Source organism: Micromys minutus, assembly GCF_963924665.1.
Source record: "Micromys minutus genome assembly, chromosome: 13".
NCBI lineage: Eukaryota > Metazoa > Chordata > Mammalia > Rodentia > Muridae > Micromys > Micromys minutus.
This window is the reverse complement of record NC_137982.1, coordinates 45547553-45809767: the sequence shown is the minus strand read 5'-3', so window position 1 is coordinate 45809767 and position 262215 is coordinate 45547553. Positions and strand designations below refer to the sequence as shown.

At 42.6% G+C, this 262215-nt stretch overlaps 3 protein-coding genes and 1 pseudogene across 13 annotated transcripts in view; all 4 read left to right on the top strand.

Annotated features, from left to right (window-relative positions):
- Positions 1-12343, top strand: part of ATF2 (activating transcription factor 2) — a 71647-nt gene extending 59304 nt beyond the window's left edge. For 7 of the 8 annotated variants that reach the window (XM_080927448.1, XM_080927445.1, XM_080927443.1 and 4 more), the window contains 4 exons: positions 1769-1918; positions 2521-2727; positions 7558-7663; positions 11795-12343. In XM_080927448.1, coding sequence (XP_080783574.1) covers positions 1769-1918; positions 2521-2727; positions 7558-7663; positions 11795-12021 — 690 coding nt within the window. In that variant the 3' untranslated portion in view covers positions 12022-12343. The remainder of the gene's footprint in view (positions 1-1768; positions 1919-2520; positions 2728-7557; positions 7664-11794) is intronic. The other variant, XM_080927446.1, reaches the window with a different exon arrangement.
- A 41365-nt stretch (positions 12344-53708) lies between these two features.
- Positions 53709-190083, top strand: CHN1 (chimerin 1). Of its 3 annotated transcripts, XM_080928018.1 has the most exons (13): positions 53709-53788; positions 93876-93914; positions 98025-98080; positions 105694-105725; positions 107642-107755; positions 135304-135589; positions 150858-150935; positions 168552-168636; positions 177955-178128; positions 178811-178888; positions 184691-184828; positions 187872-187977; positions 189355-190083. In XM_080928018.1, exons 1-13 carry the CDS (start codon positions 53770-53772, stop codon positions 189524-189526), a joined length of 1377 nt encoding a protein of 458 aa, XP_080784144.1. In that variant the 5' UTR covers positions 53709-53769; the 3' UTR covers positions 189527-190083. The 3 variants fall into 3 exon arrangements, with proteins under 3 accessions (XP_080784144.1, XP_080784146.1, XP_080784145.1); XM_080928020.1 differs by lacking the exons at positions 53709-53788; positions 93876-93914; positions 98025-98080; positions 105694-105725; positions 135304-135589 and having other exon boundaries at positions 107730-107755; XM_080928019.1 differs by lacking the exons at positions 53709-53788; positions 93876-93914; positions 98025-98080; positions 105694-105725; positions 107642-107755 and having other exon boundaries at positions 135352-135391.
- On the top strand, positions 101598-104241 carry LOC308428764 (lupus La protein homolog; annotated as a pseudogene). The gene is made up of 2 exons: positions 101598-102644; positions 104119-104241. The product of its transcript is annotated as a lupus La protein homolog (transcript).
- Positions 190084-221586: 31503 nt separating the features above from the next.
- On the top strand, positions 221587-236320 carry CHRNA1 (cholinergic receptor nicotinic alpha 1 subunit). Its single transcript, XM_080927547.1, has 9 exons — positions 221587-221717; positions 226714-226859; positions 226994-227038; positions 228214-228323; positions 229933-230128; positions 230621-230858; positions 232889-233112; positions 234634-234873; positions 235384-236320. Exons 1-9 carry the CDS (start codon positions 221675-221677, stop codon positions 235513-235515), a joined length of 1374 nt encoding a protein of 457 aa, XP_080783673.1. The 5' UTR covers positions 221587-221674; the 3' UTR covers positions 235516-236320.
- Positions 236321-262215: the final 25895 nt, after the last annotated feature.

The window sequence follows — 262215 nt, the reverse complement described above, 5'->3', positions numbered from 1 at the left end:
TATACTTGGGTCCTCAGAGAGAGTAGTTGTCAACGATCTGTTTAACATTTAACATTCCATACAATTATATTTACATTTAGCACATTTGTAAAGCACTAGATCAGCTACATGACTTTTACATATAAGCAGATCCACATGTGTATAAGTAACTCTTTTTCTCCAGATACATACATTAAATTTCTTAAGAAAAATGTAGAAGCTGAGGTGGGGCTCAGTGGTAGAATGGGCATGTGTAGCATACATAAAGACTCATTTTCTGGTGGATTTATGGATGGATGGATGTTAAAAATAAATCTGATTCAGATATTTGGGGCTTATCTAGATCTTAGTCACTCAGAATAATGTCAGCAAAAATGGCTTCAAATCTCTGAGGTCACTGCAGTCCCATTGTTAATTATGTTTCTATTAATTAGTGCTTTAACTAGTTGCTTTTTTTTTAAAAAAGGATACAGAGAAATATACAGGACAACCCTGCTTTAGAGAGCTTATTATAAAATGATGGCATGCATCTAATTATAGAATAATGTGCGTTCAAGTTTCATTCATTGGTGGTGGTGTGTGTGTGTTTGTGTTGGGGGTTTCACTATGAAACTCTGGCTGACCTGGAATTCCCTGTAAAGAATAGAATAGGCTGGCCTTGCACTAAAAAATTTAACTGTCTCTGCCTCTCTCTAGTGATAGGGTTAAAGGCATGCCAAACCCAGTTCAAGTTGTATCTTTATAAAGAATGTATGAATAATATCTAAAGCATCACTCTAACACTGGACTTGTCATACTATCAAAGTTCATGAGGTCTAATTCAGTTACTGGCAAAATAAAGTAGAACAGATAGATCATCCATACTTAGGGAGATGGCGTAGTGGTTAAGAGCACTTGCATCTCTTGTAGAGGACCTGGATTGGTTTCCATCAACCACATGGTGGCTCACAGCCAGCCACCTGTAACTCCATTCCTGGGGATCCAGTGCCCTCTTCTTTCCTTCATGAGTACTAGGCACACAGCATCATGTACATAGCTACTATACAGACACATAAAGTAAGTCAGTCCTAAAGGGTAGAGGGAGTGGTCTTCCTGCTAGAAAAGGGGAAGACCATAGATTTAAATTTTAAGTTCTTCAGTAAGACATATCCTAATAGTGGCCTAAAAAAATGCAACATCAGATTGCTATGATGGCTGATCTGGTAAAAGTGCTTTCAACTCTGGAATCCATAATGAAAGGTGGGAACCTGCTCCTAAAAGTTGTTTTCTGAGTGTGTGATTTGTACATGCACACACAAATAAAATATGTTTCAAAGTGGAACATGAGGTTATCCAAGTAAACATTAAAAACATGAAAGCAGAGATTAAGTAAGACCCAAGTCTGGATCTTAGAATCTTAGCAAAGCCTGATAAGAGGTGTGGGTTTAGGGTAGGAGAGAGTAGGTCAAAACATTCCTAATAGTTAACATTACATTTTTTAGTTCAACAAGTCTGGCTATGTTCAGATACCATATTTTCATTTTTTATGTCTTCTTAGAAATAAGTACAACAAAATCTAAAGTCCTACAGGTGTACCAGGTAGCACATCAGAGAAGCTTTCCAAAATCCCAGGTTGTCACATTAATGTTTATTGTAATCAAGTGAAGTAAAGTAAATGAAAGCAATGTAAAAGCCAGTATATTTATGTGTTCCTTAACAAACACTGTCTTTGGGTTAAACAAAGCATATATTGAGAGTTAGATTTGCATATAACCTAGGAACCGTTTTTAAAATGCTGTTTGCATTTCAGAGATTAAAAGCTGCTTTGACCCAGCAACACCCTCCAGTTACAAATGGTGACACTGTAAAAGGCCATGGCAGTGGCCTGGTTAGGACTCAGTCAGAAGAGTCCCGTCCACAGTCCTTGCAGCAGCCAGCCACCTCCACCACAGAAACTCCGGTATGTGTGCTGCTTTCATCATTCACCACTCTGGTCATCCTTCAAAGGAAATAGAGTACAGCTTATGGGACTTTATAGAATTGTAGTCTATAAGCATATGAATAGAGGATAAATATAGCCATCCTAATGATATTTGTTTTGTGTTGATGAATAATTTTTCAAGTTTATCCTTTGGACCATATGGTAGTAATCAGAAGTTCTCATTCCTTAGCATCATTTCCAAGAGGATTGTTTAGTTTTGTTTTGTTTTGACTTCCACACTGCTGTATTCTGTGGCACTGTTTGGGATTTGTAAGACTAGGAGGGTACCAGCATTGTCCAATGATGGCTGAAAAACACATGGATCTTTGAGTACAGTAGAATTTCTTTAGCAAGACACTAAAAAAATACACATTTTAAGGAAGACGTTCACTATATATTGTATTGAGCATTTCACTATCGCACAGTTATCTAAGAGGGATTCAGCCATAGGGTGAATTTTGTTCCAGAGTACTGATGTCACTAGGGCATACAGCATGAAGTTAGCAACCCTCCCTCTTATACTTGCCCCTATTAATTTCCTCACTACACACTCACGGGACAAACTCTCTATGCTGTCACAGGCTTCTCCAGCTCACACAACTCCACAGGCCCAAAATACAAGTGGCCGTCGAAGAAGAGCAGCTAATGAAGATCCTGATGAGAAAAGAAGAAAGTTTCTAGAACGAAATAGAGCAGCAGCTTCAAGATGTCGACAAAAACGGAAAGTATGGGTTCAGTCCTTAGAGAAGAAAGCAGAAGACTTGAGTTCACTAAATGGCCAGCTGCAGGTATGGGGAGTAAATGCACTTTACTTTCATTTATTGGTTAGAAACATCATTTTGTTTTGCTTAGTTGTTGTTTGGTTTGGTTTGGTTTGGTTGTCTGTGACTTTTCAAGTCGGGGTTTTCCTGTTTAGCCCTTAGCCCTGGCTGTCCTGTAACTCTGTAGACCAGGCCGACCTCCTGCCTAGTCAGCGAATGCTGGGATTAAAGGTATGTGCCGCTACTGTCTGGCTAGGAGCATAGTTTACCATTTCTGTCTAGATGATCCTGCAAATACTTTAGGACATGATACCTACAGCACATATGTGGACTTTGTAGTAAGCCATGGTTTCTTAAGCCTTGTGATTTCTGACCTGAAGTAATATCAAGCTTTCTGCGCTGGCACAATGAAAAAAAAAATATGTGTAACTGTTTATTTGTGTGGTACACAAATACTGTAATTATCTTGTCTGAACTTTATAAAGTTCAAATACTTTTTTTATAAATGGCTACTTTTTGTTTCTGTTTTGTTTGTTATTTTAGGTTTATATTAACCACAAAGTTGTTCCAGTGGCAGTTTTTACATTCTTTCTTTGAATTACAATTCTATTGTTCTCTCTTTCTTTCCCTCCCGCCCCCCCCCCCTTTACCTTATTTTATCTTAAGTGACTGTAGCACTTGTGAAAGGTGCCAGATTGACAAGCTTTGGAAACTGAAGGGCTCTAATTATCCGTAGAGCAGGCACTATTTGGCCAGTGGCATGACAAGTTATCTCATACTGCCCTGCCCGTGTGCCTCACAAAGATTTTAAGGCTCTTCATTCAAGTCTTTGGTAAGATTTCCAATAAAAGCATCAGGTAGCACCAAATGTGTTTCTTTCCTTCCTTCTCTCCTTCTTTCTTTCCTCCTTTCTTTATCTCTTTCATTATTTGTTTCCTGTTTTCATCATTTTGCTTTTGACATTGTGAATATTCTCCAGTGGTATCTTTTGAACTAACAATTAACTAGAAATTAATGTTAAGAATTATAGTTTATTAATATTAAGTCAAGTTTTTGTTTAACAGCAGGAATAGAAGTTAGGGCTTCAGTACTCTACCACTAGTGCCTTCTTGATTGTTTTGGAATTTTAGCATAGGGAGCTTAATTGCCCAAACTTACTTTAAACTTAAGATCCTCCAGTCTCAGCTTTCCAGGTACCTAGTATTGTGAACATATGAGTAGATCAATCTTTTGAATTATCCATTCCCAGTTTTAAGTGAATCTTCCTATATAAATACAACTTACAGTAAGAGGGACAACTTCTTTCTTAAATCTGTCTTAAAGGTCCCACAAATAAAATTGTTTAAATACTTAGAAATACTTACCCAAACTAAATTTTATAACAAATTTTCATATGCGAGACAGAGACAGACATCCTTAAAAGCCATTGTTGCCTTTTGCATGTTGATTTGGTTATTTTAGGACAAACTGTTTGTCTCTTACAAAACATATTTTTAGCCATCTAACTTGTAATTTGGAAAAAAGATTAATCATAACTTACTAAACATAAGCTCCAAATAGATACTAGAATTCAGTAAGAAATATTACCATCCTGACAAATGGAATTTACTAAAAAATGTAGTTTCTTAGAATAAGATTCATTTCTCTTTTAAGTAAAATGAAACAGCTTATACATATACTGATTTATGTGTAGGCCATGAAAACTACTTTGCCAAACCTGAAAGAATATCAATTACTATTACTTACATTATCAGATACTCATGCTAACAAGGTGATTTAAATGTATCTTTTTATTCTTAATTAATAAAACTTTAAAAAAATTTTGAAATCATAATTTATTTATGCTTCTCTCTTTCTTTTCCTCCCTCCAAAACCAGAATATATGCCTTCTCCTCTCCTTCAAATTTATGACCTCTTTCTTTGTTTCTACAAATTACTACTTCATGTGTATATATATATACATGTGTATATATATACGTATGTACATAGATGTTCCTAAATGTAACCTTTTGAGTCTGTATAACACTAACTGACTCTTTGACACCCGACAACCACCTGGTATATTCTTCCCTGGGGAACCCTGTCTCTCGCATTCCCAGCTCACCTCAGTTGCCTGTAGTTCTCCGTCGAGGTTGGGATTGGGGTCTTTCCTCTGCCCAATTTGGCATGTTCATTGGTGTCACTCTTATCCAGCTCACATTTGGTCAAAGTCATGTTGGTGAGACTATGGATGAGAGAAAGGATTAGTAAGGTACAGGTGATCTGTTTGATAGGGAAATAGAAAAGGGAGGGGGTCCTTAAGGAGAGGCTGAGAGGTTGGTAGAGAAGAAGGGGTGGAGAGAAGGGAGGTAAAGGAAAATCGCAGTATACAGGTAGTCTGGTGGGGAAGTGGAAAAGGGATGTCTTTAGGAAAGGGAGGCAGGTCAATACAAAAGGAAAGAGGTGGGTAAAAATAACATGGATGTCTGAAAAAGCCACAAAGAGTCATACTATTTTCTTACACACATTATTACACACATATATATACACACACACATATACATACATACACTTTTTAAAAAGATTTATTATATATAAATACACTGTAGCTGTCCTCAGACACACCAGAAGAGGACATCAGATCTCATTACAGATGGTTGTAAGCCACCATGTGGTTGCTGGGATTTGAACTCAGGACCTCTAGAAGAGCAGTTAGTGCTCTTAACCACTGAGCCATCTCTCCAGCCCTATACATACACTTTTAATGAACGTTTCTCATCTGGGCAGACAAAACTTCTTCCAATAGCTAAAGACCACCTAACAAAACCTCCGAAACCAGACATGAGATACTCTGTTTTTAGTTGTTGTCCAAGAGACTCACAAAACATACAGTCTATTACTGTTGCCCTTGATGAACCCCCAGAGGTAGAAGGTAAGTTTGTATTGCCAAGACCCCATGAACTTTAGAAGTGGGGCTTAGGGGCTAGAGAGATAGCTGAGTGGTTAAGAACACGGTCTGCTCTTCAGATGTTCTGAGTTCACTTCCCAGCAACACAACCATCTGTAATGGGTGCTAATGCTCTCTTCTGATGTGTCTAAAGACATACAGAGTGTGTGTGTGTGTGTGTGTGTGTGTGTGTGTGTGTGTTTCCTTAAGATCCCTCAGCTTTGACTCAACTAAATGCGTCTTCCCTGAAGATGAGCTTTCGTATCAGTAGTTGCCATGCCTCCAAAGGAAGGAGGCAGCCAACAGTCTTACCCAGCTGTGACACCTGTGGACCTTAGCATGACACAGTAGCCCTGGTGGTGCCAGTAGTGACATGCATACTTTGGTAGTAACCAGCAGCACTCAACAAGAGGGAGACCAAGAGGTACTGGAAACCTAGGTCAGTGTTAGTGTAGTCATGGTTGTTGATGAGGAATATGCAAACACACACACATATAGTGTGTATTGGTGTTTTGCCTGCATATATTGTCTATGTGAGAATTAGATCACCCTGGACTTGGAGTTACAGAGAGATGTGAGCTGCTGTGTGGGTGCTGAGAATTGAACCCTTGTCCTCTGAAAGAGCAGCAAAGTACTCTTAACTACTAAGCCATCTCTCCAGCCCTAACATCTATTCTGAAGTACAGTGGTCTAAAGATACTTTAACCTTTTACTGTTTAGGGATATGCTAGTATAAATTGTGTTCTGTGCTTTAATATGGTGTTGCTAGTGTTGTTGGGCTGTAGAAAAACTATTTGCATACACTTGATTTTTAGATTGCTTGACATTTTTTTCTCATGGTTTTGTTTTTAGGAAGGCCTAAAGACTAATCTGCTAAAAGTATTTCACATTCAGCTTTCTGGTTTCAGAGGTTGGATTTGATGCACACTGAATTATAATTTCAGCACTTGGGCCTAGGGCAGGAGGATTGCTACAATTTAGAGGCAACCCTGAGATGCACTGATACCCTGTCTCAAAAAGTGAGATGTTGGTGGATTATGTGCCTGCAATTTTATGCATGCCAGTTTATTAAATATTTTCATTAATACTTTGGGATTTATAGGTGAAACCTAAATAGTTATAGTTAATATAAATCTAAATGAGAAGAGATATCATAGTGAATTTTATTAAGTCTATAGTATTTCTTAACTCATGAGTGTTGGTAATCACTAATTTCTACTTTTAAATATGAGGCTAAACCAAAGTAATTAGGTGTATTTATTCAATTTGAAACTTTGGTGTGGAACTTAGTAAATTAATGCATCCTAAACAAAAACTAAAATAGTCATCCTATTGTAAGGAATAAAACAGAACAGCGCTGATAGAATATTTAAATTTAGATGCATGTATCACAGGGAACAAATCTATTTAACAATACATGCACTTTTATTGGTTCTGGTGCCTAGCATAGTGCTTAGCAATAAGTATAAAAATCAATAATTCTTGAATGAGTATAATTTCTTTTTTCCAAAGTAAAAACTTGCATAATTACATTTCCAGGATGAATTTTTCATTTTTAAAGGTGAATGGAATCAATGAAAATTCATTCTGATTGTTTATGTTTTTAAGTTTTCAAATAATCGAGAGAGCATATAACACATGTACAGTAAAGCCCTTCAGTGAGCAGCCTATAATGCATATGATTCCCATGGCAAATAGTGAACTAGGCTACCCAGTTATGGTGCTCCTATGATCTTAGTTTATTAAACTAAAAAGCTTACCTAAATGCTAACACATAAGCCAGTGTATACTGATTAAATTTAAAAAGCGTATGTCTCTTATTGTTCTGCCAAAGAGATCCAGTTTTCATACCTTAAGCCCTGCTTTCTTTACATAGTAAAGTCTTGCTTCTATCTGATGCTGGTGAGGCAAATGAGTTGTTTCTTCTCCAGAGCGAAGTCACCCTGCTGAGAAATGAAGTGGCACAGCTGAAACAGCTTCTCCTGGCTCACAAAGACTGCCCCGTAACCGCCATGCAGAAGCGGTCTGCCTGTCACAGTGAGTAACGCTCCGTGACCACAGCTGTGGGCTACCTTAGCGACAGACTGCAAGTGAGCAGAGTAAGAAGTGCGGTTCTAGCACTTAAGATGCAGTATCAGAATCTCTGCAAGATTATTATAGTCTGGCTTTTTCCCTAGGCATTAGTATGGATCAAAAGTTAAAGCTAAACATTGTTAATACATTGTTTGCTGTCAGGGATACAGATCTTCACAGGATGACACTTTGTGTTGGATTTACGGACACAGTCTTTCCTTTCTTGCCCCCATTTAGTACTGATGAGAATTTTTTAAATCAACTATCTTCATCCAGCTACATACTATGTGTTTATAGTATCATATCCTATTCTTTTTTAGATAATGTCAGCATTGGACAGTATTTATGTGGTTGTGAGTATTATGTGGTACTGTCCCAGTCATAAAAATGCTAAAACAGAATTGTATTGAAATGATTTGCTTATAAATCCCCTTCTAAATGTTTTTCTCTCCTAAAATGAGATTCTCCTGTTTGCAGCTTTGTAGAGGTTAATTGTGCTTTTTCATTTCTCTGATGTCCTTCTTGACAAGATGCACAGTTTTGAAACCAGCTGTTACTCCTGTGTAAATAGCCAATTTTGTCCGTCACACACAAATTCATAACAAATAACAAAGCTGGGGATGCATTAGGCAACATTCATAATACATAACCCACAGCCTTTCTTTCATTTTTTATGATTTAGTGATATTTCAGGATATTTGTAAATGTGAAGATGGTTTCAACCATATGTATCCACTTCATTTTAATTTTCCAATGTCAGTACTTCCAAAGAAGAAAACATTTTGTGTTGGATGCAAACAGTTCCTCAGGTACTTACAATAAAACGTAATGGCCACCATCTTTACTTGTAGTCTATTGTAAGCAGTTTTGTCAAAATAAGCAATATTTTTAAATTTAAACATAGATATAGCTACTCTCAATTGCATTCATATTTAGAATACTGGTTTTTGCCTGTTTTGAGCATATAAGTCTGTTATTTGCTATCTAGTCATCTTGACAGGACAGTGAAGCACACTGTGGAGTAAATGGAACTGTATGGAAATACGTTTGGGATTTGTATTCGCAGTGACTGCTGTAGGAATTAGACCACTATGTTCCCAGCTGACTTAGCTTAATTTCCTATACATGCTACTGAGCTCGACATTATGCATACATGATTTTCTTCAACAGGAAAGCTGCATTGAATTCTGATGGCTTAAAAGGAAATACATGATGATTTTGTAAAATTAGTAGAAAATTAATTCTTACATTGTATCTAATTAAAATAATATACAGTTTTTAAATCTTTTTATTACTGATTGGACAATTCTATTTTAACTATGCTGCAGGCAATATGCAAACCAATGATTAATGATTATTTTATATAATTTAAGCATATAGTGTTATATATGTATGTAAGTGTTAATGCTTGGAAGCGTGTGGTGTGTATTCACATCAGAAAAGGAGAGGGATTTAAGCTAAAAGTGCTTCTCCTGAGTGCAGCATGTGTTTTCTAGTGTTTTGACTATTTGGTCCTTTTCTTCCCTCAGCTCCAAGAACTAGACATATGTGTAGATATAACTCATTGCAAAGTTAATAGTAATTACCTAATTTATAACTAATTCTTTATACTGCCTTCTGTGAGTCTAGATGAGCACTCCTTCGCTGTTCCATTTTTAGTCATTCTCTCCTGTATTTTATATTGTCTTATATTACCAGTCAGCCTTCCTGTCTGGTGTTTTTTTGAGAGCCTAACATTCAGACAAAGATTAGATTGATGTTTTGCTAAAGAATAATAGCAAAATAAATAACAGCTCTTTAGTAGTCTCCCAATTTGAACTGTCGTTGACAGTGTTTTCTTCAAATATGACCATTACAGTGGCAGAAGAATAGAATTATAAGAATGTTACAGTATTCATTGTTGCTTAAAATGATTTTCTTTTATTCTTTTTAGGATTTTGATGAGAATTTATTTAAACTGTAGTTTGAGGTCAGATTTGATTCAGGGAAACATTTTTGCACTTAAAGCACATTATGGAGAAGATAGAATTTCATCTCACTAATGTATTTTAAAATCTGATTTTCAAAAAAATACGTGGATTTGAGGCCAACGTACAAATTCTGTAAGAACTACCATACTTTAGAAAATTCTCAAAATGAGGAATTTTATTTATACTCGTAGTTAGTTGCCAAGTATTTTTCCCTCTACAAGATACCTCTATATAACAAATCATTGAGTAATCGGTAAATTGACTGGTCTGCATCCTCATATTATTAGAAACCCTGCATACTTTTCTTTTCTTTTCTTTTCTTTTTTTTTTTTTTGGATATTCTCTGTATTTACATTTAAGATGTTATTTATCCCCTTTCCCTAACCCCCTCCCCTTGCTTCCATGAAGGTGCTCCCTCTTCCAACCACCTACTCCCACTCAGTGCCTTGGCATTCCCCTACACTGGGAAAAGAAACCTTCACTAGACCAAAGGCCTTTCCTCCCACTGATGCCAGACAATGCTATCTTCTGCAGCACATGCACCTTGCTGATGCCAAGTAGTGCTTACTGACCTGCATAACTTTCTAAACACTTAGCTAAAGCTTATTTTTAATGCCAAGTGAAACAAGTCACATAGAAAACATCCAAGTTTGCTGCGTCATGGCACACCTGTAATTCCAACACCTAGGAGGCTGAGGCAAGATGATTGGCTATGACTTTAAAGCCATCCTGTGCTACACAGTAAAACCCTGTTTTCAGACCTAAAAGAAGGGAAAAAAATTAAAAATATCTAGTATAATGGTGTTTAATGTTGTGTAGCAGCAAACAGAACTAATCTGTATCATTTAGGGATTATATACCACTTTGGTAAATCTAAAAACATAAGGATCAGAATAAAGAAATGTCTAAAGAGTAACTGCATGTGAAAAAGTGAAAAGGAAAAAAACAGTATCATTGACAGTGTTCTCAGTGGATTTGAACACTGGGACCACATTGTGTATGTTATCATGGTGCCTAGAACTTGTAGATTTAGAAAATATTTATCTCTTTTGAGTGTCAATTTTTTTTTTTACCAAATAAAATTTTAATCTACTGAAATAAAGATATAAGAAATTTGTCCTCTTTTTTTTTTTTAATAAAGGTGTGGGGGTGGGGCAAATGTGTTGTTCAGGTCTAAATATTGTAAAATGTGTTTACATAACTACTTGGCATGCCCTTTCCTGAAGGCCTCTTAAGTTTCATATCTTAAGTTTTGTATGGGTATATACTTGAATAGCTTTAACAGCTGGTGACATCTCGTCTTTGGGTATTATTCTCATGTGTGCATCATTAGACTCAGGTGTCAGTCATCTATGACTGCAGTAGATGGCAATTCAGGCAGAAACAAAATACAGTTCTGGTAAATGCAGAGGGAATAATTGAAAATATAATTTGTATATAAGAGTCATTTTGTTTATGCATATAAATGTTTTTTATATTTTAGTAAGGGTGACAGGAAGGCAAATAGACTAGCTTTATTTAATGTGTTGCTCAGTACATTCTTGAGCAACTATCTGTAAGTGGCTATATTCCAAAGGCCTACCTCACCTTCTTGTATTAAGACCTGGTCTTGTTCTATAGCTCACACTGGTCTAGAACTATATATAGCCCAGGTTGTCGTCTAACTTGGAATTTTTCTGTCTCTGCCTCTACAGGGTTCTGAGGTTGTGGATTTATTTGTACCACCACCTCACTCTGCCTCCTCTGTGTTGGTTGGTGTGTTTGGTTTTTTGGCAGGATTTCATTATATAGCCCAGATTGGCCGTGAACTCAGAGACTCTAGTTCATGAGTGCTGGGATTAAAGGCTTACGACACCACACCTGGCTCCGCCTCATTTTCTTTGGTCCAATTTAGCAAGAATGCACCCCCTGATGCATGGATGCATGCATCCCATGGTATGCAGCTGACTAAATTAGGCCTGTCTCAGACACAGTTGGCTGCTTCCTGACTGGAGCACTATTCAGTTTATTTCATTCGTCCAGCTTGTTTTGAGTAACCACTACTGTAAAACACCGTTCGGCTTTGTGTATGGATTCATCTCAATACTTGTTTTATGTCAACTTGTAATTTTCTTTTACCACTCAGCTGCTGATAAAGATGACAGTTCAGAAGACCTTTCCGTGCCAAGTAGTCCACACACAGAGGCGATCCAGCACAGCTCAGTCAGCACATCCAATGGAGTCAGCTCAACATCAAAAGCAGACGCTGTCTCCACTGCAGTCCTCGCCCAGATGGCAGACCAGAGCACGGAGCCTGCACTTCCACAGATTGTCATGGCTCCTTCCTCCCAGGCACAGCCCTCAGGAAGTTGATTAGAGACCTGCAGTGCAACAATTTTAGATACTGATTAGTGACTTCAAAGGGAAATCAAGGAAAGACCAGTTTGCATTTATGCGAAATCTGTGGTTGTGATTTTTTTTTTTTTACTTGAAGTTAAATTTGTCTCTAGAGTTGGTGTAGCAGTTGATGATCAGACTGAGTACGGTTTAGTCTCTGGAAGACTGATTGTGCTTTTTATACATATTGTTAAGATTTATTAATTTCCCTGTGCTCAGTGTGTAAATTGTATCATAATTGATTGTGGTTTATTTCATTTTGATTTAGTGGTATTTTAATAAATGGGGGTGTTACTGAGTCACTCTTCCCACTTGCATTTCTTTGCCCACCCCTCCCCCAAGCTGTGACGTAGTCTTGTTGTCATTTATACCAAAGTTCTGCAGAATCCCTCTTGTCTCTGTAATAGGAACAAAGTCGTAAGGCACTAGGGAAGAGAAAGACAGAAAGTTGTTCCTTTTAATCTTTTTGCCTTTTATTTTGCACATTATGCAAAAGGAAGAATATTAGAAACACTTTTTAAGTGAGTGAAAGTACAGTAAGACATTGAGTGCTTTGTGCACATCTGAACCTAACCAAGGCCAGTCATCACCCTGCAATGTTTTTAAGATGCGTAAACCAACATTTTGGAATCTTGAGCATTTCAAAAATGACTTGATTTTTTAAGTCTTAAATTCAGTATTTTAAACCTGTGTTCTTGAGGCTGAAAACTATGAAATTATATAATGTATGATACAGGGTTATCAGACTAGTAATTTTTTAAATTTGCTCTTGTCATTTGGGATTTGTTTTGTCTGATATTTTGTTGTGTGTGTGTGTGTGTGTTTTTTTTTTTTTATCTTTGCAGATTTCAGGTAACAAAGTGAGAAGCTTATGCATAATGAAGTGTGATGTGGTTGCCAGAAAAGCCTAAAATTATGACTTAGAAATGTTAAGACTGTTTCCCCATTGTCGTACTTGTGCTTGCGAGCTAACTTGTACTTATTCTTGTGAGAGCACTGTCATCTTTTAGTAGCCAGTTTTGATAATGTTTCTCGTGGAAAAAAATCAGTATCTATCTTTAGAACAATGTAATTAAAATGTGAGAATGGGAGTGAGAGAGTGTGTGTGTGTGTGTGTGTGTGTATCTGAGTGTGTGTGTGTGTGTGTGTGTGTGTGTGTATGTGCATCTTACACTAGTTATGCCAGCGATAGTGCTTGAATGTTTAACGATGCCTTCAGTGTGCTGCTGGCAATAGATGACTGCAGTTCCAGACGCCATTACTGTGCAGGCTTGGATAACTAACATTCCATGACGTAGCTTGTTCTGATGAGATGATTGTGGTTACACTTTGCTCATTATCCAGCCATCTGTGGAATACTGAGTTTTCTAATGTGCCATTATCTATTTTTATTCTGCAGTTATGTTAAAAATACAGTACAATATTTTAAATAGACTAAATTGTTAAACATAAAAATTTAAAAAAAAATTAGTAGATGTGTGTAAGAACTTTGTAACATAGTTATGAGTCCTACCCAGTAGCAACTTCTGGCGTTGAAGCAGGATTCCACTCTGTAAATAGCTGTAATGTGTTTATAATAAGTTGTGTAGTCTATTCTGCAGCCATACTGCATTATTGCTATGGTCTCGGTGTCATCTCTCAAAGAGACTGACATTTCCAAAGCCTGTATGGAATGCCCTTGAGAGTTCAGGGGAACACCCATCCCACCTGCCCAAGTTTCAAACTAGGAAACATGCAAATGATATAGATGCCATTTCAGGACTTTTAAGTGTGAAGATAATAGGAATTTTATTACTTGGCTCCTACTGTGTATCTATTACTTTCACCTGATCTCATACTTAATCAGTTTTAATCACAGTTGTCATAGTTATGCTAAGGAGTTGATCTCAAAGGCACAAACCATGAATTCCCCATGAAAGCTTTTTATTGTAGATGGATAAAGTTGGTCAGAGCCTCCATGTCTCACTCTCTGCACCCTCTGGACATCTTTCTTTCATCTTCTGACTTGTGCAAGCTTCGGTTCTTTGATAACAGATTCCTGCAGGTGTAAAGTAGAAGTCCATAGATGTGAGAAGTCATGTGACGGTTCATGATCTACCACGGTTGACAAAGCTCTCGTTGTAAATCAGTCTGTACTCAGCAAATAAAATCATTATTAGTTGTATAAACACACAAAAAAAAACCATTTTGAATTCCAGATGTCACACTACTGTACCTAGCATTTTGAGTCCTTATATTTGCAATGTTACACAAACTGTACTATTTCTTTTATGTACAGTTTGCATGACTAAACCATCAGAGAATAAATTCTATCTTTAAATTATGTTTATAATTTGCTTGTTTTTAATCTGCCTTTCACAGAGTAATACCTGATAATTTTTTCTCACTTCAGGGTGTTTGATTTCCTGAGGAGAGCATGAGGTTCTGTTCCTTTCTGTACACTCTACTCCCTTGGAAGGCCCTTTAACCTTCAACAGGCATTGCTTCTGTCCTCTGTTTACTTTAAGTTCCATGCACATGCGGTGAGTTTCCATCTGGGATACCACAAATTTTAGCCATGAGATCCACTGCTGCCCTAGAAAACCCTTAACCCATGTCCACCACCGTCGTTCATCAGTTGGTCACAGTTCTTCCAGCTGCTTAAGCCAGAACTGTCACCATTGATTCGTCATTCTTACACTGTGCACACCCAGCCTATCAAGAAAATGCTGTTTGCTCTCCCTAAATAATCCAAAATGCAGCCACTTGCAGACATTTACAGTTGTTCCCTGACCCACACTCGCTCTCGTGGTCCTCAGATTGCTGTTCTTTGTGTCTGTTGCCTTCTTTCCCTGCTTACCATAACCTCTCTAGTAGAGCAGCCAGAGTGGTACTCTCAAAATTTGTCACAGACAGCCTATGTCCTAGATTGGAGCCTCCTTTCACTCAGAGGCTAAGCCCTCAAAAACTGCCTTCAGGCCTTAGACTGTCTGCAGATGTGTCCTGTTACCTCACCTGACCTCTCTCTCCAAGGTTCTCAGGAAGTGAATACCTAGTGCTCCTGGTGTCCGTGTCTAAGCTTTTTTAAACTTGTCCATATCCCAAACCAAATCTCTGCCTTTCTGGAACTTGGATTTTAAAGAGGGTGCAGGAAATTATTGGGGAACAGTATATTTCTAGACTGCATTTGGAGTGGAGTTTAAGAATTTGTCTCCCTTAGCCCCTCAAGACCCTCCTCCCTACCTCCTCATCCACTCAATTCCACATCCTTTTCCATTAGAAAACAGACACCAAAAAAAAAAAAAAAAAAAAAAAAAAAAAAATTAAAAACAATCCAAAGTGTGATCAAAGAAAAAGTACAAGAAACAAACTCAGACCCATCCATCAACACAGAGAAGTCCCATAAAAACAAATGGAAACAATAATATATAAGCAAAAGACCAGTAACGTTTTGTTTTGTTTTTTCGGGATTATTTTTGGGGGAAAAAACCCAGACAAAATCTTCCCAAAAACACGTTGAGTTGGTTTTGTGTTGGCCATCCACTACTGAGCATTAGCTGTGACATTAAGTCATACTGTTTTTAATTAATATTTTTATTAATGTGCCAGAGGTTATTAGAATCAAAGAATGGGACACTTTAATGTGTGTGTTGTCTTATTAGACACAGTGCAGGTCATTGTCCAGCAGAAACAACCTTTCCATGTGAATGAGAGACCCATAACTTAAATTTTGCCGCAGTGATCTAGAAACAACCCGTGGAATCTCCACAATGTGTTCTCTAATTTTCAGCAAATAAGGGATGTTTTGAGATTTCAGATCTGCATTTTCTTGACTTACTCCTGAAGAAAGATAATTGCTAGTTCCTATTAAAAAGTAGCTTTTTGAGTCCTACATCTATCTGTAAAGTGTAATTTGATACCTGATATTTTGTGAAAATAGAGGAAAATCCCTTGTAGTCCTAGGATTTCAGCTTTGGTAAGTGGGTGCAAACACAGTACCCAGAGAACATTGTCACCTCAAACAGTGCTTTAAAGATACTCTGAAGAAATAGCTTTTAAATCTGACATTTCTGGATTACTGACACAGAGATAGACCATTTTCTGGCTGGTGGTTGTGAAAAAGCATATCTTTAAATACAAATGAACTTTCTCCGTAACTACTCCATATGCTTGTGTGTGTGCTTTTAAAGTTCAGCAGGACATTCCAGTTACCAGTGCTATAAGCTAAGATGTGGGTGTCCAGAAAGAACCTCCTGTGTGGGGAGGAAACTGGAAAATAGACTCAGTCCTAAAGAAATGCTTCCACTTGGGGTACATGCAGTATGCAAATTACATCTACTGCACAAAATGTGCACCCAGTGGAAATATTGCCAGTGGTCAGGGTGTGGTCAGGTTCTTGGCCTTTAGCAAAAGAATAAAAAAATAAGACTTGCAAAAGAAGCAAGGTGGTTTTGTTTGGAGTAAAGTAGTTCATACTAAAAGGATACACTGTCGAGATTGATAGGCCACAGCAGTTAGTACTCTTTGCAGTCTTAGGGTAGGAGAGGCTGGTTTCTAAGAGCTGTGGTTCAGATAGTTTTCTATTTTGATTGGTAGGTGAGGTTATGTAGTTTGCTGCACATAGCTCTTCCCATGATGCATCCAATTTTATTTATATATGCAACTGATTATGCGTAGGTATAATATGCTGAAATGTTACTAGAGGACGTAGTTTTGCCTTACTGTGCACGCACCAAAACCAGCTTAAGTCAGAAGGGCCCTTCTTCATATTTAGATACATGGGTAATACACTTGAAATGGTCAATTTGTTACCAGAAGTAGGGAAGTGTACGCCATTATTCAAGATGGTAGTACCTGTAGCCCCACACAGGTGTACAGTAGAGGGTGTGATGGTTTACATAGGGGTAGGTTTTTGTTTTTTGAAACCATATACAGTATGCTGGCCTCAAGTTCACAGAGGTCTGCCCTCCTCTGCTTCCTAAGTGCTGGGAATGAAGGCGTGTGCCACCATGATAAGTTGGATTTAAAGACTCCTGCCATTTGAGGTCACTCCCTGCTTGCTCTCTGTGATCTGAAGTGTGAGTTCTCAGCTGATTCTGCTGCCATGCTTTCAGGCTGGACTTGCCCTATGGAACCATAACCCCCCAAAGGCCCTTCTATACATTACTTACTCTATGGAACCATAGCCCCCCAAAGGCCCTTCTATACATTACTTACTCTATGGAACCATAGTCCCCCCAAAGCTTCTATACATTACTTCCTCTATGGAATCATAAGCCCCCAAAAGGCCCTTCTATACATTACTTACCCTATGGAACCATAGCCCCCCAAAGGCCCTTCTATACATTACTCTATGGAATCATAAGCCCCCCAAAAGGCCCTTATATACATTACTTACCCTATGGGACCACAAGCCCCCCAAAGGCCCTTCTATACATTACTTACCCTATGGAACCACAAGCCCCCAAAAGGCCCTTCTATTCATTACTTACTCTATGGAATCATAAGCCCCCCAAAAGTCCCTTCTATACATTACCCTATGGAACCACAAGCCCCCAAAAGGCCCTTCTATACATTACTTTGCTCACAGTGTTTTATCACAGCGATAGAAAGGTTCTAATAAAGAGGGATTCCAAAGTTGCCAGGTGCTTTTGTTTGGAGAGGTTGTGTGCATGAAATAGAAAGAAAGAAGCTAGGCTGGAAAGAACATTCATTACCAAAGGAGGTGGTGTGCATAACCCCAAAACCATTGGAGGTTGCAAACTAAACTGCCTGCTTCAGAGATGCTTCCAAGACTAGCTACTTGAATATTACAAACACCATGTGACACTGGAACCGACAATTAAAGGAAGAACACACGTTGCCCGACCCTGTTACAGCAGTCTAGAGCGCCATCTCAAAGGCTATTTCTTTTTAATGAAGCACATCAACAAACTGCACAGATTCTGTCGTGTAATAGGCCAAGCTTTGCATCGTGTTGCCTATAGATGTGGGTGTGGCTTTCTGAGTGTGTTGTGCTCATCTCCCTCACACCAACCTTGCCAGACCCTCAAGACCGTGCCTTACCTCTGTTTTGCATTAGATTTTACATTTAAGAATCATTCCTCAGTGAATTTTTGGAAGTTCATCTAACTCTAAATGTCATAATGATGTCAAGAGTTGGCTTATTTTATTACCTTAGCACTTGGTTTTTGTGGATTTTGCTTCCTGTGAAGAAAATACACAAATGAGAATGTTTCCCCAAATGAGCTCCTGTTAAAGGTACTTTTGCTTACTTTTTAAAAAGGCATGTTAAGGCAGCCAACAGATTGGGAAAGGATCTTTACCAATCTTACATCTGATAGAGGAATAATATCCAATATACACAAAGAAATCAAGAAGTTAGACTCCAGAGAACCAAATAATCCTATTAAAAAATGGGGTACAGAAGTACAAGAAAAAAAAAAAAAAACATTATGCTCAATCCTTACACACCAAGAAAACTTTGACTAATTCCGGGTTACATCCTGTTTTACATGTACTTTTTTTGGTCATTGTAACTAGTAAGACCTTAATGCACACTATCAAAGCTTTGAAAAAAAAAAAAAGCCAAGCACTGACAAAAATGTATTCGTATACTTTTATGCAAAAATGCTTAAAATTTGTTCATTTATCTTTGTTTCTTAAAATAAAGTTGTTCAAAAATAATTAATTAATTAATTTTAAAAATGGGGTACAGAGCCAAATAAAGAATTCTCAACTGAGGAATATTGAATGACCAAGAAGCACCTAAAAATGCTCACATCCCTAGTCATCAGGGAAATTCAAAACAACCCTGAGCTTCCACCTCACACCAGTCAGAATGTCTAAGATCAAAAAGTCAGATGACAGCAGATGCTGGCGAGGATGTAGAGAAAAAGGAACACTCCTCCACTGTTGGTGGGATTGCAAGCTGGTACAACCACTCTGGAAATCAGTCTGGTGGTTCCTCAGAAAATTGGACATAGTACTACCTGAAGACCCAGCTATTCTATTTCTGGGCATATACCCAAAAGATGCTCCAACATCTAACAAGGACACATACTCCACCATGTTAATAGCAGCCTTATTTATAATAGCCAGAAGCTGGAAAGAACAGATGTCCTTCAACATAGGAATGGATACAGAAATTGTGGTACATTTACACAGGAGATAGAAAAAATGGACTTTATGAAATTCCTAGGCAAATGGATAGAGCTAGAAACTATCATCCTGAGTGAGGTAACCCAGTCACAAAAGAACACACATGGTATGCACTCAGCAGATACTAGCCCCAAAAAGCTCTGAATAACCAAGAAACAATTCACAGATCTTATGAAGCTCGAAAAGAAGGAAGGCCAGAATGTGGATGCCTCAGTCCTTAGAAGGGAGAACAAAATACTCAAGGGAGGGAATACAGGGACAAATAGAGAAGCAGGGATTGAAGAAAAGATCATCCAGAGACTGCCTCACCTGGGGATCCATCCCATATGCAGCCACCAAACACAGTCACTATTGCTGATGCCAAGTAGTGCTTACTCTCAGGAGCCTGATATGGATGCCTCCTCAGAGGCTCTGCCAGAGCCATACTGATACAGCTGAGGATGCTTGCAGCTAACCATTAGACTGAACATGGGGACCCCAATGAAAGAACTAGAAAAAGGACTAAAGGAGCTGAAAGGATTTGCAATCCCATGGGAAGAACAACATTATTCATCAACCAAACCCTTCAAAACTCCCAGGGACTAAAACACCATTCAATGAGCACACATGAAGAGACCCATGGCTCCCGGTGCATATGCAGCAGAGGACAGCATTGTCTGGCATCAGTGGGAGAAGAGGCCTTTGGTCCAGTAAAAGTATGTTTTCCCAGTGTATGGGAATCCCAAGGTACTGAGGTGGAGAGGGTGGTTGGGAGAGGGAGCACCTTCATGGAAGCAAGTGGGGGTGGGGAGGTGGGATAGGAGTAGGGGAAAGGGGATAGCATTTGAAATGTAAATACAGAGAATAATCCGATTTAAAAGGGGTGGGGGAGACATGTTAATTACAAAGAGGTGCTCTTTTCCAAAGTCTAAAACAAACATTAAGCAATTCCTCTGTCTTTGGCCTTCTATTGCTATGATGAAACACTGAGCAAAAGCAGGTTGGGGAAGATAGTATTTATTACATCTCACAGCTTGTAATCTACCACAGGGATGCTGGAGCAGGAACTGGTGCAGAAGCCATAAAGGAGAGATGCTCACTGGCTTAGCCTTTTATCTTCTAGCACCCAGAATGACCAGCTCATGAGTGGAACCACCCACAGAGATCCCTCCCACATCATTATTAATCAAAAAAAAAAAAAAAAAAAGCACCACAGTCTTGCACACAGCCCAATCTGGTGAGGGTATTTTCTCAGTTGGGGTTCCCTCTTTCTAAATAACTCTAGCTTGTTTCAAGTTGATGTAAAATTAGCCAGTGTGTCCTTATTTGATATGGATGACTTAGCAGAGTTTAAGAGGATAGCACTGTCCTTTAGGAGTTTTCAAAATGAATAACAAATGCACTCTGTGATGTTCATGAAGAAATAAACATTGTTATTGTCTTCAAAATAAATTCTGACTGTTATCCATCAATATAGTGTGATCTTTGGTTTGGTTTCCATTCTTTAGCAATGTTTTAATTTCTGTAATTTAAATATATAGGTAGGTAGTCCATTTTGAGGAGCTACATTTGTTCCAAGTTATTACCATAGGGTCTAGCTAGCATCAATTGCAATAAAATGAGTTATGTATCACAGCATAGTTAAGTTGGACACTTAAAGATTACTTGACATATACCTCCTATCTTAACCCCAGTTGTCTAAACTTTGTTACACATCAACGGATTCAGCCAGTGCTTTTGAAGCTGACTTCTAGCATCTTGGGGCAGCATCTTGGGGCAGTCCGCTAAGCAGACAACCTGTAAAGGAGACGGACCTAAGCAAAGTGCCTCAGGCCATTTCATGGCACTGAAGTTCAATTCAAATAAAACTGGCTGCAGTTCTTTACGGAGTAAAATGTATTTCTGACAAGATGACATTTTGAAAATCAGGTGCGTTCCCGTTGTATTTATTGCTAAACGTCTTCTTGTTGAGGCTTTCTATGTGCCTTAAGAGCGACAAGCAGTCTTTGAAAATGGTATTGATCAATAAATAATTCAACAACTTAAATAAAATAGGTTTGTATGTCTGCTGTGTGGCTGTCTAGAAGTACTCTGGCCTGTAAAATTTAAATCATAATTTAAACTTTTCAGCATCTTGCTTGAAATTCCTCTTCCCCTCACACACACTAGATCTCTTAACACGTTAAAAACAAAAACAAAAAAACCTGATGTGTTTTACAGATAAAAGTGCTTATGAGTTCAGTACAGGCATGGAAAAGATGACTTTGGCTAGTAAGGACCCATTAAGTGTCTGCTTTGTGCTTAAGTGCTGAATGTTGCCAGAACTGCCCATAGATCAAGACTTACAAGCAGGTAGGGTCGATCTGAAAGACACGTCTGTTATATATCTCTCAAGAAAACATTTACATCCTAACATCTAACAGAAACAATTTGGTATTTTGAGATGATCTCTTATGACCCAGTCTGGTCTTGAACTCACTACATAGCTGAGGAGGGGACCTTGAATGCCTGGTCCTCCTGCCTCCACCTCAAAAGTAGATGGGTGTGGACCACCAGACCACCATATATGCAGCACTGGGGATCAAATGCAGCCTTGTGCATGCTAAGTGAGGACTCTACCAACATGAGCTACAGCCCCAGCCAGAAAATGGGTTTTATGAGATCAGAAAAGTAAGGGATAAACCTCATTTGAGTTGAGCCTCACTTGAAATTATAGATGGAATCAGGACACAGGAAATAAACACGGGTAAAAGTTTCAACAAACAAATGTGATGTGTTCATGCTCCAGTGGGGAGACAGGAGGAACTGTAACAAGGTAACTCCTTCAGACAACACAAGGACAATAGGAAATCTTTATTCACAGGCCCAGAGGGCTACACAAGAAACTTGCCCAAATGCAGCCATGAGTCATACCCATTGTCTTAGTTAGGGTTTTACTGTTGTGAACAGACATCATGACCAAGGCAAGTCTTATAAAGGATACATTTAACTGGGGCTGGCCCATAGGTTCAGCGGTTCAGTTCATTATTATCAAGGCAGGAACATGGTAACATCCAGGCAGGCATGGTGCAGGCGGAGCTACATCTTCATCTGAAGGCTACTAGCAGAATAATGACTTACAGGCAACTAGGATGAGGGTCTTAAAACCCACACCCACAGTGACTCACATACTCCAACAGAGCCACGCCTTCTAATAGTGCCACTCCCTTAGCTGAGCATATACAAACCATCACACAGATCTTGGCTTTTTATACACAAAAACCATATTCCAGTTGACACACTTCAATTAGCAATAAGACGAGCACCTGCAGCCCAACGGCAAGGTCAGTACCATAGGGACTCTTCCAGAACTAAGGACTATGATGGATAGGTCTTTGTTCTCATTCTGACGGGTATTGGGGTCCATGTGCTGGGCTCTTCCGTCAGATGGTGTCTTGATGCCTCTGAAGTGACACCAACCAGGCTAAGGTCTGGGACCTGTTACAAAAGAAGTTCCATAGATAAATTAGTATAATAAAATGCATAGTCTAAAATATTCTTTTTTTTCCGAATACATTTTTTAAGGTTGTAATTAAGTATTTGTGGGTATATATACATACACATATGTATATATGTAACAATAATATAGGAAAAGAGGCTATTAATTTGAGGGGATAGGAGAGAGACTAGGAGGGGCTGTAGGGAGGAAAGGGGGATGTGATACAGTTCTATTTTAATTAAAAAAATATATTCTTTTGTTGTTGTTGTTGTTGTTGAGCTTCACACAGTCTGTGAGTTGTTTCTGGGGTATTCAGAGATTTCTGGAGTTAGTATCCCATTATCAGTGACTGCATATTATGTCTGTTCTTTTGTGACTGAGTTATCTCACTCAGGATGATATTCTCTAGATGCATCCATTTCCTTAAGAATTTCGTTAAGTCATTGTTTCTGATAGCTGAGTAGTACTCCATTGTGTAAATGTACCACAATTTTTGTATCCATTCATCTACTGAAGGACATCTGGGTTCTTTCCAGCTTCTGGCTATTATAAATAGAGCTGCTATGAACACTGTGGTGCATGTATCTTTGTTGTGTATTGGAGCTTCTCTGGAGTAAATGCCCAGAAGTGGAATAGCTGGATCTTCAGGTAGCACTATGTCCATTTTTCTGAGGAACCGCCAGACTGATTTCCAGAGTGGCTGTATCAGTTAACAACCCCACCAACAGTGGAGAAGTGTTCCTCTTTCTCCACATCCTCGCCAGCATCTGTTGTCATCTGAGTTTTGGATCTTGGCCAACCTGGCTGGTGTGAGGTAGAATCTCAGGGTTGTTTTGATTTGCATTTCCCTGGTGGAGTCTAAAATATTCTAAAAGTGTCGTCATTGTTATCGGCCTTTCTTGGTCATAATATAATTCAAGAAATCGTGAAGACAACCAAGAAGCACCAAAAGTAAAATAGAAAGAAAGAAAATGAAAAATAACAGTTGAGATTGGTTATTTTGAAAATAAAGATGGTCAGGTGTGCTGATCACATGTACACATAAAGGATGTTGGGTGATTTTATGATATTGTTGATTCTGGTTTTTTCCCCGTACGCATCACATCATGGATTTCCTGAAGAGGTACAGGGTGGACTGTCACAGGGGTTCCCCTCAGACATTGTGGGAACTGGGGAGCTAGCGATTTGAACGCTGTAAGATGGAGAAATGGGAACCTCATTTGGTAGGGGAGTAAGGCAGAAGGCAATAAAGATGAGTGTAGTCTGGATGTCATGCCACAGGGACCCAGCTCTGGGCCACCCATGTCCTTGCTATGTCTCAGCCTCACAAACTTGTGAGTGTGCTCAGAAGTCATGGGGCGAAGGAGAAGGTATGGAGCTTGCGGTGGCCTGAGGTCTAACCAAGAAGGTCCAGACTCAAGAACAGCAGAAGGCGGCAGTGAAGCGGAGAGAGATTTTTTTTTTTTTCTTTTTTAAGTTTTAAGTTGCCGGAGTGATGACTCAGCAGCTAAGAGCACATGCTCTGGCAGAGGAGCCAGGTTCGATTCCCAGCACCCGCACGACAGCTCACTGTTACACGGTGTCTATTGTGTGACATGAGGAAGGGTGAAAAAACACCAGTGGGCTCGTGAAACAGCAAGACTTTTTATTTTCCTGACCACATAAGCAGAGTTGCTGATCATCAGGGCCACCAGAGAAGGACTTGGGAGCCCTTTTTCTTCCGGCAGCCCCAAGCAGGGGGCTGAAGCAGGGTTGATAAGCATAAAACCCGCAAGTATGTGAACCAGGTTACAGCTGTAATTTTTACCAATCAGAACTCAGGGATTAGGGGCTTTCCCAAGTGTCCTATCACTATCAACTGAGATGAATGTAAGCGTTTTTTCCAACCAATCAATTTTATCTGTTCTGTTGTTAGAAATAGGCATTATGTTTTGGGTAATTATTGTTTCTTAGAGAGGGGGTCGGTAACAGGTATACTTTGGGGAGTTTCTTAGAAAGAGAGTTGATTATCTTAGGTAACATGGAGTCTGAAGTCAAAATGGCAGTACTTAAGACAAGTTCCTTTTATTTGCTCCCAGTACTTACAACCATCTGTATCTCCAGTCCCAGGGAATCCACTGTCCTCTTCTGACCTCTGAGAGTCATGCTTGCATGTGACACACAGACATTCATACAGGCAACACACCCATACAGTCATTTAAAAATTAAAAACCTATAATTACATTTTGTAGCCAGACTTTTGCTATTTTGTGGGTTCTTCTTTCTTCCACCACCCTCTACCCTTTTCCACCCTTTCAACATTAGACAGAAGAGAAAAAAGGATAGCGGGAAAAGAAGGTAACATTATCGTTGGACTACTTCCTGCTGATTGAACTTCTCAACCTCCAAATTCATGAACACAAATAAATCTAGGTCCTTTATAAATCACTCAGCCTTCTGTATCCCACAGAAATGAGCTAGGACAGAAGCCGGGGTCAGGTTCAAACCCAGGTTGAATATGGAGGGGAAAGGAAGCTCTGTGTTAGAACGTAAGGTCTTATTTTGTACCAGTAATGAGACAAAACATTTATTTCCCCTAAATAGTTGCCTGATTAACTGAAAGCACTTTGTTAAGTGATTCTTAATTAGATGGCTTGGCTTTTAATGAAGGGTTTTTAGTAATGAACTCAAAGAAAGTGTGGGAATGGTAGAAACAAAGAATCATAAAAGGCTACAGAGTATCTACAGCTTGGATAAGACTCCGGAGCAGTGATATCCCAGAGCCTATTCCATGGGGAATGGACTCCACATAGCTACCCTCTGGCCTCTGCCTGGTCTCACTTGGAGCACAAACACTAAGGAATGCTGCCGCCACCAATCGTGGTAATTGTGATTCTTTTAAGGAAATTTTTTTTTCAAGATAGGATTTCTCTGTGTAACATCCCTGGCTTTACTAGAACTCACTTTGTAGACCAGACTGGCCTTGAACCCACAGAGATCTGCCTGCCTCTGCCTCCCAAGAGGGGGATTAAAGGTGTGCGCTACCACTGCCTGGCTTATTTTTGAGAAACTTGAGGCATAAAACTTTTGTTTCAAAGAAATTATAAATTCAAAATGATTTCTCAGGCAGGCAAGGAGTCACAAATTTTGTCTTATGCCTGGTCTCTCCCATCTTTGTATTTCCTTGTTCTTAAAAGAAAAAGAACTCATTTCCATCCTGTTTTGTTTAGGAACAAATTGAACAAGATGTAAAACTTAAGCAAAGCGAAATTTTCATTTAACCTGTAGCTGGTCTGGAAAATTGGTGTTAGCTGGAAAACAAATATTAGAAGCCATGTGCGACAGGCAGAGCATTTTCCTTTCAGCATATCTCTCTGAAATTGCAGTCAAAAAATTTTTCGCTTTCGAATTAGTTGAGCAAGACATCACATGGTGGTAGTTGAAAAATCTTTGAAAGTGAAAAGAACATTGGCTCTTGGTAGAAACATGGGAGTCAGTCCAATATCAATTTATTTTATTAGGTTGGGATAGTTTAGTGTCAACCTACTGAAAGGCTCAGTTCACTGGTTTGTTGTTTAAGAGACAGTTGTGATTATAATTAGCTATAGAGATGAAAATGCTAACAGTGCACTCCTTAGCATCTGTTCCTGGTCAGTGAACAGAGTTGTGTTCGTTTCTTGACTGCTCCTGTATCAAAATGCCCAACAAAAAGCATCCTAGGGGAGAATGCATCTAGAATGTTTAGCTGGCAATCCCAGGGTACAGACCATCATAGCAGGGAAGTCAAGGCAGCAAGAACTTCAAATGTAAGCTGGAGAGATGGCTCAGTGGTTAAGAGCACTGACTGCTGTTCCAGAGGTCCTGAGTTCAATTCCCAGCAACCACAGGGTGGCTCACAACCATCTGTAATGAGATCTGATACCTTCTTCTGGTGTGTCTGAAGACAGCTACAGTGTACTTATATATAATAAATAAATAACCCCTTCAAATGTCAAGTTACATCCACAACAAAGAACAAAGAGAAACAAGCACATGCTTGATAACTCACCTTCCTTTCCCCACTTTTAGGCAGGACCAGAGCCAACGCAGGGGAAAGATGCTTCCCCAGTGGACTAGGTCTTGCATCAGTAAAAATGATCCAATCTGCCCTAGGTGAGTCTACAGGTCAACCTGGTGGAGATGACCCCTCCCTGAGACACTGGTCAGGTCATGCTGGAATCTGTCAGGTTGATAATTAAAACTAACCATCACAGAAGTTAATAAGATTTCTGTGGGCTCTGTTTTGAAACCTAAAAGTAGGGTTCTGATCTTTTAGGGGTTTTAGAATTTTAGAATTAAAACATGGTTATCATTTCCTCTATTAGAAATACTGGTGTGTCCCACAGAACCTCTCTCTGAATAGCTCTAGTCAGCCTTCTGCTCTGTGTACAGACTAGCTTCCAGAAGGTGCTGGCTACCCAGAGAAAGGAGATTTCTGTTTTCTGTCTAAGCTGGAGTCTTATGTTTCCATCTGCTTGAAGCATTCTTCCTCTGAGCTCCAGGCCCTGCTACATTCTCCTTCTCTCCTACTGACTCATTTGAAACTTGTTAAACTCAAGATGTTGGGAAAAAAACGTTGTCTACGCTTGCTGTCCCCAAATCATCTTTATCTTTATTCCTTAACCCAGTGGTACCTGTGCTTTGAAAGGCTCTCTGATGGATTTGCCTTTGGCTATTTATGCCTTCCTGCTTGGCTTTCCTACCACTCACATTCTTTGAAGCTCCCTCGTCTCCCGAGACTTGTAAGCATTGGGAAGCTTTGCTCTGTACCCCTTCCTTGTATAGTCTACAAGTCACTGGGTGGTCTGAGAGTCTACAAGCTGTTAGTGCTTGTTACATAAACAATCACCTCGCTGTAGTTTCAAATAGTTAATGCGTTCTTCTGACAGCTTTTCATAGTCAACTTTGTTGCAAAGTGAATGGGGAGGGGTAAAGTCTTCCAAACCAAGAATTTAGTGCTACATATTGGATTTAACCCTCTATGGGAATTACTTGGTAATCTTTATCACAAATGTGGGAATCAGATCTTAATTTAGCATCTGAGGAAACAGAAACCCTCCAGAGGTCACAGTGTTAGAAAGTAACAATGTGGGAATTCTGTAATGGTAAATTGGCAGCTTGTGGGCACCAACTGTTAACATTTTCCAGGGCATGACTTACGGAAGAACACAAACAGGCTAAAACTAAGAAGTTATCTCTCAAAGTATCAGTAAGAAGAGTTAGTTTAAAACCCATGTCAAGGAAAGTAGCAACGAGGGGCTGGAGAGATGCTCAGGTTAAGAACACTGGCTGTTCTTCCAGAGGACAGAGTTTGATTCTGAGCACTCACACAACCTTCTGTAATTCCAGTTCCAGGAGGTCCAATGCTCTCTTCTGGACTCTGCAACACTGGGCACACATGTGGCATATAGACATATATGCCACAAAACATCCCATACACACAAAAAGTAATAGTAATAACATCAATAATAAATTTAAAGTAGCAATGAGAAAGCTGGCCTTCTCTGACTCCTAACACTGAGAAATGAGTTTGGCAACTGAATCAAGGGGCAGTGAGTCACATGAGTCACTGAGAAGAGACGCTGGTTGGGAGAAAAACTTGCAGAGATTGAGAGAATTAGTAGCATATGTGTGGCCCTATTCCCCAACTCTACTTGGGGTCAACATGGCTGATGGCAGCCAGCCCACAGAGATGTAGAGATGGGCACACGACTAATTTCCTGTTTCCTGACATAAGAGGCAATGATGTTGCAAACCTCATACAAATCCCCCTGTTTGGACAGTGCCCCAACATAGAGCTCCAGGAGGTGGGGACAGAAGATGAGTGAGCCACTGAGACAGATCCATAGCCGCTCCACTGAGGCTGTGACGGTCTCCAGTGACACAGAATATTGCCAAAATGTCCTGCACTCCACTACACAGGCACAGGCATGCTGGAAGACTTAGGACCCTGCAAGAACTGTAGTTCAGGGCAGTGTGGACTCAACCTTGAGCTCACAAGCAGGTGCTCAGGTAGGAGCTGCCAAGAGCAGCCCAGGAGGCTGGGTATATTAGTCAGAGGCCAGATGGTGCCAGACCACAAGAGAGAAAGACCACAGGGGATTCTAGCAAGGGCACACAGGTTAGGATCACAACGGGGAGACTAGAACGCCCTTCCCTGCTGCCATTATGTTATTTGAGCTAAAATATTTCTTGCAAAATGAAGGTGAAACAAACCCTTTAAAAGATGGAGTGTTCATGCCATGGAAACACAGTAAGCTTATGTAGAAGTTAGGACCCATTCTTCTTCCCAGCCTCATGCTTGCGGAAATAAGACTCAGACTCAAAATATATTTGCAAATGCCTTGGCCATAAAGCTAGGCTCTTTGCTGACTAGATTATAACTTAAGTTATCCCCTTTATTTTAAAGTACGTTCTGCCATGTGGCTGATTACCTGTGTATGGAACAATGAGTCCCTCTCATCACATTTTTCCAGGTGAATCCCCAGGTGAATCTCTGGTCTTGCTCTACCCAGAATTCCTTCTGCCTCCTAGATGTCCCACCTTCTATTCTACCCTTCCCTTAGGCCATAGTTTTGTTTCTTTTTTTGATTGACAGGTGATGTATTCATACAATATACAAGATATTCTCTCTATAAGTTTAGTTTAGGAGATAAGACTGAGGTTTAAGAAACAGGAGCTTGGGAGAGAGTGAAGTAAGACTCCAGGCATGGAACAGACAAGTTTTGAGAAAGAGGCCATGGGCATGTCTTCTAGAGCACTCTGTTTTTCTGCCTTGATGTGGTACAGTAATCCTAGCAGACAACTCTCCTAGACCTGTTTGGGAAAATGCTGCTGCTACTGTTCTTTCTTTCTTTCTTTCTTTCTTTCTTTCTTTCTTTCTTTCTTTCTTCTTCTTCTTCTTCTTCTTCTTCTTCTTCTTCTTCTTCTTCTTCTTCTTCTTCTTCTTCTTCTTCTTCTTCTACTTCTTCTTCTTCCTCTTCTCCTCCTCCTCCTCCTCTTCTTCTCCTTCTCCTCTTCCCCTTCCGCTCCCTTCTCTTTCTCCTTCTCTTTCTCCTCCTTCTTTTTCTCCTCCTTTCTGAAAAAAATACCTGAAAAGAAACAACTAAAGGGAGAGGGTATTTTGGCTTATGATTTGAGGTGGTACAGGTGGCCCCAGAGGTAGGTATGCATCATCTGAGGCAGTTGGGCACACTGTATCTATAGTTGGGAAGCAGACAGACAGATGCTGTAGCTCTCAGCTCCCCTCCTTGTATACAGGTCAGGACTTTAGCCATGGGTTGGTGCTATCCACACCCAGGATGACTCTACCCTTGTCAGCTAAATCCTTCTGGAAATGCCCTCAAAGAGCTGCTCTCCTGTCAGTCCTATACCTAGTCAAGCCAACAGTGAAGGTAGAACATCACATAGTTTCTATTCCTTTTTAATTTTTATATGTATGAATGTATGCATGCATGTATGTGTGTATGTTCTTACATATTTATTTACTGATTTGTTTGTTTTTGAGAAAGATTCTCTCTACGTAGTCTGGCTGTCCTGGAATTTACTATGTAGACCACCACACTGACCTTGAACTCCCTCACACCTTGCCTCCTTATTGTTGGGAATAACGGTGTCCACCACAACACCTGGCTTAGTTTTTATTGCTAAGTTAAGCAAAAAAATTTTTAAAAAGTTTATTTCTAAGGAAGATGGTAGTAGGAAAGTAAATACTTAGGGAATAGTAAGGGATCGAGTTGGTTTTATTAAAGATTAAAAGTGAATTAATCTGATGTTGATTCTGACAGTTTGTCTTTGCTGCATTTTTTAAAAACTATAACCAAACAAAGCAGCCTGTTGGGTCTAGTCTCAGGTCTCAGCTACTGTGATTGCCACTCCAAGCCTTCCTCAAGACACACACACAGTCACAGGTTAAATTCTGTCCCCAAATATGTGAGGCAGTGGCTGCTGGAATGACATCTGTATTTGTTTTCTGGGGCTGTCATAAGAAAAGTACCATGACAGGGTGTCTGAAGCAACAGATATTTACTGTTTCAAATTTCTGGAGTCTGTGATTGGGACTGGAGAGAGAGCTCAGGCATTAAGAACACTTGCTGCTTTTTCCAAGGGACCTGGGTTCAACTCCCAGTACTCACATGGCAACTTCCAACTGCCTATCATTCTAGTTCCAGAAGACCCAACACCCTCTTCTGGTTTCTGAGGGCACTGCATGCATGATACACAGACTACAAACCCATGCACATAAAATAAAAACAAACCTTTCTTTCTTTCTTTTTTAAAGTAAAATCACAGAGTTGGCTGAGGTAGCTCCTACTGAAGGCTGGACCTGTACCTGATCAGCCCTGTTGTTCCTGTGTCTGGATTCTTCTTTATACCTCTACCTGTGCCTCCAGGTAGACAAAAGGAGTGTGCTGCCACCAGCTTCTTTGTTTATTTGTTTATCTGTTCGTTTGCTTGTTTTGTTTTGTTTTGGGCCTTCTTTTCTTTAGACAATGTCTTTTCTGTTGTCCAGGTCAGAAAAGAGACCTCCTGGTCCCCTCTGTCTCTCTCCCTCTTCCCAGCAGACCTGTAGCCCAAGCCTTTTCTCCTCCTCCCTAGGTGACAGTCCCCAAGGTCTGTAGCTCCCACTCCATTACCCAGGGATGATCCAGCATCTGGATTTCTGCTCTGGCTCCCCTTCTGTAAATCCAGACCCAGATGTGCAACTGCCTGACAAATATCTCCACCTGTCACCCAGGCCACTTAGAGTTGTTATTGCCACACGCCTCTCGTCTCATAAGAGACCGTGCAGGACTGTGGAGGAAAACTGTGAAGAACAAAAACTCCCACTGGGTATTAAGACATTGAAGACGCTCTGAGTAATGTAGGGGAAGCAGTTTATTTTACAACTTTACGAAGCCCAGGTGTCACTGGGAGCAATGGGTGCTCTCATCAAGCACAGAGAGCATTTTTGATAAAGAAGGGACCTGGAGAGATGGATGGCTCAGCAGCCAAGAGAATTGGCTAAGAGACTCACCAACACCTCGCCCCCACTCCACCCCACCCCATCCCTGCTCTCCTTGCCTCTGCCTCCTTCATTTCTCTCTGTTTATGTGAAGACTGAGCCTGGATCGCCTACATTTTACTTTCTGTTTGTTTGAAAGCTCACCAGGAACGTGGCCTTGTTTGCACACCGCACTCGGCTTTACCGGTCAGGTTGTTAAGGGCAGTCAGTGGCCCACTGTCTCGGCCGTTCCTCCAGGTCATTCTGTTCCAGGTAGCAAGTGACGTCATGCTATGCTTGGCAATAGGCAGTATAGACAGTGCTTTAAGTGAACCGCTAAATAAATCAATAAAGCAGCATCTAATAATTAGGCGTTTTTACCTTATAATACTTTAATGAGGTAAGCTACACTGTTGTAATTTTCTGCTCTAACCTTTTAGTTTGAGAGGGTGAATTTGTGGGAGAGAACTAGACAGCCAGCAGGGGTCCAGGGCTTTCTGCTTATCTGTAATTAGACACAGATTGACTCAAAGATACCTTCGTTTTATTTTATTTTATTTTATTTTATGTTAATGGGAGTGTCCTCACTAACACTGAGAAAAGCTCTGGCCAACCTTCCTGTCTCACTGAATTTTACCGTTGATATAGTTGGGACCTAACCTTGATTTCCATATCTAACAAATCATAAACCCAAATCATGTTTTTATTTTGTCCCCCTAACTGTCTCTTGAATCTTCTCATGAACAAAGGGAGTGGTTGTCCGTCATGAGACAAACATCTGGCTGCACGAATGCAGTCACCTCCTAAACGGAAGTGCCTCAGCGGCACTCCCCCGCACATCTCTCTACTCCAACATAAACACCACAACGCCTTTTTCTGCTTTGAGAAAAAGCCACATGTAGCCCAGGCTGCCTTCAAATTGACTACATAACCAAGGATGGCTTTAAACTCCTGAGCATTTTGCTTTCACTTCCCAAGTGCTGGGGTTATAAATTGCCAGCTCACCTGACTAACACAGCAATTCTTAACGCCATTATATCTCTCTGTATCTTAATGTATTATCTCTCGGCCTTCAAAGCAACCCCCTGCTTCTCGGAGAAGACTCTGGCATTCATGAGGAGGCCTCTGCCATCCCTCTCAAAATCATGCCTGTCTGTTTTTTTTCACATGCACACGCGCACACACAAATACACTCTGTCTTCACAGACACCTAAAGAGGTAATCAGATTCTGTTACCAGTGGTTGTGAGTTTATCATGTGGTTGCTGGGACTTGAACTCAGGACAGTCAGTGCTTTCAACCTCTGAGCCATCCTCTCTGATTTCAGTGGTGCATTCAGAGGTCTGAACCTCTGAACCTGTAGGCCAGCCCCAATTAAATGTTGTCATTTGTAAGACTTGTCTTAGTCATGGTATCTGTTCACAGCAGTAAAACCCTAACTAAGACAAGTGCTCAGTGTTGAAAATGTTTCACCCTCAGGCTGCATCTCCAGCTCTCTCACGCTTTTTTGACCAGGAAGAATACAGCGCCAGCACTTCCTCCACAAGGCTTCTCTTACTAGCTGGCCCACTTCCCAGGACTTTCCCTTGCCCTGTTAGTGGAATAAGCTATATGTGTTTCCATCAGATGTTGGTTACATCTCAGGCTGATGCCAACAAAGATTCAGCGTGGGGATGGGCTGGCAGTAAACTCTTCCATGAAGTTCATGTTGAGTAAAGAAGATTCTTTTCTTCATTCTGGAAAAAAAAAAAAAAAAAAAAAAAAAAAAAAACTTCCTGGTACCCAGAGGGGAAAGAGAGTAAGGCAGAGGAATAAGTATGGGTTTGTTTGTTCTGTAATTGTCTTACAAATCTTAATGCGTAATAACAAGCCAAAAGAATCGTGTTGAAAATGAGAAGAACTAATATCATTGCCTTTTAAGTCATAGATTCTCGGTGACTGTTAATCTTCACCGTCAACTTGACTTGCTTTAGAATTAACCAGAGATGGTGGGGTGCACCTCTGCATGTGTCTATGAGGGAGGACTGAGAGGCCAGACCTGCCATGAGTGTGAATGGAAAGCCAGCCAAGTGCTGGCTCCGCCCTTTTTTTGTCCCCTCGTCCAGTGTCAGGAGAGCAGCCCCCACCACACACTGAGCTGCTCCACCTGCCTTCCCAACCACGGCAGACTGAAACCCTGAGCTCCGAGTCACCATAATGCTTTCTCCCTTCTGTCCTCTTTCTGTCCTTACAGTCACTGATGTAGAATCAACCAGTACATTCGCATTTACAGATGTGGGTGGGGTTCCGGACACAAGCCGACATTCTCAAAGATTCATTTGCATGTGTCCTCGTGAGTTTATACGAACCAAGTGCATGAGGTTGCCCATGGCGTCCGAGTGGGGTCCCAGACAGTTGAGAGTTGGTTTACATGGATGCTGGGAACTGAAGCCAAGGACCTCAGAAGGAACAGTATGCCCTCTTAACAACTGAGCAGTTGCTTCATCCCTGGATCAAAATTCTTTTATTTCTGTTTTGAGAACGTAAGAACTAATTCTAGAATATCTACTTGCTACCTGGGTCAAGAAGGTGACATCAGAAAGAATATAGCTGGACTATATTGTTCAGCAGGTTACTGGATTGTTCAGAACAATCGTGAGTGGCCATGGGATTTGGATTACTTAGGAATTTCATGTCTGCACTGGGGGGATTGTTTCTGTCAATTAAAATTCTTAACACACAGTAGGAGGTAACAACAGATGAATGGATACATTTTCTATGTGGTACATTTACACAGTGGAATACTACTCAGCTATTAAAAACAATGACTTCATGAAATTCTTAGGCAAATGGGGAACTAGAAAATATCATCCTGAGTGAGGTAACCCAATCACAAAAGAACAGACATGGTATGTACTCACTGATAAGCAGATACTAGCCCCAGAAAGCTCTGAATACCCAAGAAACAATTCACAGATCTTATGAAGCTCAAAAAGAAGGAAGGCCAGAATGTGGATGTTTCAGTCCTTCTTAGAAGGGAGAACAAAACATTCATGGGAGGAAATACAAGGTCAAATAGAGGATCAGGAATTGAAGAAAAGATCATCCAGAGACTGCCTTACCTGGGAATCCACCTCATATGCAGCCACTAAACCCAGTCACTATTGCTGATGCCAAGTAGTGCTTCCTGGCAGGAGCCAGATATGGATGCCTCCTCAGAGGCTCTGCCAGGGCCTTACTGATACAGAGGAGGATAAGCTTGCAGCTAACCCTCAGACTGAACATGAGGACCCCAATGAAAGAGCTAGAGAAAGGACTGAAGGAACTGAAAGGATTTGCAACCCCATGGGAAGAACTTCATTATCAACCAAGCAAATCCCTTAGAGCTCCCAGGAACTAAAACACCAACCAATGAGCACACATGGAGAGACCCATGGCTGCAGTTGCATATGTAGCAGAGGATGGCATTGTCTGGCATCAATGGGAGGAGAGGCCTTTGGTCTGGTGAAGCTCATTTTCCCAATGTAGGGTAATGCCAAGGTGATGAGGTAGGAGTGGGTGGTAGGGAGTGGGAGCATCTTCATGGAAGCAAGTAGAGGGAGAGGGTAGATGGGAGTGGGGGGCAAAGGGGATAACATTTGAAATGTAAATACAGAGAATATTCAATAAAAAATAAAAAATTAACTAAAATAAAATTCCTAACACACAGTAGGAGATAACAATTATATTAATTGAGCAACTATCATCGTATAGTAAGAATTTACTAATGAGGTTACTGTAAAGAGACTAGAGTGTTAACTGTTTTCCAAATTAATCAACTTTTTACATTTTTTGAAGTTTTGCTGGCTTCTATATTTTTATATATTTTGTGTATTTGGGTAACAGAAGCTCTTTTTAACGCCGAGTATTGAAGACAGGATTCTTTTCAGAGCACTCAGTTTCTTTGCTTCCTAGATGGCAAACTATTTTAAACAACCCTAACCACAAACACTGGGAGCATTCCTTAACAGAAAGCAAGCGTCTTGCAAGCTGCCATTTGATGAAGTAGTTATAGAACTTAATAGTCCTGGCTCGTGCCTTAGAGATCAAAGACAGTCAGACACAGACTCGGGATCAGATCTCTGTATGCAGTTGAAGGGCACACCTGGAATTTGAAACGAAGACATTTGAGAAATACCTTCAGGTTGGGGTGTTCTAGGAAATCCCAGAGTCCAAAGAGCCTGTAGGTAAGGAGACCTGACACCACCGCCCCACGGCCAAGCCACGCTGTTGCCCTCTCCAGTCATGTCTGAGCGGTGCCCCCTCTGCATTTCTGCTTTATCGAACTGATCGTAGCAGGGTCCCAGGCACCGGGGGTGGGGCTATCCCAGGCTCCCCAGGGACAGGAAAGCTGTTCTCTGCCCCTTTGAGATTCTAGAGAGGAAAGGAGGCCTTTCTCCACCAGATCTCACCAAACAGAAAGAAGGCTGAGTAGCCAAAGAAGCCAAGCGTCTGGTCCTCCAGAAGCCAGTGAAATTAAGCTGTCACAGCATGAGCTGGCTCCCAAAGGCCCGGGACTGCTTCCCAGCCCGAAGTGGCCTGAAAGTAAACCGAAACTTCATGATCCCAATGGGATCTTACAATGTTTGTTTGCGTTGCTGGGCAGGGTGGAGCTGGAAGACACGGTGGTGTAGAGAGCTCTTAAAAGTCACACCTAACTCAGAAGGTGAGAGGAAATAGAAACCGACTGGAAGGGACCCCAAAGCTGGGGTGGAGGAGCCTCCGAGTGGCTGTGACTACGAACACAGCATGTGATAGTTTGGCCTCTGGGTCCGCCTACTGGTGCGTTTTTCTTTTCTTTCTATCTTTCTTCCTCCCCGCCCCCCACGCTGCCTCCCCGAAGTGTGGCAACTGCCACACTGCTCAGGAGGTAAAGCCGGATCCAGGGACACAGGAGATGGGCCCAGCCCTGCCCGGGAGCCTGGGTAAAGAATTTCTACAGCTCTCAGCTAGCTGCACAATTGATACCATGGTTGTCAGGACACCACTGCTTCAGGTCACGGCAGCCAGCAGGTGCCTGCTCGACCAGTGTTAGACCCATGTCCCCTGCCTTCCCCAGCCTCCCCCGCCCCCGCACCGTGTGTGTGTGTGTGTGTGTGTGTGTGTGTGTGTGTGTGTGTGTGAAGTCTACTGCCGACCTGTATCACTCTTCATAGTACAGCTGACAGCCGTCTGGACAGACCTGCTGTCATTGCTTGGACCTTTCACAGCCTCAGTGCCTAATCCTTAAACACATTGTCCAGTGAGCTCTCTTTAATCTCCAATTCCTAATTTTTTCATGCTTCCCTTCTCCAGCTTCAGGGACCAGTACTTCCTCCAATCTGCCCATTTAATTGGCATATTTGAGCTTCCTCGGGCCATAGTCACAACCTGGAGATATACAAGGGTTGATGCCGTACTTGGAAGTCACTCATTGCTAAAACCGCATGCAGTAAACCTTGAGGGTTGCTGCAAACCAATCACCTTGGCTGACAATATGTGGACTGGCCCATGATGTCGGAATCCTGGGAAGACCCCTGGGGAGACAAAAACTAGGACTGCTGTGGCTAAGGATGCTTGCTGGGCTTAATCACCTCTGTTCAGAGGGACAAAGTGAGCCCAAAACAATGTCAGAAATTCAGCTTAGCTTGGTTTTGTTCTCAAATATAGGCTTAATTAAATCCAGTAAATGCACACACACACACACACACACACACACACACTTGAAGTGCAGAGCTCTGAGGAGTCTAACACATGAGGAGACCTACATGTGTCATGCCTCCAGCTCCCGATACACTACATGTAGGTGCAGTTTGTGAAGCAGCTAAGGCCAGTCCCAACTTCAGTGTATGGAAGGATGGATTGGCGGTACCCAAGGTAGTGAGCATGACAGTCACCTGGAGGGCTTGCTAAAGCAGACCACTGTCACCAGATGATGTGAGGATGGTGGCTCCAGGACCATACTCATAATCAAGATCAGGATAACCAGGAGTTAAGCCACTCATACGAATATGGTATAAACAGGCAGGCAATTGTTGTGCTCCTGAGGTGCCGGCTACTTGAGACAGGAAGAAAGATTGCCTGAGCCCCGGAGCTTGAGACCAGACTTGGCAATATAGTGAGGCTTGACTTAGAAAGAAAAGAAATATAATCATACAAAGGAGGAAAGCTTATTAGTGGCACAATTTCAATAAAAATGAATTTAACCTATACTTAGCCAATGAACTTTTAAAAATTGGTCTTCTAACCATCTTATATTTATTTCCACGACTCTAAAATGCTCAATAACTTTCTCACAGTTACACATTGTTTTCCCACTTATATAGAAAGATTTCTAGGGTGACTGGCTCTTGATGCCTCTGGTCAGAGAAACTGAGAAGCTGCATTTGAAGAAGTTAATGCCTCACAGCGGATAAGCTGAAGAGCTAGGACTCAAACCCAGGCAGCCAGCCTCCTGAAAAAGTTTGCTTAGCCCCTGCCCTCAATGCAGCCTTTCCAGTTTTCTGTCATCTAGAGATTTGATGAAGATGTCATTTTTTTTTAAGAGGTTGGCTTTCAGCCTGGGATATAGCTACGTTGTAGTGTTTGCCTAGAATGCATGGCGCCCTGGATCCAGTCCCCAGTGCAGAAAATAGAGACTGGCCTTTGTCCAGCACTTTCTGGCTCCCAGACCTTACACTTGGCAGAGGGTAAGCAACACCCAAGACTGGGAAAATGGCTAGGCACAGGGTGCGCTCAGTTCCCAGGGCCAGCTATATGATTAAGCCACAAAGGGCTTATTGGTTCGTATGCCCAAAGTATAAGAGAAGTAGATTATGCTTCTGAGACTTCGGATCTTCAGAAAAAGATGTTGTGGCAAGGAGGTGGCATGTGATTTACCAGTAAAAGGTGAAGGGAAGTCTGCCATTTAGAAAATTCAGGGACAGGGATATGGCCCAGGGCAGACCACCTGAACAGTGTGTGTGAGGTTTTGGGTTCTCCCCCAGGCCCTGCAGTTTGAGTCGTCACCTTGTTTTAAGTTGCAACTTCCCAGGAAATGATACCACAGTGGTCCTGACAACCTTGCATGTTTCCTTCCTCATGTAGTCTGCTTAACTGTTGAGCTTTTCAGGCTTCACACATGCCAAGCACATGACCTACCACAGAGCCACCATTTCTTAGTGTTTGATGTTGCTGTTGTTTTAGTAAGTTAGCCTTTGGCTGTAGTTTGCTTTCGTTGGTTTTATCAGGCCTGCCGGAGTGCTCACGTGACCGTGGAGACCTGCGGGTTCTTTGGAAAGTTGGTTGGATGGTATTTTGCCGGGGCAAATATGTGAAGGAAGGTTTAGCTGAAGTGGACACAGGTGTGAAACCGACTCATGAGGGAACATTTAACAGACACAGGAGAGAGGATGTTTTGCTGAAGCGAGCACGTAAAAGACACGTGATGAAGGAGTCTTTGCTGACCACATGCGTGTACTGGTCCGCCTTATATTTCGAGGTTGAGCTGCATTTGTCAGGACTCATAGAGAGAGAAATGCACCAACAAACTTCTGGTGGTGTGCTACAGTTTCTCGCCGAGTCTGGGGACTCAGGTGACTGACAGAGTGACATCAGCTGAGACAGATGGTTGAGGATGTGTGATGTTTGGAGGGAGTAAATGGGACTCCATGGACAGTGACGGAGGCTGACCTAGGCTTGTTTATAGACTTAGCAATGCTTGTGGGACTCCTGACTTCCCTGATCTCTGCTTCCCTGAGAGAAGCACAGCTGAGAATTTCTCCTTCTGGGTCCCTCCTGTCGGGGCCTGGCTGTCTCTGCTAGGTGGTGACACCATTGCTGATTTGTGTCTGCTATCTGGCTCTACCAAACTGGACTGCTGGTGAATCTGTGAGGTGTTTGCGAGTGGATGGAGCTGCAGCCGCTGCCCTGTGAACTGAACTGCCGATTTCCAGACAACACAGACGGGAGTTGCTCCAGAGAGCCTTTCTAAGCAGGTCCACTCGACCTACCCTCCTGTATCCTTTAAAGGGGAAGTTAAAGTGTTTAAGAGCCATCATTAAAAATAGGTTTTGGACTGAGGCTGAGTTCGCACCAAGAAGGCGGCCCGGCTCATCACCGAGAAGTACCCCATGCACCTGGGTAATGATTCCCATACCAACAAGCGGAAAGGAACCTATCAAGTTACAGGAAGAAGAGAGGGAGGGAGGGAGGGAGGGAGAGAGGGAAGAGAGAGATAATTATGTTTCTGAGGTCTCGGCCCTAGATCAGGAGATCACTGAGGTAGTCCAGGTCACTCAGCCTGCAGCTGGGATGAATTTCAAAAACACCACGTGGAGCTGTTTAGTCTTTTATGCCATATTTTCAATAAACCCGAAAACAAACAAACAAACAAAAAAAGGTTTTGGTGTTCACTTCGGCAGCACATACACTAAACTTGGAATGATCCAGGGAGGATTAGCATGGTCCCTGAGCAAGGATGACGCACAAATTCATGAAGCAGTCCATATTTTTAATAAATCTTATTTGCAAATGAATAAAAATAGGTTTTGAAAAAGTTAAAGAGAGAGGTAGACACCAAGTCTCCTCTTAATCTCTAATTTAGCTTTTAATTTTAATTTAATTTTATTTTATGTGAGTGTGGATGTTTGTCTGTGCACCACTTCCATGCCTTCCATGCTCTTGAGGCAGGAGGAAGGCATTTATTGGACCCTCTAGAACCACTGGAGTTAATATGGTTTTGGAGTCACCACTGGGTACAGGAATCAAATACTCTGAAAGATCAGAGTGTGCTTACGATGGCCATCTCCCCAGCCAGCTACCTTAGTGTCTGAGACAGATCTTTCTGAACAATGCTTTCTAGAGCTCAACTAGACTGGCTAGCAGAGCACCAATGGTCTGCCTGCTTCTCCATCCTGATGGTCTTCCTGCTTCTCCATCCTGATGGTCTGCCTGCTTCTCCATCCTGATGGTCTGCCTGCTTCTCCTCAATGATGGTCTGCCTGCTTCTCCACCCTGATGGTTTCCTTGCTTCTCCATCCTGATGGTCTGCCTGCTTCTCCTCCCTGATGGTTTCCCTGCTTCTCCTCGATGATGGTCTGCCTGCTTCTCCATCCTGATGGTCTTCCTGCTTCTCCACCCTGATGGTCTTCTTGCTTCTCCTCCCTGATGGTTTCCCTGCTTCTCCATCCTGCTGCCCCAGAGCCCGCTGCCCAGCTCTGGGGTTATAGATCCACTCATGGTTGGGATCTGACCTCAGAGCCTTATGTGTGTGCACAGACACTTGACAGACACATCTCCTTGGTCCACTTTCATAGATTTTAAATGCCCTAAACAGTTTAATATTTGATAACAGTGTCATACAGCCCAATATATCCCTTCATGGGAGACAAGTGAGTTAGAATTTCTATGTTTACAGAGGTGTGAGAAATTAACTGGCTCAACTGTGATATTTAGTATAATTTGGTTATTTGATTCAATTTAACATTTTTTATCTTTAATTAATTTATTTTTATTCTGGGGATTGAATGTAGGACCTTGTGATTATTAGACTAAATACATGGATCATCTTTTTAAAACTATAACCAATTACTTACAAATTAGTGGACAAAGACAAAATCCATTTAAATACGTACTAGTTGGGCCACCAAGATGGCTCTGTGGGTAAATTCCTTAACTTACAAGCTGAATTATCCCAGTTTGACACCCAGAACCCAAGTAAGAAACTAATAAGAAAAGGTAAGTAAATAATATTCTAATAGAAAAATGAGCAAAGGCCTTAAATAGGCTACTTCTAGTAGAAGAAACACCATATACACAGTTATACACAGCAAACCATATATATATATATATCCATAAATATGTGTGTATATATGTATATATGTATGATATACAGACATATATGGTATATATGTGTGTTTTATATATATGTATACATATATGTATGGTATATATATCACATGTGTATATAGTGTATATCTATGTGTATGGTGTATATATATGGTTAACATTAAAAATATTAATATATACGGTTATATAAATAAATATATATTGAGTTCTTTATTTATTATGGTTCTGAGGATTGAACCTAGGGCCTTGTGGTTGTTGGACAAAGTGCTTGAATCATCTTTTATATTATATCTATCTCTCTATATCTACATATATGTATATCTCTGTACCTATATAGATAAATGTTTATCTCTCTAGGTAGATAGATAGATAGACAGAGAGAGAGAGAGAGAGAGAGAGAGAGAGAGAGAGAGAGAGAGACATGGTCAAACACATAAGTAGAATCTACTAAATCACTTCTAATTTTAGTTCCATGATAATATTTCTTAACACATTAGGCATGTTATCCTTGAAATCATATGTAGGACCTACATCACTCTCCCCAAGTCCTTCCCGTGGCTCTCCATGTTATCTGGAGCAAGCCACAGATGTCTGCCACTGTCTCACTGGCTTCTATCCCTCCTACTTGCTCTCTCCTTCTCCTCCCTGCCTCCCTAGGTAGTTGGGTACTGTATTTCTATACAGTCCAGTCCTCAGTACAAAAATGCTTCTCCTGGTACCAGAGAGGTGACTCAGCCATTAAAAACACCGGCTGCTCTTCCAGAAGACTCTGATTCAATTCCTAGCACTCACGTGGTGGCTCACAACCATCTGCCCTAGAGTTGGAGAAGATCGGAGGCCCTTTTTTTGGCTGCTGTGTTAAGATAATACTGTGTAAGTCATTAGTCATCTGTCAGTTAGGGGCACACCACTGCAGTGTGTGCTTTAGATATAACACCTAGAGAAGCTTCAGAATAATTTCACTCAAACATTATTTAATTTAACTAGAAACATTGCCATCAAAATTCTCATTTGTATCTTCTTGGCATGTTTTACGATAGGCTGATACTCTGGTTGATACTCCAGAGGATTGAAGATCGTTTGAAACAGCCCTTGATAGAGCTGCACTCTATCCTCAAGAAGAACAACAGCCTCAAAACTAGTACCCAGCTTGGGTAACCGGTCTACGAAACAACCATGGTAGGGGTAAAGTTGTACGTTACCTGTTGTAGTACCCAGCTTGGGTAACCGGTCTACGAAACAACCATGGTAGGGGTAAAGTTGTACGTTACCTGTTGTAGTACCCAGCTTGGGTAACCGGTCTACGAAACAACCATGGTAGGGGTAAAGTTGTACGTTACCTGTTGTAGTACCCAGCTTGGGTAACCGGTCTACGAAACAACCATGGTAGGGGTAAAGTTGTACGTTACCTGTTGTAGTACCCAGCTTGGGTAACCGGTCTACGAAACAACCATGGTAGGGGTAAAGTTGTACGTTACCTGTTGTAATTAATTGGATTCACAGGCAGAGAAAGGAACACATCTCTGCTTGAGTGTATTTCAGTACAGAGCCAGAGAAAGACAGCCCAAGATCATACGTGGAAATGTGAGCAGGGCCGGAGGGAATGCCTACTGCAGAGGACCAGAGTTCAGTTCCAAGTACCCACACTGGGTGGCTAACTGAGAGACAAAGACAGGTAGAGCTCGGAGATCCAGGACAGTTCCAGACAGTGGAAGCGAAAATTTCTGGGTTCTCTGAAGACTCAATTATGTCATGTGATGTTTCTCTGGAAACTGTCTAATGAGAGGCCATTTTTGCTGAAGCAGACTCGAGGGAGAATGTTTTGCTGAGAACAGACACGTGGTGTTTTTCTGGAAACTGCCTGGGACAGGGGCATGTGACATTTTGCTACAGCGGACATGTGATGTTTGAAAATGTGAGTTTAACCCTACAGACAGTGGATGACTGTGGCATTGGCTCACTTTGCCACTCTTTGCTGGTCTCTGTTGGGCTTTGCTGGCTATGTTGACTCTTGGTTCGCCTTGTCTTCTTTAATGATCATACTTTGCTGTGACTTCCTAGAGAGAAATGCACCAGAGAACTTCTGGTGGTGTTCAGGTGGCTTCTTGTGCTATACATACTCTGCCTATTGGCAGTGCCTCGAGGTTTCTTCTGGATTAAACTGATGATGATGATTCATAAATGGTGTTTGCAAGTAGATTGAGCTACCACTGCTGATTTGTGTGAACTCAACTCCTGATACACTGACAATGCAGATTGGATTCCCCACCCCCCCCAAAAAAGAAAACTATTTCTAAACAGGTCCACATCCTGCTTTGCCCTATTAATCTTTCCTTTCCACTACCTCTGGTGGGTGATGGGCTATAGAGAGGTGAAAACATTTAATACACTTATTAAAGTAGGGTTTAAAAAATATAAACCTACAGACAGTTCCATAGAAAAACCCTGCCTTGAAAAACAAACCAAACAAAAACAAATAAATAAACACTCTTAAAATAAATAAATGTTAACAGTAGTTCTTTTGGGGCAGGGAAATTAATCATAGTTTCAACATTTTCTATTCTCTCTCTTTTTCTGTAATTGTATGATGAAGAAAAATCAACAATTTTAAGTATTTTTAAATTTTTGTTTATTCATTTATTATGGTTCGAGGGAATCAAACCTGGGGCCTTGGGCATGCTAAGTACTCATTTTACCGCTAAGCCAGATATACTCTCAGCCTGCAAAGTTAGTTATAACTAAGTCTTATTGTGGTTGTTTCGGTTTTTCTTAGACTTTGACGCAGACCAGACTGTCCTTGAACTCAGAGATCTAACAAGAAATTATACTGTCTTCCAAGTGCTAGGATTAAAGGTACGCGTCTCCAGGTCTTGTAAGAAAGTTTTTAAAAAAGGAAAATGTAGGTATAATGTTGTTGGGTATAAGGTGGGGGAGGCCTGCTCTGCCACAGGGCTCAGGCTGCTGGGGGAGGCAGGACAAGAGGTTTGATCATGCTTATCCCATGCCACCTCCAGGTAGGGACACCGCTCTGGGGGTGGGGACACCGCTCCCGGGGTGGGGAAGTGGGGACAGACAACCGGAGCTCTTGGACACCCAGGCGCCATTGGATGCTGAGGAAGAGCTGAGAATGCAGTGGGAGTCCTCGGGCAGGATCTAGCCCAGGGCCGAAGGGGAAGAAGGGAGCTCCGTGGGTCCTTGTCTTGTTGGCAGTTGGCTGTAGGTTTGGGTTTAATGGCAGCTGCAGCTAGGAACATAGAGAGGCCTTCGATAGATTAGACCACGGCTCTGAAGGCGAAGGACTTCTCTACAGCTCCTGAAGGAAAGAGACAGTCCATGGTTTTAAGCCATTTACTGTCACCGTGGAAAGTGGATGAGTAAAACCGTACCCGTTCTTTTCAGGGTGGGCCTGAGATTAGATTAAATACCTTTTGCAGGGAGGAATGTCTGGCTAATTGGTTAAACCTCCAAACCTTTAGGTACTTCATTACAATGAAGATCTGTCTTGCGCCTGTGTGACCTGTGGTCACATCCTCACGTGTGGAGGAGGGGTTTGGGGTGTTGCCCTATGTGACTGATGGCCATAAATCTGTGGTAGCAGCCTGGTTCCAGGAGTTTTAGGGAAGCACCTACTGTGGGGCTTCAACCTCTCTCAATCATGGTCCCACATTATTTCTAGCTTTCATTTAAACAAAATCTGACTTGACTTTGCAAAGCTGTCCACTGACCTGCAAAATGAGCTAAACAGGAGAAAGCAGATACCCGACAGTTACAGTTAAACTTCTGTATAATGGCTCACCTTAGCTTTTTAGCATGCAACCATGTAGCTGGAGCAAACCACTAAGCAGAAATTAGCCATCCTCTTGTTATAAGATCTAGACGACTCACAGACAGCTTCAAATCAGTGTTAATATCTATACTCTATACATATGCTAGTTAATATATCTATCAGTTGATTCAGTTGCTACTTGCTGAGTTTCTATAAGCCAGGGAATATCAAGCAAACCTCAACAGTACAAGTTAAGGGTCCAGGATGGGGCAGGCAAAAGGAGGAAGAGGAAAAAAAATATTTTTGTAAATACTTTAATAATTATGACACATACAATGTAAACTGTATTAAGACCCATATTTAAAGAGTTCTCTGTGCATCTTAGATAAAGATGAAGTTCTTTGGGGTGGGGTAGCTTCTTGGTGAATCTGAATTTAGATGGATGCTTTGAGGTCTTAGCTGGACAGTGTCTGTCTGTCATCTCTCTTGTTGGCTGGACAGTGTCTATCTGTTATCTATCTTGTTTGCTTATTTTAAACAAGCATTCTCTACATTTAAACTGTTGCAGGCTGCTCAGGCAGGAAAGCGATAGAGAGCTCAATGGGAAGCATTTTCAATTACACAAACTCTAACTCCGGGTTCGGGAGAGAAGGAAGGTGCCGGGTTGACGCCCTGGAGTCTCAGGGAGTGAGACTGAAGGATGCCTGCTCACTGTATGACTAGCAGCTCCAGCACTTCCTGTACAAAAAGAGAGGCTGAAGGAATGAATTAGTCATTCCATTAGGCAACGGAATCAATGGAGTGAAAATATTTCCCTTCATAGTTGGGCTTTTTTAAAAAAAGGCTTTTTACACAAGTGGAACCCGGCTTGAATGTGCTGGGGAAATGTGACATAATGCTCTGAAGACAGAAAGGGGGGACGGAAAATCTGCCCGTGAGGACCGGGCCTGGGAAGTTTCTCTCTCTGCATGGTTTCCTCTTTGGTTGGGACTAGCCCATTATGTCATCCTGTCACTGGAGGTCACCTTTCTCCAACTGGCATTATTCCTCAGAAGAAACACAGGAAGACATCCCCGGGGACACTCGGCCTCTCTTCACAGCTCAAGCTTTATCAAGCCCTCAATAAAGCCTGGCAATTAGGTTGAGTCAGATCTGAAAGGAGGGAACAGCAGCGCGCTCTCCCCAACTAAGAACAATGGATAGGAAACAGTGCTACTCTAGGGTACAATTGCTTCTCAGTGACATGCGTTCTACCCAGCAGTTCATCTGCTGAAGGACTTACTTCCTTGATTTCTGATTGTCTTGGTGATGCTGATAGACTAATGACTGGAAGAGGCGGATAGACCCCTTTCTATTCTCTGTCTCTCTGTGTCTCTGTCTCTCTCTGTCTCTCTCTGTCTCTCTCTCTCTGTCACCATTTTCCAGAGAGTTCTTAAGACAAGAATTTCAGGTTGACCATCCCCTAGAAATGACTTATTTTGTGGGGTTGGAGCTCAAACCCAGGCCCCGTGCGTAGGCAAACACTAGTCCCCCACCCTTACGTTTTTCTCTACAGATTTCTGGATTCTTTTCATCTGGGCCATCTTTCTTACCATTTCACTTTCTAATTGAAAATAAGAACGATTTTACAGCTGTTTGGGTGCCGCACAACAGATCAGTGAGCATAGAGTGGAGCCAGGAGGCAAAGGACACAGGGGAAGAGTCGTGCTCGCTGGGCCATTTCCTAGGTCCCAGGGGTAGTAGAGAGCCATAGCTGAAGGTTAAGGGCAGCAAATAGAAAACAGAGCAAACTGCATAATAACCAGGGAGACAGGGAGGGGGGGAGCGTGGCAGGAAAAGCTACAGGGACTGGGGTCTGGGTGGGAGGGGCTTGTGGGGTTAAGTTGGCTTTGCTCTAAGTCAGCTGTAGATTATAGCAGAGCATGAGGAAGAGGGGAAGGGAGGGAGGGAGAGACAGAGAGAGACAGAGACAGCGAGTTTTGTAGTTTTCATGTGTGGTATAAATTGGAATCTCTAGAACATAAAATACCAATAAAACCTATTACTGTTTATTTTTGAGACAGGGTCTCATTGAGTAGACTAGGCTGTCTTTGCCTCTGCCTCTCAAGTGATTAAAGGACTGAAGGTATGCACAATCACACCTGCAAAACTCTATAATTTTTTACAAAACACTTTTGCTAGGTAAAACTTTTTGCAGAAATAAGCTGTTGGAGGGCTCAGAATCTATTCACTTTATGGCAAGCGCTGTAGTTACAAACCAGGTATTGGCACAATGAGCACTTGCCCATCTAGTGAAAAGGATCTAACAGTCTGATTGGCACTGTGTAGTAGACAAACACACTTGTCAAATAACTAAGCGTGATTGTTGTTCCTAGTAGGCTTGTTGTTTGCGGTGCCATCTTTATGTGTTGAGCAGGGAAGCAAATACCTGTGAGATAGAGAAGGCCTCACTGGGGCTGGAGAGATGGCTCAGTGGTTAAGTGCACTGACTGTTTTTTTTAGAGGTCCTGAGTTCAATTCCCAGCAACCATATGATGGGTCACAACCATCTGTAATGAGATCTGGCGCCCTCTTCTGGTGAGTCTGAAGACAGCTACAGTGCACTTATATATAACAAATAAATAAATGTTAAAAGAAAGAAAGGGCATCATTTACAAGGCTTTGAAAAGAAGGGGCCTGACATAAGACTGGGTTCTTTACTTCAGGGGAAAACTGGCTTTTACTGAATACTGAGGAAGATACTCGGTATCCATTTGTTTAATGTCCATTCTGGCTTTGTTTAATCCTAAGAGTAACCCAGAAGGCGTGGTCATGGTCTGCCCACCCCTGCTCTCTTCTCGGGCGTGTCCTGGCTCACTTCCACCATGCTGTCTGAGCATAACCGGTGACTGGCCCGTGTTCACTTTCTGCCTATGTGGGGGATTCATGGCTTGGCACATCACCCAACTCAGCTCAATGGCAGGGAGGGTCCAACGACGTACAAACACAGATGGGTAGCAAGAACACTTTCAAGGTAGACACTTATAATGAATTCAAATTCTTAGTCGTCTTACGTGTTTGTAGAAAGCAGGCAGCATTCATAAAACGATGTTAAGATTTATCAGCTCGGCAGCCTTGCCTACATCCCCCCAACTTCCCCCATGTCCCCATTCCTCCAAGAGTTCCTTGGCACAGCCATGTCCTGCCTGCTTTGCTCAGGATCTCCTCATTCATATTCCTCCACCCTAATCTTTGTGTCTCCAGTGCTGGCTGTTTGCTTAATTCATCATCTCTCAAGTCAGGCTTGATCCCTCAAGACGCCTTCTCCGGTCTGAATACATAATCTTGGGTTCTTTTGCCAAAACTTTGCACGAGGCCTTAGGTATCAACAGTGCGTCTTGTCGACTGGATGCATGAATTTGAATCTGTTCATTGCCACACATGTCTGGGAAAGTCCTAGACAACTGGACACAAAGGAGCTTTGTGGAAGCTCAATCACAGGAACAGATCTGTCTTGAACCAGACTGTGATTTTAATCATGGAGACTCACTATATCCCTTTTAGCTTCTACTAACTAGAAATTTAATTTTTACCCAGGGACCATGGGCATTGTGCTGATTTATAATTCCCAATGTAATCACCTTGAATAAGTCACCCTCGCTGCGGACACCCACATTAGCCAGGAAAACCATGGCCATGTTAGGGAGATTTGATTTGTAGCCAAATCCGATTATATACTCTCGAGCAAACCTGGCAGAAATCCAACTGCTCCAGCTAAATAGACATTTAGCCACACTGTGCATTAGATATGCCTGGTAACCTCAGAAAAATACACTTGAATAGCAATGTTGGCTTAACATCCTATAATATGATTGTAGGATAGAACAAAAACTTACTGGCAGCCAAATCATTGTGCTTTTATCTAACATGCATTTGAAAATACACTTGACTGTGAGTCTAAAAATCCCAGGAGATTTGTTATACGACTTACCAGAACATACGTATAAGTATTATTTTAAAAACATGTATTCAAAACCAAATTAAGAGTAGACCTTCCTCCTTCTCGTTCCCTCTCCTAACTCCTCCCACCACTGGTCATTTTGTCACAAACTACCACTCTTTAAAGAAGGACCTGTGCCCCTGAGGACACTCTAACCTCAGTTGTATAGTAATCCCCACGCCTCAATCACCCACTGAACTAATATCTCCTCTTCTTGCCGAGTAAGCAGAAACTCCTTATCCTGCATTATTCTCATTTCGAATTCCCCTTCTTGTAGCTTCCCCTCCTTACACACAGAGCTGCCCAAGTGCTGGCTGGTGTCCTCAACTTGGAAGGTCTTGGTGTCCCCTCAGTGACACACCACCAGAAGCCAGATGGCCTTTTAGCATAATTTTGTTGAGAATAAGCATTGTGTAGCAAAATCTTGGCTTCAATTCTTATGGTTTCTTACATACATTTCTCGGATGGGGTTTCAGACCATTTCTAAGGCACAATATAACACCAGTGGATACAATTTAGGCACCCTCTTGTGGTCAGTAGAATACAATCAATTCTTCTGAACACTAATTTAAATTATTTAAATGTAATGGCCGGTTTTATAGTTTGTGATGCATTTCTCAGTCTATGATCTGAATTCTTATGTTCAAGGTACGTACTTAGTTTCTTTTGCATGCATAAACCTTTGTCCTTTCAAAATACTACTTCAAACACTCACAAAATGCCACCCATATCAGGTAGTGTTTATTCAGAAAACCTGAGAAGGAACAGCCCCATCCCGATTAAGAGTTTAAGGAACACATTATCGACAACAAACCAAACTCACTTCAAACCAATTCACACAAAGGAAACAAAGCTGCCAGTTGATAACATGAACATGGGACAGAACTGCCACACACGGTCAGATGATGTTAACATTTAAGTAAATAATTCCAACCTTCGTAATTGCTGTGCTGGGGGATAGAAAAATGTTTCTATCAAATTGGCAGAAACAAAGTGCACATTTTTCCCCTTTAACAGCAAACTTCTGAGCCATGTTAGGGACTGTGCTCATATGGCTGGCATCCGGTATTTAAAGCCGTGTTGACAAGATCAAGTGCTATGATTTTAACTCGTTATTGGGAGTCAGAAGCTGCGTCATTGATTTCTGCTTCATTCAGAACTGAAGAACAGATCAGCGTTTACCAATGGGAAGGAAACTCAATACGCAGGGGGAAAAGTAAAAGAAAACCTAAAACACTCTAATAAGCTCATGATATAAAAAGGGTTTTAAAGGATTGTCTAAGTTCGGTTTACTCAACAAGACTTAGATAGGAGTGAGAAACTATTTTAGTAAATTTAAAATAAATTTCTCAGCACACATTCAATTTTAATGCTGCGGAAACGGAAAAAGATTCCTTTATGCACTGTTGTGTTGCTGCTCTAAGAAGTGTGGCTTCTTGGTTACACTGAGCACTAGGAACTTTACAGTCCTTTAAATATGTTAAAGATTCAAACATCTCCCAGTTTATCTATAATCCACTGAAAGACTTCACAGATCGCTGTGGCAGACACACGGAAATGTTAGACTTGATCTACCCCCACAGTTTCTATGAATGAGAGGGACAGAGTCAGAGGTTTGTTTCACTGAGCAGCTATTAAGTCCCACTACAGACAGACTGCCTTCTCTACTTTCCTGCTAAGCCAAAATGACATTTTTGAATGAAGCGTGTAAGCAAATTCATTCTTTGACTAGTTTATAAATGACCAAAGTCACCACCCATAATGTACACTTCTGGGTGGTTAACGCCCTTCCTCACACTGAGTCTGCAGTAGGAGGCTATTGCCTTATTTCCAGTTCATCGAGCAAAGAGGCACACTACTTCTTAATGGCTGGGGGGGGGGGGGGCATCGGAAGCACCAGCACTCTTAGATTAACTGTGGAAAGCGTCTTGTTAGAGAAGTCAGTGGGAAAACGTCACTTACAAGAGCTAGATGCTCTGAGAAGGAGCCAACACTCACCTCGTATCATTATTTCTGTGTTGAGTGTGGTTTTAGCAAGGTGTTGTACAGACAAGAAGGTCTTCACTAAAGCCCAGTCAGTGGGCCTGTCCAGAGCCTGACTGTACTATGGGTGACTCAGAGCAGAGGGTACTGAGTTTCCTCTTACTGATCCTCATGGTAACTCCTCGCCAGGTAGAGACAACTCCAGCAAACTGAACCCCAACACCCAAAGTCTCGATGCTCTCCAACCTCTCATTAAATTGAGCTAAGAAAATAGACACGTCTCTGTTCTTAACCTCCGTGAACACACAGCCCTGACGAGAGGTGCTTGTGAATAAAGACTCTGGGAAAGATGTAACCTCCTGAACTTGAAGTGGACCCACAAGTGTAAAACTGTGTGGACAAAGAACCCACCTTGCTTCTTTGCTTCTAATAGTAAACAGATTTTTCTTTTTAAATTCAAACCAAACATGCTCTAAAAGGTTGGGGGATGGGGTTTTCTGGGAGAACAACAGAAACCTAAGCTTTTCCTGTTAGTTGTCCGTAAATCTGCACACATTTTTGGGGGAATCCTTAAATTTTTCTTTTTTCTTTAAATCTGTTTAAAATTCAATGAAAGTTTTTTTTTTTTTAATTATAAAAGGCAAAACTCTTTTGAGATTAAAAAGCATAGTTAGGGGAAGACATGGGATCTCAGAATATTTTTTTCTGAAATTGTGCAAAACAATTTTTTTTAGGAGAAAGGGAATTATTTCCACTAGATTCTCACAGACACTAGCTGATGAAAAAGAGGAAGACCAGTGCTGAGACAATGGGGCTCTAGATACTGATTTATCTGGCTGAAGACAGGGTCAGCAGAGACCTTATCATGGCTGGAAGCTGTCCCACAAAGCCTTCTTGAATTTTCATTTATCTTGATGAACTGAGATTTTTTTTCCACAAGAAAAAAAAAGGGAGGGGCGCATAAAATCAAATGGAGTTTACTCACAATAAAGATATGAAATGTTGATGATTTCAAGAAATATCTCTTCCCAGTAGCTAATGAAAATCTATTTTATGTAAGACCAGGTGCCTAGACATTTGTCCACTCATGCTGATTATTTTTAATATTTCTTTCCTTTTTTTTTTTTTTTTTTTTTTTTTTTTTAGTTAACTGGCTTGAAACAAAAGGCTTGGCTCCACCTTTCAACCGGCTCTTTTTCCCTTCTTTTCTGATGCTTTAGCATGCAGTAAAACGATGATGGATTAGCTGCACTTCTATTTGAGGTAGTAATTATCTTATAGAGATTTGATTCCTGAGATATATTAAATAGAAGCTATTTCTATAACACAATAACTAGTTGGAATTTAGAGAAAAGGGGAAAAAATGACACCAGGGAACCCAAGCAGCTTTGTAAAACCCGAGGTGCACGCAGGAGAAAATGAGGACCTAAGATAAAACGAACAGTATCACACACCCAAACACTAACAAACCCTAAACAGAGAAAGTAGGAGGGAAAAGGATCACAGAACAAAGGTAGCAACGAGAAATAAAGTGAAAACGATGAAAACATCACAGTTGAGCTTTCAAAAAAAAAAAAAAATTCAAGGCTTTGGATGGTCTCTCGCTAATGAAGACGAAGACAAGGCGAGGAGAAAACACCAGAGCTAGAGATGGTGTCGGTGATTATCAGATAAAACCCAAAAGCTCGGGGGAATAATCTTTTGTGGCAGAGACTCGCCAGGCGGCGAGGAATGCTGGTCTCTTCCTCAGTCAGCATCCACAGGGTATAACGTAAAAAGGACAACAGTGGGTTTAAGCACCTGCCTCCCAACAGTTATTTTAGATAATTCCTGATGCTTTTCAATTACCCGTTCCCGGGTATACTGATCGGAAACAAGAGGGGCTCCTCCATCCCGAGGGAAGGTTAGCAGCATCCGCAGGCAGGGACCGCTTGCCGGTTAACCCTGAGGGCGCCGGCAGGAGCCCCTATCCTCAGACGAACCCTGGTCCTCAGGAGACCCCGCCTGCCCGCGAGCCCGAGCATCCTCCGCCCTGCTCTCTCATCCCATTCAAGAAAAATCCTGGGATTTGAGGAGCTGCACCCTCTTAGCCTCGGGGCCGCCGCCTCGGGGGTGTGCGTGTTGGGGTGTGGGGCTCAGCGTCCCTCTAGGCTCCCCGGATGGGGCGCGTCCCCGTGGGCCGCGCGCGCGCGCCCGCGCGCGCCTGTTGCCATGGTAACGCTCGCCGGGCCGCCCGAGGGGCCGGCGGGAATGCGGCGCGCTCTGGCAAGATGGCGTCGGCGAGGTCGCCGGGTGCGCGGTGAGCGCTGGCCGTCGTCGCTCCGCCCGGCCGGTCGCGCCTCAGGTCCGCCCGCCCGCGCGCGCCCCGCGGGCCCATGGCGGCGACAGGTGCGGGCGCGCGGCGGCTCGCCGGGCTGCCGCGGGCCGGGCGCGCCCCTCGCTAGCGCGCGCGTAACTTTTCCTCGCTGCGGCCCCCCGCGGCCTCCGCGCCACGCCCCCCGGGCCGCCGCCCCGCCGAGGTGCCGTCTGCCGGCCGCCGCGGGAGCTAGGAGCGCCGGGTGGCGCGGCTCCACCATGGCCCTGACCCTGTTCGGTGAGTGCGGTCCCCGGCTCTCCGCCGCGGGTGGGCCGCGCCCCGGAGCCGCGTGCGGGACTCGGGGGGCGCGGGGCGGGCCGGCCGCCTTGTCGGGGCTCCCGGAGCGCGGCCCCGCGCGCCGCTCCCATTGTCTCCTCTCAGGCAGGGCCAATGGGCGTGAGCTCCCGGGCCGGTCGTGGGGTCGCGGTGAACGCTCCGTGCCTGTCTCACATGCCAACTTGAGAGGGAAGTTGGCCAGTTGTTTGCAAACCAATTCTCCCCAAGTCGGTGAATAAAGATCCTGGAAAGTTTATTATTATTACTATTATTTTGAACCAGATGCGAGAGCATCCCCAGCCTCTCTAGAATTGCCCCGTCCGTGTGCCGCTTCCTGTTAGATTGTTGGGCGTTTTGGAGGGGACTCGGTTCATTGTATTGGAAACCGAGAATGATATGTGAACTTAATTTGGTATTGGTTAAAATTGAAAATGCGTGCTCTGACGAAAGAGGACAGAAGAAAGTTGGTTACTGGGAGGCAACCGATCAGCAGCGTAATTTTGAGTACTGGTTGGGAAATGTTATTTTGTGGATGTAGTTACTTACCACTATTGTTTCAGTGGCTAAGACAGTTTGCGATGACAGTGGATGGGGAGAAAGCATTGTTTTCTTTTACAAAAGCAGACCTTGGTACATCATTTCTAGTATGTCAGTATGTCAAAAGTTAGATTTGCAAAGAATTCAATTTTTTCAGAGTAGGAAGGTACGATGATGTATTAGTGACAACCACGAGCACGTTTCTCACAAGTTATTCAGCATATCCAATTTCCAGCTAGGTTTTAATTATGTCATCTGAGCAGGCGGAGTTCTGTTGTCACATACCATAAATGCTTTTTGTTGTAAATACCTCCAAGTGAGTTCAGCTGCTGGCATCAGTTACTTCTCTTTCTTCTTTCCCTGAAAAAGAATCTCTTTACTTTACTTTGTATTTAATCTGTAGGATTTAGTGGAAATGGGGACTTCTTTTGTACAAAGGTTACAAATGATACAAGGCTGTTAGTACCCTTGGCTGAAGCAGTGGCTGTAGCTGATTAGTAACTGTTGCAGCTAATGAACAGCAGTAAGATTTCCAGAGGACATCTTCAGACTATACCTGTCCTATAGTTTCTAATGAGATATTCTGTTTTTTTTTAAGGGTTTCAAAAGTAAGTTGTACTCTTCTAGTATTTCCTAGGACTCTGACATTCCTGATAACTAAGGTGGTTAAGCTGGGAAAACAATACTCTTTTAAAAGGATTCCTTTACCTAGGTGGAAAGAAGTCAAAGAGAGGGTTTGGAATTCTACCTGTAGGGAAAACTGCTCCCAGCCCTCAGAAGGGAGGGCTTGGTTTCCCTTCTGATGTGTGCTTGTGGAAAACAGAGTTCAGTTTACATAAATGCATTTTGCTACAATGTGAATGTAGCATATCTCCGAACAGAAGTAGGGGTGGGTAAGAAAAAGGGGGGTGGACTGAGAGAAACTGAGACTCTTAACGTTGTAGCCTAGGTTTGCCTAGAATCTACTCAGTAGCCCAGATGCCAGGATTATAGGGATGAGCCACCACACCCACTTGTTTTTGTAGTGGTGGAACAGCAGCTGTCTTTAACAGTGCCTGTTGCAGATCATCCCTGTCTCCTGTGTCATCTGTCTGTTTGCTAAATGTAGACGCTTTTGTCCAAGTCCAGGGTGAAAGGGATTTTAAAGGGTCACTCAGTGATTCTATTAGGTGCATATTGAAGTTGGAGAGGTATTGAATTACAGGTAAATACTAGGGGATTGGATGTAATTGGCTCGGTTCACAAAAGCATTTCTGCATATATGAAGAAGTGCCCAGGAGTTAGAGAAGGACTTCTGGTCTTCAGTCTTGGAGGAGGGAGAGGAAGTGCCGTGGCTTCTCTCATGCTACGTACGCCCTAGCCCATTTTTCTTCTGTCTTTTCAGACAGGGCCTTGAACTCCGCCATCCTCTTGCCTCAGCTTCTTGAATGCTGAGACTCCAGTTGTATCCCTTCTGGTGACCAGCTGAGAGGAGCAGTGATAAGGGTCTGTAGGAGTGTGAAGATGTGGGGATAAGAAGCGAGTTAGATGAACGTGCTGTCCGTCTCAGGGGAGACATCCCAGAATCACCACTGCTGCCCGTCTGGAGCATCTTGTACTATACGCCAAGAGTATAGTCCAGTTTTCAACTTGTGTTGTGAATTTTCATTCACACTTTTCATTGATGTATGTAATATTTGTATTGGTGATTACTAGAAGTTAATTTAGATAATTTAGAAGCTCTTATTTAGTGTTTCTGTGTACCTTTTTAAAAAAAGATTTATTTATTTATTTTGTGTGTATGAGTACACTGTAGCTGTCCTCAGACACACCAGAAGAGGGCATCAGATCCCATTGCAGATGGTTGTGAATCACTGTGTGGTTGCTGGGAATTGGACTCAGGACCTCTGGAAGAGCAGTCAGTGCTCTTAACCACTGAGCCATCTCTCCAGCCCCATGTACATCTATTTTTGAGTATGCAGTGTATGTGTGTTTGTGTGTATGTATACACATATTTGTGTATATGTGTTTGTGTGAAGGTCAGAGGTCAACCTCAGGTGTCATTCCTTGGGAACCATCCTCTGTGGTGATGTGTTTGTGCCACTGTGAATTTAAAACCTCCATGTAGTTCCTTAGATTCCTTTTACCTTTTGTTCAAGCAGGGTCTCTCTCAGGCTGGCCAGCTGCTCTAGCCGTCTGCCTATTTCTGGTTGTCCCCATGGGTTTTGAGGGTCTGAATTCAGGATAAACATGAAGATCTGACTCCTGAGAGGCAAGAGCTTTACCTAATGAGCCATGTCTCAGCTCTACCTTGTGTGTGTGTGTGTGTGTGTGTGTATGCAGTATTTGTGTTTGTATGTAATCTCCTGTTCATGCACATGTGGCAGTCAGAGGACATCTTCCTTAATCTCTTTCCAATGTATATATTGAGGCGTTCTCACTGAACCTGTTCTGTTAGAGTGACCCCTCCCCCCTCAGTTCTTCCTAGTTATGGGATTGCAGGTGTGTGTTGTTACACAGGCTTTTCATGGATGCTGGGGATCCAAACTCAGATCTTTATGCATGTCCAACAAGCACCTTAGCCACTTTCCCCAGTTCCCATCTTAGTTTTGAGACTGCCTCTCACTGGGACTCTGGGCTCGCCATGTAGACTGAAAGGCTAGCCAGAAAGCCTTAGTAACCTGCTACCCCAGTGTCACTAGTGCTGGGAATCTAGGAACTGGCCTCTATTCTTGACTTTTTGACATGGGTTTTGGAGATTGAAATCAGGTTCTGATTCTTTTGGGGCAGGCACTTTACTTACTGCCTCCAACCCTAAGGGTTTCACTTCCATTTTTTATTTGTTTGGTTTTGTGTGTTTGTTTTGGTTTTTGGTTTTTCTTTTTGAGACGGGGTATCTTTGTGTAACCTTGGCTGTCCTGGAACTAGCTCTGTAGACCAGGCTGGCTTCAAACTCAGAGATCCTTTTACCCCTGTCTCTAGTGCTAGGATTAAAGGAGTGTGCCACCATGCCCATCACTTACATTTTTAAAACTCATATATGCATTGAAAATGTTTATCTTGAAAATTCAGAGATTTGAAATGTTCTCTTCACCTTCCAAATGAATCCATGTCTCAGTATCAACCTTGATACATTTTATTTTATTTTGAAATTAAATTTGCTTACTTACAGGAGAGGAAGGCAAGAGGGGCATGTTAGGGTGCCTGTGTGGAGGTCAGAGGACACCTTTTGGAACTTGGTTCTCTTTTCAACCATGAACGAACTCCTGTCAGGAGGCTTGACAGTTAACACCTGCGGAGCCGGTGTCTTAGAGGTGCAAAGTTAGTTTTTTTTTTTTTTTTTCTTTTATACTTGGGGTTGAACCTAAGACCTCACTTGTGCTAAGCAAACATTCTTCTACTGAGTCATGTCTCTAGCTTCACACAGTTTTTAAACTCTCAAAAACAGTCAAATACGTTTCTGACAGACTCCATTTTACTGGCTTTGCTCATTTAGGTTACAAACCTATTGCTGCAGCCTGCAGGGTGTGGTGCCGTCTTTGGTACTGTCTCAGGACTCTAGTGTATAGTCACTTTGTTCTACAGTAATGTAACCTCTGGACAGTGTACCAGGTAGGGAAGTGCTTGTTTCCTGGTAATCACTGGGATAACAGGAAAGTCTGAGGTCCTGTGCTTTAGGCCTTTTTGCTGCTGTGCCTGACAGGATGTTGTGTCAGGCCACATCTGTAAGGCCATAGTTGGCAGAACTTCGTGAATTACCATGCTATCAGGTCATCCTTGGCAGGAATGTCATCATTTATAGCTTAAGGGGCTGTGGTTTCTACCAGTGATGAGTCTGGGAGCTCAATACAGTTCTCTACCCAACTGAACTTTGAACAGTGCTTGTCTCTGTGTGGATAGTTGGAGCTAGGGCTAGCTCACCTCCATTTTCATGTAGGTGCCATCATTTTAATCACAGGTCACCTGTAAAGCACTTTCTTACCATCCAAGGAGGTTTGAAGGAGACTGGTCCCCAGAGGCTCATATATTTCTAACCCTCTGAAAGTGTAATTTTAAATTCTCTCTCTCTCTCTCTCTCTCTCTCTCTCTCTTTCCTTCTCCCTCTCCCTCCCTCCCTCCCTCCCTCCCTCGCTCCCCTCTGTGTGTAGGTGTGTTTTGTTTATCCAGAGAGGGTTTCTCTGTAAAGCTCTGGATGTCCTGGAACTCACTATGTAGACCAGGCTGGCACAGAGATCCATCTGCCTCTACCTCTCAAGTGCTGGTATTAAAGGCCTGTGCCACCACCACCTGGCACACACGTTCTTTTAGAAATTGCCTTGGTCATGATGTCTTATAACATGGATAGAAAAGTCATTAAGATAGAAACTGGTACCAGGGAATGGGCTATTTCCAAGTCACTCCTGACCCTGCTCCTTATTAGAGGAATGTGGAAGGAAGACTTTGGGCTAGGAACCTGAATGAACACTGTACATGGATCGTAATGGGCTGGGAAGACAGTAGTGCTGACAACAATGTGAACTACAGAAGCCCAGCCTGAAGTTTCAGGGGAGAACATTATTATCAGCTGGGCTAGAAAACATTCTTGTGGTATTTTGGCAATGAATGTGGCTGCTTTCTGCCCTGGTCCTGAGTCTGCTAAGTTGAAAAGTATTTGGTTAATTTCCTTGCTGGGGGAAGATTTCAAGACAACGTCACGTGGTTATTAGTAATCGCTATTACGCAGGTTTGCAATAAAAATGAGCAAGCTGGGCAGAAAGAAATACAAAATGTAGTATGAGGAGAAAAATCACACCATGAAATTTATGAAATCCAAAGCTAGAAGCGATGAGAAGAAAGGTCTGATCTGAAATGGAACAGAGGGAATGGTGACCTCGGCCAGACCACAAAGAGTTAAGCTTCTAGAGGAATTTCCTGCTCCTAAAAAACAATGGAGAGAAGCTTTTGCAAATGTGATTCAGGTGAGCTGCTGGGGCCAGGGATGTGGCAGCTTGGAGGTTCAGAGAGGCTGTGACATGAAGCCCAGATTGTGTTGGAGACCCCAAGATATTGAGGATGTCAGAGCCTTGGGATCTCTTTTGAGAAGACCTTCAAAGAGGGTGTGGAACCAGCCCATGAGAAAGAAGTGTGTTTTAGTCAGTAAAGTAGAAGGACAGAGAGCCATTTGAACTCCCTGATATGAAGCTATAACGGTGGTTCTCAGTAGTAAAATTCCAGTTATGAAGTTGCAACAACAGTAATTTCATGTTTGGGAGTCACCACAACTTGAGGAACTATATTAAAGGGTGACAGCATTAGGAAGATTGAAAACCGCTGAACTATAGGATTCGCAGTTTGCCTTGCTAGTTTTTGGTCTTGCTTTGGTTCAGTATTTTCTTCCTATGCCCTGATTCCTCTGTTTTGAGATGGTAATATGTATTCTGTTCCACTGTATGTTGGAACTCCATAATTTGCTGTTTAATTTTACAGGGCCTACAAGTTAAGAGATTGCTTTTAGTTGAGAACAGGTTTTGTACTTTTAAAAATTGTTGAGGCTGAGAAAGATAATGGGGACTTTGGAGTTGGACTGAATGAGTTTTACATATGGTCTGACTTCAAGCGGGGCTCGGCTACTGAGTGTGGTGGTCTGAATGAGAGTATCTCCCACTGGCTCAGCGATTTCAGTGCTTGGTTCCAGTTGGTGGAACTGTTTTGGAAAGAATTAGGAGGAGTGGCTTTTTTGAGGAAGTGTGTCTCTGGGGATCCAGATTAAACAAATTAAAGTTGCCTTGGTCATGGTGTGTTGTCATAGTAATAGAAAAGTTACTAAAAAAAATTACTTCTCAGCCCTTCGAAACAGAAAACTTCTGTTGTCTTAGTTTGTGTAGGATTTGTCACTGTCCTGACACTGCTTATAGGCATCTCTATAGAGTCTGTGTGTGTGTGTGTGTGTGTGTGTGAGAGAGAGAGAGAGAGAGAGAGAGAGACAGAGAGACAGAGAGACAGAGAGACAGAGAGACAGAGACAGAGACAGAGAGATACTTAGTAAAATTTGTCCTGAAGTTAAAATTTAATTTCAAATGGAAAAAGCTGAGTGCTTTTGGTATGATCTTTGTGACCAAAAGCTAATTTTGAGGAAAGTTACTTACTTTAATGTCTGCTGACACTTGTTAGATGTACATGTTTTATGTGTGAGTGTTCTATCTGCGTGCATGTGTGTGCATGTCTGGTGCCTGTGGATGTCAGGAGAAGACATCGGAACTATTCCATTGGAAGTTACAGATGGTTGTGAGCTGCCTTGTAGATGATGGGAACTGAATCTGGGTTCTCCATAAGAACAACGAGTGCACTTAACTGCTAAGCTATCTCTTTCAGTTTTAAATCTTACCTTTTAATCTGGTACCATGTAAAAGTGGAAAAATCATAGTTGCTAGCTGGGCAGTGGTGGCTCATACCTTTCATCCCAGCGTCCTGCAGGCAGAGTACTCTCAATTTGAGGATACCCTGGTCAACAAGAGCTAGTTCCAGAACAGTTAGGGCTACACAGAGAAACTTTGTCTTGGAAAACTGAAAAAACATCATAGTTCATAGTTGTTATAACTGATGTTTGCTATCTGTGTGCAATATGTAAAGGAATATTGATAACCCATATCTGCCCCTTCCAGTTACCATTTTATAACTAGCCCAGCCTTTGGAGATATGTCCCAATTACAAAAAGTTAAGATTTGTTGTTAAGGAAAAAAAAATGTAAAACTCTTTTACATTGATTTTGTCAACATTTTCTGTTTTTTTTTTTTTTTAACATCAGTTCATTCTTTTTATTAAATCATACACAACTACTTGTCCTGTGGTTTGTTGAAGCCATAAGTCAGACAACACTTGCCACAGTAATGCCTGTCAAAGTGGCTGCCCATGGAAACTCCAGCACCACATTCATCAGAAGGACACTCTCGACGAAGTCAGTGATTTGTCCATTTTCATCCCCCCTATAATATTTAAGCAAGCCAACTTTACCTCCTTCCTCTAATGCTTGTTCTTCTTGAGAGTGGTATAAGACATTCTTTTTCTTAGCACCACCACAAAGTCTCAACACAAGATGGAAGGGTGGACTCCTTTTGATGTTGTAGTTAAAGTATGGCCATCTTCTAGCTGCTTGCCAGCAAAGATCAACTTCTGCTGGTCAGGAAGAATTCCTGGATCTTGGCCTTTGCATTTTCTGTAGTGTCTGAGAGCTAAACCTTGAGCGTAATGGTCTTCCTCATAAGGGTCTTCATAAAATTCCACATCGTGGGCGATGGCTTCACTCACAATGGTGGATCGGAAAGGAAGAGCCAACATTCTCTGTCTTAACATCACTCTTTCCACATAGACACTTACTTTCCCTGTTGTTCTCTGTGTGGAAATTTAGTGGCACCAGAGGCATACATCAGACTGTGCATTTCCTTAGAGTCTGCAGATCTGATTCGTGCACAAAAAGAGGAAGCCGATAGGAGTAGTGGTGCACTCTTATAATCCCAGAACATGAGAGGTCGAGGCAGGAAGACTACCACAAGCTCTAGGCTAGTCTAGATTATTTTGGTGAACTCTGTTTCAAAAAGGAAGGCCCAATTATTTGTCTCTTAATTTTGAGATCCAAGGACTACTTCTGTATTTTAGGCCGCTTTAAAGCAGTTATAAAAAGTTTGGTAGAAAAGCAGTTTTTGATCTACACATATGTGTACATGAGTGTGTAAGGTTGTAGTAATAGTGCAAAAGAGATGGCATAAGCAAAATAATTGTTGATTTCTTTAACCAGGCTGGTGTAATGTGGTATTGCTCTCTGTTCTGCTCTTGAGACATCTGAGTAGAACAGGACCTTGCTGGGGCTGTGCTGCTGTAACTTTTCTCAGTCTCTCTAAATGGTTCTCCTTGATGTGGCTACGGGATGTTGCCTTAATCTCACATGAGGGTCGGCACCCTTAGGAACTTTGTCCACCACAGTATGTAACAGAATCACTGAACTTATGTGTAAAACCATAACTTTTTTCTCCTTAGAAAATTGTTTCTGTAAGTTGCATTTCTCTCTTTCGTTCTTCCTTCCTTCCTTCCTTCCTTCCTTCCTTCCTTCCTTTTTTAATTTCTTTCTTTTTGTTTGTTTTCAAGACGGAGTTTTTTTGTGTGTAGTTCTGGTTGTCTGGGAACTCATTCTGTAGACCAGGCTAGCATTAAACTGCCTCCGGAATGTTGGGATTAAAGGTGTGTCATTTTTTTCCCCTCTGTCTGTCTGTCTGTCTGTCTTTTTGGTTGGTTGCTGTAAATCTTACATTCTTTATTTGTGTGTCTAAGTGTGTGCTTGCAAGCTTCATGTGCACACTGTCATACACATGTGTAGGTCAGAGAACAAATTGTGAGAATCAGTTCTAACCTTCTTCGTTGTGATTTTGGGGCTCAAACTCTGCTCCTCAGTCTTGGTGGCAAATGACCTTACCTGCTGAGCCATCTTGCTGGGCTAATTGTTACTCGTAAAGGAAAGAAAGATATGAAGAAAGTAACAGGACAGGGTGCCCATATTAAACATTGAAAACCATGTTTATTAAACTATGCCTGATAAAGTTGTAATTTACATACCTCCTTTGACTTTTTGTTAAAAAAAAGGCAATTACTTTATGACAACATTAAAAACACACTGTAGCAAGGGATGAGTGTTAAATAGGATGTGAAGTAGATTTCACTGAAGTACCATCTGAATTTAAAAACATAAGCTGAAATGAAAGAAAAAGTTATACTCCTCCCCCAGCAGTCTTCTGTAGCTCAGGCCCATCTCAAACCATGCGGTCAGCTCGCAGGTGTCCGGCCTCTGTCCCTCCAGTGGGATTACAGGTGTGTGATCAGATCTGCAGCTGATCTCAGAGGCGCTCCTTCCTCTTTCTCCTGACATCACCTTGCACTTTTAGATCGCAAATATCTCTTGAGAGGCAGGACTGCAGAGGATGCAGCCCATGAACCATCGTTACTAGAATAGATTTTTCTGACCACAGACTTGACATTTGGAAAACTCAATGGGTCCCTTAGGCTCTGAAAGCAGCTACACGCCTTCCTGTTTCTCACATCAGCACTCAACCTTCAGTCTGTACCACATGCCCATGTGCCTTCTGTTCCTCTTTGATGTAGATCTTGTCTCCAGCTCCATAATGACTGAAACTGATTTAGTGGAGGTGACTTAGGATTTTAGTGACTTAGTTAGATGGGAAAGACAACAGGTGAGTGCTGTAAATGTCTAATGGTTATGCTTGGCTGAGTGTTTCTTCTTTTTGGCAAAAGACTGGTATGATAGTGAAGTTTCGTGTGACATTTGGATCCACCTGTGGAGAATACCATGCTAATTTGGCATGTAGCCTGAAATACTTTGATTTCTAGTCTGAAGATCTTGACGGGGTAAGAGAATACAGGCCAAAGTATTTGATGAAGGAATTGCACTGTAAGAGGAAAGAAAGCAGTTTTATTAAGAGGGCAAGGCATTACTGAGAAGGGTTTCTGGAATGTGATATAAGAAATAAAACCATACTAAAAAATCACAGAGCCTATGAGGTTGGGGAAGGATAGATTGTATATTGAGATAAGGAAGCCAACATATGATTTTGATTTTGAGTAGCTCCAGGGCTGTGGGTGTGTATTTCTGTTCTTCAATTTGTTTGCTTATCTATTTGATGAATATTTATAGGAGGCCTGATATGTGCCAGGCAGGTCTTAGATTCTGCCTTATTTCTTGTTCATATTTACAGCAGGGGAAACAGCTAACAAAAAATGTATATAATATGCCAAGTGTTGGCTGTGGGAAGAGTCAGCGGGTTGGCTGCGCTGCCTCAGCCCTCAGAGAAGGCTGCAGATGGCAGACAGGCAGCCAACCAGGTATCCACAACCAGGACATGTTTCTGAATCATTTGGCATATTTAGAAAATTATGCTTACTTCATCTTAGCAGTACAAAGGAATTTCACACAAATTAACTTGTTTGTTCATATTTTACCTCCACAGTAGGGAGCATGTTCAAGTTGAATGGGAATTCCTTATCAAAATGGCTGACTCCCCCTTTCCTTCCTACAGCCCCTCCCAGTTTCTCTCCTATCCCCTCAAATTAATAACCTCTTTTCCTATATTATTGTTACATATATACATATGTGTATGTATATGTACCCACAAATACTTAATTACAACCTCATAAAAAATGTATTCGTATACTTTTCTGCAAAAATGCTTAAAAATCTGTACATTTATCTTTTTTTTTTTTTTAAATAAAGTTAAAAAACTGGCTGACTCAAGTTTTCAGGGCTCTGGACGTAAAGAATACAATCTTTTGTCATAGTAAATACTTGGGCTACATGCCTGCTAGTTATATGTCTTTTAGCATTTGTGTTTAAACATTTATATGTCATGTGTCTTTACCAGGAAGAATTTGAGGTGACTGATAGACGTGTAGGAAGTGAGGATGTCTGTGGAGTCCTCCTGTGCGTGGTGTCCTCAGTCTCTTTCCCCCCTGCACTGGTTTCCTCCTACTTTACGATTATGCTCTGCTTGCCGTGCAGTAAAGGCTCCCCTGAATTCTGTACTCTTGCAGTGGTCACAAGTTTTCAACATCCCCCCATTACTGTTTCAGGGGCACAAAGAAATTGAAGGCAGTTGAAAGAGTGAGGCAGGTAGTGGAAATTTGGACACATGAAAAGAATAGGAGCCCCTTATTTTGGGTTTGGTTGAAGTCTCTCGCTAAGGATCAAGAACTTACCGCAGTTCACGGCATTTGCAAAGGCTGCTGGCATAAAGACACTGTCCCTTTCATAGAGACGTATTTGAGTAAGAATATTGACACCCTCCATTCCAGCCCTTGGCCTTCGGTTCTCTAGGACTTACACCAGAAACCCCATTAACAGCTGAAGACATGTGTCAATCTTGTGTAACCATTGTGACCTATCATTTATCTGTAATCTCGAGTCACCCTATAATTTCATTTATCATAAAAGAGAGAAAAGGAAAAAATTCTAATAACCCTTTGAGATGTAATTTGAGAACCACCAAAATTATATGTACAGATATTGCTAACACACTTAATCATGACTCTCCTGGGAGAAGTCACACCCTTACTCTTTGGTGTGTGTGTGTGTGTTTCCTTTTCCTGAGTGACTTTCTTCTAACCTTCATGCTTAATTCTGTTTTTTTGTTTTTGTTTTTGTTTTTTTTTAATCTCATTTTGGGGCTGGAGAGATGGCTCAGCAGTTAAGAGAACTGGCTGCTCTTCTGGAAGGCCAGAGTTCAATTCCTAGCAACCCATCATGTGACCCACAACCATCAGGTGTACATTTCTCGATTATTGGGGGGGGGGGCTGGCCAAATGAGAACTTATTTTTATAAAGTTATCAATACCATTTACAAAAATGAGCTATCAAATAGGAATTGGATAGTAGGACGGGTTAGATCCGGAAGGTGGAGGGAACTGGCTAGCAGTGATGGTAGGCTCGCTGCTTGCTGAGTCTGAGCTATGTTGGACTGGCAGGAACCGTGGGTAAGAAGGCCTGTCTGAGGGCCCGGAGCAGTGGGTCTCAACCTTCCTAATGCTGAGACCCTTTAATACAGTTCATGTCATGGAGATCCCCTGCCATAAAAATATTTCCATTGCTACTTTACAACTGTACTTTTGCTACTGTTATGAATTGTAAGTATTTGTTTCTGATGGTCGTAGGCGACCCTGTGAAAGGGTGTTCAACACCAAAGGGTTAAAACCTCTGGCCTAGAGAACCCCTTCTAAAGTTTGAAAATTACCTTTCGCAAGGTGTCCTAACATCCTGCTGTTGGGCAGCTGGGAGTGTGTTGTCAGTGGCCAGCATTCAGTAGCCTCTTCTCAGTCCCCTGATGATCTCTCTGCACTATGTGATCACATTCAGCTGCTCCTTTTGCTGTGATTTTGCTGCTGCTCTTCCCTTGACTGCTGCAGGTGTATATGGTGTTCCCTAAGAGCTGCTTCTCCCATCTGCCTTGGAAGAACATGGCCTTCAGCAGGAGCAGTGTGACTGAGTCCCTGCTCTTCGCACTGTGGTCCTGGATGCTTCTAGTTGGTCTGTAAACATTTAGATGGTGTGTTCCATCCTCAGAACTTCGTGCTTATTCTTCCGTCTTTCCTACCTCTCATCCCAGGCCTTTGCTAACTCCTATAGAGTCTTTGCAAGACTTCACACCTGTGTGTGTTTGCCCTTGTGTTCTCTCTTTTCCCTCCCCCACCCTGTGTGTGTATGCTCATGTGGGTGTGTGTATATGTGTTTGTGTACATGTGGAAGCAAGAGGTTAACCTTAGATGTCTTCCTGAATAACTTTTCATCTTATGTTTTGAGATAACATTTTCTGAATTTTAAAGCTTTTGATTCAGCTAGATCAGTGCTTCTCAACTGTGAGTTGTGACCCCTTTGGGGGTGGGGACTGTTGAACAATCCTTTCACAAGGGTCAAATATCAGATATCCTGCATATCAGATATTTATATTATGACTACGCCAGCATTTAAACTGAGCCATCTCCCTACCCTGCTTATCATTTCTCTGTTCTCATCTGTGGCTCTCCCCTTCCTTGCAGGTCTGACAACCCTCTCTCTACTCTGCCCTCATCAAAAGTAGTCACTTTATCTTCTGAGTATTTTGTCATTGTACCTCTGAGCCTGTGACATTTGGTAGTACACTGCTTCATAGTTGTTCAGTATCTTGTCATTGTCCTACATTTTTTCTTTTTTAAAGCACAGATCCCTGTAGGAAAGCTTCCTTCTTTGTTTCTTACTGTGTTTAAACTGGGTACAGTGCTGCACACAGTACAGTGCTCACACACACACACACACACACACACACATACACACACACACGATGGCTCATATGTGGAAGTCAGAGAACAGCCTATAGGAATTGTTTATTTTATTCTACTGACTCAGGTCATAAGGCTTGGTGGCAGGCACCTCGATGAGCTGTGCTGTCTTACTGACCCAAAGCAACACAAAATGTAGTTTGTGTTCAGGGTTAAAAATTCATGTTTTTTCACTTTGTAATTTTTATTAATGAATTTATTTACATCTTAGTCACAGTTTCCCCTCCCTCTTCTCTCAGTTTTTCCTCACCCTTCTCATCCTTCCTCCATCCCATCAACCTTTTTTATTGAAGGGAGATAAGGTACTCCAGGAGGAGGAATGGGTCCCAATGGTAGGCAGCATGGTCAGAGACAACCTCTGCCCGTCTGTTAGTCTCACATGAAGAGTAAGCTACATGGCTCTGACAGATGCTCAGAGGGCTTAGCTTAGTCCCCGCAGGCTCTCTGTGAGATCCTGTGGACCTGGGTTAGCTGATTCTGTAGGTTTTCTTGTGTTTTTGATCCTTCTGGCTCCCTCTTCTGCAAGATTCATCAAACTCCACCTAATGTTTGTGGGTCTGCATCTGTTTCCATTAGTAGCTAGGTGAAGCCTCTCTGATGACAGCTCTGCTAGGCTCCTGTCTGCAAGTACAGCAGAGCATCATTAACAGTGTCAGGGTGGGCTCCCTCTCATGGCATGGGTGCCAAGCTGGGCCAGGCATTGATTGGCCATTCTCTCAATCTGCTCCATCTTTACCCCTGCACATAATGTAGGTGTAAGGTTTTGTGGTTGGGTTGGTGTCCCAATTCCTCCATTGGAAGTGTTGCCTGGTTATAGTAGACACTCATCACTTTGTAATTTTAACTGAGTTAGCAATAGTTCATATGTATATTTTTGTTGTTGACCAGTTATCTTATTTCCAGTCTTTAAAGGTAAGGTATACATATATTCTTGCAATCTTGTGGCCTGTAAAGGGCATATATCTCTTACTGTGAGATTGTCAGCACAGTTGCTTTTGTCAGCACAGATATCCAAGTTATGGTCAAATGATGATTGGATGTACACTTCTTTGTATCCTGTAACAACCTCCTCAGACTGAACGCAGAGGGCAGAGATCTGCACACTTGATAATACAGGCCAGTTAGCTGTTGCTGTGTCTCCAGTGTTGTGCTGGAAACAAAACCTTCTTCAGGAACTGGGGAAGCTTCACGTGTTAGTTCTCATCCCCTTCAGAACCTTTCAGGCTGTTCACAGAGTGGTGGTGGGGAGGGGCATCTTCATTAAGTCTCCCTTTCAGACCTGAGGGTTGCCACGTTCAGAGGGCATTTACAGACTATACGTTTGCTCAGAAAGTGGACTGTCAGGTAAGTTTTGTTTTGTTGTTTTTTATTTTGTTTTTACTTTGATAGAGTCTCACTATGTAACCCATGTTAATCCTTAAACTCTTTGTAGTCTAGGCTGGACCAGAATTTATAACCCTCTTGCTTCTGGCTCCTGAGTTCTGGATTTATAACTATCCCATTGTGCCCAGCTCCCCAAGTGTTTTCAGGAGAAAACAATACACAGTGGAGCACAAAGCTCACACAGTTGTTTTCCAGAATATGCTAGGATAATTAAGCTGTGGTCCCTAAAGAAAGGCCACCCAGGAACTAGGTGTGATGGTCCACTTCTGTAGTTCTGGCCCTTGGGACAGAAGTAGTGTGGTCTGGAGCTTAGAGTCCTGCTCAGATGCACAGTGAGTTCAAGGCCAGCAAGCATCGAAGGAGATCACGTGAAAAAGCAAAGTGGGGGTGGGGGAGGAAGGCACTCAGTGGCTTACAGGACATTTCATGTGCTTATAACATTTCCATTCATGGTGAAACTGTTGATGACACTGCCTTTGCCACTCTCTCTATTGTTTTGGCACTGTTACTGTTTGGTAATGGTGTTTGTTAAGTCTTCAGGGTTCAGAGATACTCATGGTATGTGTATACAGCCTATAGTTAAAGAAGAGAGTCTTTATCCCAGCACTTAGGAGGCAGAGGAAGGCAGATCTCTGGGTTAAGAGGCTAGCCTGATCTACAAGTGAGCTTCAGAACAGCCAGGGCTACACAAACAGAGGAAGGAGAAGAAAAAAGAAGAGGAGGTAGAGAACCTTTACAAAACAGAATTAGTAATTCCTCTTCATTTTGGTGGTTAAAAGTTGATCCTGGACTTTGAAATTATATTCCTTGATAAAAACCACATCCTCTAGTCTTGTCACTTTATTCTTTCAGCTGAAGCCGTATGGATACATTGCCTCAAACTGACAAGAAAAAGGAGCAAGATGGACCAACAGTAGGACAGTGAAAGGAGGATGCAGGCATTGCTAGTGTAGGGACACTGTCACTTTTCCAAGAGATGGAGGTGGATCAGGAGGCCCTGCTTTGCTCCTGCTGCTGCTTTCCTCAGTCTGTCCAGACAGGGGCGCCGAGCTCTTGCTCACCTCCCTCCCATCTCCACAAGTGCACACTCACATGTTCTCGTTCCAGAGGGATGAGAAAGCAGTGTCTGGACTCCGGCTCCAGACCTGGTTTCTTTGAGGTGTGTGTGACTTCATCTTCCAGTCAAGACACAGGCATTTGAAATTTTCCTACATGTGTTTTTTGGAAATAATTTTAGATTAAAAATTATAAGATTTCAGCAGATAACATCTAGCATTTTATAATTTTATAGTAAAATGTTTCCATTATCAGATTAGGAAGGAAAATTAATGCATTTTCAGTGAATTAATATTAGATAACAAAAAAGAGATATGCCCTAAAAATTTCATCATCGTTTTCTCATATACTTAAGGATACATTGAGCTCCAAGGATCCTGCCCTTACCAGTTCTGGGGCTACAGACAGGAGCGTCTGTGCCTGAATTTTCTGTGGTTGTTAGCTGTCTCAACTCCGAACCTCATGCTTGGGTGGCAAGTACTTTACCAGTTGCCATCTCCCTACCCAGCTACTTTTAGCTGATACCTTTTACATGACAAGAAACAGTTATTATTTTGGGTGGTGCCAGTAATCAAACCTAGGGCCTGGGCCTGTTAGACAAGGTTCATGTTTTAAAAATTGAAACAGGCTGAGGTAATACTGCTGAGCTGCATGGTCTTCAAATTAAAAGAACATGTTTGCAGTGGGTGGGCTTCATTCACTGCTGTGAGAAAACGGAGCTGTTTTTAAAATTAAAGGCAAGGATGTATGGTATGTCTATTCTGCTCTAGTCTGGTGTGTGTGTGTGTGTGTGTGTGTGTGTGTGTGTGTGTGTGTGTTTAGTGTTGATATGCTATATAATATTTTTTTATGGAGCTTCATAACTCTAGACAAGCACCTTACATTGCAACTGAGCTGGGACCCCAGATCACCTGGATTGTTAAATCATTAACTTCTGCTTATTAGACATGTGCACAAAGGTTATGAACTTATGGCTGTATCTGTTCATTAATTCCACTGTATTTTAGGTATCTGATAACTTCTTTTGGTTTGGGTTTTATGAAAAGCCCTCGCCCCATTTTACTATTTATTTGTTTATGGTGTCCTATAACTTTTCTTGGTATATCATAAAATTGGGAGAATTCTTCTAACTTCTCCAACTAGATGCTTTAAACTCCATTTGGTATATGGTAGTCTCAGCCTTCATTATCCAGACCAGCTCCTGCAGATAAGAGGCAGATGCTGTGATGTGACTAGAAATATTCCAGGTTCTTAGAAGGCTCTCAGTCGAGTCCACAAATATGCTGGTATGCTCGTGCCTAGCCGAGGTCCCTGCAGCTGGGCCACTGAGGCTGAGGCAAGCCGATTGGCAGGAGTTTGAGGCCAGCCTGGGCTACATAATAAGTTCCAGGGCAGCCTGGGCTGAAGTAAGAACCTGTCTCAACTCCCTACTCACACAAATACAATGTAGTCATTGACATAAGGTGCTGGCAGAATTACTCTTGATTTAAATTACAGTAACAGTTTGCTTATTTGGAATCTTGTAAACATTTGTTTCCAAGAAGATTGGCTTCTGAAACTCAGAACAGTTTCTAGGATGCCCACAAGATGGCACTTGCCACCCTGAGTCCTCTTCCCCTTCAGTTTAAGGAGATTCAACAAAATGTACGGTTTGAGTCTTAAATTTAGCACTTGGAAAAGTGTTCATTTTTAGAGAGGAGCTGGTTCCTCTGTTGAAGATGTTAAGGTTATTTTGAAAGCTGTAGACTAGAAAGGGCTGCCTCTGCCCTTTTTAAGTACCTTAAAAAGAAAGTAGAGGTCTAACCTGTTACGAAATAGGAGATTTACAAACATACACATGTCACATGCACATTATCAATAGAATATATAATATTTTAGAGCCACTCAAAATTTAATATATCAACAGTAGTCCTTACTGTAATGATGTCTCCTCGGGCGCCACACTGCCAGCTTGTTTCCTTATGAAAAGACACTCTCCTGTTCGTGACAGTGTCTTCATTTAACTCAGTCCAATGAGGACCCAGAGCACAAGTCCATAGACATCAACCTTTTGGACCACAGAGTAAACAGGACTGGCCAAAAATGGGTCTGGGTGGACAGACTTGAATGGTCATTGATAATCCACATGTATTTCATATAAACCATTTTTTCTCTCCTCCATACTGTTTTTATTTTAACTTTTTAAAACTTTTTTTTAATGAAGTGGGGAACACGAAGTATTCTAGCCACTGTATATTATACAGAAATTTTAATTTATTGATACTTCTGATGGAATCCCGTTGGCACCACAGATAAAAATGCTTTTTGTAAGAAAGCATGGGGAATGAGGACAGTCTAGTTTTAGCAATCTTAAAGAACGGTGTTTGTAAGGACACAGCCACTAGCAACTGTTTCCAGGTAGTTGTGTTATTTTTATATTTAAAAGCAAGAAAGTATTTGGACTATGATCTGGGATAGTTCTAGTTCTAGTACTTGTTAATTCCTAATTCTAATTATGAGTGAGATTTGCTGAGTGGAGCAATACTGAAGTCAGCAGGAATGTGCCAATTGTAATATGAATTACTACAGGCTTCTTCTTACCCTTGCCTATGTAACATTTAGTTTACTATTTACATGAACATTATTCTGTGTGGAGGAAATGATGCTGAGCTGATGTTGAGATTGGTAGAGGAATTTATACTGTTGGCTGATCTGTAAAATTCTACCAACAGTTTCATTGGGAATACCACTGTACCCAAAGAGGCTAAAATAGGGAGTGCATTTAGTATACTGTATTGCTGGACCATTGCTTTATGAGCACATTCTGAGTTTTCTTGGCCTCTTCATAAGGGAGTCAAGCTGCAAACACAAGGCCATAATAAGAGCAGTAAAGGAATTTTGTTGTTGCAGAATGAACCAGATTTTCTAATATCTACGTTTAAGCCTGTAACCAAGTACTTTGGAGGGTTGGAAGGAGCTCATTTCCCATCCTTCTTGGGAAGGTTTGTGAAGAGTCTATTATACTGGAGGAAAGAATCATATTCTTCTCAGAACATTGTTACATGTCCTTGCTAAGCTGGGGCACTGACTTGTGGAAAGTGCTCCTTTGTCAGCTTGGCCTGTTCTGTGTCAGGGGCTGTGTCCCTTTCACATTAGTTACTGACAATCCTGTATTTTACACCAGATCTCCTTTTAAAAGCTTGTGAAATGTCTTTTTAAAGTTTAATTTTTTTTGACTTCATGCTAACATTGCATTGCAGCATTCCATTTCTGAACTAGGAACTAGAGAAATTATGGTCAGAAGAATGCAGTATGGGAACAGATGTGGGGCTGTTTGCCAGCATCCGGGGCTTGTTTACCCACTGCCATGGTTGAGTACTAAGATGGTGATTTTTTTATTTATAAAGTGACTTGGCTGTTTTTTCATTGATAAAATAGAAAATTGTGCTTTTAGTTGTATCTATTTCCAGTTTTTAAATTTTTTTTTTTCAGAGTCAAAAAAACTTCTAGGCATGGGTTGCAAACTTTTTAACCATAAAAATTTCTTGTCTTTATTTTTTGTGTTTAGGTTTGTAGTTTGCATTTGAGAACAAGTGGATATTAAATAACTTGGATGAAATTTTTCTTTGTGTATCTTTTTTGACAGTAGTGAAATATAAAACAACTGCTTCTCTAATTGGACTTTTGAGTATGTGTTACAATGTTTTGTTTCATACCCAGATACATTTTGTTCATGTTCTCTAATTTCTGATTATCATTATCTTAAAAGTTTTGTATGTGCTCTCCTTAAATTCTGTGGCCTGTGGAAAAAACCGGTTGCACCCTTTCTACCCTCTTTTTGCTTGGTCCAGTGCCATCAGCTGTAAGGAGTCCTGTTTATTTCTCAACGTTAAAAAAGAAATGCAAACATACATACAGAAAAATAGACGGTAGATAATTACTTTTGAACAAAATGCACATAAAGTAGGTTAAGGCTAGAGTTGTTAAGTTCTGGATTATTTCTAAGTGAGAACACTCTAGGTTGTTTTCTGAGAAAGCTTCTTGGCCCCTGCTTTGATTTGCTGGTCAGTTGTGAACTATTACAGAATCATTTATTTTGTTATAGTACAGGAATTTAAAGTCATCAATGATAAACATTCATCTCTTGCAGAATATAAAAGCAATGAAAATATTTTTCCATTGCTGTTATTTCTCTGTGCTTGTTGTTGGCTTGAATCACATTTTTTTTTTCTAAAACAGAATTTCTCTCTGTAACCCTGGCTGTCCTGAAGCTCACTCTGTAAACCATACTGGCCTTGAACTCAGAGATCTGCCTGCCTTTGTCATTGTGCAGTGATAATGCTCTTTTGTTTTCCAGTTCCTAGTATTCTACATTTTGGAGGACACCCCAAGGATGTTCCTGCAGTAAAGCATGCAGATGTATTTTAGACCAAATGCTTCTTCATAGCTGCCTAACATAAACCATTCAATCTGCTTCTAGTACAGCAACATTGTTTATTAGGATGTTTTAATTTGAATCTAAAATTAAAACAAAAGGGTATTTAGATATTTAAGAATTGGCAATGATTTGACTGATCATTTTACTGGACTACATTTCAGATGTGAGACCTATGGTGGAAATGTGAAAACAACGATTGCTTAAATAAAGACATCTTAGAAGTTCAAGTGTGATGCCCCCTGGGTCCATGCTGACATGTCTCTTCTTGTTAGTTGGTATTTTTATCTGTGTTTATGTAAGAGATCTCTTGTCCTGTTTATGAATCACATATTGTTTTATATGGTTTTAACCAATACCTATATGCACATTGTATTTTGTGCTTGATTTTTATGCACACATTTATATGTGTTGTATGTTTATTTTACATGCACATGTATTTGTCATATTCACTTTTGTCAGGCCTTTTGCTGTTTGTCACACAGAAAATGCGTAGGAACTGTGTACTGCAGAATGGTAGGAGGGAGCTTTCCTCTGGCGTCACTGATGTTCTGAAGACTATAGAAATGTTCCTACTGACATCTGTGTGTATTTTCCTGAAATTTCCTTTAATATCAGCTATCTCGGGGAAAGTAGTAATAACAGCAGTAAACATTCTTCGTCCTTGACTTGCCCAAAGTAAAATTTTGATTTTTACTAGTAAGTTCTAGTGCAATCTGATTTCCATAACCCCGTGTTGTTGATCACCACCGTACTGCCAAAACTAGCCCGTCAAAGTGAGCCAGGTAGTATAGTCTGCCTGTCAGAGATTCGAATTAGCCTGCTGGAAAACTCTTCTACCTAAGCTCCAAATGGGAAGCTCTTGGGTGCCTTTTACTTAAAAAAAAAAAAAAAAATTCTTAAAAATTTAAAGACAGAATCTCTAGTCTAGGCTGACTTTGAACTTGTTTTTGTAGCTGAGAATGACACTGAACTTGTGATTCTCCTGCTCCACCTCCCTGAGTACTGGGATTACAGGTGTGAGCCACTGGGATTCAGGCGATGAAGTCTAGGTCCTGTCTCGTGCTGCCTAAACCCCTCTGCCAGCTGAACCACCCCCATAGTCCTGCCCTCCACCTTTGCCCTCTTTTTCATTGTTTCATGTGTGTCCTGAAAGAGAGCCATGGTGGTCTGTGGAACCTATGGCACTTCCTAACTGCTTCACACTCCTGTGTGCTGCTGATGATCTTGCAAAGGGCTGAGTCACTGCAGTTCTGCACACCATATGTTAAAGCATGGGCTGCGATCAGAAGGAGGTAGGAAGGTTGGGTGGCAGCCCACTTGACAGTGGAAAATACCAGGGCACACAGTCATTGTATTGAGCATTCTGTTTTTTACCTCCACAGTTGCTACAGTAACTGCAGGTAGAAGATTGGCGTCTGTTGAACTTAGAGATTCAAGGCAAAAATAGGGTGATCTGGATGTGAGTTAAGCTGTGGAGATGTCTAGTGTCTATAGAAGCGCTGACATGAAGTGAGAATACTGGGGGAAAAGTGTCATTGGTCATTGTGACCCTTTGCACAGTAGAAACTTTCCTTCCTCTCATCTGAAGTTCTTCAGAGAAGCTTGTGAGTTCCTTTTTTACCTGTTGGAGATTTTAGGCATGTTGGATTTTTCATTCCTGTCTCCCAAATGAATACAGAGTCAGTTTTCCATCTTTCTTGTAGGATTACACAGTGCATCTCACTTGATAACACATTGCATGGGGATGGGGATGAACTTTGATAGCCTGGCTTATGGCTTTCTCCCTCCTTCCCAACACACGGACAACAGTCTGGGGTCTTACTTTACCTTCTCTACCAACTTCACAGTTGGTGTGAATGCCGCATTGCATTGCAAAAACCACAAGTGCTGATCTGCCACCCACTTCTTCCTCCCACCCCATAGGTTACGTTCCTTTTTTCAAAAGAAATCATCCCCAACAAAAATGATTCATAGTTAATATTACAGGAAGGAAGAAATGCAAGAACATGCAGAGTCTATCTGCATATTCCAGCAGAATTCTTAGCTTAAGAGAATTTGAATTTGGAAGAATTTGCTGTTTTTGACCTTACTAGGACTCTTTGTGTCCTTCCTGTCACTGAGCCCAGTGAGGACAGTGTCACTTCGGGAGGTAAGCAGGATGTAGGAACGAGAGTCAGTACTTCAGCCTCAATGGAGTTAAGATATGATCGCTCTCTCTGGACAGGACTAGGGAACAACCCAAGACTCCAGAGAAGGATGTGCTATGAGGAAGCCAGCAAGAGCAGGAGCGTACCAGTCGCGTGAATGGAACCTGGCTATAAGAGATATCAGCATCCTCCTGCTAGCCGCCCACACTGGCTATTTAAACACATTGTTTGTGTTAGTGTTGGACTCTTGGGCCTGCATATGAAGGGTCCCCTCAAATACCAGCAGAACCTGTCTTTGAGCAGTTTACATGGCCTTCTATTCATGTGACCGTCCTTAGAGTGCCTCCTCTCCATTCTCAAGTAATTGGTTAGTTGTAGATTAGCTACCTGGCTCTCTCTGATGCCTTGTTCATAAGCTTCTCTGTTATCAGTCACAGTTGTGAGCATGTCCAATGAAATAATATGATCTGGGTTAAGGACTGACTGTGTGCTGAGGGTGTTTAACTGTGTTTATGTCTTGGTCTCTAAGTTACTGCTTTTCTAATTTTTTAAAAAGACATATGAATTATACCTATTTTTAAAGGTTGTTTTGAGTTATCAGCAAAATAAGCATTTAATAAAAACCTAGTGAATTATAAGGTCTACAAAATCTAGTACTATGCACTTGCTATTGCTTTACTTTGTTTTTAGATACTCAAACTAATCACCCACTCACTTATTCACTTATTGAGAGCCCTGTAGATTGTTTTTGTTTGGGGTGTGTTACTTTTTTTTATTATTATGAATGAGGATCTCTGGGGAAAAAAGCTGTGTATACAAAAGCTGACTCACTGGTTAGAACCTGAGAGGTGAGAAGAGATGGAGTGTTTCATTCTCAAAGCCCAGTGACAGTTTATCTTGGGCTGTTCTTAGGGACTTCCTAATCCCACTATGTGTCAGACCTAACATCCTATAACTGAAGGTAAAGCCAACCTAACATCCTGCAGATAAAGCCAGCAAACCTTTTACAGTGCATTAGCAAGACCCAGTTCCCACCAGTCAGAGGGCGGAGAGTGTTGAGCATCTGAAGCCTACAGCTGAAGTTTGCCACATTGCTGAACCACTTGATTGCTGGTCAGTGTTACCAACATGTTATTTTAAAGTGTCTTTATTTACAGCCACTTTTGCTCTGTTACCATAGAAACTATATGAAACTGCTTCCATGTTGGAACAAGTTTGGGCTAACATAAATCAGATTTGGTCACCAAGTTTTGTTACAGAATAAACAAAATTTCTTACTGCCTTTTGCGATGAAAGCTTTGTTTTTGTGTTAAAAATATTCACTGTACTTAAAATTAAAATTGAAAATTAAGAAAATTAGCAGTTAATTAAAAAATGTTAGCAAGGCTATTACATGCTAGAATAAATAAAATGAAAAGTCATTTTACAAAGTAATAAGAAAAGTTGTGATGTTTTGTTATTGGTTATGAAGGTTGTACAAGCTCCTGTCTGACTGTAGAGAATTGGAGACTGTAGAGAATCTGCCTGTCTTTAGGACAGCAATTCTGAGTAGTGAAGAAACTCTGGCCTCAGACAGGAACATAGTTGGAAAAAAGCAAAGTATTTAATAGTCTTTTCAGATAGTTGCTGATTTTCTTTGATGATACACTAAAACTTGGTAAATAGTATTTTTATTTTTGTATGTGTATATATGTATGCATGCTTATACACATAGTGTATGGCTGAGTGTACATGTTGGGTGGCTTCCTTGGTCTCTGTCACTTTATTTATTTATTTATTTTTGAGCCAGAGTTTCTCACTGACACTGAAGCTCATTGATCTGACCATATTTTCAAGCCAGCAAGCCCCATTGATCTTCTGTCTCTGCCTCTCCAACACTGGGATTACAGACATGCACAGCCTTACCAGACATTTTGTGGGGGTGCTTGGATCAAACTTAGGCCCTCACACTTACGTGGCGAGCACTTTACCAATTGAATTATCTCCCCAGTCTCTAGCAAGTAGTACTTCTGTAAAAATGATTGTACACCCTGAAACAGTATCGGTGAACATTTTGTACATTAGCATTAAAATTAGTTGTGTACCTTGTATTTAACTGGTTCTTTTACCCACATATGATGCTATATTGTTGTATACTTGGTATTTCAAAAAGATTAGTGTATGGAATTATACAGATCTTCTCATGTTAACACATTTCATTCTACAGTATATTTAAAAATCACATTCTTAAATTATAACCATCTATCTTGCTGGAAGTCTTTAAATATTAACAATCTGTTAAGCTTGTGGTGGTTGGTAAAGTTTCCTCAAATTCTAAATTTTACTTGAAAGCTTGAATTTTATGACTAGTATTAAATACTGTCAGTTTTGTTGAAATGACAAGCTTACTTCGTTCATTTTTAAGAAAATAATCTATCAAATACCCACATTTGTCATTTTTTCAAGTGAAATGGTATTTATGAAATTTGCAGCCACCAGCTCTCAACTCTGATGATCTCAATGTGCCTTTATTTAAGATTATTATATTTATTGCTTTGGTCATCAGACTCAGTACCAGGTAGATGGAGGCACCTTATGCACGTCCCAGCTTGTCACATAGAATATAAAACACGCTGTGTTTTTAGGGTTGAGATTTAATAAAACCAATACTGCACCAGGACATTCCTAGGTAAAATGTATTTTTCTTCTTTGGCATGAGGCTATGGTGTTGAGTAATGAAGCAGCCTTAGCATGGCAACACTGCTTTGATTTGGGTTGAGCTGCCAGCAGTTTTACCTACCATTGCTTCTGCACCACCAGTGCAGCATGAAGGAGAGCAGGGGCGTCATGGCGTTTTGTCTTTTCAGATAAGAAAACAGGAAGGCCTCACAGAGCTGAGGAGGTGATGAGTGAGCCAGAGATAGCCCAGGGAAATGCAGACTGGAGGGGCTGCTGGGGGGCTGTGAGTCTTCCATGTCTGCTGCACAGTGATAAAGCCAGAGAGACTGGAGAAAGTGGATCAGTGTGAGAAAAGTCAGTGGCCTGCTGGGGTGAGAGGGGCAGACTTCCCAGGGCGTACGTCTGAGAACTCTGTGCTTGCGCAAATCCTGACTGACGGTACAGTCTTGGGATTCTACATTTCTAACAAGTTACCAAGTAATGTCTTATGCCACAGCCCTTTAAAAATAGTATCCTTTGTAGACAGTTACAGAGAGTTAGTTTTATTCTCAGTGATCCAGGAAACCACTGGAGATAATTCAGCAAAATGGCAAATATTGATTATATTTAATATGATCAGCTACAAATAGTAATAATCCTAACATGTTTATAATCCAAAATCCAAAACTCTAGAGGTCAGTGTGCTAGAATTTAGAGTGTTTGAGAGTTTAGAAAGTGTGTGTGTGTGTGTGTGTGTGTGTGTGTGTGTGTGTACTGTAGACCCAGCAGCATCTGAAGCATTAGTCTTTAGTCACACATTAATAATCACATGTAAGTGAAACTAATGAACAGTCACATTTAATGGGAAAAATAAAGACTATTTCAAATTCATTGATGTGAGTCTTTTATCACCAATCAGTGTCAAAGCATTATAGAAATACTTGTAGTTTCAAGTCAGACAAGTGTTGGCTGCCAAATGAGTTGTGTAAAAATGTTTTCACTTTTCAGAACATTGGGATTTATAACTGAAGAAACATGGATTCTTTGTTGTGATTACATTTCTAGTTCCTCATGTGTTCTGACTTAAAGGAGGAGGAGCTCCTTTAAGACAGCTGGTTCATTACATGATTGTTACAGGTGCTGTTAGATGTCATCTGTCAGCCTTTATGGGACACCACACTCCAGATGTGGTGCCGGGCTCTCTTCAAAGAAAGAAAAACAAGCACCTATCAGTTTGGAACATAAACTCTTTTCCAAAGACTTTTTACATTTTGATACCCTATACTATCATGTGAAGAAAGTATAGCTAATTAAAATGTACTAAGAATTTTTATACTTTGGTATGTCTAACATTTACTTAGAATTATCCAACTCTGGTCATTTGTGGTTGACAAATCTGACTTTGGTTTCTTCTTTACTTTGTTCCATCTTGGACTCTGCAACTTGTAATTTAAAGCAAACTTCTCTGTAGTTTCCAGTGTCTGCTTTACCCTGCTGGTGACTTCGTGGCTTTCCCTGAGAAGTCTAACTGAAGTACAGTGCATGCAGGAGTTATTATAAGGCAGGGATTGCTGCCATCGTACCTCACCTCAGTGACCCACGATGCTATTTGGTGTCAGGATCCGACTCTCATGTAAGGGTTAGTACATCTGCTTTCTGAGCACCTGGCCTCTTAGGCTACTTGAAAATAGGGTATAAGGAAGACTTTGGAAAAGGTTGTTTGAAGGCTCGATTGACTCCGAGTGTACAGTGTATTTTCACCCTTGGGTCTCTAGTGAGATGGCAGATTATTTTCTTCAAAGGAAGGTTCTAGGAGGGCCATTGATGCAGAACCATGTTGAAGCATAAAAGTATGGGGTAGGAATTATTTGTCCGGAAGTCTGAAAGAAAGATTGTACATACCGCTGAAAGAGGTGAGGGTTGAGACAACTTAATTAAAATCCTTAATGGCTGAGTAGGAGGAGCATCGGCACATGAACAGTTAGTTTTAGTCGGTTATTTTCTAGGGAAAAAAGCCTTTGTATTTATAAAAAATCATAGTCTTTGTCTAATTGACATGAACCTAGACAAAAAGAAGGAATCTTGATTGAAGAACTGATTCATCATTGGCCCATGGATGTGTCTGTGGAGCATTTTCTTGATTGCTAGTTGATGTAAGAGAGCCTAGCCCACAGTGTGCAGTACCGTCTCTGGGAGTGTGGGACTGGGCTGCATAAGAAAAGAGACGTGAGCCGGAGAGTGACGGTCCTTCATAGTCTGCTTCAGCGCCTGCTCTGAACTCCTGTCCTGCCTTCCTCTAGTGGGGGATTATGACCTAACGAAAACCTTTCTTCCCAAGGTGTTTTTGGTAGGGTTTTATCACAGTAACAGGGACGCAAACCAGGGCAATAGAAATGCTGGAAGTAGTATTCATTGGGTTACATTTCTAATACCTAGAATTTCTAGTGCTATAGCAAAGTCTAAGCTGTGCTTGGAAAATGTATTTATCGAATGTATTTTTATTGTGGTAACATAAAATATGCTATACTTTAAAAGTTGAATTATAAGAAATTAATACAGGGCTGGAGAGATGGCTCAGTGCTTAAAAGCACTGACTGTTGTAAATTAGATTTCTCGCCTAGGCCCAGACAGACCACACCAAACACGGTTCCACGTGGAGAGGTTTAATAGAACGGGATAGGGCAGGGGTCAAGGCCGGGCGAAGAGAGGAAGAGGAAAGAGAGAGAGGAGAAAGGGTTTCGGTCTTTTGTAGGGGTAGTGACGTCACTTGCTCCCAGGTGGAGATGGGATTTAGAACTGATGTCTTCTGGGAATGCTTTGGCTGTTTCCATGGCAATTGATGTGCTAGGTTCCTGTCACCTGTGGGTGGAGCCATTGCTGGGGGAGGGGGCTATCCTAATGCCAACACTGACTGCTCTTCCAGAGATCCTGAGTTGGGTGGCTCACAACCATCTGTTATGGGATCTGATGCCCTCTTCTGGTGTGTCTGAAGACAGCTACAGTGTGCTCATATACATTAAATAAATAAATAAGTAAAAAATGAATACAAATTACTTTACTACATTTTAATTTTGGACATCTGAAATGCAGAGTAGAGGTTATACTATTGCCATTGATGGATGCGTTTGCATGTTGTATTTTCTGGGTAGAGAAGTTCAGGGAGTTTCATTTGCTTACCCAATAGAGTTCATGTGGCATCCTGTTTGGAATATCAAGATACTAGAGTACCTTGGCAGGAGATGAGTCTTTTCTTGAAGTGTCCTTTGGAAACTGTGAGCAAGCAAGTCTGAGGACTTTTTGTAAAAGTGTCATCATGCTAGGGCAAACATCAGAAATCAGCAATTATTTTAGGGAGAAAGTCTCAGAGATGAGTTGTATCTAGAAAAAAAAGACCCCTTTCCTTTTCATTGATCGGAGCTCTGTTATAGCTTTTTGCTTCCAAGAATGTAATGGAAGCTCGTATAAGCAGAAGGGGATTGATTGTTTGTCAGGTCTGTTGGGCTTTATTAGGTGTTCTTAGGCTCTTAGAGGGAGCACTGATGAGAAAAGTTCATTAAAACTATGCAAGTATATTTATTTATACATAGACCTATGTGTAGATTGTCCTGCAACTGTTAGTATTTTAATGTTAATTCCACTTCCCCAAGAAGGGCTGGCTAGTCACGTGACTCCAATTGACCCTTCCATTTTAATTAGTAAAACAAGGAAAGCCAGTGACTGGGTGGGGCGAGGGAAGTAGAGAGGGCTGAGAGGTCGGAGGAGGTCAGAAGAGGTCAGACAACAGAGAGGGAAGATCTTGGCAACATGGAGCTTCTCAAGAACTGGCTAGACCCAGGTGGGATTGACTGGTACTAAAAAGCTATGAACATTAAGGATTGTACAGGTCTAGTAGCTCATATAAAAAGGCAGTTTGTATCTTTGTCTATTTAATGCAATCTTGTTGTGTAGAGGGTTTGTGGACTGAGAGTTGGATATATAAACCTGTATGAAAAGCTATTGGGCTGTAGGGGTGTGTTTGTGGGTACAAAAACACCCCAGGACAGAGGCAGAGAACAAGCGGTAGTATATGTTCTGCCAAGGGAAGGGAGTTTCACGGACGAGTTGGGCACCAGAGGTGCTCGGGGGCTCCGTATCAGGGTGGGGCCGAGATAAGCATTTTTATTTTTTAATATTTACTGTAACACATATGTGCATTTTTTAGGTAAATAGTTAATAGTATGAGTCCTTAGGAGTTTTCCAGGCACCCTTACTGTTATTCTATCCTCTTTCCTCTCTCTCCTGTATCTACCCCTCCCTAGTTAGAACCTACTGTTTTCTCACCCCCACAGGTCAGATCACTTGTGCCCTGCAGTTCTTGCTAATGCTCTTCAACCACCTTCTCCAGCCATGGTCACTTTTTACTTTCTGGGTTTCTATTACTCTAGGATACAGGCTCACTTCTGAAGATTTGAAGCTAGCAATCTCAGATGGGAGAGAATACACAGTTCATTTTTCAGGTGTGGATTACCTCACTCAATATGATTTTTTTCTGGACTCACCCTTTTACCCGAAAAGTTCTTTTATATAGCTGATTAGTATTTTATAGTATATATGTGCCATTCTTTCATTTTTTAAAAATATTATGTATATATGTATGTGTACCGTAAGTCTGCCTTCTGCAGCAGAAGGCAGAAAGGAGGATGTTGGATCCCCTGGGATGACTTACAGATAATTGTGAGCTGCCTTGTGCATCCTGGGAATTAAACCCTGGTTCTTTGGGAAAACAGCCAGTGCTCCCCCCTCTATGCCTGCAAACAGGTTTTGTTTGTTTGTTTGTTTTTGTTTTTGTTTTGTTGGTTTTTTTTTGTTTGTTTGTTTTTGTGGAGCCCTGGTCCTTGCTTTGTAGTTCTGGAACTTGCTCTGTAGACCAGGCTGGTCTTGAACTTAGAGCTCCACCTGCCTCTTTCTCCTAAGTGCTGGGCCCCACCACCACCTGGCTAAGCAGTAATGCTCTTAACTACTGAGCCAACTCTCCAGCCCAATTTACCACACTCATTTTCCATTCAGTTGAAGGACAGGTTGTTTCCACTTCCAAGCTATTGGGGACATGGTTGAACAAGTGGAGTAGATGCTGAGTCCTTGGGGCATATGCCAAGGAGTGGTATAGCTGAGTCACGGGGCAGAATTATTTTTGGCTTTTTGAGAATTCTCCAGGCTGATTTCTACAGTGGCTGCACCAGCTGCAATGCTTCCAACAGTGCTTCCTTTCCCCTCATCTCCTCCAGCATTTGTTGCTCCTTGTTTGTTGATCTTTGCAATTCTGACTGGGTAAGATGACATCTTAAAGTCATTTGATTTGCATTTTCTTAATGACTAGAAACAATGAACATTTCTGAGGTATTTCTTAGTTTTTGTTTGTTTGTTTTTATTTTTTTTAACTTCTTTTGCGAAAACTCGATTCAAGTCCCAGATGAGAAAATAGATCATCCACTTAGTTTGTTTTCTTGGTTTTTGGTTTGTTTATATGTTCTGGATTTTCCTCTTCTGTTGGGCATATAGCTAGCAAAGATTCTCTCCCATTTGAGGGCTTCTTCTCTACTCTGTGTATTGTTTCTTTTGTTGTTTAGAAGTTTTTGTATGTTTTATTTTGTGTTTGTTTTGCTTTGTTTTTGAGACAGGGTTCCTCTGTGGAGCCCTGGATATTCTGGAAGTAACTTTCTCTGTAGACCAGGCTGGCCTCAAACTCACAGATACCCTTCTGTCTCTGCCTCCTGAGTACTGGGAGCAAAGGCATGTGCCACCATGACCTGCATTGTTTAGATTTTTAGTGAGATTTATGAAATCCCACTTGTCAGTTGTTGGCTTAATTGGTTTGACTACTTCTAATGATGAATTAACTGACCCGATTTGGCCATAACTTTGCAGGCTGAATTTTAATTATTTTAGTTGAAATGTCTTTTTTCTACAATGTGAATCAATTTCTAGGAAAAAAAGTACAGTTAAGATGTTCAGTTTCTAGAAATCTAACAAAGCTCAATTTTAAATGCTTTATTGCTAGTTTTAAATTGTATATACTATTAAAATCCTCTTATTTGCTGTGAATTGATTTCCAGGAAACTGCTTGTAAAGGTTTATTTTCCTGTGACTCTCTAGAGCACTAACAGTAATGCATTTGGTATTTATTGTTTGAATGTTTGTTCTGTATGCTCACTTCATTACAACAGAGTTTTGTGGTCATATCATTATTTTTGCCATGTCCAGGTGTAGACAGTGATGGTGGGTGGGGCTCATCATCCAGGTACTGTGTAGACAGTGATGGTGGGTGGGGCTCACCATCCAGGTACTGTGTAGACAGTGATGGTGGGTGGGGCTCACCATCATCTAGGTACTGTGTAGACAGTGATGGTGGGTGGGGCTCATCATCCAGGTACTGTGTAGACAGTGATGGTGGGTGGGGCTCACCATTAGTGCCTTTCTAGATTAAAACAGTGCAGGGAAGAAATACTCTTTTTTCTTTTTGGTCAGTATATGTTTTTCTTTGCTGGACTTACTTTAACACTGAAATAGGGTCTTCTGTATCCAACCCAGGCCAGTCTTGAAATATCTGTGTATCTGAGATAGGCCTTGAACTTTTGACCTTTCTGGATATAATTCTGAGTGCAGGAATTATGGTTTATGGTGCTGGGGTGGAACCAGGCCCTGTGCACAGTAAGAGTCTACATCTGAGCTACATCCCCAGCTGTAAATATCATTACAGAGGTCAAAATCAATTCTTTTAAAATCAGAGGCAACCTGAATAAATACCTTTAATGTGTTCATGAGTCATTAATGTAAATCATATTTAAAATTGAATGTTATCTTTTTAAAGAATATCTACTGTGTGGATTAAAAGTTGTTTGGCTTGGACCTTTTAAGAGAACAATGTAGATCTGTTCAGCAGTGGACCACTTACTCTTCTAATGGAAAGTTTAGCAAGTTTAGCCTCTTGAACCAAGAACAAAACGGCATGCACTGGCACACAGCTAGATCTGAGAAAAAGAATGAGGTAGTTGAAAGCAAATTTTCTTTCAAATCCAGCCATCTTTTAACATCTGTCAGTGTTGCTAAGAGATATATTAATTACAATGTACTAGATGCAAACAGGGTCTAATTGGGAAAAAGTATAAAGATTTGATCATATACTGTTTTAATCTCCCAAGAATCAGGGCATTAGGGTATTTATAAATAGATTGAGTCCTCCCAACCACTGAATGAGCACTTTTGAACAGTGTCTTCTAAGAGGCCATAATTAAGTTACTATTATAAAATAGCAAAAGAATTAACCTAGCTGTTTTACTGTGGATTTAAAATTTTTCTGTCTATAGGCACAGGTAATATCTGACGTATTTTACTTGAAATATTTTTAAGATAAAATGGGTATTTTTTTATTTGAATGTACAGAAAATGACAACATGGCAGATTTCATGTAGCAAAAAAAAAAAGTAACACTAAGTCCTTTAAAAATGTTTACCTTTAGGTTTAAAAAATTCCTTGTGAATTTTTTAAATTCACAGTTCTAGGAGCTAGTCAAAAATCAAGAGAAATTTAAGAATCTTTTTTTTCTTTAACAAATGCTTGGCATGTGCAGTCTTGTAACAGGAAGTAGAAGATTACAGAAGAAAGGCAGCACTTTACTTAGAATGTGTACCGTTACAGAACTGAGTGCTCTTCCAAACCTCACAATGGGAGCACATGTTCATGTTGTCAGAGCCTTTGCCAAGCACCTTCTGTGGGCTTTGTTAAAGGCCAGTTTGCCTGATCAGTGTGGAGCAATTGGTGGGTGGTGAAGAGGACCCTGGTTCTTGATTGAGATGAGTGAAGATGGGAACATTAAGTGAGACAGTAGGAAGTGTCCTACTCTCCCGAGAATCAGGCCTCTTCACACTGCCATAAGCACCTCACTGCCCCTTGGAGCGTTGGCTACACCCCAAGTCCCTCCCCCAAAGGTGAAGACTGACCACAGGTCACATAAGCTTCAGCCAGGAGCAGGACTGCCCCCAAATATGTAGAGAAGGTCTTCCCAAGTCCTCAGGCCAAGTACCAGTAGTCAGACTCTGAACCATTTGAAAAATGTATATATATGGGGGAGGGGGTTGCTCAAGAGTAAAAGGTATAAGAATCATTCTGTCATCTGAGAGCTTCTGTTATAAGAGCTGTTAACACCGCTGTTTAGGAAGAGATTTCTTTTCCTGAAGCTTCTTGCACCCAGTGCCAGAGCCTCTCGATGGCTCCGTTCAGCCTGGCCCCACACCTTGTGGCAGCGGCAGAAGCGATTCCCCCTTCCCTGTTCAGGGCTTCTCCCGTTCATTTGAACCCATGTGCCCAGCCGGACCCAGCAGCCACTCCTATCTGTGTGGGGCTTGTGGCACCCAGCCCGGCCCAAAGTCCCACAGATTAGTTTCCATGTTTTCCTGATCTTCCAAATAGTTAAATCTGTAGTTTTGTTTAAAATTTTCAAATAATTTATTTGGTTTCTTCATGGTTAATGATATTGAGTGTTTTGTAGTGGCCATTTATATCTTCTGAGAAATACCTATTTAGGACTATAATTTATTTTCAGAATTGAGTCATGTGAATGTTTACCATTTTGGGGCTCCTTACATATTCTAAATATGTCAAGTTTGTCTTGTTTTGGGAGACAGAATCTAACCATGTGGTCTAGGCTAGCCTTGACATCACAATCCTCGCGCTTTAGCCTCCCAGAGTGTTGTGATAGACATGAGCCACCATGCTTAGCTTCTGCATATTAATTCTTTGCCAGGCATATAGTTTATAAATGTTTCTTCTGGGCTGGAGAGATAGCTCAGTGGTTAGAGCACTGACTGCTCTTCTAGAGGTCCTGAGTTCAAATCCCAGCAACCACATGATGATTCCGGTGTGTCTGAAGACAGCTATGTGTACTTATATATAATAAATAAATAAATGTTTCTTCTGTTCTCTATACTGTCTCTTATTTCCCTCTTGCTTGTTGCCTGTAATTTTAAAAACACAGTACCACCTTTCCCAGGAGCTCATCCCACATTCTGACCTCTCGCAGTTCCCCTTGCTCAGTCCGGTTTAGCTCAGTATAAATCACAAGCATCCTCCAACCCGAGAAAGCCAGGAGCTGCAGTATGGCTTCTCTCTCTCTCTGCCCACCTATGCTCCATGGATGAAAACCACTCAGACAGCTTTATTAATTAGAACTTGCCAGATAGCACAGTCGCTGGGCGCACAGTCTGCTGCCCTTATCAGTCGGCCTGTATCAGCTAGCTCCCACCAACCTCCTTGTCCCCGCTCACGGCCAAGGCTGCAGACCCTAGCTGTCCCAGGCCTTACATGACTGCTGCTTTCTACTCTGTCCAATGTATGACAGCAGAAAGCCCCCTCTCTCTCCCTGGGGCTCCTTTCCTTTCTGGGACCTGAAAGTTCCACCTGCATCCTTTGCCCAGCAACAGGCCCCGCCTTCTTTATTGACCAAGTCAAGAACCGATTCAGGAACCACATCTTAGTATCAGCACCCCCACCCCCCCCATACCTGTCACCTCTGTCATGCCAGGGCTGTGTTAAAAAGCTGTTCATGAGTCATATGTTGTCTGGTTCACAGTTCATGTGCTCTAATGATGGAAGTCTGACACATTTGTGTTCTTGGTCTGGGTAGATTTTCTGATGCAATCAGAGAGATGCCAAGAGCTTTTAAGAAACCCTCAGAGATCAGAATCTACTGCTTATTGGTTCTTGATAATTCTATTTTAATTAGTTACTGCTTTGTGCTAACGGAATACAATATTTCCAATTCTCTTTCCCCGTTAGTTTATTTATTTATATGTTTCTTATCAGGTGGGAGGTCTCTTACCTCACTTTACCCTGTACCCTTAATACATTGAAGAAATGGTTGTTTAGAATAGTCATTTTCAGAGTGCAACCCTGGGCCTTGGAATTCTCAGAGTCAGAACTATTTTTCATGCTAATTCTAAGACATCCATTCTTTCTCCTGTAGCTGAATCTTCCAGCAGTTACATGGCATGCTGCAGTTCGGCCATGGTGTAGATAGGGACGTCTAGATGTCTGACGCCAGAATCAACACTGAAAGGATGTGCTAAGTGTTTAACCAATTTGTTTTCTTTTTTAAGTTAAATTTAGACTTTGGCAATTTCTTACCCATATGCAGCGCACTGATCACTCAGCCCACCCTATTTTTCTGCCTTTCACTCTCCCTTCCTCTTCTCCTTGCAAAGCTTCCTCCCACTTTCACCAGCTCTTGTTTTTGTGTTGTGACTCACTGAATTCAGGGCCCTCAGTGTGAGTATGGGTCTGAGTGTGTCCACTGGACCATGGGGACTCACCAGTGACCACATCACTGAAGACAAGGACTCTCTACTTCCACTATCCAACAGCAGCACGTTGTTCTCCCAGGATGAGCAGTTCTTGTTTTGAAAGTAACACTTCCATAAAAATCTTGATATGTAATGATCTTATCTGTCATTGTGTATAATGATGGACACGTCCTACCATAGCACATGGAGGCAGTCAGAGGACAACTTCTCCCAACCTTTGACACAGGGATTCTCTGTGTAGCCCTGGCTGTCCTAGAATTAACTCTGTGGACCACGGTGACTTTGAACTCAGAGATCTGCCTGCCACTGCCTCCACGTGCTGGGATTAAAGGCATGCTCTGGGAATCAAATTCACGGTGTTGTTTGGCAAGTGCTTTTACTGGCTGAGTCTGGGTTTATTACTTTTAGATGAACTGAAGAATACTATCAGAATTTATTTTAGTTTTCTATATGATGAATACCATTACTCATAGCTGGATACTCCTAATTCAAAAGGCTGATACCCAAAATACTCCAAAATCCAACAGTTTTGAGTATTGACTTGATGCCAGACATGAAACTTTTCATCCCTGATCTAATGTGACAGACTGTAGTCAAAGCAGATGCTGTAAACATATAGAATTACCTTTAGTTTGTGTGTAAGTTATAGATGAAGCATCATAACATTTGTGTTTAGACTCTTCTCATCCCCAAGACACACCTTCCTCTCTGCGTGTGTCAGTGTTCCATGTGTGACTATCTCAAGCATTTGGGATAATGGATACTCAGCTTAAATCAACAGATACTAATAACTTTTTAGAATCCAATTCTGAAGCCAGTAAGATTGACAGGCACTGCGTTATAAGGCTTAAACTACTGTAGGAAACAGACGAAAAGAAAGACGGAGCCTTATGCAGTAGAGATGTTTCCTAGTTGTACTTGTTTAGCTTAATTCCTAGCTGTTGGCTTTTTTGTCAAGTTCAGTCAGTCTTGTCTGTCTTTGGCCCCCACCACTTCCACCTCCAGTCCCAGGGATGAAATTTAGGCAAGTACACCTACACAGAATGATGCCCTTTGCTTTTGATTGTTATGAGAAATATTTCAATGACAATGTATATTAGTATCTTTAAACACTATTGACTTTAACAGAAAGCTAGAAATACAGAAACTGTCTTCAAAGGGAAGCAGAAAGAAGTGGCACACTTGTCACATAAACTGAACAGACTCCTTGTGTAGCAGTGTTACAGCTAGTCAGTGACCTGCTGTGTCCTCCAGGGCTGAGCTCCAAGAGGCCTGGAGTCTTAGAGTTCCTCTTCCAGATACCAGAGAGGTTGATTCAGTATAATAGAACACAGTCCACGGTGTAGACATGGTGGTCAGAGGACAGCTTTTAGGAGTCAGTGTCAAATGCAGTTTATTAGGCCTGAAGCTGATAACCATCCTGCCCTTGTTCGTTTGTTATTTGCCAGAATTGACGTCCAACTCTGCCCCGTTGACTGCTTGTACTTTGACTCTGATAGGGCAGGATGCTGTCAGACTGACCACCGCAGTGATGGCAGGAGATTCAGGAGGCTGAGGTCAGAGATGCTTGCAGCATCTGGCCCGTGTTAGGTCTTTCCCATCCAGTAATCATGGAGGTCTTTACTGGAGTTCTCAGTTACCATTTTCAATCACTATTTCTTTTTAATTAAAATGTTTTATTTTATCATTAAATTTATTTTTTAAATTAAAATATAATTACATAAATTAACCTTCCTTAAAGACCAGTTTTCTTGAGGAGTGTATGCCTCTTATTCCTGGGACTTGATATAGGGCTTTTGTGGGACATACCTTTTAATTTTTTTTTTTTTTGAGACAGGGTCTTTCTGTGTAATTTTGGCTGTCCTGGAACTTGCTCTGTAGACCATGTTGGCCTGGAATTCCTGAGATCCTTGTACAAGTGAAGGGATCAAAGGTGTGCACCACCACTGCCCAGCCAGAATTGATTGAAGTATTATACCTATAAAAGTGTAGGGTCCCCCAAAATGCTGTCCTTGACTTTAGCAATAATTCTGTAAATGAAGAAGAGGTAAAACAGGTTTGAGGGATTCAGCTCTCCCTGTTGTACAGTGAACATTGTGAACTCTTAGGATGGAAGAGGTGAACTCCTCAGCAGGAAGGCAGGCGGTGATGGGTATAGTATGGGACTTCTGGTTGGTTGTTCTGAAAGGGTGGTGGAATTGGAAGTTCATTGTGATTGGCATAAATACAATCCTTCATTTACATGCCACTAGGCTTTCCTGTCTCTATTGAGGTTGCATTTTGAATCAGCTTTAGTCAAACCTTCCGACCTGTTCACTGGTACTCAACCAGGAGGCCCAATGAAAGAAGTCCTGAGTGGTCTTATTTTGCTTGCTTTGTGGCTGGCTTAAGTGCTGACAACAAAAGGGTGAGGGGAATGATTGCAGCAGGGACTTGACTGAAAAATCCAGAGAGCTGTAACTGTAGGGAGCTAAGGCAGCTGAGAAAAGGAAGGCTGTGAAGAGAAAAGGATGAGAAGCTGTGGACCCTGGTGACTTAGAATTCCTGGGAGCTACTCAGACATAAGGGCCAAGAGATTTAACCCAAGACCTATGAGCTAGAACATAAACCTGTAGGAGTTACAAGGCTTGAGAGCCAAACCACAGGCCATTTCCACCCTGTCAGCGGGAGCTTTGAGCCACAGAATGGCTGCTAGCAGGGTCACTAGCAGATGAAGCCTAAAGCAGTAAACTTCTGACTTTCTTCTGATTCCAAGTGCAGTGTAGGCATAGTGCTTCCAGATGACTATCACAGTCTTCTAATTAACAAAAGACCCACCAGCACCCACTGAACTCACCTGTACATCATGATTCGCTCCATGGGAAAGATACACATTAAGTTCAGCCCAGACAGAAGAAATAGTTGAAGCAGGCACAGGACAAATACTGAAGTGGAGCTTCTGCTGTCCCCTGTCCTGAGAGAGGACATATTCTTCCTTCATTTTTGTATGACAGTTTATAGGGAGTGCTTCCATCCAGAAGAGAAGCTCTTCTTGTCTAGTTACTCAGAAACTTTTATGGGACTTTGCCACAAACACATCACCTTGTGGTTGGGCAACTGATTCCATCCAAAAGCTGCATCCTCAGTTCTGTTCTCTGGGCATCCCAGGGGAAACCTGGATTGTTTCCTGGGAGCTAAAGGAAAACGCTGTATTTCTCAGAGATGTTGGCAATAATTTTGAAAACTGAAGAGGCTGTAAAAATGGTTAGAAGGATCCAACTCTCCCTAGATTAAGCAAGTACTCGTAAGCTTATTTGCAGCCAGGATGGGAAGTGGGGGACACCTCCTCAGTAATTTGGTAGGACGTCATTTGTGAAGTATAGAGCTTCTGGTTGGTGTTACACCTGTCTTGTGGCTGGTAGAACCCGAAACTGTTGTGCTATGCTTCTCCTAAGAGTTGTGGTTCAGCATTTTTTCAAAATTTAATGTTGTAGAGATTTTATCTACTGGCACTCTAGCAAAGAAGGACAGTCAACTGTGATTTCTCTGTGACATTATTTATTCGTGCATTTTTTATTCTTTTAGCAGGCATATTTTAATACTTCTCTAGGTCACTTAGCTGTTTCTACATGATTCAAGTATTTTCCATTTTATGCCCTAAGTCTAATGTTGGTAGTTTTGCTGTGTCCTTCTGACACATGTTTGTGTGATTTATAGTAAGACATCATTAACTAAATGTGATGTTGCATTTTAAAAGTTGAGAACTGAGGACTGAATGTTTTGATTCTGTGATCATTTTATTTACTTCAGCGCCAGATTTAACTTCAATAAACTTTCCAGGATTTTTCTTGCTTCCTCGGAGACAAGATTTCCTAATGGGTTCATTTTAGATACCAGCAGATCCAGGTGATGACTGGCTGCATCTTCTTACATTGGGAATGCTCTGTGTCTGTTCACTTGGCTCCATAGACTTGCAGAGGCTTTGGCTGGCAAATGACTCCTTAGCTGTTGGTGGTCAGTGAGATTCTAGAGCGCATTTGCCTATCACTCGGTACTTTATCCGGTTCCCTTCATGTGCCTGGAGTTCTGACTCCTCCCACCGCCTCCTTAAACTCAAGGGAGGGGAGGAAATGGACTTGAAGAGCAGATGTTCACATCCTGTTCTTTGTTGGTCCCTGGGGACATTTTCTTCCATGGGAGCATTTCTCATTTCCTGGTTTTGATTGTCCAGGACATTTGAGGACTAGGATCTGTTCCTTATACCCTCTTCTCTTCATGTTAGTAATTAACTAGTTGTACAAGAATTCTGCAAACACAATGGGGGAAAAAAAGAGGAACATCTGTGAAGGTTAACATTTTGTAGTCAATTGGATTGGAGAGGAAAAATTTCAACAATTTGAGGAATTTTTCGGTGAAATGAGCATTAAGCCTAAATTAATAGGAGCTTTATTGATTATTATTTGATAGCTATTAAGAAATGATATAGAAAGCAAAAATTAACTGTGATTATTTTTATGTTGTGTAATTGAATAGATACCATAACTTTTTTGAATAGTTTTTAAAAGTATTTTTAAAAAAAATAAGGATCAAGACTCAAAAAATCTTTAAACGCATTTTAGTGCCTAGCAGTAGGACAGATGGACACAGTATATGTACTGAATGATTTAGTGAGTGAAGCGTCTGATTTAAATGTAAGTATTCAGTAATACTAATTTGATAATTTATTCTTTCAGATACAGATGAATATAGACCTCCTGTTTGGAAATCTTACTGTAAGTATATACATACATTTAATTATGTTGATTTTAGTGTTTTTGTACGTAACGTGATTATTCACAGCAAAGTTTGGGATTAACATAAAAGGAATGCTTATGGTAAAACATGTTTTTACAAAGCTCTGTGTGGTTTCGTGTCTGTAGTGCAGCTCATGTTTTAGTGACAGAATTCCATGCAGTGACTGGGGATGACTTGTAAGAACAGCTAATAAAGCGAATGCACAGAGAAACTAAGGCTTTGAGCACTTTAATTATTCTGATCTTGATTATATGACAAAAGGAATATATATATGATAAATGAGGGGGGTCTGTGTTAGCAGAAAAATCAGTAACGAGGTAAAATAATTTTATAATTGCTTTCTCATATATAAAAGGGAGGGCTATGTGTGGCAGTTCTGTTGATGGTTTTCAATTAATAGTGCATTCAGAATCTTTGTTGTGATTTAAATCTTGTTATTAAAAAACTTGTTAAAATTTAGTCGAGATTTGTACTTTGTCTGTATTATATACATACACACACATATTAAACTTAAGTGGGTGATTTAATGTCAGCTGTTTCTGTGTATGATGGATTTTGGTAGGGCCTGTGGGTTATCCCTTTCACAGTGTGATTCTGTAAGACACTAATCTTTTACTGTGATTCTTTAGAAATATTTTAATTTACATTTTATTCACTTATTTTAATGTGTGTACATATACATGTGTGTATGTCTTTGTGTGCACACATTATGGTGGCCTGGAATCCATAGAGAAGTCAGAGGACAGTTTGTGGGAGTTGGTTCTTTCCTCTTTGCAGTTTCTCAAGCTGCTGGACTGAGCCACCCACTGAGCCATCCAGCTGTCTCTTAACTGTGAGTCTCCGGGACAGTTAATTTACTCTATGTGTTTTCAAGTTTGGGTTCAGTTGAACTTATAAAAATGCAGGAACTTAAAAATCCTAAAAATATAAACCAGTAGGGAAACAGGGTTGTGTTTAATGCCCTTCTTAAAAATATAAACCAAAAGTCTTAGCATGTGATGACTGGCAAATGAGTGTGTGGAGACTGAGAACATAGAGCGGGGCGGATGTGTGGTGTGCCCAGAGTAGCCGGAACAACTGTTGTGGTTGCCAAGGCCATCATGGATCTAATGCTGTCACAGCTGAGTTTTTGTTTTTTGTTTTTTTTTTTTTTTTTTTAAAGAGAGAAACAGGAATTTTCTTTCACTTTTGTTGTTGAAACAAATTCAAATTTTAAAGCAAACAAACCACATGCAAGCTGATTATACTAATTTGTGATCTCAGAATTCGATTGTTATTATTTCTACGGACTGAGGATATCATTAATAATCATATAAGCATTGACACTTCTAACAGGACTGAAAAGATATTATATTCTATAATTGTGTTTCCTATCATATTGAGTTTAGCTAATAGCTTTCCACAAATAGTCAATGCCTGCCAATTTAAATTCAGCTAACTTTTAATTCAAAGAAGCTCTAAACTAAGGGAGAAATGTCAGGATCAGTTAGATTTCTTTATTGTATGTGATTTTTAAAATATTTATTTATTTTGGATGAGAGCTGGCATATGGTCTTGCTGTGTAGACTTGGTTGACTTGATACTCACTATGTAAATCAGATTAAACTTGAACTCATGGTAATGCTCCTGCCTCAGTCTTACAAGTTTTGAGTTTATGAGCTTGTGCCACCACATCTAGCTCTTGCCTTTAATTTTTAAATGAAACCTTTTCACATATGTACTGTGAATCTAAACTGCTGTATTTGCTATAAATATCCAACACACATACACTTTACACATTACTTAGGGTTATTTTATCTAAAAACTTCTCTTTAAGTAATAGACCCATGCCTTTTTGGGCAATTAGAAGTACTGAAAGAAAATGAAAATAACTATGATTTAACGTTAGGAAAAACACAGGGTAAAAGCTTGGTCAGCTCTGCTGTCCGGTGTTGTCACCCTTCATTCCTACTGGCTCACCTCCTGTTTACTTCTTGGATAGGCAGAAATTATAGCCACAAACCCTACGCTTGGAATCACATTTACTTAGGTTCTAATGGCATGTTGTTTTTATATCTTCTTGATGATGGCTCATAATTGGAATTCTATAGGTGACAGTATTTTCTACAACATTTGTTGACAAAGGAGACAGCACATCTTTTAGGAATTATAGACAAAAGCAGACATGTGAAGTGGATTTTCTTCTTGTTATGTTTTCCAGAAAGGAGCGTGACAGGACGGTCTCCTGTTGTGTTTGGCTCCATAGGGTGGGGAGGGAGGCTTTCTGAGGGGTGCACACGTGCTCACTGTCTGAGGGGTGCACACGTGCTCACTGTCTGGCCAGGGCCTTCTCTTCTGCATCTCAGAATTAGTTCTCAGATTATTATTTCACATCCTTTCTTTCTAGATTGACAGTAAATACTATAGATTCTCAGTTGCTTTTTAAAAATTTGTATTTTCTTTTATTTTTTGAGCTTATAATATAATTATTACATCATTTTCCTTTCCCTTTACTCCCCAAATCTTTTTGTATACTTTCCTTACTTTCAAATTTATAACCCCTTTTTTCTACTAATGGTTGTTTGATACACATCTATATGTAACATTTATACATTTATATTACTAAATATATAAGTATGCCCTGTGTATAATGTTACTTGTGTGTTTCAGGGCTGACCATTGGCATTGACAGCCAATTGGTGGGCTCATTCCTGGGGAAGACTGTTCCCTACCTGCTTTCATTGTCCCTTAGCTGCTAATACTCAGTTTCGTTTACATCATAGCGTTATCCAAGGGCTGTGTCCTAGTGATGACCTCAATGTGATCTTAGTGATTATAATAAATTGCATATATTAACAACCATTATATACATAATATTCTTTACTGTCAACCAAGGATTATTGTCAATGTCTCCCAGTAATGAGTAGCATTGATGCAGATGAGGTGTTCTATATGTGTTCTAATTATGTATGTGTATATATTATCTAATCATTTATATTCATACATGTTCCCATGATACATATCAATTACAATGGCTGGACATGAATCTTATAAAATGGTACCACATCCAAGTGAGTCATGCATTTTCTAAAGTGTCAAATGTCTGGGTAGTTTGATGGTATTGACAAACTATGTAAGTGTTTAACTCCATTATCAATTTAAGTTCATTTACCTATGACTGAATATTTAGAATTAGAAAAAAATAAAAACCAATCTGAAGGACAAACGTATTTACATGCTGCTTATGATAAACACCAATCTTATTTATTCTCATTTTAAATATAAAACCTGATGTAAGGCTGGAAAAGGTCATATTATCAGTTCAAATATGATTGGTTTATTTTCAGATACCATAAACACTAGCCATTCCTTTGGTAAGGTGTTTCAGTGTTGAATTCTTTCTTTTGCTTAATTTGTCCAAACTGAGTAAGTAACTTGGTCTCTAAAATTTTGTTTTTAGATGAGATTTTATTTCACAATAGATGTTTGCAATATAAGAGAAAAAAACAATGTATATGTTAACTCTGCCCTGTAACTCCTGATTTCAGTCCCATGTTTGATAATAATAGACTTTAAGAAATGTTTGTATTAGGAAAAACAGATAGTGGATTATAGAAGGGAGTATAAAAATTACAGCCCCAGTTTGTTCTAGAACAGTGGTTCCCATCCTTCCTAATGCTTTGACCCTTTAATACAGCACCTCATGTTGTGCTGACCCCCAATCATAAAATTATTGCTGCTGCTTCATAACTGTAATCTTGCTACTGTTAAGAGTAGTAATATGTATCTGCATTTTCTGATGGTCTTAGGCAATCCCCGTGAAAAGGTTGTTTAATCCCCAGATGGGTTATGACCAGCAAGTTTAGAACCACTGTTCTAAATCCAGAAGTTGCTTGTGTGGATTGTGGTTTTTCTGCTTTTGTTCTCCTAAAATTTGGTAACTTTACTTTGGTTGACAGACTTTGTTTTGTTTATGACAAATTTTTATTTAGCAGGAAATAGGATGGCAACAGTTTTCTTAGGGGTATAAAAAGTAACCAGTTTCTTCTAATATGTTTCTAAATTCTGTGTAAGGGAAAATGACACCCTTCATGTCTACCTTCTTGTAGTATACCAGCTGCAGCAGGAAGCCCCTCACCCTCGAAGGATCACCTGTACTTGTGAGGTGAGTGTGATGCAGTGGTTACAACAGAAACCCTTTGATTCTTCTGTATCCTAAAACTGACATCCTTGGAAGCTTGTTTATGAGAGTAACCATTCTCTCTGGGTCACAGCATAGTGTTGTAATGAATTCATTTTTATTACTAGTTTCATTAGACATATGTATGCTATTTAGAACTTTATCTATAACATGCTTGTATATATTTTATACAAAATTATACAAATTATAATTTTCTTTAGCTAATTATACATTGTTTTTACACTTTAAAATGTTATATTACTTATTCTGATAATGAATTTGAAAGCATCACTGTAGAATTATTAAATTTCTTTTATTAAAAGAAAGATTTAAATTGTAATTTTCAAAAGGAACAAAAATTGAACCAAGACATGTGATCTTTAATCTCAGCACATAGAAGGCAGAGGCAGGCAGATCTTTGAGTTCCAGGGAAGTCTTTTTCTACAGACACACACACGCAGAATGTGAAAGGAGTGAGAAGTAGAAATGGGTGGATATGAAGAAATAGCATGGATAATTTACCAAGGAAAGTTATTTTGTATAACACATAAAAATGCAATAAGCCCCAAAAAATACCCAAATTAAAGCTCACAAAAAAATCATGAAATCTATTTTGTGTGGACCAACAACTCCTGAGCATAGTGCCTGCCTTTGTGTATGGTTGATACACACACCGAGTGACACTCCACTGGCGAGAACTGAGTTCCGTTTGCCAGCTGTATCAATTGCAATGGCTTCTTGGTTGTGTCTCCTTTTCCTTAGTGCTGGATCTTGTCTGGTGTGAACCTGTGCTGGTCTGAGGCATGCTGTTATAGTCTCTGTGAGTTTGTATGTATATTAGCCCTGTTGTGTCTGAGAAACACTGTCTTTCAGGAGTCGACATACCCCTGACTCTTAAGGTCTTTTTGTCTCCTCTTCTGAATAGCTCTCTGACTGAGTGCCCCAAATCTCCCACTCTGCACATTGTCCAATGGGGGTCTCTGTTAATTTCCATCTGCTGCACAAAGAAGCTTCTCTGTTGAGGGCTAAGCAAGGCACTGATCTTTAGCTATAGAATTGTGGCATTAAGTGTTATTTTATTGCCAAATTCCTTTAGTAGCATACTATGTGGATGTTAGCTTTTAATCTGTAGATTTGTGTGTTTGTCTAAATAACCACAGGGGTTAAATAGCTAGTCAGGACCCAAGGGTGGGGAAATAAAACCTAGTGTTACAGAGAGATAAGGGAAACTAGAATAGGATTGATTTAGGAGGAGGATAGGAGAGCAGGGGAAAAGAGGGAGTTTGGGAAGGGATAGCTAATACCAAAGACTTTTGAAAAGCCATATGGAAACTTGCTACTGAAGAAGCTTTCTAAAATATATGCATATAGGAAAGAAATATAAATGGAATCACAATATAAGAGGAGAGACAATTCTCCAACCAGACATTTTATGCTATCAAGTAAAATCTCCAGTGTCAAGAATGGGCTGCCTCTTGTTGGGTCATTGGCCGAAGGAATCCTGTAAACCCTCTCAGACATCACAGGCCACAGTTGCCACAGTAATTGGTTATCCTTTACAACCTGACAGTAAGGCTCTATTGCTGAAGATTCCACTTACATCATCAAACATGGAGAACTTGAGCTGGTACCCAAATAGAAGTTCCATACCTACTGACTAATGTTCATGGTAGTAGAAGGTATTTTGGATGCTACAGGAGGAGGAAGATTATCATCACTAATACCCTTAATTCTACAGCAGTGACCTGCCAGTCAGATAAGATGGCACACCAGTGATACTATATGTGCTGGGAGTAACCAACCACTTAACATTTTTAAATTCAGTTTCACACTCATGCCTGATCCTCCTAATGTGACCTGAGACTAGACATTTATGTTTTTATTCCTTCAGTTAATCAGCTAGTATTATCTGAGTGGTCACTTTTTGTTAGATCCTCAGAATTTAAGCCAATATCTCTCTAGGAAGAGCTTAGAGTCTCCACAGGAAATGGAGTAGATTAACCAGCACAGATTGCTAGCAATTCCAAGTATCTGATTTTTGTGGTGGTTTGTTGTTGTTTGTTTGTTCCTCCTCCCACTTGTAGGGAACTTACTGTAGAATGCCAAAAGGGGACACCAGAGATCTATATAGACGAAAAATAATTTAAAAATTTTATGTACTAAATATAGAGCTTAAATCCCATTCTTGTAGCTATAGAAGTGAAAATAAACATATGAGGTTTTGATCACTTGGCTGCAGTGTAGAAGCTGGATTAGGAAGGAAGATAAGAGGCAGAATGTCTGGTCTGGGAGATTGCTGTAGTACTTCTAAGGATGAGCGAAAGGGCCTGTAAGACACTGGTTCTGGGAATAGCCAAGAAGAGTCTCTAATGCAGCAGAATAATCGCGGTTTGGTGGAGGGAAAGTGACTGTCAGAAGCTATTCATCTCTTGATTTTATCTCCTTCATCTGAGTCTCAGGAAACAGATTTTTCTTTTCCTGCAAGACCAATTAGATGTTTGTAAAAAGTTAATAAAAAGCATGTAAATGCTTACATAAGCAAAATTTATTCCTATTGTTGCATGACATTTAAATTTCCAACTTGATACATTTATGTCAACTAATTGCAGATTGTTAATCATTTTTATATTACTGACTAATCTTTTAATTTGATTATCTGAGCAATGTCTGTAAGTTTGAAGACACTACTTAAGATCTTAGATAACCCTAAAAGATCTAAATTTTCTTTTAAAAAGAAAACCTTCCCTATTTCCTTAGACCCAAAAGATATGCAGTAAGTTTTATGTTTTGGAACAAAGACCAATTCAGATGAGTTTTATGTTGGAAGATAAATAACCTGCCTGAAAATGCAGCAGAAATAAAGTTTCCCAAGGCTTATTATTTAAGAATTTTTTTTTAAGGAAAAGGTAGAATCATGATTCCCATGAGAAAACAAGAACATGCTAAAAGCAATTTAATTAATAAGATAGGGACACCCAGCAGAAAAGTTTGCCACCATGCAAAAAAAGAGAATATGTATTAGGGAAAAAATTGTCACTTGTTTTTACTATGAATTTGGGAAAGAAATGTAGTATGTTATTACCATAACTCTACAATTGGGAGAATTTGAAGATGCCTCAGCGATGGTGTGCTGGGCTAGATGAGGGTGAACTCTTGAGGATGCATGGTCTTGTCACTGAAACAGATTTTCTGCTATCCTGGCAATAAATATTTTAAATTTGTTAGAAACAGTACTAGATCTGGAGGACCTGGGAATAGGAAATCCAGATTTGGCAGCTAGGCTGTTTCAGAACCACAGGAAATCACTCGGCAGGCTTTGAAGTTGCTCTGGGAACTGTCATTCAACCTGAATCAAGTGAGACATCATCAAACAGGCAGAAGGAGGGCCTTTGGCTATACACAACCGTCTTTAAGCGCTTTTGGCTGGCCCATTAGAGTTCTTGAAGCTGTGGTGACTGTGGGATCAGAATTTTTGAGTGTGAGAAACTTTACAGATAGCCACATGGCTAAAAATGGAGAAAATGAAAATAAGGCTGCTCTGGAGGCCAAAATCTGTCATCAAACTGAGCATTATTTTAGAAACTTCAATTTGCCATGAGACAAGTTTTTAAAAGAACAGATTAAATTGGATGAAGGCTGGAAACAATGATAGAGTTCAACAGGCTAAACCGGCTGACAACAGACTTTCATCGTGCCAGCGCTGCGTAAATCCAACGCAAAACTCATGGAAGTGAGTGCAGACAAAGCTAAAGTTAGATGATAACCAAGCCGACCACTCTGAAGTGCCAGATGAGAATAGGAATGACGTGGAGAACAGATCTGTTTATATTAAAGGCTTCCCAACCAATCCACCCTTGGGATATAAAAGAGTGGCTACACGATAAAGGCCAAATACTGAATAATCAGATGAGAAGAACATTGCATGAAATATTTAATGTGTCAATATTTGCTGTGTTTGATAGTATTCAGTCTGCAAAGAAGTTTGGGGAGACCCCTGGCCAGAAGTCTCTAACCTGCTAATATTCTTAAAAAAAAAAAAAAAAGAAAGCAGAGCAAATTGGAAGCTAAATCAAAAGCTAAACAAGAACAAGAAGGAAGACACAAGACAGGAGGTACTGAAACAGGAGGAAAGACAGGATGCTTACTGAAGTTTGCAGGTGACTTGGATGACCAGACCTGTAGAAAAGATTGACACTTCCTTTTCTCAAATCATGGTGAAATAAAATGGATTGACTTTGTCAGAGAAGCAAAAGAGGGAATAATTCTCCTCAAAGAGAAGGCTAAGGAAGCACTTGAGAAATCCAGAAGTGCCAGTAAAGGTAACCTACTGTTAAGGAACAAAAAGGTGACTTGGAAAGTACTAGAAGGACAAGTGGAAAAAGGAACAATGAAAAAGATCACAGATGATCAGCAGGAATCCCTAAACAAATAAAAGTCAAAAGGAGGCCATGCAGCCTGCAGATTTAAAGGAAAAGGAAAGGGAAATCGACCTGCCTATGCTGGGCACCCTAAGGAAGAAGACAGTGTCAGGGAAGGAGAAGATTGGATGGTGATGATTGTCTTAGTCAGGGTCTCTGTTCCTGCACAAGCACCATGACCAAGAAGCAAGTTGGGAGGAAAGGGTTTATTCAGCTTACACTTCCATATTGCTGTTCATCACCAAAGGAAGTCAGGACTGGAACCCAAGCAGGTCAGGAAGCAGGAGCTGATGCAGAGGCCATGGAGGGATGTTACTTACTGGCTTGCTTCCCCTGGCTTGCTCAGCTTGCTTTCTTATAGAACCCAGGTCTACCAGCCCAGGAATGGCACCACCCACAATGGGCTGGGTCAGGGATGGCACCACCCACAATGGGCTGGGCCAGGGATGGCTCCACCCACAATGTGCTGGGCCCTCCCCCCTTGATCACAAGTTGAGAAAATGCCTTACAGCTGGATCTCATGGAGGCATTTCCTCAACTGAAGCTCCTTTCTCTGTGATAACTCCAGCTTGTGTCAAGTTGACATAAAACCAGCCAGTACGATGACGATGATGATGATGATGATGATGATGATGATAGAGGACCAATGAGATGGAAGAGACAGAGAAGAAAGGGAGAATGGTGCTAGAGAGAAGTAGTTTATTTAGTAAACAGTGTTTTTATTTCATAGATTTTAAGTTGCTTTTTGTCTTCAGAAGCTTTTAAAAAGAAAAGCAAATTAGGTCTACTTCAATGTCCACCTGTATAAAAGGGAAAGGTTTTTGTTTTACTTGTCTTCTTTTTGTTGTTATCCAAATGAAAGGTTATTTTTAAAATGTATAGTTCTGTGTTTGGATGATTGAAATATGAAAAGAAAGATTCTTTCTCTTAATTGCCTTTGTAGTATGAGAATGTATTAGTATAGACTTGTAAAATATATACTGTATTAAAATAGCCAATAGTCCTTTCTTCCTTTTGTTTCTCTTAAAACTTTTCACAAAGAACTTCAACCAGAATATTGACTCCTGTGAGTATGAGCCCTTCATATGATTGTGAGCCCTTCCCAGTTAGTCTGTCTCTCAAGCTGGCTTTCTGTTCACCCTTGTATCTTGGTAAGAGTGGAAATGACCATTGCAAAGCTTTTGAGTACTGAATGTGTACAGGCCACAATTGGAAAACTTACTGATTTCTTCTTATGAAAGTTGTATAATGCTGGTAGGTCATATCGAAGCTCTGCAAAACAAGCCAAACATTCACATTTAACATATTAAGTGCTGGTATGCATACAAAAACAAAAGAATCCCAGAATTGATCTTTACCTCTTGAACAGGCAATATCTTGAATAACTATGGCTTCCCTGGAACTCAGTTTCTTCCTGTTCCTTACAGTCCAGCAGCCCTGGTATTTGGTACTCATCCAAAGGACACGAGTGAAGACAAAGGTGCACTCTCAGGTTATAGTGACCAGGATAGCCTAGTCAGCGGGTAAAGAAAATGTATATATACATGATGAAATACATCATGTAGTCTTTAAAGGAACCAAGTCCTGTTATTTGCACTAATGTAGGTGAACCTGGAGGACATTACAGTAAGTGAAATAAGCCAGGCCCAGAAAGCCAACACTTATAATGTCACTCTGGAGAATATAAAACGTTTAGTTCAGGAACAAGTTCAGTTCAAGGGTAGATAGTAGTTATTAGATGCTGGGGTGGTTGGTAACTGGAGAGGTGTTGGTTAATGAATACAACATTTTCATTAAAACAGGAATACTTGGAGATTTTATGTCTGTGAGGTAATGCATATTAATTATCTTAGACATTCCACAATGAACACATATCAGTACTTGGTTCTATACATCATAATACACACAGATGTTTTATATATATATATATATATATATATATATATATATGTTTTCATCAATTAAAACTTTACCATGAAAAACAAGTTAAAAACTGCAACTGATAAGACTGCTTTACAAACTCAGAGCAGAATCATTTTTACCTTACTGTGGAGAGTAAATGATCTTTAAATATAATTAAAACACACATAGCAGGATTCTCTAGAACCCAGATTACTTCATAGCAAAAAGCCTTTCTGTTGCTGTGACTGTAGCTAGACTGGGTTGTTGTTCATGAACCAACTTACATATCATCACAGAGTGGCCTTTTCTCACCACCAATTTATAGCTAACGCGTCAGTCTCCTGTTACTGCCTTTAGACTATTTGCTATTCCTGTACTTTCTGGTTTTCTTATTATTTAAAAAACAGATAACAACAAAACCAGTAGTGTTGTGCGTTTCTCATCCTCACAATGTATTTCCAGAATATTTAGGATAATTTTGGTTTTAATTCAGTGATATGTTCCTTGCACATAGAAATTAGGTAAGGGGCTATCAAGATGGTTCAAAGGATAAAGGCACCTGCAGCCAAGCCTGACGACTTGAGTTCGATCCCTAACATTCACATGGTGGAAGGAGAGAACCGCCTCCTGCAGGTTGTCCTTGGCTTCCACTTCCCATGATGGGGTATGAACACCTCCCCCATATCCACCAACACACAAACAATAGGAACAGTTTTCTTTAAGAATGTTTTCTCTTCAATATTTCTTGAAGGAATTGGGCAGATCTCCTCTATCTCCCTGTCAGCCCAGTAGGAATCCCTCAGAATCTATACTTGTAGATGAGTTGCATGCTGGAAATGCTATAGAGGAGAATTTGGCAAGAGGAGACAGGAGAGGTGATGTCTGTATCCAATGGAGAATGTGGGGACCCAGAAGAAGAGGACTGGGGACGATGGGAAGAGAAGACAGTCTGTCCTAATACTGGGAACATTAAGATCTGTGGATATTTTACTCTGAATAATCTGATTAAGTATCTTTTCTAATTCATTACTATCTAGAAACAAAATATAGTTCCATTGTTGATACATGCAACATGGATACATCAGAAATAGGTCTCGGGAAAAGAAATAATAAATCTAATTAATTAATAAACTTAGAATCCATTGTCTGCCCATTAAAAATATTACGAAGATTCTTTTTCTTAGTATGTGCTTTAGTTTATCATATAAATACAGTGTTGAGTTACATTTTGCACATTTTAATTTTCACAAATATTCATTGTTCTTCTTTTTCTTGTAGGTAGAAAACAGACCAAAGTATTATGGACGAGAGTAAGTATGGATTATCAGAAAGTATCTCATAAATTGTCATATGTAAAAGATACATAGTAAAAATACAGGATGAGAGAAATATTCTAGTTTTTTTGGAGCTGCATTCTCTTTCTTTGAATACAGGTATAATTCTAATTAGTCTAAATAGGAAAATAAAGACAAGTATCAAAAGAAAATATCACAATTAAACAAATGTGCAATAATGCCAAAGAAACAAGCCATATAAATACATACTTATAGATGGATCTCAAGTATATATAGTTATGTACTAAATAAAATAAAACATACCTATAGATTCAGTAGGTATGGACAATTTATTTTACATTGCTCCCCCCCCCCTTTTAGTTTTCTACATTATGTAGTATCAGACCAGAAAAAAGTGGCTTATGTTATTAAGAGACATGTCAAAATTTTTTATATACTACCTTCTGAAGATGTTTTTCTAATGTTATTCTTTTAAATGTGTGCTATTGGTGTTTTGCCTGCATGTATGTCAGTGTGAGAGTGTCTGATCACCTGGAACTGGAGTTTTAAGCTGCCATATTGGTACTGGGAACTGAACCCAAGTCCTCTGGAAGACCATTCAGTGTTCTTAACCGCTAAGGCATCTCTCCAGAACCCTTCCTAACATAATTTATTTAAGGCAATGGATCACTATGAAGGCCAGCTTTTGTGTAAAATTATAGGCATTGCCAATACATCAGTCCCCTCTCAGGTTTTATAAGCATCTTGACCGTACAAACTTGTAGTTTGAGTTTTCCACTTAATGAGCATTATAATATTTTTAAAGTGCCTTTTGGTTTTAGTTCTACAGTTGAGCAACAGACTATACCAAAAATTATGTTTTAGTGTTTAAGGTCTTAATTTTTCTGATTATTGAAAAATAGAAATATAGCACATTGGAGGAAAGAATAAAAATAATTCATAATCCATACCACTCCCAAATAAAAACTTTTGTTTTACATTGGGGTAATACTAAATAACAATGTATATAGAAAATATTTCTAAATTACTTAAAATTCTAGATGTGGGCCAGGTAGTGGTGGCACACACATTTAATTTCAGCACTCAGAAGACAGAGGCAGGAGGATTCCTGTGATTTCAAGGCTATCCTGATCTACAGAGCGAATTCCAGGACAGCCAAAAAACCCTATATAGACAGACAGACAGACAGACAGACACACACACACACACACACACACACACACACGTGCACACAGGTACACGCACAGTCTAGTGAATGTCCATAGGCAGTGTTCCTGTGGGTTGAAGTGAGATTACTGCAGAGCTTAGGACCAGTGGCCCTGAGGGTTTCTCCGTTGCCCTTCCGATTGAGGCTCTCAGCAGGAATGCTGGACACAGAAGTGTATCCGATGTTAGATTGGGGATTTATGGATTGGGAGGATTTGGACAGGAAGTGAAAGCAAGTGCTTCGCTGTTTGCTTGTGGTCTGAATATTGAGTGATGTACATTATGCACATCACCGGGTGATCATGCTAATTAAAGACGTCCCAGGGCCCTGGAAGATTGCCAGCATGGACTTCCAGCTAGAGTTTGGATCACAGCACCAGCTGGGAAGAAGAAATGAGATGCATTTCTGTGTAGTAGTCTTTAGCAAGCCCATAGGGTCAAATGGCCACACGAGAAGGTATGGTCCTCTTGGGGGAGGTGGCGGGTTTTGCCTTAGATGGATGTCTTTTGCTTCTGGGTTGGGAACTAGACCTAGAAGCCATTTTAGTGCTGTTCTTACCACAGAGAAGCTAGCCAGGAGCCAAGCCAAGAGACACAAGCACAGTTAGACCCGAGTGCCTTTCCTTGCACTGTGGCCGAAAACAACAGGTGGGGGCAGAGGGTGCTTGTACTATTATACTGAAAAACATGCGAAGCTGCATCTCTGAACTGGCTTTATTCTGTAGGTTTCATGGCATGATCTCTAGAGAAGAGACTGACCAGCTCCTGAGTGTGGCTGAGGGGAGCTACCTTATCCGTGAGAGCCAGAGGCAGCCGGGAACCTACACTTTGGCTTTAAGGTTGGTCATAGATGTGAAATTATAAGATAAGTGTACTGTATTTCAAACCCTCTTAATAGAGGCCTTTAAAATTTAAAGACATCCAGCACGTAATTGAATTGGTTCTTGTTTTCTTGGGGACTAATTACCATTTTAATAGCTTTGAGAACCTTTAAAAATACCCATGAATGGTAACCCTCAGTGATTAAAGATTCAGATGTTTGTCAGTCCCTTGCTCTCTGTCTTGCTGGGTCAGCTTCCCTCTAGTTCTTGAACAAGGAAAGACACTAAACATTGTTTGTAACTGATGAACCTAAAGCCAATGTCGTTTCTTAAGTAGAATTTTGGTTGAAGTAGCTTTTCTATTTCTCTTGGCTCTTCTTTACAATTCAGCTTCACATACTGTTTTGGCTGTTCTTAGCTGACAGTGTAGTACCTAAAAATAAGTGCTTCTATTAGTATTGTACTCAAACCAATTGTAAGAACAGAAATGGTAGCCCTGTCCACTGGGCTCACCCTGTGCCAGGCTTCTTTCTAAGTGCACTTAATCTTCAAGACAACTCTCTATATCATCATCATCATCATCATCATCATCATCATCATCATCATCATTATCATCATCATTACTGTCTTATGTTACAGTTGAAGAAACAGAGGGCCTGAAGGAGGTTGATTAATATGGCCGACCAAGTCACACATATAGTATGTTGTGCTAGCATTTTAAGCCAGTGAGGCTTACAGTATGCTTTTAAGCAGTGTGCTTCTGCCTCTCCAGAGGCTTAGAACCATTTGTTGTCTTTGTCCTTCTCCTCATGGGTTAATTCACACTGGGTATCAACTTTGAAAAGACTAAAAAGCAGCTGCACCTTCCAGAGGGAGTGGTGAAGAAGCGCTAGAACTCGGAGCACAGAGGACGCTGTCTGTGTGAGCACCGAGTCCATCCTTGGCCGTAGATGAGCGCCCGTTAACTGTAACTGATTCCGTTCAGTGTTATTTCACAGTGAGTTCTGAGGCCACTGTAGTCTGGGAAAGGAGAGTTTTTCATGGCATTTGTAGAACTTTGCCTTTTGTTATAAATTATAATGTATAAATTTCTCCTCAGTTACTTAACTGTGTTGCTCATTAATTTTAATTGTGGTCAACAGGGAAAAATATCCACGTTGGTAACTCAGATATCTTTGTTTATTTTACTAGCAATTTTAGTAGAAGACTGAGTTGGGGAAATTCACAGAATTTCTTGAAGTTGTTTTCTTTTCCTAGCTTTTGGCTTTGTTTCTGCTTTTTGGGGGCCTCAAACACAGGGCTGTGCATGTTGGAGACATCGTTCAGCTATAGTCACAGTCCTTAAAGTCGGCTTATTTGTCTTCCTAGACTCCTGCACCAGTGCACTTCCCATTTGTGCAGTCATGTGCTGGTCTAGGGTAAGTGAGCCTTGAGGAACAGCCAGAGGCTCTGAGTGACTGGAAGGAGGAAGAGTAAACACTGCTTCCTTCACTGCAGGGTTCTTACTCCCCAAGACCTTGTGCACCATTTAACACATAGTAGCTTGAGTTCAGGCTCGCCTCTCATCGTAGGGGCAGTCATTGCGTAGCTTTCCCTTCCTTGGCCAGCGGATTCGGGCACTGTGGACTTGTGTGGAGTAGCCCAGGCTGCCCAGCTTCCTCTTTCTTACCTTCCTGGTCTCTCCTGCTGCTCATTTCCCACCCACCTGGCACAGTCAAGTGAGGTTAGAGAATAGGTGAGCATCCCTTTGAAGGTCTGTGAGAACCTACAGTCCTATCTTCGTCATTGAAAACCACCTCAGGAAAGAAATATGGAGAAAAGAAAGCTGCAGGTGAGGGTAGGAGAGGCATTTATGAATGTGTATTATGAACAATTTATGCATTGAACTATAACGGTTCTTCCATTTCAAGTAGATGTATGGCAGGAGAACTCTAAGAATACGAATAGAAGTTGACTTGAAGTGTGTATTTTTATTATGATCTCATACTCCCAGTTCGAATCAGTTTGCTTTGTTTTGAACATGATGTACAATCCATTTGTGGTAAACAGCTTGACTAGTTCATAGCCATCTGTGTTCATTGTGCATTTGTTGTGTTTGCCAATGGCTCCCTAAAAAGGAAGCAATTTTTGAACCTTGGGGTTCTAAGTAGGTACAGCAAGAGCAGTGTGCCCAAAGCCAAGCGTATCACTTTCCTTTCACATATTTTTAATATCTCCATTCCCTCACTAGCTGTTAACACCGTTCTTCAGTCTGTTCTGATAGAAATCAAGAAATTGGTTTCGGTTTTCTTTCTCAGGTTTTTGACCCTTATAGCATTTATTTAGAGCTCCCCCTTCCCTTACAGCTCACAATCTTATAGCAAATATATATTGTTTGCTGTTAAAAATAAGTTTATTATTTTTAATATAAACTTAAAGATTTTGGGCTTGTAATTTTCCTTTAGTTTTCTGGATCCAATTTTGTTTTATTTCTTCTTCTCCTTTTTTTTTTTTTTTTTAAATAGCTCTCCAAAGCCTTAGATACTGTACCATATTCCCTAGTAATTAAAAGGAGTTTTCATTTGCTTATTTTATACAGCCAAGTCATTCTTGATATTTTTAAAGTTTCCTTTTCAATTTTAAGCAATTGGGGGGGTGGTAAATGTGAAGATCTCTAGAGGCCAGCTTTGTCTCTGTAAATGATCATCCTGAAATCTCATTAATTGTCATGGCTGGGAAGGCTGAGACAGAAGAATTACTCAAATTCAGTAGTTCAAGACCAGCCTGGCTAACAAAGGTAGGGCCCAGTCTCAAAAGGGAGAAGAAACCTTTAGAGAAAGGATGGAAAGAGGAGCAGTATTGGCTAAGATGGTGGTGGTGAACAGACACAGGACTGAGAAGATTCTGCTGCCTATCACTGGCGTTCCTTCCTTCAGCAGCAGTCTGCGTGTGGTGTGTGTCAGGGTACTAGTTCCCAGCGTACTGATAAGGAGAATACTGTCTAGGCCCTTGTGACCCATCTCCTGGTTCACAGTAATTTGGAGGTCTCCTGTGGATTGATTTGACATTTACATTAATTACAGCTTAAGGAAATACTATGCCAGACATGAAGGAATTTAATGTAATTTAAGAATTCAGCTGAAAACATGTTTTTTTTTATTATGGATTTTGTAATTTTAAGAGGTAATGTTTTTCTTTGTGCTGGGAATCAAACTCAGGGCTGCATGCTGACCGCTGAAATATCCCACTAGTTCAGGAGCTAGTTTTTAAAACACAGACTTCATTGGTCTGAGGAGATACCTCAGCTGGTAAAAGCCACTAGGCCAGGGTGGTTTCCAAGCTAGCCAGGACTACATAGTGAGACCTTATTTTAAAGAAAGAAAGAAAGAAAGGATCGGTAACACTCTTGTAATCCCTATGAGACCCAGGCCAGCGAGAGATCCTGCTTCAGAGACTTGGTGTTATCTAGGAAACAACTTATAGTTGCCCTTTGACACACAAACACAGAAGATATAGCATAAGCTTTTTACCTCTCTAGAAGAAACACGGTTAGGTTCGGACTTCAGTGCCCTAGTCTTCTGCTGTGCTTTTTAAGTGTTCAGTTCTGAGGACCAGCCAGGGGCCCTGTGCTGCTTTCCAGGCAGCCCACCCTTCTCTGTACTTCTGAGCTTGCTGAAACCTTCCTACTGAGTTTCTCATTCCAGGTACTGTATACATTATTTGGTTCTGAAATTTGCATCACATCTTGAGACTAGTGAAATAAAGAGGTATGGAAATCTCAGATATAAAACATCTGTTTTCTCTTTACTGTTACTATACTTGGTAAAATCTCAATAATTTATAGGTATATGTACATTTGCAACCTGTTTATCACTCTAGAGGGAGTAGAACCTGGGAGAATGGAGCCTACTAAGTCTCATGCAATAGCCAAATTTATTCAAAGCATCAGACAGTTTATACCCCAAGGGTTAAGAAATGTCATTTCTATCTGCTACATCTGGTAGGGCAGGAAAGCACATTTCAATAACAATTCCATGTTGCTGAAGAAATTGAGGTCACAAGATACTTGTCTTCTTTTTAAGCTAGGTGCACACCATAATCTTAATCTTTTTAAATTTATTACTTATTTATTTATTTTATTAGATATTCTCTGTATTTACATTTCACGTATTTTCCCCTTTCCTCTCCTCCTCTTTCCTCTCCTCCTCCACTTGTCTCCACGAAGGTGCTCCCTCTCCCAATCACCCTCTTCACCTCAGTGTCTTGGTATTCCCCTACACTGGGAAAACACACCCTCACTGGACCAAAGGCCTCTTCTCCCATTGATGCTAGACAATGCCTCCTCTGCTGCATATGCACCTGGAGACATGGGTCTCTCCATGTGTGCTCAGTGGTTGGTGTTTTAGTTCATGGGAGTTGTGGAGGGTTTGGTTGGTTGATAATTTTGTTCTTCCCATGAGGTTGCAACCCCTTTCAGCTCCTTCAATCTTTGCCCTAGCACCTTCATTGGAGTCCCCATGTTCAGTCTGATGGTTAGCTGCAAGCATGCTCAGCTGTATTTGTATCACTCTGGCAGAGCCACTGAGGAGGCATCTATATCTGCTTTCTGCCAGTAAGCACTTCTTGGCATCAGCAATAGTGCTTGAGTTTGGTGGTTGCATATGGGGTGGATCCCACGGTGAGGCAGTCTCTGAATGATCTTTTCTTCAGTCTCTGCTCCTCTGTTTGACCTTGTATTGTGAGTGTTTTGTTCTCCCATCTAAGAAAGACTGACACATTCATATTTTGGCCTTCCTTCTTTTTGAGCTTCATAATTCATAAAGTCTGTGAATTGTTTTTTGGGTATTCAGAGATTTCTGGGGCTAGTATCCGCTTATCAGTGAGTGCATACCACGTGTGTTCTTTTCTGACTGGGTTACCTCACTCAGGATGATAGTTTCTAGTTCCATCCATTTGCCCAGGAATTTTATAAAGTCATTGTTGCTATCGCTGAGTAGTACTCCACTGTGTAAATGTACCACAATTTCTGTATTCATTCCTCTGTTGAAGGACATCTGGGTTCTTTTCAGCTTCTGGCTATTATAAATAAGGTTGCTATGAACATGGTGGAGCATGTGTCCTTGTTATGTGTTGGAGTGGGAGTTTTCTCACAAGCACTCAGAATTCTCCTCATATGCTCTTGGACCATGTTCTGACAGCAACCCACTTAGAACTTTTAAAAAATGTTTTTATCTGAAAAATTCTATGTTTACATTTTATTGGAGTTGGGTGAATGTGATGTGTTCATAACTCAACAATTCGATTGTTGATATTTTTATGCTAAGAGCTGCTGTCTTACCCCAAGTTACTGAAGTATGCGAACGGGTGAGGTTACTGCTGAACGTCATAGTCTTACTGTTGTGTTCTTCAGCCGGACATTTAATGCAGGCACACCTGCCTGGGCTCTAAGAGCTTTATTGGAAATAATAAACAAATGAACAAAATAAGAAACATGCAGTCCTGGAAGGCGGTGCTACTCACCTTTAGTCCCAGTACTCAGGAGGCAGGGGCAGGCTCATTTCTGTGAGTGTGAGGCCAACGTGGTGTGCAGAGGGAATTTCAGGACAGCTTACACAGAGAAACTCTGTCTTGAAAAATCCTTCTCCAAAAGAGAAACCTATAGCAGTACCATGTATTTAACCTGATAAAGAACACATGCTGTGCATGGCTTATATAACCACTGGCCTTCTGTCAGCATGGGTTTCCTTTGACATGATGACCCCCACACACATTTTTTTTTTAGTAGCTTGAGATTCTAAATTCTTTCTTAGAAGAAAAATCTTAAGTATGTGTTTACAGTAGTTAGAGAATAAAGCCAGATGAATCATTTAAAACAATAGCCACTTGAACCTTAATGAGTATATTGAAAAACAAAAGGAAGGCCAGAGAAAATAAGTTCAGATTTCGCAAAATCAGGAAACTTTGCTTGGCTTAAACATGGGATTATTTAAGGAAAGACCACTTGTGTTACAGATGTGTAATGATGGCCTGGCTGCTGTGATGTGACTGTGATCCTGTTTCTGTTCAGTGATAATCAGTTCACTGTAAAGTCAGGTTTCACTTGGTGTCAAAAGCGCAGTTCTGTGCTTCCCGTTTTGTTACCATCAAGAGTATGCTGAGGTGCCTGAACCTTGCAGTGAGGAGCCTGTATCATACAGTGTGCTGCCTGTACCGTGCAGTGTGAGGAGCCTGTACCGTGCAGTGTGCTGCCTGTACCGTGCAGTGTGAGGAGCCTGTACCGTGCAGTGTGAGGAGCCTGTACCGTGCAGTGTGCTGAGGAGCCTGTACCGTGCAGTGTGAGGAGCCTGTACCGTGCAGTGTGCTGCCTGTACCGTGCAGTGTGCTTAGGAGCCTGTACCGTGCAGTGTGCTGCCTGTACCGTGCAGTGTGCTGCCTGTACCGTGCAGTGTGCTCGCTTCTCTTCAGGAGAGTAATATGGGTGCAGCTCAAGCCTTCACGGCCCTAAGTCTGGAGCATCTGCAGGGAAGTACAGGCAGATACTGGCTGCTGTCTAAATAGTATCTGTTCCTGCTTCTGGGAAATGCAGTTGCCTCTTCTGCAAAGAGCTGAATGAGCACGTAAGAGGTGTGTGGGTTTGTGGGGAGGGGGAGAAATGGGTTCCAGTAGGTACAGCTTGGTTGGCTGTAGCCATTAAGAAAGTCTCCTTGTTAGTTACTAAGGATTGACCCGTACTATATTTCTCAAGTCTTGCAGTCCTCAGAGCTGGGGATAGCCTGTCTAGAAATGCTTGCTGTGCAAGCGCAATGGCCTGAGTCTGGACCCTGAACTCTGAGAATCTGAACACATGGAAGAAGCTGGGCACAGCAGACACACATGTAACCCTGGCACTGTCCGGAGCCAGGAAGATCTGGGAGCACACTGGCTAGCCAGGATAGCCGAACTGACAAGCTCCACTCCATGAGCAAAGAAAGAAGCCATTTCAGGTGGCTCCTAGTGGCCTGTGACTCCAGCTCCAAGGAGAGCCAATGCCTCTGCCTTTATGCACATGTGTGCACACCCCACACAGAAATAGACACCTAAGTAAAAATCATTTTTTTTTTTAAAAAGAAAAGCCACTTAAAGCTCTTAAAACTGGACTAGAAATTTATTAGGTGGGAAAATATAGTTGTGTAGAACAGCATGGTATGTTTGGTATGTGGAGGCTGATGTGGGGTTATGGATGCAGGAAACTTAACAGTAAGTGTACCAGGATGCCTTATAGCTCACTCTGAGAATTTATTTTTCCTATAACAAATGGAAACCACTGAAAGTTTCTCATAGAAACCTTACATTTGAAGTGTAATCACAGCAATAGGAACATTGAGTGGAAATAAGTGGAAACTTAGCAGTAACTAAGTTTTACCAGGATTAGTTTAGGTGTGGGGAATGTTGATCATGCAACCTAGGACTCCATGCATGCCAGGCAGCATTTACCATGCCTTTCAGGATGGAAAACTTTAAAGGGTTTCTTAATAACTTATAGATTTGCTTAGAGAAGATGTGTTAGCTCCAAATTTGGCAACTCCAGAAATATTTCTGTTAATCTGAGTCATTTTAGTTTCTCTAAATCGGGAAAAGAACACGATGTCATATGTGCAGGAGTCTTGATAACTCCCAAAACTTGGCCTCAGACATTCCTGGGACAGATTTGGACGTGTGGTAGGGGACAATGAAACTCTCAGTACTTGTCACTTCTTCATCTGCTTTATGTGCCAATGGGAATTATTTGGGAAAATTTTTAAGTAATGGAAAACAAACAAGAATGCTAAAACTAAAAAAGCATGTTGGACAGATTATTTTTCTTTTTAAATGCATCACACTTTTTGATAAATTCTGAAGCATATATATAGCCTATGTTAATCTGAAAAAATAAAATTATACAGAACAGTATGTATAGCATCATACTACTTATGTAAATTATGTATCTGTGGTGCATATATAAGTAGAGTGTTGTCTGAAAGAATAATCACTAAAATGTTCAGAGTTTATCTGAGTAATGAACTTAAAGATGGTTTTTTACTTTGTACCTTTTAAATTCATTGATTTTTGTTTTTACAAACTATGTGTGTGTCATTTTACATTCGGGAAAAATAATGGGGCTGTTTTCCTTTTTTTAAAAAAAGAAGACATTAATTATAATCTTGGGCAAAATTGAAAGTCAGTGTGTTCCAAATATTTGAGGATTATGAGGCTGTGAGCTTAACATGTTACTTGAACACTTGGAAGAGAAGCCTGGTGGTAACCGTGAGGCAGCAGAGATGGGTGATGTGCAGGGTCTGTTTGAGGAGCCTTGTCTGGTGCTGGCAGCCTGAGTGGCAGCCTGAGGTGGTGTGGAGGTAGCTGGAGATGCCATGTGGCCCTCCTGCTGTTAGCCTTCATCAGTTGGACCTCTTCCCTGCAGCTCTCCTCAGAGCCTGTGTGTGTTGATGGGACTCACGAGGTTTTTGTGGAGTACACTCTGAGACACTGCATTCAACATTCAACATTTGATTCAGTTCTCTTGACTCCATGCTGCCAAACAGTCCTCAGTGCATTGCTCCCGATGCACTTGGTCCAGAGGGGAGAAAACTCCTGGACACGATGGCTGTTAGATCCTTTGCATTTCCAACTAGCAAATTAGAATAACGGGTGTACAGAGGAGGGAGAGAACAGAGGAAGAAACTGCCGGGCCAGCGTTCTCCTGTTTGCTAAGATCAGATGAATGCTTCACCACTCCTGCTCCATTTTACTTCTTCTAGATAGATCCTCTTTTCATCGACAGACATAAAGATGACTTGCTGAAGTGTCCAGTTGGTAGGACAGCAATTGAGCCAGTAGCTTTTCTTGCTCTCTCATTCTAACCAACTCAGAAGAACTGGGCTTGTCTGAGTGTTCTGAAGCAGCTCCCCTTGGCAGTTAGGCACCACTCATATATTAAGAGTTGGCAGGCCATCCTACCAAAAGCAATCTACAGATTCAATGCAATCCCCATCAAAATTCCAACCCAGTTCTTCATGGAATTGGAAAGATCAATGTGCAATTTCATATGGAATAACAAAAGACCTAGAATAGCGAAATCCATCCTCAACAACAAAAAAACATCTGCGGGAATCACTATCCCTGACCTCAAGCTATATTACAAGGCAATTGTGCTGAAAACTGCATGGTACTGGTACAGAAATAGGCAGGTGGATCAATGGAATAGAATAGAAGATCCAGAAATGAGCCCTCATGTATATGGTCACCTGATTTTTGACAAAGGAGCAGTAAACATTCAATGGAAAAAGGACAGCCTATTCAACACATGGTGCTGGTCCAACTGGCACTCAACATGCAAAAGAATGAAAATAGACCCGTTCTTATCTCCTTGTACAAAGCTCAAGTGTAAGTGGATTAAAGATCTCCACATTAAACCAGATACACTGAAACTATTAGATGAGAAAGTAGGGAAAACCTTAGAACACATAGGCACAGGAGAAAATTTCCTGAACAAAACACCAATGGCTCAAGCTCTAAGGTCAAAGATTAACAAATGGGACTTAATGAGATTGCAAAGTTTCTGTAAGGCTAAGGACATCGTCAAGAAAACAAAACGGCAACCAACAGAATGGGAAAAGATCTTTACCAACACCACATCAGATAGAGGCCTAATATCCAAGGTGTACAAGGAACTCAAAAAGCTAGACACCAGAGAATCAAATAACCCTATTAAAAAATGGGGTACAGAGCTAAACAAATCATTTTCAGTTGAGGAACACCGAATGGCTGAGAAACATCTGAGGAAGTGCTCGACATCCTTAGCCATCAGGGAAATGCAAATCAAAACAACCCTAAGATTCCACCTCACACCAGTCAGATTGGCCAAGATCCAAAACTCAGATGACAGCAGATGCTGGTGAGGCTGCGGAGAAAGAGGAACACTTCTCCACTGTTGGTGGGGTTGCAAGCTAATACAACCACTCTGGAAATCTGTCTGGCGATACCTCAGAAAATTGGATATAGTACTACCTGAAGACCCAGCTATTCCACTTCTGGGCATATACCCCAGAGACACTTTAATACACAACAAAGATATATGCACCACAATGTTCATAGCGGCTCTATAATAGCCAAAAGCTGGAAGGAACCCAGATGTCCTTCAGAAGACGAATGGATACAAAAATTGTGGTACATATACACAATGGAATACTACTCAGCCACCAGAAACAATGACTTAACCAAATTCTTAAGAAAATGGCTGCATCTAGAGAAGATCATCCTGAGTGAGATAACCCAGTCACAAAAGAACAGACATAATATGCAGTCACTGATAGTGGGATGCTAACCCCAGAGGCTTGCACTCCCCCACAAACAACTCACAGACTGTATGAAGTCCAAGAAATAAAGAAAACAAAAAATATACATATATTCACAAAACAAGAAGACTTTGACTATTTCCATGTTGCGTTTTGTTTTGCATGTACTTTACGCTTATTGCAACTAGTACGTTTTCAATGCATACTGTCAAGCCCTTGAAAAAAAATCAAGTACTGACTAAAAAACATATTCACATGGTTTTATGTAAAATTTATTTTAATGTCTGAAAAAACAGTACTGACAAAAATGTATAATTTTAAGCAAAAAATGTTTAAAATCTGTACATTTATCTTTGTTTTGCAAAATAAAGTCGTTTAAAAAAAAAAAAGAGTTGGCAGATCTAAGTCTGCGGGATGTGTGTGTCCAGGGGCGTCACCCATTCGGTATACAATGGAGTCAGTTAGACTCACACAGCTGTGCTGCCTAATCTACTGCATTTTAACTTTTCATGTCTTCCTAGCTTTCTCAGCCCTAGGCAACCACTAATCTACATTGTCTCTGTAGATTTATACATCCCTAGCATTTCATATAAGTGAGCTCAAATAATGACATTTTATAACTGATTTCTTTCCCATTGCATGATGTTTTCAGGGTTTATCTGTACCATAACATCTATCAGATTTTATTTCTTTTTATTAATAAATATCAGAGAAAATACTCCAGTATATGAGAAAACTTTGTTTTGTTTATTCACTTACTAGTTAAAAGACACTTATGTTGTTCCCACTTTTTTGGCCTCTGTGATTAATAAATGTGTTGCTATAAATACAATTATGAATAATGTGTATGTACAGTTTTTATGAAGAAATCTGGTATTGGATGTGTTCTTTCAGTTTGGGGGTCTTGGGGACAAGCTTCACTGGTAAAATGTGTGCGAGGCAGACAGGACACTACCGCATTTCCTAGCAGGAAAGACATTTTTGAGGGTCTGCTCATTGTTTTCCTAGGCGATTATGTTGCGGCAGCTCTACAGCAAAGAGGGCAGCTCCCTCCGTCTTTAAATGAAGGGGTGCTTATGTGCAGTCGTACGCCATTATAGGGTGCTTATGTGCAGTCGTATGCCATTATAGTTTCGGTTTGTATTTTGTTGTGAAATGGTACTTCTTTTTTTCAAATTTTTATCTTGTCATGATTTTTATGCACTGACAGTTCATGGCTTCAACCTTCATTTCTCTTAAATATCTATAAAGCAATAGACTTAAATGGAAGGTAGAGGGAGTTGTGGCTTGTTTTTGTATTAAGCTGACTTCAAGATTCCTTTGCTTTCTTAATTTAGGACATGTATTTAAAGGCATACTCCACTGAACATTAAAGATGGAATTCTGTTTCAAAAGTACATTTTTAAAAGACGTTTTAAAAATTGTGAGCATATGCGTGTTTCTGTTCAGTTATCTGCATGTGTGAACTCAGGCATCAGTAAAGTCCATAAGAGAGCCTCAGATCCCTCAGCGCTGGGATTACAGTTGTGAGCCATTTGCCATGGGTGCTGAGAACTGAACTCCAGTTCTCCAAGAGCAAACTGCTCTGATCTGCGGAGTCATCTCTGCCGGCCCCCAGGTACATTTCAAAACTGACAGACAGAAGTTTGTTCAGTGATGATTCTCTGAGCTGGTACTTACTTAGCAATCTGCCCTGTGTATCTGCTTGGATATGAAGTAGGTAGTATTTTAATTCCCTCTAAGACCTGTTCCTCTGCAACCAGACACAGTTCCAGAATATGTTGATAATGGGACCCCTCTTTTTTACAAACACACAAAAGAAAACACATACAAACTTGACAAAACCCGACATTTTGCTAACAGGCATAATCATTTTATAAATTTAACTATTCTTCAAATACCGTTGCAGGCGTTCTAGTGAACATTTGATATGATATAGCTTGATTTCTCAGTCCATTTTATATTGTGGCAGCTGTAGAAAGAATGGGGGCACCTTGGAGATAACTGCAGAAGGCAGACAGGGCCATATTTTGCCAAGGACTCCAGCATGTCCATCTTGGCCTCCTTGAAGGCTTCGTAGGTTTAGTATCTTAAACTTGTCACCTCTGTTTATGACAATCAGAAAATTCAACTTTATCCATAGAATAAGTCCATACAGTACATGCAAGTAGTTTGGTTTGGTTTGATTTTTGTTTGTTTATTATTTTATATTTAATAAATGTGAAAACTAAGGATTAATTGTTGGAGAACAAAAAACTAAGAATCAGAAATACAGCTTTTTAAAACAGCAGCTGGACTAGTAGTGAAACACATCACCTGTATGTGCAGTGGGGCATGGCACATGAGTAAACTGTTTCATCAGCACTTTTAAAAGATTAATTCGTCATTTTTATAAAGCAAAGAAACTGTTGTTCAGTGCTTTTAAAGATAATAGTTATACTGACTAAATCTCAAGGGCTAGATTTTCACTTCTCCCAAAAGAGGAAAGCCAATTTAAATGTGTTCAAAATTTAATGATTTAAACTAAATTTCCACTGTAACATCACTTTGTGATCATTTGTACAAGAATAATTTGGGCTAGTGTTTGTGTAAGTTGGTGGTGCAGCTTGAGCTTAGCATGAGCAAGGACCTGGGTTTAATCAATAGCCTTAAAAAAATAGCATAGTAAATTTGATTAATCAAAGGAAAACAATGAATATGCTCTATTAAAACAACAGTATGTTTGCCTCTGTGTCATCTGTTATATTTTTATGCTGTTGAAAGTAGCAGATAGATACAGTAAGTTTTTTTCAGCCAAGAGATACGCGTTTATGATAAATCAGGTACTTCCGTGGTAGATTCCTAACTCACCCTGTGGAGACAGTGCTGTTCACTTCTGTTTGTTTGGTCTCCCAGAAATTGGTGGCACCTAAAATCCACATCCATTTTGTGTCACATGTATAAACTGTGTTCTTGTTGAGAATTGGTAGAGGCTGATCCACCTACCAACAAAAGCAATTTTCTAGTCTTTGAGTAAGTTTGTACTATTGCCTGCCTGACTATGTAGTTATGTAGACAAAGGTCATCATTGCCTTTTTATCTCATCTTAGCAGATGTGTGGTAGTTTACAAACATGTTCAACCTAATTCTGTAACTTTTGGTGAGCCGCTGACCACTGGTGAGAGACTACACAGTACTTTAACTGTAGTTTATTATGGCTTTGGGCTTAAATGCTGATAAAATGTTATTAAGGGATTCCTGTGATGTTAATTCATCTTCAAATTTCTGCAATTTTAATAGGAGGAATCCATTCTTATTGTGTTAGGAAATAATAAAACAGCCTAAAATAAAATAATCAAATTTAGGGATATTAGTTTGAGTTTTAACATTAACTGAGTCAAAATTCCCAGAGAACCACAGTAGCTGTTGGCAAGGGGATTTTACAGTTTAGCAGACTGAGCACTGGCTGGAGGCTTATTTTTTTTATGTCTGGAAAATGGAACTAAAGGAACTGGCGAGAGATTGTGCTGCTAGTGGGCGTTGACATGTTGTGTGCTATGTGTTCCTTTGATCTGATCGCTCATGATAGGTTCAGTTGGTTGCTATGGTTTCATTTGAGTTTCTGCAAAGCTTCCTGTGCTATTTGCAATAAGTGGAAAATAATGCTTTGCAGAGTTATTTCTTAAGATTTTTTTTTCAGCTTCCTTTACTTAAGATTACAAATTGCTTTATGGGAAGCTTTCTGGATATTAGAGTTTGTTGCTTACATGACAACAAAGTTTAGTTGCTTTGCAGTGTCCCAGTGGGCAGTGGGACAGACTCGCACGATTAACTTTAGATGTAGCTGACACTGTGGCTTTTAAAGTCTCCATACAGATTAAATGTCCCTTACCCAAATGCTTGTGGCTAATGTTTTAGAATTTAAGATGTAAATGTGTGTGTGTGTATGTACAAAATTAAATGGAGTTGCTCATATTTCACAAACCTCTGAAGTTTTGCTGTAAAGAGGAGGAATTTTCCCAGTAGCCACACGCCTAAACTTCTCTTATGCATCAAGAGATGTTGTTAGATCTACCAAGGAAAGGAAGGTTTTAAATTTTTCTTAATGTTTATCTTTTATTTTTTATCTGTATCCAGGTTTTCTGAACTAGTCTTGTACTACCTATTTTAAAATTTCTTCATAATTGGAGTATAATTATGATTGTTACCAAATGCTCATTGCTGCATAACAGAGCTCTGGAACATTTTATCAGTGCAGCTGGAGCTGTGTACCCATGTTTTCTCTTCTCTTCCAGCTCCTGCCATCCACCACATTAATTTTCCTTCAGTTGCTTCCAACATTCGTTGGAATTCTTCATCAGGTGATTCATGGATATCTATTTCTTTGGGCTAAGACCCAGGAGGGCTGTTCAGTGATTGGGTTGTATTTCATACCTACACCTTTGTGTTTCAGTTTCTTGGCTTTTGTTCTTATGTTTGTTTGGGGCATGTCCATTGTCCTCCCCACTTGTATGCATGTTCAGAACTTCTCTCTATTCTCTATATGCTGGCTTCATACAAGAAATCTTTTTAGCCATCAGTTTTTCCAATCATTTGGAGAGGCACTGGAATTTTGGGGGTTGTGTTGACTCTTTCTTCTGGGTTTGTATATATAATCTTTCAATTGGAGAAATTTGCCAGTTCTCTGGTTTTTACTCCCTTTTCTTTGTCTGATGTTTTATACATGTAGTATCGGCTTCTGAGGTACAAAGCAGCCAGGTGCCTCACCCCACACTTCATTCTCAGCAGCTTTCAGTCTCTGTCCCAGCTGGCCTGGGAAAGCCATGGCTTCTGCACTGAAAGCATCCTTCCCTTAATATTGCACTGGTACTGCACATATACAGATTTTTTTTTGTCATTATTCCCAGAAGAGTATAGTATGTGATGTTTACAGAGCTTACATTGTGTTAGGTATTTCAATAGCTGGAGATATTTAAAGCACATGGAATACTATGTTTTATATGTCTGCTATGCCATTTTATTGAAGGTACCTGAGTTTCTGCAGCATTTGCTCTCCATGGGGGTCCTAGAACTAGTCTCCTGTGGATATTGTACAGCTGTATGCCAGATCTCACAATGAGTACAGCAGACACAGGTCTCTTGTATGTCTCTCAGAGTAGCCAGGGTGCTCGCTATATATACTCTGCCCTTCTTCAGTTGCTAAGGGAGAAACAATGATTTGAGCAACCTTGCTCACTCACGTTGAGCTACACTGGACTCTGTGGGTGGCACCATGGGCCCTCTTTTGCTGCATCAAGCTTGTCCTTACTCTCTTCGGTTTTACTGCTGCCTTCATCCAAACAATACTGATTCCATTAGCATTCTGTGTCAGGCAAGAGAAAAACTAAGCTCTCAGGAAGCCCTGGAAAAGCCCGAATGAATTCATGTCTCATTCTCCTCCCACCCACCCAGAAGCCACAGGCACTGCTGAGCTGTGCCGACTGGGAGCAGTACTTACTGCAGATGAATTGAAAGGCTCCTTTACCCTTCCAGAGCCGCTCATCTGAGCTTTGCTTGGAATACTAAAGCCTTTAAACTGCTTTCTAGAGAGCTCAGATAGGTGTTTGATTTATAATTGATATAGTACCCTTATCTTATTAAATGTGCCATTCCTTTGACTTAACTGCCTACCCATGTATCCTAGACTCTGTGAACCCAGTAGAACAGCAGCCTGGTGAGTCTCTCCTGCTGTCTTCTGGCTGAAGAGCTGACTGTGACTCTTGCAGTATGAGTGTGTGCTGCCCAGTTCGCTGTGTTTTTAGGCTCTGTGTCCGCCATTGCTCCCCTTCTGTTCAGTCCTGCACACCACACGTTGGCCCTGTCCACTAAGGAGTTTGCCAAGCATGCCAGTAGCTGTTTTCTGCCAGGGTGTTAGGTTCTCTTAGAGATCTCCTGACTATGCTGTGACTTTTCAGGAATAGCCCAGTGTGTAAGGCTGCATTTGAATCCTTGTTTCATGGTATGCTTGTGTGGTTTATATTGCTGTTAAATCGAATTCTCAGAAAAAATCGTAAAGTGTGTTTTAAATGCAGCTAAGCAGAAGGTACACCTACAGAGAAAGGCTATTTATGTCCCTCCCTTCCAACTCCTGTCTTTAAAAATGAAATGAGGTCCTTGGTGGCAGGGAGAACGCCTTAGTCATCTTGATTCCATAGGCTTCTACAGAGATCCATATATGGGGTTTGTTCAGTATTGTGTTGGACTGTGAATCATCAGAATCCCAGTACCTCCTGAGGACAGGTCTCTGCATGACATAAAAGCCAGAGAGTCATTTCACTCAGATCATTCTAGTAGACCCATTTGTGATTCCTTTGCTCTGTTGCTTGAAAGGACATATAGCCCAATTATGGGACTTTTGGTGACCAATTTAGCCCTATGCTTTTAAATTGGTGCAGGTGTTCCGTGAGTGAGAACATGTCCTTCGCATAGTCCTGGTTCGGACTCTGGTTTTTACGTTTTTCCAGATGACTTTGGACAAGTTACTTAATCTTAAGTCTTAGTTTCCTTTGCTGCAAAGGAGGATGTAATAATAGTACCTCATAGAACTAGAAAGATTATATGTGTAATGTACATGCAGTTCTAGCATATCACTGAAATTATTATTATTGAGAGAAACAGATGCATTATTAATGTTTAAGTCACTGTTTATCAGACATTAAAAGTCAATAATTAGCATTCATAGTTATAATCAAAATATCCTGGATTCTCAAATATTTGCTAATACACATTGAAATCTGAAGGATGCCCCAACTCTAAACACAAAATTCTTTCACATACACTGTATACATAACCTGGGAATATTGTTATACAGCATTTTTAGTGCTCTTTCACTTTGTGTCATGAGAGGTCACATGTAGGCTTTTCCACTGGAACATCATGTTAGTCCTCAGAAATTAGGGTTTTGGCCTAACTTTAGCCTTGTTCAGATTTCACATTAGAGATGCTGAATGTGAGTCTCCACTAGAAACAAGGAAGCAGAGTTGCATAGTTACTGCCACCACACCTGGAAATCTGCTCTGCTCACTTGGAATCAGATGAGCACAGTATCCACCCGTTTAAAGCAAACCTTCATGTTAAAAACGTGGGCATCCAAAACAACCAGTATATATGTTTTATGATCCCATTAATTTATTATTGTTCTCACTTTATTAATATGTGTGTGTGTGCACTGGAAGTCAGAGAACAACTTTCAGTAGGGTGGTCTTTTTCTGCCTTGCTGAAGTAGAGGCTGTGCGATTGCTTCTTCCACTGTAGTCAGAGAGAGCCGGCCTGCTGCCCACCTCCCTGTGGAGTACTGAGGTAACAGAGATGAACCACCGTGTCTGGCTTTTTATTGGATTCAGGTTTCCAGGCTTTTGTGACCTCACTTTTACCTTGTAAGACATCTTGCTGGCCCATGATTCTAGTTCTATAAAATAGAGACATGTAAGGGCAGCAGACGGACATGGTTCAGTGTGATAGAGTAGTCAGATAGACTGCAGGGACATAGGGACAACTGGGGAGCTGTTGGGATGTTTCACAATCTTTCCCATGATTAAAACTTTACTGAGTTATATCCTAGCAATAAATATGGGATGCTATATGTAAGTAACACATTATTAATAGGCATTTAATGAGGAAAATGTAATAATCTGCTGACCATTTGTAGATGGCTGGTACTAAACTTAAAAGTATGTAACTGTCCAAATTAAACCTACAAAACATGGCCTGAAAGCCAGAAGTAAATGAGGTTGGCTGTGGTTGACTAATAAAACCAAGAATCCATGCATCTGTTGCAAAGGAGCACTTAGTAAGACTTAGTTCAGTCTGCTTACTAGAGTCTAAAAACATTTTTAAAAGATGTTTCTTTCTCCATTATAGTGTTTAAATAGCAGGTGGTGAGTGAAAAATGAGTATATTGAAACTATAAAGATCATTTTAGAAATATAAAACTAGATCCAGGAGCTAAGTACTCAGTAGTGTGGGAGAAGAGGGCACAGATACAATTGAAAAAGGACAACTGTTTTAGTTAATTGTCTTGGTTGTGGAAAAATACAGACAAAACAACTGAGGGAGAAAGGGCTTTGGGGGCCGGTGCAAGGGTGTGGTCCTTCATGTCAGGGATGTCAAAGCAGCAGGAACTCAGAGCAAACAGTCACAATGTAGCCACAACCAGGAACCAGTGGAAACCCTGTGGATGCTCATTGATGCTCAGCTTTCTCTACTCACACAGTCTGGGCTCCTAGACATGGAATGGCACCACCCGTAATGGATGGCTCCTCCCACCTCACCTAACACATTCAAGATAATCCCCTACAGGCACACTCAGAGGTCCATATCTTAGGTCATTTCTAAATTCTGTCAAGTTGACCACCATTACAGAAACTCAATGCCTTATAATAGGCTCTAGGATGTTTCTGTATCTGCCCATTAGAATAACACAGTAATGAGCGTGGATGATCAAGAAAGATACTAAATTGTAGTCGGTATGCAGTACTTAGGGTATTTTATAACAGAATTATTCAAAAATAGCACTATGCTGTATAAAGGATTTAAGAATCTGAGAAACTGTGAGTCCTTATGTGTGTACATACACATTTACATGTGAGTGTAGAACTCTACAAAGACATTCACATGGATAACTGTTTCCTTAGACCTGTGTTGCAGGGTGAATTTCTATTCTGAAATAACAGGCTTATTTTAAATAAGATATTAGTAACTCACTCAGGATGATAGCTTCAAGTTCCATCCATTTGCCTAAGAATTTCATAAACTCATTTTTAAATAGCTGAGCAGTACTCCATTGTGTATATGTACCACAATTTCTGTATCCATTCCTATTTTGAAGGACATCTGGGTTCCTTCCAGCTTCTGGCTATTATAAATAAGACTGCTATGAACATGGTGGGACATGTGTCCTTGTTAGATGTTGGAGATACTTTTGGATATATGCCCAGGAGTGGTATAGCTGGGTTCTCAGGTAGTACTATGTTCAATTTTCTGGGGAATCGCCAGACTGATTTCCAGAGCAGTTGTACTACTTTACAACCCCACCAACAGTGGAGGAGTGTTCCTCTTTCTCCACATCCTCGCAGCATCTGTTGTCACCTGAGTTTTTGATCTTATCCATTCTGACTGATGTGAGGTAGAATCTTAGGGTTGTTTTGATTTGCATTTCCTTGATGACTAGGGATGTTGAGCGTTTCTTTAAGTGCTTCTCAGCCATTCAGTATTCCTCAGTTGAGAAGTCTTTGTTTAGCTCTGTTGCCATTCTTTAAAAAAATTATTTGATTCTCTAGAGTCTTACTTCTTGAGTTCTTTATATATATTGCATACTAACCCTCTATCAGATGTAGGATTGGTAAATATCTTTTCCCAATCTGTTAGTTGCTGTTTTGTCCTTTTGACAGTGTCCTTGGCCTCACAGAAGCTTTGCAGTTTCATGAGGGCCCATTTGTCCATTCTTGATCTTAGAGCATAAGCCACTGGTGTTCTGTTCAGGAAAATTTCCCCTGTGCCTATGTGCTCTAAGCTCTTCCCCAGTTTCTGTTCTATTAGTTTCAGTGTACCTGGTTTAATGTGGAGGTCTTTGATCCACTTGACTTGAGCTTTGTACAAGGAGATAAGAAGGGATTGATTTGCATTCTTCTGCATACTGACTGCCAGTTGAACCAGCACCATTTATTGAAGAGGCTGTCCATTTTTCATTGAGTGTTTTTAGCTCCTTTGTTGAAGATCAGGTAACCATAGGTGTGTGGGTTCATTCTGGGTCATCGATTCTATTCCATTGATCTACCTACCTGTCTCTGTACCAATACCAGGCAGTTTTTTTTTTTTTTTTTGTTTATTTTGTTTTGTTTTGTTTTTAAACCACAATTGGTTCATAATATAGCTTGAGGTCAGGGATGGTGATTTCCCCCAGAAGGTTTTTTATTGTTGAAAATAGTTTTTGCTATTCTGGATTTTTTATTATTCCAAATGAATTTGTAAGTTGATTTTTCTGACTCTATGAAGAATTGAATTGGAATTTTGAAGGAGATTGCATTGAATCTCTGGATTGCTTTGGGCAAGATGGCCATTTTTACAATGTTGATCCTTCCAATCCATGAGCATAGGAAATCTTTCCATCTTCTAAGGTCTTCTTCATTTCCTTCTTCAGAGACTTGAAGTTCTTGTTGTACAGATCCCTCACTTGCTTGGTTAGGGTCACCCAAAGTATTTTATATTCTTTGTAAAGAGTGTCGATTCTCTAATTTCTTTTTCAGCCTGTTTTTCCTTTGAGTAGAGCAAGGCTACTAATTTGTTTGAGTTAATTTTATATCCAGCTACTTTGCTGAAGCTTTTTATTAGCTGTAAAAGTTCTCTGGTGGAATTTTTGGGGTCATTTAAGTATATCATCTGCAAATAGTAATATTTTTGACTTCTTCCTTTCCAATTTATATCCCTTTGACCTCTTTTTGTTGTCTTATTGCTCTATCCAGTACTTCCAGTACTATATTGAATAGGTAAGGAGAGTGGTCCCTTGTCTAGTCCCTGATCTTAGTGGAATTGCTTCAAGTTTTTCATCATTTAGTTTGATGTTGGCTACTGTTTTGCTGTATTTTGCTTTTACTATGTTTAAGTATGAGCCTTGAATTCCTGACCTTTCTAAGGCTTTTAACATGAAAGGGTGTTGAATTTTGTCAATCCTGAGTGAGGTGACCTAGTCACAAAAAAGAATTCATGGTATGTACTCACTTATAGGCGTATACTAGCCCAAAAACCTCGGAATACCCATGAAACCATCCACAGAGCTTATGAAGCTCAAAAAGAAGGGAGGCCAGAATGTGGTTGCCTCAGTCCTTCTTAGAAGGGAGAATAAAACACTCATGGGAGGAAATACAAGGTCAAATAGAGGAGCAGGCAATGAAGAAAACATCTACAGAGACTGCCTCACCTGGAGAACCACCTCATATGCAGCCACCAAACCCAAGCACTATTGCTGATGCCAAGAAGTGTTTACTGGCAGGAACCAGATATGGATGTCTCCTCAGAGGCTCTGCCAGAGTCATATAGATACAGATGAGGATGCTTGCAGCTAACCATCGGGCTGAACATGGGGACCCCAATGAAAGAGATAGAGAAAGGACTGTAGGAGCTGAAAGGTGTGCAACCTCATGGGAAGAACAACACCATCATCAGCCAAGGCACTGAGGTGGAGAGGGTGATTGGAAGAGGGAGCACCTTCATGGAAGCAAGTTGAGGGGAGGACGGAGTGGAGTTGGGGGAGGAAGAGTATAGCATTTGAAATGTAAATACAGAAAATATCCAATAAAATTGAAATAAAAAGTCATATCCAGCAAACCAAAAAAAAAAAAATTAGTAACTTGAGTGGAGCTGATTACCAGTTCTCTCTTTCTCTATTTTGTTTGTTTGTTTTCTTTTGCTTTACTTTTCAAGACAAGGTTTCTCTGTGTAACAGCCCTGCTTGTCCTGGAACTCAATTTGTTGTCCAGCTTCTCCTTGAACTCACAGAGATCCACTTCTCTCTGCCTTCCGAGTACTGGGATTAAAGGTGTGTGCCACGACCACCAAGCACCCTTCTTAAATAAGTGAAATCTATTGTTAATTCTACAAACACACTGAGTGTTTCTGGATACTCTGTGGTTTCCAAAAGCTTTATATATGTATATAATATTTTTCTGCAAATAAAAATATATGAATGTATATAGTTCTGAGCAGAGTATTTAGAAAGGGTTTTCTGTGTAAGTGGTATCAAGATATTCCTGACTCACTAGAGTAGAAAGAGCTTGTTGTAATTCAGTTGTCGATGTGGAAAGCACACCTCCACATGAGGGATCTGTAATGACAGAGTGGCACGGCACTGATAAACCTGTAGGATCTCACTGTGTTTTGTAGTGGAACCATTTAGAAATAATTTTAATAGCATATGTTACTTATTCCCAACAGTAGATTTCACTGTGACCCGCTCATTCATGTATGTCCTTATGTTTGGTCATTTTCAGCCCCCATTGCACTCTCTCATCCCTCTGTCTCACACTGAGACCCTTCTTTCCAGCAGAGTCCCCCGAGTTTCCCACTCCTCTTTTTTCAGTCAGGCACTCATTCTATTACCCAGACTGCCTTTGAACTTGTGGCAGCTCTCTTGCCTCAGCCTCCTAAGTGCTGTGATTAGAGCCATTTGCCACCATATTAGGTCCACTTAGTCAATTTGCTCAGTGGTCATTTGCCTGGACATCGTAAGTGCATGGTATTGTGTTAGCCTCTAGTGCTTTAAAGTAAACAAACCTGACAGCCAGTACCCTCTATCTGGCAGCCTTTAAGTGTTTACATTTTCCCTTAGAAGCAGTACTGTGCCATTAGCTCTCAGGAAGGGAAAATGGGATGCAGGAGGGCTTTACAAACCCATGGAATTGGCCATCACAGCATTTAATTTTCTGTTTTACTGGAAATGTATGTGGTTTCACGTTTTGAAGATTTTTGATATATGTGTTTGTGTCAAGTTAGGAGAAGTACTCAAGTATAAAAATAGCCTATGGTAGCTGTGTATGATGGCACACACCTTTAATCCCAGCAGGGAGACTGAAGCAGGTCAATCTCTGTGAGTTCAAGGCCAGCCTGTTCTACATAGCAAGTTCCAAGATAGCCAGAGTTACATAGTAGAAAGATCCCATCCCAAAAAACTGTATCTCTATCTATACCTACCTATAGATAAAGATATATTAGCCTATGGCAACAGTAGCCATATATATGTTATATTTTTATTTATATGTTTGTTTATAAAATCTAAACCTATGCTTATTTATAAAATACCCTGGGTTATATGAGGAATATGATGTAATATTTCTAGATCTTATATTCCTGAAGGGTGGGTATATAAACATATACCCAGCTCCTAGTACTGGGCTTACAGTGTCATAAGGTGTACGTGTGCCTGTGTTCAGCCTAACTATATGGTATAACAGTGTAGCAGCCAAGGACTCTAGAAATTCTGTGTACGTGCTGGTGTTTAGTAATGTCAGACTTATTAAACTTTGTTAATCTGAGGTTTTTATTTATAATTACTGCTCTATTTTTAAGTGTCTCATTTACCCACATAATAGCCTATTTTTACAAAGTATGTAAATTTCTGTCCTTCCTTTGTGATTTCTGCTGTGACTTCTGTGTAACATGACCTACATATACTTGGCTGACTTCTATTCAAGAATCTAAGTAAGAGACGGCCTAGAGTTCAGCAGGTTGATACTTTCAAAATAAATATATTTGTCCCTGTGAATGATTTCTTTTCCCCCTGTTTGACTTGATTCTGTCTGTTTATCATAGACTTTGTTTTCCGTGAAGTTTTTTCTCAGACACTGGTTGCTGGATGGTTACCGGATGGTTACCATACTTCAGTGTATTTGGCACTGAGGCTTGGCTGTAATGCTGAGATCTCAGGGAGCCTGGCAGTTACAGGACCATGCTTTTTATTGCAGAGTTAGTGGGATTTTCCCAGAGAAGCCTCTGTCTCCCACCAGGCAAGGCAAAGTGGAGATCTCGGTCCTCTTTGTTCTAGAATGCCACCTCCACCTCCAGCAATGCCTGTGTTCCCTCAGACTCTGTTTCTTCCTCTCCAGGGGGCTGAACTTAGTGTTCCCGGGGCAGGGTGAGGAGTCAGGTGGATGCTTGGCTGTGTTTTGTGTAGGTTTTTGCCTAATCCACTTTCCAGAGCTGTCTGGTTCCACTTTTGGAAACTTAATTAGGCAGATGGGAGGAGACTATAATCATAAGTAATCACATTAGTAATTCCCCATCTTAATAAAATTATGTGGCAAGATAGACAAAACCGTAGCTTGATGATTTATTTAAAGGGGCTAGTTTAACCTCCTTAGTGTTCCTTAGATCATAGACTGTCACATTTCTGTCCCCACATATCCCCTGAAGGCTCGTTCACACCTGTGTATGCTCCAGAGTTGGTTCTGTGTCTTTCACCATGAGTTGGGTGTGTTGGCTCTGGGAAATAATAGATTGTGTTTATGATGAAAATGGTCTTGTGTGTTCATTACTAGGAACTCTTCTGATGTCTCAATATTAGTGTAGACAGAATCTTATGTATATTTTATTTTCTGTTGTGAACAGGAGACATCTTTTAGCTCCTAGTCCTTTGAAGAGACACTTCAAAATAACTTTGGTCTCAAATCAAAATTAATTTTTGGTTTTACGGAAAGTAACTTTTTATACATATTTTCATCATTGTATGTATCTAGGCTGAATTTTTTTAGGAATATGATTCACAAGGGGAAAAAGCTGGAAAAGAATGTTAAGTTATTTTTTAAAGCTAGATGTTAGAATTACATGTTTTGAAATTGATCTGAATTCAACTGGGCACAGTATTATAGAGCTTTTTAAACAGCTCAGAAGCCACTGGGCAGGATGATCTCTGTAGGACGTGGTTATTCTGTGCAGCGATCCCAGTGCAGAGCACATTGTCCTCATTGTTCCTGCCTGTTAGCTTCAAGCGCCCGTCGTGTTCAGCTCTGTGTGTGTGGAGCTAGGACTGTGGTCCTCCATCCCAGGCATGCACACTAAGCAGAGGCTAAGCCAGGCAGAGGCTTGTGTTCATTTCAGGAACAGGAAAAGGAAATTGACCTAAAGAAATAGAGGGATAGTAGGCCACACAATGATTTAGCTGATAAAGGTGCTTGCCACTAAGCCTGATGTTCTAAGTTCCTAACCGAAATGGTAGAAAGAGAGAACCAAGAGAGAAATTGTTTGATCTCTATGTGCTGGTGTATGCAATCACAAACACATACACAAATGTAAAAAAAAAAATACTTTAAGCAGTCTTCATATGAGGTTTTTGAAATTAAGAATTTCATATCTTTATGTGATATGCTTTTGTGATGGCCTGTTTCCCATTGTGGTTGCTACGTGAACAGAATGTCATGAACTTCCTCATGTCTTGAGTATTTTCTTCAGTGTTTGTTGAGTAAATGAAATTCTACCAGCAGAACACTGTTAAGGAGTGTACCCTTCGTCCTCAAATCTAATATCTTCTTCTTTTGTTTTCTTCCATATAATAGGCCCTTCCATTCCCATCCATTCTCAAGGATATTCCACTTGAGCTCTTCTGATCCCACAGACACAACAAAGTACAAAATAGATCAAAGTAACATCAATGTCTGACAGGCCATACTATTAGGCTGTTTCTTATGTGGCTTCCTAAGTAACAGAGAGTAGGTTTTGGCAGGCAAGGAAAACGTACAGTTCTCTTAGTGAAAAAAAAAAGATGTTGTTTTTCTGTAGAAACACCAATCAACATTCCAGCCTGCACATCTGCTTCCCTGAACTCCCATGAGGCTACATCCCATGGATCCCTTGTGACCATGCCTTCCTTCCGGAATCTCATGCTCCCTCAAAGCTGTCAGGCTCACAAGGAGCTGGACATCATGGAGAAGGCCTCTTGACGTTAAAAGTAAAGCACAGGTCCACAGTTAGGCTTCTTTGTCAGCCTCACTGTGTCTAACCCTTTGGACTAGTTCCCCTGCCTTCTTCCCTAGCCCCCTACTCCCACTGTGACCAAAGGGTCTGACACTACTGCCCAGTCTTTGTTTTGAGGCCGTAACCACATGGAAAGGAGCTAGGCAATGTCCAACTGTCTTTCGGTGTTTGTGTTGTTATTGTTGGTTTTATTTTAAGCAGCATACAATGCATATTAGACAAAAGGAAATTAAAGAGGTAAACTGAAAAACTAACAATTTTGGCAGAGAAATTTTATCTTTCTATCCTTTGAGACAGGGTAGAAATTTGCTTGGGATAAATGTTTAAGTACAGAGGAAAATGGAGAAGTTTAAGTATATGGTTCATTAATTTGAGTATAAGTAAAAACTTGATTGCTTTAGAAGGATAAAAAGGTAGAAATTATATATTAAAAGATCAACATTGATATTATGTTGAATTCTGGATTAAGTATTATTAAAGTCTAAATTACAAAAACAAACAGACTACTCTGGATCTATTATTTAAAAGTATCTGATTCCTAGCAGAATGTGCCGGCACATTCCTTTAATTCCAGTATTTAGGAAGCAGAGGCAAGCAGATCTCTGAGTTCAAGGCCAATCTGGTCTACATAGTGATCCAGGCCAGCTAGATTCCGCAGTGAGACCATAGGTGGGGTGGGGTAGGGTAGGGTAGGGTAGGGTAGGGTAGGGTAGGGTAGGGTAGAGTGGAATGCCCAGTTCTCACCCATGAGGGCAACATTCGTGCCAGAGCGGTGTGAATACTGAGTCTGTGCTTCATGTGGTGTCTTTTCAAAGTGAAAATTACTTTGATTTTTAAAATTAATTTCTGTGTACTGTGTTCTTTTTTTAAACGACAAAATGAAGTAGGTCCTTTCTGATTTGCTTGGTTTTTATTGGCCCTCACTCTGAAACTGGCAGCTTTGCCTACTTTGGCATCAGCTTCTATTAGGTTGCTTGTATCTCCTGGCAAGGACACTGGTGTCAGCCATGCCAACTTGGATCTAATTCTGAGGTTTCCCTACAGGAAGCAAAACACTGAAATTACTATGAGGAGAAACCATCCTTTTCCAGTTATTAAAGCATCTCATTAAAACTGACAAGAGATTTCTGTGGTCTGATGACGTGTGACTTGCATGCTCTGTATATTGCAAGCATTTCTTGCCCTTACCGTGACAGCAGACACAGAACAAGTTTAAAGGGAAGATCAAGTCCTTGACCTCTAGACAGAAATGGCCCAGTGGGTTTCTTTGCTGTCTGCTGCTTGGCTCAGTCCTGGAGACTGCACAAGAGTAAACCATTGCTGGCTTCCCACTTGAGTAAGTGGTAAATGGGACTTCCTGTTGAAACACATGAGTGCTGGCCTTTACATACATTGAATATTTTTATTGTTCAACTTGAAGAAAATTTGTGTATTATAATTGGCCAATTATATATTGAATGTGCCATCTTAGGTTATAAGATTTATTTCCCCTACTTTATTACAAGTATAATGAAATGGCTTTAAAAGATACCTAAGTAAAAATGCTCTTTCTAGGATCACTGTGCTAGTGTCCCTGGTTATTTCAAGTTTATTGTTTGTGTTTTAGGAGTTGATTTTTTATCTGTTCTGGGTGACTAATTGGGATTAGACACATCTAATCTAAACAGAGTCAAATCTATTGATTATAAGCAAAATCACTAGATTTTAGTTTGGGGTGTTTGTGTGTTTGTTTCTTCTTCAGAAAGATTTCGATTGTTCACTTTTCTTAAAAACATCTTTCCCATTTCATTGAGGCAGATTTGGAAGTCAGACCAGGAACTTCAGGCTGTACTACGATGGAAAGCACTTTGTTGGGGAGAAACGCTTTGAGTCCATCCACGATCTGGTGACTGATGGCTTGATTACTCTCTATATTGAAACCAAGGCAGCAGAATACATTGCCAAGATGACGATAAACCCAATTTATGAGCACATAGGATACACAACCTTAAACAGAGAGCCAGCATGCAGACAGCACATGGCAGTCCTGAGAGAGACACATGAGAACGAGGCTGCAGGCCAGGCTGGGGTGTCAGAGAAAAGGGTAAGCTACCATGAACAACACTTGTTTTCCTTTGTTGGGAGTCCTTGCCAGAGAGCCCCTCTACCTTAAAGTTCCCACACTGCTTTCAGAAGGAAATGTGGTTTTCGTAATGTCTGGGTCTGTGGGGATGAGCTTTGTATATCTCTTACTTGTTTGATTAAAATGCACCAACTATATTTATGCTCCTGATTGTGTCCCTTCAGGAAATCATCTTCAGCTGTAAAAATATGTTGGAAAATGTCTCAGTAACAAAAAGTTAAGAGGTTTGGGTCAAGAGCATAACTTATAGGCAAAAAGACAGATATGCCTTATAAGGATCTGAGGGAATACATCAGAACCTTTGTTTTCTTTAAAGGTAGTTTATAAATAGTTCTGTTTTTAGCAATGCTATTATTCTAATATACATGATTTAATTCTGTGTGTCAGTAACTGTTACAACACGATAGAACCAACCCGCCTTGAGTGGGAGCTTTACCCCTTAGTGTTAAGGAATTAAATCAGAAGGTTTACTTTTCTTTAATTGTAAAAATAGTTTAAATTTTCAGTTGCCATCTTTTAGTCATGATCTATTTCAGAATAGCATGAAAAGTTTTAATCCTTTGGAGTTGAAATTGTTTGCCTGTGTTGCCCTTCTTTCTCCCCTTCCTGGGAAGAGGAGATGTCATGTTGTTCTGCTTCACGTGGGGTTGAGCTAAAGGAACAGTTTCTGTTTCAGTTGAAGCATGTTGCTGCATCTGTGTCTGCAGGAGTCTCTGGTGGCTGTGTACAGAAAGCTTTAGAGCCTGGCTTCTGTCCACAGACTTGTAAGCTGGGCACTGTCTTGGGGCAAGTGCTATAGTGTGTGTAAACCCTTCCCTCAGTGATGGGTTGGCAGCAACCCTGTGACATGGGGTGTCTGTGACCTCAGCATATAGCAACATAAAATTGGTTTGCTGTTGGTTGGCAGGAGGTGGAAGTTTAGTCTCCATTGTCCAGCCCACATTTTGGTTTCTGGCAGATCTTAGCTCAATTGGTGCTCCATAACTACAGAGAAATGAATATTTTAAATCATTGGCTCTTGAAATTTTGCTTTAAATATGGTCTTTTCTATATTTATATTTGCTGGGATCTGCAAATCTTGTCTGGAGTTGCCAAAATTTAAAATTCTAACTGTGTGCTACATTGAATAGTGCTCTTTTCTCTGTCTCATTCCTGTCGTTTTCACCTTTTCCTATTTTCCACCAGTGACGTCTCCAGGAACACCTGCACAGTCTATATCTAACAATGGCATTTAGCAGCTTTACCTAGACATAATTTTATATTGTTGAAATACTTAAGTCTTTCAAAGTCCATCAGCCTGATGGTACACTTTGCTAATATACATATATTACTCTTTGGTCTTAGGAACTTAGTGATGATATTTAGGTACTTTAACATTAGGCTAGTTATTTAACTTGACAGGACCTGACATGTCCCTTGTATAAAGTAGAAATGGTGATCCCAGTGTCAGGAGCCTAAATGAGCACCACCTACACGATTCTCATCATTCTGATTGTATTCTGACAATACAGGTACATCAAACTCCCAGGACTCTCTTGTGTTAAGGGGCAAGTAAAAATTATCTATAGAAAATAGTTATCACTGGGAAGTATCTCTCTCCAGTGGTACATCATTAAGGACCATTTAAAAATTAGTCTTTGCTTAAATTGCATGTATCTTAAATAGAGTTGACTTAGAACTCTCACTGAAAAATAGATTTATTTTATTTACAGGTGTCATCCAACAAGACAGGGATGATAACCTGTTCAACAGCTTGAAACACTGAGTCCCTGTCCCAGTAGATGACATCTGTAAGTAAAAGTAATCATGCTTAATTGATTCAAAATTAGTGACACAAAAGTGGTTCTACAAATATTTTAATTGATTGTTAGTAGTAAATCCCTTCCTTGCCCAGAATTTCTCACGTAGGAGGCAAAGGGGTTGGTTTTGCAGACATTAGAGTAGCGCTACGGGCAGGATGCTGGTGTTGACCCTAAAAGCTGGGTATTGTGGGCATGAACTTAATGTTTCCACATCAGGCAACGGCTTCCTTTCTGTGAGGACATCTTTCATATTCAACACAAGAGCGTTAGGCCCGACTATTCAATTATGTGTTATGAGGAAGAGAGACCACAGTACCAAAAAGTGTCCTGGAGTCTCTTGACAGGTGAGAGTTGTTAGCTGTCTGCTGACTAATTGCACACCGCTGTCAGTCTGCTGACCTATCCATACTTGAGAGAAGAGGCTCTCTGTAAAACGCTGAACTGCACAGAATTCGAGTAAAAATACATACAAAGGTTCAGTGCTGAAATAAATTAAACAAAATTTAGACTTTTAAAACTGGTTTCTGTTTAGTTGGTTTTCCATGGTGACCTAATGTGATTGCAGCTTCCAGATAGTGCTCTGAAGACTACTTGAATTTCCTGATGTTGTTAAGAATAGTTTTGGAAAATAATGCTTCATGCAGTGCCCCTTGCTAAACATTGGTAGGTGATTGCTCTATTTTAGAATTGAGTGGTGAGAACACACAGTGTGTCTGTCCTGGTCCTTAGGTGTCGGTTCTGCCCTGAGCTTCTGTCAACAGTTCAAACCATGTGTTTGCTGTGTGGTCATGGCCATGAGCATTTAAATTGTCTGCGTAGCCATGGAGATTGTTGCCACAGGAAGTGAATCCAAGCCAACTGTCCCTATTGTAGCCTATTGTAATGGCCACAGGTTTCCTTCGAAGTGATAGCTATGATATTTTTCTCATTTACTACTCAATGCATTTCCTGAGCTTAGAAAAATAACTGTAAATAAGAAAATTAAAGTATTGTATTACATATAATGGTGAAGTTCCAGTGTGTGAGAAAGCCAGACTCTTTTCTCTTCTATAGTAGCTTGATTTAGTCATCTAGATGGCTAGGGGCCCAGTTTATCAATAACCTCTATTTCTCTTGGAACTGAATTTGAATAGATTCTTGTTCCAAGTAATAAATATATGTGTGTCTGTACAGATCATGGACCAATAGATTCATTCAGTAGTTTTTATGATAATTTCATACTAATTAAGTTGTTAATTTATTAATTTTAAGTCTTTTGGAAAACATGCTGTAGAAAACATTTCTTATAAACATTAATAATATAAACTGACAAACAAACCATATAATTTGCATTTTAGAAACAACACTGTGAGCCAATACATAATCTAGGCAGAATGTCCTTAGCTTTGGATCAGTTATCTGAACATTAGCCCTCTCACATGAAAATGCCTCTGAGGACACTGGTGTGAAAACACTTGGTGTAATGAAACTCCAGTAAGCTAAACTGTACCCTTCTCACAAGCATTGTTTCTTTCCACACACACAAAAATATAGAAACACATACACTGTATATATGTGTGTGTGTGTGTGTATTCCTTTCTCTAAGGAGGTTTAGAATAAATGCAGTACCTTACATGTTGCTATTAGTTTGATTTTAAGAAATTTCTTTTGCATTGAAATTTTAATTTTAAAAGACTTCTTTAGGATTACTAAGCTATATACATTTGACATTGAAATATAATTGATACACTGCTAAAAGTTATTGTTTACTACTAGAAACTTTAGATGTTTCTATAAACATCCAATTCTTTGTTCCTTGGGACAGCCAGAGGGATGTAGGCAATCTGGTGGGCTAATTGGTGTTTTTTTTTTTTTTTTTTAACTTTGCTTAAAAGATATGTAGCATATTATCTATATCTATACAATCTCAATTTAAAACTCAACAGACTGGCTATTTATAAACTTAATCTTAAATAATATAATTATTCACATTAGGGGACTAGCATAAAGCAAGGCCATTCTCCCCCCCTCCCCCCCCACTCCCTTCTCTCTCTGCCTCCACATTCTTTGGCTCATACCCTGTCATTCCTTTTTCTTATATCTGTTTAAGCTACTCCTTTTCTTTACTTTGTATGGGGCTGAAGATGGCTCAATGGTTACAGGCAGTGGCTGCCCTTCCAGAGGTCCTGAGTTGATTCCTAGCACTCACATGATAGCTTACAAACATCTGTAACTCCAGTCCCAAAGAAACCAGTGCTCTCTTTCAGCTTCTGTGGATACTGAATGCACAATGTCTTAACTAGTGTTTCTATTGCTGTGATAAAACACCATGACCAAAAAGCAAGTTGGGGGTTAAAAAAAGGTTTAATTATCTTATGCTTCTATGTTTCGGTTCATTATTGAAGAAGTCAGGACAGGAATTCAAACAGGGCAGGACCCTGCAGGCAGGAGCTGATACAGAAGCCACGAGATATGCTGCTTACTGTTTGCTCTACATGACTTGCTCAGTCTGCTTTCTTACTCACAGTGGACTGCCCCACTCCAAGAAAATACCTTACAGCTGAATCTCAAGGAAGCATCTCCTCAATGGAGACTCCTTCCTCTTTGATGACTCTACTTTGTATCAAAACCAGCCAATACACACAAGGGGCACAGACATACCTGCAGACAAGAACAAAACAAACAAAATACAAAGAAAGTTTTCATGTGGCCCAGCTGGCCTTACACCCCTGCTCCTCCTGCTTCTACTCCTCAGTGTGGGATTGCAGGTGTACGGCACTATTCTGAGTTTCATTCTCCTCTTCTTTGCAAACTACAACCCACTTTTCTCTTGGGCTAGGTCTACTCTCTGTTAGCAGCTTTCCTTGGCTAGTACCCCATGACTCTGCATCCCTATCATCATGGGGTCTCCAGGGCAAATCCAAGCTTCATCTTCTCAGCTTCATGCAATGGCCTCTCTAGGTCTCCATGCAGGACAGCCCTGACACATGTCTGGCCTCGGCAGCTCTCCTTTGTTGAGGATAAAGATTCTATAACCCCTTCTATCCTTGATTCTAAAGCAGAGCCACATGGCCAAAGGTCAAATACTGTTGCTTGCTGGGGCTGGAACATGGCTCCCTTGTTCAAATACATCTTCATTAGCTTTCTGTTTTCCATGACTTCCTTCATAGCCTAAGCTTGGCTGTTCTAAACCTCTCTGTAGACCAAACTGGCCTTGAACTCAGAGATCTGCATGCCCCTGCCCCTGCCCCCTGCCACTGCCTCCTGCCCCCTGCCACTGCCTCCTGCCTCCTGCCTCTGCCTCCTGCCCCCTGCCCCCTGCCCCCTGCCCCCTGCTCCCTGCCCCCGCCCTCTGCCCCTGCCCCCTGCCACTGCCTCCTGCCCCCTGCTCCCTGCCCCCTGCCACTGCCTCCTGCCCCCTGCCCCCTGCCCCCTGCCCCCTGCCTCCTGCCCCCTGCCCCCTGCCCCTGCCTTCTGCCTCCTGCCTCCTGCCCCCTGCCCCTGCCTCCTACCTCCTGCCTCCTGCCTCTGCCTCTACCTCTCTCTGCCCCTGCCCCTGCTCCTGCCCCTCCCCCTGCCCCCTGCCCCCTGCCTCTGCCTCTGACTCTACCTCTCTCTGCCCCTGCCCCTGCCCCTGCCCCTGCTCCTGCCCCTGCCCTGCTCCTGCCCCTGCCCCTGCTCCTGCCCCTGCCCCTGCCCCCTGCCTCCTGCCTCTGCCTCTGCCTCTGCCTCTACCTCTCTCTGCCCCCGCCCCCGCCCCTGCCCCTGCAGTGGTGGTGTTTAAAGCATGCATCACCACAGCTGGCTCTTAGATTTTCTTTAGTTCCTTTTCACAGTTGGAAGGTTAGCTGAGTGGAATCCTGCCTGGAGGTCACCACTCTCTTTATTCCATTTAACACCAGGCTTTTCTTTAACATCTGTTCATCTCCTTGAACATGGGATTTATCTCTGTTTCAATTCCTGGTGCCCCCTTCTCCTCAAACTGTATATTTTGTATTTGTCCTTGTTCACCTTGTTCCTTTTCATTATAGATGTTCATAAGCGAACATTAGTAACCACATGACAGAGTCAATAGTAGGCTGTTTTGAAATTTCTTCTGCCAATACAACTGATCCAAAACTCTTCAATTTAGTCTTAGGGAGATATTTTGGACAAGAACAGAAAGCAGCCACATTCTTCACCAAAATACCACAAGGCCAAGTCCTAACATTCTTCTCCTCTGAAACCTTTTAAGCCAGCCCCCACATTTCATATCACCCTCAGCACTACAGTTCCTACTTCCATGTTTAAGCCGCACTTAAAGTGTTTCTAATCCACAATCCCCAAGTCCACATTGCTCCAAAGAAAAGCACAGTCAGTCCCATCACAGCGATAAGCAAGTCCCTGGTAGCAACTTCTATCTTAGGATTTTATTGCTGTGAAGAGACATCATGACCATGGCAGCTCTTACAAAGGGAATGTGTAACCAGGGATGGCTTATGGTTCAGCATTTAATGTGTTCTTGTCTATGGAAGGAAGCACGGGGACCTGCAAGTAGACATGGTGCTGAAGAAGGGACATTTTGGTTCTCAAATGAGAATGTGAAAGCTTCCTACTATATGATGTGCTTGTTTGGTGAGGTTAATTCTGATGTTAACATTGTAATTTCAGATATGATGTCAACCATATCAATATTTGTAAAGTTTAATTGATAATGCAGTTTTGTATTTTGACAGTGAAAAACTGTAGTAAGTACATTCACTTAAATTCTCTCGCTAGCCCTTTCCTTGTTTCTGTTTCTTCTTTGCTTTTGAAAATGATAATCTCATCTCAGAGTGAGTTGCTGGTTTGAGTTTATAGAAGAAAAATGCTCAAACTTGGAACTGTGCTTGCTAAGGATAGGAAGGGCCCACATTCTCTTTCCTCCTAATCTTAACATTCATCCTCAGTTTTTACTCATGAAGGAGTTTTCCTGGAACCTTATGTTATTCCTCAGTGTTATTCCGAAAGTCATAGGTTTGGTCCTGTAAGTGGTTATAGAAATGGAGGCCTGCCTGCTGTTTAGGACTGGTGCTCGTCTCCATGGCTCCGTAACTCGTGCTCCCGTGCTGCCGACATCTCGAGTTCACGGTCTCCTTTGGTCAGCAGTGTTGCTAAGATACTTCTGCCATCACAGATCTTCTCTCCAACATGTTTCCAGGTCATTGTTTTGCCGCCATTCTGACTGTCAAATGAGGAAGCAGTATCTAAAAGCCGTTCTTTCTTGTATCCCTGACCACTGGATTTTACTAATAGCTGTAAAAACAAAAAGTACGTTTTCAGACATTTTCTTTATATTAAATATGACTCAGCAGTATACAGGAGAGCAGGTGTCCTGCCGTAGCACTTAGTTTACTTCCTGTTGTAAGCCGTGCTCCATCGGCAGGGCAGCACTGGCGGTGTCAGCACTGCCACGTTGCTCCCATGTTGGAGGTGCTGAAAAGACATGCTTTGCCTATGTTCTGTACGTACCACGTGTCTCCTAATGTCTGTCCTGGGAGAGGTCCTCTTCATCCTTCCAGCTCTGTAGGGAGAACAGACTTCCCACAGTCCTTAGAGACTCGTCTAAGAGCTGTCGTATTATTCCTTCCCTAAGATCCTAGCTCACTGTTAAAGTTGATCTGAGACTCATTTACACATCATCTGACTCAAGAGCCATGCCTAATTATAGATAGCACTGCTTTGTTTACTTAGAATATAGTTTAACTCTTTATGGAAAGCGGCTAGGCAGACTTTGGAGGAGGGTAAATAAGCTGCAGCCCCCGTCCACATTATTTCTGCTAAAAGGACTGTGCCGTGTGTTTGCACTTTGAGAGTGTTTAAAGGCACATCCATCATGGAAGGAAACAGAGTGATCTAGAAAGGAGGGGTGGAAAGATGTGACCTGTCCCAGAAGTCCCCGGAGAGGGTGGTACAGCTTGGAGGTAGAATATAAACAGATTAGTGGATGAACTCAGCCTACTGAGAAAGTGAGATTGGGGAACTAAGATAGGGTGAAGATATCTATTGTCTACTAGTATGTACTTCAATTGTGATTAATTCATGAAATATGTATTTAGTTCTTTAATATCTGGCCCTTGTGAAGACAGCATGTGCCACCGTTTTCTGGTATTCACCAATTTTAGTGGTAAAACCACAGCATACAGTACTCACTGAAATACTTATTGATTGAATTTAACTCACGAGAGCTCAGTATTTCAGCCGTGCATGCTGGACACTGCTGCAGTCTCATGAATAAATTTGTGGAGAACAGAAAATATAATTTCTCAGACTATCTGAAGTCTGTATTTAATGTTATATTCTTTTTAAAAATAAAAATTCATCTTAATTTATATAATTTTAGATTAGCAAGTCTAGAATCTCTGTTCAGACTTAGATATCTACCCAATGGCTTGCTGTCCTGTATATTGTAGTGTCTATGTGGTAGGGGTTAATGGAAAGGGTACACATTCCTAAAGGTAGCTTCTTAATTGATTATAGTTTTAATTTGTCATTTTGGAAAATAGTCTTGTTTTCATTCAAGAAACAGAAAAACAAACTGTAAAAACAAAAAAGGATATTCTGCTCAGTAATACGTTTTTCCTAAAACTCTAATACCTAAGCAAGGGCTGCATGTGACTAAGTACAGTCCACATGTCACTATGTCTACCACAGGCAAAATCATGGTTTGGTTTGGTTTCACTTGGGGGGAGGGGCTTTAAAGTACCTGGAATTAATTGCCAAGGCTATCTGCTTCAGTTTGCACCTGAATGTCCCCCAGAACCCCCTTTGTGACAGCATAGGGAAGCAGTGGAGCCTCTAAGAGATGAGGCAAACAAAGGCTAAGTCCGTAGGCTTAGGCCCTTGATGGAGATGCCGGGACCTCTGCCATGATGGCTGCCCTGAGGCAGACTGACCTTCTCTACTGCCACAACTGCACACCAAAAGGACTAAGTAACTGTGAGGTGATGCCTTAAGGACAGGAAGCCAAAGTGATCCTTTGTTCCTTTGAAGTGATTCTTAGATGTCTTGTCACAGTAGCAGACAGCTGACTAACACACTGGCCATATTACTCCATAAGCTGTAAACCAGTTGGCAGGCTCAGAACTCAGTCGGGGATGGTTATTTTCAGCTATGACTATTTTTGCTGATGATTCTCTCTGTTACCCTGAGCCTTACTTACAGTTCAGTCTCAGTCATGTCCCTGGGTCTCAGTGAAGCACGGCAGAGAGGAGAGAGGCAGGGTATGAAATCACGAGGCCTGGATTTCCATCTTGGCTGCTTGGATTTTCCACTTCTAAGCAAATGCCTGCTATCAATGGATTTCCCTTCTGAAAAGCAGGAGCAGGAGAACAGAGTGAACTAGCCTATGTAACCAACAGTCTTAAGTTCTGGGAAAGAACCCTGCTGTGGAGTGATATAAAAGCTGAGCTAGAATTTTTTTTTTTTTTTTTTTTTTTTTTTTGGTGTGGGTCAGTAGACTAGCAGGATACAGTAATTAAAATTATTATGAAGTAAGACTAGAAGGCAATTACTGCCTTGCAGGTTACTTTGTGACCTGAAACAAGGTTGCAGATCACAGGTTACTTTGTGGTCTGAAACATGGTTGCAGAGTCAGGCTTGGGCAGAGGAGATTCCAACAATTTCTGCATGGACCCAGACTTATTCTGACATCATTCATAAACCCAAAGGTAAATCACTTGCCTTCTGCCTCATATGGGTCTGTCATTTTAGGCTGAGTTTCTGTATTTCTTTTCTTTATTTTTAATTTTTTTTCATTTTATGGATATTGGTGTTTTGATTATAGTATGTCTGTCTGAGGGTGTTGGATCCCTGGAAAGGAGTCACAACAGTTGTGAGATGTCATGTGGGTACTGAGAATGTATTCTAGGTCCTCTAGAAGAACAGCTAGTACTCTTAACTGCTGATCATCCCTCAGGTCCCTTCTTTTTAAATATGCCTATCATTTGTAGACCTCATCCAGATGCTTTCAACCCTGATAAGTATTGATTTCCATGAAACAGCACACATACAAAGGATCTAATAACTGTCTCTGATGTGAAGGAGAGCATCTAAGTTATGGATTGCTGAAGTTTTCTGTAATTTCATTAGGATCTTTTGAACTGGAAGGACTATCATATGATAAAACAATGTAGGTGTGAGATAAAAGGGTTTTGTTTGTTTGTTTTGAGAAAGTTCCCAAAAGGACGCTAGTTTTATTTCTTATACATTATTATCTTCATGTAAAATATACAGCATAGTAGTATGTGGCAGGTGGTATGGTACACAGTGATCGTGTCTGTGAACTATGTTCCTAAGACCCTTTGTATGTCAGTGTGTAAGGAGGTGGAATTTTGTGGCTTTAGGCCTGTCACCTGGCATCCCCACTGCCCCACACCATGTACTCTCACATCAGAAAGCATGAGACATGATGTTCCTCATCTACTGAGTTGGGTTACTGCTAGAGAAGCCTTGTTAGAAGTTATGATCTCACTCTTGTAGTGACTGAAACATGTAGAAACCCAGATGAATGTGAGTTTCCTATGAAACAAATATTCATTAATTTGAAAATGTCTTAAGGAATTTACAAATCCTAAAGTCTGTAATGTTTGGCTTAAAGTTCACTTGGAAATTTTGGTCAGTCATTGTATCTGATAGATACCACAGTCTACATATAGCAGTACCAAGTTCCTAGTGATATAATATGCTTAAGATAAGTGATCTAGGATTTGTGCATGTTAAAACTAGATCCTATGAGAGACTAGGTAGTCAAGAAAAAAAGACAGAATTTGGGTTTTTGTTGTTGTTGTTGTTGTTGTTGTTTTGGAGACCTGGGCTCAAACCATGTTTGCACATCTTAAAGCAATATGGCCTTCAACAAGATACTTAATCTCCGAGCTTGTTTTGTCTTCTATAAATGACAGTTGACATGCCCGACTTACTGCTTTTATCCCTAAATGACATCATGTATGTAAAGCATTTAACCAGTGCATGTTGCTGGTTAGTAAGTTGGTAGCTTCTTCTCTTGGTGGTCATGGAGAAAAAAATTAGACAACAAATTAGAGTTCAGGGGATGAAGGTAAGAATCATCCAAATATTGTAGTGGGATGATTTTAATCTACATATCTTTGTCTTATAACTTTCTTCAGTGTTTACATTCCATGGAAATTACAAGATTTCACTATACTTGAGTCAGAAACTTTAATTCTTAATTACTCCAAAGTTAATTCAGTTTCACCACTCCCCCAAGCCATAGGCCATGCAAGCTAGGGTTGTGAGCAGTATTTCTTCCTTACTGAATCCTGCCCCTCTCCCTCCCACTGTTCCATCCTCCTAACCTTGCTTCGGCTGGCATCCCTGTCATTGTGATATGCCTTGAGAATATATGTCTAGAGCTTGAGTGGGGGATTGGATAAGTGCCACACACAGAAGGGGGACCAGTGTCCAGACATGCCCTATGCTATGGAACAGTGTTTTCTAAGCTTCTCCACTTGCACCCACGAGATTTCTAGAGAATCTTGGGTATAGAGACATATAAAGTAAATACATGTTTTATTTATATGCTTATTTTTATTATCAAACATATACTTACTATAGCTTAATACTTTTATTTTTATAACTTTAAAATGAGCATATATACTTACTATTATATATCATAGATAATAAATCATAAAAAATTTAAAATAATTCTTCGGTATATTATAATTTTACCATTTATTAACATTAACAAGAAGGCAAGTTTGCATGACAATGAGGAGAATGTGCTCCTAACTTGATACAGTCCATAGACACACTAATTTGATACTTGCTGATGAATGCTATAGAAATCATTTGGTTAATTAAACCATTAAGTTTCTATAAGAACAGAAAGCTTTACCATACAGTAAAAATACTGATTCTCAGCATGCAGTTGTCTCAAATCTGAGCCATGGTGTTTCGGACAGTATTCTTTGGCATTGCAGTGTATGGCTGCAGTGTATGGTGAAAAGTTCACATGTACAGTAGAAGACCCAAGCCTGTGGTAAAGCCATGCTGTGCCACGTAGTGGGGCTGTGCAGAAACACCGCAGATTTATAACAGGCGTAACTGGGTCACACATTCACATTTGTGCCTAAGTGCTCCATACTTGACCAGTTGTGAGTTCCCACATTAACCACCCTCCACTGCACAGATGCCTCTCTGCTGAGTTCTAAGAGCTGCACCGATCTTCAGGGAGAGAAATTAATTGGAGACAGGTGGATACTGTGACCGTTTAGCAGAAAATAGTAGTAGACTTGCCCCTATGGCCTGTGAACTCTCCAGCCATGGGCTCTTGGTCAGATTTACAGTACCAGGTACATGTCTTCTATTGTGGAGTAGGTCTTAAATTGAACCAGAAAGCAGTTGGTTACCCCACCTCCCCCCCCCCCCCACACCCATGACATTGATAGTACTGCTGAAACCATGGAACAATCTTGCCAGGTAGTTTGTTATTACAGTTCATGGGGTGAGTGTGATGTCTTAAAATTAATAAACAAGCAAAGGACTCCTAGGTTTACAGATAAGCAAAATCACACCCAATCCATTTACATTTTCTAAGGCTTCCTGGAGGAAGATGCATTTGGGTTGAACCCTGGGGTCCAAGTCTCCCATTCCACCAACTGCAAGTTAAACTTGAGGAAGCATCAGTTACTTTTCCTTTTCTTCATTGTTCTTGTTGCTGTGCTTTCTGGTGGTCTGTCTCTAAGGAGTAGAACCCCCCCACAGACTCCAAACTTCAACTTTTCTCACGGTGTGGACATGCCGCTCTATCTAGGATCTCAGCTCTGCTCCCTCCTGGCTGTACAAAGTGAGGATGATGTACATTTGACGTCATACACGGTCGATCTGTGGACTCAGGAGACTGCACGTGTAATCAGAGAGCCTGGGACATAAGTACTCACTGACAAAGGGTAGCCACAATTAACAGTTCATCAAGTATCACTTGAGAAGGCAGAAGTAGCCAGATGCATGCAAGCTTAGTGGCAGGCATTTGTCTAGAACATTACAGCATTCAGAGCAGTTCAGGGTTTCAGAGTTTGCACCTATGTTACTTAAAGTTGCTGTCCAAAACTAACTCAGAGTACACGCATCATCCTGCAGGCTTGGTGCTGCCGGCACTACACAGTCACAGGTGTAGCTGATACTTTTGTCATCCGTCTCCTTCAAGGCCTGAGTTTATAAGAAACTTTATTTATAGACAAATTGTCCACTTTACCTGGCCATGTGTTTTTCTGGGAAAGTTTACTATGGGTATTTTTGAGCATGGTCGAATTTTAATTATTTTAACTGAAGCACGGAACTGATTAGGACACACTAGGAACTTGGCTAAGATGTTCAAGAAAGAAAACAAACATACCGACCACTTGGGTTACCCCCATAATTGTTTTCTTTAAGTTTGGAGCTTTGTTTTATACATTGTTGAAAACAAATACCATTATGTTTACTTTTGAGCTCTTTTTTTCTGATGCCTACTGAGGACTCATTTAACTTGACTTCCAGCTGAACATGTCCAAGGAGTTGACTGACACAGTTTCCAGTCATCACATGACAGACTAGGTTTGAGCTGAAGACTCACATGTGTTAGGCAAGAAAACTTTGTCCACTGTGTCCCCTTTCAGTGGCATCACTTTATAATCTCCTGTCAATCATCTGAAGCTAAATTTGTGAATCTGAAATGTGCATAGAGTAATGCTAATATCTATCTTTTATTTGCTTAATTTAAAACAAAGGATCTGGGAATATAGTATGATGGGAGGGTGTTTGATTGGCATGCCTGAGGCCCTGGATTCAGTTTCCAAGACAGAAGAAAGAAAATGATAATTGGACATGTTTTCCGGTCAGTTCATGGAGATGGAGAGATGGCTCTGGAGGTGACATGCTTTCCATGCAGACATGAAGCTAAGGTGTAATTGGATGTGCCTTGAATCCCAGCATTCCAAAGACAGAGGCAGGCAAAGCTCAGTAGATTTGAGGTCTGGGTGTACAAAGTGAGTTCCAGAACAGCCAGGGCTACGTGCGAGATCGGGAAGTCCCTCAGGGAACTGTAGTCATTGCTCTTGAATAGAACTGGGTTTGAGTCTTTCAGCCAGCAGCCCCTTTTCGAACAGCTGAAGACAAACATACCAGGGTCTGGTACGCACTGCCAAACTGCATGTGGGGCCGTGCATCTGAGCGATTACTGTTAGCTCTGAACAAAACAGTATTGAGACTAGGAAACTAGTCTCTAGCATATTGGTGTGTTTAGTGTAGATCTGCAACCAAGTACTCACAGTGTAGACAGAACTGCCCATTAGAGGATAGCAACCATGCCACATGGAACACTTAAATTCCTTTTCTTCTTCATCAAAATATGTAGCCATTTTTGTTCACCTTTAATAAAACTGGAGTTTAGTTAAGCAACGTCACCACAACGCACAGTTGAGAAGTCTGAGTTCACCTCAGTGGAGCAGTTCACGGCACAGAGACGTGGGCTGGCCCTTCTACCTGGTGCTCGGTTTCTGTTTGGTTGGTTGGTTTTGTACGTAAATAAAACCCTTGCGGTATATGCTAATTTCCTCTGCCTTTAATTTCTGACTCATTCATTGCATATTGCCTTTCTAAAGATTTTTTTTCCTTTCCTTGAGCCAGCAAGAAAAATCTTGCAGGAGAGGAGGGGGAAAGAGTGAGTTGAGGAACTCAGCACTTAAATACTGTTGCTGGATTTTCATTGGTTGTCTCCTCTCTTACTGTGGCCAGTCTCGTTGTGCTTCCTCCTGCAAGTCCCTCCCTCTTCGCCCCCTCCTGCAAGTGAGTTCGCCGGGTGTCTGTTCTAGCGACTGACTGCAGGCTGTATGTAGGCATTTCTCATTCAGAATGGACACTGACATGTTGAGCAGAGAAGAAAGCTTTCAGCAATGTGTCATTTGTCACAATTGTCAGGCTTTTTAAGAAAGGACTCCCGAAGAGGGATGCTGCGTGTTTTGTGTGTTAGCACAGACTGATTTCCTCTCCAGACTCTTTAAGTTTGCAGAAGCTTAATATAGAGCCCGTTTGCAAAAGGAAGAGAGAACTTGTGTTAATCGGCCTTGTGAAGAAGTGCTTCATCACCGTCCCGCGCCTCCCTGCGCTCTGGTGTGTGGCGTGCCCACGACTCTCTAGGTTAGGGCTCGGAGCCGCCTGCAGCATGCTCATGCGTTAGCTGAGTACAGTTCACCGCCACTGGCAGGCTGATAAAGGGTGTTTTTGGTTTTTGTTTTTCTATTCCTTTGAACATCAAAATGCCGTCCAAAGAGTCTTGGTCCGGGAGGAAAACAAATGGAGCTACAGTTCACAAATCAAAACAAGAGGGTCGTCAGCAGGATTTGTTGATAGCAGCCTTGGGAATGAAACTGGGGTCTCAAAAGTCGTCTGTGACGATCTGGCAACCTCTGAAACTCTTTGCTTATTCACAGCTGACATCGCTTGTTAGAAGAGCAACTCTGAAGGAAAATGAACAAATTCCAAAATATGAAAAGGTTCACAATTTCAAGGTAAGAGTTTTTGTTTCTGGCCTTTTCTCGTAAGGAGCACTCAGTGCTTGCAATGTGCAATGCAATATTACAGGCTCATCTTTGGATGCCGTTGAAAAATTAAGGGGATTTAACCGAAACGTCCTTGCTGCTCAAGGAAAAGACATGTTTAAATCCTGATTTTATTTGAGGAAGAGCTGAATAGAGCTCTTAGAAACCCAGCCCTGTTTTCTCAGGTTCTGTAATCACTGTGTCCACACTGCTAAGTCTTGACTGCTGTCGTAAAGGTCTCTAATCACGATTTTGGCCTTGCATGTCTGTATCTGTTTTGCAATGTTTCTACTTTTGCTGGTGATTTGAGGAAGGGATTAAGTCTTACCTGTCTGACTCTGGTTGGGCTCGGCTGGAGCAGGCATGTGCAGTTGCATCTGGAGTGAGCAGATGGTGTGATTTCCATCCTTCTATCTTCTCTCCTCCTTCCGTTAATAAAGTGACCACAATAAGAGGAGGATTGCTGCCCTGGGACCATAGAGGCTGTGACTGGCAGCTTCCCTGCATCTCTCCCTGGTGGCTTTCACCCTGCATATATTGTTTTTAATTCCTGCTGTAACATGTAACATGTTTTATGTAGTGTACCTGTATCTTCCTTCATGAAGAGTATGCATGTATGCATGTATGTATGTATGTATGTTGGCCTGAGATGTATCCATATCTTACCTGTACTTGCTGCATGGTATAAGGCCTTGAAGTTGTGCCCTTTATATGCTAAATCAGGGGATATGCAACTTGAAGTCATGTGTAAGGAGACCCAATTACACTCAGCAGGCAGATGAGCCAGCATTTCTATACTATCTTCCTGATAGTTAAGAGTTGTCTAAAGTTTACACAGACTATCATTAACACTGATGTTAGAATAGGAATATTTGGTTGCAAAAAAAAAAAAGGTGTTAGATCTGAAAAATTTGGTTTTTTATGTTAATTTATTTATCATTTATTCAGCATATAGAATGCACCAAGCTCTCTACTAAGGAACTTGATCCCAGATTTATAATCCATCCTGACTTTTAACACCAGCAATTTTTACTTATGCTAAAAAACAGCACAACAAACAAACATGCCTCAGTGTGCTGTGTGTCTTCCATAGTAAGGAATAGATTGTAGTCTTCATTCTGTTTGGGGGTTAATGATGTGAACTTTACTTTTCAGCCAATATTTTTGCTTTAAAATGGAATCGAGACAGTTCAAAAAATTGACCAAAAATGTAAATATGTACATATAGTCTTAGCCACATTGTCTACTTATAAACCAAAAATTAAACAAATAAACACCTGCAGGCTGCTGAGTTTTGGTGATTTATAGCCTGGTCTTACAGGACTTGTACCAGGAAAGTGGCCCACAAAATGTCTGTTGAGTTTGAAGGGAAGAGTCATCCACCTATTCTAGAAATTCTGGGACTGCCAAACAAAGTATCTTCAAAGAGGTGCATCTCATAGGCAAAGCTCATCTATGGGATGAGCCTGGCCCCACAGCGCTAAATCAGTTCTGTACATGTTTCTCACAGTATTGGTTAGAAGTAAACGGATCTGTTGAAGAATTTGCATGAACAAGCATATACTTTTCCCTCTCCTGCAGATTATATCTTTTAGGCTTTTTTCACATAGCTTTATAAAAGTAAATCTTGCCCATCCAGAAAGTATTATTGTGTGATGGATTGTGATCCTCGCCACCATCAGAACTGGAGACTGAACCTAGAACCTTGTACAGCCAGGCACTGTACCAGTGAGCTCTACCCCAACCTCAGCATACTTGTCTTTGTTTATGTGGGTTTTGTTTTTTCTGTTTTTTATTTTAAGCGCATGAAATGTGGGAGACTTCTTTCTCTGGAACTGGCAGATGAAACCCAGCTGAGGCCTGTCCTTTAACACTGTCCACATCAAGAAGGGTTTTCTGTGGGACGGTGAAACATTCTACAGTGTTTAGAGTCACTAATAAGGTCACAAGTCTCAGACCTGGACTCCTCTTATTAAAAATAAATTATTTTTAAAATGTGCCTGTGGAGTAACATTTTCAAAAATGTTTTTAAAAAGAAGAAAGCTAGAGAGAGAGAGAGAGAGAGAGAGAGAGAGAGAGAGAGAGTCAGAGAGAGTCCTGCTTGATTTTAGAGAATATCCCTGAGAGAATCACAGCCCTAGCAGGAGCTTGCTCCATGCAGATGCTGGCATGGAAGGGTGCACATGTGCAGTTAGCTCTGCTGTGGGAAAACTGCACTGTTTCCATGATTGCCAGTCACGTGAGCTGCTGCAGCTTTCTCTCGGTGGAGTGTTTTCAGAGTGACCGCAGGCCTCACTGACGCCTCCTTTCAGTGTGCTTTCTCTTCAGTCTCTTGAGCTGCGTGTTCCACATTGCTGCTTGGCAGTGTGCACAGCTGTCAGATCTTATTTTGGGGTGAATGCAGGAGCACCGGTTACCTTTAGTGAAAGTACTACCAAGGAGGTAGCCATTCGGAGCAGCTGGATCCCATGACTGGGGTTTGTAAGAGAAGAATTAAAAAATGGATTCTGCTGTTATGTAACCTTTTCCTCTCCTCACAATCCCCTCCTCTCCCTCTCTTGTTCTCTTCCCCTCACTCCCCTCTGTCGTTCCTACATCATAGAAAGGCTACTATATCTTAGGGAGGTTATCATTTTAGCAATAAATGTACCAAATTCCGTAGAAGCTTGGTAAGACATCAATATAAATTTGAGCACAATTCTAGAAGAGCTAGAGGAAGGGATTCTAGATGTTTTTACCAAAAAGTAAAATGAAGCGAATGTTACAAGAGACATATTTATCATGATTTGAGTACTAGACATTGTATACCCATATAATATAACATAGCACTTCATAATTTTTAGTTTCTATTTATAATCATAAGTTTTACATATATATTAGGTACCATGTGATGTTTCTATGTGTATATAAACTTTATTTTGATTAATATAAAATTGAATGTATTTCTGAGTAATCAAATTCTTTTAAGAGCTGCTCTATTCTGAGTTGCTGAGATGGCTCTGTAGGTTAGGTCCTTCCTTGGCTCCTGGTTTGGATCTCATCTCTGTGACCCATGTGGAAGTGAAGAAGCAGCTGTGCACCGCAGTACCTTTGCACGGCACCCGGACACACACGATGAAGCAAAGCTTTAAAGTTTTAAAGAGAATTACTCTGTCCATACCACAAGTAAGGAAACAAACACACACACAAAAATATATAAATATATATCAAAAGCGAAGTAGAGCAGTTAGCTGCCCCTGCCCTCCACAGTCATTGATTCCTTCCTACTTCTGAGGCTGGGGAAGGACTGGAAATTCAGTCTTTGCCCTCAGGCATTTGCTTGTGCCGTGGACCATTGCCTAATTGGCCCAAATGCTTAATCTCTCTAAACCTCTCTTTCTATGGCAAAAAAAACGTAAGTTCCTGATCTCTGTAGGCACATGGTAGCCATAATATATCATAATATATTATGATATATTATTTCTAACTGGGTTTTCTTCTGGGTTTATCTCAGTTAATTCATTTCTATAAAAGAGCGATTGAATCCTGGTCTTCCTAGAATAGACCACACTGTGGTGGAGAGTCTTGGATGACCCTGGGGGCTTCCATTCAGCTCCCAGTAGAGTGGAGTTTACATAAGAGCACTGGAGTGCTCTGTGTACCACAGAGTGCAAGAAAATCCTGTTTCCAAGAGGAGGTGTGAGCAGCGGTTTCCACAATGCAAATTGGTGATATAATCCATATAGCACTGTACCAGGAGGCTTCATAAGGCCAGCGGCCAGGACTCCTAAGTGAAGTAGGAAGCACCTGGCCAGCGGGCGGCCCTGCTGCTTGGCAACCAGAAGGGCAGCAGTGACCACACTCCTGCTGAAGGGGTCTGTCCTTTCCCTCCTGGGACACGCTGGGCCCTCTGCTCTTCCATTTGACTCATAGCGAGAGGAGTTTTGCCCTTTTCCTCTTGTGCTGCACTGAAATTTTGTGTTCAGTGACTGTGCCTCCTCGGTCCCTTGGGCTGTACCCACTAAACGCCTCACTACTCTCTCCCTCGTTCTAATCTTTGTTCCCTGTTTGACGTGTGTGGGACAGGCTAACAGCTGGCACGTGTTGGAGCGGTGCTGACTGAGTTAGTTAGTGCACAGTGTGGTAAAGTGGACTTGTTATTTTGAAACCAGCTCTGAAGACAACAGAAAATCTCAATACAACATACATTCTGAGAATATATCCTTAGGACCTGTGTCCTTTTATTTTAATCAAACTTAGATGCTTTTGAAAACTGAAATAAAAATTCTGATAACAGCATGGTTTTTTGCACTTTTAAAAAATTTTAAGACAGTATAACTATATAGCCTAGGCTGGCCTTGAATTTACTATGTATGTAGTCCAGGTTGGCCTCAAAGTCCAGATCCTTCTGCCTTAGCTTCATTGATGTGGTTATGGTAAAGTATCTTGTTAAGCTTTTGCAGTAATGCACTGTCCTATGGGGATGGACATGGAGTATCCAACACGGGACTTTAAAGGAATAGTTTTTCTGCAAACAAGAGGTTAAAAGGATCTGCAATGTGTATTTTATATTAAGCACATTCCCCCTCTTCACTTTGAATGTGGGCCAAAGAAGACAAAAATAGCCAAGATCGGTACATAATGGGTTTCTCTCTGCCTCTGCAGTCAGACAAGGAAGGACTGCTGAGCAGAAACTGGGAGGTTGAAAAACCTTATAAAGGTTCCTGTAAGAACTTCACTTCTGTTGCTGCCTGGTTTAGTACTTCTCAGATGCTGTGAGAACCAGAAAAAGTGAACTCCTCTGCCTCTGCCCCCCCCCCCGAGCCCCCTCTCTCTGCCCCTCTTTCTCTTGACCCTCTCTCTCTCTCTCTCTGACCCTCTCTCTCTCTGCCTCTCTCTCTCCTGTGTGCCCGTTATAAGTCACTGTTAAAACAAGAGAAGCACATTAAGAGTCTAGAAACATGTTGACCACATTATTCCTCAGCCCTGAAAGCAGAGTGCTTCAGCTTCCCTGGCTTGTCTTCATTTCCTCATTGGAAAGCAAATACCAATATAATGAGGAGAACATGCTGTTTTATGCATGAACATGGGTGTTAAAATACTTTATTAATGCCCTGCTCCCCAGAATTCAATGTTGAGTGTGTGAATATGATGTGAAGTGGAGGTAGAGTATCACATTCTGTTTGCAGTAATGTGACGGCCAGAAATACAACTAGAAATATTAAAGTCCTTCAAACTTCGGGAGAGTTTTGAATTTTGAGGTTGGGATTTTGTTTGTTGTGAGGATAACATGGGATCTATCTTCCTTATTAAATATTTAAGCGCACTATTAACTAGCCACTGTTGACTAGCTGGCAGTGTCATAAACTAGGCATAGCTGACTAATTAACAGAACTGTTAACTAGACACAAACAGTATATAGATAAACTGCAACTTTACCACTTCTCTGGCCTCCCAGTCCCTGGAATCCACTCTCTGTTTCTATGAGTTGGATTATCTGAGATTCCGCATGTAAGTGGATCTGAAGTTTAAACTGGTGGACTGGCCTATTTCACTTAGCACAGTGTCCTTCGGTTTCACCTATATTTAACATGTGGTAAAATTTATTTCTCAAATCTAAATTAATTTTTAATTTAGATTTTATACCTGTACTGGTTGGTTTCTGTCAACTTGACACAAGCTTAGACATATCTGAAAAGAAATCCCGTTTGAGGAGTTGCCTAGAGAGACAGGTCTTTGGAGTATATATCTGATTAATTATTGACGTAGGAAAGTTCAGTTCACATTGGTCAGAGCTACCCCTGTGCATCTGGCCTTGTTGGTATGAAAGAGCAAGTGGAACAGCAATGATGAGAGAACCAGTAAGCAGCACTCCTTCATGTCTGCCTCAGTTCCTGCCCCAGTTTCCTGCCGTGCTTGAGTTTCCACCTTGGCTTTCAGTAGACTGTAACCCAGCATATACATATGTGCCAGAACATACTCCTCCCACCTCCACATTGCTTTTTGTCAGTGTTTTGATTGTAGCAGTAGAAAGTCAAAGTAAGTCCATTTCATTGAATATATACCCATTTTCTTTACTCATCCATCCATGAATATCTAGGGTTTTTCTCCATAAGGTGGCTGTAACGTACCTTAAATGTTACAGTTGATGCTGCTATTGACTGAAGGTAAAGCTGTCTCTTTGAGATCCTGACATCACACTTCTGGGATAGGCTGCATTAATCTCCTGACATCACACTTCTGGGATAGGCTGCATTAATCTCTTTAAGAACGCCCAGGCTGTTTTCATTAGCAGCTGAAGTGCTTACATCCCACTGGCCCTGTCAGGACCGCTGCTTCTCCACACTCTCACCAACAGTGGTTGTTTTCCTCTGGGGAGTAGGCATTCTAAACCACCATGAGGTGGCACCCCACTTTAATTTTGATTTGCAATTTCCTTGATTAATAATAGTACATGATCTTTAAATGTTAATCCGGGTTGTTTTTGTTTGTTGGTTGGTTGGGATTTTTTGTTGTTGTTTTTAGTTTTTGTTTTTTGTTGGTTTTTTTTTTTTTTTTTTTTTTTTCTTTTTTTTTTTTTTGCATCTTCCGTTAATACATGTTTATTTGAGCTTTTGAGATGAGGCTCACCATACTTCCTTTTCAGACTGTACTTTAGCTCCTGGACAGTGACACACACACACACACACACACACACACACACACACACACACGAGTCTCTGTCTGTGTTTCTTGTTCTCTGTCTCTCTGTCTCTCTGTCTCTCTTTCTCCCTCCCTCATTCCCTCCCTCCTTGGACCTGCCCATTTATTGGACTTATATGAAGTTGTCTAGGCAAGGTAATTCAGCTGGTAAAAGTGCTTGCTTTGCAAGACTGTCAGGCTGTGTTTGATCCTTAGAATCCAAGGTAGGAGGAGAGAACCAACTCATAAAGCTTGTCCTCTGACCTCCATATACATGCCTGATGTGTCCCCAGCATGCGTACACACACGTACACACCAGTAATAATAAGATTAAAGCTGCTTGGTGGCTCTGCTACTGAGTACCAGGAATTTCTAATATATCCTGTTGCTAGCCCATCAGATAAATTGTTTGCACGTATTTTCTACCATTCAGTAGGGCAGACTTTACTGCTCCTTTCTGTTTGTTCCTTCTCTGGTTTAAAACTACCCCTGAAGCTCCAACTCTGGCATGTGACCCAACCTCAACTTCTGCTCCTGGCTCAGTCCTGACATCCTTCCCTGGAGTCATGCAGGTTTGCTTTGCTGCTGACTGTGGGTGCTCAGTGGTTTGGTTTGGTTTTTCATTTTTAATTACATAGAACTATGGGATAATGTTTACAATTTGATAGAACATTCATTGTGAGATTTGTTTTTCCTTGTAAGTATCGGGAAGCCTAACCCAGACTGTCAATGTGTCACATAATTAGAAATTCAGCATTTAAATCTTGAGGGAATTAAAATGCAACTAGGACCATCTTCCAACTTTGATCTATTTTTAGGTTCATTTTGGTAACAGAATGGTGCCGAGTCTCTCTCTGTCAGACTCAAGGCCTGGCATGCATTTGCCTTATGATATGCCCATGTCCACCTCTGCACAGTAGACAGGAGAGTAGAATGCTAATTGGCCCAAATCTAAGTCATACATGTTAATGTACTGGTTCATAAGACAAGGAATATCACTGGAAATGAAGATAAAGTTCATTAAGAGGATGCAATATTTTAAAGTGTATATATGCCTAATAACAGATCCAGATACATTTGTAGCTGAGCTACAAATGAAGTAGACAGTTCACATAGTTAGAAGTTTCAATAATACTGTCCGTGATAGAACAGACCAAAGGTAGGGGCATGGTAGCTTTAATCAGCCAATTTGATCTAATCGATATTTATAAAACATTCTATGAAGTAACAGCAGGAAGGATGTATCCTTAAAGTAAATATTCAGTTAAAATTGGCCAAGCATGGTGGTACATACTTTTAATTGCAGCTCTCGGGAGGCAGAGGCAGGTAGATCTCTGTGAGCTCAAGGCCAGTTGGTCTCTGTCTCAATGAATTAAATCTGAGGGCTAGAGAGGGCTCAGCAGTTAAGAATACTGCTTTTACAGAGGGCTTGGATTCTGTTCCCAGCACCCACACAGCCAGTTAACCCCAACTCCAAGAATATTCATACATCTGGCCCCCAGGGCCACTAGCACTCGTGCACATACACACATGCACACACATAATTAAAAATAAGGCAACTTTAAAAAATATTTTTAAGTTTATAATGCAGTTACCTGATTTCCTGCTTTCCTTTCCTCCCTTCAAACCCTCCAGTATAAACCATCTCCCTGCCTTCTTGCCAACTTATGACCTCGTTTGTTCATTTGGTATGTGTGTGTGTGTGTGTGTGTGTGTGTGTGTGAAGACAGGCTTTCTCTATGTAACAGCCCTAGCTGTCCTGGATCTTGCTTTGTACTTAGAAATCCACCTGCCCTTGACTCCCGAGTATGGGAATTAAAGGTGTGTGCTACCACATGCATGGTAATGACCTCTTTTCAATTGTTGTCATAGTCATATCTGTCTGTATGTGTGCTACATATGTACGCCGTGTGTGTGTGTGTGTGTGTGTGTGTGTGTGTGTGTGTGTGTGTGCTTGCGCATGCCCTCGTGCATGCGTTCCTAAATAGAATCTGCTCAGTCTGTATGTTACTCTTATATGTTTTCAGGGCTGACCATTTGTTATTGTATCACCAGGTGGTGTGTGTGCTCCTCTCTCAGGAAGACTATTTCTCCCACTTGGCATTCCTTAGTTGCTGTAATTCTTTATGTATGGCTGAGGTCTCCTGGCTCCCCCACCCCAGGCATAGCTGCTAGTGTGTCTGTTGGTGTTGTACAGCCACTTGATGAGATTCCATGGGTGTGGCTTCTCTGACATCTCTAGAGACACAGTCTCACAGCTGTCTGTTCCTCTGGCTCTTCCACCATTCCACCTCCTCTTCTGCAGAGATTCTCGAGCCTTAGGTGCACGACCAGTGCCCTAGATCTAGCATTTGGGGCTGGGCTCCACAACTCCATTTTTATTGGTTGTGGTTCTCTCCTCTTCTTTTTTTTTCCTTTTCTTACTATACTTGCAATTGTAACTAAAAGATTGGTGTTTTTTTTTTTTTTAATATTGATCATTGTGTTCAGTTTTACCACTGATTTTAATACAAGCTCATTTAAATGTTCTTTCTTTATTTACTTATTGTATGTATTGTATTAATGCTCTATCTGCATGTACACCTATATGCCTGATAGCCATGTTTCAGGTCGATTACACTGTGTAAAGTGCCATTCTTTCGGCACCAGGCATGTTGTGCTAGTGTCAATGCAGCTGTGTATGATTCCAAGTACCTTCTTTTCTTTGTGCTTTAAAAGCTCAGCGTGGGCTGGAGAGATGGCTCAGCGGTTAAGAGCACCAACTGCTCTTCCAAAGGTTCTGAGCTCAATTCCCAGCAACCACATGGTGGCTCACAACCAACTGTAATAGGATCTGATGCCCTCTTCTGGTGTGTCTGAAGACACTACAATGTACTCATATGAATAAAATAAATGAATCTTTAAAAAAAGTTCAAAAAAATAAAAGCTCAGCTGTAATCTTAGTGCTTTTTTCTCCCACAGAAATAGTATTAATTTGGGAAATGGGTAGATTATAAAGGAATCCATAAGGAAGTTAAATTATTAATAATACCCTGTATTGGTTATGGCAAGTGTATTTATGTGTATGTGGTTGCATGTGTGTGTGTGTAGTTACCTGTATGTTTGTATGTACTTGCATGTATGTTTATGAGTAGTTGCATGTATATTTTATATAGTTGCATGTATGTTTTATGTAGTTGTATGTATGTATGGTTGTATGTACAGCTGTGTGCGTGTACATGTGGAGGCTAAAGTAAACCTCAGGAGTCATTCCTCAGATGCTGTCTACTTGTTTTTGTTTGTTTTTGTTTGGTCTCTCTCTTGGCCTGGGACTCACCTATGAAGCCGGGCTGCTAGCCAGTGAACCCAGTAAATGCTTCAGCACGATCAAAAGCGCATGGCTCCATACCTGGACTTTTCACACGGTTCTGGGGACTGAACAGAAAAACACAGTAAACACTTTGCCGACTGAGGCATCTCCTTAACCCAGGGAATGATTTTTTTTTTTAAAAATACTTTAAAGAAGCATCTTTGTGTTTATTTATTCATTTATTTATTTAGATTTATTTCATGTGAGTACACTGTCGCTGTCTTCAGACACACCAGAAGAGGGCATCAGATTTCATTACAGATGGTTGTGAGCCACCATGTGGTTGCTGGGATTTGAACTCAGGACCTCTGGAAGAACAGTCACTGCTCTTAACCATTGAACCATTGCTCCAGCCCCCAGGGAATGATTCTTAGGAATAGAATTAATCGTAATTCACTATTCTCCACATTGAAAGAACTGCTTCATACACCATTTAATAGAACCTGTTTTTATGGTTCTCATTACATGGAAACAGCTGAGAGATTGCTGTCCCCAATAGCGGCCCTTCTTGTGTAGCAAGGCTAACTCTATGGTCTGGCCATATTGTATCAACTGTCCCTCTGGCTTACTGCTTATAGTTCAGGACATTGTTCATTTTGTTATGGCCACTGTCAGTCTGGAGGACTTTTCTGGATTTCCCTCAATTTTGAACGGTTTTCTCGTCTAAAGTCACCAGTCTTCTGTCCTTTGTCATGCTGATCAGAGCAAGGCCGTCTGCATTCACATGCAGTCCCCACCTGCCACTGACCCTCACCAACTGTCCCATGCCTGCCTGGCTTCAGTCTTCTGCTACCCCTGACTTGTCCTACTCTGGGCACTTAACTTTTTCCAACCATTGTTTAAAACTGCTTCAGCAAGAGCCCCATACATTTCTTCTGTTTCCAACTGAGGTCACAGCATTATCAGTCTGTTCGAACAAAAAGGCCACATGACATTGTTGGTGACTTAGCTCAACCCAACCCTTATTCTGTATATTTTTCTCCAGTGTCTGAGGGCAGTTTTGATTAGATTTGACTAAATTGCAGGCAAGAAGGTGTTGTGATGATTATAAAGGTTCTCCTATTTTAATTATAATTCTATCTTTGTTTACAGCAGACTGTGTATAAATTCATGTATTTACTGCTTATGTTTGTAGCTAATGATATCCATTTCTTTACACCTATGTGTGTATGTGTATGCATGTATATACTTCAGCAGAAGTGATCAAATTAAAGACAAAAGATTGTAAATTTTATATTAAGTAATGAAAATTTTAAATCCTCTTGGTGAGACTAGCACTGGTAAGTTAAAAGTTGAAGGCCTTCTTTCTCAGACTGACGGTGCAAGATCACAGCCGCACGGCACAGGGAGGTCAGGAGTTCCAAGCCAGCCTGCACTTTATAGGGAGATGTTTCTGACAGCAATAGAAAGGTGTTCACTAAACCGTGAAGATGAGGAGTGTGGAAGAAATGGCATTTCCTGCCTGGCTGCCTACACTTCTGTGTTCCTTCCATTTGATTCTCATCATCTGTTCCCTTCTTCTGCTGCCCAGCACCATGCTGGAGGACTGAGTCATCAGAGCCACACACATGGGAAAGCTGCAGCCGAAATGTCATTGCCACCTTCGCCGGAAAGCCTCACTGCCCTAATGTTCTTGTCACTTGCACTGGTTTACAAGGCCGTTTCCCTTCTTTCCTGTTTCTAGAGAGTGTGTTTGGCTGAGAGGGGTGACGAGGACGATGCTGCAGTGTCCTGTATCTCCTTCATCTTCTGCTGGGGTGGCCTTTTTTGCTATTTCTGTTACTGGATTTAAAGTGGAGTTGTAAATCCTGTGACCGTGTTGAAGAGCAGACAGCAGGTGATTACAGAACACTCCACTGAGGATGACCTCACTGTCTTCCAAGGTCCTTACCTGGGAGGCATGTGACATTGGCCTTTGCTTCTTAACACACTCCCGTCTCACACCCTCTGTGCCCTTTTCAGCCTGGCTTTGGCTAGTGCCTTCAGTGATATGACTCTATTGGAGTTCACTAATTAGATGCATCTTACTGTTTAAGCAGAGCAATTAGTGTGAAAGGAGTTGTTCAAAGGTAAAAAGTAATCGTACATGCCATGAGAGTAACACTCTCTTTTTTTTCTGTGCAAAAGAGGAAAGAGCTTTAAGACTGGTTGATCATGCCATTTGGGCATGTGCTCTTTTACTTTGACTGGTGAAGGTGGACCAACAGCTTTACAGGCAGCCTTTTCTAACTATTGTTCCATGCTACCAGAGACTGCTCCTTTGAATTGTCTTACCAAAAGAATCTCTAAAGGCATGGTTTCTGGTAAATTGATGCAGTTGTTAGTATCAGCCTTCTTCCTCCCCTCTTACAAAGCCAGTGTGTGCTTAAGGTCAGACAGCAGGCAGAGGGTAAGGTACTGCTGGGGTCACTTACTCTGCAGAAGATCCTTCATTCCACTTAGCTGTCCAAAACTCAGAACAAAAGTTCTGCATGCTCAGAAAGGCCTTCAGGGCAGGCTGGAGAGATGGTTTAGCTGTTAAGAGCACTTCCTGGGGAACTGAGTTGGATTCCCAGTACTCACTTGGGTCACAACTATTGGAAACTCCTGTTCCAGGGGATCTGACACCCTCTTCAGGCCTCTTCAGGCACCAGGCACATACCTGATGTGTAGCCGTAAATTCAGACAAAACACTCATATACATAAAACTTTAAAAGGAAAAAATGCATGGCCTTCAAGAAGATAGAACATTTTTCCTGGCTTATATCCAGAGCTAACAAAAACTTGTTAGATTTCCTAGTCCACAACAGACTTAGTTAGGGTTTTAATTACCGTGACAAACACAGCATAACCAAAAAAGAAATTTGGAGAAGAAAGTGTTTATTTCAGCTCACAGTTTGTCATCAAAGCAAGACAGGCTGGAACTGAAGCAGAGGCCATGGAGGACCAGTACTGGGGACACTGTGGCTTTACTCACCACAGCATGCTCAGCCTCCTGTGACACAGGACTGCTGGCCCAGCCTAGCATATTTAAAACCTAAAGGTCTTCGCTCTTAGGGTCTTGGGCTTCTTGCCACAACACAATACTTGTAACACACCACAAACCTTCTTTCCCCCATTTCCCTCTCTTTCCTTCTTACCCTCCTGAGCAGTGACACTTTTGACCTTTTTATTATAGTTGAACATGTGATACTTTTTGATTAACTTTAATTTAAAATATAACCATTTCTATAAAACTGTCAATGTCTGTAGACACTGTGTACATCAAATACTACCTGTTTGCATTTGCTAGGATCCATACAGATGAAGGACTTGTTTCTTTTTATTGATACATGATTGCATATTCTTTATGGAAACAATGTAACATTTTAACACAAGTGAAGTAACCAGACAAAGATAATGACATCGGCATCACTCCAGCATTTATTGTTTCCTTGTGTTGATAATATTCAGAATTCTGTCTGCTAGCTATTTTAAACGATACAGCTAGTTGTCCTTAGCTATGATTGTTCTACTGTGCTGTAGAATGTTAAAGGCTGTTCATTGTTGTTTATTTTATTTTTTTTAGACAGGCCTTCTCTGTGTTGTTCTGACTGTCGGAGAACTCACTTTATAGACCAGGCTAGCCTCAAACTCAAAAATCTGCTTCTCTAGCGCTGGGACTAAAGGTGTGTGCTACGACACCTCACTAAAGGCTGTTCTTAAACTAAGCAGCACTTTGCTATAGTCACAGATTTTGGGAAATGAATGTGGAAGGGTTGGAGGTCAAGGTCAGTCTGGGAAACAATCATTATCAGCCTGTGCTTCATGAGCCCCCAAGGTGTGAGAGGAGGAAGGGGTCCTCCTACCCAGCTAAATCATTCAAAGGTAACTGTCTCCCCATTCTATCTCCATCTCCCCTAAGGATCATGCTCCATCAGTGACCTCTCTCTCCCTAATACGCTTTCCCTTCCAAACTGACTGGCTCTCTCTGCTTTTGTATCTCACATGCCAGGTCTTAAACTTCAGTGGTTAGCCTGGCTCCTTCCCACCTCCATCACTTCCATTTCCTCTCTCTCATGTGTGCTGCCCAAATTCATGGCTACCAAGATACCCTGCCCACTTCAGGTTCCTCAAGACTTGTCCCCTTGACTCAGGGGCTGTTTCTTTTTCTTTTTTCTTTTTTTAATTGGATATTCTCTATATTTACATTTCATGTTATCCCCCTTTCCCCAATCCCATCCTGTCTCCCCCTCCCATTGCCTCGATGAAGGTGCTCCCTCTCCCAACAACCCTTTCCCATCCCACCTCAGCGCCTTGGTATTCCCCTACACTGGGAAAAAGAGCCTTCCTCTGATTGATGCCAGAGGCCTCTCCTCCCACTGATGCCAGACAATGCTATCCTCTGCTACAGATGCAACTGCAGCCATGGGTTTCCCTATGGGAACTCACTGGATGGTGTTTTGGTCCCTGGGAACTGTGGTGGGTTTGGTTAGTTGATCTTTTGTTCTTCCCATGGGGTTGGAGACCCTTTCAAGCTCTTTCAGTCCTTTTTCTAGCTCCTTCATTGGGGTCCTCATGTTCAGTCTGATGGTTAGCTGCAAGCATCCTCAGCTGTATCAGTATAGCTCTGGCAGAGCCTCTGAGGAAACATTCACATCAGATTCCTGCCATTAAGCATGACTTGGCATCAGCAATAGTGATTGGGTTTAGTGGCTGCATATGGGATGGATCCCCAGGTGAGGCAGTGTCTGGATCATCTTTTCTCCAATCCCTGCTCCTCTGTTTGTCCCTTTATTTCCTCCCATGAGTGTTTTGTTCTCCCTTCTAAGAATGACTGAGGCATCCACCTTCTGGCCTGCCTTCTCTTTGAGCTTCATAAGTTCTGTGAATTGTTTCTTGGGTATTCTGAGCTTTGGGGGCTAGTAAATGTTCATTGAAAAAATACAATACCCCATTAATGAATGAACTCTTGATGACCTGGAGGAACAAAAAAGATAGAAGAGGCACATTCCATTTTCATGGAATGGCTGATCACAGAATGAAGGAAATACAAGGCGTGTGAATTTTAGATGTAAAATGTCCACAGGGAAGCTAGTTAAGTGCACTATATAAGCAGTGTTAAGCTGGGGCTGATGCTCCTAAGACAGTTTGCTGAGGGCTATGCAAGCTACTTGTAAACATTTTTTAGAACAAAAATACCCATAATTGGTTCAGAATGACCTTATAAAAAGTCTGTAGCAGCCTGAAGTGTGTGAGTAATGATTCCTTAACAGCTGCTTTCTGACATACACATGCAACCTTTGATTAGAGAGCATGGGGTGGAACAGTTAAAGCTCTTTGTTCAGCATGTATCATATGAATAGATGCCCCGTGTCTGTTAAAGTGTCTCTGCTCTCATGAGGCAGGTAGGGGCTTTATTAACATTGGCGAACAGTGCTTTTATGTTTAAGTAATAAACCAAACATTATCTACTATTTGTTGTGCGGTATAACTGCGATGCTTCACTACAAGGTAAATGATAGGTACAAAGTTCTCCTTAGAACTTAATCCATATTCTCATTTCATTTTTATTCACCTACATATTTAGTAATACATACTTATCATGAGACCTGCAACCTGTTGGCTACTTTGTATCCCAAAGACTTTCTCCATGCCATAGTGATTTCATCATCATATACATTGTTGCAAGCCCATGCCAGTGGTCTCCTCACATTCCCATCAGAGAGCAGTGAGGTTCATCCAGTTTTATTCATTTAAGGAGCACAAACAAGGAAGGAATCTGTTGATCTTGGGCCTTGTTCTAGCAAGTTCATGGAATACTTTGAATTAGTGGACTCTGAACGTCATTAGCAGTTCAGAGGCAAGCGTGTGTTGCATTACTGACCCTTTTCATAAAAGATGTAAGAGGAATTATGGCCTCCTTTTCAAAATTACATGAGACCTGGTTCTCAAGCTTGCTTGTTATAATCACAAACACACACCTATGTAGAATGAACTGTGGGTTATCCACTACAGCCTCATGGAGATATTTTTACCAGTTCTATCTAGCAGTTTGAATACTGATATAGTGTATTTCACTGAATATATTAGGGACATTTTATTTTATATTTCAACATCTTTGAACTTAAGCCTTATTTTATAATCAGTGGTGTTTTCATGATTCAATCAGTATAGTTTTTCTGAATGAAATATATTACACTTGTGACATTTTGAGCTTGAAGAAATAATACATTTGTGTAAAATATACACAAGTACATATTCATATTCTAGAGTCATCGGTTTCTTTCTGAGACCCATTCACTAAATTAATATCACAGTTGTGAAAAATAACATTTTCGCTACATTTTACTCTTTACAGAACTGTTTCAGTAGATTCACACATTGAAATCATCATACTTGATTTTTTTTGCCATATTTTCTGATTCCTGCAGGAGAAAATGACCTTAATTTAGTCTAATTGGCAGTAAATTAACTGACTTCCTGAATCCTCTCTTTAGTGAGTTTTCAACCAGAATTTGCCTAAAACTGTGTGTGTGTATTTAAATGTATATTTATATAAAGGGCTTTCAATTTTATACTTTTATTTTTAAATACATGTGTGTGTGCATATATGTAATTTTTTAAGACATTGGTTGACTATGTAGTGCTGGCTGACCTGAAAATCATAGAGAGCTGCCTGTTTCTGCCTCAGTGTTGGGATTAAAAGCATGTGCCACTCAATGGGAGAAGAGGCCTTTGGTCCAGTGAAGGCATGTTCTCCCAGTGTAGGGGAGGTAGGAGAGGGGGGTTGGGAGAGGGTGTACCTTCATGGAAGGAAGTGGAGGGGGAAGGGGAAAGGGAGTAGGGGGAAAGGGGATAACATTTGAAATGTACAGAGACTATCCAATTTAAAAACAAACAAACAAACATGTGCCACACACCAGAGAGGTTTTTTTTTTTCTTTTCTAATTCTGTTATTTAATGTGTAGGGTTCAGATTCACAACTTCTCTGTTCTGGTAATATTTCTCACCAGTATTAGACTAGAATCTTTTACTTTTCCTATGCATAAAAATCTGTGAGAACAAATGTAATGTCACAGGCCTGAAATGGCAGCCTTTAGTTTCTCATTAACTAGCTTTTGTAGGTATGAAGTACAGTTGTTTAACATAGTAAATATCAATATTTTGAAGAAATTACCTTTTTTATGAAGCAGTTGCAACCAGTGTCATTTTAAGATTTTTGACCCACTATTGCCACGGAGTCTGGATTCTTAGATTCAAGATATTGTCACCTGCTTCCTACATTTGAAGCCATCACACTCAGACATGCTAGTGTTTGCCCAGCATGCAGAAGAGGCTCCTTGTGCCTGAGGAGACTCATTGGAAAATTCCATGGTAGACATTGTTTCCAGAAGGAAATTGCAGTCTATCGATTCGATGTGTCATTGCTTCTAAAAGAAGAAATGGAGCTCTGAAAAAGCTGTCATTTGTCACTCCCACCCAGTCAGTCTTTGTAAATGTCATGTGGTGCATCTCGAGTCCAGCGTGGCTGGTGTAGTGCTGCTTTGATTGACACACAACAGCCTCCTCACAGATGTCTCTTTCCCCTTTCTCCACTTTACCCTATTCTTCTTCAGGTGCATACGTTCCGAGGGCCACACTGGTGTGAATACTGTGCCAACTTCATGTGGGGCCTCATTGCTCAGGGAGTGAAATGTGCAGGTAAGAGCCCGCCTCTCCCCATTCCCTCAACAGCCAAGCTGAAGACTGGGTTATCACCTGCCCTTTGCCTTCTAACTGGGTGGGCAGAGCAGCAGGAGTGTGTTTAAGTCCCCAGAAACAAAGAGGACAACTTGCTGCAGAGGCTCAAAGTAGATGAAAGCAAGGCAGTTATAGTCAACATTTGTCCTTGGTGTTGCTTTAACTACATCTATAGAATTTTTTTAAGCAGTGTGCAAGGACATATGTTGCCTTGGAAACTGAATTTTAAAGCTGATTTGTTAAGCAAAATTGTCCTTACTAAGTTTTCTTTCTTTAATCAAAGTCAAAGCTGTAAAAAAAGAAAAAAAAAAAGGTCTGCAATTTTATATTCAAAGATGATTACCAAATTCCAAATTAACTTAGTGATTAATATTTTCTTTGTGACACATAAAGATATTGAATGTAACAAATCTTCCCTGTGAAAAAATGATGGCGGTTGCTGTCTTAGGTTTACCTTTAGGAACTTTTACCCATTAAGAAATGCTCAATGTGGTGGGCTAAAGAGATGGCTCCAAGGCTAACAGCACTTGTTCTTACAGAAGACCTGGATTCAGTTCCCAGCACCATCCACATGGTGGCTCACAGCTGTCTGTAACTCGGGATCCAACACCTCACACACATGGCAGCAAAATGCCAGTGCACATAAAATTAAAATTAAAAAGACAATTTAAATTTGTTTCCTCAAATTAGAATCCTGATACCCCTGAATAAATGTAATTTTCTCTATCCCACCAATGTGTATGTATCCACATGTACACTGTGGGAATTTGTTATAATTTGTGAAATGAAATAATGATTAACATCATGTGCAACTCATTGGTATAGAACCACTGTTCTCAATACTGCCCAGACTGCCTATTAGCGTGGCCCTAAAATTATTTAAAATTTAAATATGTAGTATTTGCTCTAAACAGTAAATAAGTTTATGGTTAAAGCTGTGCTGTTTAATTTTTAAAACTAAGGTATCTTTCATGTCTTTTAGCATAAATCTCTTATTCAATATATGCTAACAGGGCTGGGGATGTGATTCAGTTGGCAGAGTACTTGCTTAACATGCTCATAGCCCTGGGTTCAATCCCTAGGACCTCACAGAACTAGCCTGATGTCACACACACGAGGTCCCAGCACTGCGGAGGCAACAGCAGAAGGATGAGAACAAATTAGACTTAAGACATTTGTGAATGCAAGATGGGCCTGAGATCATAAGACTCTACCTTTTGTATTTTTTGAAGTATACTAAGAATAAATTGCTTTACACTGATAAGGACCAGACTTAACACTGTATTACTCATTTCTCTTACTTTATTATCAAACTGGGTTTTTTTGTTGTGCATTATGTGCAGACACCTTTGTGTGTTACTAATTTGAATTTTCTTCGAGTAGCAGAGCGCAGTAGGTATTGCGTGTGAACAGGCCCAATGTTCTCTCTCCAGCTATTCTCTGCACATCAGTTTGTAGACAGTTGTCACAGGCCGGGCCCGTCAGGATGCTCCCTGCCATGGGGAGAAGGATAAAAATGGCACAGGGGGACTTGTGTATGCAGAGGGATCCTCCCTGGAACATCTTAGCTCTGCATCAGGTGTCAAAGTCCACAGGAAGGACACCTCTTTGGATGGCTCTGCTCATGTCTCTGACCTGGAGGGCAGCAGTGAGGGCTGGAAGACACGCATCAAACAAGACAGGAAAACATCGACACCAGTAGCTCCCAACCTTCCTAATCCTGCAACACTTTAATACAGTTAGTTCTTCATGTTGTGGTAACCCCCAACCATAAAGTTATTTTCATTGCTACTTTATAACTGTAATTTCGTTACTGTTATGACTCATAATGTAAATATCTGATACGCCGGATATTTAATATGTCACCCCTTTAAAAGCATTGGTTGATCTCCAAAGGTGTCACAACCCACAGGTTGAGAACCACTGACCTATACAGTTCAAAGACAGATGGTATAGTCCCTCCACAGCAGGGTCACCTGCTCAGAGAGTGAGTCTCAGTAGCCTTGTCTGTCTATTGTAAGACATCCTTGACCAACTGACACCAAGAGAGTTTCTTAGCATCTGGCAGTCACTAACAAAAGGTTTTCTATGAACTAATGTTGTGCACCATTTGTGTTTTGAAAGAGTAAAGACCGTATACATGAGAATGCTGATAGCTGCCAGCAAAAAACAGACCCATTGTGTCTGAATATACGGTAATATACTATAGTTCCCAATCGTATTTGGGAAAAAATGTCATGGGACAGCTGTTTTGTTGATAACATAGTAAACAAGTAGAAATAGAGCAATCTAACTCTACCCCTTTATGGCCTCCATCTCTTACCAGGGGGAAAGGGCAAAGGCTGGAAGAAAAACCTGGAGGTTTTCATTCTGTCCGTCAATACATGTATAATATAAGCACATGTCTACCTTTGTTTTTAATGGGGTTGGCATGGGACTCAGTAGACGGCTTGCCACATACGGTTCATTCCCCAGCACACATTGTTTTAAAACTGGGTATAACCTGGGCAGGGTTCCAGCACTCAGGAAGAGAAAACAAGACTAGAAGTTTAAGTCATTCTCAGCTGCATAGTAAGTTCTAGTCAGGCCTAGACTAAAGGAGACCCTGTCTCAAAAACCAAGCAAACAAACCCACAAACCTAGCATGAGCTTCAGAAAAATATTAATTTTTTCTTCTACTTTTTTTAAGTAATAGGGTCTACTTTAGTAGATGTAGCCTCCCAGTGCTCAGGAGGTAGAGACCTGAGTTTAAGACTAACCTGGTCTACACAGTGAGTACTAGGTCAGCCAAAGCTACGTAGTGAGACCCTGTCTTTAAAAAATATATACAGTGTAGATTTACATTAGTTCTGCTTAGATAACCAATTACATTGTATTGACAGTGAAGTTTTAGATCAAACATACCTCTAGACTCACCTAGCCTTTGAGTCCCCTGCATTATCTAAAGAATTCAAAGGCGGCAGACTAGAGAGAGCACACACTCGCTGTGCTAGGCAGAGTAACAGTCACATCCTGGGCACTTTGCAGATGTGATCCACACACATATATAGCACGTGAGAAAAGGTCAGAAGGACTGAGTTCACACCAGTCTGGACTGTGGAGCAAGAGCCTGCCAGCAAGCGGGGTGATAGTGGCTCACACCTCAGTCCCAGCTTGATGGCAGAGGCAAATGGATGTCTAGGAAATGAAGTGTAAATTGTCTTCGTTTTCCTGATATTGTGTAACCACTGAAGTTTATTAAACACCCCTCTCCCAGGAAATAAATTATTCCAGGAAAGAAATTAATTACACTACTAGAATTTCTAAAGTGTATTTATTTTAGCCTTACTGGAATATTCTAACAGATAACGCTTTATGCAGGCTGATACTTCACAGCAGACATTCCAGCTGGGGCTAAAGGATGAAGCCTTTGGTATTTTCAGCACATACTGTCATCACTGTCATCACTGTTGTCCTTGCTGTCCTCTCATAGGAGAAAGATGACTTCTATTTTTATTAGTACCTAACAGTGGATATTTTCCTTGTAAGTCTGAGAATCTGAACAATCCCTTTTAAAAGTTTTATGTAGCCTCTTTTGGCTAAAAGTAATATTTTCATAAATATTCCAAAGTATAAGCCATTTCTTTTCATTTTCTTATGAAAATAATGGCTTGTGATTTTTTAAGATGTATTTATTTATTTATTCATTTAATTTATGAGTACACTCTAGCTATCTTCAGACACACCAGGAGAGGGCATCAGATCCCATTACAGATGGTTGTGAGCCACCATGTAGTTGCTGGGATTTGAACTCAGGACCTCTGGAACAGCAGTCAGTGCTCTTAACTGCTGAGCCATCTCTCCAGCCTGTGATTTCTATTAGAATGTGAGATGTTCACTTTAAGCAGGGGGGACAGATTGCTCAGCAGTTAGGAGCATGTACTGCTCTTGCAAAGAACCATAGTTCAGTTCCTAACACTCACACCCAGGGTTCACAACTGCCTAAAGCTCAGCTCCAGGGGCAGCCAGTGCCTCTGTCCTCTGCAAGCACCTGAAGGAACACGTGCATTCTTTCCACACATGAACACACATGTATAGAACTAAAAGTAATGAAAATCCTTCATGGTGGAAATACCAGAGAGGTATACTTAACAATAAAATTTTGGCTGAAGATGTAGTGTGGTGGCAGGCACTTGCCTAGCCTATCTATAGGAAGCCCTCATACAGTCTTTAGGGCCACAATAAAAAAAGAAATACTTCATAGTTAGTTTAAATATGAATATTTATAAAACAATGAATTTTCTTCCAAAATTTACATTTCCATAATTCTGTTACCCTTTAATCTATCCTTAGAATGTAAGTGAATGTTGGTTATTTACTTCAGAACATGGGTCTCTGTGCTTTCTAGCAATTCATCATGCGTATGCATAGGGAAGTCAGTGCACACATAACCACATAGCCTGAGCTCAGTCGTCTAAGTAATGAAACTGTTTCATTAAGAAATGCAGAATAAAGGGTAATGTGGAGTCAGTCATTCTCTTTTCCTGTCTTTGCTGTGTATTTTTATCATGAGAAACTGGAGGGTGAAATATAGTTTAATAACAAAAGAGATCTAGGGACTTCTTACTCATTTATAGTTCAACATCTTCTGAAAAAAACAACTGTATGTGGCATAAATAAATATATAAGTAAATACAAAATCGTCTTAATGAGAGACTGAAGTGTGCTATGCTGTTCCTATGCTGATGTTTTTCCAGTGTATGGTTTGCAGAACATGCTTGGGGCTGCCGCATTGCTCTGTGACCTCAAGAATGTAAAATGATGCTGGACTTATTTATATATGTGGTGTTTTACCTCCATGTATGTCTTTGTAGCACTTCCATACCTGGTGCTGAGGAGACCAAAAGAGGGTCAGATTCTCTAGGACTGGAGTTACAGATGGTTGTAAGTCACCATGTGGGGACACAGGAATCAGTCTTCAGGAAAAGCCACCCATGCCTCTAACCACTGAGCCATCTCTCAAGTCTCATGCTATATTTTAATTCTATTGCCTTTGCTCTGTCGTCTTCCAAAGGATCTCCTTGATCCTGTTGGAAATGTAGTCTCTGAAATTAATCCCATACTTTCGTATTGTTAAGTGGGATTAAAGATATTTGTTTAGTGAATATTTCCTTCAAGTTTTAAGACTGAGTTCTGTTATTGCTTGATGCAGTTTTGATTGAATCACAAATACATTCAGTAGCTGGCTATTTAAAATAGGAGATGACACCAAACTGTCAAATGTAAGACTGTTTGTTAGTGGCATGTATATGTTTTGATATGTGAATGCATTGGGTTTTATGTTTGGCTTTTCACTTTGAAGTTATATGTGGGGAAGGATATGAAGAAACAAGAATATAATGTCTAGATTTTATCACTGCTTCTTAAAAGTCCTACAAGATCAAGCACAGATTATTGTTTATAGGTGACTATAGCAGCAGTTTAAAAACCATATATGTGTGTATGTATATATGTGCATGTATATGTGTGTATATATATATATATATATGTATATATGTATAAGTATAACTCCACTATCACACACACACACACACACACACACACACACACACACACACACACACACACAAAAGAAAATCAGTCATGATGAGATATTTATATTAACCAAGAGAAAACTTTGAGATCTAAAGAAGGCTGGAACTGGAGAGATGGCTCAGTGGTTAAGTGACTTTGCTCATTCAAAGGACAGGAATTCAGATCCCAGCACCCATGGGATGACTCTTAGTAGCCTGTAACTTTAGATCCAGTACCTCTGCTTGACCTCCACCTGCTTGCATGTGTTACACACACACACACACACACACTCTCTCTCTCCCTCCCTCCCTCCCTCTCTCTCTCTCTCTCTCTCTCTCTCTCTCTCTCTCTCTCTCCTCTCTCTCTCTCTCTCTCTCTCTCTCTCTCTCTGAAGGGAATCTTGGAACTGATACCCAAGAGGACACCTAGGTGACAGGCTGACCAGAACAAAGGTGACAAAGGAATCAGGGAGGCTAAAGACGGAGCACAGATGTTACACAGTTCAAGCACATAGGAGAAAAAAAATTAAGTCAACTGAAAGAGCTGGAGGTTAAGAAGTGAGAGCCCCTGCCTAACATGTGTAAGGGATTGGGGGACCCTAATAGCATTAAACATAAGAGGACAGTCCTCAGCCACAGGGCTGGGGGACCAGAGGGTAGAGTGAGATGCTGGCAAAATATCTGAAAGGCAGCTGTATTGAAACCTGGGATATGGTGAGTACAGAGAAGTTGTACACTAATTACTTGAAGGTGTGAAGAGCAATGTAGGCATAAAGTCTACAACCCCAGTTACTCACATCCATCTCAGGACCTTGACTTCCATTGAGCTCCTGACCTTCAGCTGCTGACGGCCATGCAGCAAACCTGGCAGCAGTGCTTGACAAGGCCTGTAACTCTGGCGAGCACCCAGTACTACTACCTAGAGCTCTTCACGTACAGTGACAGACACAAGGCTTGCCCAACACAAGAAGCACTCAACAAAAAGTGCAGTCCATAGATTCTAGAACAAACACCAAGTTTTAACAAGTCCTCTACAACATTTGAGTGTTTGGAGGAAATCAATCTTTTTGATGCATGTTTTGCTACTGGTTTGCTTTATTGTCAAATTAGAACTCTCACATGTTAAGATGCCCAGAGGGGCTTCACTTTTAGCCACACAATCATTTGGGCTTTGATTTGGAGCAATGCTGCCTCATTTCTTCAGGAGGTATTTTGAGGACTTTGGTCAGGAAACATTTCTGTTCCTAGTCATGACAGTATTTAGACATGACTCAGTGGTCTTGCCCTCTCTGGGATACTCACTTAGGCTCCCATGGACCCAGCTCTCTGTAGCACAGCCTGGCTCTGCATCCACATCACTTCCTCTCAGGCTCCACAGCTGGATGCTCTTTCAGATTGCCAGTGTCTGTCCATTTACTGACAGGACAGTCCTATATGTGTGTTGGCTTTTCTTGTCACTGCTGTTACTAACACTCATTGCTAGTTTGCAGGATACATTTTACCAAAAGTTCTAGAGGTGTCTGCAGTGTCAGCAGCGCCCAGTGCTTCAGCTCAGTACCTTTTAGGACCAGCACCTCTCCGTACTGTGATGTCAGCAAAAGGAAACTGCCCAAGAGCCAAGGCAGTCTGGGATTCCGAACATGAGCTATATCTACTTCATTTAAACTAGTTTTGTAACAGATCCTGATAAGAGTTTTAACTTAGAAATTAGAAAGGTTGTACTTTTTAAAACATAAAGATGGCATTTATTTTTGTTGAATTTTTTTTAGTATAGTCTATCACTTGAGTCTAATTTAGCAGAACATGTTTTTCTTTTTCATCCATTATAAAACTTTGTGGTGCTCATGTGGTTGAAATGGTATCTCAGATATTAACCCGGAAGTGCTTGGGTTCTGGGCCTGAGATGTTATAGCCCTGCAAAACCAGAGGAGTAACATCAGTGGAGACCCATCATGGAGAACTTAGGGTTCCAGAATCACTGAAGGCTGGAGTTCCAGCTCTACTGTGTTGGATGAATTCCTTAACTTGGCCTGTTCAGAGATAGGTAGAAAACAGAAGAAACAGTAGCTATTTGATAGAGCTTTGGTTTTAAAGGAAATAATAAATACAACAAGGCACTTGGAATGGTGCTGTTAGCTAGTCGTCATAGGCTATCTAGACTACTCAAGAAATTAAATGCACTCTTACATATAAAAAGGGGTTGTGGATATATATAAATGAAAACAGATTTGGCTGGGGTTTTTTGTTTTTGTTTTTTGTTTGGTTTGGGTTGTTTTGTTTGGTTTTGGGTTGTTTGTTTGTTTTTGAGTAAAGGTTTCTCCGTGAAGTCCTAGCTGTCCTGTTCTGTTGACCAGACTGACCTCAAACTCAGAGATCTGACTTCCTCTGTCTCCCAAGTGCTGGGATTAAAAGCAGGCACCACACATTCAGCTGATGGTTCAGGGAGACGTACCTTCCACCTTAGACCATGGCCAAGTTCACCCCTAACTTCATGGAGAAGGCACCATCGAAGGTGGCTGCTGCCACAACTCACTCGAAGCCTTGATTGGTCACATTTTGGCACTATGCCAAGGTTGAACTGGTTTTCCCAACCCCTGGTGAAATCCCTACAGCTATTCAGAGCATGAAAAAATAATTCAAAATGCTAAAACTGTAGCTTCAGTCACCTTACAGTTAAGGAAGCTGTACTTCCTTATGGTTTGGTGGCCACTGAAGTGTGGATATGGTTTTATATCAGAGAGATCATAGGCAAATGTGGAATTGTTGGCTATATTTGAAGACCAATCTTTAGCTTCTTATTTGAATGTTTTTGGACCATATGTAATGAGACTATGGTCTGAATAAAGTCCTAGCTGTGGGGGGAAAAAAAAGCAGGCACCATCACACCTAACTGGAACAGATTTAAGAGGCTCTTGAATACTTTTATTTTGGTTGTCCAATTCCGTGTTATATCAAGTGACTTGAAATATAATTACAACCTACAGTAGATGTGAATTATTTTGAGCTATCTGACTGGTCTATTTTGTGCCACTATATCAAAGAACCTTTAACCAGATAAGTCACAAAGAACAAGAGATAGATACCATAGTTCTGAGATAAAAAGTTCAGGGTACCAGTATCTGGAAAGGGCTTTCTTGCTATGTGCCCTTGGCAAATGGTGGAATGCCATGAGAAAGCAGAAGAGAAAAACCCTCTCCCATAAGCCTCTTCATAGCAACACTGACCTGTTCATGGAAAGGGACCCAACACCTTCCAAAAGGCCACAACTCTGAGTGTGTCATAAGAATTATGAAGAAAACATACTCAATCTGAGCATTGGTGATGTAATTATTTTACACTTAGTGGTTTTTCTGTGGTGAATCTATCATTTGATTTTGTTTTTGCTTCTTCTAGGGTCGTTTAGGAACTTAAATAATGAAGCATTAGCCAAAATCCTGGCCTTGTTGAGTATGAAGGCCCATGGCTTTAATGCCAGCATTCAGGAGGCAGAGACTGGCAGATATCTAGAGGCCAACCTGATCTTTGTAAAGAGTTTCCAGGTCAGCCAGGGCTAGTGAGACCCTATCTCAAAAAAGAAAGAAAATCCTGGCCTAGTTCTAATCAAACTTTTCAAGAGGAGAGGGGCTGCTGTTCCTCTCCTTGGAGGAACTGCACTTCTGCTGAAAGAAACATTCCAGAATGCCCAGGCTAAAAATAATCATGACTTTTTCCTTCATTCTTTTCACAGATTGTGGGTTGAATGTTCACAAGCAGTGTTCCAAGATGGTTCCCAATGACTGTAAGCCAGACCTGAAGCACGTGAAGAAGGTGTACAGCTGCGACCTGACAACACTCGTGAAAGCTCATATCACCAAGAGGCCAATGGTGGTAGACATGTGCATCAGGGAGATCGAGTCCAGAGGTGAGGCGTCTCGGTGCAGGCTGCCTATGCCGTCCTTGAACCCCTCTAGGTGCATGTCTTTGGTGTTGCCGTTGTCTTCAGTGACGTGGAGAATGGTGTCAGCAATCATGCCCTCACGGAGTATTAATGAAAAAGCAGCTTGATTTCAAGGAACATTTAACCAGTTATGGAAAGTAATATTTAGGATGCATTATGAATGATGTCTGCCGTCTGCAGAGCTCTCTGGGCAGAGGTGGATTCACCTTTCAGGTGTTAAGTTCTTCTCATGCCAGAAAGCAGAGGCAGAAATGCCCCACTAAACATCAAGAGCAGAGATCTGAGCAGCACCTAATTATTCTCACCCACTTGGGAAAACAGCCACAGGCCTGCTCATGCAGGCTTTCTGTTATGTAAAAGACTTTATGATGGAATTGGGTGATGAATGATTTCCCTTAAGATTTAACGTTACATGGTCTAATTAGGCAACATGATGGCCAAATTATAAATATCCAGGTGACAGTAGGTCAGGAGTAAAAACAGTGCAACAGATTCATTTGGAGGATATGGAAGAAGACTTCTAGTGTGTGTTTTGTTTCTTTGTAATGCATCATTTGTCCAGCTTGAAGTACAGAGAGAAGTTGAAATGTGGAGGAAAGGCATGAGTTAACAGAAAAGGTTCCCATCTTTACTCCTTTATCCCCAGGTCTTAACTCTGAAGGACTCTACCGAGTGTCAGGATTTAGTGACCTAATTGAAGACGTCAAGATGGCTTTTGATAGAGGTATGTTTTTTTCATCATAGCCATTAACTTAGATGGTCATACTCTGCCAGAAAGTCACAGTCTCTTATGCTACTCTTAGATTAATTTTCTAAATGACTGATGATTATACCCTGCTAACGGTTGTGATAGGCGTGGCGGCACACACAACCCCACTGCTTGAGGGGTAGAAGCGAGAAGATCAGGTGTTCAGGCCATGATTAGTACATAGTGAATTTGAAGCCAGCCTGTCTAGAAAGCTGTCTTAAAGGTTTAGATTTCCTGGTGAGAAAGAAACACAGAGTGTATGGATATCACCAGTATCTGCATATCTAAGGTTGGTCCAAGTTATCAACTAAATTTGCCAAAACCAACATTAAAAATGGACAATGTAATAACTTCTCACATCCCAGCCTGAGTTAGCCCAGCAGTGGTGGGTGCTGATGTTAATTTGTTACATGACCACCTTGTTTGTAGTCCCTTGTACCAGAATAAGGTAGCACCAAAGAAAAGCTATTCCCTTAAATACAGAGTTAGTGATTCCCCCCAAGATAGAGTTTCTCTGTTTAGCCCTGACTGTCCTGGAACTCAGTGTGTAAACCAGGCTGGCCACAACCTGAGAAATCTGCCTCCTGCTGCTTCACAGGAGCTGGGGTTAAAGGCGTGCGCCACTACTACCCGAATAAATGATTTTTAAATGCCTCTTTTGCTTTACAGTGTAATATAGTGTAGTGTGTGTGTGTGTGTGTTGGGGTAGAAGATGCTGTGGATTGAACACAGGCCTCCTAGGTTAGCCAAGTGTTCTGTCAAAAGGCCTGTCCCTAGCCTGAAAATGTGTGCATTTCTAGTTCTGCCACACTCTCTGTTGGCAACCTTCTCATAAGCCAAAAGGCAGAAGACAAAAATAAATTAAATATTCCCCACCTACAAAGGGGAATGCAGGCCACCCTAAATTTTTTCTACAAACAAAGATGGTAATGATGTGTTGTATACAGATTCACATCAAGGAATATCTTGAATCCATGCCAAGGGAATGGTAAGAAGAATTCCCTTTGTCTGAAAGGCAGCTGCTGAGCATGTCCGCTCCCGGCCTGCGTCATGATTCTCAGAAATGAGCAAACACTCACAAGGAAATTGAAAATCATATCGAGTGCACTACACTTTCTGTGTCTAAACATTGACACATCTGTTTTGTAACACTGCCAACAGACTTTACCAGATTTTAAGATTCCATTGGTTTCTTTGGCTCTATGTGGTAGGCCTTTGCGGGCATTATGAACCTTCCGGACATGTCCTGCAATCACATGAAAACCCATGGTGCAAATCATTTAAATCAGCCCTGCACACAAATGCTGCCCAAATCTCTGAATGCTCAATGCAGGGTATCATATAGATAGCCAAGGAAGTAATGTGAAGTAATCAAGAGTGATCAGTTCCGGGAGACTTAGCTTTCAAACAAGGAAATTGAGGAAAGAGGCTGATAGGGTCCAGAGAATGCCACCATAAACCCTTTAGTCCCAGAGTCAAGGTAGCTGGGACACTACCTGCTCTAAACGGTCAGCAGGTGGCGTTACAACTTAGCTGCATTCTTCAGGTGGGACCATGAATAGTGTCTGGGGTGTCAGGGTGCACTGAGAGGTCACCTGGGTGGAGACCAGGTGGGTGGAGCCTCATCACAAGAGCCGAGGGCAAGTGGTCCTTGAGCCTGGGGCTGAAAAGGAAAGAAAGTCAGTAGAAAGATATTACAGACTCTGCTGGTAAATTGTGATTCTGCATACAAAGCCAGGACCTGATCTCACAGCTTAGAATGTCTATCAGAAAATAGTTTAAAACGAGACAAATGAAAGACAGTTGTGTGTGTGTGTGTGTGTGTGTGTGTGTGTGTGTGTGTGTGTGTTATTATTAAAATGCAGGATTAGAGCCATGCATGGCAGCTCATGTCTTTAATCTCAACACTCAGGAGGCAGAGGCAGGCGGATCTGTGAGTTCCAGGACAACCTGGTCTACATAGTTCCAGGACATCTAGGGTTATACAGAGAGACACTGTCTCAAAAAATATACATGCATACATATAAGCACACATACATAAATTCTGAATGACTTGTTTGTTTGTTATAAAGAGATGGCTTGGGGCTAGAGAGATTATTCAGTGGTTAAGAGCACAGACTGCTTTTTCAAAGGTCCTGAGTTTAATTCACAGTAACCACATGGTGTCTTAAGTCAGCTACAGTGTACTCATTTACATAAAATAAATAAATCTTTCAAAACAAAGAGGAAGAGGGAGAGAGGATGGGGGAGGGGTGAGAAAGAGGGAGGGAGGAGAGGGAGGGAGGGAGGGGGGAGGGAGGGAGGTGGTGGTGGTGGCTCAGTGGGTAAAGGCTCTTGCTATGATGCCTGACTTGGTTTTAGCAAGCTAGAGTGATCTGGTAATATGAACCTCAACTGAGAAATAGCCTTCATCAGATTGCCTCTAGGCAAGTCTGTAGTGCTTTTTCTTGATTACTAACAGGTAGGTCTCACCCAGGCTAGGGGAACGCCATGCCTAGGCTAGTAATCTGCAGTATGTTAGAGAGTAAGCTGAGCAAGCTGTGGAGAGCAAGCCAGCAAGCAGCACCCCTCCATGGCCTCTGCTTCAGTTCCTGACTCCAGGTTCCTCCCTGAGCTCCTTTCTGTCTTGGCTTCCCTAATGATAGATTGTAATCTAAGGTCAGATAATCCCTCTCTTCCCAAGGTGCTTTTAGTCATGGTGTTTTATCTCAGCAATCGAGACCCTAACTAGACAGTCCTGACAACCTGACTGAAAGGAGAGAACCAACTCCAACATGCTGTCTTCTGACTTCCACATGCATTCTATGACACATGGGTGCCCACATACACACATACATACATACCTAAAAATAAATAAATGGAAAATGTTTAATTCATGTTTTAATACAACAGATATGTTCAGCAGTAAAAAAAAAAAAAAAAAAAAAGAGGGGGGAGTGGAATGAAATACCAACATATGTATTAAAGTAAGTTAGGTGAAGGAGCACGTGTTTCATGATCCATACATGTAACATAGACTACCCATGCAGATTAATAGAAGGGATGTGTATGTCCTTTTCGAAGGGCAGAGCCAGGGAGTGGTACTAACAGGTACAGGGACTTTGGGGGAACATTAAAAAGTTCTAAAGTCAAACCATGTAGTGTTCATATATCTTTGTAAGTACATGAAATACATTGAATTATATACTTTAAATTTCTTTGTTATATCATATGAAAGTTCTATCAGTCAAATTTTAAAGCAGGTTTTAAAAACTCTCTTGATAATGATGCCCATAGTAAACCCAAATAGGCTCCTAGCTTTCTAAAAGTTCTTTTGTGCTGATTTAATCACTGACAATTTACATTAAGCTGCTGACATATGTCAGGCACTGAGTTCTTTATTATAAGTTGGTAGTTTACCTGTGTTTTTGGTCCTTACATCTGTGTAGGACTTACAGTAAGCACACAGTGGTTACTGGTTTCATTTTCATAAGTTCCATGAAGGAAAGTATTAGTAAGTGAAAAACGCAGCATGGCCTGGCAGAGCAAATGACAGGCTGTGGTTAAGAGAAGCTTCCCAGAGAGACGTTCACGTGTGCTGCCCTGAGGTTCCACACAGCAACCGTACAGGGGTGAGCAGCAGCATTCTGAGAGCAAGTGCTGCAGCCCAGACAGAAGTGCAAACAGTAGTGGGGTGGGTGCTGCTGGTTCCACCACTGAGTTGTCAGAGTGCTGAGAAGTGCCCAGTCTGAACCCTACCTGCCCCACATACAGCGAAGCTCTAAGAATGGTGACTTTATTTCCCAGGCTAAAAACTGGTGAAGTAGCTGGCCTGTGTACACTGGGAAGTGGACTATTTATACACCCTGGAGCAAAGGGATTATAGACCCTGGGAAAAGAGGGATACTTGAAATGTGGATTCTTCGTAGAAAATGATTAATAGATATTGGAACAGGAACCCTGTGGCAGAAAAGGGAAGAAAAACAAAAAACACTGTCACTGTGTCTTCTTGGACTTTGGTTGGGATTTGATACCTGCCTTTGGTCCCCTTCTCAAGGTCCTTTGGCAAGGACACTTACACACTTTCTAGTATCTTCTGGGGGCATTGCCTTTTGATTCCAGAAAGCTTTCCATCCTGCTCTGCCTGTGCCGCACATAGCTTTACCCTGTGTTTCAGAGGCACTTAGAAGAGGCCCACAGTCTACCAGGAGCTTAGACAGGCTGAAATACTCTGAATTTTCAAAGAGAACAGATTTTTTAAAAAGGGCTTTTGTGGAGTAGTTTTAGAGTTTCAGACAAATCTAGCTGAAGGTGCTGTGATTTCCTGTGTAACCCCTCCTCTGACATCCACTTCTGTTCCCTGTTATTAACTTGATTTTGAGATGGTTTCATTATGTTAGCCCAGGCTGGTCTAGAACTCTTGACCTTCCTATACCTATCTTGGGCACACTTTGATCCAGGCATACCCCATCCTTCCTGTTTTAGCATCTTGAATTAGTATCAGTTTTGTTATCACTGGTAGCCTAATATTGATAGATTATTAACTAACACTCAGAGTTTACACTGAGCTGTTTCCTGTCAGCATCACAACATCATACAGAACAGTTTCACTAACATAAAACCCTCATCTGTTTGTCTCTTCCTCCCCAGATACTTAGCAGCCATGAACCTTTTGCTTTTTCCAATTGGAATCATCTGTCACAAAAGCATTTTAAACTGGCTTCTGTCACTGTGCATTGGTGGTTCTTTTGTGTGTGTTTTATCGCTTAACAATTTGTTCCTTTTTCATTGCTAAAGTCTGTTCACCTGTGAACACATATGGGCATGCAGATACACACATATCTAGAAGGGAAACGATTCTGATTAAATCCTGAGTAGACCAGATTCAGATTTTATAACAAATCTAAATGCAGGCAGTGCTGGACCCTGTGAAGATGGCCTTGCTTCTGAATGTGAGCGCCCACAGCTCTCCCTGACCTCTGCTCTGCAGGGCCTGAGTCTCACTAGAACAGCCAGGCTCTTGCGCATCGTCTAGAGGCATGTGGGCGTTCTGTTCTGCACCTCACTCCTCACTGCCTCCTTACCCAGAGGTCAGACACAATCCAGATGTTAACTCTGTGGAGCCCAATGTGAGTGACAAGGGACGCCTATCATCGTCAGTAACAGGGGTGGTGCACATGTGGAGGTCAGAGGACAGCTTGAAGGAGTGGCTCCCACCTTCCACTCGTGGGTTCAGGGATCAAACTGGCCAGGCCTGTGCCCTCTTATGCAAATCATGCTTCTATAGAACAGAAAGAAAGCAACACTGCCTTATTCCCCTGAGGGTCCTCAGATAATTATAAAATGTAAAGCTATTTCCAGCCCTGTCTCTGCATACACACACAGAGCTGAGCAAGGGAAACAAGTAGCTTGAAGAGAGAAAAATCTGAAAAGTTTTACAGAAGTGGGTCACTTGCATACATCATGTTTCTTGCTGAATCTGATCTTAGACACTGAAGTGTTGGTTGTTAATAATGAAAATATGGGTGGGGGCGTTGTTTGCTTGTTTATTTTTTATTTCTTAAATAAAAATCACTTAGCTCACAGAAACATCACAGCCAGGGTTTCAAGGTTTCAGGTCCACTCAAGCATATACTTGTCCAGTCCCAAACTCCACAAACTTCTGTACAGTTAGAATAATGTATTTTAATTAATTTTAAAAATTGAAGTGTTGCCTATCTTTAAAATGTAATCATGCACAAATTGTGTTAAAATGATACAGGTTATGAATCCAATGTTTGCTTTTGTTTCTTTTAACAGATGGTGAAAAGGCGGATATTTCTGTGAACGTGTATGAGGACATCAACATCATCACTGGGGCCCTTAAGCTGTACTTCAGGGACCTGCCGATTCCTCTCATCACATACGACGCCTACCCCAAGTTCATAGAGTCTGCCAGTAAGTACATGGATGTCCCCTGCAGCTCTCTCCACGGTCCGTGTGTCGGCAAGCACTTAAGCTCTCTAACCCAGACTGTCGCTGCCTTCTACCTTCAGAGCTTTTTGTACTGTACTGATTTTCCAAAATGATCCCCCTGCAGTGTTGCCTGGAGGTACAACAACCTTTAGTAAGACAAGTCAAGGCCAAGGCAAGGCGTAGAGTTGGGTTCAGCAGACACTCCTGCTGGCCTACACAAAGTCTCCTGGTCTTGGTTTCCCTCCTCACACTGCACACAGACCTTTGGAGTCCACAGATGAGCACTGGCCTATCGGTTACCCTTCTGGGACGTGGGCACACATCACTAAGAAGTTTGTTCTGTTTTGCTTTTTCTTCAGAATTGGGAAGCTGCACTCTGGCCTCATTACTTCTCAGCCAAAGAAGTATTTTGTTTGTTTGCTTGTTGTTTTGCTTGTTTGGGTTTTTAAATTTCTAGTTAAGAAGAAAATGGTTCATTTGCAAAATTTATTTTGGTTTCAAAACTCATACCTGTAATTCATATTTTACCCTTTAAAGAAGAGAAATCTTAACAGTTTCTGGGTATTGTTATCATTTCTTTTTTAGAAAAGATTGCCTATTTCTGTCATTTTGTCTCTGTCTTTCAAACCTTATGTCTCTAGAAAGTTTGGTGGGGAATACTTGAGTGCCTGGGAGAGAAGAAGGAGGCTGTCCAGGAGAGACTCTGGTCTGTGTGGTGTCAGTCAGTGCATTTTAGCGTGTGCCCAACTGGAAGCAGTTGGAAATTTGGGGAACCTCTTTCTGCAACAGCAAGTTCATCTAGGTCAGCATGTTCATTTATACATCTGAAAATCACAGATGGCACTGTCCTCAGACCTCCACCATCCCAGCCTTAATCATTCCTTGTCCTCTTCTTCCACATATAGTCCCCATGAGGAAATCTTAAGGACTATCTTCAAAATAGACTCACAATAAAATACTTTCACACTGCTGCCATCTGTAAAATGTCTGCCACATCCCCTGGATTTTGAATCACTGGGATGGTCTTTCTGTCATTATTCTTGACCTGTAGACCTTTGTGCACCACATGGCAGCTTGAGGAAAGGCAACTATAGAAATTGAGCATTAGAGCCAGCGAGAGGGTTCAGGGAGTAAAAGGCACGTGCCACCAAGACTGGCAAGCTGAGTCTGACCTCCAGTACCCATGGCTAGAGAGCAGAGACCTCCATAGATCTGCCACTGTGCGTACACATGCAGAAGTACATAGCATGTTTAACTTAGCATAAGGTTCCTGAGACGAGCTCTGCGGCCACATCTGCTCCCTTCCCCCACAGTCTCACGGGCGAGTTCTGCTCTGGACCTGCGCACAGCTCAGCGGTCAATTCAGATCTCTGAGGAGGCTTTACTCAGGAGCTTTCCCTCACACTGAGATTCGTCACCCAGCTGTCACAGCACCTGCCTCATTCTTGCGCACTGTGGCCTGTGATGCTGGCCGCGGTGTTTGCTGTCAGCCCCCTGCGAGGAAATAACTCTCCTGAGCTAGCACACCAGTGCTCTCCACAACTTCCTGCTGCCTCAGACTTCTGCTGGTCAAGATTAATTGTAGATGTTAAAAGCAAAAATCTGCTTTTAATTTCCAGAGTCATGTAGGTTCAAATGAATTGGCCATATGTTAAGAGTTAGCTTTCCATAGTAAACAGATTTCCTTCTTTTCATTCTAGAAATCAAATTACTACATTTCAGTGTCTGAGAAAATAGCTGTGTTCTGAATAAAGTCCCCAAGGTTTGGAGTTCATGCATCATCCAGATGGCAAAAGGCAAAAACCATATTCCTTATTATAAAGAAATGAACAGGGAACTGAGGAAGTGTTGGACCAAAGCTGTAGAGTAGTCAAAGGGTCTTGTGAACTAAAAGGCTTCAGTCACTGGTCATACATACTCTGACAATCATCAGGTCTGCTCGGCCTTGCCTAAGCTCAGCCTTTGTTCTACACTGGCTTTTACTGAGCCCAGTATACATCGTCACTGAGCTGGGCTGTTCATTTGTTAGACACCAGAGTTTTAGTCTTCTGTCTTAAGCATTAGACACAGGGCAGACGGAGTCTTCCCAGCATTCCAAGGCCACCATGTTGATTAGGACTTGACAGTGTGAGGTCCTCTTGTGGTTGGCCTGAGAGCAGCATTTAAGGCACTCCAGTAACCAGAGTGTGAGTGTGCTGTGGTGATCTTCTAGAGCACAGATGCTGATTCGGCAGCTCCTATGTCACAGGTGTGGTTTTACATGGAGCAGAGTTCTTACAGTCAGTGGCTGCTGGGCAGCTGTCAGACGCCCAAACAGGAGCTTCCCTCATAGTGAGAAGAGCCCACTTCGGCACAGCACACTTAGGGTTGTGTGCAGTGTGCTCTTCAGAACATGTTCCAGGAAATGGAGAGTGCTCATGCTTTGAAGGGAGACTACATTTTGTTATATAACACCAAATACAATAAATACAAGCAAATGTTAGATGATACATTTCTTGGTGTAGAAAAATAGAGCTGGCATATTGCTCAGTGTTAGAGTACTTGCCTAGCATGTATGAGACATGGGTTCTGCCCATAACACTCCAAAGAAAAACAATGTCATTAAAAAAATTATCAGTAAGATTTTGCAAGGGGCAGTGGGCTTCCTTGTCTTGTATACTACAAAAGAATTTCTGAATGTCCTGAGCAATATGTATGCCTTTCTCAGATGAACTACTTAGAGTGTATAAGGTTCTAGTTGTGTTTATACGTGTATCTGGATTTGTTAGAGCTGTATCCCTGATTCCATTTTTCTCAGGTGCCAGACCCTAAGACCTTCAAGGGGGGGGACATTAAACTGCATTCCCACACTAAACCTAAGATGGCCTTGGACTGCGGGGGGTTTTTTTATTGTTTTTTGTTTTGTTTTGTTTTGTTTTTTGTTATGAGAAATCATTTTCACTAGCTTTATGAAAGCATCACAGAAGAGTGTCCCGTGAGCATTCACATCAGTTTTCTGCTAGAGCATCTCTCCTTGATGTTGTAGAAATTATGGACCCTGATGAGCAATTGGAGACCCTTCATGAAGCACTGAGATCGCTGCCCCCCGCCCACTGCGAGACGCTCCGGTACCTCATGGCACATCTCAAGAGGCAAGTTGCAGCTTATATCTTACTGCTGTATTACAACCAAATATCAAGATAAAGTTAAGCTAAAGGTGAAAGAGAGGTCATGTTCTGTTGAGTGAATGCGTAGGTGCATAGCAACAGTCTTTTGAGAAACCGTGCTAGTTAGGAAAGGATGCTAAAAATATTGTGCACTTCAGTTCCGTGTGCCAGCCCCATCCTGACATCAGTGCACCGCAGTTCTGCAGACACTAGTGAACATTTGTGGACAGGGAAAGGGTTGCTGCGGTCAGCTTGCGAGGCATCCCACTTTTCTTTGCATATTGCTCCAAGTAAGCACATTGGGCTTGGCTTACACGGTTTGGATTTTTAGCTACTGTTTTAACTACTGTTGCCAAGATGGAGAGTGCAGGAACAGTGATAGAGTAGGAGGAATGTTGTTGTTAGCTTGAAGTCAGTTCAAAGCTGGGATGGGATTCTAGTTATGTGATGTCAGTGGGTTTAGGGCTTCACACACAGACATCAATCAGAAACAGAAGATTCTATATACCCAAAAGCACATATCATCCGAAGGCACATTCACACTTCAGTCACTCACAAATACCTGTTCCTTTCTCCCTTCCTTCCTTCCTTCCTTCCTTCCTTCCTTCCTTCCTTCCTTCTTTCCTTTTCTCTTTCACATCCTCCTCCTCCTCCTTGTCTTGCCATGTAACCCTGGCTGACCTGTATAGACCAGGCCTGTCTCCAACTCACAGAAATCTGCCTGCCTGTGGAGTTAGAGGCGTGAGCCACCATGCCCAGCAATTCCCACTTTAAAGGCATCATGTTCAAACTTCCTTTGAGTATGTTCACAACCAACGCCACTTGTAAATTAAAGTTTGCTTCACATTTGGTGTTAGTTAAGTGTTCTACAGTAAAACTAGTAGCTGTCTGTCTCTGCTCTTGCTACAGTAGAAGGATGGGAGACAGAACCTGACCATTCTGAACTGGGAGCCTCTCTTCCCTGTCTGCACAGATGCTCTGTCCCCTAGACACCCAGGAAGTCACAGAGCCAAGGGAAAAGGAGGACAGACCGCCTCCTCTGCCTTTTCCTCCTCTGCCCCTCCCCCTCTGCCCCCTGCTCCTTTTTGGAAATGCTTCTGGCCAGGGGAATCTACAAACATCTGAATCCACACAGTCCAGATGTGAGCCCAGCAGTCACCAGAACTTTATGTTATTTATCAGTGTGACTTACTTCAAAAGAGTCACATCCCTGGAAGTTTTCAAGAAGCATGGGACTAATAATTTGGGAGCGCTGGCCATTGGGCATAGACCTTGACCGTGACTCTGGTTTCATTTGGGTGCACACTTGTTGAAGAGTATCCTGTCTCAGTGAGTCGTCTGTGTGTTGCTTGTTTCTTTCAGAGTGACCCTTCACGAGAAGGAGAATCTGATGAACGCAGAGAACCTTGGGATCGTGTTTGGTCCGACTCTCATGAGATCGCCAGAGCTAGACCCCATGGCTGCCCTGAACGACATACGCTATCAGAGACTGGTGGTGGAGCTGCTTATCAAAAATGAAGACATTTTATTTTAGAGTTTTGATTTGAGGAGAAAAGGAACGGTTTACAGATGAAGGAATGTTTTCTAGTAATTTAATTAGCTTCGTTAGCAGAATTGTTTCTTGGTTAGAGGTTTGGCCAAACCCATATTAAAATGAAGGAACTTCCCGTCATTCCTCTAGCGCCGCTCAGCCATCCTTGTAAAACAGTGAACACACGCTTTCCGCTCCTGGTAACCCTGGGTGTTTATCATGTTAAGAGAAACTCAAGCTACTGCATGATTACCCTTTTTGGTGAGGAAACCCACACCGAGGAATCACAGACCTGTGCCTGCACCACCTCTGTCCTGGGCTGCCTGTGGTTCTCACCCAGCATGCTTCCCAGAGTAAACTGTCGTGACTCGCCCGTGGGCTCCGTGCCATTGCTCTCTGATGCTTGCACACACACGCACACATAAGCAGCGCCCTGGCTGTTGTACCACCATGCCTGTACCATATGCCGACCCCACCACAGTTCCTTTCCAGCTTCTTCCTCCTTCTCTAACATAGTGCTTTGTCTTCAGCAGAAGCAAGATGTGCTTCAGATGCTACTTCAGTAAGCTTTCAATAAAAATGCACCACACAGCATTTTCTGTTAAATTATTGCTTTTCAGCTGTAAATTTAAATTTTTACCTGGCATGCAGTTATTAATTTATTAAATTTGGCTTTAGAAATCAAAAACACTTATAGCTTTTTTTTCTTGCTGTGGGAAGAATAGCTAGAAAATCATGTTTGGCATTTATTTAACATCAATTACTTTCTTATCCCTGCCTGTCACTAAAATATTGTGGTAATCTCCTAAAATAACTTAAAATGCCTAGAATCGACATTCATTCACTGGGTGTATTTTTTGTCCATTGCTCTGGAAGAAATCTGTGACAATTTCTCCACTTTGGGGTCAGTTTTCCTCTCACTCCATTCAAGGAGGCGAACTGGAAATGCTCTGAACACCTGCCAGGCTTGTCTGGAATGGCCAGGGTCAGGTCCCGATGCCGTAACATCGCTCGGACGCTTTACAAGGCAGCTCATTGGGCAGAGAGCAGGTCTGCACTGGATGATAGAAGCCCGAGATCTGTGTTTGGGACTGCCACCAGTCAGCCATGTGACTTGGAGCAGAAGACCATCTTGTTCTCTCTCTCTCAGACTGTGAGAGGAGCACCATCTTGTTCTGTCTCTCAGACTGTTAGAGGAGCACCATCTTGTTCTGTCTCTCATCTTGTTCTGTCTCTCAGACTGTGAGAGGAGCACCATTTTGTTCTCTCAGACTGTGAGAGGAGCACCATTTTGTTCTCTCAGACTGTGAGAAGAGCACCATCTTGTTCTGTGTCTCAGACTGTGAGAGGAGCACTATCTTGTTCTCTCTGTCTCTCAGACTGTTAGAGGAGCACCATCTTGTTCTGTGTCTCAAACTGTTAGAGGAGCACCATCTTGTTCTCTCAGACTGTTGCAGGAGCACCATCTTGTTCTATCTCTCAGACTGTTAGAGGAGCACCCATCTGGAACTGAAGTTCCACCCTGCTTTAAACAACAAAACAAACCGTGGTTTTAGGTTTCCAGTAATAAAAGTGCTGTAATCTCAGCACTTGGGAGGAAGAATCGGGAAGATCGAGTTGAGGGCCATCCCAGGGTACACAAGACCCTGTCTCAATAAATACTCAGTGGAACAGCTGAGCACTGTAGTCCTAACTACTAAAGGAAGAGGAGCACTTGAATCCAAGGGTTCAAGACCAACCCAGGTAACTTGAAGAAAGTGGCTCAAAATAAACGGTAAAGATGAAATACATTTCTGAGCTCTCAAGTCTGCCTCAAACCAGTGGGAACTGGTGGAAATGCAGGGCTTCCTAACTCCACCTTACAACTCCACTGGACTGTAGTGGGCAGCCTAGGTGGTGAGTTTCTTTCTCACTGTTTCCAGCGAAGGAAGTGTTGGTACTCAAACATACCCCATCTAGCTGTCGTCTTAACCAGTGTCCTGTGAGAAGTTTCACTGCACTGAGTGTCAGCAGAACACACAGATTAACAGAGGTTTGGTTTAATACGTCATCGTCAAAGGCAGAAACAAAGGGCAGAGGGAGTCAGTTCAGTACCAGAGCGCTCGCTTACACAGCTACACTGGAGAAAATGCTAAGCCATTACAGCCATGAAGTCTATCCACATTTAGTCACGTGTCTTTATTGATCAGGACCTGTCACTACTACTACTGCTACTAAAAGGAGGAGGAGAAAGGACAGAAGGAAAAGTAAGTTGCACTGTCAAAGCATCTAACAGATCTAATGGGCTTTCTGGATTTTGAGACGGGATCTCCCTCTGTAACCCGTCTGGTACGGGACTTACTATGTAGCAGGAAGGACTCAAACTTCCACGGTGTGAGTCGAATGTCAGGCCTCCCAGTACCTTTTTATCATCCTAAACTATCAGGTCCAGTTTTTGTAATTAAATGAAGTATAATTGAAATAAGGTACACTGTATTATGTGTGGTACCTTATTTATAGATGGATCCCCCACAGTTCCTTACAATTTATTTGTTGAAAAAAATACTTTTTTGGAATTTTTCCAGTTGTTGCATTTGCTGATTGTATCCTATGTGTCATCTGACACGTTCCTCTAGTGGTTTTTCTATTAACTGGGAACTGTATGAAGCTTTGAGCTTCCTGCTGCCTTAGAAACCTGTCCTTCAGCTTGTGGCTTGAGCAATCTTCCTGTCTCGGCCTTCTGAGCAGCTGGGAACTGCAGACAAACACCATGTGGGTTACTGCAGATTTCTGGGCCTTCACCCTAAAAACCTCCATTGAAGTGGTGTGCATGCTGGAGATTTCTTAGGTTTGCTGTTGTTTGTTTTATGTGTATGGGTATTTGCCTGCATAATTGTCTTTGTTCCATATGTGGAGGCCAGGAGACAGCTCTGGATCCCCTGGAACTGGATTATAGATTCTTGTGAGCTATCTTGTGGGTGTTAGGAATCGAACCCAGGTCCTCTGCAAGAATAGTCAATGTCCTTGTTCTAAAGAGCCTCAAATGAGCCCCTTTTTTTTAAATCACAGAATTGCTAACCAATCTGACCCCTCCAGGAGCTATATGTCAGTCTCAGTCACACACAGTCACAGTCAGACATATACTGTGGAGAGTCAATGGAGACTTGCATAAGGAAGTCTCAAAGCCACAAGACCAGATTCACTATTTCCAGCCCAGCTTACAAAAATGCCCTGGCCATGTGAATATGATTGGGGAGATCCAGCAGCTGAAGGCAGGTGCTGTCTGCACTGGGGCTCTGAGTTGCTGTCAGTAGCTGCCTCATGTTCCAAGCTGCTGGTGCAAGTGGCCCTGTTCCTTCTTTTCTGACCACCCTCACTCCCATGCCCCAGAACCAGTTGTCCCCTCTCAGGCTGCAGGGGACAGCCTTTTGGTGAGTCAGCTCCTGACCACATAGCATGCAGCAGCCAGAGCCTGTTCAACTTCTTCCTGTAACTTCCTTCACACTTAAAACAAGGCCACATTACTCACCATGGCTACAAGGCTGGCTGTTGGCTGGACCCACTTCTCTAACCACATCTAATTTAAGCATCTTTGTCACCTGAGCCACTTGGGAAGCAATTTTCTAGCCCCCTACTACAAACCCCAGGTTAGAGTCTGGAGTGGGACCCAAGAATTTGCATCTCTAATACATGCAGGTGATGCAGATATTGACCCAAGATCCTGCTCTGGGAGCCACGCCCCAGGGCTTCTAGAGTCTAGCTGCCTATTAGCTTACTGCAGGCCAATGAAATCCAAGGATATGTAGGCAAGGCCCAGACAGACAGCATCCCAGGTGATTCTAAGAGTCCTCTAGTGCTAACTAGCAAATTCATTCCCTCTGGGTGTGTAGGTGTGCAGTAGGAATTTGCTTCAAGTATAATCAAATGGCCAACACGGAAGAAACAATTGAGATTCTACGCAAAGAAACAAGGAGGCAAGGCTCAGCCAGGCACACAGGGCCACATAGGGAAGGAGCAGCTAATCAGAGGTCAAGGATAGGCCAATAGAACAGCATCGTAGGTTGTGGAGATGCCATTACTCACTGGTTCCCACCTGGCTCTAGTGAGTCGGTGTAAGAACATTGGCTGGATTGCAGCCATTTAGGGGGTGTTGGTTCTGGACTTCTTCGGTATCTCAAAGGGGAGTCCTCTGCACTCTTGAGGGATTGGCTACACATGGAGGGCAGTCTCTCAGAGAATACAGAAAACAATTAGTCTTAAGTCTGCTTTTCTCCTAAGTCACTCACTTTCTGATCCACATCTGACTCTGTCCTCAGTACATTCTAAATCACTTTTGATTCTAAATTGTACAGCTCACTACATATAAATTGGTACTAACTCAGAAAAAAAAAGTGAGATTACATCAGATTTTGTAGAAATCAGGATGAATCACATAAACACCTACTTATTAATTAGATTAATTAATTCCTTTATTAGGAAACTATGGGGGATCCCTAGAAATCACTAAAGGACATGCGTGTGTAACAGGAATTAAACTCAAGGCTCTGATACCGCAACAGTGGTTTCTGTTAGAGGAGGTCAATAACTTCCAGAATTCCTCATTCCCTAGATGAGAGGAAAGGTCTTTGGGAGGCGAGACTATGCGTTGTTCCGAGAGCCATCTGGTGGAGCTCATAACGGGTACCCCAAAGACTGCTACTTGACAAGTGAGCCGATACACTCCTGCCCTTGTCACAGGGTCGTGGTGGGTTAGCACAGACAGGGAAAAGTTGACTAGGCTATAGGGAGGGAGGGAGGGATGGAGGGAGGGAGGGAGGGAGGGAGGGAGAATGAAAACAGGCTGGTTGGTCTAGGTTACTGTAGACAGATATTTTTCTCTCTCCCCTTCTTCCTCCTCTTGTCCCACTAGCTTACCAATAGCTTCTCAGATCCCATTGTTAGCCATCTGCAAAGGAAGCTAGAGGCTTTCACATCACAAATCTAGACTGTTTCAAGTCTGAAAAAAAAATTTCCTTGCCGGGACCCCATGAACCAACATTTCTTTGGGAGGGGTTGTTTTAACTTTAGGATGGGGAGAAGCAAAGGATTGCTAAAAGGTCATTCTGAGGAGTTTTGCAAGCAGGAATGGTCCAGTGCCTACCCACTGCATGCATGCTTGTGCACACACACACACACACACACACACACACACACACACACACACACACCAATCACTCCATTGTTGGGTGTTAAGGAGCCTACAGTGACCCAGGAAGGACAGGATCCACTTTACTTTTGCTTAAGATACAGAGAAATATGCCCACCACCAACCCCTTCTACTCCCCTCCAACACTGGATCCAAAACAAGGTGATAAAGTCCATGGGACCTAACGACAGTGCTGCACTTTTCCTATGCCGAGTCCTGGGTCCCATTAAAGACAACTCCCAAACACACGCTCAGCTCACAGCACAGCAAGGCCTTTTGTGGTGTTACAGGAAAAGGTCACAGCCTGTAACTGGAAGCCAAGCTTGCTGGTTACAAACACCACATTGTGGGCAAGAGGAAGAGAGCACTGCTGACCATCCAGAGCTTTTCTAAACCCACAACCACCAGAGCTTCCCTGTGGTCAGTAGGGGAGGACAGCTGCAGGGTTGATGACTAGGTCTTGAGTCACTCCCACAGGAAAGAGAAACCTCACAGCAACCAGGGAGGAAGGGCTTATTCCAGAAAGGTCAGAGCGGGAACCCAAGGGGTCAGAGGTCCGTTCAAGGGAGTGAAACGCTAGGATGGAATTAGTGTCACAGGAGATAAGGGGTCAGAACCCAGAACCTGTCAGTCTCAACAAGCTTAGATTCAGCCTCCCATCCTCAATAGGCCAATTAAAGAGACAATTTAATTGTGAAAAGCAGAAAAAGGAGATCTATGTGGCCACGTTGGGAAAGGGGGAAAAGACCCCCATAACTCTCAGACTTCAACTCCCTGACTAAGGCTTAGTTCTAAACAGAAAGAAGCCATATATGCACAACTAAGTGGCCCAGTTCAAGGTGTGGTCTGCTCTTTGCAGGGCTCCAGTCTCTCCTGCTAGGTGGTCAGACATTGTGAGAACTGCATGAAATCTTCCAGGAGACAAGCTTCTCTGATTGGTACCAGCCTTCATTCTGGCCTTTTCCCAGCATGATGTTCCTGGGGGAAATTCCAGTTCCTTAGGGTTCCATTGTCTGTCTGTCTGTCTGTCTAAGGACGAGAATGACTTGAGTGTCTTTATTCCGGCTGGACCTTTGCATCAGCTTTGGCTTTGCTGTATCAAAGACTGGACCTAAGCTCCTGCAGATGCACAAGTTCTGAACCTCTAATCTACAATTCCACTTACCTTCCTCCTGCCCCTTCTCCCCACTCCTCCTCCTTTTCTTCCCTTTTTGAAGCAAGGACTCACTAAGTTTCTCTAGGTAGCACTTAGTTAATTCTGCTGACCTTGAACTTGAGACCCACCGTGGGCTTCAGTCTCTCTGGAGCTCTATAATCCCTGTCTACACTACCAAGCTGGGCTTGCACTGGGCTCAACCCAGGGAAGGGCTCCAGGCTCTTGTGATTCTCAGTTCTTCAAATCTGCAGTAGCTAGCAGCTCTAACCTCTTCCCAAATATAACCCCACACCAGGTGCATGAACCCAGTATCTCCCTTCTCTCTCTCTAAATGAAATTAGGAAACAATATGGTAAAGGAAAAATAGATTTGATTAGAGTTTGATCCAAGTGGGAAGACCTGAGTCTCCAGCCATAGCTTTGTGACAGAGACTGTAGTGGGCTATAACTAGTAAATTAATCTGCTCTATACTTTCTGGCTGGCACGGGCACGTTCCTCATCACTGACTCAATATTGTGGATCCCCATAAGAATAAACATACACAGCCTTATTTTTGATATGCCGTGAGCAGTTCAATGGCCGGGCCACTTCCTAACTGCACGTGGCTAACACAGCTCCCCTCTGATATTCCTGAGTTAATACTTAGTAAATTGATATTTCATCTCTGCCGCCCTAGACCCTGCTGGGCAGCCCTCCTGGGGCGACTCTCCCCTGTACCGACATGTTGGCTGTCTCTCCCTCCTGCACCTTTCTGGTGTGATCCATCTCCTATGCCCTGTCGTGGCAGAATCCCCTCTACCTCCTTCCTCCATCCCTTCCCTAGAATCCTGAAAGTCCCACCCCTGTCTCTCTGCCTAGCCATTGGCCTCCGGTAACTTTACTGGCCAGTCAAAAACCAACTGGGGACAAGGTTCCTTTATTCCTCCATGTGGGACAGTACAAACAGGTTTTTGGGTAATAGAATCAGCATGAGAACGCTGCTCTGTGTTCAGATACTAAACTATATACCCCAAGATCTAGTTGCTCCAAGACTAGAAGATCAACCAGCTTCTTTTGTTTAAACTTGCCCCCCAAGTTATCCCTTAGTGGTTAACAAAGATGCCTACAGCCTGGGCTGGGCAGAAGAGAGGGGTTGGAGTGAGGTTACCCACCTTGGGGTCTCAGGCAGGGACCAGGATAAAAAGAAGAAAGGATGAGGGGGAGAGGGGGAACCACAATGGGATCAGGAAGATAGTGGACGCTTGGCCATGAGAGCCAGCCTGTTGGAGTAGGAATGGCCCAGGAGGAACCTGGCAAATGATTTCTTGGGGTTATTGACGGGGAAGTAGACAAAGAAGAGAGTTGATATCCGCCCTGGCTCTTCTGATCGAAGGCTTATTATAAATGTAAAGCCTCTGTGTCTTCTACTTTGGAACTTAATGATTTAAGGTGGGGTAGAACCCCGCCAATAATATTTATCACAGCAAAAGACTAGAACATGTAAATTCATGGACAGGCTAGTGGGTTCCTCCCTGGGGGAAAAATGTCCTAGGCCCCATATTGTCTCCTCTCTTTGTTTCAAAGACAAGTTTTGGTTTGATTTGGTTTGGTTTGATTGTTTGCTTTGGTTTTTTCGTTTAGTTTGGTTTGGTTTGGTTTGGTTTGGTTGAGCTTGGTTTGGTTGGGCTTGGTTTGGTTGGGCTTGGTTTGGTTGGGCTTGGTTTGGTTTGGTTGTTTGGTTTGGTTGATTCAAGTGCAGCTGAAGTAAATAGTAAACGAGGTCTTCACTGGCCCCTAGTTTTGGAAGAGATAAAACTTCTGCTTCTTTGGTGATTTGGTCATACCCACTGAGGACCTGGAAGAATTCTTCCTGTCTTTTTCTGTTAACATAAATCCATTCTTCTTAAACTTGCTGGTTTTTCAGGGGGAAGATGATAATCTGATCCTGGAGGAGGAAACCTAAGTGTCTTTATGTCCCCTCTTGTCAGGGCTTTAGTACAGAAGTGGCAGCACATCCCTGACCCAGATCCTGTGCCCAAGGGGCTTCAAGAAGGGCAGTGGCCTGCCCAAGTCTCACTGACTTATATGAGGCACTCTGTCTGCTGTGTTAGGTCTCCCCCACCCCCAGCACAATGTTAAGAAACCCAGAACTGCTTCTGTTAAAGGAAACACAGGGACAAAGAGTGGAGCAGAGACTGAAGGAAAGGCCATCCAGAGACTGCCCCACCAAACCCAGACACTATTGCTGATGCCAAGAAGTGCTTGCCAACAAGAGTCTGATATGGATGCTCCTGAGAGGCTCTGCCAGATCCTGTCCAATACAGATGCAGATGCTCACAGCCAACCATCGGACTGATCACACGGACCCCAGTGGAGGAGTTAGGGGAAGTACTGGAGGAGCTGAAGGAGCCTTATCTGGCATCAATGGGGGGGAGGGGTTGGTCCTGTGAAGGCTTGATGCTCCAATGTAGAGGAATACTAGAGTGGGTAGGTAGGGGAGCACCCTCATAGAAGTAGGGTAAGGGGGGTAAAATAGGGGTTTGCAGAGGGAAAACCAGGAAATGGGATAACATTTGAAATGTAAAACAAGTAAAATATCCAATTCTTTAAAAATTAAAAGAATCTAGAGAGGGCCCCAGAGGCAGCCCACTGTGTGGGTGCTATCATCCACATGCTCTAGGAAGAGCTGATGTGCCAGGCTTGCCAATGGGTGGGTGACCTGGCAAATATGTATGGTTGGTCACAGTGGAATCTGGTTGCCATGGAGATGAGAGGTTTTTGGGTTTTTTTTTTTTTTTTTTTTTTTTTTTTTTTTTGTTTCCTCAAGCTGTTTGAGAAGCGAATTTTCCATTGAGTATGTGTCTCATTCTCAGGTCTTTCAGTTTTAAAATACGGGTTTTTTTTTTTTTTTCTTTTCAAGAAGCAACATAGGTGGGTTTAACATTACAAGTCAATTAGCCAGGCCTGCAGGCGTAGGCTGTAATCCAGCTACTGTAAACTGAGGCAGGAGGATCAAAGTCAAAACCTTTCATCACCCATCACCCCTGCCCCACCCCCTACCACCCTCAACTGCAGTCTCTGAATACTGCAAGGTCACATGAATGAGTTACAGCGTGGATCTTGACTAAGCTCCTCCCCCACAGGCAGCCTGATGGGGTCAACCACTCCCAGGGGAGCTCCTCCTGGGCCTGTGTACACTCCTACTTGAGGCTTTGGGTGCACTGAGCTGTCTCTGCTTCTTCAGCTTAGGTTTTTGTTTTCATTTCTTCTCTCTATATGATTCTATTGAACTGTTTATTGGGGAAGGGGGGTCGTGGCTTGCTGGTCTGCAGAGTGAGGCCAATTGAGGCAGTTCAGTGGACCTTGTCTCAAAATAAAGATAAAGGGGTGGAGGGTTAGGTGTAGCTCAGTGCTGGAGTGTTTGCTAGTGAGTGCAAGGACCTAGGTTCACTCTCCGGTACAGAAAAGAAAGAAAAAGAAGGGAGGTGGGAGGAAAAGCAGGAATGGAAGGAGGGGGGAGGGAGGGGGAAGGGAGAGAAGGAAGGGAGGGAGGGAAGGAAAGAGGAAGGAAGGAAAGAAAAGATTATCAAAGTTCATTTCCCAAGGGGTCCATCTTTAAAAGGTATCTGGCCCCAGCATCTGTATGGGGATCAGGAAGAAGAGGGCAAAGGAGATGTTCCACTAGGTTCTGGTACTTAGGCATCTCTGTGCCGTAGCAAGGAGCTGACCCAGGAGCCAGAGAGGGGCCCAGAACAGGAACTCTATCTCTTCCTTCAAACTTCTCAGGGGAGAGCTACCTTGTTTCCCATGTTCCCTGACTCAAGAGAGACTTTCACAGCCCCAGCCTGTCTCCACTGTCTCCTCACACAGGAACAGCATCCTGAGTGCCTCTGGGTCTTTAAAACACTCTCGCTGTGTAGCAAAGTTGACCTAGACTCACAACCGCCCTGAGCATGACACTGCCAATGCAGACACAGCTGTGTCTCCCACACCGGCCGTTTCTGCAGCTTACCAATAATCCCAATTTCCTTCAATAGCTGGCCATGGTCAACCATGTGTTCTAATATCCTAATCGTAATTGAAGATATTAACGCTCGGATCATATATATACTTCACAAAATGACTACAGAAGAGCATTCAAAGAGGTCTTAGTGGGGCCAGGGGCAAGGCCGCTACAGACACCAAGCACACAAGGGTCACTGAGGTATGTAGACAGGTTGTTAAAGAACCAGCTGGAGAGCTGCTGGAGGCATGCAGTCCTGCAACAGGACGGGGCTGACAGGAAGCCCAGGACCAGGGCAGGATGTATGAGGAGTAATTGAGTAACTGAGCAGGTTCTGTGGAGCAGCCAAGATCACAATGAGCTGAAGCTCTGAGGATAGTTTGGAACTCTCTGCCTATTCTTTCTGCACTGGGTGGTTGGATCAGCCATCACAGATCACATGATAAGTATGATCTTTCTATGTATCAAAGTCCATCCATCTATCATGCATCATCCAGACATCTATGTATCCATCTGTCTGTTTAGCTACCTTTCTATCATTTATCTATGCATCTATTTATCTATCATCTATCAATCACCTATCTATCATCTGTCTATCTATCCATCCATCCATCCATCCATCTAACCATCCATCTTTCTGTCTATCACAGTCTGAAATAGCTCAGGCCAGTCTTTAACTGCAGATCCTTCTACATCCAGCTCCCAAGTGCTAGGATTATAGGACTGGGACATCATGTCCAGATGTCTTTTTATAGGGTTCAAGTTGGGGGAGGTACTCTACCTTATATAGTTCTGGTGTATCCAGTAAGCTTGGAGATCTAGTGTGTCCGATATGGTTTTAATACGACCATATGCTCACACATTCCCTTATATATTCTTTCTTAATATATCTATAGGCAATATCATTCTACTCATAGTGAAAGGATATTTATCAAGCTTGTGGCCAGTGAGCCCCAGTGATCCTCCGGATACTTCCACCTCCCAGGCTCCCCACAGCACTAGGGTTATAGATGGGAACTGGGACTAGCGTTTTATATGGGTTGGGGCAACTTGGACTCAGGCCCTGATGCTTGTACAGCAAACATGCTTAAGCACTGAGTCATCTTCCCAGCCCAGCTCTTGATTGATGCTGCATTGTTTTTCCCTTGGGACGTTTATGACTGATGCTAACACCATGAACAAGGGTCTGTATAAGACCTTCTCTATTTCTTGGATCTGCACCCAGAGGTAGAATTGCTGGATCATGTGCTAGCTAGGTCTATGTTTAACTTTTTGAGGAGTTGCCAAACAATTCCCTAAGCAACCCCCTGTGGAAGTTAGATGAGGATGGTTTTATAATGGGATTTAGCAGTAACATAACTATCTATTTTTTAATTCTCTCATATTTACCTAATTTTTTTCTCTTGAGGGTTTCTAAAAGTCCTTTTAGTTCTTTTTTTTTTTTTTTTTTTTTCCTTTTCGCTGTTCAACTATACTAAGCCTGAGGACCTTTCTGAATTGAGACTCTATTAATTGCCTAGCCTGGGCTAACAGAAAGGTTGGGGGAGCGCCAATTCATCCTCCCGTTTTCCAGACCCATGGACTGAGTAGTTTAATGAATAATTACAAACATCCTTCTCCCTAACACCAGCTTAAAGAGAACATTGTCCAGTTTTACCCACCGTGGGAGACTGTGACCAGTGCTGACCCCTTCCTCCCCTTACTCTGAACTTTACTGTCTCCTCTATTTTTCCTCGGAAGCACCACACATCTCTGAAGACACAATTTTGCTTGGTTTGAACTTCACGTGAAGGAGCTAATGCTAACCTCTCTGTATTTGCTTTGTCCACTCAACTGTATTTCTGCAGGTGACTTTCATGACATTGCTGCTAACTGTAGTTACCTGATTTTCACAAATCGATAGTGCACTGCGGTACAAAAGCACAGTTTGCTTAGGGAGAACATGCTACGACTGTATTGATTGCTAGGCCTTGGGCTGGTGCTAGCTGAGGACTATTCCCAGAATAAAACCAAATAAAACAAAGCAAAAAACCTCCCATGATCACTTTCACAGTCTCCAGGTGACAGTATGTGGGGTGTATATGTGTGTGTGTGTGTGTCTGTGTGTGTGTGTGTGTCTGTGTGTGTGTGTGTGTGTGTGCTCGCTCGAGCGAGGTGTATCTCCTTTTAACCCAACATGCACGGATGCTGGCCTGTTTGTCCAAGCATCCATGGTGACCCCACATCTGTCCCAGGTTAGAGAGCACCTGCTGCTTCCCGGTGCTCCAGTATCCGAAACATTGCACATCTGCCCTGCTTTCTGCCGGAGCCACAAACAGGCAACATCCTTGACCTTGTGACCTCCAAACGCTGGGATATCTGTTCACACAGAGTAGCTAGTTGGCGGCTTCCAGGATACACTGTTGCAACCGGGGATGTGACCAAGTCCAGTTACACCCGGGGCCAGCCAGCCAGTCATAAAATGTACTTCAAAGGCTCAAGATGTGAGTTTAAATGGTGTCCAGGTGTCCCCTGAAAATTTCCTCACTGCTCCTTGCTAAGCCACACACTCGGCCATGTTTGTAGCTGCTCCATGACCAAGGCCAAAGTCATATTCCTAGGCCTACAAGCTAGAACACTCCCTTTGGCTAGGCTTGCCTTCCTCAGGAACAAAGTAGCGGTACCCATGAGAAGCGTCTTAACCACATAAAAATTCATCAATTCCTTCTGCTCAGAAAAGATGCCTATGTTTGTGTCTCATTATTTATTTGAAGTCATGGAGGTAAATACAAGGAAAAACACAAGCAAAATTACTTCAGATGCCACCCAGGAAAGAAACATTTTGCCACCGTCTCTCCAGAAATCTCTCAGTGCAAATCTGCAGACAGATAGAAATGGATGAGAAGGAGGAGTGCACACACAAGTTGCACACACAAGTTATTGAAACAGTTCTGAAAAAAAAATCCTATTGTATATGCCATTTTAAAATTTAAAACATGTATTTCCTTAAAATCTAGTACTTGTTTTCTTCCTCATAACACAGGTCTAAATCTAAACCACCTCCATTATCAGAATATTCCTACTAGCATAGCCACATGTCTGTCTGTCTCTACATGATCTATACCAATTGTGTTCCCAAAAAGTCATACCTTGAAGCTCTTGTATCCAATGTGCCTATACTTGAAGACAGCACCTTTCAGGAGGCAACTACAATTAAATGAAGTCATAGAAGTCAGAAAGAACCAATGTCCTCAGAAGAAGGGAAAGAAACCTCAAAGCTTGCTTATCACAGAGGAATGACCTATGGTATAAAGTAAAAAAAAAAGACATCAGTAAGTCCCGGAGGAGGAAACCCTCCGGAAGCTGAGCCCATAGGCATGCTGACCTTGGACTTGCACTGTTTTAGTCCCTTAGACTATGATTTGGTTACGGTAGCTTAAGCATACCAACTTGTATTATCAAAATGCCTTTATCAGCGTAGCGGAGCAGTGTACCGATCCACTCACTGCGAATGCTGTCTCCACTCAAAACCACACAGCACCTCCATAGGTCTCCTGTCTCCACCCAGTCAGGCCACACTTACAATTGCATCTCAAGCTACCCCACAGGAAGCAGTTGCTACCCAGCCAGGGAACAGCTTTTCAGCTTGGTGGTAAACAGAGGCATGCACCTGACCTCAAAGGCAGCCAAACTTGTAGGTTGATAATAAAGAGATATATGATTGGACAGTGGAGAGGTAGGTGGAGAAAGAGTCTGGAGGAATGAAAGAGAGGGAGAGGAGGTAGAGGTGGGAGAGGAAGAAGATGGAGGCAGATGTGAATGTTTCTCTTGGCACATCTCTAGCTTGATAAGGTTGTTATGATTATCTCTAAGGGTTTCTTTCTATGGGTCTGATTTATCTTATCTGGAAGGGCAGTTTATAACTTTGTCCGCTGGTTGTAAGCTTATATTGTATAGAAGGTTTGTGGACTGAGAATTTAACATATAAACCTGTTTGATAATTTAATGGTCGTGGAGTCATGTTTCTACCAGTCGGTGGAAGAAAGTGAGTGAAAACAATCCACGGGGCGGCGGAGTGAACCCGAGTTCTTAGGGATGGCATGGAACTGCCAAGTTAGATCCCTGTAGTGCTATATGGCCCTAGCATACGATACTAGGTCTCCACCTTTTAATATTTACCACAACACAAATTGGTGGTTATTGTAGTAGGTAAGAGAAATCTGCAGCCTACAGAAAAGACCCAGGGCAATGGTTTTTAATAGTAATTAACACTGTTGCCAGAGTTTTAGCATAGAACAATAAAACACATCTGTGATCAGCTAAGCAGTATCTTTCTGATGGTCTCAGCCTCCTGATGCGTACAGGTCACAGCTGGCAAAGCTGGTTACAGGACACTTCAATCTGCATGGTCTCTTCTAAGCTGCAGCTTTGTGGACGAACCCTATCCTCCTACCCTTCCCTCTTCCTCCTGAGGTAGCATCTGTGTGGTCCTTACTCAGATACACACTCCAGCTTCCAAGTGCACTGGACCCTACCAACCATGAACTGATTCAGTATATGCAGAAGGGACCTTTCGAAAAAGAGCAAAATATCCATTCACCAAGGACTATGAAGAATCCTTGTCAATGAAACAAAGCAAAAGGCTTCACTGTTGGAACCTCTCAGCGGTTCACACGCCCCGAGTCACAACATTGCCCATTGGTTGAACCTCATTCATATGAACTCTCGTTCAAAGGACTGTGAAATTGGCCTTTGTGCTCCCTTTGTACCAAACAAGTATGGGTCCCCCTCACCCCCTCCTGACCCCTTCCTGTCCCCCCTCCATTTCTGTTTCCTGAAATAGTCCTCCAGCTGTTTACATGACACTTGTATTGGACACTATTTGAAAGTCAGAGAAGACGTAAACACCACCAGAGTATGTATGGTTTTACACAACCACCATGTTGGTATCCAAGGGAGCAAGAGGACCTGGAACCAGTCACCAGCAGCTACCAAGGGACTTGATGATACTTAGTGTGCACAGGAAACCTTAAACACAGTAAGCACAGTGCCTGAAGGGGAGATGCTTCCAAGCATGATTCAACCTCACCTTATGTACAGGCTGGTTTTGTGTCAACCTGACACAAGCTGGAGTCATCACAGAGAAAGGAGCCTCATTTGAGGAAATGTCTCCTTGAGATCCAGCTGTAAGACATTTTCTCAACTAGTGATCAAGGTTGGAGGGCCCAGCCCATTGTGGGTGGTGCCATCCCTGGGCTGGTAGACTTGGGTTCTATTAAGAAAACAGGCTGAACAAACCAGAGGGAGCAGGTCAGTAAGTAACATCCCTCCATGGCCTCTGCATCAGCTCTGCTTCCTGACCTGCTTGGGTTCCAGTCCTGACTTCCTTTGGTGATAAACAGTGATATGGAAGTGTAAGCTGAATAAACCCTTTCCTCCCCAACTTGCTTCTTGATCATGATGTTTGTGCAGAAATAGAAACCCTGACTAAGACACCCAAGGAGCCAGGAGGAATGGAGTTCCCCAAGAGACCAGTCTTCAGGACACTGGGGAAAGCTCCCCCAGGTGCACTCAGGGGGTGGGATTTGCATCCTTAAAAGATGTCCATTAACTGCCAGTCAAAAACTCATCACCCCAGGCACCTCAGAGTTCTGCCTGTGGTTCAAAGTAAAGATCAGAGACTCTAAAATAAGGCTCTGTGATGTTCACCTGGTCTGATTGGACACCCTCTAGTGTGGTACCTAAAAAACAAAAGTCAAGATCAAGTACCTAACTTCTATAGCCTTAGCATCATGAGACAATAAAAAGAAAAGAAAAAAGAAAGAAACGGTCTGCTAAAGTCTGCCCTGAGGCCCACTCAAAGAGTTCCTGCTGCCCTGAGCAGTTCTCAGTTCTCGGCCAGGACCAACCCAGAGCCTAGGAGCTCAGGAGGCAAGTGGTTTACATCTGGAGCTCACAAAGCTGTGCAAAGTTGTGGCCAGGACTTCCTATTTTCTTCCTGATGTCCCAAGAGGCGATGCTTACATTTTATCAGGTCCTTAGGCCCCATTGACCACGGTTTGCCTGGATTCATCTTTTTACCCAAGACCGTGATGTGGTCTCCATTCCTATTTACCGACATCCCATCCTTACATGACCCACACAGCACTCCCTTCATAATCCAGTGGCCAAACTCTGTGTTTGGTTGGGAGGTGGGGAACTGTTTTTATATCACCCTTCCCGATAAGGACCTTATTCCTTCTCTACAGCAATGCTCAATTCCGAACTCTGGAAGCTACCTTGCCTGCTGAAGCCTCGTTGCAGCTACCTGCTCCCACCTCCAGGTGGGGGCGTGGTGAAGGAAAGGGGTGCCTCTGTGCGTTCCTGCTCTGGCCCTGCTCTGTGGGGGCGGAGCAAGCTGGCTCGGTTGAACCCAGCAGCAGTACCAGCTGGCAAGCTCGCCAGATCTTTCTCTACCCCCACGGTACCTCCTCCTCTCACCTAAAATGGGAGGAGAGAGGGGGAGGAAGCACTGATTTTTCCTCCTGGGCTGAATTTATCCCAACTACATGCAGACCGGCTGCGGAAGCCTGGAGGAGATAAACAAAGAAGGCTTGTTATAATTTTTCAGAACTCTCCTAAACTCAGCCCCCTCGTTTTCTTCCTACCTTACTTGGAGAAGAGCTGCGCCTGGCTTCTGCTGCTCCAAAGTGCATTTGAGGGGCGCTCACAGCTCAAAGCTGCCTACCTGCTCTAAAGCAGCCTTAGACCCCCTAAGACCAGATTCACCTTGAGAGGTGTCTGCCATTTTTTTTTTTTCTTAACAGTTTTCAAATTGGCCTACGCTAATGGGACGCTGGCTCTCTCTGTTAGGTTTTAGATGTAGTGGTTCGGGAGAACACGGTGATTAAGGACTTGTTAATGTCATCAACATCGGCATGGAAAAAAACCTCGGAGGGTAGAAGAGAGACAACGCGATGGGGTTTCTGAAGAGAATCACAGCCCCAATAAAGAGGGAGCCGCTTATAGACCTTTTGGGGGTGGCAGAGGTTCACTGCAGGAGCTTGGATTTAGGCTCCCCGATTCCAAGGCAGGGAGCAAGGAAAAGGGAACATTTAAAGTATACTCACTTCCTAGATGTCGGGACAGAGTATTTCTCCCCGTCCCCACTCTCCCCCACCCCACCCCCACCCCACCCCAGGGCACAGCTTTACAAATCAGAATGTTCTCATCTCACAGAAGACCCATGTCTTAGTCAGGGTTTCTATTCCTACATAAACATCATGACCAAGAGGCAAGTTGGGGAGGAAAGGGTTTATTCAGCTTACACTTCCACATTGCTGTTCATCATCAAAGGAAGTCAGGACTGGAACTCAAGCAGGGCAGGAAGCAGGAGCTGATGCAGAGGCCATGGAGGGATGTCACTTACTGGCTTGCTTCCCCTGGCTTACTCAGCCTGCTTTCTTATAGAACCCAGGTCTACCAGCCTAGGGATGGAACCACCCACAATGGGCTGGGCCCTCCCCCCTTGATCACTAGTTGAGAAAATGCCCTACAGCTGGATATCATGGAGGCATTTCCTCAACTGAGGCTCTTTCCTCTGTGATAACTCCAGGTTGTGTCAAGTTGACACAAAACCAGCCAGTACACTCCTCTCTCTTCCTCCTCCTCCTCCTCCTCCTCCTCTTCTCCTCCTCCTCCCCCTTCTTTTGAGATAGTGTCTTACTCTGTAGTCCAGGCTGGGCTCAAACTGAGTACCCTCCTGCCTTACCCTCCCAAGTGCTATGACCACAGCATGGGTTCACCACCCAATAAACCATACTTCTTTCTAAATGGTCTCTGCCTGTCTAAAGCCAGGGTCACCACGCTTACACCACCTACAACAACCGCTCTCATGTTAAAAGATGATAAGGCCCATGCTTGGTGGGGAGGGAAGAGACAAAATCCTCCAGGTCTTGCACAGGCCTCTGCCGCCCGCTCCCCCACCAGAACAGTGCAAGGGTTAATGTGTTATGTGAGTAGACGAAGGTACCTATGCCCATACCTGCTTTCTGCTCGGTGTTTTATTGTTGTTGTTGTCGTTGTTGTTGTTTGGGGGGGAAGCATTTTGACTCAAGCCTAAATGTTCTACTTTGATAGTTATTTCTAAGTAGGCCTTTTATTATGTATGATAAGCCGGGTGCCCAGTAACTTCGGTGGCTCTCCCAGACAGCACTGCGGGTCACTATGACTGATGATCACCCCATCTATTTATGTTGGCCAGTCAAAGCCCAGGTACTGTTTCCTTCCACTTTTGCCCTTTTCGGTGACACTTATCCCTGAGCCCAGCCTGTTAGGGACTTCTGTCTGTCAATGTCCATAGTTCAAACCAAGGTAGGGTGGACCATGAAATGACTTAGTGTCTCAGGAGAGTCACAAAGAAGGATTCTTTGGTTTTTTGAGAGAGCATTCATAGGAGATGTCAGATCAATCATGGAGACCTGTGGGGGGAGCTCTGGAGAGACTGAGAAACTGCTGGAATTAAGGGCCTCAGCAAGTTGGTTTTTGTTGTTGTTGTTTTGTTGTTGTTGTTGTTGTTAGATGATCTTTGGATAAAACAGTGATACTCTGAGACCAGAGGCCTTGAGCAGACAGGAGCTGGCCTCTGATTATTAATGCCCTGGACCCTCGTAATTCACGGGTAATGGTAAGAGGAGGCTCTGAGAGCCTGCAGTCTCTGATGTCCCCAGCAACCCCTTCCTGATGACATCCAGATGGGTCTGGTTAGCTGTAGAACGTGGTACTTCCATGTTCCCAGGATGCATCCGAGTTACTCGGTGGCTAATTAGGTGTGTATCTGGCAGCGGTGACATCAAAAAAGGGTTTTGTAGTCAATTATGTTCTCCCGGGACACACAGGAAGAGGTTGTCCTGTCAAAGCTCGGGCTGGTCTCTACCTTAATGAGGTGCCCCAGACAAAGGCACAAAAGGACATTATTGTCCCTGAGTACCTGTCTTTAGTGGCTTCTGTTCAACAAGAAACTAAGCTCAGTCTGAGCACATGAGCCGGCTCTGTCCTGCACCCAGGGCCAGCCTGGTGCTTTGCACCCAGGGAGCAAAGCCACCGGTGATCCGGTGCCTTAGAGCCACTTTCCAAAGTCAGCCCCAAGACAACGAAACTCGAAAACCCTGCTCCTGCAGCCTAATGACCCAGGGGTCCCTTTAACTGCACCAAAGCCAGGAAATGGCCACTTACAAAGCCAGATACAGCCCCCACTGCTCCATACCGTAGCCACATGGCACACACCTGGAGGAATGGTTTCACGTGGGTGCTTTCCCTGGTCCAGAACAAATCAGTCTTCAAATGTTTTAACATCCTGAGCGTGGGTGGGAGTGAAACTTTCTTCTGTCTTACAGAAGAGGCGGTCTGTTTATAGAAAAAGCATGCATGTCAGATGGCTGACTCAGGAAAGGGCTCTCGGTTGAAAATACAAGAGTCCAACCCCCAACCCCTACCTTGGGGTCTTGGTGGGCCAACTGTCACTTTTTCAGAATACTAGAAGTTTCTAAACCTCTCACCACAGACCCCAGAGGCGGTTCCTGCATCCAGTTTCAGTCTTTGCTTAGCAGTAGGCTGGGAGAAAATAGGTTCTTTCTGGAACAGGGCCTTCTGGGCAGTGGGTAGCTATCGTGGGAATGACAGTCAGAAGGAGTATCTGTTACGAGCAGCAGTGGATGTGAAGTGGCCTGTGGTCAGTCTGTGAGGAAGGACTCTGTCCTCAGCATGTGCTGAGCCTGAGAGCACCCTACTCTACCCTATGTCTGCCTCCAGGATTCCTTGGTCTCCCCGTAGCAGTGACACGGTGTGGTCCAGCCACTCCCAACATGAGAATAGAAACTGCACATTTCCTGCTTTACATCTTCTGACTGTTGCGGATGAATATGTCTAAATGGCCAAACCATAGCACCACCCCTGGGGCAAGGGCCAGGGTGTGGCTCTGGTGTACGGGGAAGACTCCAAGAAAGCTGTGCAGGCAACCTTCGCTGATGAGAGAGGAGTCTGAGGGCGTGACGGACCAGGCATCATCACTCCACGACAACCCTCCTCAGGCTGAGGACAGACGAACTTGTGGCTCAAACACGATATTCAGCCTGTGTGGGGACACATCCTACAGTTGTCACAGCCAGATGGCTAATTCTGGACTCCCCCCTAAGGATACTAGGAAAACTTGACTATGGGATTTTATCGTTAGCTGGCGAACATCAGGCCCACCCTTAACTGATGCTTGAGTGGACTTTTGGAAAGGAACCCAGCTTTGAAAAGGCAGATTGAGAGAGAGCACACACCAGGCAACTTTCTGGTGATGAAACAGACCTTGTAACAAATGGAACATGTCAGAATTTAGGTTCACAAACAGGGTGTCCTGAGTGGTCTCCCGAGGGGTGGCAGGGACCTAGGTCTGTCTGGTTTATCCTGGTCGAGTACAAGGGGAAGAATCGCTTTAACAGACTGAGCATTTCAGGGCTCTGGCTACCTTGCTGAATTGTCTCCTTTATTCTTCCTTTTGCTCCCCCACTGTGCCCGGCCTGTCCCCACCCTCCAGTCCTGGTCTACATCCAGGTCCCTCTCAGCTCCACATCTCATACCTACAGCAAGGATTCAGGCCAAGCTGCCACTTTGTTTTCCAGCAGCAACATCTCCTCCTCTCTGTCCACTTCCCAGGTCTCCTTTTAATTAGCTCCGCCCACAAACCGCAGGGCAGAAGGCAGACTGCACACTTAGTCTCTGGGAGGGAGCCTGCAGAGATTCAGCTTTCACATATGTGGGCTGAGGGCACTCCAGTGTAGGGTAAAAAATAACACAGAGAAATGTGCAACTGAAAATGCACGTCATAGTCGCCCCCTGGGAATACATCCTTATATGGCTGTTCTGAGAAACAAACAAGCACCACCCTCCAAACTCACCCCATGCTAGTCCCTGGGAAACAGTCTCCAGACACTTACATTTTTTTTTTTTTTTTTAAGAGACAGAACTAGAAGATGCTCTGAGCGGAATAGGCACTTCATCCTTCTTGCAGGATTAATTCCTGTTAGGTCTGGAACCAGTCTGGCTGGAAGCAAAGCTTATCACAGCCAAGTCTCCCATCTGTGACCCCTCTGCAACTTTGTTGCCAACCCAAAAGTCTCCTAAATGTCCTCTGTGTTTGTCTGGGCTCCCAATATCTTGAGAAAGGCTGAGCAGAGAAGAGGATGAGGCAGAGGCCCAATGTGCTAGCTTCCCCCCCCCCCAAAAAATTCTTTATTGCATTTGTTGATGTGTACACACACCGTGGTGTGTGTGCAGCAGTCAGAGGACAACGTGTGAAGGTTGTTCTCTCCTCCCACCATGTGGGTCTCAGGGATGGAACTCATATGCATCAGCCTAGCAGCAGGCTTAGAATTGTGATTGCAGAAGTTGGAAGGTGAAGGCAGGAAGATCGGTATTTAAGGACATTCTAGCTGCATAGCAAGCTAGAAGCCAGCCTAGGCTATAAGAGATCCTGTCATCAAGCTAAGAGCATCTCCGGGAACTGTCTGCTGCTCTGTGGTAACGGGGCTCCCAGCACCAGCCAAAGCTGCCTTTAGTTTCCTCAAAATGCAAAGCAATATGGAGTTAAATTTTTATTTATTTATTTATTTATTTTATCAAAATCACATTAACTACTTCTGAAAGCTGGGGCCAGTCTGCACAAATTCAGCACAGCCATTACTGCTTCTGCCACCGGAGTCTGGGCTCTGCACTGCCTACTCGGCTGCCAACCTGGTGGGAGAGAGGAGAGGAGACCCTGTTTCCAATCTTTACCTCAGGGGCTGGAGGAAACGCCCCCTCTCAAGTCTCTATCTCAGTGGGTTTAGGATGCAGACAGCCGAGTGAAGAAAAGGGCGCTTGCTCCGATGCGGCTGATCAACCCAATGTCGATGAATACTTACAGTGATAGAGTAAAATGTGAAAACCAAGAATCATGTCTGCTTAGCTGTCAGACTTCCCTCCAGAGAACAACTATGACACAGAGGCTTTTCTGCAAGTGAGAAAGGCTGCTTACCCTCTTTACCCATCTTCCTCTCGATCCTCCATCCCCGCCCCCGCCGAGGCTTGAATTTAGGGCCTTGTACAAAAGTATTCTATCACTGAGCTATTAATACATCCCCAGCCCTTAATATATATATTGGGTGGGAAACAGGTAAAGGCAGGAGGTTCAGGAGTTCAAGGATATTGTCAGCAACTTGGAGCCTGAAGCTCAGCCCCTGGAATCTTTCCACTGCTCTCTGAGGACAGGGACATCTCTAGGATAAGAGTAGGAGGAGGAGAACAGTTTCAGATGGACCTCTGTTTAAAACTGACATTTTGCAAACTGGGTGGAGGAAATGAGACATGGTATAAAGTTGGGCTAGGAGACTGAATATTTAGAAAAACATGGAATTTCCCCCAACTCTATCAGGACACTAGCCTTCTGAGGAACCCTGTCTCCTGGTCTCTCAGACACCTCATTTACTTCCTCTGTCTTCTCCTGGCTCCTCCTTTTGTCTGGAGAGATTGAGTCCAGGCTACTTTACCTGGAGGGCAGGTGGAACTGTGTCCTCTGTTCCCTGCAGAAAAGCCTCTTCATATGGCTTCCTCTGCGGCACAGTTGTCTTCTGACTGGAAGTCTGGCAGATAAGCAGGCATATTTCTTGGTTTACACATTGTTATTCTCTCATTGTAAGTATTAATCAACATTGGGGTTTTAGCCATAACATAGCTAATACATAATTTTGTTTGCTTCCTGGAAAATTAAAGAAAAAAAGTTGGCAGCCCATTAAACAAACGGTTAACTTAATTTTTTTCCTCCTCGTCGTCAACAATAATCATCAATGTTCCCAGCAGACTACTGTGTTTATAAAAAGGCTCCACATGCCCTACCCCTTTGCTGCTGGGAATCATCAGGGTGACCCGGATTGTGACAAAGTCCAGCACACTGAAGGGACTCATAGAGAGTGGTGCTGTTGTACATAGAGCTGATTATGGGCCACACAGTAGGGAGATGAGACCAGCATTCTTGGAACTAGTATGACAAATGAAAATACTGCTTTCGGGCTGGAGAGATTGCTCAGTGGTTAGAGCACTGACTGCTCTTCCAGAGGTCCTGAGTTCAATTCCCAGCAGCCACATGGTGGCTCACAACCATCTGTAATGGGATCTGATGCCCTCTTCTGGTGTGTCTGAAGACAGCTACAGTGTACTCAGAGAATGAATAAACAAATCTTAGAGAGGGGGAGGGAGGGAGGGAGGGAGAAAAGAAAATACTGCTTTCGGGAAACTTTCTGGAGAAGTCTAGGTAGGCACTTGTGGAAGTCTTTTGCATTCTGATGTAGTGCAAGGTATCTGTGAGAAGGAAGGATATAGCACCATCAACAAGCCTGCTATATCCCCCCTCCACCTGTAGAGAACCCTAAGAATCACACTCATTTGTGCTTACACACACACACACTCCCATGATCCCTGTCACTGATGCACTCCTAAGACACATCTAGAAACCGTCCTCCTTCCTCAGTACTTGAAGGAGCCATTACAATGACGCTCGGTCTGAAGCGGCTGATCACGCCAATGTTGATTAATACTTCCGGTGATAAAGAAAAAACAATGTGAAAACCAAGAACTATATCCACTCGGCTGTCAGATTTCATAAGACTTCAGAAAACGGTGACCGTGGACCAGTCAAGCGAACTCTGGTCTTCTCTAAAGAAACCTGCTCATGCATTTATCATCTTGCCAATTTAGAGCAAGCTTAGGTCATGCTCATGAGCAGAGTCCTCCCGCCCCACCCCCCACAAACATGCTCCACTATGTATCAGAAGCCCTTGGAGAATTTGCTTTGATCTCTTCCAGACTTGCTTAAAGGGCTTCAGCCCTGGGCTGTCCCCAGGGGCATCAGCTGTTTGATAGCTGTCCATCTTTCAGCTAAAAGGAAAGCAGAGGGCCAGGTCTGTTTCTGAGGAGACGGGCAGAGGAGAAAGAGGGGTTCCATTAATATTCTAGCACTGATTTTGCGTGCGCTTTGGCATTCTGGGAGCATGGCAAGCATCCATCTTTGGCAGGCATATTTTAGGAGGGTCGGATCATCACTCCAGTGCATACTGAAAACAGGGATGGGCCAGCTAGATGCATTTTCCAAGGCTAAAGCCAGTCACAGTCGGAGATGCAATTGCATTTCTTGTACCAATGCAATTAATTTCACCGGAAGGTGACGGGAAGATCCTGTTGGGGAAAAATATACACCTGGGTTTGGAAAATAACAGTTAAGCGACTGCTTTACCTATGCAATTCTTTCCGTAAGAAAAGTCTTTAAAGAAAAATTTAAAAATAATTATATTATCTGTGTCTGGTGAGGTAGATATAAAATACTGTACTGTTGATATAATGAGGTCTTTAAAAAGTGAATTCTTCATTAATTTTATTTCTTGATAGTTTTTGTCAGAATGTCAACAGTGGAATATATTCTTAGTCCAAATTGAAACTAATTAAAAGTTATTTGAGGAACACAAGTGAATAACAATGTTTAACATTTCACACCTCCTAGAATAGAAACTCAGGCAGCTGACAAACCGAGGGTGAAATGTTCATGATTTTGACTCCTCTAAATCACAGCGGAGACTAAAGTTTGCTTATGTAACTGACACAAACCCAGGATTCTACGTGGTCCAATCTTTACGTTGGTCCAGGCCAGAGAAATGGAGTAGAGACCAAACCTTTTCTCTCTTGAGAACATGCGAAAACTTGGAGTATATTTTAAATATCTTAACGAAGTTCCGGAAAAGGACTATCCGGGTTTCTCACTCTCGGGCCAGTTCTGGCTGCCTTCCTGTTTCCTCTGCCTCAGAACACAGCTTGGGCCCTTCTCTGAGCTAGCAAACCCAGCCCCCAGCCATTCACCCCGCTCCCTCCCTCCTCACAGGCAGCCGCTTCTGAGACTCTGCAGGGCACTTTCCGTTGTCACAGGAGACTCCCTTTTTTTGGTTTGTGCCTGATCCAGGGACTATGAAGAGCCAGCCAGAACAGTACTTCCCCCATCAAAGCATTTCCTGCATTGTCCAAGGGGCTAGGCCTAGCTATAATTTCTGGTCACTGGTGTCCTAGTTAGGGTTTCTATTGCTATAATAAAGTGCTGTGGCCAAAAGCAACTTGGGGACAAAAGGGTTTGTTTCAGCTTAAGTTCTGCATATTACAGAGTATTTTCAAAGGGACAGAAACTGACAGAGAAAATACTCAAGGCAGGAGCAGAGGCCACAGAGGGGTGCCACTTATGGTTGCACCTTAGGGCTCTCTCTGCCCACTCTCTCAGTGCTAACCCAGGAGCATCTTCACTGCCTCAGAAACATCAGATTCTGGAGCCGGAGAGATGAGATGGGTCAGAGAGTAAAATACTTACCGCACAAGAGTACCTAGATTCAGGTTGCAAGCACCCACACAGACAGCTAGGCATGGTGCTCTGAGTTTGTCATCCCCGAGCTGGGGAGACAGATGAATTCATGCAGTTTGCTGACCTGCTACTCCATCTTAATCTTTGAGTTCCAGGTTTAGTAAAGGCCTATGTCAAGACTGGGCATGACAGCACACACCATTAATTCCAGCGCCCCAGAGGCAGAAGCAGGTGTATCTCTTTGAGTTCAAGGCCAGCCTGGTCTACATAGTGAAATCCAGGACAGCCAGAAAAAGAGAAAGCCGATGAGTTAATTTAGATAGCTGGTCTCCAACTGCCCAACATACATGTATATGCGCACACAGAGACCACACGCATGAACATACATACACGCAAGGAAACATCAAAATTTGGCGAGTCTGCAGCTTGCAGGCTAAGTGATCTTGGACACATCACAGGTAACTGATAAATTATTTCTCCGGCGGCGAAATGAGCCAAATTCCGGCCAGACTAGAGTATTTTGTAAAGGCAGGTTTATTGGGAAACCGCTCTCGGGAAGGTTTACTGGTCCCAAGGAAAGAGGCCAGAGAAGTCATCATGAGGAAAGGAGGAAGAGAAAGAGAGAAAGCAGGCACAGAAAGGGAGAAAGGAGAAAAGGGCGGAGACCGGAAATGTCTAGTTTATATAGGGAAGAACCTCTGGGGGAGGGGAAAGTTTAGAATAGAGGGCGTGGCCAGGTTGGAGCTGAGGGTCCTGGGCGAACCCAGAGGCCAGGTCCACTTTGGTATGTTAAATATGCACCCCAGCCTCTTGTCCTGGGTCTGAATCCCGACAGTAACCCCACCCTGTAGAGCTACTGCGAAAAGGCAGATGACAGGACTCTCCCACTCACTGATGAGAGAGCTTGGAAGCAGACGGAACAGCCATGCCTACTGCTGAGAACCACAGCTCCCAGATTCCGAGCCCCATGATGAACCCAAGAATCTGGTCTGTGTCTCATAGGAAGCACTGGGAGGTCGATCCATTCTACCACAAAACTACCGGCTCGAAGAGCATGGTTCAGAGCTTGCCGGTGTGTTTGGGGGTGGGGGTGGATCTGATAGCACATACCTGTAAATACAACACTCAGGGAGATGAGACAGGGGAATTGCAGATTTGAGGTTAGCTTAGAAAGACCCTGTCTGACAGCAAAACTTCCAAACGACAATAACAACATAGAATTTTAAAGCCCGAGCTTTTTCGACAGACGGAAGCCATGACAGAGGCAGGCAGGTTCCTGGGTAAGATTTGTCAGCCTGAAAAAAAAAAACGTCAAGTTCATCGCAGCCAGCTCTCCGGACATAATGCTGCATACTGTCAGGAGCTGAGCTGGACTTTGGCTGACACCCTTCTGAGGGGAGCTCGCTTCCTTGGATTGCCGGGAGCTGCGAGAGTCCTAGGACTTCTGGGCCGGCTTGGTGTTTCCAGAGGACCTGGGGACAGCAAATGGCTTCGGAGCCCCGGGAAGCAAGCCTTTCAGAGACCTCTGCCGCTGGACTTTAATGACCGTTTGTTGCCACCTGCTGGCCGCTGGGCTGCAGCACAGCCACTCTGCAAGGGTGTTTCACTGGGCTGAGGTGAGGGGCAGTGGGGCTCCTGGAGCCCCATCAAAATATGGCGACCAATGTGGTGGCACACGCCTTTAATCCCAGAACTTGGGGAGTTCAAGTCCAATCTTGTCTACATAGCTAGTTCTAGGCTAGGCAGAAACCCCGTCTCAGTAAAATTAGATCAAATTAAAATGTGGGTGGGGCATAGGCAGCTCTAATTGGACTGGGTTGTAATTTTGTTTCAAAGAGTGGGGCGTGAATTTGGGACGAGCAGGGATGCAGGAGGAGTTGAGGGTGGGGGTTGGGAGTAGGTATAACCTAAATACATTGTATACATGCACGAGATTATGTAAAAACATAGTATAAAATCTAATAAAGAATAAACGTTGTAAAATGTGAGTGGGAATAGAAGTGACGGATCCACAATAACCCATTCGTCAAACCATGAAAATCAGGGTTTTTTAAATATTTATTTATTTATTTATTTATTTATTTATTTATTTATTTATTTATTTGCTGTTTTCAGACACACCAGAAAGGAGCATCAGATCTCATTACAGATGGTTGTGAGCCACCATGTGGTTGCTGGGATTTGAACTCAGGACCTCTGGAAGAGCAGTCAGTGCTCTTAACCACTAAGCCATCTCTCCAGCCTATATACTATCTTTCATTCATTCACTAGTCAATCATAAACACTTCGGAGGGACCCAGAATGGCCCCAGGGTTATTGATAGAATGAGTGTCACATTCTCATTGTTTCCTCAAACAAACAAACAAAATCAGGCAGAACAATCTCTCCTAGTCTTCCAGGTCTGACAATAGCCTGAGCTGACCTGGAACCAGTAATCCCCCTGCCTCAGCCTCTGCAGTAGTGGGATCCTAGGCTGAGCTACTATGCCCTGCTACTCTACTCTTGAATTATAACTTACCTCCACCTACCCCTTAGCAATGACAACTTACTGACTCTCCATCCTCAGCAGGCAGAGGCAACAGCCAAGAGCAAAGAGGCCCAGGCATTGTTCTCACTGTGGGGTCTAGTGGACGAGACAGATGTTGATCAACTGCAGAGTGGACGTCACAGTGCAGTAGGGACAGAGGAGGGGGTCCCAGTAAGAGGAGGGTCCTGTCAGTTCTAACTAGAGACTCAGGCTGTTTGATATGGATTGAAGTTACTTAAGTGTGTCTGTTTTGGGGAGTTTCCCAGGAGGCTGATCTGTAGATATAAAAATTTTCACAGCATGATTTTTTTTATACAAGCTAATGCACAGAGATGTAAAGGAAGCTGCCCGAGTATCCAAAGATAAAGAGTTGCTTAAGCAAATTCTGCACACACATACACACATACATACATACATACATACATACATACATACACACACACACACACACCAAACTAAAGCCGTTGAACATTAAAGAGTGGAGTTACATGGTTTAAGTAGGCAGAAATTTTATTGCTTATTTTGCAAGTTGTAGTAATGAATCTCACGTCTGGAAGCATTTTTATGTCTCTTTTCTTCCTGTTCCTGGATACACAGTCCCTGGTCCTGGATCACTGTGATCTTCATACAGGTATGTCGTGCGTTCCCCTCCCGAAAAGACAGGTACCACCCCAACCTTTTCTCTACACCCCCTATCAGCCCCACACACTTCTTTGTCACCTCTCGCAGAGGTGCATCTCCAACTCGGACCCTCTCGAATCTGCTCTGGCCAGGATGCTGTACATGTCAAAGTCACCAGTGGTCTCCATGTTGCTAAGTCCCCCACCCGTGTCACATTAGGTCCACCAGCAGTGTCAACACAACCATGGAGGGCCCTAACTGTCCTCTGCTCAGCTCCTCTTTCCGGCCCCCAGGACGGTCTTGGCTCTCATTTCCTTTGCCCCTGTCTTCCTCTTCCATTGCTCATCTCCCTTCTTCCTAAGCACGGAAGGTTTGTTTTCTTCTCTACCTACATTCATGCCTTTGACCTTTATCCAGTCAAAGCTTTGCCTATTTAATTGTTTTTTTAAGCTTTTTTTCCTTTAAAATGTTTATTGTACTTGTTTGTGTATGCATTTACCTGTATGTGCCTGTATGAATGTGGACTGAATCATGGGTTAACACATATGGGCAGGTCTGAAGACAACTTACAGATGTCAGGTTTTTGGGCTTTTTTCTTTCCTCCATGTAGGTCCTGGAGACTGAACTGAGCCACTTCATTGGCCCTATTCATTCATTCATCCATCCATCCATCCATTCATTCATTCACTCACTCATTCATTCACTCACTCATTCATTCACTCATTCATTCATTCACTCACTCATTCATTCATTCATTTGGTGTTGGAGATGGAACCCAGTGCTTGCTAGGAAAGCTCTCTACTAGGAGCCATCCACCCTCAGCCTCACCTTCTTCAGTCAGAAGTCTAAAAGGGGCTGTTGTAGCTCAAAATCCTCTTTCCATGTTAGTCATCCCTTTGAATATTCTTTCATTTCTTTGAAAATTGAAGCAGAAGGTTCCAAATTCCCAGATTTGTCTCTCGCCCACGCTCATCCCTTCCTTGTCAAAGCCAGTTAGCCCCAGAGAGATTCTCCTGGGCCCCACCGAGACAGTTTACCCTTCTAGCCTCTGTGGGATGGGTGCCACCCATGGCACCCTTGGCTTTGCTTAGGGCATCCTGGACCCTTGAGGGAACGTGGAGGAGTGTACCCCACTACCCTACCCCCACTCAAAAATTCAAAACATTTCTTGTGTTCAGCTATAGAAATTCTGGGGATTATTCGTACAGTAACTAGAGATGATGAACACACAACTCTAGAGGTTGGAGAGATTACTCCTCTATCGAGAGCATTTGTTGTTTCTGCAGAGGAGCCAGGGTTCCCTTCACCCACCTGATGGCCCACAATCACCCATGGTTCCAGGGGCATCTGACTCCTTCTTCTGACTTCTGCAAGCGCCAGGCACACACATGGTATACAGTCATACATGTGCTGAAAATGCTCATACACCTAAAATAAAACAAATCTAAATGGTGATTTTTAACAAAAAACAATTAAAAACAAAAATTAACTCTAAAAAAATATATAGCATTGCAGAGGAAGGCAGGAAAACGGATATTGTAGACTAAAATGAGGAGAAAAGCCCCATGTTAGGTACTAGGAAATTGTCTAATAAAACTATTGGTGAGCGAAGTGTCTATTGAAGTCTGTGCTTCTAGCAAAAAGATGGTGATACACACAGAGAGAACTGCTCAGGTTTGACTCACGGGAACCCCGTCATGGCGCTCAGTGTGGGTGAGAGGAGGATAGGGAGAATTGGGTGGGTGTTTTCCTAACTCTACAGTCACAGGGTTGCAGGGGGCGAGATGTTTGATTATTTTACCAGCTAACTGATACAATGTTAGCTGTTAGTCACCAGGTAACTGATACAATGTTAGCAGTTAGTTACCAGCTAACTGATACAATGTTAGCAGTTAGTTACCAGCTAACTGATACAATGTTAGCAGTTAGCTACCAGCTAACTGATACAATGTTAGCAGAGAAACAAAAAGTAGCCTCTCCTCTTTGTTCTGCAAGCTACTTATCTATTTGTTTGGACCCCGTGGTGTGGGATAATTTAAATGGTCCCTGTCCTTAGGTTCAAGGTTAGAGACTTTGCACAAGACCCGACCCTGAAGGGACCAGGCCGTGCAAGGAACAGCAGGGTTGTCTTCAAATGACTGCTTTCTGCTGGAACCCACTCGAACCTACAAAGAAGCCGAGTTTGGTTAAAAAATGCTTCCGAGTGAACAACTGCAGGCTTCTCACTGCCAAGCCAATTCCATTTTGGGGGATCTTTTAAACAAAGGGCTTGAAACAGGGCTCTGCTCTGCTTCCCTGAGGGAGAGTAGGCTGAGGGGAGGCAGCAGGAAGCAGGAATCTGGAACAAATGCCACTGGGGTGGAAGACTTTTCCCACAGAGTGCTGTGCTGTAATAACAGGACACAGGAGGCTGCCGTGGGCCCAGCTAACAGCTCTGGGTGGGCTAGGCCCTGCCTGACAGACGAGGGGAGGGATTTAGCCATCTAGGGCCCTGAGGGGAATCCAGTTCACAGAAAAAAAAAATCTTTGTTAAAAGCTGCATATGATCATATATGGAGTCCTCCGGCACCCAGTTCAACATTAGCCACTCTTTTGAAACTCAAGCAGGCACAAAAGATGTCACCTTCAGGCCGGTGACACAAAATTTCATTCCACCTTTAGGGAGTGTGCACTTGTGTGATTAAGGACAATTACATAGTCTACTCAAATCCATAGCTTCTGCCGAAATCATGCACAGAGTCTTTTGCTAATAATTGACTCACGGGCCAGTGAGGTAACTCAGCAGGTAAAGGGGCTCCAAGCCTCATGGCCTGAGTTTGATACCCAGAACACACACAGTAGGAAAACCAACTTCTGAAAATTGTTCTCTCTTCAACATAGGCACCATGACAAACCACCACCCTCCCACAAAACAAATAAATAAACATGACTTAAAACCCCATATATAAGGTCAGGGGTACAGTACTCTGATGGAGTTGTTTTAGCTATTTCTATAGCTATTTCTATTGAACCCACACTTGCTAGTATGTGTGATGTTCAGGGTTTGATTTTCAACACAACACAAAACCACAAGCCCCTGAGTCATGATCTATGTAGACTTTATACTTAGCATGAATAAAGTGATCATGTAAAGCAAGGCACGTCTGTGGTCCCAGAAGGCCCTGGCTTCGAGGCCGTGGGCAGCTCAGCTGTCATACAGGCACACAGGTGATGTAAGACAATAGCGACAGAGTCAGCTGGCTTCAAGGCCAGCAGCCAAGTTCCAGCCATAGTGCCAGGGAGCACACAGGCAGCAAGCCACTGGAGGAGACACCAGCACCCAGGACCCATGGAGCTCTCCACTGTCCTCCTGATGCTCGGCCTCTGCTCCGGTAAGTCTCAGGGACCGGGGCTCTCCTTTGAGGGTGACACGCTATTGTGGCTCCTGTCCCATACCCCGGTCTTGTTTCTTTGATGGGAGCACAGGACACAGCCTCACCAGCCAGAGGCTTTTCTACCAGTCATAGCTTGCTGTTGTCCGGGATGGGATCTTGAGGATAGATGTTTAGTTTGTTTGCCCAGAGTGGGAACTGCCTGGAAGCCATGAGCAAGAGATCCTATGCTCTCTTATCTCCTGGTCCTAGGCTCAGCCATGTGAACGTGGTACCCCTGCCTGGACAATCTGAGCCACTGGTAGACTATGGTAGACATACTGAACTACCTCTGTGTTCAGATGCCTAGTGAAGACACGTCCAACACACAGCGGGAGGGCTGCATGTGGCCAAAAAAAAATCTAGCAGTATATACCAATACAAAATCGTAAACGTATTTAAATTTTGTTATTCTATTTTTTGCTATTTATTATTATTATTACTATTATTTGTAACTAGTTTGCATAGTTCGGGTGTGAACTTTGTGGACGATGAACTCTTTGTCGCTCTAGAATTTGTCTGAGAGTGAAGAGGTTTGATTGGCAGCTACAGGTGCCAGGAAAGGAAACCTGTTAGCAAATACAACTAAACTGTTTCTCCAAAGAAACTGTTTGGTCGTGTTGTTTGTTGTTTTTTTTTTTTTTTAACTTCAGAGATTCGGTTTCTTTTAAGTCCATATAAATTCATTGCCGCTGCATTCCCACCCCTACCCCACTTTTTAAGGATCTTACTAATATGTAGGTTTAATGTTTGAGTTGGACTTATGAAACCTTGCACAGCCCTTGACCTACTCTCTACTTTGGAATGTGTCCCATCACAACAGCTGAACCGCTATCCTGAGCCCCAGACTTCCGGTAGAGGGAAACCGGAGATATGTGTTGATTACTTCTGATGAATTTACTGGTGATATCATCCACTGAAAGCAAGGTGACATAAAACCTGCAACTCCCCTCCCTCTAACATCACTTGAACAAACACAGTTCTTCCAGGCAAGAGCAAAGGCCTTACACACACACTCACACACACACACACACACTCACTCACACACTCACATGTTCTCATACACACTCACTCACACACTCACATGCTCTCTCACACACAGTCACTCACAAGCTCACACACACTGACACACACACTCACAGGCTCTCTCACACACACACACTCACACACACACTCACTCACATGCTCACACACACACACACACTCACTCACATGCTCACACACACGAACACACACACACACACATACACGCACGAGTGCTCACATATACATAAACATTTATTTTCAATAGCAGAGTTAGAGGAAATATCTAAACTCAGATCAATTAAATACTGTGGAATTTGAAGTTGATCCAACCAAATCAGGTTCAGCATGTGCATGCATGCATTTACAAACACTACCCTCAGTGAAAACTTGTTTTTAAAATTTTTTAAAGACTTATTTTATGTTTTGCCTACATGTATATGCACCACATGTGTGCCTGGCGAGTACAGAGGTCAGAAAAGGGCCTCAGATTCTCTAGAATTGGAGTTACAGACACCCACAAACCACCGCGTGGGTACCGGGAACAGAATCTGGGTTCTCTGCAAGAACAAGTGCTCTTAACTTCTGGCCCCTCCCTCCAAGCCCCCTCAGTGAAATCTTAAGTGACAGGCTTCTGAAAAATACCTACATGACCTCTTAGAACTTTCTAACAACAAAGTTCATGTGCAGCTTTTAAGAGAAGTCTCTGCTGTGTGTTTTGATCAAACCCAAATTTCCTGTATTGATCCCACGTGCAATCTGTAATAAACAGAGGATGCTCTGAGCAGGTGAAATCCTGGGTAAGTATGTGTGTTGACATGGGCGTGGTCATGTCAAGAACCCCAAAAGTCTCAGATCCATGGAGGAGTGGGAAAGCCTTCCCCCTGGGGTAAGGCTCTGAGGGAATAGTAAAGCCTTCCTCTGGTGCATGTGTGAATATTGGAAGTTCCTGTAAAAAATGTCCACCCTAGTTTTTTGCACCCTGGGTGTTATACACTGTTCCTCTACAGAACTGTTCCCACTGAGCTAGCTTACCTTGTCCCCTTGATCCAACTGTATAAAAACTCTTCGTCCTTGTTTAACTGTAAGCAATAACTCTTTCTCCCTGTTCAATCTATTTAATAAACACACTGAGCTTCCTGGGTTCTGATCATAGTGTTTCTGTGTGTCCACATGTCTGTCTGTTTCTTCTCTCAGCTCCCTCTCGGTCCCAGTCAGGTCCTTTTTTGGAGCCATGCAAAAAATAAAAATTTAGAATTATAAACTGCAGCCTAGCACCCTAAATTTGTTTAGCGTAAGGAAAATGAAGCTAAAAGATATAAACTGGCCTGCCGGGTGGCACAACATAAATTCTGGAATGTGATCACTTAAAAACTTGGTTTGTCCCGCACACAGGCCTAAAAACAACCTGAAATCACCCAGGCAGAGGCATAGCATGAGGTTGGAGTAAGATTTACCCAAGGTGACTCTCTACAGTTCAGAATTCTTTTCATCAAAACCAGGGTACAGTTCCCTGCGTGCAAATACAAAATGGGCTGATGAAGTGGCTCAGTCAGTGAAGCACTGGCCTTACAAACACATGACCTTAGTTCAGTCTCCCACAACCCATATTTAGAAAGCCAGGCATGGAGGCATTGTCTGTCATTCCAGCACGGGGGAAGGGAAGGCACACAGGTCCCTGGTGCTTCCTGTCCATCTAGCCTACCCACAAGATAAATTTTAGGCTAATGACAGGCTGTCTCTAAGAAGATGTGGATCCGAGGTTGTCTTCCGGCTTGCACATGCATGTACACATACATGTACTCACATACATGCATGCAAATACATACAGTCACACACATGTAATATGATACAGAAAATGCACTTTGAACTTGTGGCTGAATTCCTCTTTTAGCATGAGCCCTCCGGTCAGGGTCACTTTCTCAGTGATTGCTGAACACTAAACAGTCGCTGTTTGGATTACATAGCACCTTCCACACAAACTTCTCCTACCATCCACCCAAGCATCCCAGTCATGCCGCTGACACCTTTCTCAGGGCACATCAATCCCCAGTGGGCTAGTAGCTATTGATGTTAATGACAAATGTCACTCACCACGTGAGGAGAGAGAAGCAGATTCATGCCAGAAGCCAGGTTTACCTTCAAATACTGTAACATTTCTAAAACAATGTTTGCATGCAGTAGATATTCAACAGATGCTTAGTGAGTTAACAAGGTCACCACCGTTGGAGTCAAAAGTATTGATGTGCTTTGACTACAAAGGGCAATGTTGGCACGCCTTGTCTTCTATGTAGAACCTTCCTCTTTAATGCCAGAGACTTAACTGGCATGCGCTGACTCCAGTACCCCAAGCTATATTGGAGCTAGACAGAGAATCACAGAGTTCTCCCTCAGAGTCTTGCAAAATTCTACCACAATGTCTTGCTTACTCATTCTATTGCTGCTGGTCCTGTGGGCTGTTCCCCAGCAGTGGACTACAGCAATGATTCTATAACCCTATGGGGAAAACTCGTATCTCCTCACCCTGCCCATTGAAACCACACTAAGAAATAGAGGTTGAGGTGGAAATTCCTCATGAAGGGAACAAAGCTCCTTGCCATGGGCAAGGGGAGGAGGTGTCTCCGGCACGCTGGTATGCTGGCATGCCCACTCCCCCAGACCTCCTCCGTTAGTGAATCATTGGGCCAGATGCACAGCTTTTTAAAAGTTTATTTTTTATTTTTATTTATTCATCTTTATTAATTTATCTTTATTTTTCTTTTAAAAATTAATTATTTTATTTATTTCCACTTCAAATTACATCTCCCTTCCCAGTTACCCCCACCACAAACCCCCATCTCATCCCCCTCTCCTCTATGACGGAGCTCCTCCACCCGCCCACCCACTCCTGCCTCACCGATCTATCTCCACAGGACCAACGGCCTCCCCTGCTATTGATGTCAGACAAGGCCATCCTCAGTTACATATGTAGCTGGAGCCATGGGTCCCTCCATGTGCTCTTTGATTGGTGGTTTACTCTCTGGGAGCTCTGGGTGATCCAGTTAGTTGATATTGTTCTCCCTATGGGGCTACAATCTCCATACAACACACAAACCACACGGACGCACAGCTTTTCTGGGGCATACTGCTGACCCTTTTGCTTTTCAGTGTGTTCCTCCTGTTCAGAAATATGGGTGTTTGCACAACACCCCCTCTTGAGAGTCATCAGCTTGCCAGCAGTTTGGGAAGTTCTATGAGAAAGTCCTTTGATACCTTTGGAAGTTTTGAGGTTCAGACAACTTAGGAAGCTAAGATGTGAGATGTGGCTAGATCAGGGTTCACGGGGGTCACAGCAAAGATGTCTAAGTTATGCTGAAAGATTTTTCAAAAGCTCAAATCTGAACAGAGATTCCATTTCACCGTTAGGAATGAGATAAGCTGTAATTCTGCCTCTAGGTAGGAGGGGACTCAGTGATCTCCTCTGTGATGCTGGGGTTAAAATCAACCACTGAATCAGTATAACTATTCAGGGGGATTTAACTTACTAGTTAGTTGTGTAGTGCTAAGATCTAAGATCTGGGTGAGAAATAATACCATGGCCAGCCTAGGGCCTGTAAACTAGCAACTACTTTTAACTTTTAATGGCAGCGAGAGAGATAGGAGGCCAGTCAGTCCAGCCACGTCCAGGCTCTGAAACACCCAGTCTTTCTGTGGCTTTCTCATGTGTCGGGTGTCTTGCCGAATGTGATGTGGCCCGGGCTGCGTTAAGTAAGGTCACCTATCCAGAGAACACTGTTGTCTCACTCCTCTGGTGCTGGTGTGGGACTGTTTGTAATAACGGTGTTAGGGAGGGGTCTGTGTGCTTTTCCCGAGCTGGCTGTGCCTCTAACCCTGGTGAGACTGTGTGCCAAGTGGAGAACAGCATCTCACAATGTGTGTGTCATTTTCTGCTTAGCTGGCACTGTTCTGGGCTCCGAGCATGAGACTCGTCTGGTGGCAAAGCTCTTTAAAGACTACAGCAGCGTGGTCCGGCCAGTGGAGGACCACCGTGAGATTGTACAGGTCACCGTGGGTCTACAGCTGATTCAGTTGATCAATGTGGTAAGACCAGGGCTGGAGGTTCCCTGTGGCACCCACCCTGTGGCACCTACCCTGTGGGACCCCATCTCACACTGGACCATCTCCCCTTGGCTTCCCTATTCATGCCCTAAAGAAAGGACCTTCTCTCTTCTCAGGATGAAGTAAATCAGATTGTGACAACCAACGTCCGTCTGAAACAGGTAATTCAGCTGGGTTACTGCACTTACGTTTTGTATTCACCTAAAATCAAACCTGGGCCCAGAGGAAATAAATCTAGGAAGGAGAATCATATACCAAAATGTTGAAAGGAGGTCTGTTGGGATGGTGGAAGCATATATATATATACATATATATATATATACACATACATATACACACATACACACATATATAGCATATATGTATATATACACATATATACACATATGCTCATATACACATATACACACATATAATATCAACACATGTACATATATGTACATATACACACATACACATACATATACACATGCACATATACACATATATACACATACACACATGCACATATACACACATACACACATGCACATATACACATATACACACATACACATAAATGCATATATGTATATACACACATGCACTTTATATGAATACATAAATGCATGCATACATATATACATATACACACATACACATATGCACATATACACACATACATATACACAATATGCATAGATCCATATACACCTATACTTTATATATGCATACATAAATACATGCATATATACACATATGCATATACGCACACACATATACATATATTTATGTATGTATATGCATGCTGATGTCCTGTTTGATTTGGTTCTCTTTTCATGTTTATTCTTCTCTGTGTGGATTCGTTTGCTAGGGAGGCCATAGCCAAGAAATACAAACTAGAAGGCTTTAACAACAGGAGTTGATCATTGCTCTGTCTGGAGGCCAGATGTTCCAAAGTTAATGTGTCATTGGAGTTCGTTCCCTCTGAGGACTGTGAGAGGAAATCAATTCCAGAACTTTCTACTAGGCCTGTAGATAGCTGCTGTCATGTTCACAAAACATTTTCTCTGTGTATTTGGCGTCTCTGTGTGTGATTTAAATTTCCTCTTTTTATAAAGATGCTGGATGAGGGCTCAACCCCATGACCTCATCTTAATTTAATTCCTCTGTAAAGATCCAACTAAGGGCCCATTCTTAAGTATGAGCTAGCACTTTGCAAGAGTGAATTTAACTGTAATAATACAGTTCAGCCGTAACACCGTATTTCCAAAGCTTGCTGGCCCATCTAAACGCTGGATCACTCTAGATTAGACACTGATTCGGCCTTCTAACCCGGAAATGTCTCTCTTTGTAGCAATGGGTCGATTACAACTTGAAATGGAATCCGGATGACTATGGAGGAGTGAAAAAAATTCACATCCCCTCGGAAAAGATCTGGCGGCCGGATGTTGTTCTCTACAACAAGTAAGCAAAGCCACGCAGGGTGGGCCAGCGTCCCCTCGCAAGGACTGCCACATTCGTTTCCCCACCCTTTACATTAAATAACCCTTAAAACAGAACCACGTTGACAGGCGAGGAGTGCCATATGGCGTCCCATGTTATGAATAGAAACAATTATGGAAGCCAAATTAAATCAGGGCTGTGGGTGGGGACATTAATCCCGGAGAGCTGCAATGGTGCGTGGGGCAGCCACGCGAGACACCCGGACTTCCCATCTCTGAGTTCCTTGGAATCAAATATTCCCCCCTCCCTCGTCCACCCGCCCCAGAGGTCTCAACTCCCGGGAGTGCTATTCATCACATCCTGAGTGCCACCCCACCATCGGTGCCCGGATGCCTCCCTTGCCATCCACGGCCCTGCAACAGACTGTGTGTTGTGAAATTATAATGTGATTCACGACACTTGGCTTAATGACACGTTCATTATCATATGCCCTTCATTTGTCAGGGAATATTCATTTCAGAGAGCATCCTTCCAAGGCAGGAACAGGAGCATGCGCAGTCAGCTAGCTAGAGGATTTGCAGTCCGATCAGGTGCTTTGCCGCAGATGCTCCTGGGACCGGTAGGGGCTGAGGATGAAAATGGTGCCCTCTGGCGGCCCTCCCAGCATCGAGCACACAGCTAGAGCTGGGAATGCAGGGTGAGCCCAGTTCCCCACTGTGGGTGATGCGTTTCTGGAGAGAGATGTTGACAGATGCAGTGTCTTCTCTTTAGAGCTTTAGGTCTCTTCACGGACTACAAGAAGCACCTCCGTGGCTAGAGAAAGGGGCTGTGGATGCAGCTCAGTGGTAGAGGATGTGAAGCCCTTATATTGAATCCTGAGAACTAGAGAAAACGAAAGTGGTTTTTTGTTTTTGTTTTTTAATTTGTTTCCGGCTTCTGAAAAGGGATCCTACGTGGCTGTATTGAATTTTCACATGGCCTCCTTGGATGCCTAGTACTAAAGACCACACTTAAGGGGTGAGGGACTCTGTGATTTTCTCTCAGCTACAGTGTTTGCTCCCCTGCTAGTCAGAGGCATCTGAGTTTGGGACTTGTCCCATCGAGTTCTAACCACTCTCAGAAGACCAGTCCCACCTTTCGCCACACACAATATCCGGCGGCTAGGAGTGTTTTATGTTAAATTTCCAGTCTTTCTAGCCAACCCTGAAAGCACACAGGTGGAGTCTGACATCACAAGTGTCTCTGGGGACAGGAACGGAAAGGCTGAGGCGCAATGGGTCCGTGTCACTTGTCACTGTGAAGCCTGTAGTGTCCCACATTCATCTTCGGAGACTCTGACTTGGGCCTTGCTTAATGCTCAGAAATCTGTCTTTGCCTTCTCTCATTGATTTGCGGATAGGTCGGGCTTTACTGTGTAGCCCAGGCTGGCTCAGAAATCTTAATCCACCTACCTCAGCTTCTAGAGTTCTGGAATCACAGGAACGCACCCACCGCCACACTTGGCTAGTGCTTAGGAATGTGTGGTTTTTGGCCATTACAAGTGAGTGCTGGTGTCAGACAAATTTGGGGAACACTCCTGTTGACTGGAATGGAATATTGGAACCATTTTCCTCTCTTATCCTGACCGCAGTGCAGACGGCGACTTTGCCATTGTCAAATTCACCAAGGTGCTCCTGGACTACACTGGCCACATCACCTGGACACCTCCAGCCATCTTTAAAAGCTACTGTGAGATCATCGTCACCCACTTTCCCTTCGATGAGCAGAACTGTAGCATGAAGCTAGGCACCTGGACCTATGATGGCTCTGTGGTGGCCATCAACCCGGTAGGTGGTAGCCTGCTGTGATGCAGCTGGTTTCAGGGCAAGGGCCACCTACGTGTGCAAGTCGGCCTCTGGTCAATCACAGGCTCCTGGCACTACTCCGAACTAGAGAAACATCTAGTTGTGAGGCTTTCAGTTGACTGCCAAGGTTCTTTCAGGAGAGCTAAGCAAGAGCTTGAACAAATTCTCTTTGTTACACGCTGCCTCATGAAGTCCGATAAAATGAGTGTTCAGGGGGGCCTGGGGGTGTGCAGTGCTTTAAAGTTTCCTGGAGATTTGAGTGTGGAGCCACAATGAATAACCCTAACTTACTATATGGTGTGCTCTATAAGAAAATAAACCTATTACCCCAAAGCAGAGGCGGCCCAACATCCCTCTTGGCAAAGCCATCCTCCGGATGGGACTTGGTTACCGTGTCTCTGCCCCTCCTCGGGGGCGGGGGGGGGGGATGATATAGCAGGCGGGAGTCGGTGCAAACCTTGTTTTCACTCTCAGGAAAGTGACCAGCCCGACCTGAGTGACTTCATGGAGAGCGGGGAGTGGGTGATCAAGGAAGCCCGGGGCTGGAAGCACTGGGTGTTTTACTCCTGCTGCCCCAACACCCCCTATCTGGACATCACCTACCACTTCGTCATGCAGCGCCTGCCCCTCTACTTCATTGTCAACGTCATCATTCCCTGCCTGCTCTTCTCCTTCTTAACCAGCCTGGTGTTCTACCTGCCCACAGACTCAGGTGAGTGCGGTTGTCATGGCTACAGCTGCTAAGGAGCTCCTGCTGCTAGTCTGGGGACAGCCAGGGGTAAGTGTGTGCTCACGGACACAAGTCATCATTGCTGTGCACAGTGAGCAGACAGTTGCTGGGTGGCTGAGTGATCTGGGAGGGGCTCACAGCTGGGAACCAAACTCAGGTCCTCTGGAAGAGCAGCCAGTGCTCTTAACCACTGAGCCGTCTCTCAGTGTGGATGGGTATTTTTGCTTACTTATGTGTCTGTGCACTACATGTGTGCACTGGTGTGAATGGAGGCCAAAATAGGGCATCAGTTCCCCTGGAACACGCTTGTGAGCTGCAGTGTGGGTCCTGGGAATGGAGCAGCTAGTGCTCTTGACTTCTGAGCCATCTCTTTTGCCCCCCATATTTCTTTTGAACAATTAAGTACAAATACATATTTTCAACTTTCTAATCCAATGGAGCCTCTGAAAGCAAGAGAAAACACTGCTAGAGCAACACAGAACTAATTAGCCTCTATAAATACTGACTAGTTTATTACCGTAAGTACTGAATACTTACGAGTACTCTAAGCTTGGTAGATGTTTGCTGTTATACTATTATTGAACAGAAAATGGCAAATAACTTGATAACTGTAACGTCTATAGTTCTGGCTCTTTCTTTTGGAGATAGAATTGAGGATTGCTTGCTTATCATTCCTATGTACCTTGCCCCATTTTAGTTGCTCTACAGATTCATAAGGTCACTGGTTCAAGGATGTGCACGGATCCTGAAATCCAAGGATGTTCAAGTCCCTTATATAAAATGACATTGTAGTCACATGGAACCTCTGGGTATCGTTTGATACTTAAAATTATTTCTTGACACACAAATAATTATCACATTGCTTTGCTTGAGGGACAGCGGCAGTAGAATCTACATATATTCAAGATAGATACAATTTAACTTTTCTGAATGTTTTCTGAGTTTGGTTGAATTCTTGTAAAATCTGCAGATATGGCAGGCTATCTGTCTATCTACCACCTGGAAAGGTATACGAGGTCTACAATGTCAGCAGAAAAGGCAACACAAGAGAATTCCCTAGGGACCCCAACAAGAGCAGCCCAAGGTTCTCTATAGCACCCTATAAAGATGACTCAGTGCCAGTCAGCCTGCCCAGCCAGGACCTCTGAGACTCAGGGCCTGCAGGAAAAAAACAGAGGATTTGGGGGATCCCCTACTATAAAAACCAAACCAAGAATTGAGTGAGCAAACAAAACTTTTTAGATGAAACTGAGAAGAGACCAGGAGGTGGTGAGTCCCAAGGCCAGCTGCAGACAGCATCTGGATGGCAGATTTTTATTTTTTATTATAATACAATCAATATTTTGGTCTAGCAGCTTCCCATTGAGAAGGTATTTCTGGGCTTGCCAGCCATCTTCTGGGTAACAAAAAGTCCAGGAGAGAGGTTTATTCAAACTTCCACCCTGGTTCTAACTTTCCAACCCCAAATTCCTCTTGTTTTCCTGAGTCCCAACCCAAAAAAAAAAAAAAAAAAAAAAAAAAAAAAAAAATAGGGCATGAAACAAAGTTGCCATTTGCGGCTTTGCAGCTGTAATAGAAACCCTGGCCATTTGATGTTGTCAGGGCCCTGTGGTCTCACAGGAAGGATCCCCAGAATTATCCTCTGAGAACAGAGAACATGTCGGTTACGTTCCTTCGCCCTGGGTTTTGGTGGCTGATGAGTGTGCAGGGTCAGAGTGATGGCGCGGCACAAGTGGATGCTTTAAACAACAGCAGCCTGTTTCTTTAGTTCTCAAAGCTCATACGGAGAGCAAGGAGCTGACAGGGCCAGTCTATTCTGAGGCCACTCTCCTTGGCTTGACAAGACACTTGTCCATGTCCCCACACAGTCTTCCCGTGCATGTGTGCTCCCAGCCACCTCCCCTTTACTATGACACCAGTACAATATTCTTGTTCTGCCCTAATCCAAATGCTGATGTCCCGGGGTTTCAGGAACAGATGGGTTGTTACATTTTTCTTTTTTGACTTTCTAGGGGAGAAGATGACGCTGAGCATCTCTGTCCTACTGTCCCTGACGGTGTTCCTTCTGGTCATCGTGGAGTTGATCCCTTCTACCTCCAGCGCTGTACCCCTGATCGGGAAGTACATGTTGTTCACCATGGTCTTTGTCATTGCTTCCATCATCATCACCGTCATCGTCATCAACACACACAACCGTTCGCCCAGCACCCACGTCATGCCCGAGTGGGTACGGAAGGTGAGTTCTGAGACCCACAGTGCAGTCCTAGCCGACACCTGACTGATAGCCTCTCTGAGGTTTTAGGGAACTTGGGGGAAGGGACCGCCTCTTTGTGGGGACAGCTCATGTAGTCTTCCCAGAGACGGAAGAAAAGTAAACTGAGTTAAGCCCATTCCCAACTCCAGTTTATGGGCTCTGATTAGGGATGACTAGATCCCCGTCTTAGGTTTGGGCATTCTTAAGATTTTTATTGGTGTGTCTTCCAATTTGTGAATAGACATTCTTATTTTCACTGATGAAAATCATCATGGAGAACAGAACAAGGAAGAGAGAGAGAGAGAGAGAGAGAGAGAGAGAGAGAGAGAGAGAGAGAGAGAGAGGAGAGAGGAGAGAGAGAGAGAGAGAGAGAGAGAGAGCAAGAGATCGAGAGATCAAGAGAAAGGAGAGAGAGAGAGAGAGAGAGGAGAGAGGAGAGAGAGAGAGAGAGAGAGAGAGAGAGAGAGCAAGAGATCGAGAGATCAAGAGAAAGGAGAGAGAGAGAGAGAGAGAGAGAGAGAGAGAGAGAGAGAGAGAGAGAGGAGAGAGGAGAGAGAGAGAGAGAGAGAGAGAGAGAGAGAGAGAGAGCAAGAGATCAAGAGATCAAGAGAAAGGAGAGAGAGAGAGAGAGAGAGAGAGAGAGAGAGAGAGAGGAGAGAGGAGAGAGAGAGAGAGAGAGAGAGAGAGAGAGAGAGAGAGAGCAAGAGATCGAGAGATCAAGAGAAAGGAGAGAGAGAGAGAGAGAGAGAGAGAGAGCAAGAGATCGAGAGATCAAGAGAAAGGAGAGAGAGAGAGAGAGAGAGAGAGAGAGAGAGAGAGAGAAGGGTCCCAGTGTGAGAAGTGGGCTCTCACATATTTACATTATTGAACTGAAAATGTGTTAATAGCTCACATATGTTTTTATTTTAATTAATTTTGTGGCCATGCTGGGAATTGAACTCAGTAAACATTCTTGACGAGCACTGTACCACTGAGCCATGTCCCCCACCCAGATATTCCCATTTTGACAAATATCACAGAGATAGTAAACTGTGTTGGTGTTGGTAACACAGGCTTCCCATGTAGGATTTGTGGAGGAGTAATAGTCCCTGTTAGACGACTCTGGGCAAGACCTTACATACTTAACATCAGGAATAACAAGAAATAAAACCAGAAGAAAACAGAGTTATTTTGTGAAGCTAAGGGCTTACATACTTGAGGACCCAGGAGCAGTCTGTAATCACACAGTCCTGAGAACAGACTGCCAGGAACTTTCAGTTGGCTGCGGAATCTGAAGTGTAGTTTAACATTGGCGTCTGCACAAGGCTCCCTCCAGTGGCCAACTGCTTACATTACAGAATCATGGCTGCAGCCAAGACTTGGTGCAGTCTTTGATCTAGTACAGTCATTTTGTTTTAAGGACAAAGAGGGTGATTTGCCCAAGATCACATCGCTTACCCATGTCAGTGATTCTGGGAATATGGACAAGAAGTTTCATGCCAGGGATTTCTTTTTTTCTGGTAGGTTTTTATCGACACTATCCCGAACATCATGTTTTTCTCCACAATGAAAAGACCATCCAGAGACAAACAAGAGAAAAGGATTTTTACAGAAGACATAGATATCTCTGACATCTCTGGGAAGCCAGGGCCTCCACCTATGGGCTTTCACTCTCCCCTGATCAAGCACCCTGAGGTGAAAAGCGCCATCGAGGGTGTGAAGTACATTGCAGAAACCATGAAGTCAGACCAGGAGTTCAATAATGTAAGCTGTGTGGCTCCCAGTCCACACCTCTGCGTCTGTCTGTCTGTCTGTCTGTCTGTCCATACATCTGTTCGACCGTCCATCCATCTGACCATTCATCTGTCCATCTGTCCATGATAGGGTTTCTCTGTGTAGCCGAGGCTGTCCTGGAATTCACTCTGTAGACAAAGCTGGTCTCAAACTCAGATATCCTCCTGCCTCTGCCTTCTGAGTGCTAGGATCAAAGGCGTGCACCACCACTGCCAGGCCAAGTCACGTCTGGGTCTAAAAGATCAAATGCATAAGTGTGACTGGGGGCTAATCTGACCTTGACCAATGAACTAGCTTCAAGCTCCAGCAACTGGCTTGAATGTGCTGTGTTGACCACCCCTGGCAACTATAGTAAGTCATTTTGGCTTAAATTAATTATGCAAAAACTAAAGATTATAATATCAGCCTCAGGGGTCAAGGCCAGACCAGTGGGGGATGCTCTGAGTCTGTGTCCCATCTAATGACCTCTGTTTTCCCCAGGCGGCTGAGGAATGGAAGTATGTTGCAATGGTGATGGACCACATTCTCCTCGGAGTCTTTATGCTGGTGTGTCTCATCGGGACCCTGGCTGTGTTTGCAGGTCGGCTCATTGAGTTACATCAACAAGGATAAGCAGAAGCTGAGCTAAACCTACCTCTGCCCCAGCCGCAGCCACCACTAGGAAAGATGGAAGAGAAGAAGCTCTGTCTACTTTAACTCTTTCTCACTTACCAAACACGAGTGTTCTACATGTCCTGTTAATGCCAGTGATCTCTGCTCGCACCACTGTGTTCTTGAAGTATCTCCCCTTTGCTTCTGCTTTTAACACCATCAGTCTCCTTACAGAGTGAACGCTTTGTAGTAAATAAAGATGAGGTTTGTCTAGCAAAAAACTACTTTTACCTGCATAATCTGTTTTGCTGACCCAAAGGTAATTTTACGGTAATCACATACAAATTGTATCAAAGCCTCATGGTTTAAAGTAGATTTCTGAAACCAGGAGAGGGAGAATGGTTTCTTAAGTGGTTTTTGTTTGAGAGGCCTTCTTGAAAGTGTGCTTACGATGCCTGGGGAATCGTACCTGGAGATCTGCAAATCCACACAGAGCTATAACTGAGCCTCAGCTCTCCCACGTTCACAGAGCCCCAGGATTCTGTTCGCAGGATCTAAGGAAGAGCAGATCTCATCCTCATCAAGGATACGCTTCTGACCCCAAGAGAATCAACTCGCCCACAAGGGTTTATTTTATCCAAATAGTTTCACACAATCTCCATAATGAACCTATTTTACAAATGAAAGACAGTGAATTTGTGGAAAGTTCAGCTCTGCTCCAACTAGGGGTAGAAGAACTGAGCTCTGAACCCAGACAGAACTTAAGATACTGAAACAGGAGCTGGAGAGATTGACTGCTCTTCCAGGGACACAGAGTTTAAATTCCAGCAACTGCACTGTGGCACATGGTGGCTCACAACCATCTGTACTGAGATCTGATGCCCTCTTCTGGTGTATCTGAAGACAGCTGCAGTGTACTTAATATATAATAAATAAATCTTTAAAAATACATAAATCATTTTTAAGTTAAAAAAAAAAAAGAATTCTAAACCAGTTTGCAGCTGATGGGGTCACCTGCTCCCTGCTGTCCCTGCCATCGTAGCTTGATCTAAGTAGTTCTGGTCTGTGTTGTTGGGCACTCTACATTCTCAGTTAAAGCCCCTGGCTTTTCCTTCAGTTCTTAGACCAATCATGTTTGGAGTTCAGGTCCTATGAACGGAAGGAGAAACATATGTGCATACCATCACCATCTCGGAGATCTGGAGAACGATTTCTCTGCCGCACACTCTAAGCTAGTACAACCCCCAGGCCAAGAAACCATGCGGCTCTGCCCTGAGAAACGGCCTCCGAATCACGAACACATCTGATCCCTGTCAGCTCCAGGGAGACCTGTAAACTGCACAACCAGAAGGCCAGTCCAAGCCCAGGTGGCTTCAATCTCCTCCAAGGGACTTCCTGTCACCCCTGCACCACTGCTGGGCTCTTTCATCTCAAACAGTTCCTACTTTAAAGTGAAAACAATTGGCAGTTTCTCAAAAAGTCATACTGGGGGTGGGGGGGGGTTACCAAGCCACTCCGCAACCCCATTCCTAGGTAGAGCGCCAAAGGAATCGAAAGAAAGGCTTACACTACTTGTAGGAGAATGAGCAAAAGGGGTGTGGAGACTGGGTTTTGAGATGTATGTGTTTAGGCCTCAGGTGCCAGCCACATTTTATTTTTATTTTGTGTGGGTTTTGTTGTTGTTGTTGTTTTGCTTTTCGAGATAAGAGTTTCTCACTGGTCTGGAACTTCAGTAGCTTAGGCCGGCGAGGTAGCCAGCTCCGAGATCTTCCTGCCTCCCCTTTTCTGCATAAGATTTTGTTGGCACAGGTTCCTACTCAGGTCCAAAACCAAGCATTTTGTCAGGTGATCTAATTCTTTAACTTTTTCCACTCATGGCCAATAGTTGCTCGAGAAATGTTACATAGAAATATAAAAATATGTATAAAAAGAAATCACAAAGAAATTTAATTAAAAACCCTCTGCCACGCATATCATTTTATCAAACCTATTAAGGACACAAAACAAATTTGCTTTTAAGAGGGGTGTATTCGTTGTCTAACCAATCCCATCCAAAGATAGATGAATTTGATGCTTACCAGACAAATTTGAGTCTCACAATGCTTCGGACAATGGAAGGCAGTGTCACAAGTCTTTTTTCAGGCAATAAACACCATGTGCCCATCAGAGTGTAAGGTCGCTGCAGTCGGTGACATTCAACAGTAACAAATGTGAACAGAGGTGGATCGGATGGTGTTCATGGTGTAGTGCAGTAACACACACAGTGTGAAGTGTCATCCTTGTGTGTTCGGAGCAGAGGCGGCAGTAGCATTCCACAAGGTCACTTGTGAAAACACTGCCCCAGATATCCAGAATCATGAGTTTGATTTTTTTGAGATAACTAAAACAAAACAAAACAAAACAACAAAAACAAATTTTGAATGGTGATTGCATATTCAGAAACCTTTTACTGTGGCCCAGTTTTTCTGCAGCCCCACATTTGATCACATCACCATGTGGCCACGAGGTAAAATTCACGTACATAAGGTACTTAGAGACACACAGGGAGAAGTGGAGAAGAAGCCGGGGAAGACTAGGGGGAAGGGGAAATTAGGTGTTACGGTCCACCGGACAGACTTTCGCTATGGCAAAATAAAAAGTCTGAGAGGCGGCTGCCGCGATGACCAGGCAACACCTCAGCGTCAGCACGGAGAGCTGTGGAGCGCCGCAGTCTGTCTATGTACGCTGCAAGTTTAATGGAAGAACAACCAAGGCCTTGGGACTGAGCTCTCACTGCAGAGTCTGGGAATGCACTGAAGACATGCATTCACACAAGGAAGTCAAGACCCCCAGTGAGTTCTCTCAGATCACAAAGCTGCTCTGGGATCCTGCCCCTTCCTCCCTTTCTCCCATCCTTCCTCCCTGCCTCCCTCCCTTCTTTCCTTCCTTCTTCCCTCCCTCCCTCCCTCCCTCCTTTCCTTTCTTCCTTCCTTTTTTCATCTTCCTTCCCCCTCCCACCCTCCTTCCTTCCCTCCTTCCTTCCCTCCTCCCTCCCTCCCTTCCTCTCTCTCTCTTTTGTACACGTGTCCTCTGTGCACATTTCTGTGTGTGTTCGGAGGCCAGAGAACCTCGGATGTCATTTTTCAGGTGTCATTAGCCATGCTGATATCTTGGTTGTGAGCCCAGTCTTTAATGGCTGAACCATCTCTCCAGCCTGTCAACCACCACCTTTTTAAAATGGCAGGCTCCCTCGCTGATGTGGGGCACTCCGAGTACAGTGGGCGGCTGACTCTGACTTCCCAGAGTTGGGATTTCAAGTGTGTGGTTGCTGTTCCCCATTTTTTGTTTTTAAGTGGGGGTTCTGAGGATCAAAGCCAGGTGCTTGTAAGACAAGCATGTTACACACAGAGACATCTACTGAGCCCTGTCATGATACAGTCCGTTGCTTTCCAAGCAGGCATGACCTCCACATGTTCTCCACCCCACCCCTCCCTGTGTGGCTACTCTACTATCAATGAGCACACCATTAAACACCAATAATGGCTCTGTCAACCTGCCCTCAGCCAGAGTCTCATTCTTCCATTAGCAGAAGCCTGATTTTCAGAAGGACACCAATAAAACCTGTGCAGGGACTTCTGGGAACTATCCTCATCTAGTGGTGTTGTTGAAAGGACCCAGCCTGTGAGCCCTGCATGTCTGCGCGTTTATTGGGTTGGCAGGCTGGCTTCTGGAGAATGAGGACCTAGAAAACAAGACAGATACTCACTGATGAGTTTTCAGGGCTCAGGATTGGAGGACCCAGTGTGTGTGTGTGTGTGGGGGGGGGTGTTCCAGGAATGTGAGGAGGATTTTTACAATGAATTTCCCCAACCACGGTGTTGAGGCAGTGGTGATTCACACACACACACACACACACACACATTCAGTTTGTACTACAGACTGAAGTGTCTAAGTTACTGTGTCCCCCTCTTTAAGATGCTGAACCCTAACTTCCTGTGCAAATGTATTGGAAGATGGGGCCTCCAGAAGGTAACCAGCTTTAGGGAGACTCTTAAGGCTTTATAGTGGGGTATGTTTTGACGAGGAGAAGCATGCCAGAGAGCAGAGAGTCTTCCTTTCCCCTCCTCTCTCCCACCTCTTCCTCCTCTCCCTTCCCCTCCCTCCCTCTCAGACCTCCCCACTGCCTCCTCTCCTCCTATACCATGTGCCGATGCTGGAAGGCCCTCCTGCATCCGGGTGGTGATGCTCGTCATGCTGGTGAGAACAGGGACAAGGTCCGGGTGGTGATGCTGGTCATGCTGGTGAGAACAGGGACAAGGTCCGGGTGGTGATGCTCGTCATCCTGGTGAGAACAGGGACAAGGTAGCAGCAGCAAAGAGCTCCAGTGTTCCAGCACACGACCCCCTCCGTTCACCTCGACAATCGCCTTCTATCCTCACGAAGCTTAAAGTGGAGGCCGCCAATGGCGTGACTCACACTGGACACAGGGCAAAGTGAGGCTCAGAGCTGACGTCACAGGAGCTGAGCTGATGGCGCGTCATGGGGTCCTGGCTGTTCTCTGGCTCTGCTTCATCCCTCAGAGTGTCCTGGTGCCGCTGCACACCAGGCTGAAAGGATGGAGTAGAGCCCCGATCGGGTGAGATCTGCCAGATCCATGTCCCGTGGGGAGTCGAGTGCCTGGGAGAGAAGGTCTACTCTGAGGATTTTAATGTGACAGCTCCCATGGCCAATGTTCAGTAAAACTTTTAGAGGATATTCAAGGAAACAACTTGTGCACATACACCCCCCCCCCTGACAAGGTAGCAGCATTAAATCAAGGGCTGTCTATGAACCTTGGAGAGTGGGAAGGGGCTCTTCTTAGGTAGAAGGTTCACAGAATGAAGTTCCATTGGCTGAGTTCCGGGAATACCTCAGCTGCATGGAGAGGCATCCCAGGAATCCCAGGTAATGCTGGGCAGGTTCTTAGCTGGAGAGAGGAAGTTGGACCTGCAATTTTTCCAAGGACTTTGTCACATTCCTCAGATAGAAGATTGGGGGCCAGACTCCCCAGATCAGGCAGAGAAGAGGAAGCCCTACTGAGAAAAAGGAAAACTGTCTGGACTTGGTCGACCACAACCTTAGTGACAAGGTGCAACACTCTGGGACAGAAAAAGACCTGACAAATCTGAACCAGGTCTAACATTTGATGACAATCAGTACGGGGTCAGTCTTAACACTTCCCTTTCATAAACACACTGCAGCTATGTCAACATGGAGGGCAACTGGCTGAAGGGCATCTGTGAGCTCTCTGTACCCTGTGCAAGTGGTCTGTAAATCTAACATACCCTGGTTTCAAAACCAAAAACAAACACACACACACACACACACACAGACACACACAGACACACACACACACCCAATCACATTGAAAAGCTAAGCCGGTGTGATGGCTAATCTTCATTTTTCAACTTGGCTTGATGGAGAGATACACGGACGTTTGTAAAATGTCCTCTGAATGTGCCAAGTGAAAGTGTTTCCAGACAGGACCGGCTGCATGGGAAAGACTCTGCTGTGAATGCAGATGGCATCTGGAGGTTGGTGGAGCAAATGGAATTAAAGTGGAAAGAGATCAAGGCAGTCAGCCCTGTGTTTGATTCACTGTCTTTAGCAACTTTAGAAAAGAAGAAAGGGTTTATTTTGGCTCACGGTTTGAAGGGGCTGTTGCCTGGCAGGTGGTGGGGCCATCAGAAAGCTGAGTGTGTTCAACAGGAAGTGGGCCAGGCCATATAATTCTAAGACTCACCCAGAGTGAACCACTTTCTCCACTGAGACTCAACCCCCTCAAAATACAATTCTTCCCAGAGAGCACCACCACCGACAGGACTTGGAGGATGCTGTCCATTAGCAAAACACCAACTACAAACCAGCAGCAGCAGCTTGATCCAGGAGAAACCCTGAGAATCTGCCCATTAGCATGAGTCTGCTGAAGTGGCCAGAAGCAGCTGGAATGCCACCAGAAGTTCTTTGGTGAGCTTCTACAGAGTCACAAAAAACGAGATCAGAGATGAAAGCAAGGTGAACCAATGCCAGAACGTCACCAGCAAAGATCAGCACGATGACACCCAACGAAGATTCACAAAGCAAACCAATGCCCGAGTGTTGTCCACTGTCTGTTGAGTGATGCGTATACTCTTTCCAAACATTACGTGTCCTCTCAAGTACCTGCTCTCACCAGGCAGCTTCTAGAGAAACACCATGTGTCTGTTCTCAGCAAAGCATCTTCTCATAAGACAGTCTCCAGAAAAACATCACATGACACAACTGAGTCTCCAGAGAAACCAGAAATTCCCACCTCAGGACACTGTGCTCACGCCACATTGCTTAAGCCCCATTCTTTCTGAGGTCATGTGTCTGCTATCTTGTCATCCTGATCTTGGACGTCAGACAAGGACTTGCCAAGTCCTGCCTCGCCCTTCAGTGTTGGCTTTACAAGCACAGGCCGCAGGCCTAGCCTTTTTCTGTGAGTTCGGGGCTAGGAGTCAGCTCCTCATGCTTGAACAGCAAACACTCCAACCCATGGAACCCACCCTTCTGTCCCACAGTGGCATGAATATTTCCACCTTAAAGTTCAGGGCTTCCCCACAATCTTTCTGCAATTGCTGATCAGGAGGTGGAAAAACATGAACTCGTGGGTAATGAACTCCTGAGGGGTTGTAAAGTGGTTCTGCTACCGTGCAAAACAATTTGGTAGTTTCCCCCAGAGTTACAAAGAATTACCACATAACCCAACAATTTTACTTTTAAGTACAAATCAAAACGTCTAAAAAAACCAGAAAGTTGAACAGAGGCTAAGTTTACAGCAATGCTGTTTACTGAGGACAGGGCAAGACTATGAAACTATCCCTTATATTTTTAAAGACGGAAACTTTTGCTGGACCTCAGAGCCATGCTCCAACGAGGATGAACCTCAAAAAACATTATCCTAAGTGGGAAATACAAGATTTGAAAGTATAAAAACCGTGTGATTTCATTTACACAAGAGACCTTAAATACTCAGGTCCTTGGAAACAGAATGAAGCCTTGAGGTTGCCAGGGAAGAGACGTGAGTTACCATGGTGCTGTCTAATGTGCATCCAACTACATGAGTGTACTCAAGGCCCCTCAACACTTAGATGCAGTAAAGATGGTAAATTGTACATTATTTGCAACACAAAGAGGTTTCTTCTCTTTTGAAATTACAAACTGTACTTTTTCTTCTTGACAAAGGCCTTGGGGTGTGGGGTGGGTCAAAATTGGCACTAGGATAGAGTCTAACTTTCTTGGGACAGAATGGATCCTTGGTCTCCATTAACCCTTTACTCAAGAAATGAGCCACCCAGAGGCTGACAGCACACACTAATCCCAGCATTTGGGTGGCAGAGGCCAGCCTGGTCTACCTGGGGAATTCTAAGACAGTCAGGGCTACACAGAGAAACCCTGTCTCAAAGCAAATCAATCAATCAAACAACAAAAGAAAGAGAGAAAAAAAGAAAGAAAGAAAGAAGGAAGGAAGGGAGGGAGGAAGGAAGGAAGGAAGGAAGGAAGGAAGGAAGGAAGGAAGGAAGGAAGATGATTCTGAAATAATATAGCAGGGATATTTGCAAGATTAAACTTAAAACCCACTTTTAACCACCTAGGTTCCTTCCCTAGACCCTTCCCCCATCTCTTGCTTAAATCCTGCTGTTCATCCTTCTCAGCCAGTATAGGCCCTGCTATGGAAATCTATAGATTTTTTTAAAGCGTGTTTCTGTTTGACTAGGAAAAAAAAAACTTTTGGGAAAAAACATCATCCCCATTGTAACACAGTGGCTTGGTTTGTTTGTTGTTTGTTTGTTTGTTGGAGGGAGGGTTCTATTCTTTAGTCCAGGCTTACCCAGAACCTCCTGTATAACCTATGCTGGCCTTGAATTCATAGAAATCCTCCTACTCTGCCTCCCAAGTGCTGATCGGCTGAGCTTCCATACCCGAGTTTCTGTTCTTCCCACAGTCCTTTGCTAGATCACACTCACTACTGAGTAGTGCTTTCTTGGCTCACCGATCTCAATCTTCCCAAAGAATTATTTCTATTTCTAGAGTCAGGGGATAGTCAGGTAGATGCCACAAAATAGCTTATCCAACAAAATGACGCAGGAGAGGGAGTGGACGGCCAAATGGCCTAAGAGGAGGTTCCTACGCCTCTGTTCACGTTTGGAACGACACCTTACCTTCAATTGTTCGGTTGAAACAGACAGCAGTGACTTCAGCTGTGCTGCTGTGAATTCTGATGTGAATATAAGATTCACACTTATCACTTTGTTAAAAAGCACCCGAAGGTATGTCTCCTTCTAGGAAAAGCGCTTCCATGAGCCCTTCTTGCCCATCTCTGAACACGAAACCTCACCCATCCACCGAGCCTTTGCTCAAAGGCCCACGTCCCACAAACCTTGCCAGGGACTGGCCCCTAACTTTCCTGACCACACACCTGCATCCAGGAATGTCCTGCAATGTCTGTCTGGTTAATTACTGTATGACCTCTGTGAAGACTTGATCCAAGGTGCTTTGTTGGACCTGACCAGATGTTTCCTGTTTCCTATACTTCCACACTTCCTGTGGGACCTTGGCAAGTCATGTACTAAAGGTTCTGAGTCAGTAAGCTGTAGATGTGGAACACAAAATTTTTTGCAGCAATTAAAAGGGGAAAGGGCTAATCTGTAGGTACCCTCTAAACAAGATCTGCCAGTACCAAACCTTCTTTTATACCACACACCAAACCTAGGACAGGGTTAAGTATGTGTGTGTGTATGGAATTAAAAATTTCTCCATTATATTTTTTGTTGAGATGTATTCACATACCATAAAATTTAACTCTTCAAGTCCACAATTCAGTGGGTTTTATGTATTAACAATCTATACAAACATCACCACTATGTGACTTCAGAATGTTTTCATCCCCTTGTTGGCCTCCTTCCATTACACTTTTCTCTTTTCTCTTAGACACAGTTCCTCTGTGTGTTGAGATGGCAGGCGTTAGGCACCATGCCTAGCTTAAAGCTTTAGTTTGGCTTTAAAGGCTCTAAGCATATTTTTACCTTACCTCATTTAAAGCAATTGCTTTCTTTCATAGACACCAGCAGTATGGACTGGGTGTCAGACATGTTGTGAGTACTCTGTGTTGAGGGTCCCCATTGTTATCCCCAGTTAGAACAAAGAAGTTGATGGGGTCTCTCTTAGTCAGGGTTTCTATTTCTGCACAAACATCATGACCAAGAAGCAAGTTGGGGAGGAAAGGGTTTATTCAGCTTACACTTCCACATGCTGTTCATCACCAAAGGAAGTCAGGACTGGAACCCAAGCAGGTCAGGAAGCAGAGCTGATGCAGAGGCCATGGAGGGATGTTACTTACTGGCTTGCTTCCCCTGGCTTGCTCAGCCTGCTATCTTATAGAACCCAGGTCTACCAGCCCGGGGATGGCTCCACCCACAATGGGATGGGTCAGGGATGGCTCCACCCAAAATGGGATGGGTCAGGGATGGCTCCACCCACAATGGGCTGGGCCAGGGATGGCTCCACCCACAATGGGCTGTGCCCTCCCCCCTCCCCCCCCCTGTGATCACTAGTTGAGAACATGCCTCACAGCTGGACCTCATGGAGGCATTTCCTCCGGTGAGGCTCCTTCCTCTGTGATAACTCCAGCTTTTGTCAAGTTGACACAGAACCAGCCAGTACGGTGTCTAGAACATGGTTGGGTGGTTGAGCACTGGTTGCTCTTGCAGAGGACCTGGGTTGGGTTTGATTCCCAGCATCCACATGGGGCTCACAACCATCTGGTAAGTTCATCTCCTGAAGCTTTGGCATCATCTTATGGCTCTCTAGGTATTATGGATGTACATGTTACATGTTACATGTTACACGGCAAGCAAAGCACTCAGGCACATAAAATAAAAATAGGGGTTTTCTGTTTGTTTAAAAAGAGTTTCCAATCAACCTACAGAATCCAACAAAATATTACAACCTCTAACCATAGAAAGTTCCATCTGCTTCCTCCTCATTTATGAACCACCAGTTGTTCACCGCCCTAGAGGCGGTGGGACCTGGGAGAACGGGGATGATAAATCTTGAGGCCAACTAAACCTCAAGCAATAGCCGGTGTTAGACAGTTTACCCTCTGAGGGTTAAGATGAGTCACATGACTAAAGTGTACCATTATAAGGACAAGCCACACTAGGTGTGCAAGCCATGTGTTTTCCTAGAGAGGAATACTAGCAAAAGAACAGCAGCTAGATGTACTGAATAATCTGAAGGAAACCCACTCTTATCCACAACACCTGGGAGGAGCAGGGAACCACACTCCAAGTTCCGTGCTTCGAACAGACTAAGGTCACCAGACTTTTCCAGACTCTTGTCTTTTTTTTCTTGTTTTCTCAGAGTTGTCCCCCCCCCCCCCCCCAGTACTCAGACTTCTCCTCACACGACTCTGTTCTTGGACTGGACTGTGTTCCAACAAGAAGCTGTGACATTCTCTGAATGATGGCCCAGGGTGATGCTCTGCACTAACGTAGTGGTCAGGCAAGTACATTCCCAACCCTCCAGGAAGGAACCGTATGAGACAATAGCAGGTAGGCGGTGACAGGCACATCAGCTTTCAGATCCCAGAGAGTCTGGTCACTGAGAACAAAGCTCATACCTGTGACTCGTTCACAGAAGAATGCCAAATAATGATTATTAGGAAGACCTAAAGAAACAATTTCTCCTCCTCCTCTTCCTCCTCTTCTTCTAGACAGAACTCATTTCTTTGCAAAGACTGAATTGAGCTATGAGTTGGGAAAATGGTCTTTCGGGTTAAGGCTACGCAGATTTGATTTTCAGGTGTGTAAGGTTACAGAGCTCTCCCCTTGGTGACTCCGCCTCCCACGTTCTATGAGGCAGTTTAAGATAACAGTACACACTCCATTTGCCAGCAGTGGTGCCTATGAAAATAACGTATACATTCACCTTTAGTCTTTCATATTTTTGTTGGTTTTTTATGTTTATGATGCTAGATTTCAAACTCTCATACAGGCATGTTAGGCAAATGCTCTGCCACCAAGCCACACCCCAGCCCCAGGTTTGGCATAGCTTGACTACACACTACTAGGGAATTTGCTGTGAAAGAAAAAAATCTGTAGAGTATCCTTTAGTAAAGCAAGAAATCCTTTACAATCTCATAATTACTTGCAAATTCCCCCAAGGGTCTACTCAGGTGAGCCTGAACCAGGTTTCACGTGACTTTGGGTCACTTCATTATTCTAAGTTGTGCTATATTTGAGGCTTAGCCTCTGCCAACATTTCAGCAAAACTCTGACTCTCATGAAAAGTCAAACAGTTAGAGTGGCTCTTACCCCAGCCCCCGTACTTATGGTACCCGAGGGTATCTGGATGACACAGCTCTCTTGATTGTGAACCCCAAGGTTGAAAAAAAAAAACCTCTCCATCCTAGCCTAGTATATCTTATATTACAAAAATATAAAAACTTTTCTTCTAACCATGTAACTTCGGAGAAATTGACTTTAAAAAACAACACACCACGCACAAAAATATCTTTGACTATGGTAGGATATTCGTGAGCTGTGTATTGGGAAGGCGGCCAAACAGCACACAGCTCAGTACACAGTGGGGCTGTAAAGGATGCAGACCCGTGAGGAAGGATGAAGTCACGCTAATCGAAGGAAAATGGGTGAGCCTAAGAGGGCTGTACTGAAGGGATTAAGTTGGTCTCAGAAAGGCAAAAGTTACATTTCCCTCACTTTGGAGTCCTAGATTTGATTGAAATATGTGAAGCATATGTGTTCAGAGGACTTGTAGAAAAGGACCGTGAGGAACAAAGGCAGCAACGGGAGGAGCGGAGAGAGAGGAGAGGGTGCCCGGGGTTGGCAGAATAGGTCCAAAGAACATTATACACTTCCGTGAGATAGTCTTATGTACCCACTACAATAAGAATTTTAAGGATTAAAAAATAGAAAAAAGAAAACAAAAACAAGAAACGGGGCACACCCAGAAAAAAAAAAAAAAAAAAAAAAAACTATTTAAATAAACTAGGCAGCAGTGCCCTCTTGTGCTAAGATATTGGTACTACATCCAGTAAGTTAAAACACAGGATCACATCGATTAAAATCACAACTTGCTTAATTAAAGCAAGAGCTCTCTCCGAATAGCTTAAGGTCGGGGGTGTACCTGGACACTGAGACGTTGATATTATCATCCGCAGACCTGTGAAGCCACATCCCTAGCTGTCCCAGGACACACGTGGCCTGTGGGACTTCAGGTTAGATGCCCCTGCTTTAAAGTAGAAGGGAAAAAAAGGTCCATTTGTTAATTTTTTTTTTTTTTTTAATTTTTGCTGGGCAGGAATCAAGTACATTATTAGGGTAATTTCATAGTTGCTGTCCTCCGATTGGTCCCGGGTTCTTGATTATTTAATGGCTTTTCTCACAATGTAGATGGCTATCAACCCCTGTGGGTTGGTACTTACATTCATACTGGGCTCTTCCAGTTCATTCCTGTGGTATCCTAAGAATGGCCAAGGAAAAGAAGCTTTATGCTAGAATTCACAGTGCCAGAGAAATCTCGCCTGCCAGGGCTCCTGCCCAGCCTTTAAGAGACTCATCACTGTGGCTCAGCAGACTGCCCTGCCCATTCTGTACTTAGGTAACCAAGGTTCTTATCAGGGATTCCTAGACTTCAGGGTTTTCTGTAAAAAGATCTAAAATAATTTTTCAGTGGGGCAGCTTAAGATTGTCAATAACAAGTGTGACTAGTTTTAAAACTTGCCATTTTATTATAACCACTATTTTATGGGAAAAAATGAGAAACTTTAACAATAAAAGGTAACAAGTGTGTGTGTGTGTGTGTGTGTGTGTGTGTGTGGTGGGGTACATCAGTTTTGTAAGCTTTAGAGACAGGAAGCAAAAAGGGTTCCAGGGTCTCCCAAAAGGACCTTCTTTTGCTTCACTTTTTCAAAAGCTTCCAAAGCAGCTGTTGGACCTGGCTGTGTGATCTCTGAACTGTGCTGAGACTTGAACCCCTCCTCCCAGCCCAGGGCTCCCATGACAGAGAACAAGAGGGGTGTTGTTTACAAGAGTTTGAAGATCCTAGAAGGTCTGACACAGTACTGGGAAAGAGGCCTAGTGAGAAGAGGCAATGGTTAGCACTTCCCAAGGGTACACTCTAAATTGCAGCAGGTAAGACCCTCGCAGAGGCCGATGCCCCCATGGAAACCCAAGGCCTGCCTGAGAAGCTCATGTTCCTATAGCCAGGATAGTGTCAGTATCCAAATCTGGTCCAGGAGCTACAAAATCCTTACCTCTCCAGTAACGGCCCTAATCCCCTGACTCAAACAAGAGGTGGTATTATTTAGCCTTGAAGCAGCAAGGCCTCCTCAGGTCTGGGAATGGGGAGGAGGCTACTTCTGGGGCACAGGTGTATCTGTGTGTCTGGGCTGGTCATGCTCACACCATGGCCCTAGAGTAGCTTCTTGGTAACCCAAGAACTCTCAAGTGCCTCACTTGGATGTTCTAAGGCATGCTCTGTTTTCCTCCCCATCACAATACTATATGAGGAAGTTTCACATGTCCACATTTGTAAACAAGGAAATCAGTGTTCACGAGAGTGAAACAACCTAATGCCACATAGGAAGCAAGAAAGGCCAATGTCAAGACAGAGGACCATGTCTACCCAACCCCAAAGTGAAACTCTGAAGACATTGTAAAGAAGGCAGTGGTGGACTGGGCACCCCCTCTTCTGCTGTGGCTTACCCCACTTCACTAGAAATGGTCTCTTCCAGCTTTGGAGTCAGAGCTGTGCTCACAGTGCCCCCCACTTTTAGCTGAGAGGGGAGGTAGGTTCTCCAGGAGGCTGGTGGGTTTTATGGGTAGACTCTGGTCATTCCAGGCTCTCCAGAAGGCACTGTGAAAACAGGCTGTGGGTGGCCACAACAACAGATACCTTCCCTTCAGTTCCTGACAATGCAGTGTGTAGGCAGAAAGCCCAGGGAAGGCCTGGGCTACAGCTCAGTGGGAAAGCACTTGCCTAACACATCCAGGGCCCTGAGTCTGATCCCCACAATCACCAGAACAAACAAAACAGCCCCAAAAGGCAGAGGATGGGGAAGGGTCTTCCTCTTAGGAATCCTGTATGTGACCATATCATTTTATTCTGTATTTGCTCATATACTACACCTGGAATATATACCTATTATCTACTAAACAAAATTCTAGAGCATTGGTTCTCAACCTGTGGTTCATGATCCCTTTAGAGGGTAGAACAAGTCTTCACAGGGGTTGCCTAAGACTACTGGAAAACACAGATATTTACATTAAGAGTCATAACAGTAGCAAAGTTGCAGTTATGAAGTAGCAACAAAATGATATTGCCTGGCTCTTGGGGTCCCGCTTGAGTTTTAACAATAAAGACACAGAGATATCTGCAAGTATAAGGCTATTTGCTGGTGACGTCCCTCAGCTGATCCACCAGACTTAACCTGGCTTCTTTCCACCGGGCTCTCCCCCCTGTTCAGCTTCTGCCTGTTCTCTCCTCCTGGTCTGTCCAGCTCCAACTCCAGCCTCCAGTTCTTTACTATGCAAAACCACACTCTTTACTCATCCAGTCTGAGCCAATCAGCAGCAGGACATCACCCAATCCATCGCTCTGTTGCCTTTTGGCACTGAGGACTTGCATTTCTTTTTGGGCAGGTAAGAGAGCAACAAACATCTACTTATTCTGTTAGCTGGGTACCGAAGGCACAGCCAGTTGATACAGTATGTGTGGGTTATCCCAAAACTGTTATGCTTGGGGTCAGCACAACGTGAAGAACTGTATTAAAGGGTCTCACAGCATTAGGAAGGCTGAGAAGCACTGGTCTGGAGCCACAGAAACTTTACACAGAAGACCCATCTGTCCTTAAGCAGCTTAGGATCTAGTGGGGAATCCAGTGCCTGACTTCCCAGACCTGGTCCCTCCAGCCCCCCTTTCTACTTTGCCTACAAAGGGTCGGGTCCCCTTCCCTGTAGTGCCCCCAGTCCAGCTCCAAGAAGTCACGTTCTTGCTGGACGAGCAGTAAGAATCACACATTCCCTGCAGCACAGGGACACACCATTGTCTCAGGTCAACATATGCCCACTGACAGTCCCACTGACGCTGGTGCACACATCTCCCTCCACGTTCTAGCTAGGATACCCACTGCTCTGATTTTAACAGTGGAGAAACTGATACTCCGAGCAATGGGGCAATTACCCAGGTTATATACTGCTCAGAGAGCCCCAGGGAGTGTTACATTAGTATCATTTAAGCATTGCAATCTTGTTGCCCACTGAGGGGAGGTTTGGTGGACTGCAATCCTGTCAGAAAGGTTTTATGGACTACGGGATAAACACAGGATCCTAAGTGACTTGTCCATATGGACAGAATCAGTTACTGGCAGACATCCCAGGCTTCTTGATCATCTCTTTCTCCCTTTTATTTTATGCCTATGGGTGTGGGCCTGTGTGTATGCCTGTGCCCTATATGGAGGTAGGAAGAGAGTGTTGGATACCCTGGGACTCATTGTACTAATGAGGGCACTAGGAACCGAACCTGGGTCCTCTGCAAGAGCTCCTAACTGCCGATCACCATTCTAGCTCCAACGTTTGTTAAAATTTACTTTTAATTGACAAGTAAAAGTTAAACATATTTCTGATGTACAGTATGTGAATTGCCAACTTATTTAACACATGCGTTGTCTCATATACTTATTGGGGTGTGTGTGTGTGTGTGTGTGTGTGTGTGTGTGTTGAGAACCCTTAATCCCTGTTAACACTTTTCCAATACAATATGCAGCCATTAGTGGGTTAGTGTGGTGCCTACAAGGCCCTCTCAATGGTTCGTCAACTTGGACTTACTTAGGAAGCCTTAAAGGTACGAGCTCAGGCCCAGTGAGTACAGGTAGGGCCCCCAACCCTGCAGTCTTAACAAGCTCCCCATACAGTACTCATGTGTCCAAGAAACAGGCAGCAGCAGGAGCTAGAAGCCTGGCTAATCACCTTCAAAGGCCCACCCCCACTGAGTCCCTACTGCCAATCAAGCCCCACCTCTTCAAGGACCCACAGCCCCACAAACAGTGCCGCCAGTTTGGAAATAACCACTTAGAACAGAAGCCCGTGGGGGACAGTTGACCTTCAAACAAAGGCTTGGATCTGTCTCTCATCAGACAAAACCTGTCACATCTCTTTCCTTATTAACCACAGGGAAATGAATTCCTTAGCAACTGTTTCCCAAGATGGTGGTTGAAGTCAGATGGGGGGAGTCCTTAACTAATCTGCCACCACTCCAGAGGCTGACCTGCCTGGCACGGCCATCACCTTCCCCGGGGTCTGTTCCATGGTTTCAACTAGGAAGCAACATGACTTCCCTAAGGCCTGAAGCCACCGCAGCCAGGGCGCATCTCCCTGCCACAGGTCACTCTGAGGACAAGTCCACAACACAACGTGAACCTGCGGTACTGCGTCAACATCTACTGTCCCCAGTCTCACACTTCTCAACTAGGACCCGTCACCTCATCTTCCACTGAGACTAGCTCATGCTGGTCTCAAACTCCTGACTGTCTGGCCTCGACCCCCTTGGTGAGCTACGCCCTCCTGTCTTTACTGCCTCTGCATTCTCCTCTCATTTCTCAAGCTGTCTTCCAGAAAGCATTCTGTGATGGTTTGTATATGCTCTGCCCAGGGAATGGCACTATAAGAAGGTGTGGCCCTGTTGGAGTAGGAATGTCACTATGGGTGTGGGCTTTAATACCCTTGTCCTAGCTGCCTGGACGCCAACCTTCTCCCATTTGCCTTTGGAACAAGATGTAGAATTCTCAGCTCCTCCTACACCAAGACTGCCTAGACGCTGCCATGTTCCCACCTTGATGATAACAGACTGAACCCTCTGAACCTGTAAACCAGCCCCAATTAAATGTGGTCCTTATAAGAGTTGCCTTGGTCATGGTGTCTGTTCACAGCAGTAAACCCCTAACTGAGACAGATTCTTTGTACAAGGCCTCAGGTAGAAGTGTCTATGTGAAGGACTCAGAAATTAAAAAACAAAAACAAAAAACAAAACAAAACAACCAAAAATCCCCTTACATTTGAGGAATTCAGAGGTTATTTTGTTTTGTTTTGGTATTTTTGGGGGGGCATGGGGGTGTAACTAGAAAGAGTTATAGTAGAAAGGCTCTCCTCAGAGGTTGGCATATCAAGGGTGCCAAGGAGCCCAGAGGAGTCATTGGTGATGATGTCACAGTCACTTCTGAAGGCTGGACCCGAGAAGGCAATCCTACGTGGAAGAGATGGCTGACGGGTGGACCGGGCTGAGTGAGCACAGAGACATGGGAAAGCAAGCACTTCTGTATTCCGGGTCACATAGTGTAAGTGGGGTTGTCCAAGGACAACAACACAGAGAAAAAGAGGGCTGATGTCAAGGACGGCCTGACTGTCCCATCATGGCTTAGATGTGCCTCTCCAGGCAGTGGTCGGCAAAGCTTGCCTGTAGCTCCATTTCAGAAGGCTCCCGGAGCCCCATCCCATCTTTCCTCACGGTCCCAGGGGAAACACGGAGTTACCAAAGTCACCTCTGTTAGTAGGAAAGCTGTGATCCAGAAAATGCCACATGCTGTGAATATACAGAGTATAAATGGTAAGGCTGCATCTCCACAGAGCCGCATGGGTTCACTTCTAAGTTATATCAAAGTATGCCTAATAATCCACTTCACACGTTATTAAACACACATGAAAATACAGATGAAAGCAAATAATGTTTTCTAATGCTTTGTTAATAGTCTGAGTGAGTGTTCTCACGTTAATAAACCAGAAGGTCACAGCTGGCTCGCTTCTATTAAAAACCATAGACCTTGTTTTGGGAGGAAGTTTTTGGGTTATAGAGACGTCAACCTGAAAGCGGAGTGCATCGTCCTCTTGGTAGACTCTCCCTTAATAGACTCTCCCATTGCCATACGGACACTTTGTTAACTTCAGTGTTAACATTGTTGATGCCAATGATGATACATTGTTGCTAACTTCTGGAGTTTACTTAGGTTCCACTCTCCGTGTTATCTATTCTGTGGGTCTTGACAGAACGTGGACTAACCTACCCAGTCATCTTACAGAAGATGTTAACCATCCCCAGGATCTCCACCACCTCTGAGAACCACTGATCTTTTTACTGTTCAACTAGTTCGTGAAGTGATTTAAAAGTCTGATTCTGAGTTGCCTGCTTTTGGACCGTGCTGCTGGCCTAGCAGAAGGGTCAAGCTCTGAAGGGTCTGAGCACTCACAAACCCTGGAAAATTATGTTTTTCAGTCCCACCTACAGGGATCCACAGGGGCTTTATTGAAATTTGGCGGTTAAGTGTTTCTCTTTAGGGAAGTCCCTCACTGCCCTTATAAGCTTACTAAACCTGATGTATTAACAATATACATATGTATCTATGTATAGAGAGTCAAACTCAGGCTTCAGGTGTACCAGGGAAGAAGTACTTATGCCCTAATTGCATTTTTTTTTTAAAACAGAGGGTTCAGACAGCTTTGTCTTCTAAAGTACTTTGGAAGACAAAGAGATATTCTTGAGTATTTTTAACACTCTATTTTCATATTATGTGCCTGAGGTTTGCTTGTATATATGTATGTGTACATGTGTGTTCAGTGCCATTGGAGGTCAGAGAGTGTGTCAGATTCTTTAAGACTGTAGTCGTAGGTAGTTCTGAACCATCACATGGATGCTGGGAACTGACCTGGGGTCCTATGGAAGAGAAACAAACATTCTTCAGCCTTCCTCTGAGGTTTGAAAGTGCACAGGCCATGTTTTTAAATATAGTAAGGTTTAAAAACAAAAACAAAAACAGGATCATAGATTAGACATTTTCAGGCCCCTGTTAAAAAATATTCTCTCAATACTTCAGTTTTGTTTTCAAAAGCCATTTGTTGTTAAAATGTCACTTTATGAAGGGAACTCTTTCCTTTTCTAAACTACTGAATATTTTAGGTAGCACCTGGTGGCTGGCCAGCGACAACTGCTTATAATCATACAGAAGGACGGGGCCAGGGCCAGTGCAATTGCTCTGCCAACAAAGGCACCTGCCACCAAGCTTGGAGACCCAAGTTTGATTTCCAGGACCCACAAAATGAAGGAAAGAACTACCTCCTCAAGTTGTCCTCTGACCTACACCCCCCCACACACACACACGCCATAGCATTCAAGCCATGGCCCACACACATGTGCACATAGCACAAAATAAAATCAAAGAAAAGAGAGAGCATCTGCCATCTTGAAAAGGAAGCATCATTATGTTTCAAAAATGGCAGGAGCGATGGGCCTGAAAACTTGCAGTGATGCCAACAGCAGTGGGGGCAAGATGCCCTTTTAAGTGAAAAGGTGGAAGGCAGTGTCCCTGTGGCCTTGTGGTTGATGATGTGTCATCTGCTGGAACCACATTGTGGATCTCTGAATGGAATCTCTCCAACCCGGTTTTGGTTTCGGCTGCTTCCAAGGTAGGCTTTTGCATGCAACTGTGCTTCTGACTTTTGCTGAATCTCTGGCTGGCTTGAAACACAGCAGGTGTGTCCTTTGCACAACAGAGAGTAGGAATTCCAAACGTGGGGTCATTAGGAAAGAGCCTTCCCTTGAAGCCTACCCATTTGTTATTAAAGCTTGCCTTCCTGTTAACTATAAATGAAATAGAACCAGGTGTTTTCTTCTCCACTGTCTTTGTAGTTCGCTGTTCCTGTAGCCTCATTGTATGTTGTCAAACAACGTCCTAAGAAAGAAAGAAAAAGTTTTAGAGGGCTGGAGAGATGGCTCAACAGTTACAAGTACTGACTGCTCTTCCTGAGGTCCTGAGTTCAATTCCCAGCCACCACATGGTGGCTCACAACCATCTGTAATGGGGTCTGATGTCCTTTTCTGGTGTGTCTGAAGACAGCGACAGTGTACTCACATACATAAAATAAATAAAATCTTAAAAAATAAAGTAAGAAAGAAAAAGTTAAAGAAAAAAGCATCAATGTTTTTAGTTCATAAAAGTTTTTAGGTTTAGTATTTTAAAATACAAGAAAATATTTGCAAATTACACATTTTCATAACTATTCTCCCTTCTATGTTTATAACTTGTTTGTATTTGGATAGTCTAATATTTAAAATTTGTAAATTTTTTGTGCATGTGTCTGCGTGCATGGTTGTGTGGACGCCACGAGACAGTTCAGGTGCTGTTTCTCATGAACCATCTATCCTGGGTTTTGAGATAGTCTCTAGGTGGTCAGGCGTTTGCTAAGTAGGCAAGGTTGGCTGGCCAGGGAGTCTAGGGGTCTGCCTGGCTCTGCAGTGCTGTGATTACAAGCCTATGCTGCAGCAAGCAGTATTTTATAAGGGTTTCTTTTCCTCCTCCTCCTCCTCCTCCTCCTCCTCCTCCTCCTCCTCCTCCTCCTTCTCCTCCTCCTCCTCCTCCTCCTCTTCCTTGTTTTCCCTCCTCCTCCCTTCCCTCTGCCCCCACTGACCCCTCCCCATCCCCTTTTCCTTCTCTTTTTTCTTTTCAGGTAGGTTTTACTCCTGGGCTCTCAAAATCATCTCAGCATAGCAGGCATATGCTGTCATATTCATGGGTCTCAGTTTCTTCATTTAGAACAGGTGAGGAATAAGTCACGTGGTACCCAAATATTTCCTCTACACCGCCATCTGATTCCAGAGTGTGCTTGAGGCCCAAGCTTCTTTTTTCTTTGCTACTCCCTGAGGATAGTTCCTGCTTACACTTTTCCTTGGTGCCAATTGGTTTGCCTACAATAATTGTTTATTACGTCGGGCAATTTTGTGGCGTGGAAAGGCCTGCCTTGCTGGGCAAGCTCCAATTCCTAGAGATTACAAGGGCTCCGGACAAGAGCAGCGTTGTGAAATGCAAACGGACCAGCCCAGAGCCAGATTTCTATCTGCTCTACAACCCAGAGGCAAAATTCTTTCACCTTCACCACTCCAGGACCAGATTCCGGGCAACCAGAGGACACTCCTACGCCTTAAAGTCATCCAGAACAATTCAAACGGCAACTTCTAAACTGCTACGCTCCCTGTAAAAAACCTCAGTAAAACCCCTGCCGGAGACTAGGGTCCCTCCCCCTCACCCCACCCCAAAGCGTTGCCTCCTGGCCACGCCTTTCCATGTAGGCCTGCACGGCAGGTGTTTTCCCTCATTTCTGGGAACTGTGAGTGTGAAACTCTTCCCCAGAGCCTCTCCTGTTTCTCCACAGGCCACACATGACTGATCGTACGATAAAAGAATGTAGAACAGTCTTCTAGAGCTTTTCCTGCAGGGATGGAGATGCTAACAAGCCCTCAAAATGAGAAAAGAAAAACGAACTAAGGAATAAACAGGAGGAAGGCTATCCTGTCTGGGCTGTAAGCGGCCCACAGCAAGGCAGTGAGCGTGTCTGCTCCCTGTGGGCACCAGTCTCCTGCACACACTGGTGTCAGAATCTGAAGAATTAAAATAGTGATGTTTTCCTGCATTCTCATTACAAAAGGGAAAGTCTGAGGAACAGAGAGGAAACACTGGGTCAAACTGAGGTCAAGACTCAGCAGGGCCAACACCAGGTCCCAGCACCACAGATGACTGAGCTCCCACAGGCTTGGACAGCCCCACTTTTTGGCTTTGTCACTTGCAGCCCATGTGACCTGTTTGAAGCTGGTTCTGCTCTGGTTCTCCACCAGATGCTCCTGTCTACCTTCCTGGAGTCTTTACCGTGTCTTCAGCTTTATGCTTCTGAGGGGTGGCCTGCTTGCTTCCTAACACAGCTACACACTGTCTGGCCTCCTAGTCCTGCCTCTGAAATCCAGGGCGACGCCTCCATGATACCATTACTCTTGCCTTCTGTTAACCTGCAAAACCAAACCATCATTTGGACAATGCCAAGGTCTCCTGCCTATTAGCAATGTACCTGGGCTCCCTGGAAACACACCAAGTACCTACCTGGGTGGCTGAGTAAACTAATTCTAGGCTAACAATTTCCTAGGCAGCTCTGAGCAAGTGGAAAGATTCAGAAGCTCCAGTCTCATAAAAACAAAACAAAAACAAACAAATAAAAAACAAAGATCTTCTAAATTATTTCTTTCTCTTGTATTCTTGACCCTGTAGTGAACGGGTTTGGCCAATTTCTGAGATACTCCTAAAGAATTCCTTTCCTGGAGTCACTATGTAAAGAGCAGATGGAGTTGTGAGTGAACGTGTATTGCTTGATGTAGGCACAGCCAAGGACTCCAATGCCTCAGGTCCATGGGAGTGGCAAAACCATCCTCTCATCTGAGTGCAAGTTTTGGAAGAGCACCAGAGTGTGGCCGAATGACCGAACCTCCAGGTTGCACCCTCCGATGCCAGACAAGCTAACTCCTGCTTCCATGTTACATATAAGGAACTTTCTGGGGCTCAGGTTTGCTGTGAGGTTGGTGTGGAGTGTGTGCAATCCACCCAAATCCAGCTCTTCTGTGTGTATCTGCAAGTCCGTTCCTCCTTCAGTCTCTTGCTACCCCAGTCAGCTTTCCAGACACAAGCTGTGCAGGACACAAAACCTCCCCTTCCCCCCCCCCCCTGTTTGAGGTCCATAGCTTCCTTTAAGCTGTTCTGATGTCTTTGAGAGCCATGTCCTGCCTATCCATGTTCCTTTTCTGAGCAAGCCACAAGCTTTTCTACTTTTTTTTTTTTTTCGGCATTTCTGTTTTAGTTTCACCTCCATTGCTGTGATAGAACAGTCTTGACCAAAACTTAGAGGAAAACGGAGTTTATTCCAGCTTACAGGTTTCGGTCCATCGAGGGAAGCCAGGGTAGTGACTCACAGGAGCCTGAAGCAGATGTCATGGAGAAATGATGCTTACGGGCTCCCTGGCTCGCCCATGCTCAGCTAGTTTTGTGCCCACAGAATGGTGCTGAGCCAATGGGCTGAGCCCTCCTACACCAACTAACAATCACGACAATCCCTCTGCTGTCATTTCCTTCTCAGCTGACTCTAGGCTGTGTTAAGGGGACATAAGCTAACAAGAATGATCCGAATCTCCATGTGAACTTGATTAAAAGAAGATGGCAAAACCCACACCGCAGCCTGTCTGCTGAACTGCCTTTCAATTTCCTCCACTGCACTGGTCTGTCGTCTTTAAACTCATTGTCAATCAAAGTCTCAGAACAGGGACAAAATAAAGACAAGTTACATATCAGAATGTCACATGTGTGGCCTTGAGTCTCATTCCCAGTAGAGTCCTTGGCTTGCATCTGAAACTCCATAAATAGTCTTGTCTATCCGTCTTCATTGTGGTATTTTGGTCTGCCCACTGAACTTGGCTTACAACACTCCTTCTTTAGGTTGCTTCTAGAATTCTGTGAATTCCTCTCACAAAGGCCTAACCACACACAGTCAGTATTAAATGCCACAGCATTTAATTTTTTGGGGCTAATTTTCTGTGGCGATTTTTCATCAAATCGCCAGTGGTTAAATATCTGTTTGAACCATCTAAAAACCACCCTCCAGCATCTCTCTAGTCAGGAACTTGGTCTTTGCTGTGTTTGGATTGTTGGTTAAGTTTTCGTCCACCATGGTGCAGAGCAGATGGGAGCAGAATTGCTCACATCACAGTTGCCAGGGTTACAGAAAGAATGCCGTGGGAGCTGGCTGGTTCGCTTTCATTTTCGCCTTTTGTCGACCCAGCTGCAAGCCTAGGGGATGGTGCCGCCTTCATCTAGTCAAGATCCCTGTTGGTTAATTCTCTTTGAAAATGTCCTCATAGACACACCCAGAAGTGTGCTCTACCAGTCACTCACACACTCCTCAATTCCAACAAATTGACTATCAAGAGTGAAGACTTCAGCCAGATGACTGCAGCAGTCCTGGTCAGCTTCTTTGACTTCAGTCCTGTGAGAGATTATCAGCTAAATCTAGCCAGTTAAACCATACCCACATTTCTAATCCTTCCAGGTCACACAGGAAACCAGAGCTCCATGGCTGGAGATACGCAGGCAGACCTGGTACCAGTGCATCCAGCGATGGTACGGAAGCCTTCTGATGAAATCGTATATGGTTGGAATTTGCTTATAGAAAATGTGATTACTACTTCGGAGATCTGAGTTCTCAGACACTGCTGTTGTAAATGTTCATTGATACTAACACTACAGTCTCCATCAAAAGGCCAAACTCTTTACAAGCCTGACAACCTGAGTTCAACCCTCAGGATCCACATCAGGAAAGAGAGAACTAGCTTCTGCAAGCTGTCTTCTGACTCCCATACGCAGGTCATGGGATGCACACGCCTCCTCTCACATTCGTAAATAAGTAAATAAAATGTGCTAATTTTTTGAAAACAAAAGAAGAGGTACAGATGTTTCCCACTTTTCAATCCCACCTGTTCTGTGGAAGTCATTTTCTATAGGTTATGGCATGAATCTCTGTACATTAGATGACTAGTTAGAGAATTTCATGGTACACAAGCACATGAGATTATCTATGGTTATTGTGTACAAAGCATGAAAACACCTGAAAGCAACATAAACTATTGGGGCATTTGGTTGGATTGTGGTATGTAACACAGTGAAAAATATGTATCTTAAAAAAAGAATGAATTATATTTTCAGAGTCTTAGAGGGATGAAAAGAGAAACTTTCACACTCATGAGAGTTCTCTCCCTAGCATTTCCACTTCTTCTTCAAACCGGCCCTAATCTGGGTGCCCCTGTGAAGGGATGTCACAGATGTACTTCAGACTGTGTTCAAGAGAAGATCAGCTTCAGTGGGATTAGGCAGGTAGGGCTTATGCTGGCATACATACTGTGAATGTAAAAAGTTTGCAGGCAGAGAGTCTTTGCTCCTGAAGGTGAGGATGGAGTGTGCTGGCTTCCGAGTGCAAAGAGCAACCTTGAAGCTGACGGCTAGGAAAGAAGTGGGTGCCTCAGCCCATCTCAGTCAGGAACTTACTTCTGCCAGGGACCAGACTGAGCCTGGGAGTCCATCTTCCCTCCAGCATCTCTAGTCAGGAACTTAGTCTTTGCACAGAGGACTGAGTCGTTGAACTCACTAACTGAAACCCTGAAATAATTAATAAATGGATGTGGTTTTGAGCTGGTAAATTTATGATAAAGCCCAGGACCTTGTACATCTTAGACACTTTACCACTGACTTATACCTTCATGCCTATTTTCCATGCAACAAAAATTCTCAGGAAGAGCATGGGAAATCACAAATGGCTGCTTCTAGATGGAGCTGTAGGGGACTTTCACTTTCTGTTTTTATGCTTATCGACTATTTGAAATGCTTAGCCTAAGAACATATTTTTAGGAAAGAAAAAAAAAATAGAGTGAAACTATTTGGTGAATTTGCTATCCCAGAGGTCTAAATACTACCACATTCAGTTCTGTGTTAAGGTTTTAAAAAAGTTCTTTCTGCAATCAGATGCGGTGGCAGTGAGTAAAATCATCAGCTCTCAGGAGAGTTGTCCTTTCAGGTTTGGATACATCTATTAAATATGCTAAGTATTCATGTTGTGCAAAGCAGCCTGCAGATACCACCTTCCCAGCACATCCTGATCCTCCACTGCTTCCCCAGGCCAAGCACAGAGCTCCACTCACCTGCATCCTTCCTGCATGAGCCCAGAAGACAACCTAATCTAGCACAGAGCCTTTAACCAGATCTGCTTGGACACCAACAATTCTTTACTAACACTTGTAGCAATGTGTTTTCCTTTTGTCCCTCAGCATTCAGGGATCTTAATTCAGGTCATCCCTGCCAGTAGCAGCTCAGAGGTGAAACAAACAGAGGAAGTCAAGTCATGAGACTTTATGGCCTAGTGGTTGGTATTAACGTCATAATGATCTGGTTTGAAAATTCATGTGCTCAGATCTTGGGCAGCTCAGCCAAGCTTTCTGGGGCGCTGTTCATGTGTGTAATAGAGACAGATGGGTGCCTATTTCACGGAGGTTTCTGTGAGATTTCAACGAGGCAGGTAAGCTCCCTTTTCTGTTATTTGAGAAATACCAGGGAAAGGTAACGGCAATAAGGTCCTGGTTATAAGGGGTGGGAGGTCTGGAAGGCACTGCGTCAGGAGTTAGGGTGGCTCGCAGGATAGGAGTCACGAGATAAGAAGCAGGATAGGTTCAGAGCTGCTTGCTCTGTGTACAATGGGAAGGCCAAATGTAAGCAGAGGACCATCTCAAGCTGACCATGCACTTAATGCTCCTGGTTGCTCCCACCACCTACAGCACAGCACTCGGCAGAGAATGGATGGCTTACCCTCCTCATGGATGCCCTCTGTTGTCAAGCAACAAGAGAGGATATTTACCACACGTTGCTAACACAGGAAGAGATCCAAACTCAACGTCAAGAAATTTGGTCAGAGCTGGAGAGATGGCTCAGCGGTCAAGAGCAACTGCTGCTCTTACAGAGGACACTAGTTAGATTCCCAGCGCTCACACGGTGCCTCCCAACTGTCTGTAATCCCATGCCCAGGGCATCCCACATCTCCTCATGGCCTCTGTGGCATCAGGCTTGCACATGATGCAGACATATTTGCAGGCAAACCACCTATACACATTAAACCAATACATAAATAAAAGGAAAATATAGAGTAAACCTTAGACGAATACAGCTAACTGTGGGAGTGTGTGACCAGCCTGGAATTCATGGTGAGACCTAAAAATAACAAAAACAAAACAAAACAAAAAAAGAATGAGTGTATTTAGGGACTC

Excerpts from the sequence above, each read along its gene's own strand:
- CHRNA1 (XM_080927547.1), top strand. The coding sequence starts at position 221,675 with ATGGAGCTCTCCACTGTCCTCCTGATGCTCGGCCTCTGCTCCG. Across the intron at positions 227,039-228,213 it reads CCAACGTCCGTCTGAAACAG|CAATGGGTCGATTACAACTT; the intron begins GTAATTCAGCTG and ends CTCTCTTTGTAG. Across the intron at positions 230,859-232,888 it reads CTACCTGCCCACAGACTCAG|GGGAGAAGATGACGCTGAGC; the intron begins GTGAGTGCGGTT and ends TTGACTTTCTAG.
- CHN1 (XM_080928018.1), top strand. Across the intron at positions 93,915-98,024 it reads TCCTGTTTGGAAATCTTACT|TATACCAGCTGCAGCAGGAA; the intron begins GTAAGTATATAC and ends ACCTTCTTGTAG. Across the intron at positions 178,129-178,810 it reads CAGGGAGATCGAGTCCAGAG|GTCTTAACTCTGAAGGACTC; the intron begins GTGAGGCGTCTC and ends CTTTATCCCCAG.